Source organism: Pseudoliparis swirei, chromosome 8 (genome assembly GCF_029220125.1).
Source record: "Pseudoliparis swirei isolate HS2019 ecotype Mariana Trench chromosome 8, NWPU_hadal_v1, whole genome shotgun sequence".
NCBI classification, from domain to species: domain Eukaryota; kingdom Metazoa; phylum Chordata; class Actinopteri; order Perciformes; family Liparidae; genus Pseudoliparis; species Pseudoliparis swirei.
This window is the reverse complement of record NC_079395.1, coordinates 11237749-11522032: the sequence shown is the minus strand read 5'-3', so window position 1 is coordinate 11522032 and position 284284 is coordinate 11237749. Positions and strand designations below refer to the sequence as shown.

At 42.3% G+C, this 284284-nt stretch overlaps 20 protein-coding genes, 1 long non-coding RNA gene and 1 other non-coding gene across 36 annotated transcripts; 7 read left to right on the top strand and 15 right to left on the bottom strand.

Moving 5' to 3' along the window:
• Window positions 1-39211: 39211 nt before the first annotated feature.
• wls (Wnt ligand secretion mediator) lies at window positions 39212-51555 on the bottom strand. Its single transcript, XM_056421800.1, has 11 exons — window positions 51234-51555; window positions 47302-47426; window positions 46659-46820; window positions 46338-46474; window positions 43260-43428; window positions 42824-42921; window positions 42546-42609; window positions 41755-41898; window positions 41532-41615; window positions 41179-41347; window positions 39212-40171 (listed from the first exon to the last, which is right to left on the bottom strand). Exons 1-11 carry the CDS (start codon window positions 51421-51423, stop codon window positions 40062-40064), a joined length of 1452 nt encoding a protein of 483 aa, XP_056277775.1. The 5' UTR covers window positions 51424-51555; the 3' UTR covers window positions 39212-40061.
• A 10993-nt stretch (window positions 51556-62548) lies between these two features.
• Window positions 62549-66278, bottom strand: scinlb (scinderin like b). The gene is made up of 3 exons (XM_056421209.1): window positions 66213-66278; window positions 63884-64071; window positions 62549-62769 (listed from the first exon to the last, which is right to left on the bottom strand). Exons 2-3 carry the CDS (start codon window positions 64062-64064, stop codon window positions 62564-62566), a joined length of 387 nt encoding a protein of 128 aa, XP_056277184.1. The 5' UTR covers window positions 64065-64071; window positions 66213-66278; the 3' UTR covers window positions 62549-62563.
• Window positions 66279-73750: 7472 nt separating this feature from the next.
• On the bottom strand, window positions 73751-86954 carry ccdc18 (coiled-coil domain containing 18). Its single transcript, XM_056421464.1, has 24 exons — window positions 86489-86954; window positions 85664-85801; window positions 85363-85469; window positions 84926-85054; window positions 84548-84644; window positions 84317-84438; window positions 83512-83791; window positions 83344-83431; window positions 82598-82815; window positions 82212-82322; window positions 81458-81589; window positions 81119-81253; window positions 80895-80972; window positions 80665-80781; window positions 80366-80533; window positions 79735-79877; window positions 78778-78941; window positions 78373-78586; window positions 77656-77755; window positions 77411-77527; window positions 76685-76780; window positions 75626-76048; window positions 74807-75550; window positions 73751-74415 (listed from the first exon to the last, which is right to left on the bottom strand). Exons 2-24 carry the CDS (start codon window positions 85784-85786, stop codon window positions 74395-74397), a joined length of 3927 nt encoding a protein of 1308 aa, XP_056277439.1. The 5' UTR covers window positions 85787-85801; window positions 86489-86954; the 3' UTR covers window positions 73751-74394.
• Window positions 86955-87175: 221 nt separating this feature from the next.
• On the bottom strand, window positions 87176-98438 carry mtf2 (metal response element binding transcription factor 2). Of its 2 annotated transcripts, none has more exons than XM_056421457.1 (15): window positions 98233-98438; window positions 97124-97325; window positions 96724-96805; window positions 95785-95901; window positions 95545-95645; window positions 95166-95332; window positions 94916-95011; window positions 94531-94599; window positions 91446-91569; window positions 91059-91126; window positions 90797-90952; window positions 90433-90529; window positions 90222-90277; window positions 89727-89822; window positions 87176-89234 (listed from the first exon to the last, which is right to left on the bottom strand). In XM_056421457.1, exons 1-15 carry the CDS (start codon window positions 98235-98237, stop codon window positions 88862-88864), a joined length of 1809 nt encoding a protein of 602 aa, XP_056277432.1. In that variant the 5' UTR covers window positions 98238-98438; the 3' UTR covers window positions 87176-88861. The 2 variants fall into 2 exon arrangements, with proteins under 2 accessions (XP_056277432.1, XP_056277431.1); XM_056421456.1 differs by lacking the exon at window positions 98233-98438 and adding an exon at window positions 97911-98213.
• A 538-nt stretch (window positions 98439-98976) lies between these two features.
• dipk1aa (divergent protein kinase domain 1Aa) lies at window positions 98977-106452 on the top strand. The gene is made up of 6 exons (XM_056421204.1): window positions 98977-99422; window positions 102968-103102; window positions 103790-103897; window positions 103990-104166; window positions 104280-104411; window positions 104539-106452. Exons 1-6 carry the CDS (start codon window positions 99369-99371, stop codon window positions 105217-105219), a joined length of 1287 nt encoding a protein of 428 aa, XP_056277179.1. The 5' UTR covers window positions 98977-99368; the 3' UTR covers window positions 105220-106452.
• A 108-nt stretch (window positions 106453-106560) lies between these two features.
• Window positions 106561-109518, bottom strand: rpl5a (ribosomal protein L5a). The gene is made up of 8 exons (XM_056421205.1): window positions 109449-109518; window positions 109046-109115; window positions 108810-108925; window positions 108591-108725; window positions 108213-108415; window positions 107595-107772; window positions 106953-107041; window positions 106561-106718 (listed from the first exon to the last, which is right to left on the bottom strand). The coding sequence occupies exons 1-8, from the start codon at window positions 109449-109451 to the stop codon at window positions 106616-106618; spliced, it is 897 nt and encodes a 298-aa protein (XP_056277180.1). The 5' UTR covers window positions 109452-109518; the 3' UTR covers window positions 106561-106615.
• A 5856-nt stretch (window positions 109519-115374) lies between these two features.
• On the top strand, window positions 115375-117759 carry gfi1aa (growth factor independent 1A transcription repressor a). Its single transcript, XM_056421661.1, has 6 exons — window positions 115375-115486; window positions 115643-115846; window positions 116378-116781; window positions 117027-117164; window positions 117292-117457; window positions 117581-117759. The coding sequence occupies exons 1-6, from the start codon at window positions 115375-115377 to the stop codon at window positions 117757-117759; spliced, it is 1203 nt and encodes a 400-aa protein (XP_056277636.1).
• A 1677-nt stretch (window positions 117760-119436) lies between these two features.
• On the bottom strand, window positions 119437-128278 carry rpap2 (RNA polymerase II associated protein 2). 2 transcript variants are annotated; one of them, XM_056420745.1, is made up of 12 exons: window positions 128148-128278; window positions 127880-127910; window positions 127521-127635; window positions 126956-127054; window positions 126792-126857; window positions 126608-126696; window positions 126478-126513; window positions 125219-126374; window positions 125009-125097; window positions 124431-124511; window positions 122181-122249; window positions 119437-119726 (listed from the first exon to the last, which is right to left on the bottom strand). In XM_056420745.1, exons 1-12 carry the CDS (start codon window positions 128197-128199, stop codon window positions 119582-119584), a joined length of 2028 nt encoding a protein of 675 aa, XP_056276720.1. In that variant the 5' UTR covers window positions 128200-128278; the 3' UTR covers window positions 119437-119581. The 2 variants fall into 2 exon arrangements, 1 of the variants encoding a protein (XP_056276720.1); XR_008832527.1 differs by having other exon boundaries at window positions 119697-119726; window positions 122181-122637.
• On the top strand, window positions 128252-134015 carry glmna (glomulin, FKBP associated protein a). 3 transcript variants are annotated; one of them, XM_056420747.1, is made up of 19 exons: window positions 128252-128341; window positions 128634-128732; window positions 128840-128965; window positions 129050-129163; window positions 129326-129434; window positions 129536-129824; window positions 129931-130030; window positions 130255-130436; window positions 130609-130662; window positions 131059-131089; window positions 131207-131296; window positions 131377-131418; window positions 131573-131646; window positions 131727-131811; window positions 131914-132023; window positions 133071-133134; window positions 133316-133451; window positions 133634-133704; window positions 133784-134015. In XM_056420747.1, the coding sequence occupies exons 2-19, from the start codon at window positions 128694-128696 to the stop codon at window positions 133871-133873; spliced, it is 1806 nt and encodes a 601-aa protein (XP_056276722.1). In that variant the 5' UTR covers window positions 128252-128341; window positions 128634-128693; the 3' UTR covers window positions 133874-134015. The 3 variants fall into 3 exon arrangements, with proteins under 3 accessions (XP_056276722.1, XP_056276723.1, XP_056276721.1); XM_056420746.1 differs by lacking the exon at window positions 128252-128341 and adding an exon at window positions 128349-128437; XM_056420748.1 differs by lacking the exons at window positions 128252-128341; window positions 130609-130662 and adding an exon at window positions 128348-128437.
• Window positions 134016-135220: 1205 nt separating this feature from the next.
• On the bottom strand, window positions 135221-143003 carry cdc7 (cell division cycle 7 homolog (S. cerevisiae)). Of its 5 annotated transcripts, none has more exons than XM_056421028.1 (12): window positions 142865-143003; window positions 142563-142638; window positions 140922-141041; window positions 139375-139510; window positions 138530-138623; window positions 138217-138359; window positions 137714-138044; window positions 137366-137482; window positions 137041-137213; window positions 136789-136871; window positions 136222-136371; window positions 135221-136049 (listed from the first exon to the last, which is right to left on the bottom strand). In XM_056421028.1, exons 2-12 carry the CDS (start codon window positions 142636-142638, stop codon window positions 135589-135591), a joined length of 1884 nt encoding a protein of 627 aa, XP_056277003.1. In that variant the 5' UTR covers window positions 142865-143003; the 3' UTR covers window positions 135221-135588. The 5 variants fall into 5 exon arrangements, with proteins under 5 accessions (XP_056277003.1, XP_056277004.1, XP_056277005.1 ...); XM_056421029.1 differs by having other exon boundaries at window positions 137375-137482; window positions 142865-143002; XM_056421030.1 differs by having other exon boundaries at window positions 140922-141008; window positions 142865-143002.
• Window positions 143004-143372: 369 nt separating this feature from the next.
• Window positions 143373-144220, top strand: LOC130198006 (uncharacterized). Its single transcript, XR_008832555.1, has 2 exons — window positions 143373-143452; window positions 143956-144220. It is a non-coding gene; the product is annotated as an uncharacterized LOC130198006 (long non-coding RNA).
• A 3009-nt stretch (window positions 144221-147229) lies between these two features.
• hfm1 (helicase for meiosis 1) lies at window positions 147230-159398 on the bottom strand. 2 transcript variants are annotated; one of them, XM_056421020.1, is made up of 36 exons: window positions 159102-159398; window positions 158610-158651; window positions 158428-158498; window positions 158192-158324; window positions 157672-157823; window positions 157473-157550; window positions 156966-157121; window positions 156480-156680; window positions 155907-155995; window positions 155766-155809; window positions 155539-155640; window positions 154953-155098; window positions 154592-154686; window positions 154345-154478; window positions 154185-154232; window positions 153487-153567; window positions 153232-153323; window positions 152970-153076; window positions 152819-152866; window positions 152589-152686; window positions 152358-152492; window positions 152096-152181; window positions 151801-151884; window positions 151484-151641; window positions 150945-151048; window positions 150392-150556; window positions 150206-150271; window positions 149968-150092; window positions 149566-149648; window positions 149351-149436; window positions 149156-149245; window positions 148507-148791; window positions 148290-148371; window positions 148082-148169; window positions 147662-147813; window positions 147230-147506 (listed from the first exon to the last, which is right to left on the bottom strand). In XM_056421020.1, the coding sequence occupies exons 1-36, from the start codon at window positions 159316-159318 to the stop codon at window positions 147449-147451; spliced, it is 3981 nt and encodes a 1326-aa protein (XP_056276995.1). In that variant the 5' UTR covers window positions 159319-159398; the 3' UTR covers window positions 147230-147448. The 2 variants fall into 2 exon arrangements, with proteins under 2 accessions (XP_056276995.1, XP_056276996.1); XM_056421021.1 differs by lacking the exons at window positions 147230-147506; window positions 147662-147813 and having other exon boundaries at window positions 148484-148791; window positions 149156-149436.
• A 2714-nt stretch (window positions 159399-162112) lies between these two features.
• Window positions 162113-173166, top strand: znf644a (zinc finger protein 644a). Of its 2 annotated transcripts, XM_056421022.1 has the most exons (6): window positions 162223-162329; window positions 164657-167144; window positions 167790-168383; window positions 169163-169288; window positions 170757-170859; window positions 172226-173166. In XM_056421022.1, exons 2-6 carry the CDS (start codon window positions 164660-164662, stop codon window positions 172419-172421), a joined length of 3504 nt encoding a protein of 1167 aa, XP_056276997.1. In that variant the 5' UTR covers window positions 162223-162329; window positions 164657-164659; the 3' UTR covers window positions 172422-173166. The 2 variants fall into 2 exon arrangements, with proteins under 2 accessions (XP_056276998.1, XP_056276997.1); XM_056421023.1 differs by lacking the exons at window positions 169163-169288; window positions 170757-170859; window positions 172226-173166 and adding an exon at window positions 168683-169043 and having other exon boundaries at window positions 162113-162329.
• Window positions 172943-178294, bottom strand: LOC130198003 (uncharacterized). The gene is made up of 11 exons (XM_056421033.1): window positions 178068-178294; window positions 177685-177818; window positions 176950-176995; window positions 176109-176523; window positions 175859-175931; window positions 175565-175631; window positions 174706-174853; window positions 174458-174518; window positions 174236-174366; window positions 174050-174139; window positions 172943-173496 (listed from the first exon to the last, which is right to left on the bottom strand). The coding sequence occupies exons 1-11, from the start codon at window positions 178133-178135 to the stop codon at window positions 173476-173478; spliced, it is 1254 nt and encodes a 417-aa protein (XP_056277008.1). The 5' UTR covers window positions 178136-178294; the 3' UTR covers window positions 172943-173475.
• A 2621-nt stretch (window positions 178295-180915) lies between these two features.
• Window positions 180916-191509, bottom strand: lrrc8da (leucine rich repeat containing 8 VRAC subunit Da). Of its 2 annotated transcripts, XR_008832554.1 has the most exons (3): window positions 191139-191509; window positions 181868-184473; window positions 180916-181523 (listed from the first exon to the last, which is right to left on the bottom strand). XR_008832554.1 is itself a non-coding variant. In XM_056421026.1 (2 exons), coding segments are annotated over exons 1-2 (2553 nt in total). In that variant the 5' UTR covers window positions 191140-191508; the 3' UTR covers window positions 180916-181921. The 2 variants fall into 2 exon arrangements, 1 of the variants encoding a protein (XP_056277001.1); XM_056421026.1 differs by having other exon boundaries at window positions 180916-184473; window positions 191139-191508.
• Window positions 191510-194247: 2738 nt separating this feature from the next.
• gtf2b (general transcription factor IIB) lies at window positions 194248-201936 on the top strand. 2 transcript variants are annotated; one of them, XM_056421035.1, is made up of 8 exons: window positions 194248-194308; window positions 195284-195317; window positions 196561-196673; window positions 198902-199035; window positions 199142-199288; window positions 199847-199976; window positions 200604-200885; window positions 201618-201936. In XM_056421035.1, the coding sequence occupies exons 1-8, from the start codon at window positions 194263-194265 to the stop codon at window positions 201749-201751; spliced, it is 1020 nt and encodes a 339-aa protein (XP_056277010.1). In that variant the 5' UTR covers window positions 194248-194262; the 3' UTR covers window positions 201752-201936. The 2 variants fall into 2 exon arrangements, with proteins under 2 accessions (XP_056277010.1, XP_056277009.1); XM_056421034.1 differs by having other exon boundaries at window positions 194248-194320.
• Window positions 201937-202188: 252 nt separating this feature from the next.
• Window positions 202189-228757, bottom strand: pkn2a (protein kinase N2a). Of its 2 annotated transcripts, none has more exons than XM_056421025.1 (23): window positions 228490-228757; window positions 222213-222377; window positions 221863-221998; window positions 217081-217235; window positions 214977-215106; window positions 214690-214835; window positions 214008-214221; window positions 209968-210153; window positions 209669-209778; window positions 209434-209577; window positions 209280-209355; window positions 208852-209008; window positions 208595-208715; window positions 207726-207862; window positions 207402-207477; window positions 206614-206705; window positions 206347-206523; window positions 206085-206147; window positions 205926-206002; window positions 205599-205741; window positions 204380-204487; window positions 204187-204267; window positions 202189-204098 (listed from the first exon to the last, which is right to left on the bottom strand). In XM_056421025.1, exons 1-23 carry the CDS (start codon window positions 228508-228510, stop codon window positions 203895-203897), a joined length of 2919 nt encoding a protein of 972 aa, XP_056277000.1. In that variant the 5' UTR covers window positions 228511-228757; the 3' UTR covers window positions 202189-203894. The 2 variants fall into 2 exon arrangements, with proteins under 2 accessions (XP_056277000.1, XP_056276999.1); XM_056421024.1 differs by lacking the exon at window positions 228490-228757 and adding an exon at window positions 223525-223784.
• A 2858-nt stretch (window positions 228758-231615) lies between these two features.
• On the bottom strand, window positions 231616-256653 carry hs2st1a (heparan sulfate 2-O-sulfotransferase 1a). Its single transcript, XM_056421418.1, has 8 exons — window positions 256468-256653; window positions 256174-256347; window positions 237944-238197; window positions 237727-237812; window positions 236747-236885; window positions 236480-236577; window positions 234658-234815; window positions 231616-233474 (listed from the first exon to the last, which is right to left on the bottom strand). The coding sequence occupies exons 2-8, from the start codon at window positions 256295-256297 to the stop codon at window positions 233251-233253; spliced, it is 1083 nt and encodes a 360-aa protein (XP_056277393.1). The 5' UTR covers window positions 256298-256347; window positions 256468-256653; the 3' UTR covers window positions 231616-233250.
• A 415-nt stretch (window positions 256654-257068) lies between these two features.
• selenof (selenoprotein F) lies at window positions 257069-269031 on the top strand. 2 transcript variants are annotated; one of them, XM_056421817.1, is made up of 5 exons: window positions 257069-257153; window positions 258309-258476; window positions 261213-261276; window positions 267648-267697; window positions 267922-269031. In XM_056421817.1, the coding sequence occupies exons 1-5, from the start codon at window positions 257106-257108 to the stop codon at window positions 268051-268053; spliced, it is 462 nt and encodes a 153-aa protein (XP_056277792.1). In that variant the 5' UTR covers window positions 257069-257105; the 3' UTR covers window positions 268054-269031. The 2 variants fall into 2 exon arrangements, 1 of the variants encoding a protein (XP_056277792.1); XR_008832647.1 differs by lacking the exons at window positions 257069-257153; window positions 258309-258476; window positions 261213-261276 and adding an exon at window positions 267047-267130.
• A 664-nt stretch (window positions 269032-269695) lies between these two features.
• Window positions 269696-272398, bottom strand: cldn18 (claudin 18). Its single transcript, XM_056421243.1, has 5 exons — window positions 271974-272398; window positions 270694-270858; window positions 270416-270563; window positions 270216-270329; window positions 269696-270106 (listed from the first exon to the last, which is right to left on the bottom strand). Exons 1-5 carry the CDS (start codon window positions 272191-272193, stop codon window positions 270019-270021), a joined length of 735 nt encoding a protein of 244 aa, XP_056277218.1. The 5' UTR covers window positions 272194-272398; the 3' UTR covers window positions 269696-270018.
• Window positions 272399-273955: 1557 nt separating this feature from the next.
• On the bottom strand, window positions 273956-274681 carry LOC130198259 (transcription factor Sox-14). The gene has a single exon (XM_056421395.1). It carries the CDS (start codon window positions 274679-274681, stop codon window positions 273956-273958), a length of 726 nt encoding a protein of 241 aa, XP_056277370.1.
• Window positions 274682-281870: 7189 nt separating this feature from the next.
• Window positions 281871-281942, bottom strand: trnap-ugg (transfer RNA proline (anticodon UGG)). The gene has a single exon. It is a non-coding gene; the product is annotated as a tRNA-Pro (tRNA).
• Window positions 281943-284284: the final 2342 nt, after the last annotated feature.

Here is a 284284-nt window from a genome sequence, read left to right as displayed (position 1 = left end):
AATCTTTCTGCCCCCCTCCCCTGTTCTCCAACCTCCCTCCTCCTCCCCTTTTCTCTCATGGCATACCCATCATGGGAATTTGTCAATTCTGTTTCTCTCTGTCTTTCCCTCTCATTCATTCGGACTCCCTCTCTCCAAACACCGATTGGCTATTATCCTGTCTCACGTCTTCCCCAGACTTCCGCCACACAGAATGCAATTTTCCCCGGGCCGCATCTGTGATGAGATCCAAATGAAAGATCATTAATATTTTGTTCAAAAATAAATGGAGTTGTGTCTCCTATTTTAAATATTGTCATTTCCCCTCGCCGTGCTCGTCTGCCATTGAGATGCTCTTCCTCCCCTCCGCCACATTAGGGCGATGCAGATGATCACATTTGTTTCTGTTCCTGCGCCCTCTCCCCCAGGATGAACGCTCGTGTGTGAATGTGCTGGCTTGTAAAAGCGGTGGAAAACCCGACAGGCATACAAAAAGATATTTGCCCTTTGTGTCTTCAGAAGGTCTTTAACATGGAGACACTGACAGAAGCAGATGAAGCAGCTGTGAGTGTGTCAGGAGAGACAGAGTGGCACCATTACCACAGCCTGGCCCAGTCCACCGGCTGCATGGAGAGAGCAACTGTTTATTTACTGGAGGTATTGATGAACAATGCTTTGTTAGTTATGTGAGTGAAGGAGAATATATTCTAAAACATACAAAGTCACAGGGCTTTCAAAGGACACAATGGTCACATGTGTTGTGTATCATTGATCAATATTCACTTGTGTGTAAAGCATGGTCCACTTTATTTTCTTCAGTAATTAGTCTTTATTTGGTCAATTAATGTCAATTACTGGAGGTAAAAAGTGGTTATTTGTTCACTTACTTCCATTAAAGTTGCTGAATTCAACATTTAAAACATTTATTTCGCATCCAACAATGATTTGCTATGTAAAGACATCGTGGTGTAACGTCTGCCTGCTGTAACCAGCTCCGCTGAGCTGTTCTTTAATGACAACGGTGCACTGCTTCTCGAACACAGCGGATAGCAAGGCCAGTGGTGGAAGCTGAGAATTTACTTTGCTGAGGGGTACCTGGCTGACCGCTGCTTCAGGTGTGAGCGAGGAATACGAATACGAATGTGCACCACGGGAAAATAAAAACAATAAAGTTGTGAAATGTAATTTGGGAATTAATCAGCATCCATTAGCCCACAGGGCCTTTCCTCCAAGTCTCTCCCTCTCTCTCTCTCTCTATCGCTTAATGGTCCCTCTCTCATCAAGACATCATGGGTAGCCCGCTCACTGCTCACCCAAGCGTTGCCCATTTGCCTGCTGTCTCGCCAGCTCGCTCTCTAACCAAACTTTACCTCCTACCTGATAACACACACACACACACACACACACTCCTGTTCATTATTATCACATTAGCATTCATTTGCAGGACTCCAGTCCGACTCATTCAATATGCTCTGTTTCTTGTCATCCTTTTTCAAAATCCAAATACTTTCTTTCTTTCTTTGTGTTGCTGCTCTTCACTCACTGCCGGTGTAAAGGGCCATGCCAGTGCTGTAGTTAAGAGGAATAACTTACACTTCACTTTATTGTTGAAAAAACGTGTTTATGTTAAATGTTCAATATAAAAACAACATGTGTTTTATCGCCAGTAATGAAACTTCGCGTAGTAAAATATCCCGAGAAGGACAAACCCTCTATACTTATTATGGCAATTCCAGTAACCTCACTTTTTATGCCAATGAAGCTTGAATGGAGTCAAATTCATTTCAATCTCTTGGCTGCAAAGACACGGTAATTAGCCAGGTGAGCAGAGCGGGGCGGGGTCACGCTCAGGCAATTAAGAAAGTGACAGCCCATCCAACACAGTGACAGGCTGAGGCCTCACACACAGACACACACACACACACACACATGCATTCATAGAAATACCAATATATACGCTCAACCAGCACCCTTGCAATCATTTTATAGAAGTCATCTGCAAGCTGCCTAATTAACATAAGAGCACTGGATCTCTGTCGTCAGTCTGTCCACTCGTCCCGTTCAGGAGGGGAAACAATAAATTCTCCACTGGCCTCCGAACCGGCAAGCGCCGTGGCCTGAGGCAACATGTTGGGTAATAACATGTTACCCAGGAATACTTTCATTTCATATTAGTATGTTCTCTCATAACAAGTAGTGTAAGGGATTACAATTTATAAAACAATAATTATATTACAGGTATTCATTTATATTATATCAGAATTAGATTTTGTTTTCTGTGCCAGCTCAGCGGAGCTGAACGTGTGGCGGGTTAGTGAGCTTCTTCACAGCAACGATTGACCTTTGGTGAACTTTCAGGCAAATGATCCGAGGGAGAGGAGAACCGGGCCGGTCTCCTCCTCTCCTTCGGCTGCATGAAGCCTCAGACGCAGCCGGGAACTCGTGAACTGAAGCAGAAGCTTTTGAGTTGAAAGCAGCTGCAGACGACAGAGACGGTTCAACCGCATTCATTCATCGATCCGCACCGACTGGGTAACTGACTGCGTTAACCACATGAAAGGTTATTTTCTGTGCTGATTTTGGTGATTTTAACAAATTACTTTTGATAGATAGCAATTATGAAGTTATTAGTTTAACAAGTCAGAAGTAACTTATTCAACTTCCTGATTAATTTGCACAACAATGCTCAGCAGCGCCTGGAGGAACTCTCCTCAAATGTGACACAAACTTGGACTCAAGGATGAATTGATTTGATTTCCGTGGTCAAAGGTCGCTGTGACCTCACTCAACATGTTTTTGGCTACAGCTCAAGAATGAATAAGCCAATTATGACAATTTCACATGACTTATAGGATAAAATGATGATGTGATGACATACAACTGTAGGTCGATACTAACTAAAACACATAGAATATTGTTAATACCTGTCATGAGGAGCAGTCTATTTTCATTATTTTACTGATTATTTTAGAGTATCTCTCGTAACACGTAGAAAAAGCTTTTACCACATTCAACTCTTGAGGGAGCAGATATCATAATCATTGCTGGAAATTTTGGATGCCGGCTCACTGGGATGAGATGGTTTTCAGTCGGTATAAATACACATACATGGAATTTATCTTGCTTCCCAAGTTCTTCTTCCCCTCCTTTCAGTCATGGAGAGATGATAAGTTCTTAAAGTGACAAAAACGATCGGAAATTTAACTGACAAACTCTGACTGCTGATGAAGATACTGTTCTGAGACGGTTTTGACATAATCAGAATATGGGAAGGAATAAAAAGTCAAAAGAAGATCCAATGTGCTCCAAGGAAGAGTTGGATGGGGATGAACGACCAGAGTTGCCGCGGATTTTGTGCTGAAGACAAAGAAAAAAAGATACTTCTGTATTTGAAGATAAACTATTTTAGGTGTTGAATTCAATGTTAACTAATGACAGCAGCCTTTTATTTTGTCCTTTCCAAAATGTGTCACTGTAGAGCACCTCAATGGGGATATGATATCCCTATTCTATCAAATTAAATCACTCCCTCATTTCTCATGTTTACACGCGTTCACACACATATCCCAGTCATCCATGAAACACTCTGAGTGTGATGCAACACGTCTGCCCAGTGCTCATCTATTGCAGTTAAGTGTTAACGTGTGTGTGACATTCACCAGAAGAAGAGTGCTTTCTCCCTTTGTCTCCCACCCTTCCAATGCCACCCCAGCACCCAACTCTCCATGTTGTGTGTGTGTGTGTGTGTGTGTGTGTGCGTGTGTGTGTGTGTGTGTGTGTATGTGTATGTGTGTGAGTGTGTGTGTGTCTGTGTGTGTGTGTGTGTGTGTGTGTGTATGTGTGTGTGTGGTGGGGTACAGCGTACGGCAGTTATAAATGGCCATCATTTCCCAAACCACTCTGTTCTCCATTGTGGAGCGCATGTCGCCGCGGGGCGGGGGAGAGGTGATGTGTGTGTGAGTGTGTGTAGGAGGATGTAAGGGTGTGTGAGGGGGTAATAGACGAAGTGAAGGGGCTGGTGGTCCCAGAGGGGAACTGTGACGGTAGACGCACCAGCAGGTCTGGAAAGTTGCACTGAAATCAGTTCACGCAAAGACAATTGTCTAAATATAAAAACAAGAGAAACTGAATACTATGTTATTAAAAACACTTCCGAACTCTTACCCGAATTTCACCAAGTATTAAGATCATCATGAATATTGCTGTTATGTTCTCATCTCCCCTTAAAGAGCCAAAGTGAAAGCAGAGCTTACAACTCCAGAAGAAAGAAATCCTCATTCAAATTGTTTGTTTCACTCTATAAGGACAGTATTTTATGTTAAAACAAATTATTGATAGGTTTTTTTTATTTAAGATTTCACTATTTTAACAGACTTTATCAAAATAATGTTCTCTAATTTCCTGTAATCACTGTTAATTGAAGCCATGAAAGTTTAAACTTCTAAAAGTAAAACATCAAACACCAGGACCAAAGCTTTTTTTCTTCAGAAAGACAGAAAAGCTGAACGAGCGATTGCAGCGAGTTAAAGAAGCTCCCGGAACACAAGCAGACATGCCGTCATGACTCTAGCTGTCATGACATCATCATCTCAGGCCGACTTAAACTTCAGCCGGTCCTGAATCACACATGTGGTGTTTGGGTGTTAAACTAACGCAGGTTGCTAGAAGGCCTGTGTGAGCCTCTGTTAGCCAATAGTTTAATGGTTATTGTGAAAATAAATATACGATATGTTTTTAAATTCGCTGAGCTCCTCCACAATGTCTCTGCCTGCAGAAATACCGAGCTGGTTCGCTACCCCTGCTTGGCTATCACTGGATTTATAGATATCAACAGATGTTGTTGACCTTACTTTGCAGATCTTGGAAGATGTGGAGTGTTTTATTTTCAAATGTGAGACTAATTGAATTGCCAAATACAGTATGTGTGGCGCAGTTAAACCTTCCATTTGTGTTGCCTTGTGTCAAGGGTTCATTTAAAATGTGTAACTCTCATAATACTGCGGAGGCCATTTTTGGTGCCAGCTAAATCTAAGGATATCATTTTCTTTTCTCTTATTCTTACATCCCTCTTTTCCATCTCCATCTCTCCATGCATTTTATTCACTCTACTGAACTCATTCTTACAACTTAAGAATCTTTTGTTAATAGTATTGTGTTTTATTTTGGCAGTCATGAAGGTGGGATTTAAAACTGTTCGTGCCGTTTGGCTGTGCTCTCCCTCTATGAGTTCATATCATCCTCTTTTCTCTTTAACCCGTAAAGCAGTTTCGTTAAAGCAATCGTTGAGATTAAATTGGTCCATTGAAAGCGACACTTGGCCAAGTTCATCCAGTGATTGGACATGAGTGGATGTTCGATAGTAGATTCCAAGATTTATTCTCTTCTTCTGCATTAAAAAAAAAGTGCATTTCTATGAAATATACAGGACTGTCTCAGAAAATTAGAATATTGTGATAAAGTTCTTTATTTTCTGTAATGCAATTAAAAAAACAAAAATGGCATGCATTCTGGATTCATTACAAATCAACTGAAATATTGCAAGCCTTTTATTCTTTTAATATTGCTGATTATGGCTTACAGCTTAAGAAAACTCAAATATCCTATTTCTAAATATTAGAATATCATGAAAAAGTATACTAGTAGGGTATTAAACAAATCACTTGAATCGTCTAATTAACTCGAAACACCTGGAAACACATTTTCAAATGTTTGATTTTGTTTTGCTGTTATAAATCTTTTTTTAACTTGGTCTGAGGAAATATTCAAATTTTATGAGATAGGATTTTAGAGTTTTCTTAAGCTGTAAGCCATAATCAGCAATATTAAAAGAATAAAAGGCTTGCAATATTTCAGTTGATTTGTAATGAATCCAGAATGCATGACATTTTTGTTTTTTAAATTGCATTACAGAAAATAAAGAACTTTATCACAATATTCTAATTTTCTGAGACAGTCCTGTATATCTCTTTTCCCAATGCTGCACTTTGTTTCACAAAGTAGGACTTCAAGTTCTCGTTCTCTTTGTCATCCTTTAGGAGTGGTACTGTGAAGTTCCATCATTAATCTACATTCAAACCCCACTGAGGTTCCTGCTAATGATCTCATATCTCGAGTGTCACTCTGGACCAGTGATGGGACTCCACCACTGTCCCTCTTGTTTGCAGAAATGTTATAAAGACGCCATCTTTCCCTCTTTAAAAGAGGTTAGAAATTGAATGGCAAAAACAACCAGGGACACGCAGTATGTGTGCGATACATTACAGACGTCTTCCACTTCGGCCTCTTTCAACCAGGGGCCTGATATAGTTTTGATACAAGAGACAAGCGAGGAGAAAAAGAGGGCCGGTTAAGGAGGGGGACCGGCTGCTTGACAGGAGGCCTTTCTAAAGCCCACACTCATCCATCATAAGTGGCATTTGTGCACTCTGAAAACCTGATAATAGCCTTTTGCATTTTCACAGCGCGCGTTGCTTTCTGGATGTGATCGGGGAGCGAGAGAACGATGGAGGGGAAAAGGTGTGCGATGGGGGGGGACACGCATTCATTCTCTTCCTCCCCCCCCCCAACTCCTCATCATCCCGCTCTCTTGCTTCTTCAGGGCTGCTTCTCTTCTCTTCCTCCTACATTTTGGGAAAATCACTCTCCGAATTGGAAAAGAGACCCTGGGGCCACAGGCGCAGGGTCCATGTTTCTTTTTTCCCCCTGTTTGGATAATTGACTCTGGTTTGCCTGGTAATTCATCGCTTGCATATGCCGGCTAATTCATCAGGAGAGGAGAAGCTGCCGACCTCACAACCTTGCATGCCCCCCCCCCCCCTCACACACACACACACACACTTCATATCTTAACACCTCTCACATTGTAACCTCACATTGCTAAATCGCTACACGCATGCACACATACACAACCCACACGGCCCCAGAAGAGCCAGGAGCTTGAAATGAGAGGAGGGAGCAAGCGACAAGTTAGCGGATGAAAAACCTGAGATGATAGATGGGGGCGCATTGTGGCATTGTGAATGAATTATACCTCCCAAATACCTTGAGCAGTGCAGACTGTCATCCTGTATCTATACTAATCTGGGAGAAAATATAGCTGTTTCCACATCAGAGGAGGCCAGCAAAGAACGGGCCGCAGAATTAATTGACCAATCAGACCATTAGAGAGAAACATCACACTGAGCCCCGTTTCTGATGGAGCAACATTTATCACCGCTGACCACAGATCTTCTTCCATTTTCTGCTTCTTTTTTTTTTACTTTCTCCCTCGCTTTCTCTAATGTGGCCCCATCTTCAAACAGATTAGGATTATTGTGACAAGACAAAGGTATCTTTTGTCTTTTGCCGTAGCCGTGTCAGTGCCTGCTGCATTCATCACGCTTGTCACAGAGTCTTAGAGCTTTCAGTTTGCACACCTTGTCCCATTTCTCTCCCGGCGTGGCTGCCTGTTAAATTTGCAAAGAAAAGTACATTATTGGAAAAGGTCCCCTGATAAATTGTAGGCATGTCAAATACGTGAGCATTTGTTAGCATTGTGTTCATTTTTTACTTCAGTTTTATGTTTTTCAGTGTCTTGATAAAAAAGGCTTAAACAAAAAAGAGATAACAGTGTATTCTTTTGGACATGTTTCTTTTTAAATCAGAAATCCACATCGTAGATCACTGCTGCATTTTACATAATTATCCAGTACATGTGTGTTCCCCATCATGATTCATAATTATTAATTAAAATGAATGGAAGATAAATGTAGGTGCATTATTTGTTACTGTATTATTATTATTATTTGTATTAATAATAATATTATTTATAGAAATATTAATTATAATAATGATAATAATAGCAATATGGTGTAATATATAGATCAATGGCAGAGCTTGATGCTGTCTATGGAGATATTTAAGCTGTAGGTAGCAACGCTGGCTGAGTCTCCGTGGGACTGTTAATGATGCCATGACATCATCATCAGTGTATGAGGAACACGCTGGTCCTTCACTGGTTCCCTTGTCTCTCTGACACAGTGAAGACAAATCACCAAGAGACTATTAATATCTGGATCTAGGTGTGTGTGTCACTTTGTGTGTGTGTGTCTCTCTGTGCTACAGGTGCATGTTCGTGAAGTAGATTCTTTGAGAAGAATTCAATGAGATGAAGAGTAAAGTCAGATGTTGCAGGAATTTGTCTGCCTTACATTTTTCAGGAAGCAGAACACTGAGATTATGTCTGTCTTCCCACCGCTTACGGTAACATGGCATTCGATTTATCCCTAAAACATTTTAAATATCTGTGCATGTGGCCAAAAAGGTCTGACAAACACAATGAATCAACCCAGCCACATGTCTGCTTTGATGCACCTTCAGTCCAAATAAACCCTCTGACCCACTAATCTAGAAATGTTATAGTAATGTACAAAATAAAACCAAGTCTGGACAGGAGAGTGGTCTGTTGATTTAATCTCTAACATATATCCCCCTCTGCTGGGCCAATCTGAGAACTGTGCCATGCTGAATGCAGGCCGCACATGACTCTGATATCAGGGATTATTGATGTTAAATTCAGCCATGGGTATATAATGTATTCATGGACATGTAGGGAAGAAGTAAAGTAGAAGTGGAGGTTTTAAGTTTTTACTCTTGGTTTGAATAAACTTATTGTAAGTCAGCTAAATGATATGTCATGTAATGTAGAAGTTATTGTTGATACTATAACTTTATATGCTACTATACAAACAGAAGCTTAGTGTGCTGACTGAAAACATAACATTATTTTTGTTACAATTTTGATGGTATAGTGTTCAAGAGATACAAGACGTGACTTTAATGATACATTCTTTTAACAACATACTATACCATGACTTTAAAAAATTATTGAGCGCCTTATTATCACTAATTTCTGATGACATACAACATATTATATTATGACTATGACATTTTTGATCACCATACTATATGGTATGTGTATTTCTATTACATTTCTGATGACCTAGTTAGACGAACTGCTAAAAGCTTAATTTTACATTCAACACTATCACTGCTGAGCCTAAACGAAATACAAACATGAGATTTATTATTTCCTGAGGTATTTAGTATAGTTTATCGTGAGTACTGCCAGCTCTCTTTCTGCAAGTTACGATTCACTGTGTTTCTGCCTGACACTTTAGCCAATTAAATGACAGCATCTAGTCTCGAGGGCACATTAGAAAACTATGATATATATATATGTATATATATTACCACAATTATATACAAATATATACAGATGGCTCTAAAAACCCTCACATTGGAAGAGCAGCCAGCAGCAGCAGTAATCCCAGAATTCCAGTTTGAGTGCGGGGAAATGATGGATATATATTGAATTACAATAGAGTGGTCATCGCATCAGACTAATGTGCATAAGTTTGAAATGTTGCCACTCTAATTGTATTTATAAAATGTAAAGAATGTATGTTGATGGTTGTTTCGAGACTAAATGTGGGTTTGAATTTGGTTTAGTTAATATGAGTAAACACTCAGACAAAGACGTTACTGCAACCAGCAGACAGGCATGGGAGGAAAGGGCTTGTGTGAGGTGTGCTAGTGCTGCCCCCTGCTGGAGGCTCCTGGAACAGATGGGCCAATCTTTTATTCAGTTTCATCTGCCACCATCAGGTCAATAATGTAATTTAAATATGGTTTAAAAATTCTAAATAATATTCACAAACAGAGTACAAATAGTATTAGATTAGTTAATGTGGTCAGTATCTAATTAAAATTAGAAGTGGTTTGAAGGATAGAGCCAACCAGCAGTAGTGTATTCACATATTTTACTTTTACAATATACTTCAGAGTAAAAGTACTTACTTGAAGTATCATATCCCAAAATATTATATCACAATATAGGTACTTTCATGAAGGAGCCACATGATTTTGTTTACTCTTTTCATAGTTAATTAAAAACTGCAAAATAATCAGATAATCAGATTTTCTGACAAACTTGAGGGATTATGTTCTTGTTACATCAATTTAGAAAATGCAAGTGTTTATCTTGATATATTTAATCCCAATTTGATGCCAGTAAAAGACTATTTATTATCGTATATAAATATGATATTATTATTAATATATGTGTGACGATTTAATGTATGCCAAGTCCTTATATAAAGCAGCATTAAATGGAAATGTAATATCTCATAATTATGCTTACAGTACTTGAGTAAATGCACTGCAGTTCTTTCCACCTGCCTGATCTGCACAGTGCATTCCTCCGTTTGAGTGATTCTATGTGAGTTTTAGCTGCAGCCACCAAGGGGCAGCATGACATCCCATAACACCCACAGAATGGCGTCATCTCACTTCACGGAGTCATTTCTTTGCTTGAATTGCCTGTTCTGAATCCATTTGGTTTGGAGTTTTAACAATTAATCAATAAACGATTTTGATAATTGATTAGTTGTTTCGAACATCTTTATAAGTGTTCTTGTTTTTTATCATTTTCAACTGGCTATAGAAATCGTGCCATCTTTTTTACTTTTGCACCATATATGTTGTACAAACCAAGAGGTGATTTGACAATCTAGTACTCCGTGCAGATGTAACTTTGACTCACACTTATAAAGAACATCATGAAAACTGACACTCCACCAGGAAATAAAAATCAAATCAAACATTGATAAGTGTTGTTGAGAGCACATATGAGATGTCAGTTTCATCTCATTGGGAGGGTGAACTCAAATAAAACTGCCACATATAATTGTTCTGCAGTTACTGAATACAGTGATTTTGTAATGAATCTGATGCTTTAATTCAAAATAATGTAATATTATGTTGCAAGGGCTCTGTAATAATGTATTGTCATAAACTATGTGTGCACACGGACAAGACACATTAGTGTTTATGTTAAGATCTGTACATTACCATAGTTACAATACTCTCAGATGATAATGTAAATGTTAATCTATATTTATTGATTTTGATTTATCTAATTATCTGTTATTGCCTTCTGGTGATACTTAAATTTCCCTTTTTGTGATCATTCAACTTCATACTATTTTGTGTTATCTCATCTTGTTTTATTTTAGATTATTCTATTCATGCTCATCACAGAAGCCGGATTATTATAGACAACCAGGCAATATCATCAAGGTATAGCATCAGCTCTGGACCATATACGGTATAGTCATGACTCATAACCATAAGTGTTGTATTAACTTTCAGTTAGGACCTTACTTAAAATCACAATAAATAAACTGATATCAGTTTAGTGTTTAGTGGAAAGTGGTCGACTTGAAGGCGGGAATGACACTGACCTAGTTTTAAACAAAGCCAAGCATTAATAATGCGGGTTTGATACCGTAGTTTGGTTCAGCGTTGCCTCCATGCTTCCGTAATTCTCGCGCCAGTCCTTTGGATCTCGCGCGCGGTTTGAGGCCCAAAAGGGGAAACCTTTAGGGTTTTTAAATAAAAACGCAAAAGGGGCAGGAACCCCTTTGTTTTGGAAAAAAAAAAAAAGGGGGTTTGTAAAAGGGGCAAAATTAAAATTTTGGGGTGCTTTTTGGATGAAAGGGTTCCCCCCTTTATTTCTGCCCCCCCCAAAAAAAAGGGGGTTTTTTTTTAAAAAGGTATATTTCAAAATTTATTTTCCCAAAAAAATTGTGTTTTAATTTTTAAAATGCCTTAAACCCTTTTAAAAAACCCCGGGATTTGGGTGGGAAAATGGGGGTTTTGGGAACCCCTGTCGGGGGGTTGTTAGAGGAAAAGGGGGGAAAAAGGGGTGAGAAGAGGTAATGAATGGGGAGAAAACGTAGTATTAAGGAGGCATAACCCCTTGAATTACCAGTCTAGGTGGAAACAAATGAACTTAAAGGGGAAAGAGGAAGTGTTGCTGTGTACTTTTCTGGTACGGTGCCCCTTTCGGATTGAATCTCACGAACGAAACGGAAGACTATCTCCGGTTTTAAGAACTTGTGGAATTTTTGCAAGTAAGTTAAATTTCAAACCCAACCCGAATTTTAAGGTTTAAAAGGCCAATGAAAAGATCTTATTTATGTAATAATATGAAATATGCATGGAATGTAAATGAAATGTTTAAGGTAGAATTGAAGGGATCATTAATTTGGAAGTTAATGTGTGTGGGGTAATGTTATTGTTTTTATGTTGAAGAAGAAATGACACTGACTTATCAAAATTGGGCATTAATTATGATGAAAATTTTTAAAACATTGAAAGAAATTTGGGTATAGCATTTCAAGAAGGGTGAATAGTATTTGCGGGCCTTTTTGGGAATTGAAATTCCAATGTCGCGGAGTTTGCTGTACTTCAACTCGCAACTTTTCAGGCGAGAACACAGATGGAGCTGAATATTGATTAACAGTTTTCCATTGAAAAGTTTTAAGAAAATTGTTGACATGGGGAGGGAACGTCAGGCAAAAATCCTGAGACAGTAAGAGGCTTTATGGAATAGCCCTTCAACCCAGCCTTGTTAAAAATGGAAAACCCATTAAATATTAATTAATCAGATATTTCGGGTTTAAAGAGGGTGCTTTGGAAAGGTCTAGGGGCACCGAGGCCACGCACAAGGCACCAAAAAGGGTCTGGAGCCCTCGAATCTCAAAATCCAAACTTTTCCTGGTACGAAGGTCTTCCGGGATTCAGTCGTTTAAGTCGGAACAAAGCCGGGTTACAGAAAAAGGAAAATTTGAACAAACAGAGGATTTTAATGCCAAAAGATTTACTGACAGGGAACAGAGTTGCATTTAATGCATGAAAGACGAGGAAAGGAAATTGGGGTCAAAAGAAAGGCAGTTGGGGCGATATTTGACCCGAAAACAACCCAAAGGCCAACCTAAGAAATATAAGCATGAGTATGCATTTCAAAAACAGGGGTGTTGGGAGGCTTGCAATAAACGTGTTTAAGAGGGTTGGATCAATTGAATTCCCAGTCTTGGGATTGGATTTTCCCAACCATATAACACGCCCAACAAGGCAGCGATAATTAACGTTTAAGAAAGGGGAAGCCTGGGCCAAGCCTGGCCCTCCGGAAAAGAAACAATGGCCAACACGGAAAAGGGAATTTTTCTTAAAAGCAAGTCTGGTTGGAAAACAATGAAAAAGTTCTTCACTGAGTCAGGTATTAAGGCTGGAAGAAAGGGGCAAAGAAAGGGTTTCTTTCCAGCCAAATGCCTGCCAAGAGGTAATTTAGAGGTTTTGAAAAAATTACCAACAGCTTTTTTAAACTAACCAACGGTCCAAAAACCCCATTTCCCAATGTTTTGCAGTGTGATAAAAAGCAAGTGGTTGAGCCTGCTTGAATCATTCAAAGGATTAGTAAAAAAAAAATGAGATTGCTCGACGCTCCCCAGAGCAAAAGGGGAGTAACATCTGAAAGTAGATACCAGGTCATGCGGACCAACCAACGCAAAAGGGTCAAAAAAGCGATTTTGTCCAAAAATGAGTAGAGGGGAGGGGGAAGAGGGAAGGGAGAAGACGGGAAATTGAAACAATTAAGAGAAATTTTGAAAGGAAGCTAAAAATAAGTATTTATTCGATTCCATGACATAGATATGAAGAACGTGAGTACCTAATTTTTCCCGGACACAACCGTTAAAGGACAAAGGGTTTTGGGGAAAAGAAGTGGCATTTCTCACGGGGGAAAAAGGGCCCTTGAAAAAAACAAAACAGTGAAAGTAGGCAAACAGATAGAAAATAATCATGTAAGGCATGCTAGGTGTTACATACTTACAATATTTTTTCAAGGTGTGGATGTTACTGATAATTGTTTATCAACCCCGCTAGACACACCAAAGGGAAATTTGAAACAAGAAGAGAAATTATTCGAAGTCAAATTGTAATCTTTCCTGTAAAAGGAAATCAGTTTTCCCTAAAATTATTATGTTAGATAATATTTGTCAAGTGCTATTGTCCAAGGTCCAATTTAATTCCTCATAATCATTTTTTCAGTTGATTGTTTTAACGGGTGATTGGAATCCCTTGTTTAAAGATGGGTAAAAGAGGAAACGAAACAAGTTTAACGCATAAAGCAAGGCCTGGAAAAAAGAACCTTTTGAAAACCTTAATTTACGGAGACAGGAATTTTTAAAGTCAGACCAATTTGGGAGGCAGGTCCTTTTGGAGTGATTTTTTCCAATGGAGTCGCATATTTGGGAACACATGTAAATTTGGTTTTCAAAGGAGGTGACAAGAAGAAATCTCATTGTATTCAAATTCAGAAGAAACGCCCCCAACGACACCACTTTGGAAAGAAAATTTGGAAATTTAAGCTGAATACCACGAACAGAGGCAACAAATTTTACATCAATTAAACCGGATTTAAAGTCAAATTTGAAATGTTAATTAAACATTCAAAGTTAGTCACCCAGGCCAGAATGAAGGGATTTGCGACATCTGGAAATGAGAATGGTGGTTCGGACAATAAAGGGAATGAAGAACAAACCTTCCAGGGTTGGGGAGTCATAAACAAAAAGGGCCAATCCTGTTTCCATTATCACTGCTTGGAAGACAGGCCGTTCTTTGATGTTTTAAGTTCCGGGCCGGGCCAATGACAATACTAACAAGAGGTGCCTAAATTATTGTTATGCAGGCGAATCCCGGGAGACTGATGAAAAGGTCGGTTAAACATTAAATGAAATATAAAGAGCACTGAATCTAAAGCAACAAAACGACCAAGTCCGAAACTTGCTTTCGATTCCAGGTTTTTAACTTAAAGTCACCTATAAATGCTCTTTTGGAAAGTCATGAAATAATCTTTCAGTTGAACAGCCAATGAAACGAACGCCAACAACTGTCTTTAAAGGTGAAAGGATAACACCTAAATAGAAGGAAATAAATTATGTTCATTTCACAACATTTAAGAAAACAAGAACGGTCCTGATAGAGTATACATTTTGCGACTAACGCATTAATAAAGTTTGGATTTTTACCGACAAGGGGCAGGGCAAAAGGAAGAAGAGCACCCGAAAGGGTTAAAAAATCGAAATAAATCTAAATAATGTGCTTAGTATTCGATTCAGGGGTCCTATTCAGGAGCATTCGACTTTCATATAAAGTTTCCATCCATTGCTTATTAAATTCCATTGAAGACTTATAAACCCCACAAAACTCAAAGAAAAAACCGGAAGGTTCCAAGCAAAAACCATCTGAAACATTATGAAATTAATTGTGTTAAAAGCAGGATTTCAAATTGAAAGTTTAGAAGAGTTTCAGGCATCCACGCTTTTTAGAACCCAATCCTTTTTTTTCCCACTCGCCGGCCTTTCATTATCCTGAGAATTTTCGTTACTCCTGCCCTTGGGTCTTTTAAGAACAAAAAAATTAGTCAAAGACCCTCAAAGACAATTGTTTTTTAAAGGGGCTTGGAACCAAATTAGTTTCCGTAAAAAGATTTGCGCCACAAAAATTGGCACCCTTGAGTTACCAACCCAAAGATAATCTCCCAAAAGGGGACAATTCAAATGAGACCGAGGATGCTCCTATTTGCAATTTAGACCTGTGCTGTTCTCAACAAATAACCGCCAATTAAAAAATTCGCGGACTGAGCCCAATTGTTCACCAGAAGGAAACCCCTTAAAACCCACCAACCCTCCTTTTTTTCAGACCCCTCCCTTTGCTTCACTTGCAGGTTCCCAAATTTGCCAAGATCTAGGAACAAATACAGAATTTTACAAGGGCGTGCACTTTAAAACCCGTAAAGGAGTGATTCAAGAAGTGGTGGCAACTCCAGTCAATTGGAGCCCAAATGCCGACAGGTGTTCCCTTTCCATAGCCCTGCCTGAAGGAGTATGGCTGTTGGGTCCGAAACTTCTAGACGTCAGAAGGGAACATCTATTTTCCGATTCCAAAGAGCCACCTCCTTAAAAACAGGTTCCCAAAGACCAGAGAAAGTTTGGGATGTATGGAGAAAAGTTTCATTGGGGATTTCTCACAAAGGATGCTTTGGGGCACTGTTGGTTTTAAACAGTAAAATTGGCAAATTCGCCATGCTTTTTCCAAATTAACCCCACCGGCCATTGAAGACTATCTCCTAAGGGTTCTTTTTAAAAAGTTTATGAAAAGTTAGTCAATTTATGGAAACAGTTCCCAATCAAAAGGTCAGTTATTATAAAATACATGTTACTGTTGCCTTACTCAGAAATACTTATTTTTCCCAAAAGCCTTAATATCTTTCAATTATTTAGCATATTTTAAATTTCATTAGAAGTTATTTAAACAAAGATTGATTAAGTCAGAACATTTATATTTCCTACAAGTTATGATAGAGTTTTTTTTTCTTGAAGGGGCCATATTACTTCAGTTTATTTCTTACCTGGGCTTAACTCTCTTGTTTGGTCAAGTTTTCAGTTGTCAACATTTATTCCAGCCACTTCCTTTAAGTTGAATTAAATTCACTCCTGTTGATTCAACCCACCAAATTCCTTCGTTCAGAAAACCAAACTTTGCCCTATTCCTATTTATTCCCTGTTTCAACAAATGCCTTAAATAATTAAAATAACATAATATTCAAATATTTCTTTTTTTGGGTTTGTTTAATAACTCATTGCCTTTCGACCGTTTTTACAAATCCGCACAAAGGAAAAATATCCCGGGGAAATAATTCATAGTGAGACAAAAATTTGGGCGATGTGGAACCTAAGCCAACACGAGGCGCCAGGGTTGTCAATGGGCCGGTGGGTGTCATATCTTCATTTGTCCGTCACCTGGGCAAAAGCACAGTAAAATTTCTTGCACCAACAAGGTTATGTATTTTTCCCACTTGATTCTGACAAAAACGGTCTTCTTCTGAGACCCAAAACCATCCCCAAGGTCATAGTCTGAAAACAAAATGGTTTTGATTCCTGGGCACTCTTACAAAATTATGGGTTCTTTTTTATTTATCCGATATCTTATACCCAAACCTTAGTACAAAAAATCAAAAGTTTTTTGGAACCAAACTGGTTGTTCTTTGGCATGTTGTTTAGCCATTAATCCCGCAGGCCATTCAAAAACTTTAAGATACTTTAAACTTTGTTTCACTTTTTATTACCAACCTTTAATTGTACTACTCCTATAAATTTTAAAATTTTCACGATTTTTTTTCCCCTGTTCTAATACTCTAGAACCTCCCTTATAAAAATTTAACACTTTATTTAAACTTTGCCATTTTCCTTTACGTCTCAAACCTATATCAACATCAGTCAATTTGTACCTCTATACCCCCTTTGCCAATATAAATTAATTTAATACGTTCCTTTCCCAAACTTGCAACATTGTTTAGAGATGCAAAAATATCCTGTTAATCTCATCCCACGCTGGCAGCGTAGTGCCACCATTCCGCGGTCCCTCATACCCACTTCTTCAATTCTGTTTCCAGACCTTTCCTTCAATCATCCATCCTCATGTCTCTGCCTAAGTCTTCTTTAAAAAAATTTTCCTATTTAGTCCCCTATCTTAAGTCATATATTCCACCACATCCTGACTATATTGGCGCCTGTGACATGATTTCGTCATACCTAGGGCCCTTCTATCCCCAAATCCACATTTAAAGATACTATTAAATGATTGCCTATTAAAACACTGTTCCCTTTTTGATTAAACCCTTTAATCGTAGCCTGCTTGTTAAAATTTCTTTGTTGATTGTCTTTTTTAAATTATTTTTGTTTTTAACACTTAATACAAAAACTTTAAAAATTTAATGCCCTAGTGTTATGAATTTCATTACAACATTCCAATTAAAAGAGTTGAAATCCCTTGTTTCTGCCTTTACCTGAAAGTGCTTAAAAGAGCTGGGAAATTGATCTTTTCTACTTGTCGGTGTTGTTAAACCATAGCTTCTCAGAACCTTGCTCCTTGTGAAGTCATAAAAGTACACTCACAATTCAAAAGGCATTTAGTTTCCCATTAAATTTAACAAACTCAACAATCCAATGAAGATGGTGAATTCTATTGGTTATTCCTTTCTATTGAAAATTGAAAATTTATGTCAATTGGCTAAAGGCATTATGGTTTAAACCGTGTTGAGGCTTATTTTTAATTGAGAACACAAACAACTTTTTAAAAGTATATTTAACACCATTGTTGGGATTTGATTTTTTTGAAACTTTAATCCTAAATAGATTTAAAACAATTGAGGATGTGATGATTTCACTTTGTGTAAAGTTCCGAAACCGTTAAGGCCTTGGCACATTGAAACTAGGAAAGCAAGGGGAGCGGGAAACAAAAACACTTTACAGTTCCAAAGGGAATATTACCCTTACCTTCTGAGATGGTTGTTGAAATCTGCCTTTGGAACTATGAAGCTCGTTGAGGCCCCAACGTTACCACATGAACACCAACAGCCCCTCCCAGTCAATTAACCCAAGTTTAGGTAGAATTTAACAGAAAATTTTTGAAATGAAGAGGAATATTTTTCCATGGGGGTTTTTTAAACCAAGTAACGTTGTTTTATTCATGAAAATCAGGGTGGCTCCTCACAGATGTTCCCCACTTCCTCTAATCATACTCCCAGTAATATCCTGGGAAAGGGGAACGAAACCAAAAAAAACAACTTAAGATCACTGAAACCACAGAGGTTACCTACCCGAATTAAACAATTAATCAAATTTATCTGGTTTATCAAAATAATACTTAACCCAAAATCAAACCATTGAAAACCCCAAAATAATTATTTAATCAATAATTGTTTCCAATTATTAATGTAATATTTTTAACCAGTGTCTCATAAAGGGGTTTATTACTGTAGCGCCATGATTGTTCTAACTTTAATAAAGTATCTTTAAGGTTATTTAATTATTAAAAATTTTCAATTAATTATTCCTTGATTTAATTAGTTTTATTAGGATCAAAACCGATATTCAATATAACAAGAGTTCTCTTCTTAAATTTATTGTTGTTGATTTAAAATTTGGAAAATTAAAAAGTATATTGAAACTTAAAAATGATTCTATATTTTAAATTGAAAATTATTAACTGAAATGTAACGAAAGGGCAGCCATTAAATTATATTTTTAAAAGGATAAACCAAAGAAAGCATTTATTTAAAGACCAAAAACAGAATTTTTAAAATGGTTTAAGATATTAAATAAAAAGTTTTAATTAGAAATTTTTTAATTTTTAGATCAACTAATTGATTAATTGCAATTTTTCAGTCAAACATACATCATCACAATCAATACCCCTTTTTCTAACTAAACATCAAACATTCACACATAATAACATCAAATTAACAACAACATTAAATTTAATTAACAAATTTATTTTTTAAAACTTTATTTCAAATTATTATTGATTTTAAAATTGACATTTTCTATTAATCTGGGGGAAAAATGTGTGTGTGTGTGAGAGTGTGTGGCATTAAACACCATCATGCACATATAGGAGCATTGCAAAAAAACATTACCGCCAAGGATCAGAAAAAGACCACCCCTTTCACAGCCCACCCTATCACAACACACACACACACAGAGCAGCCAGGACCACCTACAGCACAGATCAGCCCCCCTGCTCCACTCTACTATGCACACACAAGTCCACTCGCACACATGCGATTCATTAGCACAGCGTTCAAAGTGCTAAGAACAGGGAGCCATTATGACTCAGTGGCAATAACACCAACACTCAGAGATGAAAAACTGTGTGTGTGTGTGTGTGTGCTACTACCCTGCCGCTCAGACTCAAAGAAAACTCTTAAATTTGCTGCTGACTAATTCAAACGACCCCCATTAGAGGCTGAAAGAAGAGTCAGGCCTGTCAACTGTACCGTCTGTGTGGTCCCTTCGGAGTATCTGGAGCGTTTCAGATGGGAGAGGCTTTTGTCATAAAGTAACGCCACGAGAAATAAACTGCTTTGGGCTCAAGTATTGCCGGCTGCACTTCAGACTTGAGATGAGGTGAGGAGAGGTGGGCAAAGATCACATGCAAAGCATTTCATTGAGTTCACCCAAACATAACAGCTCTGTCATCTTCTAGGTCGCTCTTTTGTGGCTTGTAAGATTGTAAAAACACAGATCAAGTCGGCACCCATAGTTCAGTTTTAAGAGGAAAATGATAGTAGACATCGGAGAGTATTTTGCTGGCAGCTTCATTGACTTCAATAATCTGGAGACGTCTTGAGTAGAAGCCATGTCGACGAAGGCTAGAATCATGAGGCAGTGAGGCTATACTTAACAGGCACACACCTCGCAAATCTCAACAACATATCGTGGGAACCTGCATGCGCCTGGAGGCTGCAAACGTGTTGAACTTAATACTTTCTGAACATCAGCATGTTGGCGTCGTCATGATGATCATGTGAGGTCAAAGCTTTGTTCCCAGGTACAGCCTCACAGAGCTGCTGGCTGGAAACCATTGTTCCTGAAACAAGGCTGCTGCTCTTTGATTTACTGCCGACATGCAAGGCCGTTACTTCTCTATCTGCTCGAATCCAAATCAACATGTTACTGCTCGTAACATTTATGACCATCGTGTTAAACCTCCCTGAAATCTCTCCATCCTGGCGTCGGTCTCACTTTATGTACCAGCTGAGAAGTTTAGAACAGTGAATCGTGGAAAGGCGACAGATGTCTGCTGCTTTGAACAAAGAAGAGTTCAAAGATCCGGCTCCAGCCACAAGCCAGTTGATTGGTTTTTCTCCCTTGTGTACACCCACACACACACACACACACACACACACACCACTCATGTATCTCATGTATACCATCCCCCATGCACTAACTTTCAGCAAGCATGACTGTAGCAGGTCTCACGCCGCTACCCGTGGGTTTCCCCCAAAAACTCCAAGGATCAGCCATGACCAAAGAGACCGAGGTTCCGTTTAGAAACATTCTTTCTTTCGGCAACACGCACACCGAGCAGACCGCAACACTGCGCCTCTGCTCACTCTTCTCTCCCAACCTCCAGCTCTGCTGCCCTTTTATATGAGCAGCATCGGCTGCTGACTGATTACCAACCAGCCAGCAGCCGAGGCCAAATTGGAGACAGCTGCCACAAAGACTTAACTAGTTGAGCAAAAAGTAGCCTTCTCATACTCTCTGCTGCCAGTCAGCACTTTTCCAGCTGAATGAAAAACCATCTCTCGCTGCATCTAAAACATGACCTCATCCGCGAGTCCGTTGCTCCGCAGATCAAATCAGTGCTACTGTGCAGTTCCCTCCTGCCTTCCTATAAACACTGGCCTGTTCTCACTTGGTTACCGGGCTTATCAAACGCAATAATACTCAAGTCATCAGTCCTGCTGCTGAGTAAAGAGGGATTGTGTTTATGAGCCGGTGGGAGAGACTCTGCCTGCTGAGTGTGTTGGTGTGTGAAAGAGAAAGGGTGAGGCCGGGAGATGCTGTGGGCACTTGTTCACACTGGGAGAAGACCCGCCGCAGTGACATCACGACTTGCCCACCAGAAAACGTTTGGAGTTATCAGGACGGCGGCGGTCTGGGTGTCTTTTCCAGCCGCTGTCATGTCGTCGACACTCAAAATATCCCAATGATTTAGTTTACCATGTTAAACATAAACCAGAGACAGGAGGACACTCAGCATAGTGGCCTTTCCAGACATGTCAAGTGGAGCTGAAACTGTATCATCAATTCATCGACAGAAAATAAATAGCAACACAATGTGAGAAATGATGAAGTGGCTGCGGCTTCGTGGGGATTTGCTGCTTTTCTCTCAGTGGTAAACATACACTACCGTTCAAAAGTTTGGGATCACTTAGAAATGACTTTATTTTTCAAAGAAAAGCACTGTTTTTTCAATAAAGATAACATTAAATTAATCAGAAATACACTCTCTACATTGTTAATGTGGTAAATGACTATTCTAGGTGGAAGTGTCTGGTTTCTAATGAAATGTCTCCAGAGGTGTATAGAGGCCCTTTTACAGCAACGATCACTCCAGTGTTCTAATGGTACATTGTGTTTGCTAATCGCCTTAGAAGACTAATGTCCGATTAGAAAACCCGTGCAATTATGTTAGCACAGCTGAAAACAGTTATGCTGGTGATATAAGCTATACAACTGGCCTTCCTTTGAGCTTGAAGTTTGTAGAACAAAATTAATATTTCAAATATTAATCATTATTTCTAACCTTGTCAATGTCTTGACTATATTTTATATTCATTTGATAAATAAAAGTGTGATTTTTCATGGAAGACACGAAATTGTCTGGGTGATCCCAAACTTTTGAACGGTAGTGTACGTAATATATGAACTCATGATGGGCATTTCCCCATAGGTGACCAATCAATTCATCAAAAATAATCCTTCATCAATAATGGAGAAAATACATACTTTGCAGCCCTCTTTGACAGTAAGGCTAGAAAAAGGAGTGCATCAGCGGAGCGCAGCCCAAAGTGAAGTCGGTCCAGCTGAGAGGCAGAAAACTAGATCTTGTGATTTAAGGGGAACTATGACATGACACAGCAGCACCACCCGAGAGCTGGAGGTATGGCCGCTGAGATAAGTGAAGTTGACAGGACCCCACCCAAGCCACTGGCTGCACTCAAAGTACAAAAGAGAATACTGGGAACTCCAGTGACCTCTATGCTGGTCTGCGAGGCTGCTCCACTCTGATTGGCTGAAGGGTAGTCATTATTCCTGTGTAAGCAGAGGTTTCCAGGAAAAGCTGCAGAACTGTGCAAAGGCTAACGGAAAGATGTCCACATGTGGCACGACAAGTAACACGACTGTGTGTGTTTTCTGTAGTTCCATGAAAATGTTTCAGTCAAACGTAGAAGCCTCATACAGGAGTTTCTCAGAATCTGGCAAGCTGCTCAAATCCGTCAGTTCTGTGGCTCAACAGGATCAAAACAATCTAGCAAACTGTAACGAAGTCACACAGCGTCTAGACACAAGACTAGACTGAACTCCTTTCTGCAGGGCTTCTAAATCCTAAATGCATGCGCAATTACTTGAGGCTCATTCTTGTCCAAATAAACTATGAATGATTCCTTGTTTTATGCAGACAAGATGGCTGACAGGTTATGCTGCAAGAATTGCACGTTCACCTACTTTTTTATGAACTCAATTCATAAGCACTTATTCGAAAAACATTTTTTTTTTAAAGGCAGCTGCATGTCAAGTTAGATGAGCTTAGCACATCCATGAGATAGCGAGCCGAGTAGGCAAGCCCAGCAAGCTAATCAGTGTTCTTAAACACGATGATACTGAGAACAAGATTGTGTGAACAAGACTGACTGCACATGCAGCCGCCGTCAGTGAAGGGGAGCAGCGTGTGTGTCAGGGACTCTGACATAATGACAGATAACAGTGATAACAGAGGGGGCAGGTAACACGGCTAGAGCATGTAAGGATTAAGCAGAAGCGAGAATTCTCATGGTGAAAGAAAACAATCCCTATCCGGGCAACCTCCAATTAGGCTCCAGTCCCCACAGAGCAGCACAGTTCACACACTCCTCTGCGTGACTAATGTTGCCTTTTATAGAGCTGGGGAGTGATGGTGCCACCGAGGCTCATTGCACAAACCAACAAGAACAAAAACTTGACTGATGTTCTCGTATCCTTCCCCCAGGAGAATGATTACTTTCATTTATGGATGAATACGCGTGGATGGCCACTTGCTCTTGCAGAGGAATAACGGGTGTATTTTCACACCATCAAAACCACGGCCAACATTGTGTCTGTTAGGTTGTCATAGTTTATTTTGATATTGCACATGTACAGAGAGGTCTTATGCTTTAAATTAATACATATAGAAAGATATTGTAATAGGAAATATTAGGGAGAATATTGATATTGTTGTTAATGTGTTATGAAGCATAGGGGTAATGTCTACTCTATGTATATGTCAATGGCAAGAAGTCATGTTTTGTATGTGCATGGAGTGAATGTTAGTTTAGTATTTCAGAACTGTTGAAGCCGGTTGAAGCCCGTGAAAGTGACTTTAATGCAGACAATAATAGACGGGACTTTTATTGTGAAAATACTTGTTTAGCGACTTAACCGGAAGTGACGTTTTGACCCGGGGTTCAGTGACATTCGACCCCTCATTGTTCTAGCGGGACTTTGAACCAACGAGAAGGTGTTAAGGGTTTGACTAACCTTTGAGAATCGGTGATTGGCTGATATGCAACTAACACACGATGTATTGGGGAAATCGTTCTTTCGTTCTGATGACCGGTTAGGAAGCAACACCTGTTTCCTTGGAACTTGTTCCTGCGGAGCCCTGCATCACCACGGAACCCACGATCGTGAGCTTTTGATTATTTGTTAAACTTTTGTTTATACTCCTTGCCATTAAATACTGTTAAACTTGATTCATCGCATCCTAGTCCTGATTTCCATCGAGCGTGAGCGGCCCCATCACAACTCACTCTTTATGTCCTTGACCTGTTATCTCTCTCTTCGCCAGTGAGTCGGGAGGTGAAATATGGCTCCTCGACTGCTTAGTGGGACATTTTAAGCCAGCGCTGTCAGCCACCCTGTCAGCCTATTGTTGAGATGGCAAATTATCAGTTGTGTAATCCTAAATGTGGGTGCAGTGTGGTTTTAATGTTATGGGGAATGCAGTGTAAGTGTAGTGAAGGTCTAATGAACACCTGGAGCAGCTGTCCAATCGGTACGGTGCAGATGCAACTCTCATAGAGGAGAAAGAGGGGAGATGGCTCTGGGGTTGGGTACTTCCATCGACACTTCCATCGACACATTTGCGGATGCAGCAATCTTTTTTACGGAAGAATGGCGATGAAAGTAGCTCTCGAGTGAGCCGCCTCGCTTCTTTCTCCTCTGTGGAGAGTTGGGCATGTGCAGCATCAATTGGTCAGGAAGTACGGACACGCAAGGGCCTTTACATGGTTAAAACAAACAATAGAAACAACAGAGGTGACATAACTGTAAGAAACCAAACAAAAACGTACTGAACTAGCATCGCAGGTTGAAGCAGATTTAAATAAATGAGTTTTAATTGCAGTTTTGAAAGTGGCGAGTGACGGAGAATGTCGGAGGTGCAGAGGAGGAAGTCCAGAGGGACGGGGCAGTAATGGTGGCATTTATGGTATCAGTATCGGAAGAACTCAAATGACACCTTGACCTTTTATATAAAATATATGTGAGGTGCCCACTTAATATTAAAGATGCAGATACCCTTTCTTCTAAAAACATTGACGAATGATTAGTGTGTGTAATTCATGCAGGCACTATGTGGGCCCTGTTTGAGGCGCTGACCAGGACACTGCAATGTCGCCCATTAAAGTCCAGCTGGTGACCTTGTGCATGCAACTTTCATCATTCGTCCAACTAGTACCAGCAGAACGAGTCTTGGGATGGGAGTTCAGGAAGTTTTTATATCAACAGTGCAATTGAGAACAGTGAAGACATGACACGTGATTACAAGAGAGAAGAAAAGAGGAAACCGCTCGAGGCACAAAGAAAGATGTAACCTGAGAACAAAGGAAGAGAACTATTACTGGAATACGTTTCTCCTTTCCACTGATCACACTGGGAACTGAGCTCCTTGCATTCCTTCAACAGGAAGGTCCGGGGATAATGACCCAATTATGTAAAATGTTGAATACTTGACGCTCAATAAGTATCAGGACGCAGCTGGGTTCACGCAGGGCTGCATGCCACACGTCTAGGAGCAACACCAAAACAGACACAAAGGCCAGCCAGCGCCTAAGTGATATCATTAGCAGCTCGAGTATGCACTAAAAATAGCCAACAGGTCTGTGTTGTTTCTGGCTACGGTGGAGCAGGTTTCAGCTCAAAACTACCCCAACAGTAGCCGAGTGTTTTTTTAATCGACAGCTGGGTGTCATACAGATTAGCAGCAAGGTCTCTGCAGTTTTCGCAGAGGTGCCTATGAGACTCTAGTTCCTCAGTAATGGGCCATTATCAAGCCCGGAGCAGCCCAAAACAAACAGAGGCCTCTGGCAGATAATGCCCTTCAGACGTCACTGCAGACGCACAGAGGGTGACATGCGGGAGACACAGGCGACCCAGGCAGGGAGGCTGCCCGGCAGCATCTCTCTGCACTGCCCTGCCCTCGGAAAACAAACAGCATTGTTGTCCCAAAAAAACTGCACAAAAGAAAGCTCAGTGCAAGCCGAGTGGAGTTTGCTGGAAATGGATGCAGGGAAGGAATGAATGGTGGGGCAGAAGGCTGTGGAAAAAGACGTGTGCTTGCGACTGAGATAAGAGTTTGTGTGTGTGAAGGAGAGCGCTGGAGGAAGCAAGTTGTGCAGCTGTGTGTATGTTGCATTTGGTCCCACGCCAAGAATCTGCTGCCGCCGACAGGAACGCCGTGAAAAGTTAACGCTATTGTGAATGCTTTGCCTTTTGCCTCGGTCTCCCTTCCCTCTGAAAGCTACTATTCATGGCGAAGGCAGGGAGATGCCACACAATGGATCTCCATCTCTCACCCAACACTGCCCTGCCTGTATGGAACAATAAACAAATGCATTCAGTCGTTCCAGTCTCCACCCCTGAGCTGGTCCAACTTCATGTTACTACGAGAGCGAAGGTGGAGTAGAGAAGGCCAAAGGTCGGTGGTGTTGCTCGTCGGCCTCTCGTCCCTGCTGGAGCAGAAACAGGAAGGGTTAAACAACAGCGTGCATGGATGGAATAACTGATAACGGCTTGTACGTCACACCGCTTATTATAAAACAACGCAAAAGGTCATGAAGCAGAGTTTGTTTTTCGAAGAAAGAGGGAATGGGATTAGTGAGAAGATGACATAAATGTGGAGAGGGTGTGTGTGTGCATGTGTGAAAAAAGGTGCAAAGTTCACGTAGGTGGATATTTGCATGTATATACAAAAATAAATATCATTGTTGAAAGCAGCTAATAATGTAAAGGTGATGTGTATGTTCAATGTTATTCCATGACATCAATAGATAGAAATACTCAACTGTGAACTCAATGGCGGATACCAACCCCGTTAAACAGGACAAAGGGATTAGTGGTGGAAAAATGCAGGCTGCATGAATTTCTCTGTCAGGAGGGTGTGGGTGAGAGAGAGAGAGAGAGAGAGAGAGAGAGACAGAGGGAAAAAGAGAGAGAGAGAGACAGAGGGAAAAAGAGAGAGAGGCAAAACAGCAGAATATTAAGAGCAAACCCTCTTATGGCACCGGCATGCCCTAAGGATGGATATAAAGTTATATATTACGGTATTACACCATATTTTTGGAGGCGAGGTGTAGCTGCTGTAGCTGCTGTAGCTGACGTGTGCCTCTTCAATTACATCGAAACACGTGGAACGACGACAGCAGCTACTGAGACACCATGTGGAAACCACAAGAACTGTGTCGGTCAGGCTGGTTTTCTCCGACAAGTTTTGGAAAATCTCCGTAATCTTCTCCTTTTGAATGAAAGAACGTAAACTCAGTTGATGTAAGGAATTCATTAATAGTGTTAAATTAAATTAATTATCGTGCATGTTGCTAAATGACAATGTTCAGCGTCAATGTGTCACATATTCTTTACATTATCTATAGTTTAATTGTCCTGGTTTGAATGTATTCTATGTTAGTAATTTGTTATTATCACAAGTCACCAGTTATTTGGCATTGCAACAAAGGCTATCATCCAGAAATGAAAAAAAGAAGAAGAAAAATCTAAATGTCAGAGCCATCATACATCCTGTTGCATGACATTAGTCAGTGTTTGCCGTGGCCTCATTAAAATGGATATTTGAGAAGCCTTGCCTTCTCTAATGTGTCGCTCTGAGGGTGACATGTATTTGTCTACAAGCTGCTGACCTTTGTCCTTGCAGGTCAGAGTTCAACAGGCTGGCTGGGACAGTGTCGATATCATTTTCTCTCCCGAGTCGGAGTAGCAGTTTCCCTTACTTGTGTGTCATCTGTGCACTGAACTTAGATAAGGGAGCGAACTGAGGGCTAGATAAGAGGTGAAACCTGAAACACCTTCAATTTCGTTTAAATAGTTCAAGAGTCGTAAACTAACCGCCACACAGAGCATCACTCGAGATAGACAAAGATTATCTGGTTTGACAACTTCTCAAATGTGAAAATGTTTTATTTTCATCCAACGAGCCACAGAATGCTGAAAAGAAACAACTCCAAAAGACCCGATGACGACAGGAAACGTCCGATAACCTTGGGAGTGATTAACGATAAGTCACATGAGTCTTCGTCTATAGCTTCGGAAAGTTCAGGACCCGATGATCCGCAAATAAGGGACCTTTCTGAACAAACAAGGAGGAATGACAGAAATGAGATTACTGCACGTAAGAACTCGAGACAAATTGCATGAGAAGCGACCCGACCAGGACACACTCGTGCTCAAAAAACGGGAACAAGTTGGTGGGAAGTGCTGATGCCGAATACCTCGTGTTAATCAGAAGGGAAATCTAACAGTCACTGTGGCATTGCATTTTCACATTCATAAGACATTATGGGAGTATTGACACAGGTGAAAACCGTGTTATTAGAGTTATAATGAATAAACATCTTCCAAACGGAGTCGCTGCTCATGATGACATCCTCACAAGGCCAGGTGACTGATTTTATGATCGCTTTATGACAGAGCCGTGGCCTTTGGTGAGAGCTGAGCAGGAAAATGGTCAGGTCAGGACAAAAGGCCAAGACGGGAGAGATTAAGATTTAAACTGAAAGCATACGACGTTGTGTTATGGAGCTCCGATGGAGAACAAGTCTTCATCATTCATGGTTACTTCATATCTGCTCTTGTCGATATTGATCAAATTAAAAGGAGTTTCCCATCCATTTAGCATTAGTCTTCAATATAGTTGGGAAAGTCACATGAGAAATTTAAAGAAAAACAATTGTCAAAATTGAAACAACAGTGCCTAAAAAGAAAACTGCTAGCATGCTAGCGACTGTGTTCCACTGTGTGTGGAAGTCCTTGTGATGAGAACACTGAACTTGTATAACATATGAGAAGTGCTTAAAATAAGAAATGAAAGAATGTCATCACTGCACAAACTCCCAACCAAATCCCCCAAAAGAACCCCGCAGTCCCTGAAGACGTTGCATTACAGGGCATTCAGTGCGACTCTACAATTACCCGTCACGCCGCTGACAATCAAAAGTGCTTTTGGTTTTGTTTCTCCAACATCTGCAGTTTCAGAGGCGGAGGCTGCAGAGAGGGAACGTGGAGATGAACCGACACTCCTGCAACAACTTGGGTCTTTAAAGAAAAACAAGTCGAAAAAAATAAATCACTCAAATAAAATAGAGCAGTCAGATAAATTAAGTAGATTCAGTGTGTCACAACATTTGAGAGAGCAATGTATGAACGTTGAAATGATGAGTTACTTTTAGGGTTTCAGATAGACGCATTGAATTACACACAGCCAGATTGACTTACAACCCCCCCGCCACACACAAACGTGCACACACACACACACACGTACGCACACGAGCACATGCATACACAAAGGGGTCTGAGATACAATTAATCAGAAACCACATGAATGGCTGCTCCTCCAACCACTGTGACTCTGTTCATGTAGTTTCAAAGCAGTCGGGCGGAGGAAGAGGCTCCCTCTGTGGGTCACCCTGAGGACACTTCCTCTGCAGCCCACCCCGAATCCCTTCACAAATTATCCTCGCCTCCTTCTCATCCTCATCCTCCCTCCGTCCATCCGTCTCGCTTTACTTCCTCCCCCGTCACGCTCTATCCATTTCTCAGCACGAGAAGGTCAACTCTGAGGTCACAAGGCCCACCTCTCTCACTCATACAAGTACAAGTCGTTTTGTTTATGACAGAAGAGGGACTGTGGACACTCCTTTGGGGTTAAAGTCATGTTTGCGTACAAGAAACGCACGTTAATACAGCATAATACACACAGAGCCGCTTGGTGGTACAAACCCTCCTGTGCTAAAGCCTTCAACATACAGGGACGTGTGGACACGAGATGTAATCATCTTTTTCCAAATAGTCAGAATGAAATGTCTGAATTGCAGATCTTGAGACTGATTGCTCCTGGTAAGAACATTTCCCCCAACACAATAAGACTCTGTGTCTAGTTCTCCAACGAGAAGCCCTGCAGGAAGAACATTGCCTATTTGTTACAGTCCAGAGAGGTAATCGCACAAGGAGCCACTGTACGAGCCCTTCCTGGACAAAATGTGAGATCTTGTTCCCGCACGCAGCCGAACAGAGCAAACGACTTCAAATCCTCGTCAGCCTGAGCCTCGGAGCTCTTTAAATGAGTCAATTTGCTAAAGTGTGAACGATTTCAGCAAGTGAGACAGCGGACGAGGAGACAGGCCGTGATTGTGCATCTCTCGGACACCTGTTTGTGCGTGTTCGGAGCACAGTAACATAGTGTGGCGTCGGACAAACATTTTGGGGCCCGAGGACTTTGAGGCAACAAAAAAGGGGGCAGATTCTCCTCACAGATACTTGTGGAAGGGAGCCCCTATGCCACAGGTGTCTCGCTCTTTTTCAGAGTCCCGCCTCGGCCCAGTGAGGGAGCACACATAGTGGTCTTTGTTTGGGATGCCAGCAAACTTCCCCATAGACTCATAAAGGGTGCGAAAGTAATGAAAGAATCCATCAGAGTGACACTGTTTCTCCAGTCTCACACACACACACAGCTGAATTTGCATGCTGATTCCACTAGAAATGTTATGAATGAGTCAATTGTAATTGGAGTCTCTAAAATGCACGCATCTGCTGCATGTCTAACCTTCCTCCAGTTAGAAGCGCATGCTTCTGAAACAACAGCCAGCATGTTCGTGTTGAGAAGGCGTGAACACGCTCAAGGGAAGTCGGATCCATTCCTATTCTTCCCTACCTGTCTCACAGGAAGCCATTGATGACGGCTGAGCTCTCTTCCCCTCTGACAGGATATACCCATATTTGGACTACAGTCTTATGAAATGCTGTGGACTGTACGTCAGAGGAAATGACATTAGTGAGGACAGTTTGTGTGGTCACAAAAGGTGTGTCTTCCTGTGAGTTGGTTACTTTGAGTCCAAACAATGTAGGATTGGCTTTACGTTACATGCCTACACATGCGAGTCGACAGGAAGTACGGGATTGTCAAGTTCAAAGCCTCTCACAGACATCGGGCTTCATTTATTCATTATGCACAGACGTTATATCTCAAAACTAAGAAGTCATTTGAAAGAAAAGAAAGGATAATTTTGACTATAACGGCTTCAGTCTGTCAACTTTTTGATATTGTGTCAAACAAGACATCATATATGCTTAATATAGAATTTGTTTTAGTTCAAATTACATTCCAGACATGTGCATATAGCTTTCATTGTTAATTATCTTTCTTTTTCTTCCACCTGGGCTTTGCATATTCTCTGAAATGCTAATTATTTAGGGGCTATATTTCTGTATTGCGGTCTTGTCTGGCTGTATAGTTTATTGCCACGACAAAGCACTTGGTTTTAAAGTCTGAAAATAATTATAGTTTACCGATCATATTATGATTAGCAGCCTCACCGTAAATATTGTGACTGCAGGTGGTTACCAACAAACACCAGATCTTCCACAGAGTGGACCTCACATGTCGGCCCGGTGAGTGTTCATGATCCTCTGCTTGTGTTGGTACAAGAGTGTCCTTTCAGTAAATAATCCACACAGTAACATAATATTCAGCGGTGCACTCACACTATCAGAGCTGTTTGACAGCATAAATAACTCACTCCTGTTGCAAATGCAACACACACACACACACACTCTCTCTCTCTCTGTGCAGGAAAAGGCCTAAAAACATATGCACCTTCACTCTCATGAGATTTAACTGAAGTGTCGTGAAAAAGTTGAATACAAAAAAATGACAGTATATTTGGACCACCTGGCAGTGCCAACCTTACAGATGGTGTGTGTGTGTGTGTGTGTGTGTGTGTGTGTGTGCAGTGCTCACTATGCGCTGTGCGTAGGCCACCAAGTCCTGAGGGGGCACCAAAAAATAGGGGGGGGGGGGGCATCATGAAGGAGTTATGCTTGGGGCACCAACATGGCTAGCAGCGGTACTGTATTTGTGCGTGTGCGCATGCGTGTCCGACCTTTTTTAAGCAGCCAACAACTAAAGAGAGCAGGCTCCAGTCTGAGAGCGCCACCATGTGGCAGAAAGAAGGTACTGCATAGTTGTGGCTAACAATCACTACGTTATTGTTATGTCACTGTGGCACTCTGGTGCAAAACAGTCATAAAATATGTAAACACGTCTCCATGCAAAATATATTGAAATATTATCACACAGAACCTGAGTTTCCTTTGTACTACCTGGGGGGCTGACTTCAAATTATCTTAAGTATTCAAAAGACCACACACACAGCTCTCACAGCAGAACCCACGAACTGGCCTGATATTCTGACACACTGTTCATGTTTTACTACCGATAACTATCGGGCATCATGACACAAATATCATACATATATATATACACGTATCAATATATACAGATATATATATACACACATTTATATGTATTCATACATACACATTACATATATATATACACAGTTTTTTTTTTTGGGAGAGAAAAACAATTGTTGACATTTGTTAGAAATAGTGAGATATTATGTCACATTATATTATAATATCAGCTGAGGCTAACCCTCCCTGCTCTAAGCTCACATCAGCATTGTAACAGTTTAGCTCCACACCTTCCTTGTATTAGTTGTTTTCCTCCTGTCTGCCTGTCTCACTCACTATCATGTCATTCCAGATCCTGCTTCCCATCTCGTCAGTCCAACTCCCTTCACCTGTTCTCTCACCTGCCTCTGATCACTCCCTTGTCAATAATAATAATAATAATAATAATCATCATTTATTTTATATAGCGCTTCTCAAGGCACCCAAAGTCGCTTTACAGTCCAGAGTCCAGTAGTCATACACACACACAGTCATCCCGGTGGTGGTAAGCTGCATCAGTAGCCACAGCTGCCCTGGGGCAGACTGATGGAAGCGTGGCAGCCAATCAGCGCCTCCGGCCCCTCTGACCACCACCAACATTCATTCACATCCATACGAACCGGGGTGAGGCTGCCTAAAAACATATGCAAATTCAATCCCTCATTCCCTTCACCTGGTCCTCATGCCCGTCTCACCTGTTGCCCATTCCCTCGTTAGTCCCTCTCTATTTAGGTCTCCTCACTTGACCTCTGACAGATTGTCTTGTGTTTTCCAGCCCAAGCTCTCGTGCGGTCCATATTGTGTCTATATATTTCTTAGTGTTCTGTTCCTGAGGATACTCTGAATAAAGATCATTATTTGCAGTTCTGTCTCCTGAGTCGTGCTATTGATACTCATCATCCCGTGACAAGCATCTACGAGGAACTTCATTTAAGATGCATGTGCCCTGAATGCACACACTGGTTTCCCTCTGTGCACTTAGCCCATAGCCGGCTGTTACAGTCCGGCTGCCAGCGCTTTGCTAGAATACATTTAATATGATTGTCTTATTTATGATTTCTGTTTGTTTTTTGTTTAAAAAATCTAAAAAAACACTTTGAATTTGTAGACTACTGCCTAATAGTCTTATTATTGCCATTTGTATGACAGTTGCTCATATACTGTAAGCCTAAATAAGTATATATATTATTTTTTAACAAAGCTTGTTTCACAAGTTTCAAAAACAGCCCCCGATTTATTTTTAAATGCCCCTGGATTTCAGTCAGTGGGGGCAATTGTGCACCCTACACTGAGTAGCCTATATCACAAATGAGATGGTGGAGAATATCTGGAGTAGCTCTGCCTGTTTTACACTCTTTGGCCAACAGGTGGTTGTGAGTGAACATGAAGCCTCGAGAAATTAATCCTTTTGCTCAACAATCTGCTGGAAAGCGTCGATGCTTCACCAGCTACGGCAAGTCTCAATACACCGCAGGCTGTCATGAGTTGTTGTTTCAATATCCTTTTTCACACTAAACCAGTAAGCACATCACAAATGACATTTAAAGGCATTGGTTGTTTTGCCTCATTCAAAATAATTATACATAAACACTCAATCATGACAATTGGCAGAGTTTTGATCTGATGATTTCGGTCGTAGAATAGTTTGGCCTGCTGCTATTGACAAAATAATACATTTTAAAGATGTCAATTTGAGCTAAAAACGAAGCACAACACACTGATTTGTTGATAATAAAACGTAATTGTTGTTAAAGCAGCCCCAGTTGTTTCGTTGTGGGGATTTGGTTTTAAATCATTTGACAGAAACTTTAACCAAACTAAACCCAAGTGATGATTTCTATCCCAAACAATACATTGAGTGGAGAAGCCTGAACATTGAGTTATATCTGACCTTTAGGAGGAAGTTGCATTAATAAAGCATTCCACGAGGATTGGAGCGCTCCTCGTCTGGGTGGAGATGCCGGTTCTACCTTTCCGTCTGTCAACCAGCTCCTCTGCAAACACGACTATAGAAGCTCGGCACGAAGCTCCAGAGCAAAAGGCAGAGGGGGAGCGGAGAGAAAACAGAAACACTTTTGACACAGTTCCAGGAATGAGGGGAAACTAGGTTACACTTTCTTACCTATCTGAGATGGTTGCTATGACAACACGTCCTGCTTGGCTTTGCGAATGTGTCTGAGTTTGAGGTCAATCTGATTATCACATGAGCATCAACAGGGCCCGTTTCCTCAGTCAGCAGTGAGACTTCTACCAGCTGTCCTCTCCGATGTGCTGTAACTTTAAATCCCCACAGTTTATAATTGTTATGTAAATTTGAACAGACAAAGGGGATGTGTTACTGAGTTGGTCTATTTTAAAGCCAATGAAAAAGATCCAGTAACACTTGGTATTTCATGAAAGCAAGTCATGCTGGTGCCAAACCAACAGATGGGTGTGACTACCTCCGCAATGTCACCACCACTCCTCTCAGTCAGTGGCTCCTGGGTTGGGTGGAGCTCAAGCAAACCACTGAAGGCTCAGCCTTGAGACGACCACCACACACACACACACACACACACACACACACACACACCAAGTTCAACATGTGTGAACTACAGAAGTGTATAGTTCTGTTTATCAATTATATTAATATTAATAATAATCATGTTGGTCATGTGTAACTCAATAGATCACGGTGCTTATTCATTCAAATCTAATACTGCTATGATGCGTTCCTTAATCATTAATAATAGACAATAGTCTGATAAAACCAAAGATTTTAAAGGTGTAGTTATTGTTTCCTGTAAGCGTCTCACGGTGTACTTCCCTGAAACCTGTAGTACCGAAGGTGCGCATCCAATTTTTTATCTGGTTTACTTTTAATTTGAACAAACAGTAACTCATTGCAATTACATTTAATTATTTAAGAAAATTGTTTCTCGAATGTTTGCAGATTATTTACCTGTGGAACTTCCAAACACCAAGCCGCTCATAATAGATGAGCAACAACCGTATGAGCAGCAGCAACATGATGTGGTCGTCTCTAAAGGCTGCTGTATGTCTGCTGGTGTTGAGATAATACTTGAAAAACATTTGAGAACATGTTCAGGGATGAAACTAATGATTCATATTTTCATTATTAATCAATCTGCCAACTATTTTCTTGATTGACTTTTTAAAAAGTTGATTACAGATTCCAAGGTGACGCCATGGAAATGTATTTTTTGGACCGAACAGCAGTCCAATATCTAAAGATACTAAAGATATAGTTTATTATCAATGATAAAACTACAAAGAGCAGCACGTATTCACATTTAAAGAGGCTGGAACCACAGAATATTTGGCAAATGTGCTTGAAGAAGTACGAAAAAGATGAATTAGTTTTTAAGTTGGGGTTTAATTTATTTATGATCAACTAATTGATTAATTGACCAATTGTTTCAGCTCTAAACATGACATGCACACTGCACAGATCAATATCTCCTTTCTAATCTCTAAACATTACAACATTTCCTACACATATACATCAAAACACAAGCATTGAAAACTAACTAATTCATTAATTTTAGGACTGCAACAAACTATTATTTTGTATTGTTGATGAATCTGATTGTTAGTTTTCTAAATTAATCTATTGATTTATAAAATGTACGACAATTGAGAAAGATTTCTAATAATAATATATATAATAATTTCTCAGAGCTCTAGTCACTAATAGCTAGTTTTATACAACAGTCCAGACCTCTAAGACATACAGTTTACCACCATATCTGATATTTAAAAAGCATCACATTTTACAGGACAATGTTTGGATGTTTATGTAATTAATTACTACGTGATGATCCAAAACTGAGTGAACCAATACCATCAATATACACAACAGATATATCAGTGTTTCGATGAGTGTGTCGTAATCATATTACTGCAAGAAACACGGAGAAACACTGTGAATGTACTTTAAAGAGGTAGAGACGTGTACTTTAGAACAAACAGTTCACTTTGAGAAACATTTACATTTACTTTTAGAAACATATAATTCTGAATCTGCGTATGTATTCAAGAACATACGTGAACCACTCGGGTAAAGAAGTAATAAGCTCACTAAAAAGAAACTGAAGCGAGCACGCACAGGCACGTACACACACCGACTCCTACTTCAGCAAACGGTGTACAATAGAAGGCCTGCGGGGCATCCACAGGCCGCTCCGCGAGCAAACAGGTCCTGTCTATCCTCCAGCAGCAAACTATTTGTTGTCAGCAGAGCGAGTCGGGCAGCATTCTGTGTCAGAGGAGATGCCGAGCCGCCTGTGAGCCGATTAGGTTTTACAGCATTGGTTACGGCTGCGTGTGCCGGTTCCCACATGATCCCAACAGATCCTCCTTTGTTCAATACATTTAACTCAGAGTGAGACAGAGGAAGGATTTCAAATCCATCCTCCCCTGCATCTCAAACTGTACAGGGAGTCCCCCTAACCCTTTTTTAGAAATCTAATCCTTGCATTAAGCAAGGCATTGTTTGTACCCACCTCGACCACCGAACCCCCTCCTCCTGTTACTAATCAATTTACATGCACGCCACGTTAAATCCTGCCAGCAACCTACTCACACAGCTCCAGAGTAGAGGGAGGGAGGCTTTCATGTCAAAAGGTCACATTGATTCCTCTACATTCAACACACATCTCAACATGCATTGTTTGAGGAACTGTGTGGTTCCAACTATTCAGATGAAAGATTCTTGTTTGCAGATTTTGCCAATATAAGGGGTTAGTGTGTATTCTGAGGAAGTTCACCAGAAAGGCTCATGATCAGCCCGACAGCACGTGGCAGCTGTTCATGGAGGTCATCACCTTCATTTATAATGAAATAACAGTATAGTCCTTGTCTGGTATCGGACAGCATCGTCAACTCAGTGGAGAGAGAACATTTCGAAGATCTGGACCAAAGCAAGCATTTAGCTTTTACCTGTGATACCACCTGTGCGTGTAGGTCATGCGAGCGCGTACACAGATGTGTATGTGTCAAACATAAGTAACGCAGCGTGTGCCAGTGGGTGCTTTAATGAGAAGAACACCCACAGATGTTGCTCATCTGTCACAAGGCTGCTCACGCTCCGTCGTCATAAAACTGAGTGGGACACCAAAACCATAATATCAGCATAAAGGCAGAAAGTATGTGATCCTCAGCTTCCAGTGTGTGGTGCGACCCACTCATGTCGATGGGCGTTGAGAGGAGGCTTTGATGGCGGTGAATGGGGTACTAATGAGTTGGCCTCATCAATGGCCGGTCTGTATTCTGGTCTCCTCATGGCCAGGAGGACATCAACCGAGCTGCTGATGCTCCATGTAAACATCTCAGCCACTTCCCAGTGTGGGGCCTCACCTCAGCCATCACATCGGGCTCGTCATCTAATTGGTTCATGTTGGACTACACAAGCCATCGCAGAATCGAGTAATGTGAAGAAAGTGTTTTTTCTTTTCCGGATTAATCTCCTAAAAATAAGTCATTCTGAGGCACACACAGTATGTGGTGAATAATCACAGCAGGAGGCCGAGGCAGCTGTGTGCGGAGTAACCGTGAGCCCGAGCGATCACCTGTTGAACACCACAGGCAGCAGCTCAGAGGTGACGGTACGCGTTACAGCCTCGCATAAGCACATTGCACATGTCGCCGTGGGGCCGCAGCAGAGCTGCGCAGACGGATGAACACTGAAAGCTGACAGCAGTGACCGTGTGAACGTGTTGGTTCAGCTTGAGACCAACAGCTGCTCCGGACAACAGCTCGAGCCTGTTAATGTGACCGTTCATCGACACGTCTTACCTGGCCGGGTAACGTACAGTCAGGTCCAGCCGCGTCTCCTGTATCCGTCAACAGACTGGGAGGAGAGCTTTCCCTCTGCGGTGTCACAACTACACTAATGTGTTTAACGTTACACTATGAAACACGTTTAGAAACAGCTCTCCGTGGACCTCACTGTCGACTTCAAAGCTGCCGGTTAATCAACGCTTTCACTTTTCGCTGACGGTGTTAATATTTTTTTATTTCTTTTACTTTTTCTATCCCAGTACGACCAGTCTCCCCCTCTCTTTTCCTTTTCCTACGCCACGAGAACCGCCGAATTGAGTCGGGGAGAGGCGGACCGAGCGAAACACTGGCGGATGTTCACGAGCGGCAAGTCCGCGACATTTACGTTCTACTTCTGGATACTATTTTCAGAATAAAAGTAAAAACAATCTGAGGAGGACCGACCGCAAATACTCTAGTTTTAAATAAGTAAACTAATGCCAAATAATGCTAAATCGAGCTGATAATAATTTATCGATTAGGTAAAGAGGGAGATGCTCCTCTCGATGACACATATTTTGCAGGACTGTTACATTGAATTCCCCCTAAAATGTCATCAAGAAGAAAGAGTAAACGCTCTGACATAAGTGCCTAAAACTGTATTAGTGTTAATGTGTCATCTTTTGATTAAGCACTATGAATGTGAACGCATCAAGTCAAGTTATCTACACAATATCCCAGAATGTCATTTTTTTGTGGGGGGGGGGGGGACAGTACAGCTTCCGGTCTTACACTAGCTCCCTTTGGCTAGCTTTACTGATGAGAAGAGACATGTTTGTTGTTGTTCTGCGATGTGCCATGCAGAGGCGCACTCTCCCTAGCGTTTATGAATATATATTCATATTCAGGCACATATTACTTCCAGCAAACCAATTTCAGTTCTTTTAAAAAGAAACGTTAACTGTGTATTGTACTAAAAACACTCAAATGGGCGCTTTTATGATTGGCATATGTATCTCCGTAAGTTATGGTCGCTATAAGCTTATAGCGAGTACAAGACATTTTAATTTCTTAGATATTTAAGTGACATTCCCTTTCTTTGGTTTAATGTCTCCTTAAATTACTAATCAAGAAAATAAATACACTTTTATTAAAATGCAATCATTTAGAGCAGACACTGACAATACACAAGGGTATTAAGTAAAAGTTGTTTTTATTATTTAAATAACCATAAAACCCAAAAAAAAGAATGGACTACAGTTCAACTTCAAAAACATTGATAGAGCTTGATCCATACATTTCATGAAGTTGAAAACAAGCACTTTATAAAAAATAGATATCTACATTGTAACATAATAAACATACAGTATGCATTTCCAAAAGTGGCTATGTAGTCAGTACATTTCCAACAATGATATAAAAAAAGATCTCCACTTGACAGCAATACTATACATGCTCTACTTTGTATGGAAGAATATGCATTGATGACATTCACAAAGCCTCGACTCAAAATATAATAAGTAATTAGTCAAAAATTCAAATAGGAGTAACTCAAATGTGGCCACTAAATCTTACTGTCCATCTTAAGTCCAGGTCTTACATGATTATGTTCTCCCAAACTGTAGTTTAATCACAGGAGTATGAGGTCTGCCAAATGTTCTCACTAAACTCTAATCTCCTTTATTTTGGTGTCAAACGCATTGTGCAATATTTACAAACACAGCCAGTTAAAATAAAGTATGAAATGTAAGAACAACATTCCACTGGGAAATGAAAAGGACTGATAATGATGTGTTGATAATATTCAGTCTTTAGAGAAACAATTGGAAACAGGGTGGCACGTAACAAGTCACAAAGCTGAGGGTTTGGTGCTGGAAGAGGCCAGGAATGTGGGACATGACATACAAGCTAGATTGTTGATGCCGTCGTCTATCCAGAGGATGTAAAGCCAAAAGCCTGTTTGATTATACACACACACACACACACGAGGGAAGGGATCATAGGCGCAGTAGGAAGGAGAGGGTAGCCCCAACAACAGCGTGACATCTACTCCTGGGCCCCTTTGCCTGTCATCTTGTAGATCTCAGTGGGGCCATCGACATGGGTGATGGTAGTAGTCAGCTGGATGTCCTCTCCGCTGTTTGCTCCAGTATCTCCTGCACATACATGACACATCAGCACCAAAGATCACCAATAACATTTGATGAAGACAAAACATTTAATGAGCAGCACATATTTTTTCAGTTTTGGCTCATCATTGTGCACATTCCCCTCCATTACTGCATGCAAATGACCAATGCTGCAGAACAGGTTGGCCATGCTGATATTCAGCAACCTAATTAGTTTCAGCTCCTTTAAAAACAGGAGTGAAACTCAAGAGCTGATCAAATAAATCAACAGAGACTGTAACTTGGAGAGAGGCACCCCTCCCATGATATTGTTGACACTCTCTTTTCCTCTCCATACGTCACTGACGTAAGGAGACGGATGGATAGTTTTGATTACTTCCCTGCTCTCCAGCCCACCCCCACCCCTCTCCACTGTTCCCTTCCTTTTTGTCTGGAAGGAAGCCTGGTGTCCATTAGAATCACCCTCTTGGGCCAAAGGGACCCTTCTTTCCCCTAGGAATCTGAGTCCTTGTGAGTCACCAACCTCCCTTCCTCAAAGACACTCTGAATAGCTTCACAGCAGAGGACAGACACTGCATCAGAATCAAGTTAACTCCTGCGACACCAACTACATTCAACCAACTATGATCACCAGAACATGGTTTGGGGTTTTTCAAGCCCTAAAAGAAAGTAAGTAAATATTTTACAATTATAGCATTGTTCAGTCCAGAGGTATTTTTATATATTTTTTAAGTTGTCACCCCAAAACTTAGTGGAAAAGAGTGCCGACAGACCTTCATAAGCAACACACAAGTTTGTGCAAATGTGAATTACATGAGGGAGGGAAAACACAACTCAGAGAAAATTTAAAAAAATTAAATATATCTCTATACATAAAATATATAAAGATATTTATCGATCAAGCTTATATCCTAGAATAAATATTTCCAGCCATTGTAGAAGTTAGGCATACTGGATAGACAGACGTAGAGAGTTTAGAGCATTTACGACAACCATTGTATACATGTAGGAAGTTAGTAGAAAGATGTAGTTACCAGTGATGCACTGACCAGTCGACTGATCGTCTCCATAACGTTTGTGAGACGGTGCGTAGAGGAACATGATGGCGAACACGTACAGGTTCCACATGCCGTAGATGCCGGTGAAGAAGGCGCTGTTCACCTGCACCGTGTGCTCACCCCAGTGCCAGTGGCCCTCATTCACCTGCACACAGACACAGACATGTTGATCATTCAAGTCAGTCTTTTGTTGGGTGGAGTCTTGTATGGTTTTGGCACAGTGGCAAAATAGCTTTTATCGTCCCTGTAAAATTGTAAAAAAATATCACTAATCACCTAAATAGTCTCCTGTCGACGGCATTATTATTATTATTCATTGTGGCACTCACCTGACTGATGATGAAGAAGATGACAGTCATGGCGGCACAGGTCAGCGTGACCAGCATGAGGAACTTGAACCTGAAGATCAGACCCTGAAGGGCAGGAAAGGGGGCGAGTTAGTACCAAAACAATTAATAAAATACAATCTGTGTAGCAGAGAAATAATTGGGTCCCGTCATAACTCAACTGTTTTTAATTGGTATGAGAAATGAGAGAAGAAACCACACACACCTCATAGTGCAGCCGTCTGGCCTTGGACATTGCGGGCAGGGACGTCCTCTTACCGCTGATGTTGCGGAAGACTTGAAAAACCATGAAGCAGAGGAAGAGGAAGTAGAGACAGGCACAGATCCCGGCCACAATTATGAATGCCATCTGAGGAAACACTAGTCAAGGAAATGTAAAGATATATAGCAACCTCTTTTCTAAGAGTGGTGGTATATGGAAGATGCATTTGCTCATTGTAAATCAAGTACATGTTGGGTACCGGTGTGCAGGTTTTGCGTTACATGCTCCAGAAGGTGACATTACAAATATATTGCAGACTGGTGACTTTCTTTGTCAAACCACTGGGATTCGGAAGCATAATGGCTTCTTTTTCCTCTGGATGACACTCAAAAAGTAAGAAAAGGGAGAATAGATGGGGAGTTGGGCAGCTGTTTCTGAAGATGTGTGCTGATGAATCCTGCATTGCTCTGCTCCAAGAGCAAAGCAAATAAACAGGGACACGCACATGAACACATCCATTCGATACCCAAGGCAATGCTTTCACATATGGCCTTACTAAATTATTTCTCATCTTATTAGTCTAGATAGCAGTTTCCAGTTCGTGCTCATGCAAAAGAACCAGAGGCAGGGCCGTGGCACGCATGCGGTCCAAAAACAAGATTTTGAAATGAGATTAAATTGAAAAACGTGATTTGGCCATTTCCACTCCTTAGGGTTTTCATTACCATCAGAGCTTCAAGGAGAGTGCTTCGTTGCTCATGCTGTTGTCAAACACAATTTATAAAAAAGGATACAGCAAGCTCAGTTCCCACATCAGACGCCCAGATGCTGTAGAACGGGTTGGTCAGCTGGACCCCTCTGGTGGCACCAAACATAAACACATTTTAATGAGTCACAAGATGTTGTTACAAAAAGCACATGAGACACAGATAAGGCATGATCATTTAAATAAAATGTGACAGATTCACAAGATTAATTTTAATAATGCATTGCATACCGATATTTGGTTTTCAATTGTATAATAAATAACTTGTTATAAATAGTGAAACAAATATTAAAACCCTGGCCTCACCTCTCGCACATGTCAAAGATAAACAGGCAGAAGGAGCCAAACACGATGGGGCCGACTTGCTTCCAGTAAACTGAGCAACGGTTCCTCTCCGTCTGGTCCTGAGAGAAAAGGGCAAAACACACGTAAAGGGTGGGCTGTATCCTTTGTGCTCAAGGCCATAGTAGAGACAACATTCATGTAGCCATAATAAGCTCTTTTAATGCGTTACGGTACCTGGTGTGAATGAGTGTCCATCCAGAGTACGTACACACACACACACATTGGCAAAAACCCGAGAGAAACTGATTTAATATACAAAAAGGTCTCTTCAGTGTTAAGTATCAAAAGACGATGACATCTGTTGAGATGTTCTCTGCAGAAGGCCCCTGAGGGCTAAAGAAGGTAAACAAATGAATGCAGCTAAATATAAAGTAAATGCTGCTGCAGCGTACAGTACCATGAGGTGCTCCCCACAGAAGATGATCCAGAAAGAGAGCAGCATGGAGTAGAAGATGCCCTGCCTGATGTCCCCGAAAAGCAGCATCCAGCTCCAGTTGAAGCCAACAGAGAACCACTCCACTGGTATGTTGATGAAGGTCATGGAGATGCCCAGAGCGAGGATGACCCTGAGGAGCAACACAGCGTTAAAACTCTCATGTTAACCATCAACACCAGCAGAGGAGGGAAGAAGGATCGCACATTTCTGGGTGAATTTGTAGCATCATAGAACGGTTGAACGCACATTTAAATACCTCAACTGAGAATTGTTAATGTTGAATGTTATATTGTAAATAAACAGCTATATTTTTCCTGTATAATTAGCAGCCATGCTGCCGTGTTCATACAAGATTAAAGGATCAAACTAAACAAGCGACAACCTGTGGAAAGTTCTGTTTTAAAAAAATGTAATAAAAGAGAAAATATAATTGTAATTGGCTCTCCACTTGAATCTGGTCTACATCTTTTACACGGACAGAATCGATGTTGTAGAGCAAGGCTACGTCTGCTGAAGCAGGAGATTTGATCTGGGGACATTATTGATTAGATAATCCATTCAGCTACAAGCACAGCGTGTCCCCACGGACCTTTCCAAGTCTCCATAATGTACGAGTTTTCCAAAGAGACTTATTATTACAGCCAACCTCCTTCAACTTTTAAAATCCAGACACTTAGTGATATTGAAATGAGGGTGAATAAATTTAGAACAATCGGCTCACAGAGACCGAGCAGAGCTCGTCTTCCAAGCGTCTGCAGCAGGTCTCTGCATGCCGCCAGCCCATAAAAGAGTAAAGCTCGTAAATAGATAGTTAAAGAGGGCAAACGGAGCTTCAGCCTGTGTGTGTGTGTGTGTCCGAGATGGGGGGGGGGGGGGGGGACCTGAAAAAACGAGGTCACAAATGTTTTCTGCTGTGGGTACGAGAAGAAATGTAAAACAGGTTTTAAGCAATTCCACTCCCGGTGGACGTCACTCTACAGAGTGAAACCACATTTGACTGGTATGCAGGGAATGTTTCCTGAGAACCAGCAACACCGACGGGAGCGCTGGGGCTGGATCTACCCGTGGGAGAAAAAAGAAAATTGGTATATAAATCTTTGAAGTTAAAGGTTAACGCTGCCTAACTTAAGAATTCCGATATGAGATTTCAGTTCATGTTTGTGAACGTGAGCTCCTCTCTCAAAGCCAGAACGCAGAGAAGTCTCAAACGTGTGATGTCAAGTAAAACGTCTGGCTCTGCTTCATGAACAATGCAAAATTGTGGACTACCTTAAATTATATGAATAACAATTTTGAAAATGGCCGTAGTTCCCCTTTAATATTGTTGAGGTCTTAAGACATTTTAAATTGCGCTCCATTCGGGTGAGCCCTGCTATTGCGCAATGCTATATGCTAATGCACATTTAATTGAACCGAGCCGTCGTAAAAGTTATTAAGCCCACATCTGCTTTTCCTGCGGTCACAACGACTGTAGTATATGAAGAGGATTGCTGTTTCGCTAATAAGAGTTCCTGCATGAACTAGACATTGTCCACACTGAGCATCTCCACTTAGATCGGTCGTGTAAGTTTAGAGGAAAGTCTGAGGAGTACCAGTCCGACACCTCTGTGGACGAGCATGACAGAAGACTCCGGTACCGCTTTTATGGCTGTACCAACAAAACAAAAAAACTCATCCGGTGTCCACAAATAGGGTCTGAGTCGCACTTTGAGAGCCTGACAGTCATTTTGGAATAAGAGCCTTGAGCCAGCAAATGCACAGAGAAGGAGGGAGAGTTGACTGAGTGTCTGTGTGCATGTGGGGTCGCATTGAGCTGGTGTGTCCGTCCTGAATGTGTGTGTATGCAGCATGTGTCAATTGAGTGCTAGCTTGCAGATTTTCTAGCCCGTTGCACGCTTCACCAGGCACTTCCTGTGCGGACCGCTGCCTCTTACTGATCTGTCTTCCCTGCACAGCGGGGGTTAGACAAACACTGGGCTGTGAGCGCAGCGTCAGCTTTCCACAGCGGTCAGCTTCAGGCAGACTACCTGCTTTGCTGCTCTAGCCTGATGGTGATTGGTCAGGTAATAAACACAAATATCACCGCTTGTACATTTCATTCATTGTTAAAAAAGGGACAGTTCACCCTAAAAATTAAAATGTAATCAGATCTTCCTCTTACCTGTATTACTATTTATTAGTCTAGGTTGTTTTAGTGCAAGTTTAGAGATATTGGCCTAGAGATGTCTGCTTTCTCTTGAATAACAGAACGAGATGCTTGTGGTGTTACAAGAGCCCAACAATTAATTGGAGAAACTCACGAGAAAAGAAAGAAAGCAATTTACACTTTTATAGATCCCTGTGGGGTAATTCTTCTCTTCATTTAACCCATCCTTAGTTATTAAGGAGCAGTGGGCTGCAGTGAAGCGCCTGGGGAGCAACTGGGGTTCAGTGTCTTGCTCAAGGACACTTCAACATGCAACTAATGGGGGATCCAACCGGCTACCTTACGGTTACGGGACGACCCCAATGGTCTCTTTCCAGGAATCATGACTCCGATTACTCAAGACCACAGTGGAAGTCTTTCTATGTCTTTTTAAAAAAGAAATTGTGTATCTATACACATTTACTACATTTCTGTTCATTCAGTTTATCGATTTAAAATACTGTTAATAGAGGTAAAACAGTATAATGGGAAAGTGTCACACTGATGAGTTCTTATGGTCAGTGGTATGAAACTGCCCCCCGACCTGGTGGTGAAGGACCGGCGTCCGACAAGATTCTATTTTTTCCTTTTTAAAGCATGTCAAAGAAACACAAACTAGCAATTAATTTGCATCCATGAACTTAGTTCAAAACTCCAAATTGTAAACTAAGAACGTGAGCTAGTTCATTTGAACTTCAAACTGACTTGTGAAGGGTGAACTTGCACAACACTGCTCACAATTATGACTATCATCATATGACAATCACAAATCTGCAATTCTCCAACAACAATAATAAATATTGTGCCGACAATACAACGGTGAACCTAGAATCCCACTGAGGGCGCTGCCTTACTTCTCCAGCAGCACAGGTGGTCTCCTCATGAGGCTGATCCGTCTCCAGTACCAGATCATGATCATGAGGATGCTGGGTGTGAGGAACGTCTTCATGGCGAACCAAACTTTGGTGAAGCCTCCATTCTGGTGGATGCTCTGGAATGAGAAATAATCAGAGTAAACCAATTGTGTTGTGCACGTTGATCTACTGGCTAACAATGGCCGACGCCATCTCACTCGATGGCTAACGGCACAGTTGAAAAAGGACCCTTGACTGGGTTCATACTGAGCGGTGTAACAAAGAGCTTAAAATACAGTTCCCAATCAAAGAGCAACTTACAACGAGGCGGATGTCTTTGATTTCTCCGATCCCCACGTTGACCTTCTTCCGCTCGTTGACGGGCAGGCGGATGTTGAGAAGATAGTACTTATGGGCCACGCTGCCGACCTCCATGAAAGGAAGCGGGTCACACTCATAGTAACGTCCTTCGTTCTCAAAGGTCTGGAAAACACATAGCAACACACCATATCTGGTTGAAACCACATCTGGAGAGAACAGGTCGGGCCGTAAAGTCGTCTCAGCCAGGCTGCGCAACACGGCGCCTGAGAGTTGAGACACAGACCACTATCAGCTGGAAGGTTTAAGTGTCCAGCAACGGTTTCCAAAGAGCCCCGAGGTCAGGCTGCTCCCATAAACATGGGGGGCATCAGCAAAGTATCATCATAAATAGCATTATCGAAAGTGAGAAACATTTACAACTCACAGTATGTGAGGCTCAAAAGAACAAAAACATGTCAAAATCTGTGAGGAAAAAAAATCATGTTTACTTCTATTTAAATTAGAAAACATCAATTATTTGAGTCATCATATGCAATATAATCTGCGGGAAATTATAAACATCGAGAATCTAAACATCTCAATACACAATATCTGTCTGCAATAAGTCATTTATGGTTTTCGAACAAGCATCATGGTGAGGCACCTTGGCAGCGGTGAAGTTGCAATTGAGCTTCCTCTGTTCAAAAGAGTGCGCCATCTCCGTCCACTCACTGACGGTGTCGTCTCTGTAGGCCAGGCCCACGTCTATGGTGGCCATCGCTCCATCCTCTGGGAAGAAGAACAGCAATTCACTGTCAGATCAGTTTATTTAGGAGACATTTCATTGTTAAAAGACTTTGATATGCAAGCATGTCAATGAACATCAAGTGCAAAATCATTACATCGCAAAATAAATGATGTTTGCAGAAGAAATGTATGACTTCCAAAATGTACAGAATAAAGCTTTCCAGTTCATGGTTCGGCCCATCTCTACATCACTCGCTTTTGGAACCAGACGCTTCTCTCCCTTTAGTGTTCCACTCCGGTTCATGATGGCTGAACTCTTGCTGACCAGAGCCGAGGAAAGTCTGCACTAAATTGAGCCTCACAGTCCCCATGCAGTGGAAATTAGCTATAAGATATTCATTTTCGTCAGTATTTCGGTGCTTCTCCTACTTCCTCCCTGCACAACTCTGCTGGCTGTTATTATCCCAGTGACGGGATCAAATTAAGCCCCGGTGACAGACAGCCACGGCCTTTTAACTGGGGCAGCAGCAAAGTGACAACACTGCATTGACATGGAGATTTTACCCACCAAAGCCTGGAAAAGTACCGTTCATTTCTAAGTACCATGCCAGTGTTGCACATGCTAATACTGAAGCGGTGCAGTGTCGCGGAGGATGAACATTTAAATCATTGAGAAGCTTCATGGCTGCGGCTCCAACTGTTCATTTAGAAGGCTGTATTTTAAAATAGACTGTTTTACAATATCCTAACCAAAACCAAACATGTTTATACAAGGTTAAATCATACAAGTATTAATATGTGGTCAACTAGAAGGAGTCTGAATAGGTGAGATTAAAAGGATTATTTCTCAGCATGTAAACATATTCAGTGATTCAGTCTGTGCTCCATGGTGGCCCAAATCTAGGTTACTTCCTACTTGATACAAACTTCAACACGACCTTGAGCTGGCCTCCAACAGCCTAGCCCAGTGAATAAAATAAAAAAACACATCCAAAGCCAAGCTATTAAAACTGCATCTTTAGATCACATTACAAAGCCAAGTGTTCGCTCCTCCAGAGAGCCTCTTGGGCCGTTATGAAACAAGCTGGAATGAAGGGAAAGAAACTCAGTGGCCTGGGCTTTGAGGGGAAAAAAAGTAGAGGAAGGGGGAGAGGGGACCAGATGAGAACTGGCAGCCGACTGTCTCTGTAATGCCCTCCACTCTGCCATTGGTCGAGACGGACGCCCTCGAATGTCAGCTCGCTTCATGCATACATTCCACTCCAGTCCAGCGCCCATTACCACGGAAACTAAGCCTCCTCAACAGCTGTGTTATTGCGGAGCCCTGGCCAAGATGGTGGAGAGGAGTTAGTGAGCGAGTGGGACACACATTGTTCACATTGTTCCACAGAGTCATGTCTAAAAAGTCATGTCTAAAATGTATGTGCTTATGTGCTAAGGTGTTTTTTTCCTGCTCCCTGCTAACATACCCCCTCTCGGGCATAGTCGAGGGGTTGGTCTTTTTTCAGCTTTTCTTCCATGTTATGCTGTAATCTCTTCATCCCCGCTGAATCAAAGGTAGTGAAGGAAGAGATGGCCTTTTGTTCATCGACATACAGCTGCAGACCGTAATCTGCCCACCTACAACACGGAAGAGTCTACCAACATCAATGTATTGTTCATTAAAGACGTGGCTCCGTTTTATTAGAATTGTATTAATTCTGAATCCAGTATGTAGTTGAATTAATCTGAATCTTATCAAATATGTTTAAGTTGGCTGTCAAACAAATGTAATGAATAAAAGTTCTGATTTTTTTTTTTTTTAATGGAGCCATGTATACCAGTGATCAGGGAAAACGTTATATTTGCTGCAGCAATAGTTTGTTTCTATCACACGCAGCATCAGTGCTCCGCTCCCTCTATATCTTATTACTCGTTCTGACACCTCTTGTAGCTCAGAAGGATCTAAATGGATCTGTGACGTCTGACAGACTCGTCTGTTGTCCAGCCAGGTTGATTCATCGACTCCTCTGTCTGGCAGCCGGGCAGTAAATAACCCACAACCGCTGAACACATTTCAGCTGAGGCCAAGAATGTGAGCAGGCAGAGGATGCTGATGACGAGGCCGCCGCTGCAACAGAGCTGTGGAGACGAGCCAGAGCAGAGGAGCCGTATGAAAGTACAGCTCACACTTCAAAACCTTTTGTTCTCTGCGTGGACTACAATGACGTCTTCTACCGTTCTGTTGATTACAAATTGGTCAAAGACGTATCAATGTGTGCAGGCATTGGTCAGTGAACACGACTCTGGTAAAATGAGGTTGTTAGAAGGCTCACGTTGACTTCCTTTTGCCCAGAAGCAAAAGCTGCGATTCAGAGTCAACATTTCCATCGCGGGCTCTCCTGGTGATCCAGTCACTTTTGAGACCCGTCATTCTCTGTAATCTCTGCCAGGTGATTATAAATCACTAACGAGACACGAGACACAAAACCCTGTCCTCCTCCAGATCCTAGAGATCTCCCTCCTCCCCCGTTCCCCTGAGGGACTGAGCTGATACCGTAAGTCTGTCTATACACCTATAGATGAGACTACATTTAAGAAAAATAACCAAACTATAACTGTTATACTAGTACAGTGTGTAGCTAGTTAATCTCAGTCTAGTTTGATGTCTTTATGTCAGTGGTTCTCAAACTTTTACTGTCGCGCCCAACTTCGGAGGAAGAACTTTTTTCGGGCCGCACTGCACAAGCAAAATTAAAACAGTTAAGTTCTCCGCACTGCCCCCCGCGCCCCACCTGTAATACCTCGGCGCCCCACTTGAGCGGCACGCCTCACAGTTTGAGAACCACTGCATTATATTAACACACACACACACACCTGAATGCAAAATTAGTCAAATGTTTGAAACTGTTTAACGGAAGCGGAGAGGATTTTGATGCAAAAATACTCGGATAGGGATTTTTTTTCTAAACATATTTGGCATATAACAAGAGATTCATTACCAGTTTACAATTTCATTTTACTAAGACATTAAGTCAAGATCTAAAAAAGGCAACAAAAACAAAAAGCATACATTTAAAATGGGAAAATCATTAAACTGATATATATATATTCAAACTATATAAAATCATTAAGTTTCAGGACTATTAGACATTGAATTGCTCAGAGGGACACAAATAGAAACAGGTCCAGATTACGGCTCCTCTCCCTTTATTCCTGTCTCAAGAGTTTGACAATCCCATCTACGAAAGCCCCAAGGTCCTTGAGCACAAACAGCAGGGCATCCATCATTGTTTGCCGCCTTCCCGTGTAACAGAAATCCAATCTACTGAACAACACATTTCTGGGGGTTCCTCAAGCATTCAAGGTGAGAAGAACACTGAAAATCACAAGCAGACGTCCACAACGTCTAGTCGGGAAGGCAATACAAGATAAAGAACTACCGACTGAGTACTACTGGGAGAGTTAAAATTACTGTTCTTGAATTATTGATTCAAATGATTAGAAGTGATAATCGATGTGAACATTTCCTTTGCAAGCTTGGTCAGATAGCGCTTAAGCAAATATTTACCTTCAGATTGTGAAAAGCTAAAAGAAAATATTGGCACAACGAGGAAAAGAAAAAGAAACTCAAAGACACGGAAAAATGCAGAAAGAGAACTTGCAAAGCACTGTCCACGACTCAAACTTGAAAGACAATCACCTAAACGGCCTTTGGCTCTCTTAGGATTCTCCCAAGACCAAGTCGCATATACCACAAGTTAGACTTTCTACCCTCTCGGACATCTCGAGATCCGAGTCCTGGGGAGAAACGTGAGCCGCGTTGTCTCCGCCCTCTTTTGAATCCCATAAGAAAGCCTAGCTTCTCACCTATCTGGTTGTCCATCTTGAATGCGATGTCAAACTGCAGGATGACCAGCATGAACTGGAACCAGGGGCTCATCTCCTTGTTGGGCAGAGGGATGTGGACCGCAAACACAATGTTGTTGGCCTCAATCTTCTTGGCCATGGCTTCATCGAAGGTCCGGATCTTGTCGCATTGGTTCGGACCCCAAGGCATGAACCATTTGGCCTCCTGGCGAAGCTTGGTGGTGTCGACACACTTGGTGGCCAAGTACTGAACCGGTGTGGTGGTGCTTGGAGCTGGTGAGACCAACACAAAGTGGGAGAGATGTCAGACGTGTCAGATTGAAATACTGCAGCAAAGTGTTTTCAAGGTCCCGTCACGCACAGTTTCTCCTCAAACTAGTCAAAATAAATCACACAGAGTTAAAAAAAAGAAAAGAATCGATAAATAAAACGAGAACACTCCAGATTAAACTGTGCATGGACAATATTAATATCTTAGCAACCATTATGAACAGTGAACAGCTTGGGCTTGAGCCAAATCTAGTCCAAACACTTTGGCAATTACTTTTCACACTGTTTAGAAAATGCCTGGTAGCGCGGCGCTCCTGCTCTCTGAAGTGATGGGGAGGGGAAATTCCCCAAAGCTCTCAGACACCGATTACAATGTTTACGCATTGAGATTCAGGAGTTTGACAAGCCGGGGGTCTGTCGTCTTAGGGTTTTAGTAGTTCTTGGGAAAAAGATCTCGTCGGGATGCAGAGACCAAAAGTTTGGTTTCCTGTTGAACCTGGAGGTCTGAAGTGAACGCCATACGAGTGGTTTGTTAGTCAAGGTGCAACCAAGTAAAATTCATACTCTAAATATCATGTCACGGAAATTATGTATTTCAGCAAGTCTATTGAGCCGGTCCGACTGTGGGCTGAGATGTGCTCCCTATTTTGTAATATCAGGTACAACAAAGACAGGGTTGAGACGCTTTTTCAAATAAATGTAGATATATTTAACAAAGACAACTTCCTTTAAATAACATTCAAGCTACTTGACTTTCTTTTGAAAAAGCCACAATCCACAACACGATGTGGATTTAACAAATACAATAATCCATATAGTAACAGCTGGTATTATCAGTTATATTTTTAAGAATGTATTTCCATGTGGTGGAGCCCAACCAGTCCAACGTGAACTATGCACTAGAGTCAGAATCATCTTTGCGAGAAAGCAAAAGTAGACCTGAAAAGAGGGTCTATCAAATCCAATTGAATCATTGATCTGCAACTAATTTAATAATCCATCAATCATTTAATTCAAAGTGACCCTATTTATACAGGCAAAACAACTACGCCATACACATATGAAAGCCCTCTTGTCCAACTAAATGTCAGTAGAATAACTTAAAGATAATGTGCAGATGTTTCCAATTTGTTAGAGCCAATCTCCAAAAGAACAGACGAAACTCTGCAATCCTGAATTACGAAGCCGTTTGAGACGCATCTAGCAAGAATCCATGAGCTATAGTACTCATGGTCTAGGAAATTATGTATTCTCAGCAAGTCTATGAGTCACAAAGACTAGTGGCATGAGAGTGCTACCCTATTAATTAGCTAATATCAATAAACAAACACTTAGTGAACTTTCATATGTATTATAGTGTTCAAGACAATACCTTAAATAACATCAAGATAGACTTTCTTTGAAAAGCCAATCCAAAACAGAGTGACTTTAACAAATACTTATAAAGTACAGCTGGACTTAATCAGTTATATTTTTATTAACATGTGATGACCAACCAGTATCAAGAACATCACTAGAGTCAGAACACTTGTAGAAGAAAAGTAACCTAAAAGAAGCACGTCACAAACACAGCATCTGACAACATCTTCATCATGCACAATCATTTAATTCAGAGCTGAGCGCCATTATCAGGCAACACCCCCGGTCACATATGAAGCGCCCTTGCCACTCGTGTCAGGATTAAGAAATGGCAGATGTTCCATTTGTTATACGCCAACTCAAAGAACAAGAAGGATTCAATATCTCTAATCAGATCAGAGTCTCTAATACTATTTATAAACTCAGATCAGACAAGCAGGATCTAATACACTCGCTTACGACTCGGATCTTTATTAACATTACTATCACCAAACTATAATTATGCACATCCACACTAGATCAGTATGGGTGTCTTTATTAAGTAATTACACGTAATCCAAACAGTACTAAATGCAAATTACACTTGAAGTGTCATTGTTTCTGATGAAATTGAATGCATTTTGCAAGAAAGGACACGTGAGGTAAACTGAGAAGTTCCTAAGGATGCAACAAGGGGTAGTTTAGCAAGTTTATAACAGGTGCGCGATCACACATGGCATCTTTATGGAAAGTTAATCTCCAATCAATATTGTACACAAGCATCTGGTGCAAGCTGTACTCGGTCAGGAAGTAAGGACTCACGTGACAGCACATTAGTTTTACTATACGCTTGTCACAGATGCTGCTGATCAGAATTACAGAACTGCTATCTGTCTAACAGGTTAGCCAGGTGCAATAAGATCACACAATTCCTATCATTCACAAGCTCAACTAGAATTATCTTGTCATCAGCAAGCCATGTGACCCACCGCAAAGGCGAAAGCCTTGTACTAGATATGTTTTGAGCACTAGGCGAGCTGATTGTGAATTGCAGAGATCCCACACGATGCTCCTTTAGTTCATGGACGACATTCACTCAAGGATCACATGTCCACATCTTAACCATCCAGTGTGGGCCCCCCTGCATCTGATGGACTGTAGGAGTTCTTGAAACATCCTAATTTGAAAACTGAAGGTGATCAAGGATTGGTGATAACACTCACTCAGAAGCCATGCAGCCCTCGACACGACTGTTGGATATCAATTCACTAAAGAACAAGCCAGGTAGCATCGAGAGTACCAGACACTCGAGCACATTCAGCTCTGCAACAGCAGCAGAGCTTTCATGTGACTACACAGTACAGTTGACATTCAGCTTAGATGTACACATCCAGCACGCATGTGAGAACACTGATGTGTACCATTCAGTGAACGTCTTTTAACTTGTGCACATATACGTATAGTCGGTGTATCGGAGTCATCCTGATCTCATTTGGCCGGCACTTCGTGCAGTCTGAGGGTAACTTATGTAATCGTACAAGATGTATCACCGTTTAACTGCCCTGATGGGAACTCGGTGTACGATATAAACAGTTCAGTTGATCGTGGCCAAGCTCTTCACTTTCCCGGTGTAATATTTTTTTCGTTTTCTTTTCTCACAGCCATCCAGTTCCATCATGTACGAGCAATCGCTTCGATTTTGGGTAAGCTGAGAGAACATCTGAGCAGATGTCAGGCGATTGTCGCACATAGCTTCTACTCAGATTTCAGAAAAGCTTGAGGAGGACGACCGCAAATACTCAGTTTATCAGTCCATAAGAGCAGAATAGTAGTGAGTACACGATGAGAGCCTGCTCTCGCACATTTGCAGGACGTAGCAGAAGTTCGAAGGATAAGTACAAGAGTGACCTTAACATATTGCTAACTGTTTAGTTATGTGCTTCAATTGAGCATAATGCACGCTTGATGCACCAATACATCAGCTCTTCCACAGTGTAAGCTCCTTTGCTGGAGCAAACATCGTTGTTATGTCTCATTGCAAGCGTTCAGCTCTAGGACCATGGCGATACTGCAGTAATCCACTGCTAGAGGGAATATTTTCTATTTTTTAATCTAATGCAGTTTACCTATTACTTCTGCTGAAACCCAATCGCAGGCTAGACAGTAACTGATTGCTAGCACGAGTAGCTTTAGTTTAGCTTGTATTTCGAAGTATGTCTTCTGGAACAAGCCAATATTCAAGTAAAAGTAACTGTTATTAAATGCTAATCTAAGCAAATATAATCACATTTAAAAGCATTGCTCCTCATAACATCAAATGCAAGAATGATAAACAAGCTCAAACAGAAACGTTGCATAGAGGTTATATCATGATGAGTTGATCAAGCACTCATGATGTGAACACATTAATAATACGATTCACAAATGTCATTACTCAAGTAAGCTTCAAAAGTAGCGTCCTTGAACATTAAAGATGTAAGAGAAGCTATTGCTGCATTGATCAGAGTGCCGGACCAATTATGAATTATAATATTACAAGTACAATATTTAAATCAATTTCAGTCTTAAAGGATTAAGTGCACAAAACTTCAATGCTTTTAGTTGCGATGTTCATAATATTTCTATTTTTAACACATGTATATTTCTACACAGTAGTACATCCCCTTATATCCTATTCCTGCTCAAGAATGCAATTAAAAGGTGTAAAGCCTTTACGAACAGATAAGAAGATGTCACGTAAAGCACAAAGCAGCGTACGCAGTTGATCAACTCAATACAGATAAAGCTAATCAGAGTTAGAAAGCACCCGTGAAATCACTCAAAGGAATCATGCATGAAGAAGTACCCAACATATGCCTCATCCATGGGCCCATGATACAAACTTGATTAAACCACTTGAGGTAAGACAAGGACTCCCTGAGGAGAATACTGCACAGCGATAAATGACAGGCTGTGCAAAACATTATGGAGACATCCTAAGTGTGGCTCATGAACTCATGTAGTCTGCTGTCCAGTCTCTGACATGCATGCTGTCCCAAGTAATATCATGTTAGTGTGAAAACAATGGGCTGATCACTAATCTAGATTTATGGTATCACAGTCATTGTTGCATATTTCATAGCCAATGTCAGAAATATGAAAGGAAGTACGAATAAATTCCTTCTAACAGGCTACAAGACACACTAACATAGTCTCAACTTTAAGCTGTCATGAAGAGCCTGGTTGCATTATCATGTCTGACTAAAGGCCATTCATGTAGTTGATTATCCGCTCAGAACTCTCAGCTTGAATAGTTCAACAACAGGGATCAATATCTCTGCCAGACCATACTTAGAATATGTCACGATCATGGTCTCTGTAAGACCAGAATAGTACAGACATGAACAAAACTCATCAGATATTAATATGCATTTGAGAGCAAAACATAAATATGACCTTAAGAACAGTTTGGCAATGCATTATAGAATACTTCAATATAGATTTTAATCTACAGTTTAATATTTTGAGTTAATAGAATCAATACCTTTAAACTTAAATAGAGTGACATAGACTATCAATTTTCAAGGATGTAACTTAGAGCAATAGAAAATTATAATTGACAATATTAATCATCTAGCTACTGTAGATGAACATCAGTGTTTGTTACTTCTAACTGTAGACAACTAAACATAACTTGAACACTAGTTACATGAACGAAAAGTGTTGACCATGTCACCCTGCCAGAGATCTCTTCACTAACTTACTTAATGCACAACATTCAAGACAAGTTCTAATATGCTATTGGAAGTGGCATCTCTAGTCATTAATCCATACATGACATCACTCATCAAGATATCAGACTGTTGTACAATCACTAATAAGTGTGAAGTATTTAGATTGGGCAAGTCATGAGCAAATTGTTTAAGTTAGCCCTGAAGAACATGTCAAAAATAATAATCAATTAGCAAAAGTTTCCGATGAATATATTAATGAATAAATCAATAGAAGACATCACACTATAGTACCTTGACATGAAAAGATGAAGTTTACTCGCTAAGTTGATTGAATCACAGAATAGATGAGTAGTGAGAAGTGCCAGAGTGCATTACAACCATTGACAAAGATATGTAAATATTATAACACGTTCAGGATAATGGTTTCTCTATAATCAATGTAAGGTAAGGAAATGTGCAGAGGCATACAGCTGTCAGACGTTCGCTGACATACAGTGCTTCACGGTGCATCCTATTTCACTGAGCTAGCAACGTCCCTGACAGCCCAAGGAGGGGTGAGACGATGGAAGGAAAAGGCATTTAGCCTAATTGTTTAAACACTATCCAAAAGCATGTAAACGGAAGACTCTTTATCTTGTACACTATCACAGATGAAGGTCATTCCACATAGGCAGATGGGTGCCATCAGCGCTGTCAGGAACCAAGAACATTAGAGTCATACAATTTATCAGCAGGAAATACTTGTGTCAACACTGGTTCAGTTAAGATATGCTTCGTTTGTCATCTGTGAAAACTAATATAAAAAGGTACAATCATCCAACTGGCATCGACTTGGCAGACTACCTCAGTGGACAAGCATGAAAAAAGAGACAGATGGCAGACAATCAGACAAAATTTAAGCTACATTATTTAATGCATATCGAATAGTTCAATTTTTATGATGCTGTGTAAAATGAAGCCTGCAGCCATTGGCAAACAGTAAATGAAGTTTAACATGCCAAGTATTACGAATTCTACCGTGATCTTAGATCAACCAGAGGACTGGGTACTGATGTAAATTATAAACAGAATGTCTGAGACCAATATGTACAGATTGCTAAGCACGAGTAGGACAGATACCCTTGCATCCAACGATCAACCCAAAACAGAAACGTCCACGATGATCACATGAATGTCCATACCAGAGCTGACAAGGTTAAAAATGTATCCATTAAGAGATAATTTTGCAGACTCACATGTTCCAAGAAATATCACTAGTAGAGCAACATTAGAAATACGCTATTCTTAAACGCTCCATTCACAGTAGAAACACAAGGACACCAGAATGTTAATGGGATGACATCCTGACACGACAACTTCATCTTACTAAGAACAGGATCAGAGTGAGTACCCAGAGGCTGCAAGGTCTAGGTATTGATACATTCATAGAGTCTAACACTTTAATAGTTCACTAAGTTTTATAAGTATAGACAAAACAGCACTATTATTAAAACGAAGGATTACAGATTTATAAGCATGCTACCAAGGTTAAGTGTCAAAAAACTGCACATGTTGAGAAGTGAAAAAAAAAAATGAATAGATTAAAGTAAATGCTCAGCGTCATACACATGGAGTCTGTAAAGACAGTTTCGTTGCAGAAGAAGAAACAGTTAAGATTCATCCATGTCCATCTAAAAAGCTTAGGCATCGGAGCCTAAACAGCTCATGATGTAGGTAGGGCAGAGTACCTGAAGTAACACACTACTTCAAGTTAAGAAAAACTAGATATAGGTGATGATCGCACGACGGAACTGATTCTCCAAAACGGTGAAGCTCAAAATGCAAAATGTAGAATATAATTAATCAGTTAATGGGGCTAAAATCGATGTCAGCTGTGATTGCTAGCCTAGCTGGCCCGTTGCATGCAGAAACAGACAATGAACAGGTCGAAGTCAAGAGTCTGTTGGTAAGCTAAAATATGAATCTTTCCTAAACAGAGATGCTGGTGAACGAATTCACTGAGGATCTGTGCATCTGAAGAATTGAAAATCTGGACATTAACCTCATTAAGAATTCCGTAGCGAGTTATCTTAACTAACACTTCTGCCATAGTCGAGTCTGAACTGTATTTAAATAAAGTGGCCACATAACAACAGGAATGGGAATTATTGATTCAAGAAAATGTCAAGGCGCAAAGTTGAGGCAGCACATTTAAATTGTCTACAGCTGTAGGTCAGTAAGATTGTGGCAAGCCGAGCTACATTGTTGCATTGGATGATCCTGACAACCACGCAGCTTCAAGTCTGCTTGCTAAAGAGCTTAGACGCTTTTAGCCTAGCGTACAATCCGCTTAGTGAAAATTGAGGGGAGAATGACATCGGACCAAGAAAGACCGTACGACGAGCGTCCTGCTGATGCCTTAGCTGGTGAAAGTTGAGAAACTTAAGAAAGGTAAGATGTAATGCATTGGTACGATTAGCTGTGTGTGTTAGTGAGCCGCAAAGCAATTTCTAGTGAGTAAACGTGAAAGTACAGTTTTAACCTGTCCGTGTGCTTTTCTTCAGAGTGACAACCTGACAATGGACTGCGTGAAGTTCCTGAGACACAGATGGCTTGCTGTCAACTGAGGGTTGGGATCTAAGTACTACTTAAAATCGTAGTGACAATGTTTCGAATGACTATAAGACAGACTTCAGTTTAAGATGTATTATCATTCATTTCTGTCTAGAAATGACTAGAGTAAATTAGGGATTCCTGAATAAGATCTGATGACTATGGCTAATGCCCTAATTACTTGAGACCTTAACGTTAGAAGAAATCATTATTATATCCATTATAACCCTGACCATCTAGAGTTTCCTACATTTAAAGCTCTGCAGGGCCACAACTGTCAGTTGTAATACATTGAAATCGCATTATTAACTAGACATTTCATAGGTCTGCATTAACAGGGAAATTGGAGTTTAGGTTCGTGTTTCAATTAACCCTAGCTGTACCCCTAATTGGTTACCCCAAAAAACGTGTAATAGGGGGTCCCTTGGAAGCCTGGTTTGGACCCCCTTAAAACCCCAAAAGGTTAAAATGGTCAAAGCAATGGGTCCAAAGGGGGCAGTCCATTTAAAAACTGTGCTTGATTAAGATTGTAGGTAATTGCCCCCGTAATTTGACTTCACAAAAATGAATAATCTTTCAACCTTTTATATTAAAAGTAATTTGCAAATGGGTTCCCGGTATTCCCCCTTCTAGATATCGCTTTTTTCCGATAACAGGAGGGAGTTTGGAAAACGAAACACTTTTATTCAGAAAAACAGTACAATTTGATTCGTTTCTGTTCCTGGGGCATTTCTCATGTAACGTTAGATTAAAGGCCTTGTGGGCTCCTGAAGCGAAAAATTGGGTTCAAAGCTTAAGGTCGAGGACATTCCCCTAAAGTCGGAACCCATTTAGAAACCCAGTTAGAAACATCTAATTAAACTCGCCAAGGTCTAAGATTCAAAAAAAATTGGTTCAAAACCCACTTCTGGGCAAATCTTTTTACCGGTAAAACAGGTGGGAAAGTTTAAAGAATGGCATCATAATTTATAAAGTTCCCAAAGCTTAGGTTCCACGACATACTAAAAGTTAAACCAGAGAAATCAATAAAGGATGGGTCAGAAAGCTTAGACCCAAAAAGAATATCAATTTTTGAAGCCAATGCAAACAAATTACAGGGAAATTAAAATCAATCCAGACTATCTAAAATCCAAAATTTAAACAATATAAGTTCACAATCAAGGCGACTGAAAGGATGCCACTCGCCCCAAGCGGTTCTCTTATGACCATCTAGCAATCCCATTGGAATATAATGTTTGCGCTCATTTTAAACTTTCATTTAGCAATCCCTTTATGCAAAATTTTAAAAACAAAATAATCGAGAAACCTAAATTTGGGTTGGAAAATTCTAAATGGTTTAAAAAGCCCATTATTGAATCCTTACTGTTGGTCTACAGGTTACAAACCCGAAAATTTTACCGTAAAGGCCTTAAAACCTTTCTGCAAAACTTCGGGACGATTTAGAATAATTCCATCAGCTAAAAGGTGTCGGTTTTCCATCTTAATTTCGTCCAGGTCTCATTAGAACCTATTGTTGGGCCATCCATCAAAACCAATCGAAGCCTTAGGTTGCAAAGGCTGAAAGGTGAAACAAACACAATACACAAGCTGGAGAAACGTTCTTCAAGCCAGCAGGTCTCTCCCCTGAAGCCCATTGGAGGGGCATCAAAAGTTACTCCTAAATCATTTAAAAGGGAAACATTTCAAACTCCCATTTTTAGTTAAGAAAAGAAATCATGTGAGAAAAAACAGTGTCAAAATTGAAATCATCTTTTGGTCTTAAAATATATCCTTTTTAAAACTTTAACACGAAATTAAACTCCCCAACCTACTCTCAATAAGTATTTTTGAACAAACCCTGGTAGGCAACCTTAAGCATTGACCTTCAAAAGGCCTGTGGTCCTCCGTTAAGAGGGGTTTTTGGGCAAGTAGCGGAGCATGTGGAGACTTTGAAGCAAATTCCGTCAAGTTCTGATAGTTTAGTGCTTCATTGAAAAGCAAGCAAAGAATAAATAAGTAAAAATTCCCTAAATGGTTTTAAAAAAGTAACTTAAAATTAAAAAAAATTTATTATTTATTTCCCCCTTTTTTCCCCCCTTTTTTTTTGGTTCGTTTTAAATTTGCGCCGGGGGGCCCAAAGGAATCTAAAATTCCAAATTCCCCTGAAAATTTTGGGTTTTTTTTCCTCCAAACCCCCTGTTTTTTCTTTTTTTCCCCTGCAACCCGGCTTTTTAAGGGGGGCAAAAACCGGGGGAAAAGGTTTTAAAAAAGGGAAAAGTCCCAAATTTTTAAAAAAATGGAAAATGTTCCCTTTTTGGGGGACCAAAAAAAAATCAGGGACAAATTTAAAACTTTTTTTTAACGTTTTAAATTTTTAAAAAATTTTTTAAATTTTAAAAAAAAAAAATTTAAAGGGAAAAAAAATTTTAATGTCCCTTTTTAAAGGGGGGGAAAAAGGTTTTTCTTTTTTGGGGGTTAGACCCATGTAAAAAACAACCAAATTTTCTGCCTTTAACCTTTCCCCCCCTCCGGGGAAAAACCTTTTAAAAAACTTTCCCCTGAAGGGGGGGGGGGGAAAAAAGGGGGTGGGGGCAGGGCATTTAAAGGGTAGTTCTGGCTCTGGCTCTTTTTTCAAAGAACACTGTCTGAACCGTATTTCTGCACGTGTGCAGAGCAGAGTTTCCACCCTCCAACTTTGCAAAAGCAGGAAACACAATGTTGGGCTAATTATACCTAGAGCCGGTAAATCGTACGTGTGGATGGTTTTCATGGCAATGTGAAACAGATGGCAAGTTAAAAAGTGGCCTCCAAGAGCTTTTGCCTCGGAGGTTTTTGTAACAGAGGCCAAAGTCAAGCAGGCACTCCCTGGCAACAGCAAAGGGGGAATGTTGTGTTCCCTCTGAACTTCAGACTCCTCAGCTTCCTCATTTTGCAAAGTTCATGAAATGCCGACAATCATTAAGCCTGCAGATATATTTAGTCCAGAGACAATTTGTCTTTTTTTTGCCATCATAACTTTCACTGTTCTTGTGCTAACAAAATGTACCGTAACCTCTTTATTGCTCACTTTATGTTTAGTGAAGTTTACTGCAGGCAAACAACACAAAATAAACATGTTGAGTCTTTAACCGACAGAGCAATGGCCCCACACTTTCTTTTCTTGTAAATCTACACAGCAATGTATATTTGTCGATGAGTTAATTTTTATTTTACCTTCTAAAACCTTCACATAATAATAATCTTTAGAGGCCTAAAGAGGTACATCTGTGCAGTATTTCAAAATAAACAAGACTTGAGCCGTTCTAGCAGCTCTGTGAGGCTCAACTTACTGCTACCAGCAGCATGCTAATATACTCACAAGGACAACTGTGACACGCTGATGTTTAGCATCATGGTGACTCGACCCCCCAGGTGGGAAACCACTGCTGGAGAGTATTTTCATCCAGATAGCGAAGCCTCTAGTCCAAAGTTGTCTTTGCTGAAGCGTACCTGGTACTTGACTCCTGACTTGAAGTATCCCAGAAAGGTGTTGGACTCAGAGTTCTGCAGCTCTCTGTACTGCACCGGCCCACCACCCAGGAAGTCATCCAGCTGTGTGGAAAAGATGGCCGCTGCTCCACTCTCATCCTGTGAGCACTCGTCCCCTGCAGGAAAGAGACGTCTACAGTCAAATTGTCTTTTTCTCAGTTATTTTCATCCTCTAATTGCATCAGACGGATGCTCAAGAATCGAGTTGGTCATAAGAGCATTCAGTAATGTTACATTAGCAGAGAGAAGTACAGCCCTTTATTGTCTGCAGTGACCTCACAGGACGTCTGAGTCAGGACTTGAGGCTTTAAATCAACCACATCTGCAGCAGAAGCACTTTGTATCCTGCCATTACCGTCAAACGGCTCTCAACACAACTACTTCATGGTTCCTCGTGACTAACGTGGATCCCAGACAAAGAGATAACTTGTGTTCTTATGTTATTTCTACTTCAACGTCTTGCCGATAGTTGCAATGGCGGCAGAGAACTAAACTGTGTGCTGACACTGCAGGAGAATTGGTAGAAACCCCTACAAACCTGTAGGGACTGGTCTCTTGTGATACACGATGGTATTCCAGAAGACGTCTTTGTTGAAGTCCCTATTATTGTTATGCAACTGAAAATGTGCAGAGCATGAAACGACTTTGCCTTCAATTTAGGATACAAAGTTGTTGTTTGTTGACTCTGTACCGGCCTGAGCTGAAGCTTAAAGGAGAGCAGACGGCACAGCGAGGGAGCACCAGGACTGGGTGGAATTTTCCAAACTGGCGTGACTTTTAAACAAGACATTTTCAGTGACTCATGCTGCAGAGGATGTTCGAGTGCTGAGATCAAATGCCTAATGTCACCTATAAGCGCCTTCAAAACCACAGCTGTGGTGTTGCAAGTTTCAATCGCTCAGTTTGTCTCCCCTAAAGGTTTTTAGTGTGACAATGTGCACTGTACATGCATCAGCTTTGGAGACAGTTCCTTTTTACTGACATGTTTTACTCACCTACTTTAAGATTACCATTTAAACAATAGGATTTTTCAGAAACCTCAGCACATCATTTAACCATTAAGAGAAGTGATTAAACCATAAGATCACAATTGTCAAACACAATTGGGGAGGCCAACACCATTTGTATAAATCAAAATAATACAGAAAGATATGAAGTTCTAGTTGTTGAAGACAGGATTATTAACATGTTGCAGCATAGTCAGGTGCACACTATGTGTCCATGTCTTACCCAGCCACATGTGTACGTTGTATGAAGGGGCGGCGGTGGTGAAGAGCAGTATGTAGGCGTCCCCGGTGTAGAAGCTGCCATGCAGGGCCTTAGGAACCAGCTTCAGGTCCATGTTCTCGATACGCCAAATCTGCAGGCCCGGCTGCTTCCCTGCACCCTCAAACTCCTTATGGGAAACCATGATGGCTCTGAGAGAAAGATGGACATGAAGAAAGAAAGAGGAAGCGGAAGAGAGTAAATATGGAGATGCAGGAGGCCAGAGGGAGAGGGAGAAAGACGTTGAGTGATTTTAATATTTTTGCCTTGCAAAACATTCCTGCAAATGGGTTCTTGTAAATCCAGACCCGACATAAAGAGACAGAGCAAGACAGCGAGAGACACAGCGAGCGATAAAAAGAACAAACCAACAACATAGGAGGAAGTTATGATTGTGTTCCTCAAACTTGTTCTGTAAAGATGTGGGGAACAGCTGAGAGAGACAACCACACATGTGCTATGTTAACACCTCTTACCTTGTTTGGGCTTTTGAAGGTCTAGACCAATCAAACCAGTTCTTAAACTGGTTTTCCGTCATGTACTGCTTCACATACATAAGTCTTTCATAAAGTCTATTTGACATTTGAATCTGACTATTCTTCTTCTTCTTCTTCTTCTTCTTCTTCTTCTTCTTCTTCTTCTTCTTCTTTAGTTTGCACATAATCTGGAGGATTCCATTTATTTTCTACGAGTTTGGAAAATTCTCCTACTATCCATTAGAGGATATCAAAAAGGCATCGCCGCAAAACATATGTTAAGAGATAAGTGGTTTTACTAAGTTTACTTTGACTCTCGGCTTCATTGATCCTGTTAATTTAAAAGTCCTGTATAAATTGTGACACGAATATCATAGAGATAAATCATAATTAAGTTAGTTAAATTCAGAAAATAAAGCGGATACACATCATAACCTTGTCTGAATTATTTTCTTTCAATAATGGAAACCAGATGGAGACAGGAACTTTGAACAATCATCAATCTGTCAATCATACATCTTCCAACATGATAACCACTGTACACCACAGCACAACATGCATGGCCTAATTTATTAACTACCATATCTTGTGTGTTTATAGCAGAGTAACCATAAACTGGGTGTATGGATGACTGCAGACGGCTTCAATGAAATAATACTGTGGTCTGACTGTGGTGCAGGAAATTTGATTTAACAAACATAAACGTTATGATAGGAGTGATAGATTATGCAGATTTACGTTTTCCCTGATTGCACAAGAGACAGATTAGACATCGTGTTGGCAGCAGCAGGATTATTACTGCAGTGAGGCTGACGTCCAACGTCCACTACTTCTGTAAGACTCCATTAGCGGCTTCATCCCTACGATCCACATACTGCATTGTAACGACATGGGTCAACTGCTCATTGTGCGTGGTGTGTTATTTACAGTGAGATATTAAAAGATCAAACCAACCACATATAATCCAAAAAGCAACATATCATCATCATCATCATCATCATCACCTGAGGGATTAATATTAGTGTTGTGTTTGTTCAGCTGTGTGTTGAATGAGGGGTTCAGGTTTCAGTGCACAGAGTAAACACCCAGTGGACATCCTGTAGGAGGCTGATCAATACATGCTGCATCATAAACCTTCAGATCGCTTAAGATACATTGATGTTTATTACACTGGTGTGGCTAAAAACATGATAATGCAAGTCTGTGGTGATAAATGTCCGCTGGGAAAAGCATCTCTAATGAGAGACTTCATCTAATCTGCTGACCGGTCAGACTGGAGCCTGGTGGGCTGTTTATTTTATTTAGGTAATAAAAGAAAAGCATCTTTCAAAGAATACAAAATAAAAGAAACGATGTCACTTTCATTTAAAGTAATGTTTGCTATTTGCACAACTCCGTCCTTTTTTCTTTTTTCTTCTTCTATTACATAATATCCAAACCGCTACTTCCTGCACTTCTCTATCTGTATCTGCGCTCCGTTTCACTCACGAAATAACAACAGGAAATAACAGTATTGGCCCCATAATAAGCAACGCAATATCCCGTGTCTCCATATGGAAATGTTCTGGGTCCTCTTCTGTTGTCGGGCAGCTTTCACTCTCCCCCAGAAGAGCGAAACGGAGACTTTCCACATCTGGAAAATCACTTGCAAACGTTACAGTCGTGGAGTGAACTGGCCACATGCGAGGAAAACACCAGCAAAGCAACGCCGACTGTGCCGTCTCGATCTGACATATTCTGCACGATTCATAAAGCTTGTCATATAAATCAAAGTCCAGAAAGTCACAACAAGGAGCATTCAGAAGCGATTAACTCACAGTTTGCAAGATGAATCACAGAGGAGAGAGAAGACGCGCCGAAGGAGGTTGTAGATGTGGGAGTGTGCTGAGAGTGGAGCGTCTTTATGTTTCAATGTGTATAGAGGAGGAGGAGGAGGAGGAGGAGGAGGAGGAGGGAGTGCTCAGTTTATTCATGCGTCTGTCTGACGGGGAGAGAGCACTGATTGGTCGACAGGAGCAGCAATGGCAGAGATGCTTGTGTGCACCTTGAAAGCATTTCCCTTCAAAGAAGAAGATCATTCAGAAGCACACTTTGCTTTTGAAGCTGTTGTGTTTCAGTGTTGTGTGAACTTGGCTCTGAGCACATTGTTGTATTTACAGATTATAAAGTGTTCAGATAAGGAGGGACAAAGTCCACAAAGTCATATGTCTTCATGAAGCAGGCGTTGAATCAACAATGTCTCTGTCGGTCTTCAGCTCAAAGGAATCGTGTTACTGAAAGATATAACCTTGAGGAACATGTGCGTCTCTGTATTGTCCTGGAGTGCTGAACCTACAGGATTTATATGGCGAAAAACAGAAACAGCTGTATACCAATATAGAAAACTAGTTTAAGCAAGATGAAAGTTTTCATTTTACAACAGCTCCCAGATATTAGACACCACAAACACCACGATGAAAAGACACTAAATATTGACTTTGAGGAGGAGTCCCATTACAGAGAGACAAAACACATATTTACTGAAGCTCAGTCATTTTACACTCTACACAAAACCTGTTGTGAAGCAAATCCCTGTTCAAGCCCGAAAACATGCTCACACCGGTCACACACAGAATCCACCATCCATGTGGTTATAGATACAGAGTTCTTAGCCTGAGAGGTGATACATGGTTGTTTATACATACAATTTACATACAAGGATAATGACATATCCTACAGAAACAAAACCAGATACAGGCCGGAGCTTAATGCCACAACTGGTAATAACATGTCCTAATGCAACAAGTTGTGTTCACAGCGACGTCACAACTTCAAATAACATTTGACTTGTATCCAACATGTTTTCTTGACAATTCTGCTCATTAAAAATATCCATCTCTTGCTCTCTGTTTTGGTGTGGTGATAGTGATGATAGAGTGCAGGTCAAACAAATGTTGCTGCTGATGCTAATCTAAGTTTAGTTTAGTACCTTTTGCAGACATAAAAGGAAGTGGGTTTGAATAACGAACAGTTCCCACACCTCCTTTCGTCATCACAGTTTTGGGAAACTCGTTGGTCTTTTCCTCATTGGTCTGATGTTTGTACATCACATTGAAAAATTAAAATAAGATTTAGCTGAAGGAATATGGATCAGTAAACAGAGCAAACATCGAGCGTTCTTGTTTCTATCTCGAAGCTCACCAGAATTATTTGAGATCGCTTTATTTCCTCTATTTCTGCATTGTATTCTTATAAAACAGCTCTGTTTCTATTCTTTCACATAGGTAGACGCTACACCACCACTGTGAACTTGTGTGTGTTGAAGCCAGACTGGGGTCAGTGGAGTCTTATCATCAAACAGGATGTGACATGAACTGTAGGCCGAATGTCGTCTGCGGAGCCCCATTGTGCCACACGCTGACAGCTGACTGGTGCAGTTCCTCAGTGACAATGCAACCAAGCCAAAATGGATTAGACTCGTATAGTCAGAGGCTTACGCTGCTAGAAGGGATGCTCGTTCACCGAAGCACAAATGTCTCTCTCACTTTTCCAGTGAATAGTTGGGATAAGTTTCACTTAAATGATCAAACAATATGACCAAATGTTATTTTCTGCCACAGCCCAATGTGTTAGAATGTGTATGACAAAGGAAAATACACTTAGCCTTGTGTATTTATTCCCAGTTCGATGAGAAGGCCAATACTCTCATATGCGTCCCTTCCAAATGTAGCTGGAGACAGCAACTAGCTAGCATATAGCTTAGCGTCAACACTGGACCCAGGGGGAAACAGCTGGCTTGGTTCAGGCCAAACTAATGTGATGAAAAGACTCCAAGAAGTTACTTAACTCAGTAATGAAATGAGAACACATGCTAAGTAAACTCTGCTACTCTGAGACAGTCACGCTAGCTATTTCTCCTTGTTTCCAGACGTTATGCTATCTAGCTGCACCTTCATATTTAGGCTACTGTAAAGAGTGATATTTTCTTATTTAACTGGAGAACAAATAAGCATATTTCTCAAAACGTTGAACTATTTCTTTAAATGGATTTGAGAAAAGCTTTCACCTTTGGCTTGTTGATTTTAAAAACAAAACAAGGGCATAGTGTCAAACCTGAGTTATTTTTTGGAAACCAAAATATATCTGAATCCTGAGTATTGAAAACCGTCAAGTACCAAAAAGCTGGCGTCAAATATGTGGTATGATTTGTGATGTAATTCTTCGAGATCTTGGTTTTAAATTATTGCCGATTTAAAACTATTTAATTAAGACAAAGTTCCTGAACGACGGCTTAGTTTTAGACTACTTTAAATTGGAGAGTTTTAGTTTTTTGTTTCGTTAAATGAAATACAAGAGGATTTTTTGGAAAAAGCATTTTCAAATTCCTCAAAGTTTGGCATTAGCACTGATAGGCTACTATAGGCATGATGTGATACTGTGTTGGACACAGAGGGTCAACAAAGCCACACAAATGCAAATATCTCTAACCATGGGTTGCCATAAAAACGGTAACTAGGATACCCACTCCCACCCTTTCTGAATAAAGGTTCAGTTTAATGAGGGAAAGGTTAAAGCCAGTGAGCTCACCCTGGTGATTGTGGAGTGCTGTGAGAGAAGATAGCAATGACCTTTCATCAATGTCAACCACTAATGGTTGTTTTCCATCGTGCTGATTCAAACTGGCAACCAACACTTAACCTGAACTTCCTCAAGTCCATGAAAACTCTCCTGAAAGAGAGTTTGACCATTGTGCGCTATTATAGATAGTTTATTCTCTGGATTGTTCTTATGAAATCTTCATCTCACTGTTTGGTTCGGTAAAAAAAACAATATGGAACAAAGATGTTTACCGGGAAGTCCACCTCAAAGTTATCGTTTATCTTCCTTGGTGAGTGCGCCGTCAGATAAGGACGATACAGAAGCATAAACTCTTAAATCATGTGTTATCCACCAGTCTGACAACCAAAGTCAATCCTATTCTGTTGAAATGATTGCAGTATATGGAGCATGATGAGTTAAGTGGTTCAGTACCAAGGTGCAGAATAAACAGGGAATTAAACTCTACTGTGCCTGAAGCTGATGCGCCTGTTCATTAACTCGGCGAAGCAGCTTAAGCCCAGAGCCAACATCCTGATGGTACCGACCAGCAAACAAGGGTCTGGTTGCTTTGGTTGGAACATTATTACTTTATTGTACAGCCCATGTGTTGTACTCAATAAAGACGTTCACCCGTGCATCAACAGCTGTGGTGAACTTGTGTGCCAGACAGCCCTTAACCCCCCACAGCACTAGTGTGTGTGTGTGTGTGTGCAACAGAGTGGTTAACATCTACATGAAATAACACCTTGAACACACAATGCAACTCACCTCTCCACTCAAACGTCCTCACGTGAAACTTATTGTAAATGCACTGACAGATTCAATTCAATTCAATTCAGTTTATTTGTATAGCCCAATTTCACAAATTACAAATTTGTCTCGGAGTGCTTTACAATCTGTACACATAGACATCCCTGCCCCAAAACCTCACATCGGACCAGGAAAAACTCCCAAATAACCCTTCAGGGGAAAAAAAAGGGAAGAAACCTGCAGGAGAGCAACAGAGGAGGATCCCTCTCCAGGATGGACAGATGCAATAGATGTAATGTGTACAGAAGGACAGATTTAGAGTTAAAATACATTCAATGAATATGACAGAGTGTATGAATAGTTCATAGTAGGCATATTCCAGATAAGTCCTTCACCTAAGAAAACGCTGTGTCATCACAATGTGAAAATAAAGCTCCATTAGAAAAGTCAGTAGCAGTGCAATAGTTTTGTTAAAAGAATATCTCTGGTGGAAACATGAGAAGATTGAGTCGATTAAATATGAATCAACAAACAGCAGCTGGTTTGCTTGGCTTTGCTCCACGACTGGAAACAGGATGAAGCAGCTCGACCCTAAAGTAATTAAATCTGCCTCTCACCACCTCTAGAGCTAATAAAGTAAGACGTTATATCATGTTTGTTTAATCTCTGCAAAGTAAAAAAATAAATATATATTTATTGGCCGGGAGCAGTGACTTCTGACTGGTGCTGTCATCCATATTTTTAAAACAATTTTTCCAAAAACAATGTTAAAAGTTAAAACACAGTGAAAGAGTCACTCGTAGCGATGAGCTGCAGAGTGTTAGCCTCTCAACTGAATCTGCTTCTCGAGTGTCAGGTCGTTGTTCAGATCTCTGGCCACAACTTTACTGTTTTGGTTCAGAGAAATTTCCTCCAGGAGTTTGTGGAAATCAAAAGAAGGAGATAAAAGAGAGTGCATTTTGTATTTATTGAACATTTATTAGAAATATTGTTGAAAATATAACCACATTGAGAACAGGGTACATTGAGGAAGTGCAACACAGACTCACTTTATCCTCGACGCAGCAGTGGGTGTGTCTGTGGAACATGTCATGTAAATGTAGCTTTTGCACAAAACACCAATCAAGCTTATGAAAACCTTCTGTGGCGGCGCCGACGCTCACTTCCTGGAGACTAGTTTAGCTTTCTAAGATGTATCCGTTTATTGATTCTTAGAAACCTGGAACAAAGTGTACCTGCACTGAAGCCTGAACACTTCATAGATACATTATATTAATTTCATTGCAATATTTAATACAAACATTAGAATATGAATCTCCTCAATGGGAATGTGGGCTTTTTGTTTTATTAGAAAACAGCCAGTTCAGTGATGCTTTTCACTCTTTTTTAACATAGAATTTTGTATTTTATTGAGTTTATATTATTTTGAACGCTGCTTAGTTTAGGTATTTGCTGTACTCTTCTGTTAAGGTCATCTGTACATTATTAAACCATGCAGCTATCGTGCTGACGGCTGTGGAGACTCTTAGTCTCTTACAACTCAGGAAGTTTCATAGAGGAACTGGAGCACAGTGACCTGGCACGCAATAGACCACAAAGACAACCACATCCCCTGAAGTGAAATGGTTGCAAAAGGAACAGAAAGCAGAACCAGTGATGGTCCAGAATTAAACTAAAATGACCCGTCACAGCAGCTTGGGGGATCTGGTAATGCATGAAAGCATATATGTTAGACCAGGCACGTGCACAGACATTTTGGGGGGCAGGTGCTCAAACAAAAAAAAGGGCACCCAATGCTAAAAAAAAATTCTGACAGAGTTGAAGCATTAGCATCAATACACTGATGATGCTGTCCTCGACCTGCGTCTCCTCTGGCAGCATCAGACCACTAGCTTACATTTTCTTTATGAATAAAGATGAATTATTATATAGCAACAACAGAACAAGCGTTCTGATTGGCTAATGGCAGCCACGTATTGCCCTCCTCGCTGGTCTGATACAGATCCGTATTGCCCTCTGACCTCATTTTCAAAATGAGCGATATAGATAGACATCAACAGCCAAGAGCAGTGGTCCTCAAACTAAGGCCACGGGCCGAATACGGCCCGCCTCCACATTTGGCCCGGCCCTCTGAACAAGAGAGGCCGTATGATTTTTTATTCAGTCTGGCCACGCAAATCCTAGACTAGCCCCTGTTGAATAGAACGGAATAAGAATTATCTCTCTCTCTTCTCTCTCTCTCTCTCTCTCTCTCTCTTCTCTCTCTCTCTCCTCTCTCTTCTCTCTCTCCTCTCTCTCTTCTCTCTCTCAGTAAACAGCTGGACGAGGCTTTGAAATCACGGAGTTTAAAAAAAAAATGTTGTAGGAAACGTCGGACCAGTTGTGACGTCATGTTTTCAGCAGCGCTAATGTTGTGGTTGATCACAAAACAACGTCAGGGGACAAACACCGGCGTCATGACCTGTGTGCCTGGTGCTGCGGGTCAGAGGAAAAGGAGGTGCAGCCGTTTGGTGGCGCAAGGAGCACTGCGCGGAGGAGGAAGTGGAGGAGGAGGGAGGAGCGCGGCGGGGGGAGGGAGAGGAGGGGGGGCTCGTGAGCGCCGCGGAGCATGTCGGGGCGAAATTCTCACAAGAACTCAAATAAATGCCCCGCCGGATGATAAAACACATTTGGGGGGACTTGATGGCAGAAAGAGTAACTTTTATTCTTAAATACGGATGAATAAAAAAATTGTTTCTCCAGCAAAAAGGGCACTTTACTCATCTGCATGCCAAAGCAAACACAACGTATGCTCTGCAGGGAAGAAATATCCACCTCTCAACATCTTCAGCTCTCTAATTAACACATTATATATATATATAATATATAATGTGCAGTGGCGGGCCGTGCATTTTCTACCGAGGCCTTCAATGCCGTCTTACTACAGCTGAACAACCTAATGTAAGATTAGTTCACCATGTATTTATGTATGTACGTGTATATATCAGAGACCCACCCCCCACCCATCACCCCCACCCCCGGTGCTAGAGCCTGCTCTATCCCCCCCAGTCTACGAGTATCCAGGGTTCACATCCTGGTTACCATATTCTGGTCCCCAGGACTCTCCCAGATCCTCAAGTAGACCTCAGAACAGCGCTCGAGTCTGCTCTATATATACACTCTGGTTCAGTGCTCCGTGACGTCACTAGCGACGTCACAGCACAGAACCAGAACGCTGCGTTGTGAGAGCCAATCAGCGCTGAGCTGCTCCGCTAATTGGCTGCTGCTGCTCTCGTGGCGCTGGATGCGGAAGTCATTCACACCGGGGCGCTAGATGTTACGCATTTCCACAAGAAGTATAACGTAGAGAAAGTGGTTAATTATTCCGTGGCGGATGGCGGAAAATATTTTTCCACGGAGCAAAGTAACGGAGATAAGCCACGCCCCCCCCTCTCCTACTGTAGCTTTCATCCGCCCACTCCTCTCTACCTCCATCTGCCTGATGGATCGTGGAGGTCTCCATCGTGGAATATGCCAACTACGAACTATTCATACACTCTGTCATATTCATTGAATGTATTTAAACTCTAAATCTGTCCTTCTGTACACATTACATCTATTGCATCTGTCCATCCTGGAGAGGGATCCTCCTCTGTTGCTCTCCTGAAGGTTTCTTCCCTTTTTCCCCCCTGAAGGGTTATTTGGGAGTTTTTCCTGGTCCGATGTGAGGTTTTGGGGCAGGGATGTCTATGTGTACAGATTGTAAAGCACTCCGAGACAAATTTGTAAATTGTGAAATTGGGCTATACAAATAAACTGAATTGAATTGAATTAAACCAATAGACCAATGCAACACACGTGATTGGAACATTCCTGCTTTCAACTGAAGCCGTTGTTATAAACTTTTCATTTAGACTTCCAGTCACTGAACACAGGCACTCCTGTCGGGTGCTGGTCATCCATCGGTGGGACAGACCATCGTCCTGGAGCTGATTAACAGGGTTGTCAGAATCACAATTAGCAAGAGGACAAACTGTTACACATAGTGTCCAGCTTTTTAGACATACTTTATTTAATTATTCTGTACATCTTTAAAGCTTTGTTAACTCATGTAAACAGTCTTACCGGGACTTAATCTAACGAGGAATTGGAGCCTAAAAGAAAACATGCCAAATCGAATATCACCAGCTTGAGTCTGTATGATTCCCTCCAAGACCCTGAGACCCAAAATCTTCTCCTGGACAGGAAGCTGCCGGTTCTTCTGGTCCCACGGTCCTCCAGCAGCATGGGAACAACCAAACGAGCAGGGCTTCATTTCTCCAGACAATAACTAACAATCACAGTGGTAGACACAAATACTTCAATAAAAACATCTTTTATTCACTTAACTTATTGAAAATGGTGTAAAATACATAAATATTGGTGAAGACCAGATTTCACATGGAATGCTACATTTCTACGGCGTGAACCAACATCTCAGTCGATCGTTTACAGACTGGGAAGTCGTGGTCATCTCAACTCGTCATCAACCTTTTCCCAGACACATTATTGCAGCTCGATTTCAATAATACACCACCGGGACGGATCAAATGAGAGGTGTTAATGAATGTATGTTTCATGCATCCCAACAACAAGGATGACACCAATCTCAACAGCTCCTCTCTTCTCTGACGTCTCCTTGGCAACACAGCTTCATGTCTCCTTGACGTCCCTCTGAAAAGTGAAAAGGAAACATTCACTGACACACAACGCTACGAGCTATAGAAGCCGTAAATAAATGTTACATGATGATTTCTAGATTAAGCAACATTAAATCAATTTTCTCAAACAGTGTATTACTATTTAAAGATTTAAAAAATAATTTGAAATCTGTCCGAAGTTTTAGCAGCCAATGTTCAGCAACATCTGAACCAAAATGTGGTGACAGTTGTTTTCCTATTTTACCAGAACAGTTCAGATGAAGCAGATCAGCTGCATTTTTCCCCATGTGTAATTAATTCGCACATCAATGTATTTTTTTCAAACTGCTGTTTTTGTGACGAGTAGTTTCACGCAGATAGCGAGTGTTGAAAAACTTTTCTCGTCATGTGTGTGTGTGTGTTACCTGGAGGATGTGTGCAGTCTGCAGCCCAGTGGAGGTCCACAAAGAAGGATCCTCCTGCATGGCTAACGTCTGATTAACAAACTTCAGCATCCCTGTGAGTGAGCTCATATCCTCCTGCTGACCCACCAGAGTGCTCACAGACTCACTCGCCTGCTCTTCGTCTCCCTGCTGCACGGAGCTATCTTCCATGCTGAGGTTTATGTCGTCTCGCTTGTCCACCCTGTATGTGAGGGGGTTGAAGGAGAGGTCAGAGGCTGCCGTGGCCTCCATGTTGCTGAGGCCCTGCCAACTGTGGTCCGCCGTGCTCGGGAAAGATGAGGAGGAGGAGGAGGAAGAGGAGGACTCCCACAGACGCGTGCCCCAAGCCTCCCTCAGTGTGGCCTTCAGACTCAGAGGAAGATCCAGAGAGGAGTCGATACTGCTTCTGTGCAGCCAGTCACATGTTCGGTTGGACGGATGAGGGGCCGAGAGGGGCTGCAGGTATGTGTGAGCAGGGGGCGATGAACAAGTCTGTGTGTGTGTCGGGGAGAGGAGGCGAGTCGAGTGAGCGTGCTGAGACGAAGGGAGGGTTGTTTGCAGCTTCTGGGGGGAGGCAGCAGGGAAGTGAGAAGAGGAGGAGTTCTCCGGGGAGCGTGTGGATGTGTGCCGAGCAGGCGGGGAGTGTGTGAGACTGTACAGATGCTTGTGGTCAGCAGCTCGCTCCAGACAGGAGATCCTGGCTTGGAGACGGGTCGCTTCAGACTCCTGAAGGAGGACAAGAACAACGACTTTATAATATTGAAAAGAAATGTAAAGAACTCAAACTTCTAAGAACTCTACCTTGATGAGCAGGGACTCGCGAGACGTCTCCATGGACGCCTTGAAGGCCTGGAGCTCAGTCTGGAGCTGGCCGACCTGGACCTTGGCTTGATTTAACTGGGTGCTGAGCTGCTCCAGCTGGACAATGAGGAGACTCTTCTGGGCTCTGCTCTGCTCACACAGAATCCTGCTTTGCTCCAGCTGGGTTTTACTCTGGAGGAGCTGCGTCTGAGTCTGGTCTCTGCATGTTTGGAGGTGACCGACTTGGTCGCGGGTGCGATCCAACTTTGTCTTGGTTTGCTCAACTTCGGTTTTGGCTTCCTCCAGTTGGTTCTGGCTCTGCTGAAGTTTAGCTGCAAGCTGCTCCTGGGAGGAGATCATGGTGGAGGAGATGTGCTCGGAGACTTTGAGGAGCTGGCCGCGAGTCTGCTGCAGGGACTCCAGCTGGAGGGGGACACAAACAGAGAGACGAGGCATGTTGGGTTTTAATGATATGCAGCTTGTAATGCTGCTCCGATAAAAATATGATCCATCACCTGTTGATGGACCCAGGTAAAGTATTCCCAGAGGTGATTACAGAACAAGCAAGTAAACAAATAGCACCATCAAATATATCAGCAGGAATTAAGATGTTCTAAGCTGTGTCGTGTGTGGGAGGAATGAGGCCATAAGAAGAGAAACTGAAGTTAAAAACAATAAACAAACTACTCCCATGGTGGTGTTGACGTTCGTAAAAAAAAAAAGAGAGAGGAAAAGAAAACAGAGAGGAAAAGAAAACTGATCAACAACCAAAACCCACAAGACCTTCATCACGTAGATGAAGAGAGACAAATAGAAAGCCTACTGACAGATGAGGCACTGGCAAGGATTCTTCCGACCACGTAAATTAACACTATATTTATAAAGTGTCACATCAAAAGCGTATCAGGAATTATTATCATTAATTGGATCTAATGTTCAGCCAAGAGACAAGTTTTTCGGAACAACTGCAGGACAGCGTCACGGTTTCCCTCTCAGTCCACCTTTCTATTTTAAAGACTCTTCTCAACTGAAGCCTGGCGTGTCTCGTCGGTACTGCACCTCCTTGCTGTGCTGCTCCTTCTCCAAGTCCAGCTCCAGCTCTAAAGAGGTGACCATGTTCTGCAGCTCCGCCTCCTTCACAGCCAGCTCCTCCTCCTGCAAACACACACACACACAGTTTCAAGATCTACATTATAACAAGTGTGAATACATTTTAATTCATTATGAAATCTGTTTCAGTGGAATTTAATTTCAATTTGAAATGTGATTTAGTTCATTAATTCACTAATTTCCATTTGGTATTAATTTAATACAAATCATATTGCTTTGTGAATAAATATGTTTTACTTTACATTCATTTAAATCTTACATGTGTAGAGAGAATATATTTTTCAACCATTCACTTCACACAAATCATGATACGCCCTTTAGCAGCACACAACCCTGTGTGATTCAAAGGGTGTGAACATTTACCATCCTTAATGTCCTTTTCTCACTGGTTGCTCTTCAGGTTTATAGCTTCACACACACATCAACTGAACATTGGATGTGTACCAACGGTTACATACACAAACCAGGTACAGCGCACATGACACTTCCTGTCCATCAATCAATGGGGATCTCTCGTCGTATTCTCCTCTAAAGACATCGAGCTATGCTTATGCTCTAAACATTCAATTAGTCAAATTCAAAAGAAAACAAAGGTTTCTCTCCAAATATCTTTTACGGCAGAGTTGGTGAAAGATGTTCTCATGTTTTCCTTCTTATTCTGTGTGTGCTCCTGACCTTCATGTGTCTGTCGGTGAGCTCCCTCTCTCTGGCCTGCAGGCTCTGCTGCAAAGACTCCACCTTCTTCTGCATCTCCTGCTTGTGCTCTCGGAGGGCCACCTCCAGCTGACCCAGCTGAGGACGAGGGGATTGACGGGGAATCAAACAAATTGAAGAAACACAGCAACAAAACATTAGTAGAGAGATGATAGATAAACGTCGTCTGTAAATTAATGACGTGAACTGAAGAGTGTGCGTTGTACCAGCTGTGCTCTCTGTTGGAGCTCCCCCTGTCTCTCCTTCAGTGCATTGTCCATGTCCAAGACCTCGTGAGTTCTCTCCTCCAACACCCTCTGGGTCTCACTGCACACACACACGCACACGCACACACACACACACACACACACACAGAGAGTGTAACTAGGAGTGTCCTCTGAATGGCAGATAGAACCGTATGTTATTCTTGGAGGGACAAATAGAGAGGACGAGATTTGAGGACTTTCTTTTGTTTATTGTTGAATACTTGTTGGTTAACCTTTGGTTCGAGTACTTATAATGTGAAGTTGTGAATGACAAAGGATCGACTTGAACCCATTTAATGCCACTTTGTATGTAAAGGGGCTTGTGACTATAATCTTGATCATGACAACTGTTGAGGTCTTCTTTAAAGAGACGTTTCTGTCTCGAGCCTCTTCGTGTGTCTGCCAACAAAATGATTCATTTATTCATGGGTGTGCGTCCGGTTGAGTGCTTGATGTTACACAACCGATGGGATTCAAAAGCACACATTTCTATCAGCCTCATGACTGTGTGTGTGTGTCCGTCGGTGAGTTTGTGATCCACACATGTACAAAGTGGATATTGTTTCAAACACAATCGAGCCAGAAGCAGTGGAGGATCTTATCCGAGCAGCAGCTCATAGACGTCTTCTCCACCGGAGGCTTGTCCCCGTGTTCAGAAGGATATTTCTGTAACCTCACCTCAGCTGGACAGTCAGCTTTTCCACCGAGGCGTGCCGCTCATCTGCGATGGTTTGGGTTCTTTGGAGAACATCTCTGAGTTCCCGTAGTTGCTCCAGAGTCTCAGCCGACTCTCTCTGCACCGCCTGAAGCTGTGCCTCCAGCATCTGGGCCCGCTGGACACAGTTGAGCCTGTCGGCCTCACAGCGATGGAGCTTCTCCTCCAGATCCATCCCTGGGAGGGAAAAGAATGAAAAGAACGGAAAGTTCAGCGTTTCAATGAAGGAGAACACAAAGAGCGTAGATTCAGATTCAGAACCCGGAGCTGTGTAGCTCTGGCTTCGATTGTCTCTTCTCTGCAAAAACTCTAAAAGCTAGTCCAATAAAAAGGGACTGAAACCTGGTGCACTGAAGCTGTGCATATACCCGTGTCGCTCTTGCTGTCGAGCTGCTTCTTCATATGCTGGAGGCTTTCGTCCCTGCAGCGGACCTGACGCATCTTGTCGTCGACATCCTTCCTCAAACGCTGCAGCTCCGAATCTTTAGACGCCAGCTCGCCTCGACACTTTGTCACCTCTGATCTCAGGGGGCTGCGGAGAGAACAAAGAGAACAAACACATACAGCAATAATCAGTACATTTGCAAAGCGATAAAAAGAAGAAATGTGCTTTCAGGAAATGTGTTGCAATAAAGGAAAGTGATACCACGGGAATAAATACACAAAGCTCAGCAGGATACACATTGCACCGTTGCTGCAGCTGGGAGCGTGCAACGCGTCTAGTTCCTCACCTCGATGAGGGAGAGTTGGAGAGAAGGAAATCCCTCCAGAACTGTTAGAGCAGCTTAACTGAGCGGAGTAAACATGCCTTATGACGGCGCCTATCAACATCACCTTTTTGCTTCGGAGCTTTTAAAACGTCCCAAAAAATGAAACTAAGCAGCAGCACTGCGGAAAAGTGTCCAACACATCTCCCAGTCTCCAACAAGTAAGATCCCCATTTATATACACACAGTTATGGGCTGTAAGGCCGAGGAGGGGAAGGCGGCTTCCTGCCTACAGACGAGTAGGATGTGGTGTCTTCATAAGACGGACTCACACACTGAGGCGTTTGACTATCTTTGCTGCAGGTCAAGAAAAACCGCATATGTCAAAGTATTTCATGTTGTGAAATAGACACAAACAAAAGTCGCATTCAAACTACAAGTGTGGGGAGAACATTCGATGGCGTGTGAACCAAAGTGATGTCAAAATATCTGACAATCACTGGGGACATGGTTTGTGTCTTAATATTTAGATACGTCAACAATTCTGGTCGTGATACGTCAGCATTTAAGAACATTTACTCCAGTTTCCTTCCTGAGACTGTGTCCAGGGATTCTTACCCGACGGACTCCGACAGTTGTATGTTCTGCTGCTTCATCTCCTGCAGCTCCTCGTCTTTCTCCTGGGCGTCCCGCTCTCGGTTCCTCGCCTCCCCCTGCAGAGTGGCCCGAGTTCGTTCCAGCTGCTGCTCCAGACTGGACACCTGCGGACACGCACAACACGGGCATCCGTCATTAGTTTGACTACAAACATCCATGCCAAGAGGAGTCCACTGACAAAGCTGAGCAATGACACTTGGATTACAGAGTTGTGTGAGGGTTTTCAAAAAGGATGTTTTCATATAGATTATCTGTTTTTAAACCTGGCCTCCATTTACATTAATTCAACAAGGATGCACTTGGAGTTATGCGAGAAAAACGCATAACTCCATGCGGTGAGTAATTGAAATACAAATGGTCAGTTTAGGGGGGAGGAATTCCTTTAGGGTAACCACCCCCACACATCACATAACCACATGCATCTTTAGTCATAAATACTCTTGGATATCTACTCTAGTATTTTGTGTTGGAAACAAAACGACTGTATTTGCTGGTGGTGCTCATTTGCCTCGAGTCAGTGCAATTGTGATGTCTTGATTTGTTTTGGGCACCACAACAGTGTCCCCTTGTGTTTGAACTGTCTCCAACCAACCTGTGTCTGCAGCTGGCTCTGACTGTCCTCCAGTTCAGAGATGTGAGCAGCGCTCTCAGTCAGCATGGTCTGCTGCCGCTGGAGAGAAAGCTGCAGCTGCAGGTTCTGCTCAGCGGAGCTCTGACAAACCAGACTGGCCCCGTGGAGCTTCTCCTGCAGAGAGGACACCTGAGGAGGCAGCGACAGGGGACAGGATAAGCCTGAGAGATCAACAATTGAGGATCAAGGATATGAGTTTGTGCAAATCAACGTGCAAACAATCTCAAAGCTTGAAAGACTCTCATTGTTCAACACTGTACCCGGTCTTTGTTCTTCTGCAGCTCACTCTCATAGTTCTTCTTCATCTTGTCCATCTGCAGCAGGCATACGTTCAGCTCCTCTCGACACGCCGACAGAGACGACTGGAGTTCGCTCACCTGATGCACGAACAGAGTGCATATTAGTGGTTGTGGGGGAATTCTGCCAGATGATTTCACACAGATCAATCTACGTCATTTGTGTTTGTTAAGGTGAACAAAAGTGCCCAAACCGTGGAAGCAGACTGAGCCGCCTGCTCTTTCAAACTCTGCAGCAACTCCTCGTTGTCTCTTACTTCGACCTGCCGCTGCTGAAATTAAATCAAAATACAAACAGCGTAAAGTTTGATTAAGTTAAAGTTGTTGTTCCATTACCTTAAGCCTGGAGCTCCTGCTCCTTTGCTTTAACCAGTGAAGGTATCAACATGCATCCACAAGCGGTCAGAAGTGTCCTGACCTGTGTGAGTTGGACCATGGAGCTCTGCAGCAGAAGTACTGCGTCCTGAGCCTCGTCCCGCTCCCTCTGGAGTGAGCTCAGCTCGTGCTCCATCAGCAACATCTGAGACCGAGCCTCCTCCCCAGACTGCTGCAACTGCAGAAGAGAGAAGGCACTGTGACCTACGACAGGGAATGGCCACAGCCAGTGTTTCTGGATGCTAATGAACTCAGGCAATACTGTAACATGCTTTCATCTGTAGCTAATAAAATGAAGGTTGGTTGAACTGAAGAGCAACAGAGGAGGCTGGAGGTTCAGGGGAGAGAAGCTGAGTGAGACAAAGGTGTAGCTGTGGATCACCATTTCTATTCGGTGCTGTTGCTCCATAAGTTGTTGAGATTGTGATTGTTTACACTTGTCCAAAGATTGCTGGTACTCCTTTTGCTTTTTGGTCATCAGTGACTGGTAATGCTGAAGGTTGCTGGTTTTCTCCTGTTATGAGAAAATGGATTATGTTAAGAGTATAAACAGTGGATTTAGAGAACACATTCACACTATAATCTATGAGTCCCAAATGGTTGTGAATCATGACTCAAACTCATAGCCCTTGGCAGATGTTCAGTTATGTTCAAAGACAAATTGACCAGAAATTAATAAGATGGCAAAATAATAGAAGAAAAAACTATCTTTGTGTGGGGGTTAGGCGTGTAGCGAAATACCAGTATCGAAATAACATGATATAAAAAAATGAAATTCTGATTTTATGGTCATAAGACTCATTATAATGTGTAGCCTCTGCCGTGTCTTTACATTTTTGGTCTCCCTCGTTTCCGCAAGAAAATGTGTTGGGTGTTATTAGACAGCCCAGTGTACGGGTTATGCCGACTTTTCTTTTTGTGCAGTTATAGTTACACACTCTCTCTCCCTACACTCATATTTAGAGTGCAATTTTTTTGTTAAGAAAGAGATCAAATGCACATTAAACAAAGTTAAATATGAATTTGAACGGTTTTCTGTAGATATCGTGATATCATTGTTATCGTGAATTCTTTTGGCCACGGTTATCGTGTCGGGTGAATCTAATATCACGATGGTTCAAGTGTGGGTGTTGTACCAGAAGCTGATTCTCCAGCTCAGTGTTGCTCAGGGCAGCCTGACTGTAGGCAGAGGTTTTCTCCTGTAACTGTTGCTCCAGCGAAGCCACACGAGCACTTTTTCTTTTCAACTGAAGTGAAACAGAGACAAAAAAGATCAAATTGCAAAGAAATAAATGTTTTCATGATATAAAATAAATGATACAATTATAAATTGTATTTAATTTGTATTGACTAAGAATGCTTTTGTAAAATAAACATGAAAATAACAAAACCATTATCCATGAAACTGCTATAAAACATTAATACAGTTGAGTACATCACAGGAATGTGAATCTCGCCATCAAGCAGGAAGCAGGAAAACAGAAAAGATGAAAGAACCTATAAAAAGAGGGCGAATCATGACCTCTTTCTCTGTGGCAGCGGCTTGGCTGACTTTGTCCAGCAGCTCCGTGTGGAGGCTCTGATAGTGGGAGGCTCTCTGGCTCATGGAGCTCTGCAGTGAGGAGATCTCCTCCTGCGTTCTGCTCAGACGCTCCTGAAGCCGCTCAATCAGGCTGCTCTGGTTGGTCCGCTCGGCCTCCATCGCCTGCAGCCCTCGCAGCAGCTGCTGGTAGCCTTCGCCTGCACGACGTGGAAAGAAAGGACACAAATGCTTTTCATTTATTAAAGACAAGTGTACAGTATACGGTCACTGCACTCAAACGCAATGTATGTGTGAAATATATTTAATGAATTGTTCAAGTAACAAAAAGAGGTGGAACCATATACATTTACTTCTGCCTACTCCTCTCCAAAAATGTCACAAATATTTTTGTAATTTATGAATTGAGAATTTTATGTTTGTTTATTTTATTATTACCTGTAATAAAATAAAATCCATCCATCCATCCATTTATAAAGCCCAAAAAAGCACCAGTCTCTCTTTTGAACAATATTAAATTCTATTCATCAAAAAAGTATTCCACTCTTAGAAAAAAAGAAAGATGTGAAAAATAATGAGTGTATATAATATAATTAAAAGGAAATCTATGACGGGTAGAATCGTAGATGTATAAAAACAGGGACAACACTGAATGATCTCATCTCTGTTAATAGGCCTAGAAAACACAGGATGTAATCAAGTACACAAGAAGGTCGTTGTCAGCATACCTGGCTTGAGCTTCAGTAGGTGGGTTGTTCCTAGATAGTTCACTGGGGGAAACATGCAGGGCCTGACACACAGTGTGCCCACAGCACCCTGAAATGAAAAACAACAATAAACATATCATCATTGTGACATGAGAACACAAACAACAACGTGACTGTTTTCCTCTCCACCTCTCGTAGGTGCAGCAGGGACAGTATGGCCTCCAGGCTGGCCAGCTCCGCATGGCTCAGCTGAGCCTCTCTGTGGCTCTGGGCCGCCTGCTGCTCCTGGTTCTGGGTCAGAGTTCGCAGGTTTTCCAGCTCCTTTCGCAGAGAGCCCAGCTCCCTGAATTCCGTGCCCCGCTCCATAAGCTGTCGTTCAAGATGCAAGACCTTATGTCTGGCGTCCTCCAGTTGAGCCTGGAGACCAGCAGCCACCGATTGGACCTGCCTCCCCTCCTCCTTCAGCTGGCTGGCAGGCAGACGTAGAGGAAGATCAGCAATAAAAAGGTGTTTAACCCTTGTGTTGCCTTAGGGTCATTTTGACCCGAATCAATATTACACCCTCCCCCCGCCTTTGGGTCATTTTGACCCGATTCAATGTTTCACCCTCCTGTTACCTTTATATTTACTAACATATTTTACCCTTTGGGTTCAATTTGACGCCAGCAATTAAAACCTCCAGAAAATTATTAGAATTAATATTGTTTTCCAAGTTTAAGTGTGAGGCACTTTATGTTTGTTTGTTGACTACCGAAAGAACACCGACATTAAACATTGAATGGGTTCAAATTAATCCTAAAGCGGGGGGAGGGTGTAATATTGATTCGGGTCAAAATGACCCTAAGGCAACACAAGGGTTAAGCAATTCAAAGTTTTTTTTTTTATGTGATTGATTATGAGAAACATCAGAAATCCTCCAACTTATTTCTGTTTCTACAAACAAAGAAAACAACGTACAACACAAACAATGAAATGGACACTTAATTTCACATACCTAATTGTTTGGCTCTGTTCTACCTTTCCTTTCTCCATCACTGTGCACTTCATTTCAAACTCTTCTTTTTCTCTGTCACACTCAACAAGACTCTCTTTTAGTTGGCTCTCACTTGCCATCACCTAAAAAATACATTAAAAACCACTTTTAGCATCAAACTGCAAGTGAAAAGTAGGTATTATGAAAAGCATAACCAAGAATAATAAACTCATTCAAATAACTAAAATATACCCTTTTAAGTTTAATAGAAATGGTAGCCTTATAGTCTTTGAAGGCTTCTTTGAGTTTCTCAGCATTTTGGAGTGCTTGGTTCCTTTGTTGCTCCGCCCTGTAAGGGATGAGGTAGGAAATAAGGACTCAAGCAACATTAATAAACAGACATTAAATATATGATTATGTTTTTCAACATGAGGTCAGAGTCAATCACTTCATTTAGTTAAAATATATATGGACGTAGAGGTACTAAAGGCAATTATGAGACAAAGGACATTGTAGCTGATCAACTTCATTCGGTGTACATGCTGTTGGCACAAATGCTGGTAGAACTGTAATCTATAGTGGAATGAAAGGAAATTGTGTGCAGAAGCCAAGCCCCAAAAAATGCATCACCGTTTGCCAAGTGCTGTGTTGTTCTCCAGCTCCTCCCTGAGCGAGCTCAGCTCCTCAGTGAGAGACGCCACCAAAATGTCGCAGTGAGCTGCTGCTTCCTGGCTACAGTCGGCCCTCAGCTCTGCAGCCCTGAGAAACAAAGGCCAGGACACTTAGAGAGGATATTAATGCTCAGTTAAATCAGAGGTTTCAAGGGGGGAAAGAAGTGAGATAAAAATCCTTAAAAGCAACAATCAATCATGCTCCAGTGCGAGTATTAACAGGAATAGCATCAAAGGTTTAATGAATTATGAGTCACTGACGCTGCCCCGTAGCACATTACATAATCATAACACCAATTCAGTATCCAGTGTATATAAATAGGTATGCATTTGCCACATTACAATTACATTAACAGCTAAATCTACAGTAATCCATGATGAGGTCAATCGGGTTACTTTAGTTCGGTGGCTTGAGACTCCAGTTTAGCTTGAAGCTGATTAATCTGCTCCCTCATGATTGCCACACCGTTTTTAACCCCAATCCTGGGGCCTCTGGGGCACACCTAAAAATAAAAAAAACACATACAGCATATTTATCCACAACAGCTTCTGTTTATTTATGTCAAAGATCTCTTTGGCCAATGTCTCAACTGAAGAAAAAAACTAATTGGCAGCACACAAGATGAAACACAAGATACACTGGTTAAAGTTCACAGAACTTTTATTCACCCAAATGTTGTCGGGATGATCGCCATACCTGCGACATGGAGGAGGCAAATTCATACTGCATCGCATCAAGATCGCTGATAAGATGCTCATCCTGCATGTTCAGACAGGCGTTCTCCTGACGCACAAAGCCATTCCTTGAGTAAGGCTCCATCCCTAATGACCGGGCCTTGAATGAAGCAGGTTGAAGAGGAAGGGAGAGGTGTGTGAGGCAAGGGCTTTAAAGTAGTTTGTTTTATTTAGCTTTTGGTTATGAGATACATACAGTTTGCTGCAGAGACAATTTGACAGGTAACCTACATACCAAATGTAAATATGCAACAACCTGAAGATGTGGTTTAATTTATCTACCAAGCAATGTTTTCTGCAGAGGGTAAGATTTATTATATTGCTCACATACAGTATGTAACACCAGACAATGTGATAGCTGATGTACAGTTTATCTGGATGGTTGTTTCTTGTTATCAAATATCCTCCCACTTTAGAGTTAGAGGAAGGTGGGCTGAGACTGCCAGCAACCGCACGCCTCTCCTGGTAAACACAGCCGACTGTGATGGAGGGACGTCGGGTGTCTGCAGGTCTTGTAAACTCAGGCAATCAGGACTCTTCTGCTCGACCTCACCTCTGTAACTTAAATCATGTCCAACTGACTGACTATAGATTGAGTACATAGATAAATCCGTGAAAAATTAATCAATAGGGGAGAATAAGGGATCAAATACAGCTTCATACAAACTCTTTGTGATGTCCTCACCGGAAGTCTTATGGTCAACAAGTGGAGTTGTAACTGTTAGCAACCAACAGCTGGTTCACTGTGTGATTGAGGTATGATGTCATGCAGGTAACGTTAGCTCACCTCAAGTTATGTCCCCACTTTGCAGACTGAGCTCCGTTAGTCGGGGCAGATTCCTCAAACTGACCACATCTTCGGTTAAACTCGCCTCGTTCTCAAGCATCAGATGAACGACGAGTCCATGTTGACTTCCGGTGACTTGTTGACGTTAACAAGTAACACGTCCAGCGTGTGTGTACATTGAGAAGTGTAAAGATCACGAGCAACCAGCTCATCAACACGCCGTTATGGTTTTAACATCTAAGTTAGGTTAGCAGCTAGCAAACCGTGGTAAATAAGCGGCTAGCCGAGCTAAGCTAAACGTAAACAAAGATGCTCGTTCTATCAACAGGTGGGGAGCTAACGTTAATTCACAAATAAGACACTAAGTTTACGTTTGAAATAAAATAAAATGGTGTCTTCCCAGTGCTATAGAAGAATACAACTATGTGTTTGAAATGTAAAGTTAAACTACACTTTCCAGGCGAAGGCAAAGTAATCGGTACATTTGTATTTGTTGTCCCCGCCCACATCACAACATCGCGTATCGTGATTGGATAAACGGAGCTGTGTTATTTGATTGGTTGTCAAGGACAGTGGGCGCGAACAATGGCGCGTGCATTCGAACTGTCAAACGAACACACGGTAGCTGTCTGAGGCTCTTGTGTTCCATCAACTCTAGGCAGCCATTTAATGTCCAATACACAACAGTTCAAAATATCGGCTTTTATTGATCCTTTAACTAAACAGGTTCAGAAGTATCACGTCAACCCATGTAATAATGTATAGAAATGTAATGTGAATCTCAAGAGACGAAGTAGACGTTCACGTCTGTTCTTTGGCTACAGAAGCCTGCTGGAAGCCAGTGGGAACAACATGGAGACGAGCTTTACACACACCGACTACATCCGTACAATGAAGAGGTATCAATGTCACAAAGCTATGTCCATTTCAACAACAACAAACAGAAAACCTCAGAGACAGACAAACTAAATGAATATTTACCTCATGCAATGACATACAGCGTATTAGTTTTCCAGTGACTTTTTCTGACTCAAATTAAACCAGAAAGTGGCGCAGTAAAAATTAACTAAAATTATTTTTGCTCATAAAAATAAAGCGTACATATGGTTCAAAGTAAAATGAAGGACCCAATAGAAAAATACTGACCAACAACACCGAATGAAGAACATGTCTAAACCTCCTGCCAAGCTGCAAATGCAGGCGTATGCAATACAGTGAACCGTATGGACATATCCTGAGTGTGTACACTACAAGGTGAACTTAGTGTAGAAGCAAAAGTTCAAGTACATTTTGCACCGGTCACACAATAAAATAAAATAAAAAATCAGAATGCTGATGCACCCCTTAATCAAGCCGTATGGTTCATTATATGACTGAACAACACTGTTATCAAGGACTAACTTGCATAGGCAGCACAAGAAAGTAAAACACTTCTGAACTCTTAAGTATGGAAACTGGATAATCAGCATTCATTTTATGCAGCACTTTATTTCTTTTGTATAACTATCAGACAAAATAAAAATAAAATAGGTCCTTAAAGATTCCAATCAAAAGTTAAGTAATTTTAATCAATTCCAAATAAAATGTTTAAAACAATAACAAAAGAAAGAACACGCTGAACAGAAAAAAATACTTTTGAGAACGGACTAGTTGAAAAGGTCATTATAAAATGCAGTATAATTTTTTGTAAAACAAAAGAATCTCTCGTCTCGAGTTCCACAGAAGGATATCTCTGCGAAAGGGACCAATATGTACTGAGAGGGCATTTGTAAATAGATATACATTTACCAAATTGGTAAGAAAATAACTGTAACAAAACTTGTAATTGGCCATCCATTGCAGCAGTAAAATTAATGAACATTTGTTTAACATGTCCCTCCCTCTTATCTTCTAAGATTTACCTTTTAATGCACGACAAACCACATTGTCCAAAAAAAAAATACTTAACTGGTCAGGAAATGAAAAGCACATACATGGATTAAAAATAAGTACGATAATGATTCACTGTAAGCCTACAGATGCAGTGCACTGATCAGTTACATGGCCTGAATAAACAAGGTTGCTGAAAACATTCAAAGCAAATAATGAAAGTTAAAAGCAGAACACAAATATGGTGTGGTATAATAACAATGCCTCGTCTTGATCAAATAATTGCAATCTTTATAACACATCAGGAAAATACATGTATAAATGTGCACTGAACCAGTAGGCTTTGCAGTAAGCTTCACAGGAAAACTTGGCTCTCGTCTAAACTAACAATGGCATATATCAACTAACGTTCTGAATACAGGCTGTGACCATTTGTCCTTAGCACAGCCAGAAACCTCTTGCAGGCCCTGGTAAAAAGTTAGAAGTGATGACGTCACTGACAGTCTAGGAGGCAGTGACTCCCTCCCACTCCACCAGGTACTGCACCTTGCCATCAAGGGTGACCCGTCGTGCCAGGACTTTGTACTTTTCTCCACAAGCCAGTCGCCCTGCTGCTCCGAAGTAGCTGCTGATGGAGCTCTTGAGGTGGGAGAGCTGGCTGTTGGGGTCCATGCCATGAACTATATCTGTGGAGTGAAGCCCTGGGAGTGGGCTCATCATCTCCGTAGCAGAAGGGTTTGGGTCTGCATGGCTAGGAGGCGGGACCTCTAGGTTGGGGGGCTGCAGGACCCTTCGTGGCCGCCCACGTTTCCTCTTTAAGGGTGGAGCGGAAACGGGCATGATGCAGGCTGTCGGTCGCGTCTTGCTGGAGCTACAGCTAGTGTGTTTAATAGGAAAAGAGGAAGTAAAACAATGCGTTTTAATTCTGAGAGCAATAACAAAAACAAAAGTTTAGAGGGAAACAACAAGAAAACAGACGAAAAGAGACTTCACCGGCTGTACTTGAGCACAGCAGTGCGGGAGGTATGCATGAGTATATTTTTGGACCAGATGAAACCATGACTTAATGGCGGTGCAGAAATACAAATGAACATGAATGTCCGGACCATATGTTAAATCCTCAAATATTTTTGGACATTTCACTCAAAACTACAAATGTCAACCTGATAGTGGTGCTAGAGGAAAAGTTAGGAAAGCCATTAAGTCTTTAGGATTCTTCATCTGAAGACCATGAATGTCTGTACATGATTATTCATCCTCCAATAGCTGTTGAGATTTGAGTCTGGAGATCAACCACCAGAGCTCTCCATAGCGCCAGAGATGTCAAAGTGAGGAAGTGTTAAATGTTGCAGTGGAATAGCAGGCCTACCTGGACGGTCTTGAAATGCTAGTTGAGGTAGTTTCTGTGGTGCTCGGAGCTCCTATGGATTCCACATCTGAAGTCGACAGCAGAGACCTCTCAGTCCTGGTGTTGTAGGGACAGTAAAACAGGATTAAAAAACAATATTGTCAAACAAAAAGTAAATGCTGCTGAAAGTCCCTTACTTACTGCTAGTTAACTATTCAGTTAATCTAGATAAAATGTATCTGTAAAAATTTTGGTAATTGTTTTAGTCAATAATAAAGTAATACTTTTTTTTTAAATCTGTGTGAGGATTTTAAACTTTTCTTTACATCAAAGTAGATTTAACATCTTTGCATTTTAGGATAAACAAGCGCTTCAAAAACATCACCATGGACTCATGGGATGAATTATAAGAGAAACAGTTGTTGATTGCAGCCCTAAGAGTACAGGGGCTTCACCGCTACACAATTGACATAATTGTTCTGGAATATAACTTTAAACCTACAACTGCTCACTTACTTGATGGAGGTTAATAGATCCAATGTGTTGGGTTCTAGAGGCAGAGGCTTTATGTCCTGCCAAAGACAAGAAAACAAATGGCATTATATCTCACTGGGTTCCTTTTTAACCATAGTTCTACAGAGTAATGCAATAAATACCCACATTCTCAACCACACCCAGCTAACACCCACCAAGAAGAATGTGCCCAGAGAAACACACACACACACACCTGGGATAAGAGTTCACTACGTTGTGGTTTAGCCAGAGTCTCCAGAGAATGTGCTCCTTGCTTCCTCTTTTTCTTATCGGTGCCATTGGTTAAAGACCTGCAAGCACGAGAACAACAACATTTCCTAAGAGGTTCACAAGTAATGACAGGTGTACATTAAGAACACAATAACTGTTGAGTGTGAAACAAATAACAAGTGGCATCAAAACACTGATTTCCTTGTGTGCTGCATCACTTTAATTTGTGCCATCAGTCCAACACAACCATTACAAAATCAAGAGTTTATAGTGAAGATAGAGACATCACACCGAAAAAATTTAAATAATTTGACTGCAGAACTTCAAATGCAAGTGTCACATCCTACCTCATGCCAGACCGGTTCTGTGTGAAGGGGATCTCATGTGAAGCCCTCTCCATCACTCTGCCGGTTGTCTCATCAGAGTTGGGGGGAGCAGGAGGGAAACGGATCCTCAACCCAAACAAGTGCTTCTTTTTCTTAATCTCCTTCCCAGACTTGAAGCTGGAAGGAGCATACAAAAAAATAATTAAAAAGGGAGTCATGGAAAAGACAAAAGGTTATTTCAGGCCATCAAAATTAACGATTATAAAATAAAGGAATATCTTACATGCTCCTGTTGTTGTTTAATGCCTCCAGAACACTTGCATATCGCTTTGACCTGGGAGAGTTAGTGAGCTGCAGACACAGGAGAGGGGAGATGCCAAACAGGAAATACAAAGAGCAAGAAAAGGTACTAAAAAAGAAAACCGTGTGGTTTCAAACCCTAATTTCACAGCCAGTGTTAACCAAAGAATAATTTGATCTCTAGGATAGGCTAATCAAAGACATAAATCCTTTGAAATTAAATAAAAACACTAAGCTACACAAGTGTTTTTATGTTAATTATCAAATTCAAAAATATACTTTCCATAAAATATTTAAGTGTGTGCAGAGATGGTAAATGTTTGTTAAGTTGGCAAATAGTCAGATGTAACTTGATAAGTAGTGTCCATACCTTCCCCAGCTGCAGAAGCTCCCAGTTATCATTGATGTAAGACATCAGGTGCATCTCAGAGTCAAAGTACTTCTTCTTGTGAATCACACTCAAGTTGTAGAGGCTCAGGTGTGTGACATTCTCCCTGAAAAATAGCAAAAGCTGTGTTTTATTTACTTTGTCTGGTTCCAAAAAGATGATCATGAAAAGAACAACTTTAATGAACATTAAATGCAGGAATGCAGCGGAGGTGATGAGGCCCAGTAGCAAAGCTGAAGTGTAAAAACAAGATACATTCGAGACTGGAACTTAAATATAGATCTATTCAATTCAGTTTATTTTATAATAATAATAATAATACATTAATTTTATAAGGCGCCTTTCAAGGCACTCAAGGTCGCCGTACAACATATTTAAAAATGGACACAATTAAAAAGCAGAACAGTTAAAAAGCAAAACAGTTAAAAAGCAGAACTGTCTGCAGCAGAGCAACCAAGAGGGGAACAGGTCAGCCATAGGCCTGCCTGAAAAGGTGAGTTTTGAGGTGAGTTTTGAATAAAGTGATAGAGTCAATGTTTCTGATGTCAGGGGGGAGAGAGTTCCATAGGCGAGGGGCAGAGCGGCTGAAGGCTCGTGACCCCATGGTGGACAAACGAGCTGGGGGGACAGTCAGGTTGATGGAGGAGGCAGACCTGAGAGACCGGGTGGGGATGTTGATTTGGAGGAGGTGAGACAGGTATGGAGGGGCGAGGTTGTGGATGGCCTTGAATGCATGGAGCAGGATCTTAAAGTCAATGCGGTGTTTGATGGGAAGCCAGTGGAGTTGTTGTAGAACAGGGGTGATGTGACAGATGAAAGGGGTTTTGGTGATGATGCGGGCAGCAGCGTTCTGGACCAGTTGGAGCTTATGGAGGAGTTTCTGGGGGAGACCAAAGAGGAGGGAATTGCAATAATCCAAGCGGGAGGTGACAAGAGAGTGGACCAGGATTGCGGTGCTGTTGGGTGTGAGTGAAGGGCGGAGGCGGTTGATATTTCGGAGGTGGAAGTAGGCAGACCGGATGGTGGTGTTGATGTGAGTGTGGAATGACAGTGTGCTGTCGACGACGACACCCAGACTCTTCGCCTGAGGGAGGGGAGACCGAGGAGTTGTCTATTGTAAGGGTGAAACTGGGATGCTTGGTGAGAGTGGACTTGGAGCCAATGAGGACAACCTCGGTTTTATTGCTGTTCAATTTGAGGAAGTTTGAGGTGAACCAGTCTTTGATTTCCTGTAAACAGGCACAGAGGGAGGGGGGCGGGAACGTGGAAGAGGGTTTGGAGGAAACATAGAGTTGGGTGTCGTCCGCGTAACAGTGGAATTGAATGTTATGTTTGCGGAAAATGAGTCCAAGTGGGAGGAGGTAGATGATAAACAGGATAGGACCAAGGACAGAGCCCTGGGGAACACCGGAGGAGAGGGGGGAGGGGTGTGATGTGAATGATTTTAACTGAATGAACTGAGTACGGCCAGAGAGATATGAGTGAAACCATGAAAGGGTGTGTCTGAAATTCCAATGGAGGCTAGTCGATCAAGGAGGATGGAGTGGGAGATGGTGTCGAAGGCGGCGCTCAGATCGAGGAGGATGAGGATTGATAATAGTCCAGAGTCCGCTGCCATGAGGAGGTCATTTGAGATTTTGATGAGGGCTGTTTCTGTGCTGTGACGCGAAAACCGGACTGGAACTGTTCATAGAGGTTATTGTTGGAGAGGTGAGTCTGAATCTGAGATGCCACTGTTTTTTCTAGGATTTTAGAGAGAAATGGTAGGTTGGAAATGGGACGGAGGTTATTAAAAATGTTGGGGTCTAAACCAGGTTTCTTGAGTATTGGAGTAACAGCAGCAGATTTGAGAGGTGATGGGACAGAACCAGAGGTGAGGGAGGAGTGGATGATGGCTGTTATCAGGGGTAGCAGAGAGGGGAGGGAGGTTATGACCAGGGAGGATGGGAGGGGGTCGAGTTGGCAGGTGGATGGCTTGGAAGTCTGGATGAGTTTTGATAAAACGATGGCAGAGGGGAGTTGGAAGCAGGATAGAGGTACAGAGAGGGGGGGGGGAATAAAAGTAGAAGGACAACAGGACGTATGAGGGGTCAGTTGCTGATGGATGGCAGCTATTTTAGTGTTAAAAAATGACATTAGGGAGTTACAGTGTTCAGTGGAGTAGAAGTGAGGGGGAAGGGAATCAGGGGGGCGGAATGAATTATTGACCACAGAGAAAAGGGTCCTGGTGTTCCCAGCACCAGCAGTGATTTTGTTTGTAAAGTATTGTGATTTGGCTGAGGAGAGGGCATCTTTGTAGAGGAGGATGTGGGCATGGTGCATCTGTTTATGAATAGTGAGTCCGGTTTTGGTGGAAAGCCTCTCCAACTGACGTCCTTTGGCTTTCAACTGGCGGAGGTGAGGGGAGAACCAGGGGGCAGAGTGGGGGAACGAGACCGTCCGGGTTTTGAGGGGAGCAAGTGAGTTCAGCAGAGTATGGAGACTATCATTGTAAAGATTAACCAGATGGTCCGAGGTGTGTGAGGGGGTGATGATGGGGAAACTGTCAATGCCTGTTGTGAGGTCAGCGAGATTAATGTTTGAGATGTTGCGAAAGGATATGACACGTAACTGTTTGAATTTGGATAATGTTAAACTTAAATTAAATAAAATAAGCATGTGGTCGGAGATAGGGAGATCGACAGCAGAACAGTTGAGGGGAGTGAGACCAGAGCAACAGACCAAGTCCAAAATGTGACCTTTAGAGTGGGTGGGGAAGTGAATATCACAAATTTGCCTCAGCGGGCTTTACAATCTGTTCACATACGACATTCCTGTCCCAAGACCTCACATCGGATCAGGAAAAACTCAAAGAAAAAACCCTTTCACGGGGGAAAAAGGGAAGAAACCTTCAGGAGAGCAAATCTGTAACATTTGGTGTATTTTATGGTATATGTATATAAATGAATAAAATATTAAAAGCACTACTTTGGGAAGATAGTAATCATATCCTTGATTATTTGATCAAATAATAAACTGCTTTTAAGGAAGACTATACGTGTCAACTTACAACTGGAGTTTCCCTTACCATGTGAGAGGCAGTCTGCTGAGGTACTCTGGTCCACCATTGCAAACAGAACAAATAAACAGATAAAACCTAAAAAGGTAAACAAAAACACGTCAGCTTATTATACTGCTAAATTATTTGTGGACCACAGGACATTTATGGTTCCCAAAAGTAAATGTAATAAAATGTTACACTCAAAAATAGAAGATAATGTGTCCAGATATAGAAAAGAACCACCACAATTCCAAGGGTAGAATCAGTTCAAATTAATTCATTTTCCTAGGGAGGATAGCTCTGAGTGAATACAGATATTGCATTTATTTTATGGTTGTTCTGAATAATTTTCACCAGTGAGAACTGGTATTAAAGCATGAAGTACACAACATAAACATAGTGCCATTTGTACCTGTCTCCGTAGAGCATCGGCATTTGTAAGCAATGGAGACACGCCTCATGGAACCACTGCAGACACCCGTTACACTGCAGCATCTTCAGGTACCAACTTCAAGGACAGAGAAAAAGAGAATCGTTAGCTGTACTTGGAGAGAAAGATTGAGAGATATGGATCGATATAGACGTAGAAATAAAAACATGGGCCTGGAGGAAGTTGTTTTCCTGATTCTGTCGTGTCCTAAAGTATGCAATGTGTTACTCACTCTCCCGGACCTTTACAGTAGCAGTAGCACCGCTGGGTGTTAGTCTTGTGGCCCTGGTCCCAAACCAGCTCGTCCAGAGCATATGGGAGAGACAGGTGCAGCTCTCTATCCTCCGGTTGCTGCAGAAAGCCTGCAGCAGGCTCTCCCCTCATGTGTGCAGCCCCCCTCTGTACACACAGACAACATGTTCACCTCAACATAAAACCATGTTCACACGTGTATAAAGTATTTACTCCATAGATTATCTTGTACTCTACAGAGCCTCATATCTATTAAAGCCGAGCAAATAATAGCCGTCATGTAAATACGTAATCAAAACCAATCATACATTCAACTAAAGGGTTCATTGTGAGTTTTCACTCAAAACCAAAATATGTACCTTAGGTATAGAAGCGAGCTCACAATCTGAGCAGAGCCACTTGTCATCCGAGTCAATGACAGAGGCGCCGATGATGGGGGAGTGGCACAGCTGATGGTAGCCTAAAGAATGTCGAACACATTGATATACAGCGGACATTTACATGTTAGGAAACTTGCTTAAAGAAAAATAGAAAAGTACATTAAAGAAGTGCACACACTACTTTGTTGCATGTTCAGCATCAGAGACAATGGACATTACCTTGTCCACACTTGTCACAAATGACTATTTCATTGGGTTCATCTGAAGTTTCATCCTGGCATATAGAGCACACAATGTCGTCATCCTCATCAGCGTTCTCCTCATCATCTTCATCCCCTGAAAAGGACAAAGGGCTAGTTGTGACAAACGGGGACAATTATGGGGACTTCTTGTTTGATTAAAAGCTTCAACTGTAATTCATCCTGATGAATCAGTACACACATTCTACATGTTTAAATGGAATTTAGACATGATCCATTAACCTCCATGTTATTGGGGGTTAATGGGAGATGAAGATCTCAAAATAATCCTTATACTATGCTGTTCTGTAACTACACCCAACACTGACGTCAGGTAATCGTGATACAATACAGGTACAGTTCTACGTCCCTGCAGTAAGGTGAGAGCTCCAACCACTGGAGGTCAGCACAACACAAGGCTTTTAGCTGATGTTAATGTGTTAATCAGCACTACAAACTAGAGTGCCTACAACTGTGAAGAAACATGTGAATCAGCTGAAAACAAATGTAATGTACAGTCGAATGGTAGATATGTCAAAATATCCATCACAAATCATGATGTTTTATTATAAAACTATCTCTCTGCCATAGTTTCACTTTTGCAAATATGGAGGTGGACAGAGCCCAGACTCTGCTTTAGATGTGGGCGAGGAACTTGTGCTGCACTGATGCCAGACACTGGACAGTTAACTGCCAGACACAAGAGAAGGGAGATAAGTAGCCTTACTTATCTCCGGAGAAATTTAGACAAGGGTGGGGACAGTACAATACTAATCCAAGAATTTTAGCAAAATCCTCGTGAAAATTGTACGGAATATAAATGCAGATGTTGCTAGGTCCTTCAAATAACCTAAAAATGACAACGGATCCAAAGATCAAGATATAAAAACATGTAACATGCATGTCTTGAAGTATTTACCTGTCTGGATATCCTTCCACAAAACCCAAGACTTTGACCGATCCTCAAAAACTACAAAGCATCGCTCCTTGTCCCGATTTATCTGGAGGAGGAAAAAAAATACAGAGACGTCTTCCTAAAAGCCACTCTGTTCTTAAAAACAAAATATTCTACCCTGGCATCTCATGTCTTGACACTAGTACAGTAAAATACAAGATCAAATGCTTTGTCACGTCTGCGTAATTTAGAGAATTTTTTCAGGTAGGCTGTGCGGGACCAAAACTGATAATATAAATAACAGCTGATGTTCTATAATATCAGGTGAAAAAAAATAGTGCAAGAGGTTTTCAAACCGTATGAGATGGTACTCTGATATAAAACATAATTTTAGTACAAAAGGTGAGTTTCCCCTCACACAAACCTTGGTGATTGTCCCCAAGTAGAACAAGCCATCTGACCAGCGGGCCAAGACGTCCTGTCCTTCTGTGAACCTGTCAGACATGTCGTCCTCTCCATCCTCTCCCCGAGCAGAAAGGCTTGTGGTGGACAAGGACACAGCCTGCTGCTGCCGCTGGGGGAGAGCTCTCTGATGGACAGACAGGTGATCTACAACCCCAGAGTCTCTGAAAACGGGGAGGCAGAGAGAGAGATGCATTTCAAATGAATACAATTAACCATATTTCTTGAGTAAGTTTAATTTAACAACCAATGATAATGTATGCAAGTATAGAGGTAACACAACTATTATTTCATGAGATTGAGTAAATATGCACACAGGCCTGTTTTTTTAAAATTATGTTTATGTATAACAAATCAATCCTTCCATCATTAAGACACTTGTGGCTTAATAATAGTGATACCACAATCAACACTAATTTGGATTAGAATCTAACGAAACAATGCTCTGTATGTGTAATTGTTATGGAAAATACAAGGAGATACGCCTGAAAACTAAACATGTAATTTCCCCTCAAATGAATGCAAACAGGTGATTATACTCTTAATTAGTTCTAATTGGTGATTAACCCAAACCATGCAATCAGTAATGTGGTTACAGGCCAATGCTGACTAACTGTCCAACATCAAAAACTTAAGTAAACGCAAAGGTTATTTATGTTAAACACAAAGCAAACATTACGTGAAAACAGACTATTGGATTTTAGTGACATTTGTCAGTTGTATTTATACATTTAAATACCGGATATTACCTTCTGCTGCAAAAATTATTCATCAATAAAAGTTAACGTTGGCGGTTTTAAGATTGATATTTTCCATTTCCCTTTGGCCACAGTCAAAGATTCCCTTTGTTCAGATACTGAGTGAACATGATCCATGCGAGCCACTAGAGACGACAAAGGACCAGTTTGAGAACGCGTTGTATTCTGAATGTCTGGTTATAAAATAAATAGCGAGCAGCCAGGCTCGATTGTTAGCATGAACGCCGCACATGTAAAGCTTTAACTCCGGAGAGGTCGCTGACCGTCGGACCCCCCACCCCCCACACACAGGAAGAAAACATGACAACAATACCTCATTCGGTCCCCTCAGTTTCTACAACGACTCGCACTACAAAATAACTAAATATGAAAGACCGCTGATATCCCGCTTCTTCGGCGGGTGGACTTATTTCAAAAGTGTACCGCGGAAACTCGTGGGGCTCGAACTTCGTCAGAAGATAACAAACGGTTCATTTTCCCCCAGCATGTTCGCCATTTTGGTTTCCCGCTGACGGTCGGGGAGTGCATTGTGGGAAGCGTTTAACCGACTGCTGCTCGCGACTGGAGGTGGTCGCTGCTACGTTCACCTTCTTTTTTCAAACATTTGAAAATGTAGGCAGGGCATTTACTAAACAGGGCATCTCCGCCCCTTAAGGAAGTATAGTATAAATATATACTGTTTAGAGTTCTAACACTGCATCATTTTCTGCGAAATTTATTCTGTATGTGCGGATTAAAATACAAAATAACATCATAAGCATTGATTATAAATGGCCAGAAATGTCTTTAATAAAAAAGTTAAAACTTTCAAATCGGCAGTGTTTGGTAAACGTGTGCAAATTGTGGACATTCACTGGCGCTGCAGTATCATGTGTCCGTTGACGGGTCATTTATGTATGACGGTTGTTATGACCGGAAGTTAGGTTGCTGTTTAAACAAAATGACTTTTATTGTGAAACACGTAGCGGACGTTTAATTATCTCACGCCTGCTAGCTTGACCCAGTCATTGCTTCAGAGTTAAGCAACAGACAATACTCATAATTGCTCATTTATATAATGGCATAGGTGAATCCACGCTGAAGCAGGTTTCGCCAATTTGGTTGACAACCTGAAAAATTACAAAAATACTCGTTTTATTTGTCGCCGATCAGGTTGCGCCTGCGCGATGTGGTCATACGTGTTTTTTTGGAGGTATTTTCTTGAAAATCAGCAGCTGCTCCAAAGAGCACAGGCGCAGGCAAAGTGCAATATCACAGCGATTCACAGGGGCAAGACAACACGATAGTCCAATGGCCGTGCACCATAGTGGGGCTCAGATCTGGTAAAATGCGGTAATCTCCTCCTGTTCTGTAAACGAGACGGGTCGTTGAATGTGGAACACGCTCTCCTGTGTGTTTTGGATGAGCTCCCACAGCCAGATCCACGTATTGAGATGATCTATTTTTGCGATGGCGAAGGGTCTGTTTCCACGGGCCTGGGTGAAAAAGTCTTTCTACTTCCAGGTAATATCCCTGTCCAATAATTGTTCCGTTACTCGGATTGTGGTCTATACTGCGGGATGTGTTTAAATGGACTGAGAGCCCTCGTACCGCGGTGGTCGGGCTGACACACCAGACTGACAGCTGGCAGTGCCCCCCGGGGATATCTTGTGCTGTTTCCATAGAGGAATGTGGCCGCTGGTGAAAAGATGAATATGTTCTTTTCGCTGATACAGAACAGAGCAGGCCTAGCACTGAGAGTGTGGATAACATGCGAGATGAAATTGGTATGCCAGGACTGTTTTACCCAGGCCAGGGAGGGGGGGGTGGATCTCTAGACAGCTGTTTTGGATCTGATCTCACTTCATTGTAAGTTTTCTTCTCTTTACATTTGACTAGGAAGATGCCTGAACTTGCACTCAGAGCTCACTGTTCTTTCCTCACCTCCAAAAGTGACAGAGTCGCAGATGAGGTTGAACCTTCTCATTTGAGTATCGGGGGCTTGCTTCCACTAACTAATCCCAGCACTAAGGAGTTTATGAAAGAGGACGAGAATACACGGCTGCATTTGCTCTCGGAAAGATTAAACGTATTGTTGCAACATAACATAAAGTACAGTATGCTCATCACCCTTTTTACAGTAGAGTTCAGGAGGTTAATATTTAATGTGGCTTTAGACAACACGAGTCCGTGTTTCCTGCAGCCCTGTGGGCTGTTTAATCCAACCAGATCAGCCAGAATTAGGCTACATTTGATCCTGTACTTGTTTAACTCGTGTCTATGCCAAAACGCATGCAAAGTATACCTACAGTTTTGGCCACACAAGACGTGTTTGTTTCAAGTTTTTAAGTTTCGAGGTTTTATTTTGCCATTTGTGCCTAGACCAACAGTCCAGACCCATTGGGAATCTAGTGCAGGTTTATTGTGTTTATTTAGTTGTTTGTATTGTGTATTTGCTTATGTCCCCTTTTTGGTGCACAGTTAGTTTGTTCAATGAGAGACAGTTTTGGTTCAGTTGGTGTGATATTGTAGCAGCATTTTGTCGCTGACTGAGCTTAAAAATGCACTAATTGGCATTCAAAAAGCCACACGAGAGCCACTTTTACTTTAATTACTGTCTTTCCTGTTCGGTCTCTCTGATACCAAGATTGAAGATCTCAAGTGTTGTGACCGTTGCCCTGTTTTTGGGTCTTCTATAAAGAGAGTTTTCATTCTGGGATGGCATCAACCCTCTTTAAGCAGTGGTCGGCTGGGGCAGCAACATCTCGACTGCAGACAGGAGAAGCTCAGTCCTGAGGATGTCTGTGGACTCCATAGAGGACGTAGAATAGAGAAGGATGATGGCCTAACGACGGCCCCTTATGGGCCCAGTTCCTACATGAGACCCCGAGGACGGCTCCAGGCTGCTCCATCCACATTATCTGAAGATGTGATACTGCAGGTCTTATGTCCCTGTTGTAGTGACCAGACTGTAAGCATTCAATATTTCATGAGTGTTATCAACGCGCGGTAACTAAATCTAACTGTTGACAGCTGATTTACCCACATTTTTTAGACAGGCTTTGTACTACATGGACTGAACTTAACCGCAACATACTTCCTGCCTGCACTACTCATGACCAGCTCTGATTATCATTAATATCTTGCATCTGCTGCCACCTTAATGAACTTTGTTAGATTCCAAAAATAATAATAATAATTTTGGAGGAGTCCATTTATATATTGTACTTTATTCCACTCTTCAAGTGTAATATTTGTCCCTTTTTTAAATTTAGTTAGCTTTTCTTAGTCTGTTTAAACTAATTTTACATTTGCAGTTTTCCAATACAATAAGCATACATTTACTGCAGTGCACATATATATATATATAGTACAGCTATATTTTGCTTTGTACAACACTATAGTATTCAACAGCTTTTTTTACATTTCAGTCAATCAATTAAGTTTCTCTAATCTTAGTGAAGACAAACTAAGAAAAACTATTCGGTTCCAAGGAAAAGGAGACAGCACAAGGACCACAGGGAGTAAGGAAGTGAAGGATGAAGCTCTTTGTTGTTCGGGTTTCACATCTTCTACTTGGAGGCTTCATCATGTGGAGATGTGCTGAGCCACAGACGACGTGCACACTTGGCTTTTGTTTCCAACCATGTTGTCTGTGTGTTTCATGGCCAACGATCTTCTACGTACGTGCTCATACAGGCGTAGCAAAGTCGCCAGTTCAGTTAGAGGAGTGTAGTTGATGTGTACTCTACTGATAACTCCAGTTCCCTCCCTGGAGGCCCACTATCTGTTTGTTCATCTCCTCAGGACACAGAGTGTTTAAAAAAACAACGCAGCCGAGCAGAGACGACGTCAGCTCGAATACGAAGCTGCTGTTACAGCTCCAACAGCCGGCTGCTGCCATTGGACAATTTGGTGAAATGCGCCAAAGGGAATGCAAGGCAGGAGTTTTGTGGATTTGCCTGTAGCCTCCCTGTAGCGCAACATGGGGGAGTGTTGCATACTTTGTGCAAATGGATTTCATGAAAACCTCATTTGTGTTTATAGCAAGTTGATATTTGTTTGGGCTTTCAAAGCTGTTGCTAAGCTGAGTTGAGAGCAACAGCACGCTGCCAAAACATAAACAACATAAGCTGTTCTCGCCATCGGAGTGAGAATCAAAACCTCTTCATCCTCCCAAGAGCAGTGGCCGTCCTTGGAAGAAAAACTCCCTGCAGTTTAGTTTGAGTGCAAGTCTCCTGCTGTGGCTGCTCCACTGAGCCTTCCAACTGTTCCCGATTCATTTGTTGCATTGCAGTCGTCCACTTACTGCTGATATATTGATTTTGATATGTGAACTGACATAATATCATATCGATTTTTTAGACGGAGTGGGGTGTTCAAAAGCAAATACATCAATTTTATACTGGGCTGTCATTAATATTAATAGGAATTAGTTTTGGGGATTTATTGAGAATAGACTACGTAAAGTTTATTTAAACACTAAAAGTACGATTAAGACACTAAAACTAATCACTGAACGACTTGCAGCTCTTCTGTAAATACGACTTCTTGTCTTGCCTTTAGATCTTATTCAGTAAATCTTAGGGTTTTTGTCGTCATCTCACAGTTTTTTCTTGAGTAGTGAAGAATTATGTGTTGATATCATTGTGGAACATAAGTCACAGAAGCAGCCGCTCGGTGGGACATGTGACGTGTGCATCCTGTGACACGGCCAGTAATGAGATTCCTTGTCATGCCAGGATAGCATGACACTGGACCCACTGTGTGTCTGCAACGCCAAACCACTTTCCAGCTTTATGAGCTATTGTTGTGAGACACCCCATACTGTCACCACGGTAACACATTATGTGATCAGTTATGACAAGGGACTTACACGTCTGGCTTGAATCAGCACACTGTGCCTTTTTATAATGTGTTTACAGGCAGTGCATTGAATTAAACAATTGAACAATCGCACAGTAGATTGAATATATATATATATGTATATTTAGTTGGTCTCACCTGTTCTTAATGGTATATTTTATGGATCGATCTTAAGAGTTTCTGTTTCTGCTCGGCCTCCATAGGCTCGGATCTCCTTCGTAAGGGTGAAGTACCTGTTCCTGACATGGCTGACGGTGCTGGTGGGGAGCTGGGTGCTCTATGTGCAATACTCCACCTACACGGAGCTGTGCAGAGGACACGAGTGCAAGAATGCCATTGTGAGTCGTGGCGTTGTTTGTTTTGAACCTGTTCTTGTTTTGCATGAGGGAAACCTCGCCTAAGGCTGGGTCAACCACAGTTAGTTAGAAGTGGCTGTGGTTTGAAAACGAGTCAACCTGAGGATAAAATGTGATTTCTGTGCGGCAGTTAAACGTGTTGTAGACACTTTTTGTGCTCTTTGTTTAACCCTTGTGTTGCCTTCGGGTCATTTTGACCCGATTAAATATTTAACCCCCCCCCCGCCTTTGGGTCATTTTGACCCGATTCAATGTTTCACCCTCCTGTTACCTTTATATTTACTAACATATTTTACCCTTTGGGTTCAATTTGACGCCAGCAATTAAAACCTCCAGAAAATTATTAGAATTAATATTGTTTTCCAAGTTTAAGTGTGAGGCACTTTATGTTTGTTTGTTGACTACCGAAAGAACACCGACATTAAACATTGAATGGGGTCAAATTAACCCGAAGGCGGCAGGAGGGTGTAATGTTGATTCGGGTCAAAATGACCCGAAGGCAACACAAGGGTTAAGATCTAGAATAGTAATATTTCCTCACGTTATCAGGATACACGGCATCTAAAAAATACAAGAAGTTTTGCAGGGAGGGTGGGGGATGACTATAATTATAATTATAAAGGGGCTTACATTTAATCACATGTATCTACCTTTCTGTCTTTTTCCAAGTGTGATAAATACAGGAAGGGGATCATCGATGGTTCGGCCTGCAGCAGCCTGTGTGACAAAGACACGCTCTACATGAGCAGGTGTCTGTCAACGCTACCAAATAACCAAGTAGGAAACCAATTGAACTTTTAATTAAAGTTGTGATTGGACCAATGGCTGTTTTCAGCATGTTTACTGTGTGTTTGGCATTCTGTTGCCAGGTGTACACAGGAAGCTGGGGAGACCACGATGGGATCATCCGCTGTAAGTTGGGGGAGGTCGTGCACTACGAGCTGGGTGAGGAGCCGGAGCCCCGGAGAGAAGCCCCCGCGTTCGACAAGCCCACCAGAGGCACGTCAGTGGAGAAGTTCAGAGAGATGGTGTTCAACCACCTCAAGGTAAAGAACAGAGTCAGAGAGGTTCACATGGAACCAACTATTGTCGTCTGTGGCAAGCTGGACCAAAGCCTGGAACAGCCCCCTTCAAGTCTCTGTCCCTCTCGTTCCATCAGTCCAAGCTTGGAGAGCAGGCTAATCTGGCCGGCTTCGTCAGCCAGATCCTCTCTGTCGCCGATGGCAACAAAGATGGACGGGTGTCACTGCCAGAAGCCCGTTCCACATGGGCCCTACTGCAGATGGATGAGGTAGGATAACAAGCCACTGTTATCTGTTGTTGTATTGGTCTGAGATGTCCCGGAGTGAAAACATTGACAGCAAACATGAAAGTACGCGAGCCGTTTGGGGAGACACGGCTGTGCTTTGCTTTCCCAGGTGCTGCTGGGCCTGCTGCTCCAGGACCGCGGACACACTCCTCGCCTCCTCGGCTACTGCGGAGACCTGTACATGACTGAGCGAGTCGCTTACGGGCCCCTGTATGGTCTGTCTCTCCCCTGGCCGCTGGTGTCCTGGGTGCCCAGCAGCGTGCAGCGCACTATGGACCAGTGGTTCACCCCCTCGTGGCCTCGCAAAGCAAAGATCTCCATGGGCCTCCTGGAGCTGGTGGAGGACATCTTCCACGGTACCTACGGAAGCTTTCTGATCTGCGACCTCGCCGCGGCGCACTTTGGTTACACCGACCGGCACGAGCTCCGTCTGACGAACCCCCAGACGGTGGTTCCGGAGGACGAGTTCAGACGCATCATGCGGGCGCTGAAGTGTGAGACTGATGCCGACTGCGTGTACGGAGCCGACTGCCAGACGTCATGCGACGTGTCGGAAAAACGGTGCAGGGAGGAGCCGGTCCAGCCCAACTTGGCAAAGGCATGCAGTGCACTGAAGGACTACCTCCTGCGCGGGGCGCCGTCAGGGATGAGGGAGGAGCTGGAGAGGCAGCTGTACACCTGCATGGCGCTGAAGGGAAATGCTGGACAGATGAACATGGAGCACTCGCTTATTCTCAACAACTTGAAAGCTCTGCTGTGGAAACAGATCTCGCACACCAAAGACTCGTGACGAGGAGAGGAAGTCCTTCTGAAATCGTGGAGCTGAAGATTAAAGATGCTGCGAGTTAGGAATTGCACATTTAATGAAGTAGTTTTTATCAGCTCTTAACACTTATGAATGACTCTACATCCTCCGTGTAGGAGTTAAATAAACTGAATGATTGCATGTCGTCATCAGCCACATTACATTGCATTAGTCACAACAGTGGGATGTTTCGCGGGCACAGCTGTTACTCGTAAACAGATTTACTGTTACTCTCCAGAGCCGAGACCACATTGCTGTTTATACCACATTATTTAGAGATGAGATTGAAAACTTAAGAGTTGTACATTGCTCCAGCTGAAAGTGAAATGCACTAAGATGGGCTCCTTGATGTTACGGTTGCTCCTGAGCACCGTGGCATTAGTGTCGCGTTAAATGATTCTGTATAGAGTCCAAAACTAGCGGTCCCTACTGAGGCTATGGATACATCTTATGGAATGAGACCTTATTTATTTTAAGTGAAGAAACTTACTTGGACACTTTAAGGTTACGCAAACCAGAGTGAATAGTGCAAATGATTTCTGCAGCGGATAAATACCTTTAGTGCACCAATGATCGTTTACAGCAGCAGGACACAGTTGTGGTATGGACTCAACCACAGCACCCGTGTTCCTCACAATGAAGGAATGTCCCGCAGTGCAACAATGTGACAAATAATCTATTTTTGGCTACAGGCTGTACAGGATTGTTGTCTTTTTAGAAGAATAAATAGCAATGCCTCTAAACGAGGCAGTTCACATGATGTATCGGTCAGTGTACCATGAGGATCTTCCTGAGTCTGTACATCAACGACACATGGAATATTATTGTATTTTATTTGGTTTAAGAATGTTCTTGTATTTCTCACTGAAGAGCATTTATGGTTGTGCTGTATCACGTTTTGGATTGTGTCTCAGTGCCAGAGATCCAGCTGAAATCACTTATGAATGTTAACTGAAGTGGAGATGTTGATCAACCCTCGTGGTCACACTTGAATGCTATATTGAGTATTTGCCATGATCCATTCCAGACATTGCTGTGACAGATGTCAACCTGACTTAATTTACCACTTTAAGAGCGTTTCAAAACAGACTTGACCTGTAAAGCATGTTGAACTTGTGGACAATGCTTTCTTTTCTTTCCTACTTTAAAAATGTAAAAACAGAGTTTATCCATTGGAGACCAGCATGATTTTGCACAAATAAACATCACACCACTTCAGTCACGTATCAAATCTGTTCAGGTCTGATTTACAATGCAACACACTCATTTACCTGGATTAGATTATGAATATTAATCCCTAGCCACTCGAAACTATTGACAGACAAATTTGAGTTTAAAATAAATTTATTTGTGTGATGCGTGTGTTGTCGGAGCAGAGCTCCTAACCGTCCTCTGCCTCTTGTGCTTGGGCTCGTAAGTAACTGGCTTTCTTCTGGGCGACGCGGTCCTTCCTCTGTGCCAAAGATAACTTGGCGCGATTCCATCTGCCCGGAAAGAAACACAACAGCAGCTCCATTAATATTCAGCACACCAGAAGTACCGGTTTGTCCGCTCTGCACTGGGAGCTTCCTGGTACAGATATTCAACAGACTTTGAATGCTGTTATTTTTCCATGGTATTCTTTTAAAAAGTTAGTCACAATTTGGCTCCAAAAGGAGAAAATACACTTTTCAATATTGACTGAAGTTGCACCATCACAAAGTGGAGAAAGAACCCACCTCTTCTTCTTGATTTCCTTTGTGGGTTTCTTTTCATGAGTAGGGTTTGCTCTAATGGAGGCGTGTGCTTTTTTGTACATTTCTTCGACCTGATAAAAACAAAAACACCCACATGTTATTATTCCACGTCAAGAACATTTCACTGTGCCTCATGATGACTCTTGCTTCTCTCAGCCCCGTCTTGAAAGGACAGTAAACATCAGCTATTGCAAATGAAGGACCAACTACATTTTGCTCAGCAGAATTTGTATCATCATCAAGAAGCAGAGGACCAGTAAACACAGCAGTTGAATATTTGATATATATATACATATATGATGCAGCCAGAGTAGAGCTGAGAAATTCTCGAGCACTGGGCTTCAGGGTGGAGTGCAGCATGGGTCACAGATATAACATTTAAACTAGTCTTGGACAGGGTTGAAGGTTCAAATAAAGAAATAAACATCGTGATCAAGATATGTACCAAGTAACATTCTAGTTTAAAAATAACTCATTACTGCCATCTGGTGGACAGATTATGTCATGCTGAATTTCTTTTTTAGCCAATATGGCCGATCGTAGGACGGCGAGGTTGCACCAGTGACACTATGGCCAGAGAGTTTACTGCAGTGTGTATTGGTTAGTGAAGAGCGTCCATCTTACTGCGTCTGGCGTCACTCCGTTCTTGATGAAGCGAGAGAACTGTTTCTTGTAGGCATCCTCGTCTTCCTCCATCAGGTACGACATGTAATCGGCAACGTTCATGCCCATGATGTGTTTTCGGTGCATCTCTGCGTTGAAGTCTTTACTCTCCGAGTCGTAACCGGGGAAACGTTTTAAACTAGAAACAAAGCAGAGTTCACATCAGGCTGTGACAATTAAACAAGTCACAACTTCTCCAAGTATTTCTTATATACGTTTTAATTGTTCCTGGTTTCTAGTAATTCTCCAGTGCTCTGACAAACCGTTACACCGATGTTTGCTTTGGTTCATCTCGCTTCTCTCAGCCCCGTCTTGAAAGGACAGTAAACATCAGCTATTGCAAATGAAGGACCAACTACATTTTGCTCAGCAAAATTTGTATCATCATCAAGAAGCAGAGAAGAACCACAAACTGGAACAGTGACACACTGGTCATAAACCAGCAGAATTTTAAAAAAAGTCTCTCGAAGTGACAAACACACGTTTTGATCCAGAGGTACATTTCTAATTTGAAACTACACACCTGATTTAGAGGTGAAGTTGCAAAACTAGTACAATACAACTTTAAATAAAACTGACCTGTGGGGAATAGCCAGCCCTCCGTCCACGGCCCCCTTCAGGGCTCCGAACACCTTGTTTCCGGTCGTGGTTCTGGCGAGGCCGGCATCCAGGTAACAGGTAAAGGCACCCGGCTGCCCGTCAATGCTCTCTACGTTGAACTCGTCTCCAGTCACCTCCACCTGGCCCTCGTACACCTGGTCCATGCCAAACTTCTGCAGCAGCTAAAAAGAGGATGCAGGAAAACATTTAAAAACGCCATGATTACACACGGTTGATTGATTATGAAATAAACTAAATCGGACTTTAAAAATTGCTATGCAATCATAAATCTCACTCTCCCATTCGTGTGGTGACATCAGCAGCTTTGTGTGTGTGTGTGTGCGCGCGCACTCTTACCCGGCGAGCCAGCAGCAGCCCGGTGCAGTAGGCCGCAGCGTAGTTGGTAAGGCCGACTGTGATGCCATAATTGGGCAGCTCGTGAGAGTACGATGCGCACACAATGTGGTCGCCTTCAATCTTTGCATAGGCGATCTGCACGAGACAGACACAGTGGGTTAGTCAGGTCGTATCTAAGATGAGACCACGTGAGTTTCAGCCCGTCTCTCAGTCACCGACCTGGCAGCAGATGTCCCTGTTGGAAAACCGGACGATCATGCGGTACTTGGGCGTGTTATACTTGTTTTTGTCCTGCAGGACAAGGCGCTTTCGGGCAAAGTAGTCAGTTTTCCCCTCTGTAGAATTACCAAAAGTCAACGATTAGTGAAGCAGTTTACTTTAAACCTGCAGATGGCTTCATGGTGCCCGGTCACAATGAGGGCTGAGAAGCCGGTGTGAAGCCAACAGTGCCGTACCTCTCCTCCTCCTGAATTTGACTTGATATCTCCTGAAGTAGGCCTTGCTCTTCACCACTTTGACGAACCCCTGCGGAGGAAAAGTAGAGACACGATGTTACCCGCGCAAACTAGAACGGATGGGAAAAGTTTCACGCGAACGAAAAAAAGGTGTTAACAGTTTTAAACGTCAGTGTCGAGTCATTTATAACAGTATTGGTTGTGGCGAGAGCTGCAATGTGGGTCAGCTAAGGTGTCGTCAGCCATGGAGGCGCCACGCTGGAGCTCTGAGGCTCACCGGTCGAGCATCAAACATCCGCAAACATCTGCCCCCCGACACGCGGAATACACTCGTCTACCATCACCCCTATATCTACACAACAAGTCCGCCTGCCCTGGATGTTTATTTAAAGTTTCAACTCACCATCTCTGCGCGGATTTAGCTGCTGTTCCTCCTGGATTCAGATCGTCTCTGTGGAGCGGAAGTTTTGTCTCTTAAAATGGACGTCTCGTGAGCAGGCAGCGCCCCCTGCTGGCCCGGAGGACGGCACACTGGAGTCGACAGGGGGCAGCAGCGACACACACACACACACACAACGCAGGGTTCACTAATTTTCACCAACAGTGATTTAGTGATTATCAGGTTATGGCAATGTAAAACAATATAATGCACATTGTGATGTAACTCATTGAAACTTTCGTGCTAGTGGGAAACCAAATGGTTCAGTAATCTTCTAAATAACACCTGATGCACTCTGTGAGGATCAGGCGGATTTGCTTTCAAATAACTTGACACTGAAGGACAGATCTGCTTTTGTATCATCCATCCGTGTTATGAAATCAAGCTATTTTAAAAAACGTTGTCTAGATGTTCCTTCATATTTTTCATCGCTGTCAGAGGTGAACATCTTTTTAAATGTTTCCAAAATTTCTTGTGACATTTTCTAGTTTTTTAGCTATTATTTAAACATCCGGTCACACGTCTATACTTCTATATTACACACACGCGTAACCTGGACAGCTGCTATGATATTGCATACCAGTACGACTCAAACACTGACGGGACATCCCGACTGAGCTGACATTCAGGAGTAATAAGAGTAACAAAAACAGTCAACGTAACATGTGACTTACATTGTAGATCCACCTATTTCCAAACGCTAGACAGGGGTTGCTGCTGATCCATTAATATGAATTAGGCTACCCAAGTAAAGAACAATAATGCTAAATGCTTATAGCCTGAATGTAGGCCTCTAAACTTCTGCGCCACCACTGATTCTAAAGCTTCTCATTCTATTCAGGATGACAGGGATGTAGTCTGAAGTTTAGACTTGAAATATTTTGTGATACATATTGTGTGTATTTAGGACCAACTGAGCAGTAGGCTACATTTCATAGACACATTACATTTCAACTGTCCACTTGACAGGCTTTGAACCCCTTAAACAATTACTGTAAAATGATGAACCAATGTGAGTAACTGTTAGCTCTATGAAAAGCTCTACTGAAAAAAGGGAACCAGGATCTTCTGCTTTTCCGTTCGAGGTGAGATAGATAATATCCCACACCGTCACTCTCGGGGCAGATGTTCTCAGTGTTAGATAAGAAATGTCAAAGTCACTCTTATGGCCAGCTTTCTTGTCGCCGCTCAAGCTCTGTTTATGCAGAACTGATTTCACAATGAAGAGAATAAACTGTCCAGTCATCAGCCTGCAGCAGCGATCAGTGGTTAATAATGAAGTTTCCCACTGAGGGCAGAGGGTGTGGTGGGTGTACCTAAGTGTAATACTGGTCGTACATTTGTCCACTTTGAAAGATCGTTCTACCAATCTGTATTTGGGCTTGATTTTATCATCCTAAAAAGACACAAAACAAAAGAACGACTTAGACGTTACAGTGGACTAGAAATGACTTGCAGAAAGTCACATGTCAACAAATGTGTTAACAGGCCCACCACTGATAAGAAGACTGCACTTGACAGTTGACGAGTGACACACACTTGTTGTCTTTCCTGCCTTTTTCTCACAGCTAATTGCATTCATTTGCATGTGCACAGGTTGAGGCATTGTAAAGATCGGCAGCCATTTCCCCCGAAGTCCGTAACAATAAAGACAAACGGGTGTAATTACATCTGCAGCATGCAGATACCTCATTAACCGGCCCCGTGTTTCTCAGCGTTTGAAAGATAAGGATAGAAAACATAGTTAAAGTTCTTTGTCCTGGATCGGTGGTCCACACTGCATACTCACTAAAAAACAAATCAGTTCTGCAGAAATGAAAATTAATTATTCTATCTTAACTGATAGAATATCTCAAGAGTGGGATGGTGAACGAGATGTAGATTCTGTGTTCAGGCTTTTTTCTCCACCTGTCATATGAAACAGATAAGAGCAGTATTCTCTGTGTTTTTGAGCCTCAGCTAAAAGAAATAGACACTTGTAAAATGGTGAATTATTCGGGTTCAGGGTGGTAATCAAATAAAAAACTTCATTTAACAACCAAGGTTAGCTACATATCTCGAGTTTAAACTATCTATAACAAGTTATTAAAACTTCCAACACTGCACAACAACACATAAAAGCATCGACACACACATGAACTGCAGGCTTATTGAGGCTTGCATATGGCTGTTGAACTCTGACCTTTCAAACGGCCGCTTCACCCCCCAGGACAGACACACAATGACCGGGAAGCACCAAGCAAGTTTCTTCACATCCACACACCAACGTCCCCCGACGAGATTCTTAGTATTTGAGAGGTAAATTTACAACCAGAAGCGGGCTGGTTGCAAACAAGGGGAGCCGCTGATCACAGTGATGGATGAGGAAGGTGATTTGTGGAGTGTTTACAGCATAAATCCAAGCATCTGTTTAGTATAACGTGAGAGTTTCTTTTCAGAGCTTCTTCCTGGTTTTTACTTTCCACACTTTGATGTTTTTTTCTCATATTATGCGGACATTGGGTAAGTTTAAGGATATTTAGGGTATATGATCGTACATAAATAGTCAGTTAAATCAGAATAATAAACCAGTAAACCATTATCATAAATCAAATAACAGTAACACAGACACAAGCTCCCTAAGACGAGAAAAACGAGACATTTGTGAACCTCCTTTGTGAAAGAAGAACTGTCTTGCGGTCAGCAGCGTCCAGTAAATCATTCATTGTGTTCACACTTGGTTCCTATCTGACGGCTGCAGTTGTGGCCAGCTGAGAGCTCATGAGGACTGGGCTGCATGCAGTTGAACCTGAGGAAAAGGAGTAAAGTCAGATTGTAGCTGGAGGAAAAGGGATGGATTGTTAAAAGGAAAGAGGGAGGGGTTTGTTACACTGTGGTTAGAGTTCTGGAGCCAAAGGAACCTGTGAGGGGATGAGATAGCATGATGTGGTTTTCATTGAGATGCCAGAGTGGAGGTGCAGAGGTGAACGCTCAGCCTGAGAGCCTGGGACCAAACAGAGGCACCAGGGAACGTCAGTTTAGCCACAATAAGCTATTATGGCATAAATCCATTGCATGCTGAGTAAAATCTACTTTTTGTTATTGTGTACAATATAAAAGATCACTGGTTTAAATGATTCTCTTAAGTCTTATTTAATAGTATAACAACTGCATGCAGAAAAGTAGACTGAATGTCTAACACACGTTTCTATTTGTATCTATAAGAACAAATTTGGTTTTAGTTTCACTTGTCAACAGTCTGACTTAAAGTTCAATATGTTTTGAAGGAAGAAATACCTCTCTCTATGCCTCCTAACATTGAATTCATGATAATTAAAATACACCTTTGCTCAATTCAACAGTTGCTTATGGAGGCTAATGTTAGCTTATGTTATCAAACTTTAGCTTGATATTGTTATGTAATTGCCACAGTAGCACAAGCAAATAAAAATGATTAAGTCAGTGAATTTTCTTTTCTCGTGATACTTTTTGCATCATTATCCCATAATTATCACATGTAGCCTCAGCAGCAACTTTTGAGCAGACAGTCTCACTTTAACCTGGATGTCATTGCATTGAAATCAAGACACGGTGTTGACCACGCTGTGCACTCTGCTCCTCTTGTCAATATTCACATGCATGTGGTACAAAAGCTGAAACCTCAGGTATATTTAAAACTGCGAGGAGTCCCCTCAGTCTGTCCTCACGAGGGCTTAAAGCGGCCACAGGGTGAGCTTGAGAAAATAACCTCATGGCTCTATAGGCCTGCAGCACAAGTCTTTATTTAACCCTGCGACTGTGATCCGCACTTTTGACAAGGTAGACAAGTGCAGCGGAAAGCAAAGCAGAAATACAAGAAACCCCCCATCCCCCCTCCTCCGCTCCCATGGCTGTGATCACTGCAATTGGGCTTCTATTTCAATCATAGCTGTAAGACTAAAAGAGTGAGAATTGAGGCCTGTATGTGTGTGTGTGTGTGTGTGTGGGGGGGGGGGGGGGGGGTTACAGAGAGACAAGAGGCTGTGGCAACAGCAATAGCGTCTTGTCTACTCTGCGTTTGGTTTCCTGTTCTGACTCAGTGTTAAACTCTGAGTGTGTCTCTCTTGCTTTTTGATAATAATCAGAATCCTGTCAATCTCAATTTCAAACAGAGCTTGTTTAAAGTATTTTAACTGAAACACTTATCTTAATATCTGGTTCAATGCCTCTCATGAGATGTGACTGAGCCCCCCATAATCTATGGAAAGTGCTTTATGTGTTATCTTCATGATGATTGTTGTGTGCTGTCGAAATAATTGGGTCATGTCTAAAATCCTGTTAATTCCATTCATTAAAAGGGGAAACTGAGAATTACAAGTTCACTTTTGGCTTTGCTCACACTGTGTGTGAATTCATTGTCTGCTCATTTGTGGGATGAGAGGTGATCGTTAGATCTTAAATATTCAAACGGAAGCCAATGATTTCTCTTTCGGTGAAACATTTAAAAAATAGGCTTTCAGATGCAAGTTAAGTGCTGGCATGGTGGAGTTATCAGATGATGCCGATGACTGACATGACATGTAATCTAAATTAACACATAAACTAATTTTGTATTCATAATTCCACAAAGGAATACTCATCTCTATTTTATAAAAAAATATATAAAAAATAATAAGAATAATGAAAGACGGACAGTTATGAATCAGTGTTTGTATTTGACTGTCATGTCTGAATAACATGAACATGTTCTAAGGGAGGGAGGGGAAGAAAGAGTGTGTGCGTCTTATACGGAGCTGAGTGTGTTGTGTCTGCAGCGTGTGACTGTGTGGTATGTGTCCTCCTGAGAGCTGGGATATAACCGCTGTGTGAGTGGGACATGTGTTCCAGCGGACGCCTCGGCTATCTGCTCTGCTTGCAGGTCACTAACTTGTTACAGCTGCATCAAACAAACTCGCTTCCCACGTCGGAGGAAAATCGATGCCGTTTTGCTTTGGTCCGACCTTGAAAGCTCAAATCTTCGCTTGATTTGAAAACGTTTTCCTGTATTCTTTGATTATTTTCCATATTCCAGTTGGCACTTATGCATCCTGTATTTCCTTCAGTGGACAGCCTAATTGAGCCTGCGCATTGGCCGGGAGGGGCTTTTAATGATGTAAAACAATAAGGCTGGAGTCAGCGCGGGTAAGCAGTGTAACTGTAAAGTATACTTCGGCTCCCCACCAGCAGGCTGTTGTGCAGAGCGGCCGTGCGCGTCTCGTTAACAGGATCACATTACAACCAGTGAAACCAATAGGACAATACACATGGCAGTCTATACGTCTGCCTGCATGGACCCAAACACACGTTTATGTCTCATCATCAAATGATCGTTACCGACCAGTTTAATCATCTGGCTTGATGAGACCTCAAATTACACGTTTTGATAGTTTACATAAATTTCGTGTTTATGCATTTAATAAAAATACAAATCATTGTAACAGACGAGTATCCAATCTCAGTTTGAATATCTCGAAATACCGTGTGATGTACATGTTTTCTAACTGATTGGACATACATATTGTGATAGTATTAATGAATTAGACATACTACTTGAAAAAATACATATTTAGTCTAAGCCAGCATAGTGTCCACTTTAGGTTATAAACCATCGCTGTGAATTTCCTCTTATGTGATCCAGCCTCCGTAAGGTCTTTCAATACGTCCTCTTCAATCCCATATCCTTGGGGAGGGGGGTCCCCGCTGCCCAGTGACACCTGGTAAACGATACGTCCTCTTTGCGCGTGCGTAATAGCCTGCCAAAAATCCCAACACCGTCTCGACTGTCAACCAATAGTGTTCCAATCTGTCCAGAGATAAAGTCAGAGCAGTGTGGAGCTGAGAGAAGTGAAGTGGAGGATTTCAGACGTAAGCAGCACCGAGACACCAGACAAACATGCCGAGGTCTTTCCTAGTGAAGAGCAAAAGGGCCCACAGCTACCACCAGCCCCGGTACCTGGACGATGACTACAGCCGATTGGACACTATTCTGGCTAACGTGTGCGCAGGTAGGTTTTCTTGTGCGTAATTACGCACGAAAAGGTTGAATAACAGAGCGTGAATCCTATCATTTCCAATCATATCTTACTCATTAAAAGTGAATTATTGTCCTTCTATCTAGGCACCCGTTGCAAAGTTTCATTGCTAATTTCTGTTGTCATTAGAGACCAAATCTCTGGCGGAGTTTGAGTCCAACTCGGAGCCGCACGAAGATGTGAGCGCCGGCGCTCACAGACTGTCCCCCAGGTCCAGGCTGCTATCACCGGGGTCGCTCTCCTCCAGCCCCCCGCTGAGCTGCACCGGCAGCGTGTGTGACCGATCCTCTGACTGTGATTTTTGGCGTCCCCCGTCTCCCTCCTCCTCACCAGGTCTGTTTTCATCCAGACTTTATGTTTTTTACAAAAGTGTCTGAGGACTATTATACAATACATACATGTTGTGTTTGTTGTGTGTTCGGCCTATCTAAATAGTGAGTCTGGCATTAGACCAGTGAGCTTAAACAAATTGACATGTTTAGTTTTCAGCAGTTGCCATCCAAATCAGCTTTGAGTGGGAACAATCTTTAAACATGCTCAGCACTCACCTATATCCTGTTGTTAGGGATTATAATAACAAAGAAGAAATACATTTATATTCTCTATTTAGGGGTCAGACATTCAAGAGCATGATATAATGTTTATTGGTATGCCGATTTTATTTTTAAATTAATGAACGATTTTATTGAAATACATTGTAATTGAGGGACTTCAGGGTTGTTTTCATGTTGTCTATATTATTTCGCGCATGACGATATACATTTCCGTCCATTTCCAAATGATCACATTTTAAAACACGCTATGAGCTGCAGATCGCGCAGCAGTAAGAATATCCACTCACCCTAAATCCAAATCAACTTCCAGATTCAGAGAAGTGCTCCACTCCCTCAGCGGAGGACGGCCACCACTTCAACACCCCGGTATTTCCTTACTCCTGGACGGCTTACTCTGGCTCTGAGTTGAGGCATCTGGTTCAGGGGCCATATCACCACCACGTCCAGGGCCACAGGGAGCCTCACTCACCCACCAGCTCCTACGCTGCAGAGGACAGCGGCGCGGAGCAGCTTTACGCGCAGCGGGGCCCGGTGGCAGGATGCTACCAGGAGTTTTCATCAACGGCCCACCAAACCTGTAGGATGCGGGACGGAGGCGAGCTGTATGTGGATGTAAAGCAGAAGTCCCGCGCTGCGGAGATCAAGTCTGAAAATGATTTTATTTGTTCTAACATCGAGTCAAGTGGATCCTATAAGTGCATTAAATGTGGAAAGGTACGTTGACCCATGTTTACTGAAGTGTTACATGGTGGAACCCAAGATACTCATATTGTTTTGATATTGTTAGAGATGTTACACTGTAGGCCCTATATGCTGTTTAGTGTTCGGGATATGACAGGATGTCCATTGAGCTAAAATTCACTTAAAACCGAAACTGAGTGACCCGCAAAGAGATTAGAGGCCTCTATATTTTCCCATTTTAGTTTGATATCGAAGTAAACATGTTTATTTGTCCAAAGGTGTTCTCCACGCCTCACGGTTTGGAGGTTCACGTGCGGCGGTCGCACAGCGGGACGCGGCCGTTTGAATGTGGGATTTGTGGGAAAACCTTCGGACACGCAGTGAGTCTGGATCAGCACCGAGCGGTTCACTCACAGGTAACTGCTCACTGAAATAGACGAATACAGTTACGAGGCTCCCATCATGGACGCAACCCAACCCAGTCATTAAACCTTAATGTTGAGGCCTTCCACACTGACATGTTACATGTTACATGCTCCACAGGAAAGGAGCTTCAGCTGTAAAATCTGCGGCAAAAGCTTCAAGCGCTCCTCCACGCTGTCCACGCACCTGCTCATCCACTCGGACACGCGCCCATACCCGTGCCAATACTGCGGGAAAAGGTTCCACCAAAAGTCAGACATGAAAAAACACACTTTCATCCACACAGGTGAGACACTGCACGAGCTAAGACGTCATCGACACATGATAAACCAAACCAGCCGTTGTTAATCGTAATGCGTAAAAATGTCTCGGACACATTTCCAACTGTGTGATATCGTTTTCGCTACAGGTGAGAAACCGCACAAGTGTCAGGTGTGCGGGAAGGCCTTCAGTCAGAGCTCCAACCTCATCACGCACAGCAGGAAACACACCGGCTTCAAGCCTTTCGGCTGCGACCTCTGTGGGAAAGGTTTCCAGAGGAAGGTTGACCTGAGGAGGCACAAGGAGACGCAGCACGGACTCAAATGAGCAGACTTCGATGCTTTAGCACGAAATCTGGCACGTTTATTCTACTCTGATACGGTCGTGCTTTATTTGATTATATTGTTTGTTGCATTGGCCTACTTTTACCGTAGAATGTAGTTAAATATTAAGCCTGAGATATTCTGTTTGATTTATTTTGGAAAATAAAGTTTATTTATCGTTTGTGTTCGACATTTGTATTAAAATATAAAAGATTTACGAAATTGTATGTTTATTAATAATTTATGAAATTATCATTTTTAAATGATCAAATTATATTGCTCCCTCTCCTTTAGGTCAAATAGATATCTAGCCAGGGATTACACTTTCACTTTTGGAGCCCAGTTGTCAATTTTCAGTTATAAATGGACACGCCTTACATTTCAGTCTCTCTAAATGTAATTATTTATTTTCTCAATGATAAGAAAACATTTCTCATCATCTAGAACTTATTTCTTTAGGTTTTATTCAACAATAACAAATTCAAAAACAGCAAAAACAATGCACTGTCTCAGTCCCCTGATTGCAGGTATACGTTGTAAAAACGAGAAGCTGTGCTCAGCCATCAATCACGTCCACAATCTGCATGTCAAAAAAATCATATCTCCAAAATTAAATAGAAAAACGTTTTGCTCCGTGCATGCGCCACCTGTTCAAAACCAAATATTTTCAGATACCAGCATTGTTAACATACCCATATAACACATTACCTGGAGCTATAAACCGCCCTGTGAAGGAAGTCTGCAGAAATAGCTTCACTTTTATGACAGAAGCTCCTCCACATGGCGGCTTCATGGGAAAAGGGTGTGATTTATTAACATCCACTGCTCTACAACTTCAAGGATCTGATTTGCACACATCTCCCCAGATTGTGTTTACAGCGATGCTGCTATACAACACAGACCGAAACACGGTGCAGGAAGAAGTCAACTCCTTTACTCAAGTAAAAGTATTCATCAAGAACATTTACTTTTATAAGTATTGAAAGTGAAAGTAAAAGTAGTCAACGTAAAACAATTCCCATGTTATACATTATGTCATTATATTATTATTAATCATGCATTCATATAAAAGCTGGATTTTTGTGTTGGTTGACGTGAAGCTCATTTAGGTTTTTAATCGGAATAATGATTATGTTCTCCAATAATTGATTGATAATTTGGTATGTTAACAAAAACCGAAGAAAGAACTGAGGTTCCCCAGAATCCAGAGTGGCACCTTCACAATGTTTGCTTGGTCCAACAGTCCAAACCTCAACATCATGATGAGTGAATTCAAATGATTCGAGGAAGAGCAGCAGTCTCTCACATTGGAGAATCTGGAACCATGAAATGTTGCGCAATGCATATTTGCATTTAAACAATTACAGAAATAGGCTCCAATTAATTTTCTCAATTATTTAATCAACTAATCATTTCAGCTATACTGATGAGTTTCATGTATAACACAAATATTAAATATAGTTTTGTGTGCAAACATTTTTAAAGTAAAACTAAAACTGTTAAATGTTTGTAGTGAAATAAAGTGCAATATTGCCTTCTGGATTGTTGTGAAGTAGGAGTATAAAGTGGTATGATAAGACAGTACCTCACATTTGTACTTAAGGACAGTAAGTAATGTACTTCATAATCCTCCCTCCCTCCTTCCTAGGAGTAAACACATACAATAAAAGGACATGCGCTGTTCTTTCAAAAGTTATCACAACCCACTTTATTTGTGGAAAACAAACATTATAGAAAATGTCAGATCCCCGCATATTTATTTAATTCAGTCAGTAAGAGTTTATTTATTAATCACATCTCCATGTCTGGCTGTGTGTGTGTGTGGGTCAGTGTGCCGAGGTTTTAAACAGCTGGACTATGTTGAGGAGGTCCTGCTCCTGTAGACTGTGCTCCTCCATCATTGTGTTCAAATACTCCTCTGATGTTGGCATCTCCAAGGCTTCTCGTACCACCGGAGACACCTCAGACAAGCTGGAACACACAATGACACAATCACACGCTTATTGTTGGTACAGATTCCTGGAACATGCACAAAAACTGAACATTGATAATATTAAGAATAAAGATTTTAGTACACATTTCAAGAGGGATCCAAAAGGCCGTCCTAAAACCGACAGCTCACATCCTCATGAGAAAAATATAAAGTTACTATCGCGTTATGTCACTCATTCTGTCGCAGGATCCACCAAGATGTGAAGCGTCGACCAGGGTTCATGTCGATCTATTCGGAAATATGTTGACCGAGTCATCTGGATAACTTGTGCGTAGCGCTGTCCCTCTTAGTCGACTATTCGTTCTTTTGGTATCAGTAGACAACGATTTATTTCAGCAATGTTGTTTTTAATAATTTTTCAACGCATGACTGAGATACCTAAAAAAAACAGATTAAAAACAGGATACTTGAATCCTCCAGTCAGAAAATTGTGTACAAACCTCACAGACTGGATCAGATACTTTTCAAACTACCGGCGACCCAATAAACGGCCATCTACACGTCATTATTCCTGCAGCCACATGACATTTCACATCTGTATAGAAACGGTGCCACGAGCGAAATCAGCTGAGCAGCCCGACATTAAGAGTGTTTACCTCCAGCTCTGTTTGCAACCTTCCACCTGATCTCGGTCACCTCTCTGACCCCCGTCCCTCTCCTCCCCCATCACTCCCCCTCTACCTGTCCCGTCTACCTGTGTGGAGGTGCACTGCTGGTTAATCTCCGGTTCACCCCGGGGTCTAGTGTTGCAGGGGGCATCCATTATTCAGCTGGCCTGAACAATAGCAGCCGGACCAGCTCCACAGCTGCCACGCCGCAGAGAGATAAGGCAGCACGACAAATTATTCATGATGGAGGAATGGAAGGATGGAGAAGCTTGAAGATAATTTGGACCTAATGAAATCATAGAGCAGCAGTGGGACATGTGACAAAATGTTTCTGGGAGGACAGATTATCAAAGATGGATTACATAATTAACTGAAGACATAAGGCAATCTAAACATGTATTAAATGCTGATTATTAGATAAATAGATAGAAACTTTATTCATCCCGAGGGGGAACTTTGTTTACTTTAAGTGGTTAATCAGTGAGATGAAATCAGGTTTTAAACATTTCAAAAGTAAACTCAACATCCCATGCCACCTTCAATCAGGTCAAAGCCAGTGATAACTAATCCTATAACTCGCTTTTTTTATTTAGTTTTTTAAAAGTTTACTGAGCATTTAAAAAACATATCATATATATTTAATTGTAACCAGAGGTAGTCCAGACACCCAGACTACCCAACCTTTTTCAGATTTTTAAAGACAACATAATTTATCTAGAAAACTCTATTTTGTCCACAGATCAGCTCACCGTTACAACTTCATCATGTTTATGTCATGCGTTGAAGGACAGAGGATGCAGTCACAAGGCTCCCTTGATTCAGGAGTTACAGATGTGTGTCGCCTGCTGCCCGTCAGGCTGCACAACACCTTCCGTCTTCTTTTGTTCAGAGAGCCCACGATGTAAGTTCATGTTATTGATGCAAACGGACCTTATGGCCACCGAGGGAGCCATAAATCAGAGTCAGCCTGCATCAGGTGAACATTTTCCCAGCCGAGGCAATTTAAAGTGCTCATGTTGCTTGGATGAACCACGGGTGTACATGTGTGTGTGTGTGTGTGTGTGTGTGTCTTGTACAGGGCTCCTTGTGTGTGCCTTCCATCCTGGATCACGGATCTGGAGAGGGGCAATCAGGACGAGATAAGGCCCGGAGGCGGCCGTGTGTACTTAGGCGGGAGCAGCACGGAACTGTCCCTGAACTGCCAGTAACACACACACACGCTCACACACACTCACACACTTACACCATATGGCAAGGGATAAAACAATGCCACACCATGTAGCATCTCGTCAAAATCAGCATGAAGCTTTGAACCGTGTCGGGAAATGTGACAAGCAGAAGTTGTTGCTTGATTTGAGCATCAATCTGTATATATACATATATATAAATATGCAAAAGCACATTTTTGCACAACACTAATGTCAGCTTTAGTTCCAATATGTGGATTGTCTTGCTTTTTTTAAAGTTAGAAGAAAATGTATATTTGCATAGACATTTAACTGCTGTTCATGTCCGCTCTATTTATATCACTCAACTTGTTCTTTATGAACAACTATTGCTGTAGAAACACACCCTGATATATTATATTGACATATTCACACAAACACACACAGATGAACACACCCAGGCAGTGAAGAACAGTATTTTTGGAGTTTGCTGACTGGGTGTATTTTCTGGGAGACGATAGCCCTTGATTTCCTCGTCATGTGTTGTGTCGTCTCTCACGTCTCTCCTCTGCTAATCAGCGGACTGTCCAGCCGTCACGGTGAATCCTCTCGAGACTGAAGTAACGCATTCACACACAGACACGCGGTGTCAACTTACAGATGGAGAAGCATGACGGTTAGGAGGGTCCACTCTGGAGTTCTGTGAACGATGTTTGTGTTGGTGAACCTGTGGTGTTCAGAAAACAAACAGGTCGATCAGAACTGAACGATGATGTCACGTCAGGGCATTTGTCTGTGTATTGCATATCAACCTAGACACAGACCGTATGTGAACATACACATAACTCTAGGGAGGCGCAAACCTTCTCAAACGGCAGGTGACAAAAAGCCCAAGATTCTGATGATAAGTAAACGAGAGAAACAAAATGTGCACGAGGCCGGACCGACCAACACAAACGCTGCCGGCAATGGTGTCGTGATGTATGGTTCTGTGACAGCGCCGTGTAGATTCTTTGGTTTCGGCCTCTCGTCTGCGGGGCCTCTGGCAGCAGAAAGAGAATTCCTGGAAGCAGGACTGTGGCGGTGTTCCTCACTGCACAGTGATTTAATAGCTCCTGTTGAAAACATCCAAACCAGCCAATAGGAACCCAGAGTGCTTCTATGGCAGGAAATGTTCAATTCTGCTTCAAGTTTGAAAAATGTGTTAATATACCGCTATACTGGCTACTACTGGGCAACTAAAACATATAGAACATTGATGTTATGTAACACAATTCCCATTAAAATGCAGCGATCCATCTCAGACCGTGGTGCACCTGTGAGTCGGAGGATTATTTAGTTAGAAAAGATATGGAGCCTCGTTAACATTATTATCATTATAAACTGGAACTGCTGTGTAAAAATCACTATTATTAGTTTGTGAAGTTTAGGGATCTCATTGCTCCACCCATCTTTAACCAGAGCTAATGCACCTTAAAACATGGAATACTGTCTGCAGTCTGTGCAACAACAGATTAACACAGTGTGTGTTCTACACTCATCTGCATCCATCTCTTATTGTCTTCAGACTATTGGGGAATACGTTTTTTTAAACCACTCAGGTCAAAAAATGACACCGGAAAATAATACGATACATCAGCATCCTGAAAATAATACCATTAATCAATACATATGTGTGAATATGTGAAACACATGTGGTGCAACAATAAGCCTCTTTCACAGCAGGCATTTTGACTTCATCATAACATGAAAAGTGTTGTTCATCACACTAACTATGTTACATTAACATATCTCTGGAAGCCAGAATGCACAATATCAAAAGGCACTGGAACGAAAGCCTAATCACACAATATAGACATAATCAATGTTATTAGCTTCAGCTGTGCTGGTCCTGCTTTGACATGACAAGGTGTCTGCGCTGAGTCTCTACGCTTTGTAAAACTCTTGTCATGTCTCATGTCTTCCAGTAGGAGGCGCCAGAGGTCTTCATCACGACTACCCCGAGTGTTGTGGATGTTAAAGACAGTTACCAGGAAAGAAGAAAAGTATGTATTTTTGATTTTGGTGTCGTTTTCCCTTTCAATGAAATCAATTTGTTAACTACAAGCTCCAATCTCTCTCAGAATGTGACAGCGATCTCAGGAAGATGAGCGATCGCTGTTCTTGTTGCTGTTCTCAGAGTTTACTGATCACACTATGACAGGTTTGTTTTCTCAAGACAACAAAACGCTGCCAAAGAAATACACACATCTCAACGAGTTCAAGGAGGCAACATGTAGCAATTATTTTAGCACTATAAACATTTAAATTCAGAATAAAGGCTACGTATTAAATATATTAAGAGTGTGACAGGATTGTAACTCTCGAGAAAGCGGAACAAATTCAGCACGGTGACCAGCAAGTACCTCGCAAATTTAGCAATTATAAAGTTGGCGTACATCCACACTCATGAATACAACACAACGTCTCTACACACAAAGTGAAGCAGTATATTGTCATTCTGTTGATGCAGAATATTGTCTCTACTATTCATGTAAATGTGAACCATTAGGTGCTGTCAACACAGTTTGTGTGTAATACGCATATTATTCTACTTTCTAGTATGCCAGAAAAATGTTATTATGTATAAACTGTCAAATGAAGTTTTCCACAAATACCAGGATGTTCTCCTGCATCCCCTCACATTGTGTGGGGATGCAAGCCCACAACTATTGTGACCCACAATCCACTGTGAGTGGTTTTGTTTTTGTCATCTCAATGTTGCGACACATTTTAGGCTTCCTCAGTGAGCTGAAATGATTCGACAAAAAAGAAAGTGTGTGTTTGTTTAACGGTGTGGCCTCATGCATGCAGACCTGCAGAGAAGAGTGTGTATTTGTGTGTGTGTATTTGTGTGTGCTGCACTGACCTGAATGTCCTGACAAGGTTGTTCAGGTCAGAGGAGAAGTCGTTTATGGAGAGACGCAGAGGGCCGACAATGTTTCTGAGACTGCAACACAACACAGAGACAACAACATGAGACAAATACAAATGTTACCTTTTAACTGATTTGAGATTTTAAGGGGAGCTCGAAGGCTTTCATCAGCTTTAACTGAAAACACCGTTTACTGTGAGTTTCTCTCTTTTATGGCAAATGAAATACCATTAACATTTGAGTGTATGGAGGTGGAGCGAGTCTGTAACTACAACTGTACAAAGGGGTTATTTAAGAGGCACTGGATTATTTACAAGGAATTATTATTATTATAAAAAATACATAAATACTTCATTTTTTAAGTAGCGTGGCTCTCGTCAATACCTGATATTGTGTACAGTGGTCATAAAACCAACAACACAAAGTCCTGTACCTGCATGACCTTTCCAGAGTGAAGCAACTTGATTACAGTTTACCCAAATATTTTAATAAGCAGTTAATGCACACAGCTAAACGGGACACAAATAAAAGCAGACACACACAAACACACAGAGACACACACAGACACACACCAGCTGGTGAGCTTCTCCACGGCGATTCGTTTCTGGATGAGGTGCTGAGCACGAGAGTCAACAAGCGGCATCACTGGCTCCGTTGCCATCTGGTGAGGGAAGAAACACGATGTATTTGACCTCCGTACAGACACATACTTTTCTACTGTTCTACTGATTCTTACCACGAGGCGCTTCCTTAACAACCCTCCTCTTTTTTCCTCCACTCACCTTGCTTCCATGCGGCTCCTCCACCTCTTCCGGTAGAATCCAGGTTCCCTTATAAAACTCTCTGACTCGGAGCTCCAGCTGCTGGGTCTCTTGCTGCAGCACGTGGTAGTCTGGAGCTGCAGCAGACGGTCTCTTCTGCACCCCAGCACCAACCCCCTCTGCCTCCTCATTGGTCCCCTCATCTTCAAGGTCGTCTTCATCGAGTTCCTCCTCTTCTCCCCCCAAATCTTTTTCTTCTTTAACGTCAACAAAAGGCGAGCAGGGCGAATGGTCGGCACCGTACAGGAACTTCCGGGTCTCGGCGGTGCTCCAGTCCTTTAACGATCTCCTCAGGCACTCGATGAGATTCAGCCGGGCGGAGTTGGGTTCGACTGCAGCCGTGTGGTTCTCGAGTACTTGTCGTAGCCCTGCTGCCCCCCTCCTGCTCATACCTACCTGGGTGATGTTCAGGCCTGGCTGGCTGGTCAATGCCGTGACGTGACCGTCCTGATTCGTGTTGATCAGAGTTGAAGATGGGAGATGGATGCTTTCTGTTAAGCTGTCTGTGTCTTTGGCTGGAGAAGTGAGTAGATTTGTGTTTTCCGTTTGTTTGGCTGTTAAGTCAACAGGCGGCGGAGCCGTGTGAGTGACCGTCTCGGATAAATTTGTTAGTTTCAGCCGAGCGATAGCCTCTTCCACACTGGGTTCGTCAGCTCTCTCCTCTGGCAGCTGCTCTCCATTAAGTTTCTCTGTGTTTGAGGAGTGCAGATGTTTTTTACCTTCAGTTCCAACTTCTGTTTTACAAGAAAATGACACTCGTCTCTTTTCATCTTCTCTAATTTTTCGCTCCCCGTCTGCGCCCTGACTTCGATGAACCTCAAGCTCCTTTTCATCGCCACCCCCCCTCTGTTTCTTTTCCTTCTCCTTCTTCCCATGACCCTTTTCCTTGTCTGTATATTTAGGCAGGTCGCCCCATTGCACCCTCGGTCCCTGCCGCTGGGAAACCACGCTGGAGACAAAGTCCTGCTCTTGTTCAACGTCACCGCTTTCACTGTGGTCGAGGCCGGCCTCAGCAGAACCCTGCTGAGGGTCCAGGGGTTGAGCAGCAAGAGGGTTCTCGACATCCTCCTCTTGGAGACCCCTCTCCAACAGCATCACCGCCTGACCAGAACGACCCCTGGACACACATGAGTTACACTGAGTTTGTCCATTTATTTTCAAACCTATATTCCATTTAGAACATAAAAAATACACACATAAACACTTTAGTAAATACATACCCGTCACCTTTCCTCATCAATATAATTTCTGGAGGACTGTCAGTGGGATAGAAAACACGCAGCTTTAATTTATAGACTTTTATAATATTTAATGATCAGTTTATAGTTGTGATTTGTACAGTACACATACCTCTCATGCGGCCTCAGCCAAAGAGGTGAATTTGAGATTTGGAGCTCAAAGTGTTTGGAGGCTTTGTAGCAGAAGTTACTACAAAAACTCTTTTCACAACAGAGAAATGCAAACATTTTAATGTTTAATCAAATATAAATGCATATAATATTTACTTTTTAAATCCACAGGTTGCACTACTTACCTTGCGCTCTGTGATGTCATACACCTTGTTGGTCTTAGTAGAAATTGTATACGTTTGAGTTGGGATCTATAAATGAATCGTAGCACTGAGTCAGATTATAAGTATTAGACACAAGGAATACAATGACATCTAACTTAAATAGCAATGATATAAAAGGCTCTTACCTTTCCAAGTTTATTTGAACATAAAGGATAACCACACAGTTTACCAATGGATCTCTCCTCGATAGTATCTCTGTAATTAGCAGGAGCGATGTACCTTGCCTGTAAAGAAAGGAGACAAGAGGAGAAAATAAGATTCTTTGCTCATCCTTTTCCACGGTATTCAAATACTTGGTCAATTAAATCAAAGTACATGTGATAAATTACTGCTTCGCCCATGTTAAAGAAATATTCCACTTGACAGGCATGCCTTGCACTAGCTAGATAGATAGATAGATAGATATATACTTTATTAATCCAAGCAATTTGTCCAAGCAAAAAAGACAATATCAGCATTTGACAGGGGAAGTAACGTATTGTCCCCAGTAAAGTTTTGCTTAATGGTTCACGTCCAACCTGAAAAAAGACGAGGTCCAAGAAATAACACAGGACCAGGAAGGCGTTACTCTCTAGAGGGATTTCACGCCATGGACAACCTCAAAACGTGTGCCATGACGAGCAGATGTCTCACTTATGCTGTACAATGTCGGGCTGAGCGGTGAGCGGAGGCTCCTCAGATGATACGTACACAGTCCACCAGGAAGTCTCCAGCCACACAGTCCTCCAGGAGACGCTCCACGACCTTCAAGGCTCTCTTCTCCAGATCAAACCTCTCCCATAACGTCTCCCTCACGACCGCTCTCCTGACACACACACACACACACACACACACACACACACACACACACACACACACACACACACACACACACACACACACACACACACACACACACACACACACACACACACACACACACACACACACACACACACACATCAGAACAAGTGATGGCGTTGTTTTGTGTGAACATGTGTTATTATCATTTATATTCAAGAAACTACAATCTACAATCTTTGGGACCGTATGATGAAATTATTTCACACCTTCTTGCTTCTTCTTCATCGCGTTTCGCACCTGTCACACAAACAACATGATTAAAATGCGAACCGGCCTGTTAATTACTTTCAATATAATATTAAATACGTAACTGTGTTGTGACAAGCAGTACACCAGTCAATGAGCAACTTCACAAAACACCTGTGTATACCACTGAAACACGTTTTTACTACTTCCGGAAGTCTGTTAGGCTGTAAACACTTTTCAGAAAGCCTAATACCGAGAAGAGAGAAAATGTTTTTTATGGAAACTAACCTTTTTTAGAGGTTTTACTGGAGCCTCCGCTGCTTCTGTTCTCGGTCTCCATGTTGTTTCTGTTTTCAGCCGTTTCAACTTTGACCTATGACGTATGTCCTTCAACGGCAAGCCCAGAAGGACAATTCAGCCGCGAGCAGCGCTCTTCTCAGTTTCTGTGAGCGTGGTCCGTTCGGGACATGCAGTGAGCTGAGGTGGGTATCTGCTTTATTATTGACCTGTTGGTCACGTGTTTACAGCCACAGGGGGTCGTTTCCGTGTCTGCGCGTGAGCACCTGGGACAAGAAAAGGTTTGTTCCAGTCGACGAGCTAATCCAGACAGACAACGTTACATCAGGATTCATTGTACTCTGTTTATAGCAGGCTGGCCAGTTTTAGGCTTGACTTCACACAACTAGCATCTACGTACATACAAGTAACGACTTAACTTGAATCAGGGGTCACTTTGTTATCAAGTAACAAGCTGTGTGTTATTTTGACATAAAGGGTCCTGTTTATTTTGGAGGACTTCAGTTTGAAGATAAACCCCACCTGAAAGCAGCAGGAATGGCTCTGGAGCAGCTCAGTGATGTGGTCCAGAGATGTGTGAGTCTCTCAGGGGTTCATTTGCTCCTTAAGAATGGCAACACAATCAACTTGCTGCATTAAAATGTGTTCTCCCCTTTGATCCCATCCCGCCCCTCTTCACACAGCAAGCCCTCTCTGACCACAGCTACACCACCGAGGACCACAACGTATTCTCGATATCTGGACGGACCTGCATCGAGGAGGGAGACAGTGTGCAAGTCCTCAGTATTGTCCTGGATGAAAAGAATCAGGTCCTTACCGCTGAACATTGTTTCACCGTGTAGGCTGTCAGTGCTTTGCGCCACATAAACACTCCTCTATCCCTCTTCGTGCAGGACATTGTGAGGTGTATGGGTTGGAATCTGCTGCCTCCCCTGATCCAGGTTCTGCTGAAGAAACAAGATGCAAAGATTTCTCCGTGCCTTGCCATTTTCCGCCACCTGCTCCAGGTTTCTTCTTCTGCTCAACAGTTAACAAAAAAGATTAGATTGCAATATATAAGATATAACATTAGTTATTAGCCACTGGCCTAGCAGCAGTTTGTAGCTGCTTAGAGAGAGTTGTTTGTGGGGTTGAAATTGTTCCTTGAAGGGTGAGTTGTGGTTCTCCAGACCTGCAGACCCAAAGAGCTGCTGATTGGCTTGTTGGAGCAGCTGGAGCAGGACGACCCTGACACCATCGCAGAGAGCCTCCACCTGCTGTTGAACCCTCTCCAGAAAGGTAAAGAACATTTCCTTGAATATGTAGTCCAATGTACATGCATCACGTCTACTCTCGACTCAAGCCGGGCCATTTTCATTTCCTCTGTGCCCTCCTCTCAGTGCTGCTGTGTCTCGGCAGCCACAAGGCGGCATCACTGGGCATGACCCTGTCGTCTGTGCTGGACCAGGTGGCCAAACTGCCTCTACCTCACACCAAGGAGCAAGAGGAGGACGACGTCTTCTCGCTCTGTCGCAGCTGCACCGATCTGATAGACTTTGTCAAGCCTTTTGTCCACGAGGCCAGGCAAAGCCTCCTGAACGGCCGGGAACAAAAGAAGAGCCCCGACAGGACGGCGGGTGAGCAGGGCAGAGACGAAGAGGACGAGCTGCGGACAGAGCTGCTGAAGTTGTGAGTGAGGAATTGGATATTCACCACTGGGTCTCGCATATGAAATGTCTGCGGTATGAACCCTGAGCACTGATGCCACGGATGACTCTGCTTTTATGTTCGGCAGCTCGATGAAGACTTTGAGTCATCCTCTGCTGGAGTTACAAGTCAAGGATCCGGACACTCTGGCCGTGTCTCCACTCAGGAATTTTGCCACAGAGATTTTGGTACGGCAAATCCATTCTCCATAATATTCTGGGAAGAGCTGACGCTGCCCTGTAACTTTAGTGTACATGTTGAGATGGGTCCGCACATTGGACTGGTTCCTACAGCCATCACAATTTGAATGAAGCGAAGCGGGACTCACTTGAGTTCAGATTACCCTGTCAGCTATGATATTAATTGTGTGTATGTGTGTGTGTCTGTGTGTGTGTGTGTGTGTGTTTAACAGAACACCCTCAGTGCTATCGGAGAGTCCATCCACAGTCTTGTGTTCCATCCTGTGTTGAAGAGAAAACAGGTTCCAGGCTTTCTGGAGGAGGAGGTGCGCTACCCTAAAGAGTCTCTGGCCAGCCTGGCTCACCTGGTGTTTGTCCATCACCTGGCTGCAGATACATTCCCCAGTGTGTTCAGGTAAGATAGATAGAAAACACCCATCGTCATAAAGCACTGGGACTATGATAAACTGCACAGGTATCTTTAAACATTAGCATCAGGCAATACTGATGGTGACTTGTACTGATTGAACATTTGTTTTAAATATTATTCAGAATGGAAATGCATTATTAACTCTCTGTGCTTCCAGCTCAGTGTTCTGTCTTCGGTGTAATATGGAGCACGTTGTCCTCCTCTTGTCCAGGTGAATACACAACAATATGTTCTTGTTCTATGGGCTGCGACCGCTGGAGGTGTTGAACCTCTATAATGGTCAAATTGAGATTATCTGTAGATGTTGTTATTAATGTTGGATGACATTTTTAACAACTCTTAACTGTTTTACATTTAAAGTTTACATGACATATTTGCAATTAAAGCCTAAAATACTTTTTGTTTTAAACTCACTGACATCAATTTGGGACAAAAGCATTTTTTTCTTCGTTCATGAAAAAGCTAATACAGTTTGTTTATGTAGCCGCACACCATATAATCATTTATGTACATAACTGCCCGACTGAATACGTTCAGACTGGGATCTACCGGTTTGGCCTGTGTTGAGCCTTTCACAACTTATTTTGAAAGTATATTTCATCGACAGAACTGAAGAGTCCAGGATTCAGAAAGGACTGGTGAGTCAATCTGAAATATTTAATTAAAGACTCACAACATGCTGTAAAATGAGTTCATTCTCGAGCTCCTGTAGTCTGATGTCCTGTGTGTGTGTGTGTGTGTTTATCTCGACACAGGAGCTATATGAGAAGAGTCTGGTGCGTTTGGAGGACTGCAGTCTGCCTTCTGATCTGCTGGAGATCAAAAGCTTCCTCACTGTCCCTCAGGTAATCCTGCGTCGCTCTGCTGTTCCTTGGTTGTGGTGCTCTTCTGATGACAAGTTCTCGATTTCACTGTTTGTTTCCAGAACTTGGTGAAGGTCATGACGCTGTGTCCGCAGCATGACTTGGTAAGTTTTCACGTTAGTCGGTCATTTTGCACTTTAGTAGTTTTGCATGTGTTGTAATGTTGAAATTAAGTCACATTTCATTAGCATCTAATAATCTCTGAATGAAAGCTTTCTGAACATAGATATACTCACATGTGTGTTTCTTCGTCGACAGAGAACGAGAGGTCTGAAGGTGTTGCAGTTGAGCATCGATAAGTTTGACACTGAAGCAAAGTACAATTTTTTCCAGTAAGTTCCACCTTTCCTCCAGAAATCCATTTATCTTCCGCCCTCCAGCGTTTTGACCTTTACTGGCCGCCTTGTCTCAGGTACATGCTGAAAACCAGTCACCACTCGGGAGTTGAAGGCTACGTCATCAAAAACATCAAGACTCAGATAGATATCGCCCTGCAGGTGAGATCACATTGAACATTTCTTTGAGGCTGTTTGTTTGTTTTTGATCAGTTTTGATTCCTAAAGTAAGAGCTTGATGAGTGAAGTTCTGTCTGTCCTCAGCCAGGTAACAGTAACGTCTGGTTTGAGGGACCTCAGCTGCTGCCTTTGCTCCGTAAAGTCCTCATTCTGCCAGACGGCCCAGAGACCGACCTCCTGCAGTACCTGGACAGGTCAGTACACACATAACACCCCGTCCAGCGTCGGAAATACACGAGGGTAAAGAGCAAAACTGACCCAAAGAAATATAATTTCGCCCCTGATATCACGAGGAGAGGGGCAACAAATGCCCCCATAATTTAATAGCGTTTTTGTTGTTGTTCTTTGTTGTGTTGTCCTATTTGTATTGCCTGTACACAAAAAAGAAATCAATAAATATAATTTTGAATTATAAAAATATATTGTTAGTAGTTGTTTATAAAAATGTAATAACAATAAATAACCACTAATATATTAAAATAAAATTGAATATGATTTATGTTTTTTGTAGTCTTATTGTTGCCATTTTTATGACCATTGATCATATACTGTAGGCCTAAATAAGTATATGTAATATATTAAAGGTTAAATGTTATTTCACAAGTTAAAAAAAAGGCCCACAATTTATTTTTAAATGCCCCTGGATTCCAGTCGGTGGGGGGAAAAAAATTGCCCCCTGAAAATTATGTAATTGTCCTCCCCTGAGCCTGGTCCTAACACCGAACACATAACAAGACCATGTCACGGCCAAAGTGCGCTTCCTTCTCTGGACAGCGTGAGCTGGAGTTAGTGGGCATTGCTTCAAGGTGCAGGGGGAGGATTTGGATGTGAGGTTGCAGACTGCAGCCAAACATGGAGGAGACAAAAAACAAAACAAAAAAATCAAATGTCCCGATGTGTAACATGGTAGATATGAACGGTTCATTTTCAGGTGTTTTTAAACTAAAGAAATAAAACGAAAGAAAACATTCTTAACATTGTATTCCATATCTGTCAAAGGATCCCCTGAATGCTGCGCTCTGCACCTCCTAATTAACCAACGTGTGAACTCGTTTTTTATCACGTAAAGGATTCTAAATGACTTTTTGTGTTTGACCTAATGCACGTGCGCCTACAAGCCTTTTCTGGAGCTTTCAACCATATTAGAAGCTCTTATTCAGAGAAAATCAGCAAAAGTGAGTAAGTGAACCCTGAGTCAGGAATGTTTTTGTTAAAGTAATGTTTAATGTTGTTTAAAACAGAGTCATGGAGTCTCTGAACCTGCTGCGTTACCTCGTCATCAGAGACAAAGCCACAGAGAACCAGGTGAGCGATCCAGTAAATATCTGGGACAGTGATGATGATTTGATTAATTTAATTAATTAAGTTACCTGCTATTATCTCAAGGGGTCAGAAGGTCAACTAAACAGCCACACGCATGTTGTTTCTTCTGATTTCCGTCGTGGTCATTTCACTGCCCTCATCAGGATGTGTGTTGCTCTTGCAGACGGGCGTCTGGACAGAACTGTACAAAATAGAAGACACGTTCCTGAAGCCGCTCCGCGTTGGAGTGAACATGTCGAGAGCTCACTACGAGCGGGAGCTCCACAACACCATGCAGACCAAAAAGGGCAAGATCAAAGGTCAGACCAGCACTCGCTTATTTGCACTGATTCTTGTGTCCATGTCCGTTCCACTTCCTCAAAGCACTCGCATACTTTTTGCAGATGTGAAACAAAATTGGGAATAGAAGCTTTACTTCAAAAGCCTGGGGAACGTCCTCGCACGTTGTAAAGTGAATACATGAATGTGTGTTTTTCCGCAGAGGAATCCGTGCTTTCGGTGTCCGTTGGCAACGAGAAGCTGCCGAACATGACATCAGCGTCGCAGATTCAGGTCAGGGACTTTCTCGTTCACGTGGCGATCGTGATTGTTTGCACAGCGCTGACCTGACTGATTCTAATGTGTCCATCAGGCGCTGCACTCGGCCCTGCACACCTTCGACATGATCGAGAGCGTGCTGGTGCGAATACAGGAACTCACCGAGGTGAAAGAAAATCTTTAGCCGCAGCCCACAAGTTCTACTCCCGGGGTCGTCATCGCCTCAGAGCCGAGCGAACAGAAAGGCCTTCAACTGTTGTGTCGATGTATTTTGTAAAGAAAATGATTGAGTCCTGCATTTATTATTAAACAATTAACAAAACGAACAGTGCGAGTGTTTTTTATTTTATTCATTTTTCAAGTTGTTTTGTAACTGGTTAGTTAAAAATGTTTGTCTCTATAAAACATGCAAATAATTTCTGCAATACATTTTCAATCCCTTTGCGTCTGTCTGGCTCCAACAGAGGATAAACGTCCTCTTGTTCTCCGTGAGTGGTCAAACTGGTCATGTGCGGCTCCCCGAGGTGCCAACGCCGGATTCAGCCGGGCTGATTCTGTTGGTCTCCAAGTCAGAGCGGCAGCTTGGTCACGTGACACGAGGACGGCGTGCTCGTTGACATATTGAAGTTGTTTTTTTACAATCTCAGGGAGGTCAGATTTAGAGTCTACGCAGTTTGTCTTTTGGGTTTATTCCATATAGTACAACTTACTCAAGCAACTAATACAAACATAAACCAGTAAAACATAAGTTAGTTTATTCTATATTAGTTAGTGAAAGTCTGGGAACAAAGCATTTTTTGAATTTATCGCGCTGAAGTTGAAACTAAAATACAAATATCGAAATTCCCACTTTAAATATTCTGGGAACGTTGTCCAGGTGAGGTCCATTTCCCGGTTCTGATAAATGTGAGGTCCATATGAGCTGCTGCTCTTAGCTATGCTGATGTAAATGTGTTAGTGAGCAACATTTAACCTGGGGCACCCAAACTACGTCTATTAATATGTTGTTATTTATAGAATCAGCATTAAGTGTGTACACACACAATGAATATCCTAAGTGTACATGCACAGAGAGGCAACGACGAACAATCATTTGACTTATATGAACCATGTGAGGCATCTTTGAAATGTGAGAGGAGCTCTCCATGTTTCAGTCTTATACAATAACTTATATAGCCAACTCTGACAGTGTTCACAGACATGACTCTTGAGATCAAAGTGCCGACATCATGATGCTGTGATTTGGTCAGAGGGCCGACGACCCCGACAGCAGTTAGAACCGAGCGGTCAGCTGTTGAATTAGTGACATCACAATGAAAAGACGGGAATATTATAAATTCTTTCTGCGAAGCAATTTATGAAATTCACACCTATAAACTAATTACAAGGCTATAAAAAAAATGAAAAAATAGTAATACGTCTTAACTGTAAGAGTAATAACATTGATGATGAATAATGAATTATGTTTATATTCAGTACTATATGCATCATATAAGATGTTACATTAATATACAAAAGAATGGCAGCCACCTGCTTTGTTTCCTCCTCTTTATTAAATATATATTGCGGCAAACTTTACATTTATAAATTAACACTGCTAAAACAGTCACATTCATAATAAAAAATAATATTAACACTTGTAAATCTTTAGAAATACAGCAGAGATAAGGAGATAAGGCAGCTTTGACACACGTTACGAACATGTGTACTTCTCCCTCTCGACTGGAAAGCATCACACGGAAATAACAAGACTCCTCAAGTTGTGTATTTCTCTTTTTGTCCCGAGGTATAAAAGTACAGAGTAAAATATTTAAATAAATAAATCACAGTATGCAGCCGTAACCAACTGCATCCTGTCTTCACAGAGAAGAGGCCCCTTCTATGATAACACATGCGCCTTCACAGGTCCTTGAACAGCGGGTGCTGCAGGGCCTGAGCAGCTGTGATCCTGGTAGCAGGGTTTAAGTCCAGCAGCCGGTCCAGCAGGTTGTAGGCCTCATCGGGGACTTGGTCCCAGCCCTGCAGGTCTTCCTTTAGCTTGCAGTCAGTCTCCAGCCTCCGCTGAGCAAGGAGAGTCGTTTCTGTGTTCCCCGACTGTTCTCTGTGGTTTGGACGAGTAGACGACGGAGACGAAGGACTTTCTCCTGCGTCCTCTCCGTGCCGCTCTCGTGGTCCCTCAGTGGGACGGTGTGTGGGCGTATCATCTGGGATCCTGCCGTGACGGGTGACCGCGGAGTCTTTGTTGGCTTCTTGAAGTGGTGTGACTTCGTCACCTGGCGATGGCCTCCGTCCTCTCAGCGTCTCGCACAGCGTTCGGAGGTCCTGCCGAGGCAGCTCCCGGCTGCACGCCACTGCTTTGCCTGAATGGAGTTCAGCCCCAAAACAGGTTAATTATCTACACAGAGCCTTCTGCGCATCAGTCAGGTGGAACTCCGTCCTCCGGTGTTACGGTGACAGTCTGGTGATGAACTGTGTTGCTGGATTCATCATAATACAGAAGCAGAGGAGTCGGTTTAACATATGAATACACACCAAAAGCCTTGGCGGCCTGGATGGTCTCTCTGGAGCCTCGGATGCTCATGATCTGAGTGAGGGCGATGAGGTCATCGTTGGCTTTGAAAAACGGGTATCGGCCGCTGAGCAGTGAGAGCAGGATCACACCAGCGGACCACACATCGATGGCTGCAGGACAGGAGGGTGAGACAGGGAGCGGTGCAACGTTAGTAACAACTACTACATTTAAACTTCCACCTTTGACGGAATTCCAGTATTGAATGAAAATACAATCATTTATCTCATCATTTTAATAGTTTGTTTTCATGCAAATAACCACCAAACCATATATGAGGAAAACGAAATAAAAGGACAACATTATAATTTTTCTGGTGTCTTTCTGTCAATTATAGTTCTGACAAAGAAAATCGTAATCGGCAAGTCGGACTTGAATCAAAATTGGGCGAGAAAATGTCACTGTGCATCTCTATGGAAAGACAGTTAAAATCTATGTTGTATAAAAAAAGTCAAACAGCAAGGTTATGCACAGCCGTCACTGCATTTGTGTGATCATCAATCATAAAAGTCAAGCTTCGAGGTCCGAACCTGTTCCTTGGTTGGGACACTTCGTGAGGACTTCAGGTGCTCTGAAGCCCGGGGTTCCCGCCCTGGGAGCCACCTGCTGCTTCCTTTAATCAGAAAAACAACACAATGCAATTCACTGAGAGAATAGCAAAAACAGAAAAGTTAAACAATTAAAGTTAGGTTTACATTGATGAGGAATAACTATTTTACATATGGTGTGTAAAAGTATCTTAAGATTTGTTTAAAAAGTGGTTTCTCTCTCTTTCTTTTTACCTAGACAAGCAGATGTTGCAGACCCGGTCGGTGAGGTAGCAGTTGCAGGTGAGGCCCTGCTGGACAGTCCTCGGAGGCCTCTGACTGCTGCTCGGGGTCCTGGCGGGCAGCGGGCCCCGGCTGGCTGAAGAGCACCTTCGGTTGGCTGGGTCGTCTGTTTTGCTGAGTTTCAACTGAAACAAAAAAGTATTTGATGACGATGACTCAACTGAGATATAAACACCCATAATACCATTTAAAGGGTCTCTCTTTAAAGCAAATGTTTACTTGTCATTTTAATGGTTTTAAGAAACCGTTTATTCTTCCAAAAAACTTGATTTAGTACCTTGCTTACCTCCGTCTTCATGGCCACCTGTTTGGTGGTGGATGGAGCGCGGGTGCAGCTGTTCAGGTTCCGCTCTCCAAACACAGGACGGGGCACTTTGCGCAGTCCTGTCAAATCCTAGAGAAAACAAACATGGATGCTAGAATTGAGTTAAAGCCAGCACAGTAGTGCAGTGACAAACACATGCACAGATAAAAACATACTTTCACGTAACCTTAAAAGGAAAATCTTAAATACAGACAAGTTATCCCCAAATAAACTGTAATTACACTAATTTACATTTTAGCTTTCACTGGACAAAGAAAAGACCCAGAAACCCCAATAAAAGGTCAAATGAGATGCCGACACCTTTGTGTGCTTTGTGCGAGAGGTGGTGACGGTGGGGGGGACAGAGCGTGCTTTTTTAACCAGTGCTTTCTGTGAGGCTGAGGAGGATGTGGTGGAGGAAGAAGAAGAAGGTGGCAAGTTTGTGGACTGCTGTGCAGGAAAAGGTCGTGAGGTCGAGGCTGTGGTGGTGGTTTTGGGAAGGAGTCTTGGGGGTGCTTTGATCTGCTGTGCTGCGTCTTGTTTCCCAGTGGACCCTCCACCTTTCTGCAATGTCCGCTGCCTCACTACCTTCAGCAGCTCAATGTGGGTGTCTGCTGTACCCTGAGCCAGGCCGAAGTCCACCAGCGCAAACCTACACACACACGCACACACACACATTATATTAATAAATTAATAAATGAACCCCCGTCCGCGACCAAACTACACAGAGATGAGAATTTCCATGTTAACTATTATCTTTAAATATATATTTTAAAGAGTAAATGCAAACCAACCATTGACCTCAGAGGAATGGGACGACTCACGTTTTGCTGTTCCTGTTGTAGAGGAAGTTGTTTGGTTTGATGTCTCTGTGAATGATCCCAAACTGGTGGATGTGTCTCAGGGCCGCCAGCAGCCGATAGATGTACAGACAGACTTCTTCAAAGCTCAATGCGCCAATAATGTCCTGATGAATGCATTTTGATTGGATCAGAAGTATTCAATCACGTTTCAGCAAACAAGAACCACATCAGGAAAGCTACTAAAAGATTTAAATTGTGGGGATTAGATTAGAGGATATCATCCAAAAAATCTGTTTGACACAAAGAAGTGAAACTAATGTGACATCGTTCGTACCACAATAGCTTGATGCTCCATGTAGGGCATGACAATCACTATGTGGTCCTCCTTCCTGAAGCAATATGTCACCCCGATCACGTTCTCTCTGCCGCTGAAAAGTGAAAACAAAGGACACATTGAGAAGAAATAACTCACTTTAAATGCGTTGAATGTGATACTCCTCTGTGACAATGTCAATCTCGCCGGTCACTTCAATCATATGAAGACAATGATCAAACGTAAATGCAAATTCATATCATTAAATCAATGTCTTGCCCAACGTATTGAGGTGGTGGGTTGAGCTGAATCATAGAACAAGGAGCCCATGCAAATCTGCTACAGCAGAAAAATGACCTTTAACAAAATAGATTGAACAGTTATGACGCAATAATTATTTAATTCACTACTTGTGAGAACACAACTTTTACAACACTGTAGGAAGTCTGTATCTCTAACTCTCTCACTGCAGGACACACAGAAGGTTTCAAAGGGTTGTAACAGACAAAATAACACAAATATGAATCAAGATCAGCAGAGGAACATTTACCTGGAGAAATATGGGAATACTGAACTATTAACTGGTATGAATTTCATTTTGAGCCACTCGTCTATTATGTGTATAACAATTAGTTAATCCTTAACAACCAAATATAGAAACAAATACGGTAAAATATATTAAAAAGGCAATAGAAGTCAAAATCAGGATTTAAAAAATACTGGATAATAAATAAATCAACAACAGCATAAACAATACATGAGGCAAAGTACATCAGTGTAGATGAAGATTTGACTTTAAATGAGCTGTTCTGTTCTTTAAAAAGGTTTTTAATCACTTTATAAACACACAACAGTATCGAACTCACCCAGCAACAGTGAGACACTGAAGCTCAGCAGCGATGCGCGTGGGGTGGCTGGTGGGGATGAGGTGCTTCAGGGCAAACATCTCTCTCCTCCCATCCCGCATCTGAGCCTCACCCAGATACACCGAGCTGAACGTACCTTGTTCACAGATACACGTCATGAACAAACAAGTCTTCTGCTCCAATAAAGACGCAATGAGATCAACGAGTGCCTACCAAGTTCATCTTGCAAACTCCAAAGGTGTGTATAAAGTAGTGCTGTGAAAAATAACGCGTTAACTCAGTTAATTCAATTACAGGTTTAACTAGTTTTTTTTTTTTAACGCATTTAACGCATGCGCAGAATGAGCTTCCAATTCATCTGTTGTTGGTCGTCGGGACGAAAAAAAAGTCACTTGCAAAATGAGCTTCCAATACACCACTTCAATCTGAACTCTGTCCGCTCTCATGCAGACGGTCTGTTCATCGGTAATGATCCTTCCCCAGGTTCACCTACGGAAACCTTGTTACGACTTTTACTTCCTGTAGATCAGGGTCTCAACACGTCGATCGCGACCTGCCAGTCGATCGCGGCGTAGTGTGGTAGATCGCATGACATTAAAAGATTGGCCCGCCCCTGACATGTTCTCTAGAGCACGTCTTTGTTCTTTTATTAAACTAAACGTCTGTTGTTGATCGTATCTCCACAGCAGCATGTCATTTCTGTCTCTTCGCGTTGCGTTAACACTTATCGATCTCCGTCTCGCGCCGCAGAGCTCCGCGCGCGCATCGGGACCGAGCAAAAAAAAGTCACTTATCAATCTGTCCCGTGTCCGGGCCGGTGAGGTTTCAGCTTTGCAGCGGTGTCCCCGCCGTCCCTTTCATCACGGCCCAGTTCATGAAGAAAACCCACACAGTCAGTTTGCCTCAGCAGCTGCTAGAGGAAGACTAGAGGCCTTTAGATTGTATCATGATGGAGTTAATGGTTGACAAACAAGAGAAAAATGTTCTGTTTAACCCTCCTGTTACCTTTACTAACATATTTTACCCTCGGGGTCAATTTGACCCCAGCAATTAAAACCTCCAGAAAATTATTAGAATTAATATTGCTTCCCAAGTTTAAGTGTGAGGTACTTTATGTTTGTTTGTTGACTACCTAAATAGCCCTTTAAATAAATAAAAAAGTTGATATTTCTTATATGTTTGACACAGTGAAAAACAGCCTCGGGTCAAATTGACCCCAAAGAACACCGACATTAAATATTGAATGGGGTCAAATTGACCCGAAAGGTAACAGGAGGGTTAAACATTCTGTTTAGGATGAAGATGTATGAATGTTCCATATGGAAGAAAACTGCTAAATAACTGCTGAGTTGCAGCACCATTGTATAGAAGAATGTATAAATGTATATATCCGTCTTTTGTCATAAATCTCTATGTTCTCACAAAATATACCGAGAATATCGGTAATATGTGATTAATCATGATTAATCCACAAAAACCTGTGATTAACCCGATTAAAATTTTTACTCGTTTCACAGCCCTAGTATAAAGTGAAGCAGAGCAAGTACCTTCTCCAATTTTGTCTATTATACGGAAAACCTTGGCCAGCTGAGGGACGGCTTTGTAGAGGATCTCAATGTCTGTTTCCACGTCTCCTGAAACAAACCAGCATACATACATATACAGGACTGTCTCAGAAAATTAGAATATTGTGATAAAGTTCTTTATTTTCTGTAATGCAATTAAAAAAACAAAAATGTCATGCATTCTGGATTCATTACAAATCAACTGAAATATTGCAAGCCTTTTATTCTTTTAATATTGCTGATTATGGCTTACAGCTTAAGAAAACTCAAATATCCTATCTCTAAATATTAGAATATCATGAAAAAGTATACTAGTAGGGTATTAAACAAATCACTTGAATCGTCTAATTAACTCGAAACACCTGCAAGGGTTTCCTGAGCCTTGAAAACACTCAGCTTGGTTCAGTAAACTAAATCACAAGTATGGGAAGACTGCTGATCTGACTGCTGTCCAGAGGACCATCATTGACACCCTCCATCAGGAGGGTAAGACACAAAAAGAGAGGCGCAAAATCCAAGTTGCTTGAAATCCAGTGTGAAGTTCCCACAGTCAGTGATGGTTTGGGGAGCCATGTCAGCTGCTGGTGTTGGTCCACTGTGTTTCATCAAGTCCAGAGTAAATGCAGCTGTGTACCAAGAGATTTTAGAGCACTACATGCTTCCATCTGCTGAAAAGTTCTATGGAGATGAGGATTTCATTTTCCAGCATGATCTGGCACCTGCCCACAGTGCCAACACCACCAGTAACTGGTGTACTGACCATGGCATTACTGTCCTCGATTGGCCTGCCAATTCCCCTGACCTGAACCCCATAGAGAATTTGTGGGGTATTATGAAGAAGAAGCTGAAAGACACCAGACCCAACAATGCAATTGAGCTAAAGGCCGCTATTGAAGCATCCTGGGCATCCATAAACCCTCAGCAATGCCACAGGCTGATTGCCTCCATGCCACGCCGCATTGATGCAGTAATCCGTGCAAAAGGATTCCCAACCAAGTACTGAGTGCATTAATGGACATTTTCAAATGTTTGATTTTGTTTTGCTGTTATAAATCTTTTTTTTTAACTTGGTCTGAGGAAATATTCTAATTTTATGAGATAGGATTTTAGAGTTTTCTTAAGCTGTAAGCCATAATCAGCAATATTAAAAGAATAAAAGGCTTGCAATATTTCAGTTGATTTGTAATGAATCCAGAATGCATGACATTTTTGTTTTTTTAATTGCATTACAGAAAATAAAGAACTTTATCACAATATTCTAATTTTCTGAGACAGTCCTGTACGTCATAGTGGCACAACACACTCTTTGAATCCAGTACGTTCTCACTCACACACTCACATAACTGTGTGTGTTACAGGTTGTTGAGCAACGACAGGTCAAAGAATGACACATCTTTACAGGCATGCATATTACTACGTGAAGTCCTTTTTTATTATATTCTTCATGTAACATTTGTACAAAGTAACACACTTTTAAAACGAAAAGGCAATCCACCAAAGCTTTGACAAGTAAGCATATTAGGAACCTGTAGATGTAGCGTCTTCAACCCAATATCAATGTTACCCCTTAATCTTATGATATGGTGCATTGTTGTGTTTGCATGTCTTAAAGGTCTAACTTACTCGAGACTTTGCTCTTCCTGTGACCTCGGTCTGGTTTAACGACACGGCCGTCTGTGCCGACCGGGAGCTTCTCCATCTGAGAAGATACGAAGAAAGAAAAGTATGAGGCTCGCGACTTTACCGTTAACTGTACATGTTACCAATACAGTAAATGGTTAGTTGGATTCTCTATTGAGAATCGCATTGACTTGATACAGGTGGATATGACGTGTTGCCGTTTGTCTTTTACGTAACAACTAAGCTAGCTCACGTCTGTCCAGCTAACGTCAGAACAAAAAGACCGAAAACAAAAATAAACTCACCGCTCTGGTTGGCTGTAAAGTTCAATAGTTTCTTGAAAAGACAATTCATGAACACCGCATACAGTCCTGAGCGAATGTGGCATCGACGAAAAGATATATGTATATATTAATATAACTCGGGATGCGGCTCAATATAAGTTTGTTGAGCTGTTCAGACTTTTCCCCCAACAAACTCCGCGCTAAAAATGACGTCACTGACATCTCGCGATGCATCAGCACAAGTCTCGCGGAAGAAGTGTGCGAATGAATTAAAGTGATACTCATGGGGCTGTGTCTACTACCGCGCACTTAACGAAGTACACTGCAATTCAGTGCACTGCGTCGCTGATGAAGTGCTGTCTCAAATGGAACACTTAACCGTTAACCACTTGGCGGAAGTGACGGACGCAAATCTGTTCACGGCACCCGCGAAATTAAGCCGGGAGTGACATATGCAAATCTGCTTGCGATACCCTAACCCTTAAACTGACATGAATGCACTTCTTGCCCTCTTGTTGTCCCTTGTTTACCTTTCTCCACCCCATGTGGAAACTGCGATAACTCCACAATCGCGGCAGGAGCCTCCGCCTTCTGGCTGAAGTCGAGATGGTATATGTAAATTTAATTGTGATTTTGCCTTACCTTCACAGCATAGCTTCATGTAGTAGTTGCAATTAAATTCTCCTCGCTAGGTATGCTAAATTCTCAATTATCTTTGTCAGAAGTAACCTTCTTCTTTGCAATCCACATACACACCATATGGAAATAAAACATGACAAATCTGTACATGTTTGTCCCTAGATTCCAATTAGTTTTAAGAATTATCCACTGAAATGATAGGCATCATCTGGGTGAATTCACACAGTAATAGGCCTACTTTGACTGACTGTACTTTTATACACATCTCTGTTGTAGTGACGTTTACCCTGATACAGGAATCAATTAGCAATTGAACACACAGGCATATTCATTATTGTTACAAACATGCATCAATTCTAATATAAATCAGAAAACGCAATAAAAGACTACAAAACCTCAATGACAACATTTTATTGATAAAATGACTTACATATTAATATAATCTTCCTTCCCTCCCTCCACACACTCTACAGCAGCCACCCAGTCCCAGGCGGCGCTGCCGTATCAATGTTGCAATGCCACTGCTGGCGTTGTATTGTGATGGCCACAGTGACATGAGGGTGGACTTCAGGCTCACCGAGTCATTCAACGCCCTCATGGCTGTGCTGGGCACTGACTGACCACGATTGGGGCCCCGAGATCTCCTGTCTAGTTTTTATTTTTTGGCTTGCCAGCGCCACCTCCTATCGGGTGGTGGCCAGGGCCTTCGACAGGCCCCGGGCTCAGTGCATGATGCCAGGGTCCTGAATAACAGCCCCATCTTCTATGAGCAGTCATCCCCTCCACCAGGATACTGTATCCTTGGGGATGGTGGCTCCCCCTGCCTGTCCCAACCCATCTGCCTCATGACCCCCTTCAGGCAGCCTGTCCGCAACCACCTCCAAGCACGCTACAACTGCTGCCTGTCAAAGGCGAGGTGTGTTGTGGAGAGGTCCTTCGGGATACTGAAGATGCGATGGCGGTCCATCTTCTTAAAGGCCCTGGAGGTGGATGTGAGGTTTGTGCCAGAGGTCATTGGAGCCAGATGCAGATGTCGGGAGGGCAGCAGAGGACCAGCCAGCACCTCCAGGAAACGTCTCTGGGGCAGGAAACAGAAATAGGATAGCCATTCAGTGCTCTGTCCCAGACCACGATTACATTTAAATTAATACATACACGACATTAAAAAAAAAACACACAACGATGATTGAAAGCTACAATTATTTCAAGAAGGACAAGCTTAGATAGCTATCGTAACGGTATTAATTATCGGGCGGCGTGTTGGTAAACGTTCGCGGTGTCATGTTAACCCGTTATTAAACTGAGCATATCCATTGTTAATCCATTATTAAAATTGCTATTTCGATTGTTTAACAGAACAGCCGTTGTTTAACACTGTCCGATGACTGACATAGCTATCTGTCGTCGGACTTGCCGCTGGAGCAAGCGCCTGGAGCCGACCTGCCCCGCTCGTCAAGCAGAAAGTGTCCGATAAAAGTGCACCTTCGTCGGACTGGCCGGGTGGTGGATTACCCAGCTATCTTATCATAACTGCCATGCAGATCCAATGGCATCTAATGCTACCTAGGTATGATCACTAATCTGAGAATGGCATGTTAGTAGTACATTGTAATACCAGTACAATGTGTAACTACCGCTGATACTTACATTTACGGTCTGTAGCTTCGTGGTCTACCGCTTGTGCTGTCCGCCATTGTTTTAGAAATAAAATGAAAAGCTGGCGAAAGGGCTCCTCCTCTTCCGCTACGTCGCCAAGATGGCGGCCGCTTAGGGCGAGTAGTGTCCATCGTTTTACACTACATTTTTTGCCCGTTTGCAGTGCACCATCCGGGTACTTTCAGTGCACTGAATTCTGCTGGTTTTTTCAGTGGCGCACTTCGAACACTGAAAGTCAGTGCTCGAAGTGCTCAAGTGCGCGGTAGTAGACACAGCCATGGGCCAGATTCCTGCCCCAGAGACGTTTCCTGGAGGTGCTGGCTGGTCCTCTGCTGCCCTCCCGACATCTGCATCTGGCTCCAATGACCTCTGGCACAAACCTCACATCCACCTCCAGGGCCTTTAAGAAGATGGACCGCCATCGCGTCTTCAGTATCCCGAAGGACCTCTCCACAACACACCTCGCCTTTGACAGGCAGCAGTTGTAGCTTGGAGGTGGTTGCGGACAGGCTGCCTGAAGGGGTCATGAGGCAGATGGGTTGGGACAGGCAGGGGGAGCCACCATCCCCAAGGATACAGTATCCTGGTGGAGGGGATGACTGCTCATAGAAGATGGGGCTGTTATTCAGGACCCTGGCATCATGCACTGAGCCCGGGCCTGTCGAGGCCCTGGCCACCACCCGATAGGAGGTGGCGCTGGCAAGCCAAAAATAAAAACTAGACAGGAGATCTCGGGCCCCAACCGTGGTCAGTCAGTGCCCAGCACAGCCATGAGGGCGTTGAATGACTCGGTGAGCCTGAAGTCCACCCTCATGTCACTGTGGCCATCACAATACAACGCCAGCAGTGGCATTGCAACATTGATACGGCAGCGCCGCCTGGGACTGGGTGGCTGCTGTAGAGTGTGTGGGAGGAGGAAGGAAGATTATATTAATATGTAAGTCATTTTATCAATAAAATGTTGTCATTGAGGTTTTGTAGTCTTTTATTGCGTTTTCTGATTTATATTAGAATTGATGCATGTTTGTAACAATAATTAATATGCCTGTGTGTTCAATTGCTAATTGATTCCTGTATCAGGGTGAACTTCACTACAACAGAGATGTGTATAAAAGTACAGTCAGTCAAAGTAGGCCTATTACTGTGTGAATTCACCCAGATGATGCCTATCATTTCAGTGGATAATTCTTAAAACTAATTGGAATCTAGGGACAAACATGTACAGATTTGTCATGTTTTATTTCCATATGGTGTGTATGTGGATTGCAAAGAAGAAGGCTACTTCTGACAGATAATTGAGAATTTAGCATACCTAGCGAGGAGAATTTAATTGCAACTACTACATGAAGCTATGCTGTGAAGGTAAGGCAAAATCACAATTAAATTTACATATACCATCTCGACTTCAGCCAGAAGGCGGAGGCTCCTGCCGCGATTGTGGAGGTATCGCAGTTTCCACATGGGGTGGAGAAAGGTAAACAAGGGACAACAAGAGGGCAAGAAGTGCATTCATGTCAGTTTAAGGGTTAGGGTATCGCAAGCAGATTTGCATATGTCACTCCCGGCTTAATTTCGCGGGTGCCGTGAACAGATTTGCGTCCGTCACTTCCGCCAAGTGGTTAACGGTTAAGTGTTCCATTTGAGACAGCACTTCATCAGCGACGCAGTGCACTGCAATGCAGTGTACTTCGTTAAGTGCGCGGTAGTAGACACAGCCATGGTGATAATTAAATCAAGTAAATTAACAATAGAGTAAAGACTGTGGTCCAAACATACTGCTAGTGGACCCAAATCTGCTTAAAATATATATAAATAATAATATAATAAAAATTAAAAAGAGTGCTCTTCAGATTAGTTTGGCAGATCACTAAATGTTTATTAAATAGTCACCAAATTATATAAATAAATAAAGCTGATTTCATGGTCAACAAATTACCTATACAATATTGTGCTAAATGTTGAACTTCCCCATCAAAGGATGAAGATGTGTTCACACAAACAACAAGGTAACTGAAATACTTTACAAAGATCTCATTTAACTACAAGATGATACTTCTTGCTGACTTACTCCTCAAAGACCACACTGAATCGTTCAATAAACAGACTTTATTAAATAAATGAATTCATACATTACATATTATAGAACAATTACAACTAACATTAGAAACATTCTGTTCAATTTCCAACATGAACAAATGATAACATGACCTTAATAAAAACAGTCTTCAAGCCAACCGGCTAATACAATATGAACAAAGACATAAAACACTTTATGTTCATGACAGAGTCACCGTTAGACAAGCAGTACTTCTAAAATATCCCATCAAATATCCCAAGGAAAGCTTCCTCTTCTTTGCATTCTGTGCTGCTAACATACAGTGTGTAAAAAAGAGGGGAGGGGTTAATCAGCAGAAATAGTGTACTTTAAAGTATATTCAATATATAAGTATATTTGCATTATGTACTTAGGTAAAATATGTTAATGAATACAAATGAAAGCATTGCCATTAGAATTTGTTCTACCTTCGGTTGACAGTTGAGCTGATGTTGGGTGGGACGCTCATTGTGGAGAAGAAATCAAACCTTCTGGGAAGTGGGGCCTCCTGGGTCTCAGTCTGCTTTTGGGGGCAAGCCGGTCTTTTGACAGTGATCTCCTCTCCGAAATTGTTTGATCTCTGCAAAAGGAGGAAGGAAAGCAGATCAGTTACATCTGTGTTTAGGTGGTTACTAGCTGAAAACTGTGAAAAGGGTATGATGATAAAAATGGTCGAGCACTGCATTGTAACCACAGTATTAAATGTATGGGGAACTATGTGAACAATACTCTCTGTGTCTGTGAATGTAGCCACTAAAGTGCACAAGTAGCACTAGCACATATTTCTGCATGCACACATACACACACGCACACCGCACGCACAGACACACACACACACACACACACACCTTTGTATTCCAGTCGTGTGTGATCCGGTTCAGTGGTCTGACTGTAACCAGTGAGGCTCTTTGTTCTCTTATTACAGGCAAAATCGACCTAAAAACAAAAAGATGCAGAATATTGTTACTGTCTGAACTACAATATATTAAATATGTTCCGCATTACTTGATTTCTGGTGTGACATCTTAATTGAAGATCATTTGTGCGTAACCTTACCTCAGTGGTGTTCTGGCTGTGGTTACACAGGGTTGGAGTTGGGAGTGACTCTGGAGTACTGGGACAGATGTAGCAGCAAAGCCTACACATAAAACAAAGGTGAAAATAATCAAAATTACAAAAAACGATAGAGGCATAATCCCTCAAAATAATGCCTGAAGTCGAGGATATATGACTTCCCTCCTCTCAATTACATGCAACTGAAGCTCCACTCCACCTGGCATGTTGTTGTAGACGCACTGCCAGGCTTCAGGTTTAGCACTCGTCAGACACGAGGCCAATGACGTCTCGCTGGCATGCACCAAGTTCTCGTCATCAAAGTCGTCCCATTCATCTCCAAGGTCAAAGCTGATCGTGGGTATGTGCGAGGACAAAGCGTTGAGGCTGTAAGCGCCTCGGTTTGACACCGCAGCCGAGCTGGCTGCTTTGATCCGGTTCAGCAGCAGTTTGTGGTTCTGATTCACAGCGACACTGATTTCTGGGTTCATCCACACTGAAGGACCTAAACACAAATTAATTAAATAAAAATAATAAATCCACCATCAAGTGGTGCTGCACTTTATTATTCTTGGATTCAATCAGAAAATCTCATGAGAATTTCAGCGTTTTTTTAAAGAGCATAATTGGGGACTTTGTATGTTTTATAACTTTTAGAACAAACTTCAAACCATCTATTACATTTTATCTACTTGATCATGTCTTTAAAAAATCCACATTCAATTTAGTGTATTAAATAATGTATGATCATAGCTTTACTTACTTTAAAACAACCTAATATGCACTGAACAATACTTTGAGACTTCTAGGTAATGTGCGAAGACGTCCCAAACCACTAATACGGTGTGTCTCGTCATGAGTTGGTTTACCTTCGGTTTCGATACTTTGACGTTGAGCACGAGGAGTCTGGGCAGTCTGCTTCATCATCCTGTGCAAGTCCTCGTCATAATCATCAAAACCTGAGTATAAGATACAGTCAAAGACCCTGTGATCGTTACATCCTACTCTAATAGGGAATGTGTTGAGTTCAGAGTTATCATCTTTAATTTGTTTCCTCCTGTCACCATCGTTCAGGTGGAAGTCGTCTTCTCCTGTCAGATCCACAGTCTCAGAGAGTCTTCCTGAAGCGTCACAGTGACTTCCTCCGTCCCTTCATCAAATACAGAAAGACATGAATATAATTCAGTCTCGATGACAGAATCTAATATGCAGCAGTTGTTACGGGACTTGTTCTACTATTTACACTTAAAGTATGAAATGTCAGTGCAACGGTGAATACCAGGAAGCAGAAGGCTGCCTCTCTTTGGGTCTGTAGGCAAACTCCTGCATGTTGACAGACACAGACTCCTCGCTCATTTTAAGCTGAGGAAATAAAACAGAACATCAAACACAGACCGATTCAGAATTATTATTATATGCAAAGATTATATCGAGAAAATTAGAATAAACCTTTAAATAAAATATTACATTTTTAAAGGAAATGTCTACATGCCTAACTCTGGTAATTGTGATGCATATACTGTACATTGTAATGGTATTCTCATAACTAAATATCAAGTATAATAGCTGTTCATGTCCAACAATTATGTTACATGTTACATTATGCAGCTCCATTGTGGCTGGTATGTTTTTATTGTTTTTTTTAAACGTTCCTCTATTTCATATACGTGTTCTTCCTCACCTTAAGTCGTTTGACAGGAGTCTGTGAAAGTGTGTCACACCTGCTCCTGAGGTCTTTCAAATAGGAAGAGAAACTGGACTCTTGATTTGCTGACCTCTTCCGTGCCACAGTTACACCTACTTTACCTTGAGGGCGGAGAGAAGACGTCTATCATCGAGACAGTTACACAAGGTAAAGTAAAGGTGCACATAAAGGCACAAAAAGAGACGCACAGTGAAAGAAGAATGATTGTACTCACAGCAGTCGTGGCCACAGAGATCCTTGTTCTTGCAGAAGTGGTTGCATTGTCTTTTATTGCCTGATTCTGATTATAAAGTGTTATTGGAGTAAATAAAATATATCTCAAATATCCAGACATACTAATTCCACATACACAATTTCACATTCCAGGATCAACAAACTCATCAGTAAAACCGTGTTGTGCCTTGGTCTGCAGCAGATGGGCCGTTTCCCCTCTGAGTCGCAGCTTGATCCGGAGGCTGTGGTCTCGGTCCAGTCGGATCAAAGGGTGTGTTTGGAAGATTATCATTTCCAAACCTCCTGGCTCCAGAGTAGTAGACGTTGAATTTCTGCTGGATGTCCAGGCCCACTGTGGGAGAGGAAAAGGCCCAAATATTCACTAAATGCACTTCCTCCAGAGCATTGACAGGCAGTCACGTCCAAGAGTCTGGAGCCAAGATTTGCAGAAACAAACTGTCCATTATATACGTAATCTATGATTATGAATTTGACGAAAAAGGACAAATGTCTGAAAATAAACATTCTTTTTTATTAATACTTACTTATACACACTTGTTTCTTAGTGATACACGAACAGTGAACATTGTTGTGCAAAGGGCCGGTGAATTGTTCAACATATATATATAAAGAACTTTGTACTGAACAAGCCAACATGTCATTATTCCCTTCTAAAATATAGGTGATACATATTGTGAATACATTTCTATGTTTAATGTTTTGGCATTTCCATGGTTTACCATATTGTGAGCTGATGAGGTTGACACTGATCTCCTCTCCTTTGGAGGCCTTTGCCACCTCAATCTTCTTCAACCAGCTGCCACACTTCAGCAGGACCGAGTCCCTGGAAACAAACCAGTGGTAAATGACCTGTTCTTGTTTCTAGTCTTCTGACCACTCAAAGCGCTTTAACACGACATGTCATCATCACCCGCTCACACACTGATGACAGGGATCTGCCATGCAAGGTGCCACCTGCCCATCAGCGCCAACTAACATTCATACACCGTAGACACAGCTACAGGAGCCACTAGGGGTCAAGTGCCTTGCCCAAAGACACACCGGAGCCGGGGATCAAACCAATCCTCTGATTGAAGGACAACCCCGATCTACCACAGATCCACAGTCCCTGTGGTTGGCAACAAGAGGTTGCCTGCTGGAAATATATGTTACATATTCTCAAACCAAGTTCTGTCTTGTTGTTACATAATGGTGACAGTCTAGAGTTATAGAGAAACAGAGAGAGTGAAAGAAAAACAACGTTTTTTTTCCCCCTCACGTGAGTTTCTGGAGGAAGACCACAGAGTTGTCAGAGTTTCCGATAATCAGAGAGATGTAGTGGTTGTCTGGAGCGGTTCTCCTGGCCAGCAGTTGTTCCTGGTTTTTAAGGTTCACCTTCACCACAATCTCTGCCGTCACACAGCTGTGCCTCGGAAGCTACGAAATACATAGAAAACGTTTGAGAAAAACTATTAAGCATAACAAAAAAATTATCAAATGCAACCTCGCAATAATAGCTGAAAAGTCTGACCAACAAAAAGTGAAAAGCTCAATTATATGATAAATATTATCTCTTTGATAATAAAACTCTTCTACCTGCTCCAGGGTAACTTCATACTTCGGGAGATGCATAACAGAGTCTTTGATTTGGTTGCCAAATGGTGGATGTCTGTTGACAATCTGAATAAAATCATGTTTAAAAAATCATGAAAGTACTTTATACATTCATTATTCGAAAATATGTATTTTTGTGCAAAACTTTAAGGTTTTTACAATATTGTGTTCAACATAAGCGGTGCCATATTGTGATCACAGTAGCTCAAACAATGCTAGATTAAATCATTTAGATTGTTAAAAAGTGTTTTAATTTTTTTATATATTACAGACTGACCAGCTCGAGCTCTCTGGCGTTGGTTTGCTCTATTTTGCTGAAAGTGGTGAGTCCAGCGTTCACCATGGCAGTTGACAGTGTCTGGCCTGAAAAACACAGTTGATATGAAGCGATGATATTTAGTTTGAGACTGCATGTGCATCTAATAGGAAGCTGTATTGAGTCATTCATTGGGCACTAACTAGCATTGAGATTTGTCATTGTATTACTATATTTACATTGCATGGATAACATATGTTTTACTATGGTGATGTTTATCTACCTATCTTTTCCAGCTGTTTGGAAACATAGAAGGAGTTTTCCCAAAGCTTGGCTCTGAAGCACTTCGCCAGGATCAGGGAGTTAAGCAGAGCGGAGAAACCGATCTTTGATCGGTGACTCAGAAACTCTGACAGGCCTGATTGGGACACAAATACATAAAAGTCAGAAAAATTACTAAATAAAACATTTAATAAGCTTTGTTTATTTGTTGTTCCTGATTTACCCAACATACATTTGCTGATGCGCATCCCATTTTTGAAGATCTTCGCTGTGTCCTGTGTCAGTCCAAACTCTTGAATTGAGATGGATCCCAACTGAGTCTGAATCAAGCTACAGGCGAGACAATGAGCACATAATATCTATAGTGCAACAGTCCATAAGAACTCCATAATATATATTCTACAATAAAATGAATACCAATGTTCCTTTTACACAGAGAAAGCACTGAATGAATAAACCTACCAGTTCACTTTCATCTTACTGGTTTTGATCTTTCCCTCAATGGGAAACCTGGAAAAATACAGAAACATCTTATTCACAATGGCGTGTGTCCACCATTATGCAGAGCAGGGGTTATGATACTGTATATGTCCATCCTTTGAATAAGTCTGACCTGATGGTGACCCTGTTCTTGTCCCTGTTGAAGGTGTTCAGAGGCCTCTTCTCATTCATTCTCAACTGAATGTCGCTGAACTCTCTGCTCTTCGACACTAACTCAATCTGAACATACAGACACTTCTGATCTGAATAGTGCTTTCTTTGCAGTGCCATACCGTAATCAGAATTTAAATAATGTCCATTTGAAGGAAACCAGCCTAACAATACACTGTGTTTTAATAAAAAACATTGCGGTGCAGTTTTATGAGGAAACCTACCAGGTCCGACAGGCTCTCAGTGCCAGACACTTTGCTGAACTGGTCCATGGTGTCAAAGGCGACACAGTACCGAGCCATCACTCTGCCACTCTCTGCAGGGAACACACGCAAACTATTTCACAGTTTTAAGGCCCATTACTAAAATAGGATTGTAGAAAACGGTGCAGATGTTATTCACTCCACTGAACAGAAGTTATAAAAATAAACTAAAAAGGATGATTTTCCAAATCATTCAAACCTATTCCTGCTCGCTACCTGTTGGTTTGATGTTGATATCTTCATCCATGTCGATCAGACCAATGGAGGACAGAGAGTTGAGGTTCTTCAGACACAGTTCTATGAGAGGAAAAATAGAAACAACCTCAAATCAGGCGGAAATCTCTGGGTCTAAAAAGTGAAGGCAATGTGTAAGAGCTTTAAACTTAAACTCTTTCGAACGGCCAGAAGGGGGCAAAACCTCTGGTGGCAAAAATAAGTCTGATTGTGGTCCATGTGAAGTCTATGACAAAATTAATTTCTTTCTTTAGTCAGTAGGTATTGCTAACGTGACTTTATGGTGACAACCGCTTCAACGCAGCACGATGTTCCTTTTGTATGTCGAGGTCCCATTTAAAGTAAAATAGACAATAAAGCCCGTATGCTTCAGGGCGTGGCTGCCGGGTGATCAACACATCGCTGCCACGGTGTTGTCATGTCTGGGAGTTTCTGTATTTCGTCTTACAACTTAAACCTTTTCACGGTGTATTTTCCGGTCATGAGAGTTAATGTAACCTTTTGGGCTACAAATATCCTATCCAGCTTTGGGTTCTACTTTCCTCCACCCAATCCTGTCACCTTTGGTTAAAAAAATTAAAGCTTGATGGTTAAAAAAATTAAAGCTACATCACGGTGATAACGACCCCTTCTTATTTACAGTTTATGCTTCATATAGAGTAAAAACAGTTGTGGCCCACCTTGCAATTTTGCTTCGATTCCAAATCTGTCCAAGTTGGCGGAGAAACCTGAAGTTGGAGTCGAGACAAGTTGCACTGACTGTCTTTTATAAAGAGTCATAAAAAGAAGCTGGATAGGAATTCTGAAACAGATCATTTCCTGTGTGTTTGCAGCTCTGACCATAGTGTGTGGGATTCTTGAGGGCTCGGATGTAGAGGAAGGTGGAGCGTATCCAGTCCAAAGCCATGTTCACATCACTGATGGTTTGGAGAACAATCTCCGCATTGAGGTGCTCGACCAGGTGGCTGTGTAAGCTAGGAAAAGAAGTATACTGTTACCTCGTGTGCTGCTGTGATAATGTCTCTGAGCGAGCAACAGTCAGAGAAAGATGAGAAAGACGAAGAAAAAAGGGACCGAGTTGTGATACCTGCTCTCAATGATTTCCACCCCATTCATAAGGTTCATGTACTTTTCTTTGGTGTGGAACTTGGTCATGATCACTGCAGTCGCAGACGTGTCAAACTTAGAGGAGGAAGAAACGAAAGTTGGTATTTAGTTTGTGCATTTTACTAAAATTAGTGGTTGCTATCTTTCTTACTCCATTTACTGTATTTAAAATAAAGATTATATTTTCACAGAAACCTTAAGATTCCTGCACGTTGATGGTACTCTTTAAAAACATCAATAAAGGGCAATGTACCTTGTGGTAAAATGGTACAGCAACCGCAAAGAAAATGCACACCCAAGTAAGAAAAATAATAAAGTATTTCATAGTTATTCTGCATTACTTGTGGTCTTCCAGCTCGGCCAATCATCTGCAGCAAGTCAGACTTGCAGTACTCCTCACAGGAGCCTCCCACATACTGCATGGTAGACTTGATCACCACCAGATGAGCTGGCAGGTTCACCCCCATGGCCAGAGTCCTGGTGGTAACTAGAGGATTATGAATCAGACCACAAGCACAAGTTCAGTGCCCATGAAATGCAATAAAATAATCAATTAAAATGTCTGTACCAGTTAACGGGAAACGAGTGTGGTAAATAATTTGATATACTTAAATTAGAGCTGTACCAATAAGTCGTACAATTAGGCATACAATCAGTATTAGTGGATGTGAGCTTTAAAAAGTAATATTAGTGTCATCTATATCATGTACAATGCTCTTGGCATACTAAAATACCAGAACAAGTCGGGTTGATCGAACATGATATGGGTGAAATACGGATCAACGCGGAGGAAGTAACCTGTGGCACTTGTCTTTCCTGTTTACGTCTGCAACGTTACAAAGACAATACAGGATGGTGTTGCACACTTGTATGGACACATAGACATTTATAGCACAGGATAAAACTGTACTAGTGATAAAGTCTCACAGAGGACGGGCAGGTCTCCCAGAGTGAAGGCCTCTTCTATCAACTTCCTATCAGACAAGTCAACTCCTGCATGGTGGTAACCAACTCCGAACATCACCAGATCTAGACCACAAACACAACACCAAATAATGGAATACAGTCGGTACATCGATGAACTCTGGACTGACACAGGTTTCAAAGTCTATATCTGGTGGGTTTTGACATTTAGGTTTTAAAAATTGACTCACCTCTCAGTTTTAAATCCAGAATAGAGTTTGCATATTTCGTCAGCCTAAACAAATTATAAGTAACAAAAAGTCAAGATCACGCGCTTTCAATGAAGTTAACTACACTGAAGATGACTTATTATAGATAAGTTAGAAACAAACCTTTGCTTGTGCTCGATGCTCATAATGAACCGAGCGTCCTTGGCCAGAACTGCAGCTGACTGCTGCACTCCTTTCCTTGTAGAGCAGAACTACAGAATACCATAATTATTATAAACATAGACAGATATTTTTCAAATAATCGAAGGAAATATTATACGTTCATTAAGAAGTAAAGGTCCCACCTCTTTCTGTAACTTAACCCTTGTGTTGCCTTCGGGTCAATTTGACCCGATTCAATGTTTCACCCTCCTGTCGCCTTCGGGTCAATATGACCCGATTCAATGTATAACCCTCCTGTTACCTTTATATTTACTAACATATTTTACCCTTGAGGTCAATATGACCCCAGCTATTAAAATCTCCAGAAAATTATTAGAATTAATATTGTTTTCCAAGTTTAAGTGTGAGGTACTTTATGTTTGTTTGTTGACTCCCGAAAGAACACCGACATTAAACACTGAATCGGGTCAAATTGACCCGAAGGCGACAGGAGGGTTAAATAGGGTTAAATAATGATATAATCAACACACAAGCAGAAAACAAGAATAAAGTCTGGCTCAGTTTCCCACCCACCACTAGCGCAGGCTTCTGGTCAGAGTACGTTTGTATGATGTTGGCGATCTTGTAGTTGAGCGAAAGGTCAAACTTGAACTCGGTTTGGTTCGGGCTGCAGGGGAATCCCAGCACCACCTTCCTCAGTTTCACGGGGCGGTGGCTCTCATCCATGTTCAGATATGTGGCAGGACCGCTGTCATCAGACAGCCAGTCTGCTATCTAACAGCAAAACAAAGCAGATGAGACAATGATCTGTTTAATAATCTACACAAGAGATAAGGTACAAACACAGAATTGTGTCAATGCATTACAGGGCAGTGCCTCAATGAAGTGCCTTTCTTAATTTGTTGCTATTTTGAAAAAAAATCCTACTTAATCACATAACGGAGCGCTCCAGTTAACCAATTTATCAATGAATCATATCATTCAGAGAGATTTGCCCACACTGTTATTTGAATTGTTTTCATAAACAAATGTCTGCTGTGCTCTTTCTTAGCCACGTACATCCGAGGTGTTGGGTATGGTGGCTGACACAGCCACAAACCTCATGGAGAGGCCTGTCTCTGGATTCTGTGCTGTTCTGTAGGCGTGCACAGCCTTCATTCTGCTCACAACTACTTCCAGCGTGGCACCGCGGGTCGCATCCTTCACCACATGCACCTGGAACAACAACAGGTGCTAGTTTGCTTTATAAACATATTTCAGGCAATAGAGATGTTAAGTTGATAACATTTAATTAATATGACGATGCGCATCGCGTCTGAAAGACCTACATAGACAAGTCGTATGTACTTCCCACAATACATTGGCCACATGATGTATCATCATTTCTTAAGGGCTGTCAAAGGCTGAGGGCAGAGGCTGAGTATGTGCCATCAGTGCTATAATAAAGTTTGCTGTTGGCAGTACATCTCAGAGCACATGAGTGCACAGTGAGCATCCATCACTGTGAATGCAGGTTATGAGACACTATGAATACTCAAAAAAGGGTCTTTGAACAAATTATCTGACCTCATCGATAAGGAAGAGCCTGACGAGCTGCAACAGACAATTGTCCTTCCATTTTCTTGTCATGCTGTCCCATTTTTCCTGTGAAAAAATGAATACAACATTACATATTTGTATGAAATTTGTATCACAAATATATTGTGTTGTCTTATTTTTCCTTAATTTTTGTCGCATTTGTTTAAATAAGTATATTGTCACACACAGGTGTGGTCAGAATGATGTGGGAGTCCTGAATCTCAAAGAAGTCATCGATCTCCGTGTCGCCCGTCAACTCCTTACAGTTCAGCCCCAGAGGACCAAACTTCTTCTTCCAGCTCTCAAAGCACTGGCTGCAGAGGGCTTTGATCGGGGCCACTGGCAAGATCAAACAGTGAAAGGGTCAGACACCCCCCAAATAACGTCATCAGAAATCACACGTTCAAAGCCCCAGTGCATGATCAGAGTCAGGTGTATTGTGTTGAAACATTGTGGCTGTATAATTCCTTCTGTATTTTGTGTTTTCAGTTCATAAGTGAAGAAAGAAAATCTATGTTCATGGGAGTCTTGGGAGTTTAAAAAATATGTCGGAATTTATCTAAACTTTCAAGATAGGAATCATTTTCCCTTTTATTGAGACTCGAAAATACAACTTTTTAGATACAAAATATATATATTCCCTCTCGGCCAAATCTAATCAGAGATTGATCTGTGTATCAATAGGGTCTAAATACTATTATGCTCACTATAGACAGCTTTGACATCTCTCCAGGGCTCTGAGGTCTCCATTAACAGATGAATGATGGCCAGCTCAAACAGCACTGTCTTCCCAGATCCAGTAGGAGCACACGCCACAAAGTTCTTACCCGTGTAAAGAACCTGTAAATAAACCAAACATGACAAGGCAATGAAAAACATCATGTTCGTCAATCGTCAATCTCTCATCATTCTGGTTATAAAGGCTTTAAAAAAAAATGCTTACATCATCTAGTGCTCTGGACTGAACATAGTTGAAAAAGGGGAACTCCTTGAAGACAGATCTGAACTTAGCTGCTTTGTTAGCATGGTTCAGGAAATCAAACCACATTACTTGAGAAATTGCATTCCAAGCACTCGATCACAATTCAAACATTGAGTTGACTTATGCAAAAGAAAAAAGGATACGGATTTCAGAAACTGGTCTCAAAACTCCAGACCCAGAGGACCCTAAAATGTGCACAATCAAAAGATGACATCACTTTAAATTAGTCACACTCTCACTGATTCCACTGATTCAACCATTACGATTATATAAAAGTTAATGACAATTTTGTAGGGTATAAAATCAAGGGATTTTATTTTACAGTGAATGTTAACTACAATGTCAGAAATGACAATCGACCACAAGGGTTTCTCCTGTTACTCCACCGCTATACTGTTTTGCAATGCACCACCTAGTGACCAGTATGTTGCATTACAGTGGAGCGGTCAACGAGGAGAGCTCACCTCATTTCACCTCATCACCCAAACACAATGTGGCAGCTGCTGCCATGGCTAGAAATGTGCATGCTCATTAGCTGAACCACTTTACATAAACTATAAGAGTGTTATTTGGTAAACCAGTCAACAACTATGAGCACAGCGCATGTCTGTGACGGTGTCAATGCAGTGCAGCACCTTGTATGCAAAGAGGCAGAGGCGTCATGGGCGGAACGAAGGCTCTCTTTGTGCCCTTGTCCTGCATCTCAGCACGTGCCGCCGTCTGCGGGGGTCGGCCACTCGCTGCAGATGAGCCCAGAGGAAGGGATGGGAGGGGGGGCTTGGGAGAGCGAGGAGAAGCTGCCTGGCTAACTGTTGCCCGTGGCGGCTGAAGAGGAGGAGGCACTGTCACCATGGCAACCGCACTGATAAAAGTTTGAGGTCTAGATGCTGTCTGGCTTCTGCTGCTGCTGCTTCTGAGGTCATCTATGTTTGACGAGTCACCTCCACTGTTCAACACCTGGACCTTGAACAGGCTGTTGTGGGAGGGAGAGGTGAATACAGAGGGAATAAAGAATTCAGATGAGGAGGAAGGTAGAATGATAGAGGGAAGACAATTGCAAGCTTGGGGGCTTATTTGAAGAACCGGCCTCTGAAGCATCTTTCTATGTTACTCTAATGAACCGTCCACACGCGTAAAAATCAAGCCTCTTCATTGCAGTTAAATCTTAACTAAGCATGTCATGGATTCCAATCACCTGAGGGATTAAAAAGGAAATATTTTGAACAGCCAAAAAATGGAAACATGGCTTTTATACTGAGAATAACATTAATCCTGCAACATTTCAGCACTTTTAAAATGTTCTGCATCCGCCTTCAAGGAGAGAAAGATAGTTTTTGGCCTGCTATTTACAGCCTTTAATATGCACACATTAGGTCACAATTATATTATGTCAGCTTGACAAATAACTGACACTTGCCTTTTCCGAAGAGGATGTGCTTGGCTTTGCTCCAGAGACAAACCCCTCCTGCTGATGGCTGCATGACTGGAGTGCTGCAGGGTTTTATCTCCACTTCTGCCACTCTGACCGGAACCCTGAGAGTAATCCTTAAACCCATCACTTCCCCATAGGCTGGTGCTATTGCTGCCACCCTGAGTTTGCTCAATCTCTTTCTCATCATTGTTATAAGTGTAAGGCCTGTTGATTTTTGATGGTAAAACCTTAAGGCCAGCTGATCCTTTCGAAGGAGGCAGGAACGTATTGAGTCTCTGTGGGAAACCTGTGAGTATTATTAAAGAGGGAGAAAGAGTCATCAAACAAATATATATATATTATAAGACTCAGAACCTGGTGTATTTACGCAAGCCAAGGACAATTGCGTAGGCTTTCAAGCCTATTCAAACTAGCGTGACAGTGAGCCACAAAGTTAAATTGAGTGGTTCCTCAATAGGCTAGATACTTAGCAGTTTACTCAAATCAAGTGAAAAGGAATTCACCCTAATCCAGAGCACAACATACTGTATAGGGTAGGGATAGACTCTGCCTTCTTCTGCACATCCTGAGTGGCTGGAACCTGAGAAAGGGATGGAGGCACGTCCAGCTGCCATGGACTGACCTCCTGGTGCAGTGGCTTTCTGCCAAATACAATCCACCGGAAAAAAACATTAATTCAGCTGTGAGCGGAAGAAAAGAGGGGAATGATTATGGGTTATATTTGTACTCACACTTTGTGGACAATGGGTTTCTCAAAAAACAGATTGTCCAGGGACAAGGTGCAGTCATCGGTGTCCAACATCTCATCCGATCATGTAGGCGCTGGTTATTTGAATGCAAAGCCGAGCAATGTCAATCAATCACTCTGAATCTAGGTTTGAGACATCTGGAAAACAACCCAGAGATACTGAGTGAGTTTTATGAGATCTAAAAGCTATTGTTGCTGTTAGTTTAAGCTTTTTTTCTAAGCTTGTTTCAGTCTGCTGCAACAAAACAAACAGACCAAAGATAATTTACCATATTTTCATATCATGATATATGCTCGTTACAAAAACTAAGCTTTCAAATGATTTGTCAGTTACATTATAATTTGCATTAAAATGTAAATGGTTATGTGTCTCTTATATAACCATAACAAGGAATATTTCTGATAATTCAATGTTACTGTACGCATTCAATACGGCTAACGCTAGTTGCAACTTCAATACAACTGAATGATCTTTAAGTAGCCAGCTTGCTGAACAGTTACACACAAAATGTTATTTTGTGTCATGAGGGATGTAGGGTAATAACAATATCTCACAGTAAAATACTTGAATATCTACCTAGCTTCATTACAACAGTGGAGAAGACTAGCTTTAGCTAGTGAACCACAAGCTAACGTTAGCTACATTAAAATATGAAGACATTTTAACTAATGGCTGCCAGTTAACTCTGGAGCTGCCAACCAGTTTAAGAAAGGGCCTCCATGCAAGGTATCTGTTTCATTTCCTACCAATGTACCTACCTGTTATACAGAATACATGAACAGCTTGAATATTAAAACTCAGGATAGGTCAGAGCTTAACCCTTGATCCCACCAGCTAGATTTGACATTTCAGTCTTTGACATATTTGCGCGAGATATCCCCTCTCATTAGTAACAACTTTATTTATTAGCATATTTAAAGCAACAGTAACGTCACTGCAGCTATACTTTTTTATTTTTGTATATTGACTGTAGCTAAATGTTGGCATCAACATGTTACTAAGCCAACTATAACAGATGTTTACTGTGAATTATTTCTGTTATTCGTTGAGTGTGTTTTCTGTTTAAACTACAGGAGGCTTTGAATAAATGAACCGGCTACGGAAACAACAAAGACCTGTGAGAAGACAACAATCATGGGGGCATAGTGGCAACCTCTCTCCAGTGTTGGCATACAATTCTGGCCTGTGCGTCAATGACAGATTAACATTGCAAAACTACATGTTTTCTTAAAAAACAAAACAATAGTAACTGAAGTTTCAATTTATCTGATCAATTATAACAGCGATTAACCGCCATCAAAATCTGCTACTCAAAGGAGATGGTCATTAACTCGGTTTTTTATGCCTCCTATATGGAACGAACCATTTCAAATCTTTCGGGGGGACATGGCGCCGACTCGTAACATTACGTGACAATATGATACGAGTCAATAACTTGCGTAACCTATTAGCTATATCGGTTTTATAAAATCGTTTCACAATCAAATGCAATAATTAGGTGAATTCTTTGTTTTATTACGGTAGAGACAGTTGTATGTACAGTTACTCGTAAGAAATAATGATCTGTCCCACACCAGACCACCACGGAAAATGGCGACTGTGAAATAGATGGAAGACGAAAGTAAGAAATTATTCAATGCAGCGTTTAAATTGTGCCCTGTCTCCACCCGCACAGCTTGGAGGTAACGTGTGTTTTTTTAATTATCATTTTATTGATGTCTGTTTCGAGATTAGCGAGGGACGATTGTCATTAGCTGTAGTTTAGCCTCAGGAATAGGTTTTGCTATGGAACAGTCTTATGGAGTGGTCTGCAGCTCCAGCAAGCAGCATCCAACAACACAGCGTGACATAAACGCCGAAGATATGCAATGATACCCTTACGCGACGTTGTAAAAATGATCGAATATGCTCTTTATGTAGCCACGTTTTGAAACACAGCCCAACTACTGTCGGTTGGTATAACTGAACTACTGAGTTGAAAGTTTTAACTGTACAAAATCCACAACCGCTCATCAAAAGCCATTGACGAGGTCCATCTCTTTGCAGTTTTGGTGCTGCTGTGTAAATGTTAAAACAAACACCACTCTCTCTCTGCTACAGGAGCATTCACTTGCATGACACTTTTATTGCCCTTCAAATACAAGACCTCTCACTCTTGCGACCTTGTAGTGTTGTAAATGGCCACAATTAATATTCCGAGCAAAGTGTCACATATATTATTATATATATTGTATTTAGCCATATTTATTTTGTATTCAATGGATGCTGATTGAGTCCGAAAGATAACTCTGTTCACATTGTAAGTAACTAGAACATTTTTTAAAAAGCACATTCTAATATGTAAGAACTACCTATTGGGAACTGTAGCTCGTAAATAACATTCAATATTGGGCTGATAAAAGAACAAACATAATTGTTATGCCGGTGACATATGCTAAGCAAGCTAAAAGTTGTAACTATAATCTTAATCAGATGGTTAATGCATTGCAACAATTACTGATTCACATTTGCATTTAAGGCTTGAATTAATCGTTACTTTCATTATTGATTAATCTGACAATGCTTTATCGCTCAGATAATTAAAATGTTAGAAAATAGTAAAAAATACACCTTATAATTTCCTTCAATGTGCTAAATTCCAAATTTAGAGCAAATCTAGGATTGAGCCGTTCCCGCCACATGGCTCTCAACATGGCGGCAGCTGAGCCAACGCTAGCAGCTAACAGGGCTGCACAAACATTGCAAACGACAGCAGCGGTGCTGACGGTCTGCCGTTAATCCGAGTGGGCTTTCTCACATTGAACCAAACAACAGCGACACAATGGCACTCTAGTATGCGATGCACCCTGGCATCATGGGAGCATCCTGGGAGGAAAAAGGCACGACGTTTAACACAACAGTGTCGGCTCTCCTCCGCATCTTCTGTCCCTTTTTCGCACAGATGTCGGTTCTGCTCTGTAACTATCTCCGCTGTTGTCTCAACGGAAGAACAACTCTGTCCCCTCATTCTGCCTTTTTTAACTTTTATACAGAACAGCAAGGTGAAATAATGGCGCAACCATCCCTCCTTGTACAGGATGTGTGAAGGGGGCTGGTGTGACCAAAGGGCGGCGTTACGCTCCTGTGATGACGCCGTGGGTTAGGACTGCATTGTCGGAGGTTGCCGCCGTATTAGTGTGTTGAGCAGCAGTCGGTTTTAGCTATCCAGTGGGTTACACATACTGGGACCTGCATACACACACGGCCAGACCAAGTCCCCAGGAAAAGCACCAGGCTTTGAAGCAAATTTTGCATGGTGGACAAACATTAAAATGACAATTTCCAGGTCCGTGACGTGATGCCAATGGGCCCAACATTTTTCCCCATCGACTTACATTGGGAAAGAAATGTCTGTAACTGTGCGAATATTTAGTTTTTGGATGTAAATCAACTTCCCATATAAAACACTGCCATTACTCCACTCTATCTCAAACATAGCACCTAAAACAAAGGTGGCGTCTTCAATTTACTTGTTGACAAGGACTCTGTGTTCCCCTAAGGTCATGGAGTGTCAATGCGAAGAATTTCTTTAAGGCTCTGTTGAGATCAACTTGAGTGTCAACTTATTAATTTGAATAGAGCCAGTCCGTTAACATCACATTCAGCAAAAACAACGCAGGGTCATGAAACAAGGCGATGCGTTAACCAATCAAATATATGCGAGTACACATTCCTGGTAGATTACTTTGAAACACGAAGGCTGTTTATCTGCTGATTATCTCACAATTGTTATGGGGAGAAAAAAAGTTGCCCAAGAATATAAAAAAGGCAGTAATTTGATTTCAATTTTTTAGAACACTGAAAAGCAACAACTGGACCCAGATCAGTTATGTCATCGTACAGAGAAAGATTGCCCAAAGTGATAAAGGTTACATACAACTCTCTGGATGCTACAGTGATAACTGCTGGTTTTGTAGTGAAACGCTTTTGGTTGAGGATTATCTAAGAAGATTTTACTTTTCTTTTTCAGGTCATGGCAGCTGAAATGTCATGTCTGACAGGTGTTGATGAGGACGACAAAGATGCAGATCCTGAGATCAATGCTCTCAAACTCCTGCAAGAGCCAGTGAGAATGGCACAAGATTCAGCCTGTTGCACCGATTCTTTTGGCAAACCTTCTCTGAAGCAAAACAGTGTTCTAGATGTTCTGTCAAACACTGATATGCTGTCTCCGGTTGGCCTGGGAAATGGTCCTTCATTGCATCAGGCTACACAAGCCCATGAACTCAACAACATCTCCACAGATAAAGAGGAGGTAAAGAGCATCACCCCACTAAAAACTGTGCAGGAAATTGATACTGCAGGAATTTGGGGTTTTGACGACTCACCTGAGAACTCATTAGATAACTTTACTGGCGCCGGTGACCTTCATTGGGACCCTCACAAAGAGTTTATGCAGTTTCTGTGGGAGAACCATGGCGATTCACCCGGTGAGGAGCCTAAAGATGAAGCGTCTTCTGCCAACAGCCAAAGGAGAAGGAAGCGGAAAATGGACATGGTTGTCATGGTGGATCCCTCAGAAGACCTTTATCCTGACCTGAGCCACAAGTCATCTGAGGAATTGTCTGATGCTGAAGACCAAGCAGACTCCATTCCTGTCAGGAAAGTCAGAAAGTCAAGAAACTTCTCCCAGTCACAGTCGCCACCAACTGGGAAAGTTCCCACGTATCCCAATGGAACTGTAAAGGCCATTAAGGACATTCTTCACAATGCACCTCCAAGAAATTCACATGAGAACAGTATAGGTCACGGGCTTTCACCTCTAAAAGGGAGACTCAGCATGAATTCTCATTCAGAGGAAAAGCCATCATGTTATCCTGGCTCAAAATGTAAGCTCATTTTCAATAAAGAGCATCATTTGCATCGTCATATGAAGTCTCATGTTGACTCACCAAATATCTCGCCAGAGCCTTTTATATGCCGAGAATGTGGACAGACCTTCAGGCAAAGTGTTTCGCTTATTGAGCACATGTCCATCCACAAAGAGAAAACGGCAAGACTTACTGAGGAGATCAAAGGCGTGAATGATAAGAAGAAAGAGGACAAAAAGAAGCTATTCTGCCCTCAGTGCACATTTGTTACAAACTGCCCCAACACATTTGTTCAACATGCGAAAACACACGAGAAGGACGAGAGAAAGTTCAGATGTGACAAATGTAGCTTCAGGACATTGAGTGAGACGGAATTTAGGAGACATGACAAGATGCCGCATATTACTGTTAGAAAGAAAATCCAGAATAACGACTCTGAACTATTTTCCTGTAAAATTTGTTCTTATAGAGCTTTTAACAAAAGTGTTTTTAAGAATCACCTTCTGCGCCGCCATCAACAAACTTTAGAGGAAAAGGAAGTTGAACAGCTCATTGAAAAAATTGAACAACCATCTAAGGAGCAGCATGTGCCTACTACTAAAACGCCTGTAGAAGATGCAGAGATTACATCTAAACTCTCTATAAAAAATCCGATCCCCTCCAAAAGAGCTTGTTCCCCTAGCGACTCCAGTGATATTTCTGACTTATTCAAAAATAGCAAGATCAACAGAGGTCTCAAGACTCCACTAACAGAGTCAAAGCTGGACAAATCCATAAATGTTCTTCTCTCCCGACAAAGAAATGGAAAGAAAACTCCAGAACAGAGGAAGGAAAGCGATAATCTCAGAACTTCTGTTCCGGATGCCAAAGGTGACATTGACTCTGATCAGTTGCCAAGGACATTGACTATCAAGGTTGAAGATTCAGATTCAACCCAAAATGGCCATTGGTTGACACCCAATGCCGCCAAAATCGATCAGTCAACAGTCAGAAAGTCACCATCTAAAAGGAAGATGTCCACCCCGTATCGCAACACCTCTGAACAAGACTCATGCTTCATCTTACCAAAACCTCTGCTAAGTCCCATGACAATGAACCAAGAAGAAGACGATGAAGAAGAAGAGGAAGAAGAAGAGTCATACTGTAAAGAAAAGGACATTTTCCAGTTCTCCGATACAGATACAGATGCAGACACTGACCTTTTTGACAACGGTATCAAGAAAGAAAAACAAAACATAATTTATACCTATAGCAGAAGAATGTCCATGCGGGGTGCTCTGCAGGCGTCAAAAAGGCTATTTGAGAAAATAAAGACTGAAGAGCAAGATCAAACCATCCCTGAAATCAAAGAAGAGTGCATAGAAACGGAAGTCTTCCAAGAAACAATTGACTCCCACCAAATACCACTGAGTGAAGACTTCACAGGGGATTTTGATTTGGAGTTGGAATCGGACCGCAAGAACTGTCCATACTGTCCTGCAGTCTTTGAATCGGGTGTTGGATTGTCCAATCATGTCCGAGGGCATCTTCATCGTGTTGGACTGAGCTACAATGCACGCCATGCAGTGTCTCCTGAGCAGGTTGCATCTCAAGACAGAAGACCACGGATTCGAAGTAAGATCTCAGCGTTCCAGAGATTAAAAAAAGGTAATTATGCAAATTCTTCTATGAAAGGGAATCCATGGTTTATTACAACGTGGCTTATATAGTTGTGACTCTGGCTATATGTTATTATTGAATATTGAACATTAAACTTAACAAGTGATTGCCAAGATTTTTGAACGTGGCATCAGCTTTAAAAATATCTCCACTAGGGCCACAAACAACGAGGGGTCAGACAATCATCCAGGTTCAAACAAACCCCAAATGATTTAGTTCTTTAGATAAAAAGATCTGAGCTAACAGTACAAGTATTATTGTCCGTCAGTTTACAGACTGACATCGTAAGTCAACTATTTGCACTTGCACTCAGCATAGTCGTGCACACTTAGTTTTTCTATGAAATGAAAGATTATAAGGGACATTCTCGGCGTGCTAACTTTCGGTTCTACCTCCAAATTAAATTGTAACTGGACAAACTCAGCTTGTTATCAACCTGGGTGATTGTTTCTGGCACCATTGAACATGTTTTTTAGCCATCCATGCAATAAAAAGATTTTGGTGAGTTCAATGTTCTCACTATCACTGAAACCAAAGGACAAGGGAGTGAAAATATAACTCAATCTTTCTGTTATATGAACTAAATGTTCTTGTATTGTTTAAGTTTAAGTTTTTCTTCTTCTGTTTCTTCAGCGTTGCAGCTGGAGTCAGAGCCTGAGACTGTGAAGAGCATTCACTCCTGCCCGTTATGTGGGGACTCATTTGACAACAGGACTGGACAGTCCAACCACATTCGAGGCCATCTTAAAAAGCTTGGTAAAAGTATTGCAACAAAAAATAAATCCCCATTATTTTTACTCCGGGAGTTGATGCGCGACAAGAAAGAGTTCCAGCGGGCACTTCAAATTCTGGGAAAGAGACGGAACCATTTCCAAGATTGTGCTTCACCAAAAGTGTCCAATGTTGATAGTTTCACGCCGGCAGCCATTGGATTCCCAAAAAGTGATTATTTTCCAAGCGCTTGTGCTGATGCCCAACCACTGATGCCCACGTTTTCTTTCATGGAAATGGAATCTGAAAAGAAGCAACCGGAGACTAAGTTTGATGTTAAAAATTCCCTCACGGAGACGACTGCCTTGATAGGAATTCTGAAGAAGAGGAAGTGTCAGGAAGACGGCCGAATCAAGGGGTCTTCTCACATGTCAAGAAACTTGTTCGCAGTTTCTTCAGACTGTGAGCACAGTTCAGGATCCAGGGTTGCATCTTCACTGCCAAATTCGTTATGCGGTAAGTAACTTCTTCAGGATTAACCAGAAGGAGAGACTTGTGGAACTGACCGCTTCTAAATGTTTTGATTAATTTAGTAGTTAGAATCCTGTAATCTGCTTGATGTTATGTATTGTCAGAAAACTCTGTTGAATATCTCCAATGATAATAGTAAATTTAATAGCAATTTACTTCAGAAACATTTATTTAACTTGAAATACATGTTAACTTTACATGCCAAATTAAGTTAACATGCAATGTTTTTAAAATGTTGTGTTGTCTAACTTTCTTCTTCTTCTTTTTTTTACATGTCAACATAGTTTAAGCTGATTAATTGTATCTCTCGCAAGCTAATATTGGCTATCAGTCTGGCCCTGTTTTCACGTTTGTAGATAGACTAGGTTATAACGAGTAAAGATAAGTATATAACCTCTCCGGCACATATCATCGACTACTACAACTTAATCTTTTAAAGGCTTGTTAATCAAAACTTAATCAAAACTTTTACTCTAAAACTCTCATTGAGACATTAACACATCTACAGCAGCTGTTTTGAGCAAATATGGGAAAACTGCTCATCAGATCTTCTGTGTTGGTAAAGGAAGATGTCATCAGCATGAAGGGAAAGCATGACTATGTGGCCTAAACTGATCAACATGTTGCACTAACCGTAATAGCAGAAATGATACATCCAAAGTTTGTTATAAGGAACAAAGACATTTGTAAGTTTTCTTTTTTTAATCTTGAGCACGATCTTGTCTATGATTTAACTTTTTTATTTGTTGTGTGTCTTTTTACAGAGAAAGGTGAATTCAACCGGAAGGTGTGCGTCCACTGCAATGCAACTTTCCACAGTGGAGTTAGCTTATCAAATCACCTCCGGGCGTACACAAAACGAAAAAGGGATGCCTTACTTGAGGGACATAGTAAGTGTCAACAGCAACATTTTAAGTTTTATTGCTTCGCAAAACAAAACTTAAGTCTTGTTGTGCAGAAGTAAAGGTTCCCTCCATCTTCGACCCTGATGATCCGCTCTTGATAGAGGGGTCTCTGAGTTGGTTATGTATTGCAGTTACTTGACATTTTTACTTAAAACCCCACAGCTACATTTGCATTCAGTTTCTTATCAAAGAACATATTGTGCATCCTTGAGGCCTGAATATGTATTAAATAGATTTCATCCTCCTGAATTAGTATTTTCTAATATGTCAAAACCTGCATTGTTTCTATTGATGCGGTCCAGCTTGCAGTATTCTTCTTCCTCCACCACTTAATGTCAAGCAGTGGAAGAGCATGAACCCATTGGCAGGAATATGTACCAATTCACTGGGATGGAAACTAAACATTAAGACGGCGTCTCTCGTTGTCAAAACCTTAAGTTTTAAATAAGGATATAGATTTTGCCAGTGCCAGGAATACTTGGCATAATATCATTGATCCAAGAACAAATAAACACATATTCCAAGTAAACGGTGTCAAAACATATTGTGTATGGCTGCATTGTCAAGGAGAACAGTCCAACAGCTGTATGTGTATTCTCATTGTAAAGGCACATTCACATACAAAGAGTCAGTTCATCCTACTGCTAGTTTAGGTTGCTCAGCAGAACTTGTATATGTCCTGCTCAAAACTTTGAACAATTATCATTAGTTATGGAGAAAGTTAAACAACAGTGTATCAGAAAGAGTGTCAAAGTTACTCAGGACTATTTTCATAACTTAAGACTTCTCAGCCATGACTTCCTTTGCTCGCTCTCTGATCAGGCATGATGGAGGTACATTCTGCCTCCAGAGTTGTGCCTGAGTAACCTCCACTGTGCAGAATATCTTTAAAAAAGCTATCGCCAAAGCTCTCTGTGGGGCCAGATACCACGAGAGGTTGTGATGTCCAAGTTATAATTAGTGTACCAGTGGTTATTTGTGTCCTCCCAAAGGTAGGGATCCAGAAGGCTGTCAGCAAGTAAGATATAGCGAAGATTTTAATTGTGGAGTTTGGTGGGTGCGTCAGTGGGAGGAGGGAGCTCTTCATGGCTGAAAGCTTTCAGGGCCTACTTATCCTTCGGTCACAGATCATGTTGTGTATATCTTGAGCCTTCTGTCATAAATACACTGAACGGGTCCCATACAGAGGAGACACCACGCCAGACCGTTCACCTCGGTGTCACGCACACATGAGTCTGAATCACTAATAGGATAAAATAAGGTCTAAACATCTCAAACTGGCTGATTTATTCAACACAAAATGTACAATTGTAGGAACATCACTGAACAATATCCTAACTTTTTTAGTGGTTACCATATACTTTGTGTCCATTTTTAAAGTGTTAAATTAGCAAGGCTTTGCCGTAATCTCCAAGGTAGGGCTGTAAAGTAATGAAGTTATTCTGTGTTTCAGTATTCGACTGTAAAGCAAGGAGGCAGCACTCGAGGCCTGGCTCAAAGAAGAAGACACTGCCCTTACCACAAACTCCAGAGGAAATGTACAGGCTCACCTGCAGGTAATGCTTGTATTTTGTTTATCTTATACTCTTATAGTCTTATAGTCCTTTTATTTTGCATCTTTAACAAAACAGAGTAATCAAAACCAAAAGTAGGTCCTATCAGTATCCATAGTCCAGCCCACCGCGAGTACAAATGCCAATGAGTTATAATGTTCCTGGCAATTATTAAAAGTATCTGTAAAATATACCTCAGATCGATGTCCCCTAAATCTTTCGGTATAGACTCCAGCAAAAATCTGAGTGGACTGAGGGTACCTCCACTTCTATGATTTTATCGTTTTCTTTTTTTATATTTTTCCAAAAACCTTTGACTACTGGACAGTCCCAAAATATATGCTGTGATCTCCTATTTCACCACATTTTCTCCAACATAATGGAGCTGAAGGATCCTTCACATATGAAGAGATTACTAAAGGTGTATACAAATATCTGATTTTTTAATTTCTTATCAAATTCTTTCCATAATTGGCTATTGATTCCTTTGTGACATTTGTTGCACAAATCTTCCCATGTTGCATCTTCAATTAGAATATTAAATACTCAGTCTTTTTAAATGCTGGATAATCGTGCATCTGTAGTCTGTAACCACAGACTGCAGATGCCCTGGGTAACCACATTTGGACCACTGTAAAGTGTTCTGTCGTGGTCCATTTGCTTCTTTAACAAACAATTTGTATTTATTTTTTAAACTGCCTTGACGACTGAGAGGCCTTTTGTCATGGTATCCCCAAAAGGGTGAAACTGAGAGTGAAATTCTGAGTCACCAACAAACGTTGTGACGGTCTTGAATTGTAAAGAAGAAGAAAAAGGGCTGAACCGATAACTAAATCTTAAAAGGAGAAAAAGACCAGTAAATTTTTTTTTGCAGACTTGTTAAGTAAATTGACAATAAACACCAAGTTTAGCTAAATAAACACTCTGCACATGACAGTTTGTAGTCGTTGTCTAAATAATACAAGTATAACTGGTTCTTAAAAAATATGATTATACCTCTACCTAATGAATTTAGGGAAATTCAGATGTTTATGTGCACGAATTGGAATAATTACAATATTTAAATTAGTTTAGCATGTATTCGATCATAAACCAAATTATTATTATTAAAATAACATGTTGACCTCATGGTGGCCTTAGATGAAGTATTTAGGGATCACCAAAGTTATTGCATTTAATCCTGAGAGGGACCTGACTGCCTGTACAGACTTTCAGGTCATCCAATAATTTTAGTCTGGATCAAAGTGGTGCAAACCCCCTCAGACCAGGACTCAGACCAGGACTCGGACCAGTACTCGGACCAGTACTCGGACGCCGAGACAACACAAGTGCGTGTTGGTCTATTTTCAATTTCTTCTTCTCTTTACAGGTTCTGTGACCTCGTCTTCCAGGGTCCCTTGTCAGTCCAGGAGGACTGGATTAAACATTTACAGAGACACATTATGAACACTAGTGTCCCTCACACCGGGCTGAGCATGGTCGAGGTCCCCTTGCTGCCCACGGACCCCTCGACCCTCGAGACTGACCAAGACAGCTCTCTGACAGCCACACATGCTGCTTCATGAAGCCCACGGGGACCTTTAGTTCACTGACCTGTATGTACATTGGATGTTCTTTCACTCTCTTTCAATGAAGTACTGGCCAAAAGTACAATATTGCTCAATTCTGGAGATATTGTGAATGTTTGGACAAATAGAAAAAGTTAATTATTTTGGATATTACCCTTTTGTTTTTACATCGTCCATTTTTTTTGGAAATACAATTCCAAATGGTCGGTCTGTTTTGTTTTATGCAGTAATGTGTGGAATCCATTTCTAATGAAGACAACTTTTACCTCCGATTTCTCATGGTTTGAGTCAGTTTTTGTCAACATTTGGGCGCACCTCTCTTCTGTATAAAGTTACATAGATCATTTTTCTTTTGTATTGCAACACGTTTTAATCCAAGCCCACAGCCTGTTTTCAGGCCAGAGTTGGTGAGAGAAATTCGACTGAAAATGGCATCTAAAAGCTCACAATGTAGTTCCTGAATTCAAGAGTGGAAAAGAGAGCTACTGTACAAGAACAAAAGAATGTTGTCTGCAAACTTATGCATAGAAAGTGTTTTATAGTATTTCAATAACTGCATTGTTTAATACATTTTAACTCACTGGTTAAGGAAAAAGTCACTCGACACAGCCAGTGCTGACAAAGTCCTTCATACATGTCACCTATATTTAATGTTTAAATAATTTTATTTCAAATGTACTATATCACAGATACAATGCTTAAAACATTTGTGTTCTAAATAAAATTAAAAAGAAACATGTTGGCTTTGTTGAATAATTTTTCATACAAATTGTAAAAACTTTGAATCTGTACATTTAGAAAATAACAGACCAAATGGTGATGAGCTGGGAGTACTAACGCTACTGTTGAGAACAATATGTAAATTAACAAACTGTGCACAATGATACAAGAAAATCTATATTGTATGAATAAGCAAGATGATGCCATCATCATCAAGCTTTCTTCGGGATGTACTGTACAGTTGTGGCGCCGCAACTTTTATGTGTCGCTGTGATTGTTTAAATCAGCCTCTGGGTGGAACAGCATTTTTGGATTCTTCCAATGATTTCCATCATTCAAATGGACTGCCACCCTGAAAGAGAAGAACATGTCGTGTTCACACACAGCCCCCGCATCGGTGCAAAGTGTCTGGCCAAAAAGAAACGGGCCTTTGTGCTCGTACAGAAAGGCCATCGATGGATGCATAAACATATGATGCGCTGTATAAACCCTCTCCCTCCAACGGGTTAATCAATTATTGGTATTTGTTTAAGTGTTCCGGTCTTTTTCCAGAACTGCTGACTCCACCTTAATATAAGCAGTCTCTCGTTTTATTATTTTTTAGTCGATTTGAAAAATGCATTATCCACATCATTATGGGAGGAAATACTAAATACAATCACATCAAAGCAGTATCTAGTGCAAGTGCTATGTATACAAATGGGATAAAAGTGATAATACTGGTATTAACTTTCGAAAGAATAATCAATCCATGAAATATTAAGTAAGAGAATTATCTACTAAATTAAACAAGTATACTGCATGTGCACATTCCTAAATCATGGAAATATTTAAAGTTCTTCCATGTTTTTCCGCCATGCCGTTTATTCTAATGCGTTTGAAATCTTAACGTTCTTGCAAAATACCTTCAGGAAGTGTTCGTATTGAGGTTTCAGCTCCTTCATCATGGTTTCTGCTTTGTCGAGGCAAGACCGTCTCTGCTGCACTTGAAACTCCTTTATGAAATCAATCAGCATCATAATCATCACCACTCGTCCCTTCTAGGGCCAATGTTGAAAAAAAAAGAAGAAATAATGTGTTCTGCTATTTACCGTTATGTTGGTGAGGTGTTCCTGAGAAGTAATGTGAATGTGCACTGACGATGCAGATGTGGATACCAAGACGCGGCAAGCTGCACATTGGAACATTTCAATCTTTGTCATGTGGTCATGTTCCTGCAGAGCTGAAAAAATATATAGTTCAGGCTTTGCTCGTCTCACATAGAAAATGCTGGAACAAGCCAGTGTGTATCTTGAGTTTTAAAAGATATTTACCTTGAGCTGCACCATCCTCTATTGCCCGGCTGCATTGCTGGCTTTTATACAGCATGACCTCCTGTGGACATAAATAAAGACTCAACCATTTGGAAGAAGTTGGACACTACGGCTCATAATTGAGTTTTAACACAGGAACCATATGACAGTGTTTCCCCTACCAGTCTATCAGGGTGGCGGCCCGTCCCCCTGAAGCTGTAAACCTAGGAGAAACACTGTACGATAAACCACACTCGATGTCATCTTACCTGTAGGAAGGCTATAGCCATATCGTCATAACTATGCTGCTGCTGGATGTGCTCAAGGGTGTCCCAGTGACTCTTGCTCTCCAAGTGATCCTCCAGCTCCTGACCATTGGCTAACTCAACATCACAAAGGTCACACGTGATGGGGCTCCTTAAAGAAAAACATTAACTGTTGCAGAACATTACAAAGGTCACATAGTGTCTTCTTGACTATAAAAGGTGCTATATGAATACTGCAAAGGTCTCAAAATGCTCAATCCACAGAGAAATGCACAGCCCGGACTCAGAGACTGAACCCTCAGACGAGCCCTCAGGACGTGAGGTTGTGATGTCTATAGCACAGAGAGCGGTAGAACTGCTAAACTCCTTGTAGTCGACTTACTGCAGAGTAGGAGTAGGAAGTTGAAGCTTTTCAGCTATTGTGGCGAACAAAGCTAGCAAAGTTGTAAAGTTATTGGTATGACATCTTGTTCTCACTCAGTCTTTATCCTGGACCACAATGTGTTTCTAAGTGCAGTGACGACTACACGTATACACTAGCCAAGCAGCTTGGAGTTTATTCAATCTGGGCAATAAGATTAACATTTTAGCTGATGGCAGCTAACAACTAGCCCGGCTTAGGAACACGGTTGTGTGGATTCCTTCTTCTTGACAAAATACGAGTGATAAATCCTGGTAATCTCAGGACTGCACCCACAGCAACAGCTGATGGTGCACACCAAGCTCCTGGGACTGACTTTGGCTTCTGTGCAAACCAGTGTGGACTGTGTCATCTATCTATATGGGTTGAGGCTCTTCATGTGTTTTTGTGTACATGCAACATCATAAAAAAAAATCACACATCAGTATCTTTGGTTCTTACTTGTCCATTATTACATTGATGCTCCTGTTTCTTGGCACCTTGGTGGAAGGTGGGACTTGGTCCCATTCTGTGGAGCAACAGTGTACACAGCATTAGCATCCGGCTTAGAGGGAATACATGTACAGGTGACCAAACGAAGCGCTGCTTTGCTCTTTCAAAAAGGATTATATGGGGGTTTCCAAAATATACTCAAGACGCTGAATTTAAAAAAAGGATCCATGCAATGTGTCTCCTATATTTATATTAACGTCGGCTATAATTCATCTTAAATGGTAAGACATAACACCAATTTACCTGTTCCCAAGTAATTCAACTGTTGATAGTCTGGCTGTAACCTGGTCGGGGATGATCCAACAGTTGTGTTCATCTACAGAGGAGAGAATGGGCTTTAATTAGTACTGTGTGTTAAGAGTGTTGTCCCAGAGTACAACAAATATACCCAGTATTCTGTGTTAGTCTCTAGCTCAACATTGAAGACAACCACAGAAAGCTAAATAAATATTGAAATTGAAAACAAGAATTGTTGTTGTTTTATTGTTGATACCTCTCTTTTGTATTCTGTGAATGTATTCCTCTCCTCCCCGTCGGCCCTCTGTCCTCCATATGATACAGGAAACTGTTGGGTGGAGGAGGCGTGAATAAGCCTCTCCAGGAGGGCCAGAGGTCGACTTATGGAGTCACAACCCGGCTGATTTTCACCGTGGAGGCTATAAACCTGTCGCTCAGGCAGTCTATGGCCTGGACTGAGACGGTCACTCTGGGTGGTTTCAGGGCTACGATCATGTACGGTCACCGAGTCGGAGTAGCATGACGCCCAGCGGCGTTTTTTACGGAAGTCTCTACTTGGAGACGAACACTGGTGTCCCGGGTTGTAATCCTGATCAGGTGGAAAGTTGTTGTGGTATTTCTCATACTCAGCGTCTGAAGAGGCAGGGTCGTAAGGATCATACATTTCAACCCTGAGGGAGACAGATGGGGGATTAGTATGCCGAATGCAATGTAACATTACATAGCTCGTTTATAAAAGGCCTTGATAGAACCCAACGCTTACACACACCAACAATAAGCTAACAATCTACATGAACTGTTGTGAAGAAGGGAGGAGAAACTCTTATCTGAGATAAGATACAACTAAGAGTCCGTGCACATTCAGTGAATTGTGTCCATCTTTTTAAGGTCACACTGCATCTTTCCCACAGAGGTGTTTCCTCGCCTATGCCTCCTCAAGATGTATTTTAGGAATTGGGACATCCTTCAAGATGTAGAACTGAGATTGATTTCAAGGTTACATGCGGAAGGATTGAGGAACGAGGTGGCACACAATCAAGAAATGAGAAAGGCCCCATGTCGGTAAACTTTAGACATCACTGACTGCCTGACGTTACCTTTGTGAACCGTCGTCAGTGCTTTGGTCCAGAGAGTCGTCTCGTCCTAAGGGTTTGAATGCAGAAATGAACAGCAAAACATTTCACTGGTTAATAAATACGAAGGGTAAATATCAATGGAGACAACTTATTGTGACAGACTGAACGAGTCCTAGCGTTAACTAACTAACTATAAACTAAAGGAAGCTGTACTTGGTTCATGTTTGATCATAAATTACTGGGAGAAGAATTAACACATTCATATCAAATGATGACTTAGGAACAAATATTTTCCCAGTTTCAGGCAAATCAAAATCGATTAGCAGGCTTGCCACATTTATGACACATACAAGTGAAATCTGCATTAACTCTGGCCAGCTTTACATTGTTATTGTATGCCAATACAGTTATAAAGCACACTTAATCTGTATTGTATTTATCTTTTAACAACAGACGGAGGGCACCGTTTGTTGCACGTCGATCTCATCACTCTCCAAGTAACTCTCGAATAAAAGTTCAAATTGCCCAAAAATATGAAGAAAGATAAATAACTTGTGATGAATTACTGTTTGCGAAAGAATTGTCACTTCATACAGGAATGAATCAAATGAGGTAATATGAACAACACCGCAGCATGATTGGTTAGTAGTGGTGTAAAGTCAGAAGTGAAAGAGACGCGAACCCTCCGGCTAAAGATGGCGCTGACCCCGAGAGGCCGCTCGTTCCTCGCGGGGCTTCAGACTCCACCGACGTTACCTGCGCGTGCCGCGGCTGGTCGCGTCGCAGCCCGGTCCGACGCGCTGCGGTGTGTGCGGCGGGCCGTCGTCGCTGGCACGTGGAACGTTGCTTCTGTGAAGTCCGGTGGGACTCGGTTCATCGCGGGAAAGCAGCTGAAACCATCGAAGTGATCAACATGCACGCTAACGTCAACAAAGCAGAGCAACGTAGCTCGCGCAGCAGCGCGCGCTGCTAGCTTGAGCTACACTCGCAGCGGGGCTCGAACCAACAAACACACGTTTAAAACAACAACACGGGCGCGCTGCTCTCCGTTTGTAATGTGAAACGTTCTCAAATTGATGGGCGTCGCACACACGAGCTAACGTGACGGCGTTGCGGCTGTAGCACCGAGTCCACGTTACCTGCCGGGCGGCTGTGGGTGTACCGGAACTCCTCCTTTCGGTAACGGGACGTTGTTCCGACGGTTCATTACACGGTTGCTTTGTAGCGGCAGATATAAGCAAACGAGATGAGAAGCTCCTTCACCTCCACACTGCTGGAGAACCAACAAAAAGCATCCTCCGACAGATGGCAGCACACTGCCAAACACGTTTCAACTGAGCCAGACACGAACACCTGTGTGTAGGAAGTACTGAGCAGCCATTACAGATTAAACCCTTTCCCCACTAAAGCTTTGATGTACAATAGAGTGACATTACACACACACACACACACACACATTGACACGTTGGAGGCTTCCAGGTTCCTGAAAGAGGCCTCAAAGGCCCCAGAATATATGTGTATGTTGGTTACATGTATTAATCGTATTGTTTGCAATAATCACAGCGATAACAGTCCTGCATTAGTCTGTATTGCTTACCTCTGTCATTGTGTGTAAATGGTCTTTCTATATATCCCCTAAATATATTTGTGGTTAACTAAATTACAATAAATAAGCGGTCAGTAGTGTCTTATTTCTGAACCCCTAGTGGAATAATCCATGAATAGATTATATCAAAATTATGATTATTCCTGACACTGACCTTGGAAGCCATTGCAAACTGTTTTAGTATCATACATGGTCAGTTAATTTAAAGTTGTTTTGGTGATTGGCCTTCCCCCTGACTCACTAGAGGTCACCATACAAAAGAGGACAAGGGAGGGCCAAGCAACAACAACAAAAAGGCCATCCATTACACCGTGTTTTGAATGAATTCTGAAGTTCATTCAGTGAGCAATTTAGGATGCCCTGGTGTTCCACTGAGCGACTGAGAAGGTCTTTTCGTTCCAGCAGCGGTTTGGTTTTTTAATGAACAGCTTTTAGTTTTTTTAGATTTAGCATCTGGCATCTTCTGGTTTTGTTTGTTCTTGTTGTGTGTTTCTTGTCTGTCGTGTCTATTTGTCTGTATGACTTGTTGGTGACAAAGGAGTTTGGAAGTGCCAACACATTTAAAGCCATGGTTGGGTAGGATATCATGGACAGTTACATCAGGGTGTAAATTACAGGCAAGGTCCCATACTCAGAGTGTTCCTGCAAGGCCATTAAATAGACTGTTGAACAGAAGGCTACACACATGCATAACACACAATAACTATATGACCTTGACAAGATGAACACAGACACAGTGATGCTATTGTTTCCTCCTCACTAGGACTCACTAAAACAATCATAATGTTTAGCAGAGAATCATCAGGCTCCCATAGAAGCCAACCCTTGTACAGCAGAACTGACCTGTTTGATGGGAATTCTAATTTTGACATATCTCTATGGGATCATATGGGTGGATGAACACAAGACATCTATCTTCATCATATCAACATTATACACCAGGTGAAAAAGATTATGGATTATGTGGGTTGAGCCTATTAAACCTAAAGATATGTTAAGACCAAAACCACAGCTTCTTGACGATCAGGGAACTGGAAACGCATCCGGTAGAATCATTTGCTTGAGTTTCAACAGCTTTTTTCCTCGCTGTAGTTAGCAGGTTGGATCATCGTCTTGCTTGTGAGTCACTGAGGTCAGTGTCACCTTGTCCTCTGTCTGTCTCTTGATGACACATCAGGGGCCTTTGTCTGCCTTGTAAGGGGACATGAGCAAAGACTTTATTGTAAAAGTGAACCTTGTGTTGAGTATGGCCCAATCGGAATGTCACCCCCAGGCCTCAAGGCTTGAACACTCAGGGACTTCTTGTCGAGCCTGTTAAATGGTGTGAGAGGATGTCAGGGCTATATATGGTGTATATACGAATGGGACAGCACTTTGCTGCAGCATATCATGTTACTATGACGACGTAAACAAATATTGTGTACAATTGTGGGTATATATTTTATTGATTTGAACATCTTCCAGGCTCTTTCCTCACTAGGTGAGAGGTCATTTCAAATAATCTATTTACTCGTATTGGTTAAAAAAGCTTCAGTGACAACATTCATTGTTTGATTAATAGTTCTGTGGAATATATATATATATATATATATATATATAATCGCTGTTTACATTCCTCAGATTTTATTAATCTGTAATTTTTTGCAAATGTCATATTTCCGGCTGAACACACTGACTGTGCCTCCTCTTTGTACATCTCCACGCTTCCACTGGCAGCTGCTTGTTTAACGTCACATTGCTATGAATTGTGGGTAATTCCCCTTCTGACTCCATAGAGAGCTCAACATGTCTGCTGGAGACTCTGACCCACGATCTGACAGTGGAACAACACTAAACCGTCCCTGAGGGTGGAGATTGGCCATGGGCCATCACCTTTCCACATTTTGACGAATCAAACACAAGTGTGACAAATAAGATGATTAATTGCTGCATTGCAATCATTTCTGAGACAGAGGGCTCCCTAATGTTATTATATCAACATGTATTTCCTGCTATTATGAGTACAAATGTATGAATTAATTTGATTAATTCACTTTGCTTTCTCATTGCAGCATAGTGTGTTCCAATAACCATACTATTTAATATGCCAGTAAAAGATGTAGTATGTCAAATGCCTATTGACCAAAATATGGGGACGTCTTTATGTATCCAGTCGCCTTTTTCAGTTCACCAGCATTCTTTTGGGTTTATTCTGACCCACAATCCTCTGTGCAGCAGATTAATGAGCAAGACGGTGAAAGGGTGTCGTGTTATAACAAAGTTGAACGTCCCAATTGAATGCAAACTGCAACCGTACGTACTTTGAAGGGCCATCTGCGGTACGTTACGAAGTAAAAATCAAAAGTATGCGATTCGCAGCTCAAGTGAATAATGATTAGACATTCATCTAAAATCGTGTTTTATTGTGCCATAAAGCCGTGAACTTTGAGCATAGGATCACACAGGTGGTACAGCAGCTCTGGAGAACACACACTGTATATATAGGCCTACATAGAAATACATTGAGAAGAAGGAAGGCAGATGTTTCATCATTGTTCAATTCTGACATGTCAAATAATCAGTCCTACCGGTTTTATTACACATTTCAAATTTCAAAGAGTTACCTTTTATCGGCTCACGTTGGTCTAGGGACATTGTATCACAAAAGACATTCACCGATCTTTAAATCAATATGTTTTCAATGTGCAAATGAATTACTAAAAGGCCTTAGTATACAATCTCTACAACAGGAAGGTAAAGGTTCATTTCTGGTGCTTAGTCTCCACCTGAGTTTTCAACTCTAAACTCATCCTTTGGCGACAAGACTTTGAGAAAGATAAAGGTTACGATTCAAATAAAGGTTAAAGCTACCGAGAAAAAAAAGAAGAGTGTTGCATTGTGTCTTCTTCTAAAATATCTAGAAATTACTCCGTGGATAGTGTATGTCAGAACAATGAGACAAGAAAACAAAAAATATTCATTTTTGGCCTTTTGTTTGTGAAAGCCCTCACTGTAAAAAGAAAAGAAGAAAGAAAAACAGCAGTTAAGGCAAAAAGATTGTTCCCCATGGTTACAATTATACCTGAGTACAAACAATAATGATACATCTACATACTGTGTCATTGGAGCAAACAGTTTTGGTCTATAGAGTATTACATAGAGAAGCTAGATTTATAATGTTACTCAAAGCTATGAAAAGTCTAAATACCAAAAGGTTGCTGAATTACATACTCAGCAACAAGTAAAACTATCCATACCATTTCTAAAACAAAAGCAACTCAGAAAACTCATTAAAATAATCAAGAAAATGCATTCATCTTATGGATCGTATAATAATCAAGAGTCGACTCTTACATCTCTGACACGGGCTCGTCATGAACTCATGAACCACGAGTTGTAGTTGCTGCGCTATAAGCCACTCGTAAAGTTGTTCTCTCGGCTGAAGTTCTCCTTAACTTCCACAGGCAGTGCGTCAAAGAGATGGTCCTCCACGATCATGCCGCTTTTGCGCAGCTGGCGGCAGTTCCCCAGCTGGACGGGCAGTTTGTCCAGACAGTTCCCTCTCAGCTCCAGCTGAGTGAGCTGCACCAGTTGGCCCACAGTCTCCGGCAGCACGGTGAGCGCATTGTTCCCCAGATACAACGCCTTGAGCTTGGTGCATCGGAACAGAGCCTTCGGCAGCACCTCCAGCTTGTTGGAGTTGATGGCCAAGTGCTGCAGATTGTGGAGGAGACCCACATCAGGAGGGAGCACGGCGATGGAGTTGTGGCTCACGTCCAGGTGCCGCAGCTTAGGCAGAGTGAACAAGGCCGGAGGCAGAGTCTCCAGGTTATTGTGAGAGAGGTGGAGAGACTCCAGAGACTTGACCTGGCCGATGGAGGATGGGATGGTGATGATTTTGTTGTTCCACAGTTTAAGACACGTCAGCCTCTTGAGATGCTGGAAGCTGATGATCTCCTCTATAGTTCGGATGTTGTTCGATTTCAGGTCGAGTTCCTGCAAGTTGGTCAAGCTGAAAATGGCGTGGGGAATCCTGTCCAGTTCGCAGGTGTGCAGCTCCAGTTCAATTAGATTAATCATTTTTTTCAGACTATTTAGTACCATCAGTTTTGTGCCGTCGTTGTGCACTATGAGCTTAATCAGATGTGGGGACAGCTCCGTGATGTTGCTCGGCATTTTTGTGAGGTTGCTCTTCAAGCATAACGTCTTTAAATGCCTCAGATCTCGCATGGACTCCAGGCCAATCATTTTGTTGTTCTCTGAGCTCAAGTTGCCGATCAAGTTAAGTTCCCGTAAACTCCTCAGCAAATACACCCACGTTGGGATCTCAGCAACATCAGTGAACTTGACATGAAGGCAGCGAAGATGGTCACGGAGGAAAGCGAACCCCGTTTGCTCTACTTTGGCCGGACAGTGGCAGAGATGCAGCTCCAGCAGGCTGGTCATTTGGGAGACCTTTGCCGAAAACTTCACCTCAGGAATCAGCTCTAGTTTCAGCACTTCCAAGTCCGTGAGGTCAAACACTGCGTTCGGAAGACCAGAGAGCATGAAAAGATGCAGCTCCTGCTGGTCCAGTGCGTTACGGGTCACAAGCTGCCTGAGTTTTTCAAAGGTCCACTCGTGATTGAGGCTGATCTCCCTCAGCTTGTTTTCGCTGACCTCGGACAAGAAGACACCAAAGCGTTTGGAATAGAGTTGGTCATACTGGTCAACCATGTGTAAGAGGAATGCAAAGTCATTTTTGACATCAGGAATGTCACTAAAGCTGCTCTCCTCCCGGACTTTCTCGAATGAGTACTCCTTCAGTGGTCGTCGAAACACCCAGAAGAGCGAGTACAAGCAAGCCATCCCGTAGATCAAAATCAAAGCCATGTAGCTAATGAGCAGCTTGTTTAGCATGAACGCCATGTTGTGGGTACAGAAGAACTTCCTGTACCCCGTTAGCTGTTTGATATCAGGTTCACAATCGTGCTTAAAATGTATTTTAGCCAAAAAGGTTGAAGTGTAGGATAGTATCAAAATGAACTTGACAGTTTTGACCACAGTCTGTGCTACATAAAGCTTGTAGATGAAATCACTGTCCTCCACGTGAGCTCTGAACTTTCTTACTTTCTCAAACAAGGCTTTGGCCTGCTCCCCGTCTTTCTTGTCCAGGATTGTCATACTACTTGGTACCTCTGCGATGGGCTTATCTGCTGAGAACCTCACCCCGAGCATGGGTGTGGAGGAGTTGACATTGGTCCCATCATCCTTCCCCTCTAAAGATACCTGCTTCGGTGCAGTGGAGGCGCCGGTCAACCGCTGTTTGTTCTCCTCGGAGTCCTCGCAAGCTGTTTCAGACAAAGCCTTCGTGGTCCAGGGAGACTCAAAGCATCGACCTAGAATCGACACAAAATGCTCAATCTTTGAGCTCGTTTTGGGGTATTTGAACCAAAAGTTGCTACTGACCATGAGAACAATGGTGTGGATGAGTGTGAGGTAAGGAAAGTACTTGGAATACCAGGGCAAGGCAACATGGTAACATATTTGGTTGATGAAGACATATTGTTGAAAGTCCAGGTTGGTCCTGATGCCTGTCGGTTGCGGTTGATTGGAATATTTCTCTGCGACCGCGGCAGTGTGTTGTTGGTGCATGGCATGGATCTCATGGACAACTTCGTCTGGTAAGTCCTTCGTGATGAGGGGCATGGCGGATGACACGGTGGCTGCCGGTGAGGACGCTTTCTGTTCACTCTGCTGCGTGAACGAGTCGGGTGTAGCTCCCGAGGTGTCCTCCGAGTCCTCCAGACACGGAAGGCAGGCCACCTGGTCCTTGGTGATCTGCATGGTCATGGCGAATATGGCCAGCATGAGCATGACCAGCCCCAGGTAGTCCATGAAGACGTCCCACCATGGCTTCAGGATGCGGTACGTTGGCTGGATGTCATTCAGGGACGCGACCTCAGTGAGCGTGAACATCACTGCAACAGAGAGGAGAGTCTGTTCATCTACCGGGGTCGCCTACATGTGAGTATGTCAGAAAAAAATCTAACAAATTAGATTTGAAAAATCAATAAATTGATCGACAGAAAATGAAGTGTTGATATGTTGATATTACACCTATGGAAGTAATATTTTTGGCAAAAATTCCAAACATGCTTTTGTCTCAGTTTCATCAATGTGAGCTGAAATTGCTGCTTTTCTATCATTGTAAACTAAATGTCTTTGGGTTTGGGACTAAAGTTGAAACCTTTTCATGAAACAAACAATTATTCAAGAAGATAAAGCAATACATTAATCTATAAGGAAAATAATTGCTGCCCTTTCACTTTCAGTGATCTTCTCGGAAACAAAAAACTAAAATTAAAAAATATCATGAGTTTCTGGGTCAAATCCAAAGCAGGTTGCCAAAAGTGGAGAGCTAGAAACACATTTAAACCACGAGCTTTACACGGTGTGAATGTGTAACTGTGACGGCACCGTCCATCAGTTCATCTCGGTGTGCTACATTCAACTCTCACGTGGCACTGCAGTTTCATTCAGTAATGTCTGAATGATGTTGGAGCACACGGTCCGGATAGTGCGGAATCCAGATTCATTTGAACATGCTGTAACTGGAACAGCGCCGTCCTTTGATGTGGGAAGTCTACCAACTGCTCTGACTCACTTAGACGTTGGGCACTCGTGGTTTTCATTGAGTGAATCACGTTTTTTGTTGTTGTGGAGTTTACTTGTATCATCTTTCATCTATTTACTGCTTCTAATCCACACAAACACAATGATTCATGTGATTCTAGGAATAAGTAAATAATCTTACCATCGGGATAATTTGTTGTTTCTTTAAATAATAATAATGCATTTTATTTGTGAAGCACTTCTAATTCAAAAATAATCTCAGAGTGCTACAGAGCCATGAGATATAAAAATAAAAAAACTATATTAGAAAATAAAATAGCTTTCAGTGATTTAACAAAGTCAAAAATGCCAGTCTTAAAAGAGTCCAGTGTCGGTGTTGCCCTCACGTGGTCAGGGAGGCCGCTCCATAAGCACAGCGCCCGGCGAGCAAAAGGCCCATTTATTCCATTTATGCATTCATGTCGTCTGACTTTGTAGTCAATCCGTAATAAGACAGGGAGCCAGTGGAGTGAGGGGAGAATGGGTGTTATGTGCTTATATTTTCAGACTCTCATCAGGAACCCTGCACTGAAATAGTTCTGCAACACATGTTCAACATTTCCTACTGTACTATGTATGCACTGAGGAAGATGCCCCATTGAACCGCTCTCCAAAAAGGAGGTAGTTCTGAACATTGCATGCAAAAAAAGCGACTATTTATTTGTCTGTTTGTCAGAATATTAAACGTCAAACTCAATCTTTCTTCAAATAAAATATTTTAGATGCTTGAATTGGTTTCCACACTACGGTACATTTTAGAGTAGAAATTCCACTTAGACGTAGAGTGTTTTGATAGAACAAACTTACAAAGTCACAATATAATATGCAGAAACTTGAGGGGGACGTTACATGTTGTGGGACGTGCCAACAGTTGGTGACTCCCAGTGGCGTTATCTTTAAAAGCCAGCCGTAAGAGATTATAAAGTTATGGCCTGTGTATGAAACATAATATATTGATATCTTGAACTTCTTTCTCACAGCTAAAAATAAGTTTCAGTTCACCACTGAGATCCATCAGCCTCACAAGCATTTAATATGTGGAGCAGCAAGTGTCTCCTGCACATTATGCATGGCGTCTCAAGTATCAGCAAAAGGTCACAAAGTTCTTTCAATGCAATTTTTATTCTGCAAATGAAGAATATTTTTGTTCTACTTTCTTCATAAAGTCGAAGCAGCTTTGCTTTTGCTTCAGAGACGTGTGTGTTGCTTGTGAAGTAGTGGTGCCATTTGTTTCTACTTCACTAGAACCTGACTGATAAATCAGCAGGCTGATATTAACAGCTTATTACATATATCAACAGATATGTAAGAAATTTCAGTACAAAAAACAAAGATATTGTCTGACGTCATTTAAAAGCACCAAGAGCTAACTTGTTCATTGTTTTTGACCAAATTCACCAGAAAATATCAGATTTATTAAATCTCATTCTCATATCAGTATAAGCCTAAAAAATACAGTGTCTGTCCTCACATGTATTGTCCCATCTTATTACTGTTGGGCCATAACCAAGACCGTTAACTTCTTGTTTTGTTGAACTTAAAAGGCCTTCCTTCTCTCACTGTGTTTCTGTCATGGTCACACCTAGAGAGCAGCACACATGGTTGTCACTGTAAAGCCGCGGTTATAAGAGGTTTTTCTTCTATTATGATATTCAATGAATGGCTTTTTTACGAAAGGCATCTTGACATGTCATGGGGGAGAATTATTAAATTAATAATGGCTGAATGATAATGTACGAGCTTAATGATCTATCTGGAGAATGCAGCAGCGCAGGTGATGTTTGTGTATGGCAACAGTGACAAAGTTGATAGGGGCTCCAGAGGTGTATAACGACCAACCCTCCCCCAGTCCCTTCTCACTTAGCAGAGGCAACACATCTAAACAGCCTGTGAAAAAAAAGAGGCTTAGTGTGTGTGTTTGGGGGGAGGGGGGGGGGCAGAAGAGTCCCCTCCTCCGACAATGCTGCCCTGAACAGACGGAATCAAACTGACAACACCATGTGATAGTAACCACTGTACTACATGTTAAGTATTATTTCATTAAGATAAATGAATGAGTTCAAGGATAGCAACAATTTAGTGTAAACTAAGTTAAAGCCAGGGCTGGGCTCCGGACAGCAAGGAAATTGCTCCCAGACTGGCCGTGCGGAAAACAGGCGAGATCGCTTATTTTTTATTAATTTATTTTAACACAACAGGCAGTGCTCGAAATAGACCGGCACTTCAACATTTTATTCTTGGCCACACCGTGACTTTTTCTTGGGCACCGGCACTTCTCTCAAGCTGCCGGCACTGTTTTCATGCCCTCTTCATATCAGGTTTTCTGGGTAAATCATAACGGGTGCTGTAATTTATCGATCCAATGTTCACATAATCTTCTCGTCATAACCTTTTTCATTTTTGAACAAATATAACTAATGAAACATCATTTTAAAGTTTTCTGTAATATATTTTGGGATTCACATAACCTGGTTTTATGGGAGAAATATTTTTTTAGAATTAAATGTTTAATGATGGTATATATAACAAATAACATAATTATTGTTTGTTTTTAAGTTTTTGGAGTGTTATATATAGTAATATTACACAGTAAATTCCCCAGTGTTTAAAATTCAGTGTGAAAGTATATTGACTCTTTCAGTTATTACAACACTAGCAAGAGAAAATAGCTCCAAGTGTTGGTGTAATTATTCAGAGTTAAACATGTTTGTGTGAAATATACAGTGTTAAAGTGAATCATTACAACTAAAGCCAGAGTAAAACCCCAAGTTAATGACAACGTTCACTGTTCCTCTGGAAAGCTCCGCCCCCTCCTTCTCTTTTCAAATCTAATCTAGAAATAATTTCTTTAAATCACTTTTTTATATCAAATGTTGATATTTCAGCAGAAGCAACTTTTCAGAATAACTCTAAACTGAGTTCAACTTACACTAGAACTGTTTTTGTGTCTTGAAATACTGAATTGCAGAGCGCAGTTTCAATTCAACACCTAAAGAGTACATTAACACTAAGCCAGTAAACATATGGTCCCTATCTACAGAGTGTTAAGAGCCAATGTCGGTCAGTGGTCAGCAGCTCCGTCCTTCAATCAGGGGGTTGGCGGTTCAATCCCCACCCTAGTCGATCCCTGAGCTGTGTCTATGGTGTATACATTTAACATGATTGTAAATTGCTTTGGATTAAAGTGTCAGCCAAATGTAATGTAAATTAAATTTGAACATAGTTTGAAGATTAGAGTTAACACAGCTCTGGTAATAATTATTATTCTACGAGGAGAAGTGTTAATTTTGACACTACAAGTGTTATTTACATTTGACACTCGGACTAGTGTTAATCAAAATGAACACTTCTGAGTGTAGTGTAGAGTAAAATAATAACTTACTAGAGTTGCGTTAACTCCTAAACGTTAACACTATGTTCAGTGTAACTTTAACACTGAAGAAAAGGGACCATGTGTTCACTGGCTGAGTGTTGAACGTAATCTTTAAGTGTTAAATTGACACTGACAATTTGACTGTGTACTGTTGCAAAATGGTGCACAATTGCAAGTGAAGAACATTCACATTTTCTTGTGGGAGGACAAACCCCCAAATATGTAGTGTCTTTTATTTACTATAGTAACTCATAATGTATCTCTGTAACCTGCTGCATCATGTGTGCGACCATCCTGAATTGGAAACCGCTCCTCAGCCTGAATGAACCGCTCAGGCTGGAGTTGATTCCAGGCTGTACGCATCCTATAATACATCACAGAGCGATACTACAGGCTACTAATAACACCGGAAGCACTTTAAGTATTAACACTATGCCTACATATACAAATACAACCCAATTACCCCATATTGTTTCCGTTGTAACATGAGTATTTTTGGCTGACCATATAAGATGTAAAGCCCAAGTAATAACCATAACATTCCAACTGATTATGACAGACACTAACATGCTCATAATAATAAATAGATAGGAATAAGTAGCAAGAGGTTGCTGATGCCGGCCGATACACACGAATAAGGGAAGTACTGGCCCCCCAGGAATAAACCAGTGAAATTTAAGACTTTTTAAGACCACGTCAAAATAAAATTTAAGACCTAACTTACGATGGACATGTACATTAATCTAAATTAATTAATTCAAAGTAAACACACTGATGTCTGTTCAAAATTAACAGTATGGTTTAATGCAAAAGGATAACACAAATGTCATTGCTGTTGTAAATTATATTTATTAATACATTTTCAGAACATTTAAGTCCCATGAACAAATGTCTATAAAATTAAGTAAATATATTTAAAAAATACGTGCAACATAGTTCCTTTTGAACAAAAAAAATCTATAAAATAACATAAATAACAATTCCAGCTGCTTTTAAAATGCAAATTCATTTACATAATAGAATGTATGTGTGTGTGAGTGAGTTCTCATGTCTCTATGTGATGGATGTGTGTGTCACAGGTTCATACATCTACTCCTGAGCTTTTGTGAATATACTAGGAAAACAATCCTTTTCAAACTGTATGAATATAAAAACTTCCAGTTGACATTTGGTCCATTTTCCTGGAAAAAAGAAAGAAAAAAGGCAGACATTAGCCATACAACAGTCAACACATCTCTTTATGACACCACCACTTCAGATTAATGTCAGACTGGATAAATATGAATGAATACTATTTTTACAAATTAAGCAACGTGAGCCATCCCTTGAGCCTAGTGAACACTATGTAGACATATTGACAGGTAAACACCACTCTACTACCATTCTAAAACTATTTTTAATTAGTCTAATTAATGTGTAGTGCGCCTATCCATAGCTGTTATTAACTTGACACATGAGTAAAGCTTAACTATATGATACACATACTCATATACAAGAGGATAGTTAATACATATATATTTATGTTAGACTTACTTTGAGGTGCTGAAGTAGGTCCTGGGCGTGTCATGGCCCATGAGCTCCACAGGATCCTGACTGGACGTGGTCATTTCACCAATAGCGCACATGAAGTCCAGCTGTCTGCTCGCGGTGGTCTGGTCCAGAGTCTCGTCAAACAGAATGAAGAACGCACTGCAGCGTTGGACTTCGGTGATGAGCTCTTTGTTGCATGGCGCTGGATTTCCTCCGGTGACCTCCAGCGTTGTAGTTGATGTCGTTGCGAGCGGCGGAGCAGGAGCTCGCGGCGGAGCAGCAGCTAGCCCCGCGGGCTGCTGGCGGCCTTCGCTAGTCTCTGTGCTTCTTGCTCTGCACGTGAGATTCCACCGCTGGAAAGTCTCCCGACACATAACGCAGCTTCAGAAGCATTTCACCGACCGTGACCAGAAACACTCGTTCTTTTCAAGCCGTTGTTGAACTTGCATCCTGCCATGTTTTCTAAAGTAGCCGATGCTTCACGTTGTAGGGGATGGGACCGAATACGCGGGGCCCCTTTAAGAGAAGGGGCGTGGCCCCGGTGACACCAGAGACACCGCAGAGCGACCGGAGCAAAATACGGACCTGGCGGAACAGATTGCCTCATATTCCGAATGACATGACACCCAAAAAATTTAAGACCAATCCAATCTGAATTTAAGACAATTTAAGACTTTTTAAGGCCTTATTTTTAGGAAAAGCAATTTAAGACTTTTTAAGGACCCGCGGACACCCTGTGTGTGTTTCTCCTTCAAGCACAGAGGAAATAAGACATGTCTGTAGTTGGGTGATGAAACGCTTTTCCCCCTCACGTGAGAAGTTCTTCGGCACTAACTGGTGAACTAACTCATCTTCGGCACCATCTGGTGAACATTGGCAAATTAAGTATCAGCGGATCTCCGCAGTGTTAAACATTCACACCAGGAAACCGGTTTCTTATCTGGAAATCATTATCTGCTCGGCCACGCGGGGAGAAACAGTATCAGTCAGGTTATTGATTTTCAATAAAAAAGGATATCGTTAGTTTAAAGTATACATTGAAAACATAGTTACGGTAACTATACTTACTGCCTGTGCGGCGTTATCTCAATCCAATTATTTCTTCCTCAGCCTGCATGCCGCTTTTCGCTCGTCAGTTGCGCCTCTAACCTAATTTCTCAGCCTCGTTGAAAACTGTGTGAATGACGCCGCTGAGTTGAACAAAGCACTGAAGAACATTTGTTCGTGACAGCGCCTATTGTCGTCTATATCCCTCATACCTGAGCCCCGGGAAGCAGAGCCGGCTGCATGGCTGTATGTTTGACAATATGCGCAGACAGATCCCCAGTTCAATGTATTTCTAAGAAAAGGCAGATCCAATATGGAGCCGTGCGGACGGCGGTTGTGGCTGTTATGGGTGCTTCTCATTGGAGGACGACGTTACGGCAACTTCCAGAAGACGCGGCCTGCTAGCTTATCTGATGCTGCATTCAAGTCTTATGGGAAAAGATGAAACAGGGAGAGCGACACGTCCAACGGCTGATCTGAAATGGGCTGAAAGTACGCATTTACCCACAATATTAGCCACGAAGTGACCCCAGATGTCCGCAGGCCGACGCTCAGTCACATACGCACTTACGCAACCCGGAGAGGAACAAGCGATACATTTTTCCCTTTTTCTTCCCAGAGCAGAAAGTACACATATGAGACAACTAAAATGGCCGTGAAGACGAACGTAGAGTAATGGGACCAAATGATGTAGTAACGTGATGTTATGGATTAGACGACGGGGGTCACCAGTGGGGCTACACTTGCTTTGGTAGCGTTACAGTAAGCTAGGCTACGCGTATATGCTCATAATATCAGTAAATTAAGTATTCAGCAACTGAAAAAAATAAAATGTGTTTCAAACAAAAAACACGACGAGAAAGCTCTACAAAATGAGTTTGTCAGAAATGCCAAGTAAAAACTGATCTCTCGTGTCTACCTTCTTCCCAGTGTTACGTGAACGCAGCACAACCTTCTCCCTCTTTGTTTCAGTGTACCAGACACCACATGCATCGTGGTGTTGAAATAACTTTGCTGACTAATTAGGAATTCACGAATTTGCCTTTTGTACACGTGCCACGTATTTGACACGATGCCTTGTGTGTGTTACAGTACAACTCAACTGTTATTAACATGTGCAACATTAATATTATGTGTGTCTATCGATATCCTCTTTATCTATCTATCTATCTGTCTATCTGTCTGTCTATCTATCTATCTATCTATCTATCTATCTATCTATCTATCCGTATTATTAGTATTGAGAAACTCAACAGTCAATAGGACCCTGTGTGCTGAAGCCATGCATCATTTCCAGCTCTTTCTGGATTTGGCTGATGATGCACTGGGTGGAGGAAGTGTCTCCTCAGTTGCAACCCATACAGGTTTCAACCGGTCCTGGGCTGCTGGCTGCAAGCACTCTGTTCCTGCTCATGCTTGTACTTTGAAAGAAAGAGGGGGGGGGGCAGGTAGTGTGGGTGTGTAGTGCAATCGTCTGGCAGGTTACACGATCAGATGTAGAGGTGGTGTGTGACCATACATAAACACAGACGGAACGACTCCACTGATGATTGTTGCTGTGTTCTTTACAGGCTGTACAACAATGTTTTTGCAATAGAGCCAAATGTTTGCTTAGAGTTGAGTCAGGCCATCTTTTGATAGCTGAGTTCGTAGTGATCACTACGACTCTCTTTAAAAATCCCAGACAAAGACAGGGTAGACAAAGTAAAAGAGAAAAGTAGTGGATTAGTGGATGTGAACCCACTTAACTTGACTGGAGCCTCATGAATTATTTTCAGACAGTTTCCTGTAATTCCCTCTACAACTTGTTGCCACAACATTATATGCAGTAAAGTTCTATACGATATAAATGCTGATATCAATTTGGTCAATAACCTTATAGCATAGTAATACTTCTAATGACACTGGTTCTCATAACTATAACCTACAGATGTTTGTCTGACTGCGGCAGGATGGTTGGCGTGGTAAGGAAAAGGAAAAAGGTTTAAAGATATACTGGTTTGGTTTGTTGTCATACTGGATGGCAGTGGGAACAGTGGTTGGACAGTATGGGGTTTCCTGGGGGTAATGGGGTCAACAGCTGGGGACCACAGATACCCTTGGCAACCAGCTCAGTGTGCCTCAATGAGATCTAAATAATTCACCATGGACCACCCTCTCTGATTTGTAAAGAATATGCTGGGTTGTATCATACTTACAAAGATTAGCTTGTGGATTAAATAAACACCAGATACACATGTGAGCTCTATGTTCAGAAGTAGCAACAAAATGCACCGTCATTAATATTTTGGATCAGAGCCACAAACCAACAACCAACCCAAATGCTACCCTTGTACTTTGAAAGAAAGGGGGGGGGGGGGGGAGAAAAGCAGGTAGTGCGATAGTCTGGCAGGTTATAAGATCAAACATGTTTATAGTAATTACTTTCCTGTAAGCACAAGTTTTCTCATCCATACAACCAGTGAACAAGTCAGTATTATATCAAGGTAAGTGTTTAGTATGTAGTGAGGAGAATGAGTGTTTGTACCAGTGTGTGTCAAATAACACACACTACTCCACATGTTTGCACAGGCGGTTTGCTTGCATGTGTGGATACTTTGTTATTTCTTGACATACAGTGTAATGAAGAATGGTGATGTGCTGTGATACGATGTTGCCGTAGGGAAACTGCTGAGGCATCGAGGTAGCTATACTGAGTGTGTTATATGTGTAACACAAAGAGAGAGCCCCGGAGAACACATCTGACTCCGGCATACTGATCTCTGCATGCCTTTGTTTTGTTTGATATACCTGTGATATCTTTCATGCTGGGGACTTGTTACTGTTTACGCAGGTTTAGTTTAGTTTCCACAGTCTTGCTTAGTCCAGCAGCGGTTTTGTGTCATTACTGGTATCAGAAAACATGCATGAAAGCTATGTGAATGTTTCTCAAGGTAACTTCAGATGCATCAGTTGCAAAAGTGTAGCAAAAATAAAAAAGAATAGCTTGGTGTTTACACATTTTCCCTACATTATTTCCAAATCAGAAGCTGTAATCCAGTGCAGTTGCTTGTTGCTTATCATTTGCAGTTGTTTTCACACAGGCCATAATAATTTGCATTGGACCCAGACAACCGCATCACTATGAGCTGCCAGCACTTGACAGATGTCGGATAAGTTTGCCCAGATGCTGCATACTCAGCAAAATCTGCGTAAGCTCTGTAGTAGGTTGAGTCTTATTTTATTATTCGAACAATAATCTCAATTTTATACATTTCAGTATGTTTGAACACTGAGAGAAAGATCTGTGCCAAATGATCTTGTCCATGAAATCATATCACTAATAAGTCAGTTATTTAGCTCCACCTGCTGTTGTCCTGATGTACACTCGCACTCTGGACTGATACTGTAATGATAATTACAGCCGTCCAGTTTACTTCAAGTTCCAAAGAAGTTTTAGGAAGAAATATATTCATAGAAATAAATGTTTTTGCTTTACATGTTATACGTATGTCTTATTCATGTTTATATGATAGTTATTTCACTGATATATAATTTGTCTACGGACATAGATTTGTTATTCTTTTTCCACAAAACCTAACCAAATCAAGTGACTCTTTGTTTCATTGTGTGGTTTCCTTCGCAGACTGAGGAAGTATGATACAGAGGAGCAGTCACAGTCTGGTACAGAGTCAGAGACACAGGCTGGCACTCTTAGACAGCAATATCACAGGCCTTTTCTCATTAGCAGGCTTCTTAGGATAAATCAGTACAGTTTAGATATTCCTTGTTGCCGTACAGAAGTTAAAAACGATCATTTGTCATGATAAATTAAAGCATCTTCTTGTGTATGTATATATGTATGTATGTATGTACCTATGTATGTATGTATGTATATTTATATATCACCTAACCTAGTCTATGTTATAAATATAACATAGAAACATATAATCTATAATAGTTTTGTGTTTCCATGTAGCATAACCACACTGACATGTAATCTTATATTCTATGAAATATATCTCTCTCTCTCTCGCTCTCTCTCTCTTTCTAGAACTCTCTGTTACACAAACGGGAAGCTATTTCGACTAGTTTGACCCTCACGGCTCCCCATACTCCAACAGACACGTGATCAGTGAAAGGTTATAAATAGAGGTGGTGCATTCTCTTGTTTCTTTGACACACAGGCAGAGTGAGAAGCAACATGGCGTCAACAAGCCGGTGCGTAGCTACTTTTACCAAATCGTTCCCCTCTTCCTTCTTCTTGTGGGCTCTCCGAGTATACATGTGTAAATATTATCGAGTGAGACGTGTTACGGCTTTGTTCCTCCTGTCACCGTTGGGTGTGAGATGTGTTATGAAGATTGCTTCTACTTCGCTACGTTAGCCAAACTAGCTGGCTAGCCGTGTCCAGAAGTCACTGTTCGTGTCTCTGTTACGTTATCTCACCGACGTGCTGCGGCGGAATAACTTCCGCTGAGTATTTCGCAAAGGTCAGTTCGCAGCTGTTTTTTCGTCGCTTCGCTTTGTTTATTTGCCACTTTAGCTCTTTTTCGGCGAACAACAGGTCACGCCAAAGCAACGTCAGTGTGGGTTGAAGCTGGGACATATGCCATCATATTGTGTTGTCTCTTTTATGAGCGGTCTGTGTGAAGAAATACACAAATAGGTTCGTCTGGATTTTATTTTGTATCGTGTGAATTCAAAGTAGACGTTGGTTCATTTGTTATTCCTGACGTCGTCGAGACGGGTTTATTTGTTTAGTTACTTAAGGGATCAACATATATTTACGTTTTAAATATTATACCTGCAATTATTACGGTAGTCGATATATATATATATATATATATATATATATATAAATAATAATTGAAAACAAGTTTAAACCAAAATATTCATTGACTCCAGCTTTAACGGGAGCATCTTTCGTTTTGTTACCTTTAGATTTTTTAAAAACGTCAATTTAATTTCATACAATAAACTATTGAGAACATGACAGGTTAATCAACAATGGAAACAATTGTTAGTTTCAGCCCCAATTAAAACTGTGATGCTTCTTAACTACTGGCTGTTGTTTGGCTTTCCCCTTCAGGTTGTCCAACTGCTGTTGACAGTCAATCATGGATTAATCATTTGACAATGTTTTACTTGATGTCTCATTCACATGTTGACATTAACCAAGCCTGTTTCAGGAAGTTTTGAGCTTTCCGTCGGCTCCCTACGGTTATTTCTTCACGGCAACAAAAAGGGGGAAAGTACAGTGCCAACTGTCACCAGTGTTTATCTACATCTCATACTCTGTTGGCAGTTTAAATCCTATTTAATTGTTTAGCACTTGCTAAATGAGACTTTGTCGCTGTAAACTGGGTTTTGTGTCCTCTCTGGCTGTTTTTATTTTCCTCCCTTTTCCATCTTTAGTTTGCCATTTGAGCTGTTTGATCACGTCACTGTTCTTCTTTTCTAGCGGAGATGTCCAGCAGCTTCCAAGAGTTCAGTGTCCCAACCACCCCGATGCCATACTGGTGGAGGACTACAGAGCAGGGGACATGATTTGCCCTGAATGCGGCCTTGTAGTAGGTCAGTAGACACTGCGATCATGTGCTCTCTTACCTTTGTCAAGCTTTCAGTGTTCACACTAGTGCTGCTTGGTAAACCGATCACCTGGTAGGCCAGTTTAAATGTCCTATACATATTTCATATAGCCGGGAAGAGGAGTGTGGTTTAGAAAATGTGATTCCATTGAGTGGGGACCCCCATCGCCTGCAGATGCTGTCCAAGAGGAAAGCTGTGTCTGATGTTGGGAAGTTTTTTGGTTCAATGAAATCTGGCGTCGCCACTGTTGGTGCTAACACGAGTAACATACGTCACAAAATGTTTTGGAATATGGAGTTGCCATTATGGTGATTAGATTTGAGGCCATTAGTAGCGCAGGGGAGCTAGCAAAGCTAAACAATAATTTCCTGAGTCACTTTCCAGAGGCATTGCAAATGACAAGAAAAGAAAATGATGGCGCAATTTTACGAACACATTAAAATCCCCTATCGTAGGACACGGATCATAAATTATAACACTGGATTGTGGAGGTATGTCCCAAAAAATGCTTTGGCCAAACTGCTATCCCAACATTATACCAACAACACTGACGTGCAGACGCACACTTTTTTAATAATAGCAGACTAGTGGCCAGTCTGTAGTTTTAATACCAATAGCTTAACTTAGTTTGTTTTGAAAAGAAAGTTGTTGGCACATCTTACTTATTTATTTTTAAATAAAAAAACAAAACTATTTACAATAATTGCACAATATCACATTGTTTACGTTTTTCAAGTGTTGCATGCATTCTGGTTTCTTTATTTATTGTATCATTGTGTGGGGCTGAGCAAACCCTGCAGTCATTAATGCCTTCAGCTTATAATTGATGGCATTCATATATGTTGTATTATATGTACTCCTGACTGTAGACTAAGCATCATACACCTAATATCCTGCAAAACATTTTTTTATCAACTTTGTCATGCAAATATTGCTCTTTCACCACCATAATACGAGTGCAATAGAGCGAGTAAAGACAATGGAACAAACCGGTATTCCTGCAACTTCAGCCTCGAGTAGTGTTTGATCCATTTAGTCATTTATTAAAGCACATATTGGCTCAAAAAGCAGAGATATAAAGTGTATGAAGAGAAGAATCCTTTCTACATGTGATGCAGAGTGTAAGACGAGGCTGTCGGGAACACACCGTTCTCCTCTAACGAGCCCCCTGAGCAGAGAGCCGGTCAGGTGGGAGACGAGGGACGCCGGCCGCTCTCTGATGCAAGCTGAAGAGTGCCCTCTGCTCCCATCGCTCCGGCTGTCCTCTGAGGAGATGAATGTCACTTTGACTTGAGATGTTGGAGAGTTATGTACAGTTAAAAAAAAGAAGCCCAACAGGATTAAAATATCAGAAATCTAATCCTCGGCTCTGCCAAGCAGTTCCAAGAACCGGCGAGATGAGATAAGAAGCAATCTGCCCCGTCTTTGTCACACCCGTTGTCCTTTTAACATTTCTGGTTTGATGCCATTAAATGACTCAACAGTTGTTAACATCATATTTTATTATGTATTTTCCCCTTGCAACAACAATCACAATGAAAATAATATTAGAAAGAAGATGGGGGAGGGGGGGGACGACATATCAAATGTTAAGTCAGATTAAGAAAACCGTATAGTAGTAAAACTTAAAGGGCTGTGGATGAGCTGATGAAATACAGTACGGAAGGTTTCAAACAATATTTACAGTATTTGAGTCCCGGAAGAAATGTTTTCATGAGGGAATTTGTGCTGAATATGGCTCCATCTTCTGGTTAATTGATCCAGAGGGATTTATTGGGGACAGACAAAAGAACACAATAAATGCATTTTCTTTGTATGTGTATCTTATTCACTGAATAATAATTTGTCAAAATCCGTCACGTTTTTTAAACTACCATTTCCGATTGGGTGTTACATTTCACTTGTGTTTTAACGATTAGAAGAAAACATGTTTAGAGCAGCAGCTGACGTCAAAAAAACCCCCGAGACAGATGGAGGTTGAAATTGCATCGAGTTGAATTTCATCTATGTGGGGCGTCAAGTTTAGTCCGAAAAGGTCTTCAAACCAAAACTCCTAGGCCAATGTATTACTAATATAGCATTTATGCTTTAAAAGATTATAATTTTTTAAGTGTCATGTTTTTAATCCAAAGTAAAGACGTAGTCCCGAGGAGAAAAACAACTCTAGTAATTATAGGTTTAAGTTATCCTCTTCATTTTAAATGTGTCCTCAGGTGACCGTGTTATCGACGTCGGCTCAGAATGGAGAACGTTCTCCAACGAGAAAGCCCTCAAAGATCCATCCAGAGTGGGAGACGCCCAGAACCCGCTGCTCAACGGGGGCGACCTCACCACCATGATCAGCAAGGTGCACTATGTGAACTCTCCGTGTGCGTCCGCAAAGGAATCACGGTGCCTCTTGAAATCAGACTACGGTGAATTTGACTGATACACATCCACTGTTTCCACCACAGGGAACCGGCGCCGCTAGTTTTGATGAATTTGGTAACTCAAAGTACCAGAACCGTCGGACCATGAGCAGCTCTGACCGGGCCATGCTCAACGCGTTCAAAGAAATCAGCACCATGGCAGACCGCATCAACCTGCCGAGGAACATCATCGTGAGTTAAAAAGGCTTTTGACAAGTGTAGTTAAGCAGCACACACACTCACACGCACACTCACTACAAAACATGGTAAGAAAGGGAACAAGTGAATTCAAACTAACTTTATGTGGTGATATGTAACTCTATGTTCATCATGTCTCCTGTATAAAACAAGGTCTTCAGTTTAGTTTAGCTCTTTAAGCGCTAGACATTGACTCAATAATGTACATGATGATGATAGTAAACTTATATTTCAATAAATAACAAAAGACAAAGAAATGGAGAGAATATGTGCATAAAGGAGTTGTGTATATGAGGCTTTTTTATACTCACTCACCATGACTTGTCATCTTGTTTTGATGAAACATTCGGTTAAAGTGTGTTTTAAAGATAATATACATGATTATAATTCACTTTACAAACACTGTTACAACTACCACTTTACTTGGGTTATTGGAGACAAACACTATTGAATACTATTTAAAAACAATATGTATTTGGGAAGATTGTCATTAAGACTTTTATAAGGATGCAAATAATGATGTTTCTGTAAATGCTGTGTTTTGCTCTGCAGGACCGAACAAACAACTTATTCAAGCAGGTTTATGAACAGAAGAGCCTGAAGGGCCGAGCCAATGATGCCATCGCCTCGGCCTGCCTCTACATCGCCTGCCGACAAGAAGGCGTGCCCAGAACATTTAAAGGTCAGATGAACACTTTTATTTCCTTGAGCCATCTTCCGTATTAAGATTATGACCGAACCATTGACAGTACCCAATCCAACCTAATTGTGGAGGTCTTAATATATTGTAACGGGTAAAAGTCCTTTGTTGACAAATCAATCAAAAAATGTAAGAATTGTTCCTCTTTAATAAAGTCATGTATACGTATTTATTATGTTACAAAGGATAGGAAATTATAGTTAGTTGGATTATCCTGAATTGTGCTGTATTACATATGTCTTTGTATAACATACGTCTTTATTTTCAGTCAGGACAGAAACTAATTGTGGATACGTGACGATAGTACATTGATATATAATCTTTGAAAATGTCTCTCACCTTCTTCCTTGAAAAGTACCAAACACGAAATCCTCTAAATGTTTCACAATGAGATTTAATCTGTGGTCTGTATTGTTGCATTAACAAGGTGTTGACTCCCGACCCTCTGGGCTCGGTTTATAGAAGTAATGGATGCCGGATCGGTGAACTTGCTCTTCTAGAAGTCCGAATTATTATTATTATTATTACATGGATTTCAGTGGAGATTCAACGTCGGAAGAAATATGGCTGAATATATGTTTCTTTGCCATCACTCTCTACCCTTCACAGAGATCTGCGCCGTCTCTCGGATCTCCAAGAAGGAGATCGGCAGGTGCTTCAAGCTGATCTTGAAGGCGCTGGAGACCAGCGTGGACCTCATCACCACCGGGGACTTCATGTCCCGGTTCTGCTCCAACCTGGGCTTGCCCAAGCCGGTCCAGATGGCGGCCACCCACATCGCCAGGACAGCCGTGGATCTCGACCTGGTGCCCGGCCGGAGCCCCATCTCCGTGGCGGCAGCCGCCATCTACATGGCCTCCCAGGCCTCCGCAGAGAAGAAGACCCAAAAGGGTGCGTATGGTGATACTGTTGATGGACACGTGTTGAGACCAGAGGGGGAACAAGATGTGTTCGTCAGTAGTTTGGGTTTTAGAATTGGCCGCCATGGTCACATATACTGGGAGGGGAGGTCTTTGTAGGCCAGAGGTGTCTAAACAAGTGTGACCGGCAACCAATCCCAAGGAAAACCTGGCGTGCATGAATAAATGAGAAGACATTGTAACATAAATAAAAACAATGCATTACAAAGGACTTGAGGACATGTTTGTAGACAGAACATCAGTGTTTATTAATTGAAGCTTTAATTTGTCCGTTTTATTTGTTAGTTTGAATAACCGTAAACCTCTGCTCGGAGTAACGGCGTCTGGGTGACATTTTGAGTATATCGGGTCTGAATTGTATGAATTTTCTTTGTCTGCAATGTAATAAGTAAAATGCACAATTCTCACTGAAGTGGAAGTAGTTGTTAAATGTTTATGAGTCTAATAAAAGGGAAATGGGTGAAGCTGAGGGAGTTGGCATCAAGCACAGCGTCCTGTTGACGTGTCCTTGAGCAGGGCGGCGGCGGCGGCCCCCGAGCTCCAGATGTGATGCTCTTTAGCTCAAAGTTTTTCTGGATCGATTAAAAAACAAAGTAGAATTCAGATGCATTTTACCTCCCATTTGTTCATTTTTGAGCTCCAGAGACATTTTTCAGATTCTACTCGGTTCCAGCGTTGACCCTCTCCTCTGCCGTGTCCACAGAAATCGGGGACATCGCCGGTGTTGCCGATGTTACGATCAGACAGTCATACCGACTCATCTACCCACGCGCTGTTGAACTCTTCCCTACAGACTTCAAATTCGACACACCTGTCGACAAGCTGCCCCAGCTGTGAGGACGCCGCCCCGTAAACAGTGATGATATTTTCCTGCTGTGCTTGCAGGATTGTATGCTTTCTTTAAAATTCATGTTTGTTGGATTTGGATGATTTCCCTTCTAAGACTTCTTGCCTTGTCGAGGCGTCCTCGCAGGAATAAAACAGACACATTCCAGTGCTTAATAAACAGCTTGCAGACTGTACTTGCGGTATTTAATTTGAGTGTGTATACATGTCCAAATTGGAAAATGTAATTGAAGCGTGCAAATTTAGGCTGGTTTCATACTGTATACATATTACTTTGTTTTTGTAGAAAAATTACCTGGTTCTATTTCGTTAGTTTGAATTGTTCTAAGTAATTAATAGAAATAAAATACTTTCATTAAAGCATGGTAATGAACAACATTAATCACTTGTTTACCTTAAAAAAATGATGGTACAAATAAAAGCAATCCCACTATTACAAATGTTTAATTTGTGCATTTATGAAGGGCAACGATGACAGCAGAAATGCCTTTTCTTTTTTTACACCGGGGTTATCTGCAACAGTTGCGTGACTCGAGTATCCGTGTACCATCTATAAAGTCGTCGGTTCTGGCAACATGCACAAGCAAATAATAAAAACTTTGTACAATCTATTCCATCATTAACAAATGTCGATAATTAAAACTATTGATAAGATTAGTGCTTTCAGCTTAATTGTGTACATACAGTATGTATATATAATATACCCTGCCCTCCCCTGTAGTGATTCATCAACATCTTTCCAACATTTAAGTCAGTTCATATATATAACATGCAAATTGGCAAAAAGCCATCAGCTGGTCCCTCTGCTAGGTTAAAGACGGTAACTGATCCCAGAACAGTGGGAAGCAGTTCAATGACACCTGGATGATTTTTATGTTGCCAAATAACAGCTCAGCGCTTCCTGATGGATTTCTGCATATCTTACATATTGTTCACCGTCAGATTCCCACCACACGCGGTTTTCCTGCTGCTTCAAGAGGGACAGGATGGATTTGGTTTTGATAGCTTTTAACTGCAGAACACTTTTCACTTTGAGGTAACAAGAAAAATGCTTTCAGGTTCACCACAACCAGATGTTCATGTAGCAATGAACCCCTCCCCCCCCAAAAATAGAAAACAATTGATATCCATCTGAACTTCTCTAAAATAATTAACTTTGTTTGATTTTATTGCTCCAAAAGATACTGCAACACAAAGCGGCACTTGGATCTTTAGCACTGAGGTCAAGTGAACATCTACAGAGCCACTAGAGGGCATTAGCCAGAAGTGAATATTAAATATTTAGCATCATTTATTCTGGCCGAGCATTTTGAATTATCTAATTTCCAACATTAGTAATGTTAAATTTAACGGCGTAGGTCACATTCAACACTGGATGGACTACTGTTTGATACTAAAGAGCATTATTATTATTATATGGGTTCTTGTATGCAGACCTGGAAGCAAAGTGTGAGAACAGACAACGGTCGAGCCCCGAGACCAGAAGACGGCGAGCTGAGAGCCGCTCTTGGAGTTCAAGACGCAGCAGTAGTAGTCGAGATGTCTGACCGCTCGGTGACGATGCTTTGAGCACTTCAAGTTCTCTGGACCCCTGGCAGAAATGTCAAACTTTAGAGTCAGATTAAATGTCCTTAAACTACGGCGAGGGCTTTGCGAGGAAAGAACGGAAAACACACAAAAATAAAAATATACGACTGAATATAATCTGTACAGATCAAAAGAAACTGACGACAGGGACACCGAATAACATGAATGTGACGTTGGCCTCTTCTCAGAGTTCATATGAAAAACATTCTCAGTGGTCAGACAACGGACACGAAGTGCAGGAGGACGAAGCGTTCGCCCTCGCTCGCCCTCCGACAACAGTTTCATTTGTTTTCTTTTCTTTTCTTAAAAAAAACGTTCTTCATGTGGATTAAAAAATAAGTGGGGGTCCTCTGGAGGCGTCTGGACTTTCTTCTCAATGGCACAAAGTTTTGCCCGAAAGGCTCGGGGAGCCGCCGCGCTCGTTGCTCCTCAACAGTTTGGGCAAGGACGAGGAAAGTTTTTAAAATGATGTGAGCTACAGTCATTGCTGTGTTGGTTGGTTCACAGTGTGTGAGTGTGTGTGTGTGTGTGTGTTGTAGACGGGAAGCTAACACCAGTCAGCGATGTAATCAAAGTCAGAGAACATGGTCTGCTCGTCGGAGTTCAGCGCTCGGGGTTCCCGGGGCGGGGTTAAGATCGGCGCCTCGGAGGTAAATTCATCGTCGAAGTTGCTGACATCGTTGGCGCCCTGGATCGTCGGCACGAACGGCGGCTTCACCTTTTTTGCCAAAAGTCCGGTCCAATCCATGTTCTGCCAAGAAACCAAGAGGGTCACGTTAGAAGAGTTATTTTTGGTTTACTATAAAATGGGCCGTGCAAACATTGTTTTGGTTTCTTACCCTGAAGAATAGATGTTTCTTCACCTCCTCCGCGTCCTTATCTCCGGCTCCCAGTCGTCTTTCTGGATTCCTTCTCAAGAGCTGATCACGAGGAGCATTTATTAAAGTTAATATCACACACACACGCAATTAACTGGATGCAATTTAGAATATACACTTTTAAATTTGATCGCATTAGAGTGTCATTACACACCCTCCTCATGATGGAGATGGCCTCGGTGGAGAGGAACCGTGGGTAGCGGACTTCATCGTTGACGATGCTGTCAAACACCTCCTCCTCATCGTCACCGGGGAAGGGCGACTGGAAAAAGATGTGCCAGATTGAAAAGACGCCATAACTGCTGCTGAATGTGAATCACTGACCGTCAGCAGATCAAATGGAATCACAACATGCAACAACAGAAAGTAACTGAATGTTAGTCAGAATCAGAATCAGAATCAGAAACAGGTTTATTGCCAAAGAATGAATGTTTTCACAAACAAACGAGGAATTTTTTTTGGTGGAAGGTGCAACATTTGGACATGACAAACAACAATCAACGCAAGGAGGGAGGAGTGGGAGGAAGAGGAGGAGGAGGAAGAGGAAGGAGCGGGAAGAAGGAGGAGAGGAAGGTGGAAGAAGAGGTGGTAGTCCTGGGGTGACAGTCAGTCAGTCCGGGGTCCGATGAGCCCCGACCGCCCGTCGGGAAAAAGCTATTGGTGTGGCGGGAGGTCGTGGTCATGATGGACGCAGCCTCCTCCCGAGGGAGGGACTCGAACAGGAGTGTCCAGGGTGGGAGGGTCGGCGACAATCTTTCTGGCCCGCTTCAGTGACCTGGAAGTGAACAGGACCTGGAGGAAGGCAGATTGCAACCGATAACCCTCTCGGCCCAGCGGATGATGCTCTGCAGCCTGCGCTTGTCTTTGGCTGTGGCTGCAGGGTGCCAGGCGCTGATCGAGGAGCAGATGATGGACTCAACGATGGCGTGTAGAACTGTACCATCATCTTCCCTGGCAGGTTGAATTTCCTCAGCTGCCTCAGGAAGAACATCCTCTGCTGGGCCTTCTTGGAGATGGAGCCGATGTTCAGCTCCCACTTGAGGTCCTGGGAGATGATGGAGCCCAGCGGTAGCGGTAGGACTCCACAGCGTGACGGGGAGTCACACAGGATGAGAGGGGCGGGTGGGGCTGCATTCCTCCTGAAATCCACAACCATCTCCACTGTCTTCAGAGCGTTGAGCTCCAGGTTGTTCTGGCTGCACCAGGTCACCAGGTGGTCAGTCTCCCACCTGTAGGCGGTCTCGTCCCCGCCAGAGATGAGTCCAATGAGGGTGGTGTCATCCGCGAACTTTAGGAGCTTGACGGACTGGTGACTGGAGGTGCAGCTTGTGATCATTACTCAACTGAAACATCTTGAGGAAACAAGGACTCACCTCCCCAACCAGCATCTCAAAGATGAGGACGCCCAGCCCCCACCAGTCCACAGCGCGAGTGTACGATGTTTCAGTCAAAACCTCTGGAGCGAGGAACTCTGGCGTGCCACAAAACGTGCTGGTGCGGTCCTTGAAACCCATTCCTGAAAAGCAACACAGTTTAATAACGGTCCCCATCTCTCTTGTTTGGGAACATTCAGAACGGACGTCTTGACAATATTCAGGCCGGTGGTTTCATTTTGAAGCTGTGTGATATCGGCCTGGAGATTCTGTTGCAATATGATTGTAAGTGTAACGCCTTCAGTATAATGCGGTTGTCCATTTTACCTTCTTTGCAAAGCCCAAAGTCAGCAATCTTTACGTAGCCCTCCGTGTCCAGGAGCAGGTTATCCAGCTTCAGATCTCTGCAAAGTAAAACCGGTTTGAGGACGTCATGCTCCGGACAGATGTGGGACTCCAGGTAACGGCTTGACTCAAACTGCTTACCTGTACACAATCTTATGGTCATGTAAGAACTGTAATCCCAATAGGACACAGGCCGCATAAAATCTGCACGGGAACAAAAGAGCCAGTAGATGAGATGCCGAGAGAAGAGGAATACAAGTCTTACACACCGGGGATTCCTATCGTCATGTTCCTACAAATAATCTGTGCTGCTAAATGAGAGAGAAAATAGAGCTTTAATTTATCTTCCCTATAAAAATAATGCTGCAGGCCACCGAGTTGGAGGGCACATTGAGGGACTCACATGGCTCTGGGCTCGGAGAAAACGTCAGCGTGGATGTGCATCATCAGGTCGCCGCCCGCTGCGTACTCCATGACGAAACAGACGTGCTCCTGCGTCTGGAAACACGCAAACAGGTTGACCAGGAACGGGTGGCGGACGCTGTTGACCGCTTCGAAAATCCTCTTCTCGCACATCAGACTGGCAAAAAGAGGAGGAGCCTGTGTGAGTGACGGCAGCATTTGTGCTTGGCTGAGGCAAACGCCTGAGCAGCAGCGGGAGAACATTTACCTGTCCACCTCATCGCGAGCCACAATGTCTCCTTTCTTCAGCGCTTTGATGGCAAACATCTCCCCTGTGCTCTTATATTCTGCCAACAACACCTGTGGAGGGGAAGCAGAGGAGAGGTACAGCCTTTGAAGCATCACATTTGATAAATAAACTTTATGTTACATTACATTTACATACATAGACGGTTTTATCCAAAGAGACTTACAATAAGTACAATAAATAAACAAGTGTATCAAGCTTGAGCACAAACTCAGAACAACAAGAATCAAGAGGGGAGCGTTTCTTCAAGAAAGCCAAACTACAAAAATAACATAAGTAATAACTTAAGTAACACCATAGGTAATAACATAAGTAATACCATAAGTAATAACATAAGTAATACCATAAGTAATAACATAAGTAATAACATAAGTAATACCATAAGTAATAACATAAGTAATACCATAAGTAACACCATAGGTAATAACATAAGTAATACCATAAGTAATACCATAGGTAATAACATAAGTAATAACATAAGTAATACCATAGGTAAGAGCCATTCAAGTGCCACTGAAGTGCTAATCGGGTTTTATTCGAGTTACAGTCGGAAAAGATGTGTTTTTAGTTTCCGGTGGAGTTGTTGACTGTTGGTCACAGAGAAAACGCATTTTAAAAAGACGTCATCTTCAGCTCTAGGAAATCTTAACTAGCATTTTTTTTACTACTTTCTGATATTTTTTTGACGATACGATCAAACGGAGACTCAGAGACGGCTTCATTGAGGAAGGAAAGTTTCAGCCTTCTACCTTTCCAAAGTGCCCACGTCCGAGGACCGCCACACATTTGAAGTCTTTGAGACTGAAGTGGAACTGCTCCTCTTCCCTGGAAAAGAATCAGTGTTTATATTAGTGTCCATTGAGAATGATTGTGGCGAGGTAAACTCTGAAGACTCACAGCCAGGGGGCAGTGTTCACACTCATGTTACTAATGATGGCAAGACAACAAAAAGTGAAAGAAGAAAAGCAATAATGGTGACACACACTCTGCTCCAGTAAGAGATCCAGACATTGCCCTCTTCATTTTAAGTGCACTTGAGGGACCACGAACAAGGCAGCACATGCGTCTCCTACCTTATGTCCGTGTCTTTCTGAATGGCTGTCAGCTCCAGGTCCGGATGCTGTATCTCCTGCTCCACCGACCCGTCCAGGTCCGGCTTCACCAGCGCGCTGTTCCTCTTGTTCAAGAAGTCAAAAGAGGCGAGTGCATCCTGCAGAGGGGCACACAAGGCAGGAGGACAGGAAAGTGAACACATCGAAGGCGGTGAGGGAAATTATAGTTGATTCTGTTGCGTCTATATAATGAAGCATCATTTTATGGTAAGATATGATAGATAGATATGTACTTTATTAATCCCCAAGGGGAAATTTGTCGTAACAGTAGCAGCACCAATAAACTAAACACACAAGAATAAAAAATAAAAAATAAAAAACAGGGATGAAAGATAAAGATGTATACAAGAAGTATACAAAGTAAAATATAAAATAAAATATATATGTATCTATACAACATATATGCATACACAATACAATACTAATGACAAATTAAATTAAATATAAAAATATTAAATATAGACAGTGTGCAAAATGCAAAGTGTGTGTATGTGTGTAGTGTAAATGAAAATGAAGTGTGTGTGTATGTGTGTAGTGTAAGCAATGAAATGTGTTAAGTGCAGATCAACATGAGTCAATTCACCTACAGGGACACAAGAATAATGGAGAACCAACAATTGAATTTACTATCCATAAAACTATATAGTTTAGTCCTATACATCCTGTCACTACGACTCCACTAAGTGCTTCTTTGGTTATGGATGATAAGCCAATAATTGAGAACAATCATTTTGTATCCAGCCATGTGGCCACCAGAGCATTTTATTAGAAGACAGTGGTCCAACGTTGTGTGTCGTGATATTGAGCTGGCCCCAACATGACCTCTGTACCTCCTCTTTGTCAGCCATCTTGTCTTGCACCAGCGGCTCTCCGATGTCGTCGGGTGCCGGGTAGTGTTTGGGTCCCGGGGTGGGCTCTTTGTCAAAGTCCAGCTTGGTCACAAGCAGGTCACTGTGAATCGGCACGCGACATGTTTTTATCACCGTTTCATAGTTTCAGTGTGAGCTGTCGAGTAGTTTTGAAGAACCTTATTCGGTGTGTGTATGAGTGTGTGTGTGTGTGTGTGTGTGTGTGTGTGTTTCAGTACCCGGAGGCTGTGGGTGAGCCCGGCAGGCTGCTGGTCCCGGTCTCAGCCGCCTGCGGGCTGAAGGAGTTGGTGCTGGCGGTCGGTATGGCCCTCCTCACCAGGCGGCCCCAGGTGGCGATGTTGATGTTCATCTGAGGGGCTCGCAGGAAGGCTTTACCTGGTGGTGACGAGGGAAATGAGACGAAGAGCAAAGAGATACAAGGGGATGCCATTTGTAAAGGACAGAGAGAAACAGAGGACAACAAGGAACAAAGTCATCTCTCCTTTTCCCTGGACATTCATGAAAGATGAAGACTCATTGAGTGAATCCAAAAACAATAAGATCAACATTATTAGGGACACCATCCAAGCATGTTTCAACAAATGTAGGTTTCCATGTCTGAGATCACAACATAGAATCTTAAATAAGTGTGAGAACGATGACTCACTTTGCTGCTTCGAGAAAATCTTCTTTTGTCTTTGTAACTTTGGCCGTCGCTCAATGACGGGGTTGAAAAATGTCACCTGGACGAGAAAAACTAATTTAGACGACAGAAAACTGGTGCAACACATACATGGATGTGTATGTGAGTTAGTGAGCACCTCAGCAAACAGCATCCCCTGAGGCTCCAGGTACAGACACATCCCATGGCGCTGGTTGTCCAGGAAGTCCTCCAGTCGCAGGAACTTGACCGCACAGAGCGACCGCCAGTCACGCCAGTACACCGAGATCTCCAGCTCACGGGACTACAGGGAGGAGACGCACACTGAGTGTGTTGCTCCAACGCACCGAGTCGACCACAGAGGTGAGGGTCAGGGGCAGAACTGTGCGAGTTACCCGGTCCAGCTCCAATGTAAACTTCTGGTCCCAGGCCTGGTTACTGATCGACTTCCAGATTGTTTGGCCGACGACCGTGTTGTCCAGCTTCAATACTGCGCTGATCTCACCTGAGGAAACATGGACTCACGTTATTGATCAAGGGCTGATGTTTTAACAACGCCCTGATCAGGACTGCAGTTCAGTCGGTATAACAGAGGAGGTCATTTCTCTTGGAGTCATTATGGTCCAGCTGTGATTCATCCCGTAGCTCAATGTAACCTCAGAACTACTTTTACATTTCTGCATCTTGCACTCACTGGAGAGCTCCTCGCTCTTCGTCAGGTTCCGTGAGCTCACGCCGCGGTTTCGGTTGGCTCGGCTGATGAAGGACGAGCGCGTCTCGCTGGGGCTCCAGCCGGGCAGCGGGACGGACGTAGCTTTGGAACGGCCAGGGACGTCTTCCAGAAGGTCCTGACAGCCCATGAGCCTGACGTCTAATGTGCCTGGACGAGAGGGGGGAAGATACACACACCTATAAACACACACTTGCCTATAACACACACATACCTATAACTGGCCAATGTATCTGATAATGTATCTGGTGAAGGATTATTATTGGGTAATAATAACAACGTAGCAGTGGTGTATAGTAACGAAGTAGAAGTACTTCGTTACTTTACTTAAGTCGTTTTTTGGGGTATCTGTACTTTATTTTACTACTTATATTTCGGTTTACTTTTACTCCACTACATTTTGCAATGAAAACTTGTACTTTTACTCCGATACATTTCCCCTGAAACAGTATCGTTACTCGTTACTACGGAAAAAAATAATCATGAGACAAATATCGGGGACTGTTGTGGAACACACCGCAGCGCACCTGAACGCAGCACGAGCACCAGGTTGGGGATCAGTGGTCCTTGCCGCGTGTTTTCTCTTCCCAGTGATGCCCAGGATGCTAGCGAGCGAGCGGCTACAGATACGACTCATTTCATGTGGAGCAGCAATGGAAGCTACTCCAACAACCACGGGGACCAAGATCAACGTCCGTGGCCATATTTGGGCGAACTCTTTTCTTTTGTCGGAGTGAAAGTTTCTTCCTACCGGATGAAGTGCCTCTCATGCCGACCGAAAGCTACGGAGATATGGCCTTCAAAAACTCACCAACCTCAGGAAACACATTGAGGTAAATTAAGATTAATCCCATGAGCCACAACGTTAATGTTTAGTCATCATAAACCTGTTAAGATATCTAGCAGTGTTGTCCTCAGGATTGTAGTACGATATATCTTTGGCAGGAGAGGGGGAGGCAGGTGTTTGATTGTCCTACGCATGTTGTACGTTAGGCTAACGTTCGCTAGCTATCGTCAATTAAATGAGACAATTAGCGTGAGTGGAGGAGACGGATCTCTAGCGAGTTAATGAGCTGAAGAAGTGTTGACAGTTGTGAGAATGTTGATTTGATTCGTCTTAGCTATAATATAATGCTAATCATTACAGCATTATTATAATTATTTGTATTAATATTATAAGAGTGACGGTCCAGTAATGGCGACGATATTGATTTGGGACTGTTGTTGTGTTTAACTACAGAGATACAAGTACATATTCACAAATCAACTCTGGATGCACGGACAGTGCATGAAACTAAATGTATAAACTTCAAATTAAAACAAACTATTTTGTACAAAACTGTTGGTTGGGGTCATGACATGTTAGGAAGTGTTATTAATTCTATCATGTCTGTAATACTCTCACATTATTTCAGGAATGGACTACATCAAGCAGCACATGGAAGAACCCTCCCTGCAGCTATGTGATGCCACCAGGTCCAGTTCATCTGATGAAGAGGACTTCTTCTTCGTCATCTCAAGCGCATGACAGCAGCAAACAGCTGCATGGAGACGTGGATCACGTTGAATTGCTGAAATGCTTCCCAACTGTGTGCTGCTGTCTGTGAAGCTAGACACACTCTACCTGCATCAGGGCCTGTGAAGCTAGACACACTCTACCTGCACCATCAGGGCCTGTGAAGCTAGACACACTCTACCTGCACCATCAGGGTCTGTGAAGCTAGACACACTCTACCTGCATCAGGGCCTGTGAAGCTAGACACACTCTACCTGCATCAGGGCCTGTGAAGCTAGACACACTCTACCTGCATCAGGGCCTGTGACACTCCACACCACCAGGGCCTGTGAAAGCAGACACACTCTACCTGCACCATCAGGGTCTGTGAAGCTAGACACACTCTACCTGCACCATCAGGGCCTGTGAAGCTAGACACACTCTACCTGCACCATCAGGGTCTGTGAAGCTAGACACACTCTACCTGCACCAGGGCCTGTGAAGCTAGACACACTCTACCTGCACCATCAGGGTCTGTGAAGCTAGACACACTCTACCTGCACCAGGGCCTGTGAAGCTAGACACACTCTACCTGCATCAGGGCCTGTGAAGCTAGACACACTCTACCTGCATCAGGGCCTGTGAAGCTAGACACACTCTACCTGCACCATCAGGGCCTGTGAAGCTAGACACACTCTACCTGCACCAGGGCCTGTGAAGCTAGACACACTCTACCTGCACCAGGGCCTGTGAAGCTAGACACACTCTACCTGCACCAGGGCCTGTGAAGCTAGACACACTCTACCTGCATCAGGGCCTGTGAAGCTAGACACACTCTACCTGCATCAGGGCCTGTGAAGCTAGACACACTCTACCTGCACCAGGGCCTGTGAAGCTAGACACACTCTACCTGCATCAGGGCCTGTGAAGCTAGACACACTCTACCTGCATCAGGGCCTGTGAAGCTAGACACACTCTACCTGCATCAGGGTCTGTGAAGCTAGACACACTCTACCTGCACCAGGGCCTGTGAAGCTAGACACACTCTACCTGCATCAGGGCCTGTGAAGCTAGACACACTCTACCTGCACCATCAGGGCCTGTGAAGCTAGACACACTCTACCTGCATCAGGGCCTGTGAAGCTAGACACACTCTACCTGCACCATCAGGGCCTGTGAAGCTAGGCACACTCTACCTGCACCACCAGGGCCTGTGAAGCTAGACACACTCTACCTGCATCAGGGCCTGTAAAGCTAGACACACTCTACCTGCACCATGTGAACGGCTCTTCAGCATCGCAGGACTCGTCTTCAGTCCAAGAAGAGCGAGACTGACATCTGTCCATTTTGAAAATCAACTTCTTTTGAAGATGAACAAGACATTTTTCACTTTAAAGTGATGATTCTGGTTGTTACTTTTGGTTCTGCTTTTTTCTGTGTTAATCGTGTTTTTATATTTTAGTAATTTCATAGTATTCATATTTTGCTAAGTTCATCCAAGCTCATACTCCTTGTTCATGGCAGCCACAGCACCCAAACAAATAAACTTCATAATTCTCACAATTCTGACCCTTTGTTTTTTTTATTAACAGCATTTACTTTTACTTTCAATACTTAAGTACATTTAATATCAGAAAATTACTTTTGATACTTAAGTACAAAAAAAATCAGATACTTAAATACTTTTACTCAAGTAGTATTCTCATACGTGACTTACTTTTACTTGAGTAATTTTCCAGTCAAGTATCTTTACTTTTACTCAAGTATGACTTTTGGGTACTTTATACACCACTGCAACGTAGTAATGAGAAGTGATCTGTATCAATGTAAAATAAACGTAAATAAATGTTTCTTTGGGTTGGGGTTTCTTTCCTTTTTCCCCAGTAAAAGAGTTTTTTTTTTTTTTTTTGATGTGGGAGTTGTTCATGATCCGATGTGAGGTCCTGGGACAGGGATGTCGTACCAGGAAAATTAGTAATTTGTGATCTTGGGCTATACAAAATAAAATAAATGTAATTGAAATTGAATTAGAAGGGAAAATCAAACTGTTTTCTCACAGTAATGGGAGAGACGGGTCACCGTCACAGCCAACAACAAGGATTCTGTCATATCTCGTCTCGATGAATCAAAGTCAACATGGACTTCAAAATATTAAAGTTAGCCATGTATACCATGTACACTTAGTTATGTTTTTTTTATAGGTTTTTCTTTAACTGATTAAAAAAGAAAAGTATCAGAATTCATAGAAAATAAATCCTACAAAAGACGCTTACAAGCAGATCGCTTCACAAGATGAGCTGATGACTCATCTTTCATTTATCAACGAGCTTCAACAGATCCATCAAGTTGGTTGATTGTCGTTTTGTGACAATATTGCCCAAAACGAATACACATGTCAATACCGACACTTAAATATTTTGCATTGTCTGGTGGATAAGAACAATAGAATGATGCTGGTATATCAAGAGTATTTTACTTCAACCAATAGCCATCATTTTGGTCCAGTTACCTGTGAGTGCCGCGGGCTTAGTCATGGTGCTGTACTGGTTCTGCATGGAGATGATGCTGGACCTGGGGCTGAGGACCGGCGAGGACAGCAGGGACAGCTCTTCCATGATGCTGCTGCTGCGAGGGTGGTTCTTCGGCAACTCGTCGAGGCGTTGCTCCAAGGAATACCGCAGGAGGTCGAGCTTTTGACTCGACTCATTAAAACGAGCCTGGGCCTGGAGAGAGCAAGGAAGGAAGTACAAAAGGAAGCAAAGGAGGGTGGGAGGAAAGGAACTAGTCAAGGATAGAAACATCAATTACAAGGTCCGTTCTACTTTAATAGAGCGGATCAATTTAATTGAAAAGGCCATTAAAGAGCAGTGCAGGGCTAAAGGTCTAATCCTTCTCGTTTTGTGTCCACAGGGGAAGATGAGGATGTGAATTGTACATGTGTGGCTTTTCCAGTTTAGAAAAGTATATATGTGTATATGTTTCCCTTGTTAACGCTGCATTCTCTCTCCTGACCTACTAAACTACAACTAAATTCCCCGTCGAAGAAAACAAAACAACACAAAAACAAACCAAAGAAGCTTCTGAATCCTCTGTAGAAACCACAACCTTTATATTCCCTCTACAATTATGTACAATTAGACTTTATACAAGTAAAGCAGTGCAAACACACACATGCAAACACAAACATCTACCTCTGAATGGGCCCTCTTCTCTGTGACTTTTCCCGAGCCCAGGAGCTTCATGACGTTCTTGGCTCCCTCGGCGACGGCGGACTCTATCTTGGCGTGGTGACACAGCTCCTCCACCCGAAGGTCCAACGGGCTGATCATGGGCTTGTCTGGAGGACAAGGAGGGAAATCACTCTTTCATTCAGACGTACTTGTTCATAAGGCCTCGTGTGCACTCATTGGGGCATTTCTCCTCAAAAGTCACGCAGGCCAAATCTGACCTGCACCACGGAGTGCAGGCGGAGGCTCACCCATCATATCGTTGTTGTCAAAGTTCAGCTCGCTGGCCTGGCTGGTCTTGAGGATCTGCATCCTGATGAACTCTATCTTCATCTTGCTGTCCTGGAGCATCTGCTGGGCGGTCGCTAGCATCTTACGATCCTAAGAATAAAATTAGAAATCAAACAGTCCGTTGGTGGGGAAATATCACACGATAAATACATGAATTAATGCTTTAATCAAAGTTTGAAATATTTTGTCTTCTGTGAAATAACTGGTAGCAGGACTTTAAAGAGCAAACCGTCGCTCACCACTGATTGTGTTTGGATGCCGTGAGCATGCAACACAAACAAACAGGACGTCAGCTCATGCCCTTAATTGGAGCCAAAGAACGAGTGACCACATGGAAAATTGTAATCATCAAAAGACAAAGTGGAATCTCATTTTGTGTTGTAATTGCCGACCCCCTCATGTGCGCCATGACACAAACACGCGGTCACACACAGTGACGTAATCCTGGTTGTTGATGGCGCCCGCCGCGTGCAGGAAGGACTTCTGTCCAGCAGGCATTTCCTCTCTGACATCAGGACTATTTCCTACTGGAAGGTTCCTCTGTCTGTCTGACCGGGGAGGTCAGAGTGTTTGGGGACCTCCCGGTCAGACAGAGGCACCTCAGACAGCCGGGATCCTGTGTCAGGGATCAGTCCGTTGACCGAGCTACAGTTACACACCGAGGCTCTGCAGGGACCTTACCAGACAATCCTCACACGGACACCAAGTCACACACGCTCTGTGTTATTGAGCAAATTCAAGGTCTGGTCACATATTAGCACACATTTCCATAACAGGGCAGTGACTGTTATGAGAGCGTGGTGCGGATCTTGTTACATTTGGACAAAGCCAGGCTTCATAATTCCTCTCAGCCAACTCTCACCGAGAAAGACAATTGAAGTATTTCCATAAGTGTCAAACTATTCTTTTAAAAAGGATTCTCACTTTTTACATTCCGTGACTGGCTCAGTAGAGACTCACGACGGAAACCCGACACTCTCCTAAACCGTCGACTAGAAAGAGGCTTCAATTACTGCCGAGACGGACACGGGAGCCAAGATGAGGCTGTCGCTGCTCCAGCTGTTCTCCGTTCTGGTAACTTACACACACGTCGCAGCTAAATGATAGTCCTCCTCACTCTGCCTATTAGAGGAGCCACAAAGAGCTTTGTGAACAAACAGCGGTGCATATGACACGCAGTGTGTGTCAGCATGTTCTCATGTTTCCTCCTCCCCGACTGCGAAGCTGGAAAATCAAACCCGACATGGATCATCCTGCCACCTGCAGACCGAAACTAAGACTCTGATAATGACTTCAGAAACAAGCATTGTGATTATCAGCGGTTCATGCCGTGGCCGGTAGTTTCCATGAAATTTTGTTTATTCATTCATCAACGTCTGAAAGGGGAGCGTGGTGATTGGCTTAGTGGACTTTTAAAGACACGGCCGACCAGCCAGCCAGACATGCAGGACCAAACACCAACCAACTGCCCCGAGCCGAGGCGGAAGCTAACTGAGCTCGGACCTCAGGCTACTCCACCACCCAGCTGTCTGATCCCCAATCGCAGGGACAGTAAGATGGATGGAAGCAGCGGGAGGGTGGCTAGTGAACCATATACCACGTGTTCAAATCTATTCATTTAAAATGATGGTTCCCAACTTGGGAGTTTGACCCCCACAACGCATCGCAAGATAACTCGGGTCAGGAGACGAGGACAGCTGTGTGATCTCCTGTTATAATTGTCTGTATGTTTTCTGTTATTATTATGCCTTTGAAGCAAATAAAATAAAAGATAAGATGTCATTACATTTGAGGGGAGGGGCAGGCAAACTTTCAATTCTATTTATATTATATAACCCAATATCACAAATTTAGAATTCGTCTCAAAATCTTTGATTGTCTCACAGCTCGTGTTTCTTGACCAATTATACTTTAGTCGTGATGGCACAATGTCGCCAAAAGTACTTACTTAGTACAATGTTGCTATTGCAAAAATAAATAAACTACAGAAGGAAGAGCCATCTTGAATGAAACTGTAAATTATCCTCGACACAAGTCGGCTTTACAGTGACCCCTGAGTCTTACCTTGGAGGGCCCGTTGGAGTACATCAGAATCATGTTCTCTGCACCCTGTTTGACCTTGAGCTCAATGTCATTCTGTCTTTTCAGGGCAGCCAGGCGGCTGCTGCTGGTGTACATTCTCGCCTCGCTGTTGGGCGTATCGGGGGTCAACGGACATTCTAGGGAAAGGCATAAAAAGGTACATGTTTTAACTTTGTGACACAGACATATCATTGTGTGTTTGTGTGTGTGTGTGTGCGTGCTTACGGAACTTATTTCGTTTAAATAGTATCTTAGCATACACATGCTAACTTCAAAAGTCCTGCAGAACCAACTTTTCTCACAAAACAGCACACACAAATATTCAGTTTGATTTGTTATGATGTTTTGATTTTCAGGAACTATAAAATACAAAAGGCAATCCCTGCTAATTGCAAAATGCGAATTAATTTCCCCTCTTCTGAAATCTGTTCAACAGCAGAGGGAAACCCTGCAGTCTATTGTGAGCAACGGAAAAACAACGAAAACAAGTGTGAACTTGCAGACTACCGATGCTACTTTACTTAATATGTTAATGTTGCGTAATCACTTGTGACAAGGATGTATCCAAAACAATGTCCATTTCAAACTTTGCTCTTGCTTTGCACTTTGCCCTGACTCCCAACACAGAAACCCTGGGCCAATATTTGGGGTGAGGCTTTTGAGAATCACGCGCACGCACACGCAACATTAACGGTCTCCTATCCCCGGCGCTGGACGACAGTTCTGGCCGGTGAGCTCAGTGTTTTCTAGGTTTTTTGGTCGTGTCTGGACTCGAAAGGTGTCGAGAAAACCCCTCCCCAGGCGGATCACTGCAGCTCAGAGCGAAAACATTTTCACACACAGGTGAGGTGGGCAAAAAAACCTGCCTGACTTCTCCTGACTTGACTTGCTAGTTCAGTTTCAGTTTGTCTGGTGTCATGAAGCAACTGCTTTTAGGAACGACCCAAAGACTTCACGCCACATACAGTACACTAACAACGCCACTTTCTCACCAGGACTTACGAAATAGTAGTTCCACCATGAACGTTATTCAGCTCAATTCTCTTTTTTTATATTTTTGTGTTCCACTGACAAAAAAAGTCACATGACTTATGAATGTAAATTCTGAATTCCCTGAAGGAGTCTTGAGTCTAATTGAGCCTGAATAGCGTTAACTAAGATAACAGAGATGAGGAAAATAATTTATTCTGGAAGACGCTGCCAAACAGATAAACACCAGCAGGCGGGTCTGTGATTCATTAATTCTGAATGTTTCATCCAAACAGTTACTAAAGATTCCTTTGAACACCTGCGGGATGTGAAAGAAAGGAATCATTCGACTCTTTGAACTGAAAGCCTGAAGGATTCATCCAACGACCCGTAATAAGCCGAGAGGACATGACTGCTGAGGTTTCGGTGCAGGAGGCGAGGATGTTACCCTTCCCGGGGTGACCCGTGAGAGAGAGACACACACACACACACACACACACACACACACACACACACACACACACACACACACACACACACACACACACACACACACACACACACACACACACACACACACACACACACACACACACACACACACACACACACACACACACACACACACACACACACACACACGGGGCAAAACTAACTTTGCTGTTCTTAGAATTGAGAATTACATATTCAAGACTTTGTATCGTCACCTTGGTTACATAATAGCAGAGAAAGCTGGTTGAGAAAAAATTAGCACACTTCGAAGCACACGTGTGAAATTTCAGCACGTGTCATCCCGACTACGTTCGGGGCTTTCCTCTCGAGTGAAGGGGGTGTGGTTTGGTTAAGGTCTCATCGAGCCGAGAATTCGAGGACCCCCACCCCTTTCAGCTGAGCTACTGAATAGCTGCAGGGTGATGTCACTGCTGGATAGCTGACAAGGGGAACCCTCCCTCAGATTAGCCCCATCTGTATCTGATGAGAAGGCATGAGAAACATGCCAACATTACTCTGTTACACGATGGTTTGGAAAGCTAAAACTGGCGTGGGTGTTTCGTCATTGTTGATGTGATAACAGGAAGGAGAACACACTGGACTCGCATTCCCGGATAGCGATGCACCGATCCGATACCTGGGCTTTGGGTATCGGCCGACAACGAGTACCGATCCAATACCATTGTCAAATTGCAAAAGGCAGTTTGTCTCTCTGTATGCCTCAAAGTCTGGGATCATCCTCTAATAAGTCAGACTTGACATAAACATTGACTGCCAAACTTTGTAAAAATAAAATATAAGAATTGAATTCATAAACATAAATGTACTTAATTGTTATTTACTATTAAATCCTACACCAACAACTTGTTAAAAAATAAATATTCTAAACTTGAACATATATTCTGGTCTATAATGGACAAAGCATAGAAACATAGAGCTGAAGTGAATAGATCAGCCCCACGGTCACGATGTTCGGTCAAGCTCTTTCAGACGGTACGGCCTCATATCTGATTCGTCATAATCGGGGAACAAACTGCTGGTCTTGGGGACAACCGTCTTTACGAGTGAGATCAAATACACTACCGTTCTAAAGTTTGGGGTCATCCAGACAATTTCGTGTCTTCCATGAAAACTCACTTTTATTCATCAAATGAATTGAAAATTGAATAGAACATATGAGTCAAGACATTGACAAGGTTAGAAATAATGATTCATATTTGAAGTATTAATTTTGTTCTTCAAACTTCAAGCTCAAAGGAAGGCCAGTCGTATCGCTTATATCACCAGCATAACTGTTTTCAGCTGTGCTAACATAATTGCACGGGTTTTCTAATCAGACATTAGTCTTCTAAGGCGATTAGCAAACACAATGTACCATTAGAACACTGGAGTGATAGTTGATGGAAATGGGCCTCTATACACCTATGGAGATATTTCATTAGAAACCAGACACTTCCACCTAGAATAGTCATTTACCACATTAACAATGTAGAGTGTATTTTTGATTAATGTTATCTTTATTGAAAAAACAGTGCTTTTCTTTGAAAAATAAAGACATTTCTAAGTGACCCCAAACTTTTGAACGGTAGTGTACATCTATGATGTGACGGAGGGACCCGGTGACGTAGCATCCGAGCTGCTGCTGCTGCTCGCAGACAAGAGAGCCAGTCGGTCCATTTCTGGCCTCAGCTGAGTGGCGGAGAATAACCAGAGCGCCCTCGACTTTCTCCTGGAACAAAAACACATTCTGGCTGTTCGCAGCGGCCGAGCAGCTCCTTCCTACTAATTCAGGAAACAAGTGCCGTCTCTTGCGGATTCGTGAGCGAAGCGCATTTCAACAAGTTGTCTCATGACCGTGGAGCCGAGCTGCCCCTCGCCATCATTTTTGCGATGGCCGGCGACATTCTGCTGGCGTCGCGTCACTTAAAGAGAAAAGCCTCGTTCATCAGATTGAAAATCAGCGAGTCAGGCAAAACATTTTCCCACTTAAGATAACCATTGTCCAGGATGAGCTCCCCTCCCTCTCCCTTCTCATCTACTTCCTAATATCAACTGATCCGGGGTGCTGCGTTGGTAGCAGGGAGACAAATACCACCCCTTCTCTTTCTGAATTCACCCGGACCCTCGCCACCAACAAACGCCGCATAAGGCAACTCCTGTAACAAAACTCCATCATGCAGCGGGTAACTCACTACAAACTCCATTACTGGCGACAACGGCACAGGAGCTTTCAACGGCCTCATTGTAGCCGCTGGTGGAATGTGGAATGCAACAATGTCAGCCGCTGGAGAGTGAGTCACCTCCAAGCAAGCAAAGCGCTCCGTGTGTTCATATAGGTGTTGTTCTGACACGACAACGCAGATACTCTTTACACAGCGATACTTTGCGTTTACAATAAACCGGTATCTGGGAGAAAACGAGAGAGAGATCGTGACAATATTTGGAAGAGAAGTTGCTGTTTTGTGTCATGACACCAGGACAAAATCACAGATAAACCTTTGGCTCAGACTCTTCACAATAGAAAGACAAGCCTTCGGACAGAAATGGCAATTGTCAATCAACTACATTGTAATAACTAACAATTATGCATGAAATGATCAGCTAAAATAAAATTGCAAAAAAAAAGAAATGGAAAGAAATGCAAAAACTGTATTTGAGCATTAAATGTGTGCAATATGTAGCTAACCCTAGAAACCTTAATTCAATGCTGATGCTGCGTTCACACAAAAAGCGTTGAGTTTACTTGCCGAACTATTTGTGGTTTATTCGCGTCATTAGTCAGTGGAAACAGTTTTCATTCCCGCCATCCACCACGGAAGAAATGAATACTATTTCTGCTTTATACTTGTTGTGGAAATCCCACAAATGTCGGAACATCTAACGCCCTCGTGTTTGGGTTCATAACATCACCCGTCGGCCCACTCAGCTTCCAGCGTGACTCGAGCAGCAGCAGCCAGTTGGATTCACCAACGGCGGAGCGTCTCAACGCCGATTGGCTTTCGCAACACAGCGTCTGGCGCAAATGCACTTCTTTTTATTCTCGTCGCGCTATTCGCATCATTCGAGCTATTTGCGTCACCTTGCTATGCATTCACGTCTGGCTTTGACTTTCATGGACTCTACTAGCGAGAAAAATGTGCAACACTTTTGGTGTGAATGCAGCATTAGAGGCAAGGAATAAGGAGCTGAGGTAAAAGAGCAAAAAGATACGTTTGTCCAGAAGTGATGTCAATCGTCGTTACTACTTGGACAATGGTGTCTAAATCCTCTGGGGCTACATTGCCGTCATGTTTCTGTTGTTACCTAAAAGTTCTTCCGGGTCTTTGACCACGATGTGGGCGTTAAGCTCTTGCAGGTCCTGGTGAAGCTCCTCAACCTTCTTGTTAGATTTCTTCAGCATGTTGTCAACATAGGCCAGGCTCTTCTTGTCTGTGGTGACCTGAGAGGAGAGGAAAGGAAATGTGACAATGTATCAGAAAGCAAATACATAAAGGAAAGCTTATTAAGAATCTCAGTTTACTCGTAATGGGAGACGTTCCAGCCGGCGAACACGGTTGTAAAATGTTTTAGATGTTGCACTTCAAGCTGTGATCTCTGCAGTTATCCAACATTTAAGCAATAAAGACTCTCCACAACATGTTGAGTGATTTTACCTTTCGGAGGTTCTCGGCACCTTCTTTGATCTTCAGCTCCTTGCGGATCTCCCGTCGGATCTGCTCCTTGATCTCATCGAGCTTCTGTTGAACCATCGTGTCGGACAAGTCCAGGTTGTGTCCCAGACCCAGTCGCTCTGCCACCAGCTGGCCCCTGGCATCCCCCTGAAAGAGGCAAGCAGAGGAGGAAAAAATTAAAAAAAAGAGATGAAGAGGATGATGTGGAATGTATTTTAGAGGAGTTCAGCAAGGGAGGAAGAGAAGGAAGAGGCAAACGGGATAATAGAGACAGAGGAGGAAAGGACATGCAGAGGTCAGCGACAGAGTCAACAAGGAGACTTGCATTATGTGAGCAGCAACTCACCAACAGGACTTACCAATATCAACCCAAAGCAGAAACAACATACCATATTTAAAAACAGCCGAGGCTGTTAACCCATTTAAAAAAAAATGCATTTACGATTTGTCACGAGGAAACGATAAAAGCAGAGGAGCTCCGGAGACACTTTCATGCCACAGTCACAGAGTTTCTCATAATACCCAACAACATTTCTGTCAAACTTTAGTCTAATGGTCATGAGCAAGTTCTACAACAAACCTATTTTTCTACAACAAACCTATTTTAAATGAATTAAGCGAGAACAACCGACGATATGTCGAGTTCCAACACGAGGTTCAGAGATTCAACACAAGCAGCCCAACCCGAGTCGTGTGAGCTCAGCCCAGCGGTGAACTTGAACTAACCTCTGGACACCGTTCTCACTGCTGCCGCCAGTCACCATTTACTTGCACCTTAAAGCCTGCACCTTAACTAAAGAGGGATTAGAGGTCACTTCCTGAATGGCTTCAGCTCTAAAGTGCATCATGAATACAGTCGTGCACCAGTTATGTTCCACGAGTTGATCACATAATATGCAGACTGTAACCTTTTAATTGAGTTAGGTCATGGTGACCTATGAGTTATCATAGCGTAAAACCAAAACATAAAGCCTGCCCTCACTCTGGCACTATACTACCAATTGCACAATTAGTTATAATATACATCGACATTGTTATTCAACATCTGTGACCTCTGATGTTTTGGAGAACGCATCAGTGTAAAGCGATGTCTCCCAATCCATCTGGAAGCTTCTACAACTTCCCTGGAAAAACAAAGCAGTCACACTTCAATTTAAATGTTTAGACCGAATGCAATGAGCCTCAATGTGGTGGGCGACTGCCAACAGGACAATTACCTGAGGTGGAGACGGGAAAAAGATGGGTCAAGTCAACAAGACGGAACTTATAGGTTTCAGTTATCTTTCTGCCTCACCTGAACATCCTCCGTTTCAGCCAACTCCATCTCGAGGTCAGTTGAACCAACCCGTCCTCGCATTTTCTGCTGACCAGCACTAACTATCATCGCTTGTACTCCACTGTAGTTCTGTTTGGTGAATTGATCTCCTCCTCCACAATGGTCAGTCCAAAGCTACACTCATTTACTCCACCAGTATCCAATTGTCTACAGCTCTCTCTTTCTCCCAGACCATCGACATCAACAGGGAAGATAAACCGTCTGAGCAGCGACAGCCAAATCCCTCTTAGCTTCTAACTCTGCGAGGTCAGAGGAGCCCAGAATGGGACCTAATCTCACTCCAGGGAGAGGACTGAGTCTAAAATTAACCCAAGTCAAAAACACAACACTGGCTCTCAATCGTGCCCCCCCCCCCCCCTGGAAAAACACTTGTGTGGAGGAAGCTTTACAACAGGACCCCCACAACTGTAAGAAAGGTTCATAACACAGGAAGGAGAGATGTCCAAGTCTCATGTAGATGATGGGTTTGACGAGTTGTTTTTCTATTGAGATAAACAAGCTTTAAAACAACAACACTAGAGCTTATTAGGAATGAACCGTGCAAAGTTGCCACTATAAAGTATAAACAAGCCAGCAAAGCACCATATAAACTGTTACCCCTGCCGACTGTTCAATGAAGATGCATTGCAAGGTTTCCCAAAATGTGCTATTTTGGAGGTGGCCACCTCGCATCAAGCAAAGACCCAAACCACCTTTACTCCAGGAGAATAGTCCATATTTCACATGGCAAATCAATAATTTTTGTGGCTATCATCTACCGACTCAAATTATCATCATTAAGCAAGTTGCGTCATCTGGGTGCCTCGGCTAAATGCTTCTTAACTGAAGATTTAATTTAGAAATAAATCATGACAATCGAAATACAGGATTTGTGAAACCCTCCACTCGCCGCCATAGGTGCTCACTTCTGAGGAAACTACATTGCACATATCCTGGACCTGAGGCTGCTTGATGGTCTTACAGGTAAAATGGAGGTCACAGCTCCTTGAAGTGGAAGAACAGCGAGTGGGGGAACAGCAGCCCTCTTCTTCAGCTCACTGGCCTGCACAACTTGTTTGCACTGGAGCCGTGTTTGTCCAATGCGGTATGAGGACAGCATGTGGACACCCTAAAGAGCCTATTTTACTGCGCAACAATGCAAGGAAATCCATGAAAGGCCGATCAGATAAGGTGGAAAGAAATCAGCGAGTAGACCCACAGGGTCTGCGTTTAATTTGAGATCAAACACAGAAACTACAGCTGAAGAAGGAGAGCAGGGGCTCGGTCACAGGATTGGTTTCACCTCTTGTTGCTCGATAACTGCAACATTTCCTTGAGTTGCTCATTTACCTGTATGGCCCTTATCATTTCCTACTGCTTGAACGCATCGCCTCACCAGGGAAATGACGCCACACCAAGAACTCCAGACTTATTAGGTTCAAAGACGAGTGAAACAGGAACTGTAAGCAAATGTTTCCAGTCATAGCACAATGCTTACACTTTGTGATGGATGAGGGAACTTGTTCTCGTCAGTGTGGCTCACAACAAATGAAAAGACTACATACTGTGTTCATTATTACAATGAAAGAGGTGCTTAATTTTGTAGGCGACTACATTAAAGATTATTCATCTTCACAAAATACTAACAATAAGCTATAGCTAAGAACAGCAGTATACAATTGTACAACTTGTTGGAATGCTCTTTGAGAGCCTCAGACATGAAAGGAAACTGAGGTCAAAGCAAACATTAGGTCTGGGCCTCAAGTGTAAACAGGTTAACTTGCTCTTTAAGCCTACAAACAAGAGCTCCATTCAGACAATAGGACAATGGAAATGTTGAGGCCACTATCCAGGCTCATGCTTAAAGACACGCCGTCGCCATTTCTGCATGAGGCCTATCTTAAACCTACAACCTGACACCCGGCTGTCTTGCCCCACAGCTGGCTGCAGAGTATTGGCCGCAGCCTCGTGCTTTGCTGCCACCAGAAATAGCAACACAGGCTAATAAACACGGATCCTACAAATGCAGCCTTCACACAAGCCGTAGACATATCCCATGTCAAGTCAAACTTTAGGTAATGTCTTGCACTTCAGGTCAGTGGTCATTTCTGAGAAGGACAGAGTGGATTTATTGTGCAATGTCCCAAAGGACAAAGAGCAGTAACTGTAGAGAAACACCCGTTTCTCTGCTGACTGGTTCCACTCCACGTGAATCCCCATGGTGATCTTTGTTCCAGGTGGAGCTTCTAGAAGAGACAAACTGCACTACAATCGTATGAGTAATACAACATAGTGCTGGGTTTGTGTTATTGTTATGTATGATCTGTAACTGGCAAAAATATAATACCAGCAGTCCTGGAACCGACAGGCCAGTTTAACTTTCCCCTTCCATCCAGTTGAAATGGATGAGTGTCTGTCAACTACACATGCTTTTTTAATTTTAAGAAAGCCCATCTCAGCCCGTTTATACTACAAATACTACGTGTAATATTTGTCTATTCATTGAATTGTATTTTCATTGGCATCTGTTGTTTAAAAGAAAAATATGAGCTATTTTTGCATCTAAATATACACACACCTGTTAAATTGATGCGTTTATGTTTTCCTTCAATGAGACAAAAAGATAATTAGGACACCAAATGTATTATTTAAATTTGAAAGAATGTCAGCCTTAAAAGAAGAAGTTGCTGTTACGTGTGAGGGGAAAGTATCATTTTCCCAAAAATAAATTTTATTTAGAATTGTTTTAGACAGAAAAACACAAGTTACCCGAGATCATTATTGGAGCAAAGCATATTGTATTTTGGGCTTTAGATATATTTGGGGTAGTCGTTTTTCTTTGGGCCTTCTGCAGTCTACTCTGGGATATTTAATTGATTTAAAATGTGATTTCTCAGTCCGTATGTGAAGCTGATATTACAACAGACCTAACCCTACACTAACCTTCTATTTATGTTGTGCAGTTTTAAGAACAGCTTTGCTTCACCAACGCACCTGTTCATAGTGCAGCGTGTCACAGGTGCACTAGAAACTGAAACAGGAACACTTCCCCTTCAAAGCTGCACACATTCATGCCACGCTTCCACTTTCTTTTAACAATGAAAGATGATTTATTCTAGCCAACTGTTGCACAAAAGGATTTTTGGTCATTTTGTTTTACTTTATACAAGCTAAAAACCTGAAAAACAACAATATGGAGTTGTCCACTCATACATCCAACTAATTGACCACAAACTTTTGATTCTCTAAATCAGTCATGTGTTTGCAATATGTAATATGATCAATGATTGTCAGCCAGCTCTGATGATAAAATAACATACAATACAGCTTAATTATAACCCGTGCCAATATTATTGTCATTATGTGACTCCTGCACCTCGAGCTAATGATGTAATCACTCGAAATCCAGACTGTTTGCTGTCCTGGCTCCTCAGTGGTGGAACGAGCTCCTCACTGACATCAGGATAGCAGAAAGTCTCTACAGCTTCCGCCGGAAACTAAAAACACATCTTTTCCGACTACATCTGGATTAAAACACAGATTAGCACTTCAGTGGCACTTATATAGCTCTTATTATGGTACTTTTGTAGTTCGACTGTGTTGAGGAAATGTTACTTTCTTTATTCTTGTTGTTCTTAGTTTGTACTCTTGGTTGAATGCACTTATTGTAAGTTGCTTTGAATAAAAGCATCTGCTAAATGACATGTAATGTAATATTATGATGAGATCCCAAATAAAGGACATAATTATGCATGTCTGCCTCCAGCTGTTCTGCCATCAGCGTATGGTTTTCAGACTCTGACAATATAACTTACATTGCACCCACCTAATAAAATACTGTTTATCACAAAAATAAATGTAAACATCAAGTATACTGACATTTTAAGAATAAACGGGTGCAGTAAAGGCATCAGTTACATGGCTACAGACTAGGTCATCCCCACCTGTTGCCTCAATCCGCAACAGCAGTGAAGATCAAATGAATACAAAACCTTTGGACCAAAACTTCACACAAGTCCGAGCTCCTTTATCGGCTGTGAAGATGAATAATAGTGTGTGACTTTTCAGATTGGTCTTAGTTTTGACATGCACACAGTGTGGGTACTATAATGCTGAAGCTAACGCGAGACTGCACTTCAAGAGGGATCAGATTAAAGGTGTGGATGAGTTGTCGGTCTTGGATAATGTTTTTGTCAGAATGACTTATTTCAGGTCTGACGTCACTCAAGTGAAACCACATTAATCTGAGTCATGACTGCTCATGGAGAATAATGAAACGTGACTGTAATGCCTTTATGCAATTGGTCCTTATTTAAAACAGAAACGTGAGCATCAGCATGTTAGAAGAGACATTATAGGACTTATTTTACATTATTGCACATTGTTGTCTATAACGTGTTCGATTACATAAAGTCAAGCAACCCAGCTCTTTATTATTAAAAAGAAAATGTAACTAATGTAACTGTATTCATATTGCGCATAGACACATTACAAATGCAAAGTATGACGTTACCGGTATCTTACGTCAACACATAGCGGACACTGTTTATTTTCCCAAAGTAACGCAGGTTAACTAAACGTTAGCTGTAAGTTAACGTTCAACCATTATTTGACTTCAGCGGCAGCAACACTAACGCCAACACGTTGTTCCACAACGGCAGACACACGAATTGACACAACAGCAGCCGCCGCCCAACACTACCGGTTTAAAACTTGGATATTTCAGGATAAATAACTTTGGATAATTGTTTCCCAGGCCTCAATCCATCGATAATTCCCAGACAACTCTTTGGGATCTGACGTTAGCTCGGGCCCAATACATAAATACAACACCACCGACTCACAGAGACTCGACTTTGACACAATAATACTGTTTCCTAAATTAAGGTTCAAACTCTGGAGCAAGTTTGCGCACTTTTCGCAACAGTTGTCAACTTTTCCTACCTGCACGGAATCGGCGGCCATCTTGGTTTTCGCCTTTGAATCAAATCCTACGGGGAGAGAGGAGGGGAGGTGGAACTCCAAAAACAAGCCTGGCTTTAAGTTTCCCTCTCTGGCGACACAAAAAGAGAGATTATTTGGACCAAATCATCGGTCATCTCGGGCACATGGGGCTTCCCATGTCGTCTTCACACTTCATTGACGCCGTCACGCCGTCCTGGAAGGGTCCGGGGGGGCGGACTGGTGTTCATAAATAAAAAGCTCGGGCATAAATCTGTCCCAGTGCAGTTGGAGAAAGAGGCGGTGGTTACGGTGGAGGCGTCCGCCCAGAGGAGCCGCGCTGCCGCCGCTGCTGCTGCCGCTGCTGCCCTCAGCCGGGGCAGTCGCCTCACACACGCTTCATTTAGCCTCCTGGCCTCACGATCATAACCTGAGATCACTTAGGGGTCAGATGGGAAACACACAACATGTAACTCACGTCAGGGAATGGCTAAAGCAGGGTTAAATCAGAAGAAGTATAATTAGCTTCTTGACTTTGTCTCTCTATTTAAGTACATAGAAGTACTTCCAAAATGCAATAAATACTGTAGTAGCATTATTTTTTTAAAGCATTATGCGATATCATTATAGTTGTTGAATGTGGATATAGCTTCAACTGTTAACTGTCTATTTATAGCATTTATAGCATAATTGCATGTAATGTATAGCAATGCATAATTCATGAATATTTAAATCTTAAATTGCAAAGCAACAAATTATAACTTCCAGGTAGGCTATCTGCAATAGGGTAAAAAGTGTAATATTTTCTTCTGAAATGTAATAAAGTAGAAGATAAAGTGGCACAAAATAGAACAACTGGGCTCAAATAATATTGGTGACTCAAATGTGAAGACTGCACCCATTTAATAATGATAATTCAAACAACCAGAGGTGCAGTGCAAACAAAAGATGTGTTATTAAATACTGTGAGAGTCACAGTTTACTTTAGAGTTGCCGAGCCAGATAGATGAGGAGGAGCAGCTATGAAGAAACCACAGGGCAAGCGCCGCATGACATGTCCTACCTCAGTGACAAGACTTACTGCTGCATTGCATAACCCTCAGGGACACAGTCATCACAAGCCATACGTCTCAGAGGCTGGGCAGTCTCTGAGCTTATGGGCTGGTGTCTCACATATTTATTGGTGGGGGACAACAATGCTGGCTCCTCACCCATTAACTGGGCATTGTCCACTTAATAAAAATGGCAGAGGCCTTGTTGGCCAGACAGATGAATGATGGGCTCCTGTTAGAATCCCTCCACAGTGACACTCCGCAGGGCCGGACTGAGGACAGGACCTGATGGTTTTATCTTTCATGTCTGGATCAATATGGTCCGTCAGCATTAGCCACAACCTGCACGTACAATGGGAACAGTGTTTGGTGAAGTATGAAAGGATGATAAGATATGGTGTGAAGCTGTTCTGGGCCACTGGGTGAATTAAAACCGGCCTTTATCAGAGAGATACACGACTGTGTTGTTCAGCTTTTCTCCAGCTGTTTTTACCTTTGAACGAGCACCATACTGATCTGTGGGTTATTACACACACATTGCTCTTATTGTTGGAGATGGTGACTAAGTTCTATTGGGCAAGCAGGTGTTGTCCACAAGGATGTGTCATCTCTTGCCACCGCACATGTTTTCACCCTCCCATATGACAAACTGTATTTGTTATGTGTTAGCAAATACATATACTATACAGTACATAGCAGCAATATACTGCATACTGTGGGGATATATCTAGAGGTCATATAATGTTGTGTTCGGCTAAACTGAACGATATTTTCCAATTTAAGACATATAACAATAGTCTTTGAATGCTGAGAATAATTATTTGTATCCAATGTTTTTTCCACAAAAAAGTACAATTTGTTCATATATTTTGTTTTTAAAGTTTAACACAATTCTCCTACTTGACTGAAAAGTCCTTTCTCAGTGTTCCCTCTTGTATAAATTGTATTTTGGACCATGACTGGCTTCAAGTCGGGGCAATGTCACAAAATCATTAAGTAGCCGACACGTGTTTAACCCCCTCCAGCAGATTAAAGTGAAAACAGCTTTCTAGTGTCAAACTCTGCACACACGTCACTCTGCAGGTCAAACATACATGTGTGTGTTGGACCACACTGACAACAACTTGTGGATTCGCTGCATTTGACTCAATCTAAACCATGACATCACCAACACAATTTGACAATGATCTATAAACTAATTACAATTCTTGAGAGAATATTTGGCATTTGGAGAACGTGGATGTCAATTCTACTGGTTCATAGCATCCAATCATCATAAACTACAGATCATAAATGACACAGTGGTAGCCACATCTCAGATGAATAATCTCGTAAAGACTAAAAAGACAAATAACACCTGGAACATGTTGTTTTAGATACAGCTGTCTACAGCAGCCACCTCTGATGTTTTCCGGTTACAACATCATAAAAGGCCTCAGAGGGGTTAAAGCTGCTTGTTACCGAGGGGGCACCCTCCATGTTTATCTGGGTCAGACGGCCAACACTAAGAAGCTGTAACTGTAAAACGATCCGAGATGAATTGGGACGAGTGCAATAGTTGATGACAACACAGGGATTATCCGAGTGCAGGGGGAAGTAACAGAGTGGCGGCACTGGGTCATATATACACATGTTCTGGCCTCTTGTGACTCCCTTCACGTTACAATGATCTTATTTCAGTGCTCTATCTTTTTTATTTTTCAGCTGCAAGTAGAGCGAGTTCTACACTGAGAGAACATTTGACTTACATTTAGGTTGTCATGCCAACCTTCTGTGCTTTTGTATGAAATTGTTTTAAAGTATAATCACGTTTTATGTCCCATATTTAATTAACTGAAATCCCCATATCAAATACAGACAAGGAGATGGAAAGGATGTTGAAATGGATAAACACACATGGTGGGAGCAGAGCTGCCAGCTCTTTATCTCCCTCTGCAGGATACCAGCCCAGAAATAATCCAGCTTTAATTCTCGCCACGGCTTTATCTATCTTTACCACTCCCTGCTCTGTTGTACTCGATGATGATGATGATGCACCAACATTTACACTAAATCAAAGAATACACATGCATCTCTGGTAGTTTAAAACAAAAAAATTCAGTGTATTTTGTTTGGCAATCAGAAGATGAAAACGGCGAGTTGTTTTTACTTTCCATCTGAAAGGACTGCAACACAAGGCGGGCCAGGCGTGGAGAAGGTACACACACGACAGTTTGTCCTCAGATAACCACGAGTACGTCTTCACACGCACATCTAAATACTTCCAGTTGTGATGTGGCTGTACATCCAGTGGAACATATCTGTGCAGCTCATTCAGGTGAATTAGTTGAGGGAACAACATTGTCATTTTAAACATTTCCAACTTTTAGTAAGCAATTTATAATAGACAAGAACTTTGATCAGCCAATTACAGGCCTTTAAAAACCAATAAACCCAACCTTTGAGAAGCGAGATGAAAACTACAAGAGATAACAAATACACAATCAAATGAGTAAAGTTATTCCCAACCTTCATTTATGTGGAGAACTGCTAAGAAAACAGCAAAGATTTAATGAAACAGTTCAAGTTTTTTGGGGAAGTATGCACAGCTGCTTTCTTGCCAATTAGTTGAGAAGATTGATACCAATAAGCAGACAGGCTCACTGATGGTGGGTTTAATGCAAACAAAAACTGATGTGATAAAACAACAAGTGTGCGATGTCATGGGTGGGACAGGCTCACTGTTGCTTAGTCTTTATGCTAAGCTAAGCTAACCTGCTGATAGCTGGAGCCTTCTGCCTCAGGGAATGAAGTGGTAACGATCTCCCCTTTAGACACTTGAGAAGAAAGCAGATGAAAGCATTTCCCCAACATGTTGGCATAGCACAGACTATCTGGTTCTACAGTGAACAAACACATTTAAGAAAATGAAATGGAGACTAAAAAGTGAAATGAAATGTACCAACTGATTGTATAAATGGGTTAATCTTATACAGTAGCAAATCTGCATGTGAATGAATTGGACTGAAAAAAGTAGTAAATATTGACAGCAGCAGCATCTTCACTATAGTGTTCTTACACATTTTAATACGATCATGTCTTCCTTCATTACGAAGGAATAGCCGCTGGGCAAAGCTGCGTAATTACATCCAACGAAGCACATCGAGTACAGTATAAAACATACGCACTTGTCCCAGTAGATAGTCCATGGTCACAGGATTTTTACTTCATAAAAACCTAAAAAGTTATTTTTCAAGTCCAATAACACAGCACAGTAGTCAGTTTTGTACACTTACAATCTCTTTAAGTTAGTGGTGGTGGTGGTGGTGAGGCATAGAACATGTCACCGAAGGAAAGAGTTCAAATACAACCAAACCGTACAGGGCCAATGGAAATGTTTTGTCTGGATCGGAGAACAGAGAAGCCAATCAGGAGGTGAGGTCTGACCAGTCGTTGGAGGTCATCTCCGGACACGTGCCGACAGAGGTCCTCTGGCCCGACGACCTTTGACATGGAAGTGAAGGGGAATGGAGGCCCGGGGGCTGCTGGGAACTCAACACAAGCTCCATGTCCAGTTGGCTGGACAGACGCGTGTATGAGGCAGCTGCCACCAGACGCAGGTTGCTCTGCAGCTCCACGTTATGTTCTCACTCACAAGTACAAACCAGCCACACTTTCCTTCTCCCTTTCCATCTGAGCCCGCACTAAGTGTCCTCTACGGACATGTGCCTCTTTAGTTTTTGGGGTAGATTTTCTCGTAGAAGAAGTTTTGTGCCAGCAGGTAGAGCTCGCCGTCCTTTTCTCTGACAGCATGCGCCCTGACAAACTGGAACTGCTCCAGTGCAAACTCGTAGAATTCGTTCTCCATCTTCCAGATGGCCGACTGCTGCAGCCTGGCGATCGACTCCTTCGTGGGCGGCTTCTTCTCGCTGGTCTTTCTCAGGTGGGATTTCTTCCCTGTGATGAAAGAGGAGGAGGGTTGAAGTGGTCTCAGCGATTCAGCATTAACATACACATCTAATATGTTAAATGGTACAACAATGTTATTTTTTTTTGGGGAAGGGCTTGACTTTATATTCCTCTGCTGGTTTGTGCATCGCCTGGAGGGTGTGTGTGTGTGTGTGTGTGTGACCATGCTGCCAGGTCAGAATGACAATCTTTAGCCCCAAACCTGCCCAATTAAATACAAATAAAAAGTGTAAAACCATTAAATGGACAATAGAAAAAACCCACCATAAGAATACAAAGTCTACAATCTGCATTAATTAAATATATAATACATAAAATGACAGCTTGTTCGCTTTCACAGCCCAATCGGGTGGAAACCAGCTCAATCTGAAGAATCTGAATTCTGGTAATTATTTAATTGTATAAGTATACACCGCCAATAGTAAAACTATTAAATCCTGCATTGTAAAAGTGCAGCGTGAAAGAGATGCATTTTCAACACAATGTACATTTACTGTTGCTTCAAGGTGCAACTTACAGTTCTAATTGATGCTGGATAGTTTCATGAAAAATAATGCATCATATTTGACCCCAATGATTTCCTCTGGACACAGAAAACATGCAACTCATCTGTGTACTTCTTACCATGTGCTTTGGGGGCCTTTTTTTGTTATTTCGGGGTAGAATGAGTATGAAAAGTAACATTTTAATAATTTTAATAATGAATCTATAGCTGTTAGGGGCAAGTTTAGTTTAGGGTCTCGGGCCCCAGATGCTCGCCCTGTGGTGTTGCTGTTCTGAACGGGCATGTTTTAGACGACCGCTGCACTAGCAGCTCATTAACTTGAGTATTCGGGTGTATCTGCTGCTATGATGAACATACTTGAGTTATGGTACATTTATATCAATGTCAGATGTTATTCTTCTGTGCTCTCCATTATTCATTCTGGCTGCACTCATAACCAATCTGTAACTACATCAGCGAGAGGCATGAGTGCATATTGATCACAGTTAAATTCCCAGAGGAGCCATTCAGATGGCTAATATGCAACCACAGCACACACACACTTTGAGCATTGCAATTTGAGGGAGCCATTAAGGAGCTTTTCGGTATATTATACAATTTGTGCGGGAAACAAAAATATGAATGGGAAAAGCAAATGGTTTCCAACTGTGCAGCAGATGTTGGCACCTGTTTTGTACAGCTCAGTGGCTCCTTTGAAGAAGCGTGGCAGCGCGGCCTCCAGCATCATGACAAAGTCCTCAAGCTCTTCTGTTAATCCCACCAGCATGTATTCATTCACCAGGTTGTATTTGGCCTGCTCCAGAGCCCACTGACTTCCCACGTTCCTGCACAGATTGAGTTCATTGTGTGTGGTTAGTTTTCTTTGTATCGGGCTGAAATTCTGCTGCATGTGAAATGATCATCAACAAAGGAAAGAAAATGGACATAAAGTGTGGGGGAGAAGGAGGAGTGTAAGCTGAAAGGTACGAAGACAGTGACAGGAAAATGAGACGTGAACGGAGTCCAGAGCGGTTTGAGACAACAGGAGGACCAGAGAAAGGAGGAGAGGAGCGGGGAGGGAACAAAGGTTTCGTAACGGTCAGGAAATTAAATAAAAAAGGAAAAAGATTGTTTAAGCCTACAAAGTATCTTTTTGGCAAAGCCTCGTTAAACACAGTATGAGAAGACTGGCAGCAACTTCCCATTTTTCTCTTCAGTATTTATTTAATGGTTTCCAAGATGCTGCTAGTGCCCCACAGTGAACTCAATCTTAGCAACATCCTGATCCTCCTTGTGGCATTATTTCAGCGCGAAAGAGGCTTTAAACACTCGGGCTAAATTACCTGCTACAGGAGGGAAGATGGTTAGAAGATGGAGGGCGGAGTGAAGGTGAGATTAAACGAAGGAAATGGAGGACGGAGAAGAAGAGACATTGATACATATCATCATGTAGAGATAACAAATCAAGGCTGAGATAGCTTTCAGAGACCTTGAGAAGATGAGTGATAGAAAGGGACTGAGGCATAATGTTGTGCATTATGAAACATCACTGACGTCTCTCCAGAACTAGCTCAACCACCTCAGGTGAGAAAAAGACAAGACGGTCGATATTCTATGTCTTCTTTTGTCATTTCCAACAAATCCCACTGAAAAGACCAAAGCCATCAAAGACTCGTCTCGCTCTCACCTCTTTGTGGCACATAACCCGTCGGACAACAATTACAACGCAAGACTTTAACATAAAAAAACATCACAGGAATTCAGTTTCTCCTTAACCCTCCTGTTACCTTTAGGGTCAATTTGACCCCATTCAATGTTTAATGTTGGTGTTCTTTGGGGTCAATTTGACCCCAGGCTGTTTTTCACTGTGTCAAACATATAAGAAATATCAACTTTTTTTATATATTTAAAGGGCTATTTAGGTAGTCAACAAACAAACATAAAGTACCTCACACTTAAACTTGGGAAACAATATTAATTCTAATAATTTTCTGGAGGTTTTAATTGCTGGGGTCAAATTGACCCCGAGGGTAAAATATGTTAGTAAATGTAAAGGTAACAGGAGGGTTAAAAGTAAAGCTACAAAAAGCCTACATCATTTCCTAAACAGATGGCCACTGTAGTTGTTAACATTAAGGAAACAGAAGTAAACTGTGTATTTGTTGGGGTTTTAAACCACCCAAAAACATGTAGCGCTCCAGTACGGGATGAATGCAGCAGAACGGTGGAATTAGCTTCACAATATGTTTTTAGTTTTTGGACAATAAGTCCCATTGGCACAGAGGAGTGAGATGCAACAGGCGGACACATAACACCACCTGTTAGTAGGATCCATTTACTGTTGATTTAATTAGGTTTTATATTTGTGTACATAAATATAGATAATCAGTGGCCTTCTGAATAAACAGAACAAAGATAACTAAGGCGAAATCAAGGTTTGTTTTATAATTTAAAATAACAGATAATAATTCGGACTCAGTGTTGTCTGTGTGAGATGTTTTACACTTACCAGCATTCAGAGTAGTGACCACAGAAAAAGGGGATCTGGAGCCAGAGCTTCTCAGGAGCACAGTCTGAGCCAACGGCGGACACACATTCATCAAACGTCTGAAACACAAACACATCGCATGGGCATTTTTTCAGAAAACACAAGTTTGTCAAAGTTAATTTCATAACGACTTTTATTTTTAATTTTTAATAGTCGATATGAACAGGACTGAATACAAAATGTGGCTCCAATTGAAACAATAGCATGAGACAATTCATGAATTTCAACCTTCTTGTCTCCTTGTTTCCTGCGTCTCAGACCGGGCCGGTAGTCATCCCCGAAACGCAGGAAGTAATAATAGGACACCAGCCGTTCGATGGGGTCCCGGATCAGGTTTATGTAGATTGGTTTCCGCTTCACTCCAAACCTGACGGAAGTAACAGCGACTGGGGTGAGGCACTCAAATGTGATTTCAAAAGAGAGACAATAATAAGCTTCTTTTGTTGCTGAGGTCAGAGGATCAGCAACGTGCTCCACCCAGATTATTACCCTCCACTGTGTGAGTGCAAAGCTGTGAATGACCACAAGGTGGAGTCACCTGCACAAAGCCACAGCAGGGGGAATCATACTTTTTATTGGAACAACATCATATATAACTAGAATGGGCACTCGGTAGAGCGCATACCTTCGCATATCACAAGATTGGGCATTGAATTATGAACATTTTGGCATTAGTTGCATGCCAATTGGACAAAATGTATCGTGCTATGGTAAAAAAAAGAGTTTGACCTTTCCATGACCTTGACCTTTGACCCGATTGATCCCAAAATCTAATCAAATAGTCCCCGGATAATAACCAATCATCCCACCAAATTTCATGCGATTCAAGAACATTTTGACCTGTTCATGACCTTTGACCTTGACCTTTGACCCGATCGATCCCAAAATCTAGTCAACTGGTCCCCGGATAATAAACAATCATCCCACCAAATTTCATGCGATTCGGTTCAATACTTTTTGAGTTCTGCGAAAGATTTTGACCTGTTCATGACCTTTGACCTTTGACCCGATCGATCCCAAAATCTAATCAACTGGTCCCCGGATAATAAACAATCATCCCACCAAATTTCATGCGATTCGGTTCAATACTTTTTGAGATTTGCGAATAACACGCATACAAATAAATAAATAAATAAATACACGGCGATCAAAACATAACCTTCCGGCATTTTCAATGCGAAGGTAATAATGCAAGACGGTGCATTTACTTGGTGAAGTCCAGGAAGGAGACGTGTCCGTGGTAGAAAGCCGGCTTCATTTCCCTCCACTCCGTCACATTCTTTACAAACCGCACCTGAACCAAATTATGATTGTTAAAACAGTAACTGAAATGGTTTTTGTTTGACAATAATATAGAAATACCCAGAAACCAGGCCTCTACATTACAAATGTGAAGTCCAGTCAAAGAGGCCTGCGGGCGCTGACCTGGTCCTGTATGGACATGACGGGGTTGTTCTTCGTGGTGTTGATGTGCAGGACATGGTAGTGGTTCTTCCCGCACAGGTCGTAGGCGATGTTGGTGAAGGAGGTGCTGGCTGTCTTGGGCACGCGGTTGTAGATGATGACGATGTCGTCTTCGCCCTCGGACAGCGTCGAGGCCGGCGAATCCCGTTCCCGCAGACCGTCCTGTGTGTGTCGCTGCTCGATCTCTCGCACCTCGTGTCTGGCGATGGCTCGTTCTGCAGGGACGACAGGAAGTTGGATACAGGTGTGAGTTCAACTTTGACACTGCAGAATAAAAGAAGTGAGCAGAAAAGTCCTTCAGCGAGCTAATCTTTATACAACAACCAGATCTAGGTGTGCTGCTCTGGAGATGTACCTGACCTCTGACCTCTCTACGGAGCAGAATAACTCAATAAAATAAAACATCTCTTTATAAAAGTACAAGGAAGTAATGCACAGGACAAGATAGTTTAGACAGGCTGCAAGAAATAATAGTTGGAGTTTTAATATGGGCAAGCCAAATACACATCCCCAGATCTTTGTTTACATAAGAGCCAATGTTTAACAGGCGTTATGCTCAAATAGCACTCAGCTGATCCATTTCTGACATCTCCGCTACATATGGAGGATTGAATATAAACCAGATCCACTTAACATGAGCGACCCATCAAAGATATTATTGTGTCCCCGTCAGTAGTGACATTGCTGTGTGGGAGACAGAGGTGTAATTTCCTTATCATTTTGTGAGCAGCCTATTTCACGCTGCGATGCCACCGGTGTCGTTCGCTTATCAGATTCCACTTTATTGTCAGTCCAGTAACTTAACTTACATTCTCCTTATTTAACCACGGAGTGAAGAGTCTGCATGCTCCTGTTTTAGATCAAATAAATGTACCGTCATATGGCCAAGTGCATCTTTGTCTATTTCAGACAGACTCTAAATCGTGTGTATTGATTTCTTCACCCTAGTTTCCTCTTCCTCTGAGAATAGCATTGCGTAACGAGGGTGAAGAGCGAGAGGTTAGAGGTTGGTAGTTAGACGGTAAGGCTACAGCTATCTGACAGTTAACTGGACGCTTACAGGTCATCAACACACTATAAATGAGGAGGGCGGAGGCATCTCAATCCAAACGTTGCATGAGACGTCAGCAAAGCCAGACCTCGGTGCCTCGGCGTGAATGGATCGAACACAAAGGAGCCCGGGCCTTTGTCACACTCAGGCTTTTCTTAGTCTAAATTCGCCTCAGATTGACTGGTGTTCACAATGCTCCAGAGTGCCCCGTAGGAAGGATGGAGCGGGAAGGTGTGTGTGTGTGTGTGTGTGTGAGTGAGTGAGAGGAGGGAAGGCAGAACACTGGAGCACCTAATACCCGTGGGAGCACTCACAGGAGCCAGCGGGCTCCTAAAGCTCGGCCTGGCGGCTGAGACTGTTACAGCCTGGACGTGCCGTCTTCAGAGGCCGACATCTGGCACCGGCGGCCAATTAAGATCTCAACTGTGATTCTGCCGCCCTCTCCTTCATCTGCGCACACATATTTGGGCATGCACACAACCCGGTGACTGCCCCCTCTCTTACACCCTCCTGAGCAGCTGTTCCCACTCATCAAAGCTGGATCTGGTTACGGCCGGAGCCGTGCGGCTACTGCTGCTCCGAGCCGGTGGCGTGGAGACGTGCCAGGTGGCTGTAATGGCTGAAGGCTGTCAGCGTGCAGAACAACTGTAATGGACACATTCATTCACGCCTCCTTTCAAAGCATGCATTAGCTAACAACAGCAGCAATAACAGTTGTTTTGCTGGAACGTTATCACTTGGGCTCAAATGTCCTTTTAGGATTATTTTTATGATGGTGAGCAGCAAAGGGTGACAGAGAAAGACAGTAACACTCAGAAAATAGAGTCAGAGTGCAACACCTGACAATGAGACATAAATATTAGGTGCCTTTAGTCTGATGGGTCGTACCAGGTGTCTGCTTCAGTCTTCAAAGCCCTGAAAACATACTTTGAGAAAGGGTCCGACAAGTAACTGCTGTGTACTTCACATACAATATTTCTGTATTTGTGTTTTCATCTCTCTATGTGCTATTCTCCCTGGGTTTAGTTGGCAATGTCCGCAACATTGAAATCTAAATGACAGTTGTGCGGTCGCTGGTGTTGCCAAACCAAACCACTGATGATCACAACTCCCATATAGTCCGGATGAAGCAGATTAGTTGAGATCTTGGTTACTTGAAAGCGGCTCCAACTCAATATATCAATATATATATACATATATATATATATCGTTTTTTAATGCAAAGTAGCGTGAATATGTGTGTGAATAAACTTGATTTACAAGCATTATAGTCTTGTTTTGGAGTAATTTGATTCGTGTTTGTTTTTTTCCTGGCGATTGAATCTCAGTCTGAAGTTTCTGAGAATCGCCGTCCCACCCACCCGACTCTGAATCTCAGAGCCAACCCTGTCTGAGGTCAGGGCGGATCTGTGTGAGATGCACAGAGTAAATTCCTGCTGGAAATCACTTCTATATACAAACTCTGTTTCGGCGCTCCGTGACGTCACTAGTCACTAGCGACGTCACAGCACAGAACCGGAAACGCTAGAACGCTAGCGCGCTATCAGCATCTGCTAGCTAAACAGCGAATTAACTGTCTTCTCTTTAATTACTACATACTTTATAACTATCTAAATATATCACCGCCAAAGCGAGCGAACACAACACTATTTTATATATGGCGCTTGTGTACGTTTCCCACCTGTAAACACCAAGACAGACTCACTCACATTAATAGATGCGTCACCGTCTGTGATATGCTGGTCTAACTTGTTTGTTTAAGACAAAAATTACGGCGCCAGTCATGGCAAAACTCGCTACTGCCACCTAGTGGCGAACACATGTATCGCCCTGCAGCTACTTCAGGTGAAAGCAGATGAGTTTTAAGTGAACACAAAGCATTTAAAATAATAATAACAAGAAAATAAGGATGATGGGGGCAAGGTACTAACACACGACAATACAATAACAATTCTGACAACAATATTTGCCCTTAAAATGACCAGGTTGTCACATATGTATATATGACTGTACTTATGTGTGTGCATATATATGTATGTATATATGTATATATATACATATACATACATATATGTATCTAGACATATATATATGTATATATACATACATATAGGTATACATACATATATATATACATATATATGTACTTATGTGTGCATATATATGTATGTATGAATGTATATATTATATATATATATATATATATATCAGCTCGGAGATATGGGTGAATGTCACTGGAAAGATTGATGTGGTGCCCCAAGGAAACTGCTACTGCAGGTTTAATTTTGGATTATTTAGTTTTTTTTAGTCGAGTTATATTTTATAAAAATGTTGAGGATTTGAAAAGAGGTTTCTGGGGTTTTAAACAATACAACAAAAACAACATATACTTTCTCACAAGTGGTTTGCCCAGGTTTATCCGAGGTGAATGTAATTGTGTTGGAAAATTTCAATGCTGTGAGCAAAGAATCACAACAGCGTTGTGTTTCAGGAGATGATGTCCCTGTGACTCGGGATAATCCAGAGTTTGCTGTCAACACTTTTCACAGGAAGAACCTTTTATTGAAGAAATACTCTAGGTCTGTGGATTATCCAGTTACAAAGACAAGCGAGGGACATTGTTTCCAAAAGAGTATTTTAAATGTATCGTTTTAATTCTGTGAGTCCCACAAATTACATTCCATTCTGCTCTCAGTCCTCAGAACCAGATATCTCATAAACTAGACGGACCAATACGAGTTTACAATCACTTGTCACTTGACACTTTAAACTGACTTTTTGTACTTGACCATATTTTGAACTGCCGACATCTTCTGGGCCAAACAGGAGACCACGCATCATCATGTAAGCTTTCTTTTTGCTTTGTTGTGGCATAAACACACACATGTAAGCGTTTGTGGAGCTGGCAGCGTCTCAAGTCTTCCCAGAGGAGGTGGGGAACATAGTGATAAGACCGGGGGCTACTGCCTCCCGACGACAACGTCCTCAGCTATGTGAAGAGGCCCAGAAACCACTTGTTAAAGACAGGCCGGCTTCTGGCAGACTGCCAACTACTGACAAGGAGGCGAAGCGGGCACGGGGAGGCTTCTGAGGCTTTGTAGAAGACGGCCTATTCATTGAGAGACTGAATGCACTTGGCACAGACCTCCAAATGAGAGGACACACACACACACACACACACACACACACACACACACACACACACACACACACACACACACACACACACACACACACACACACACACACACACACACACACACACACACACACACACACTTAAGCTTAGCGCTCCCTTCTGAGGTCATTTAATTAGAGAACAATAGCCTGAGTTACTATGCCCACACAGCGGGCCTCCTTTCTTTCCACATTTCTGTCAGTTTCCTTCTGTCCAGCCGTCTCTGTGCATTAAAAGCCAATTATGAAGCGTGAAGCCAACACGGGTCTTAAACATTGTGATAACTACAAGCCTATTACTCAGAGTTTCAATCAAAGTGAGAGACAGATGGAAGAACTCTGGTGGATGAACATATTTACTGAAGCAATTTCGCGGCTGATTAGACGCAAGCATTTGAAATAATCATTCATACTCCCCACCAGATCTGCCGTCGTGTATTATTGCTGTAGCGTCAGATCTGATGGGATCATAAACGTGGGGGAGAGAAGATGATCCGCTCTCCAAGCGGCACATGAATCCATCATCGCTCCGATCCGCCAGTCGGAGCTCTTTCCCACTGTCTGCTTCCCCTGAGAGGGTTAGCCCCTCGGTCCGAAGCCTTGGGCTAGGTAGGTAATAGAGATTGGCTATCAGCGGCAGGCTGAGGTGTACGGCTTGTATGGTTCTGCTTGGATGACGCTGGATTGCTAAATCAATGAGGTATGACGGGGAGGAGATCTAAGTTGCTGTTGCATAAAAATCCAGTTAGTCTGCTGCCGCTGGTGTCGTTCCCCCCTCTTCCCTCCATATAGACTTGGAAGCACGCTGTTGTTTTGCTGTGCCAATGTTTACGGGGGACATTTGTCACCACCGAACATTTGGGGGAACCGTGCACTTCCAAATTTCTAATTATCCAATTCAGTTTTCTGATCCGTTGAGCAGAGAACCTACCAGAGGGCACTGGGATGAAGCCGGACTGAAGGGGAGATTCAGGCCTGATTTAACCGAGCAGAACCTGCCTCACCATTGTGGTTTGAGTGGCAACAAGGAATATGAAACGGGCCTGCGAGAAGAAACTTTTCAACACTGCCGGCAGCTGCAGAGAACTGAACAAGGAGACGGATGAACGAGCGCTTTCATGAAGTGATTGTGAAGGTGTTCGGTTCATTCAAGAACACCTCCAGTGCCTTCAAATGAGCTCAGCAGGGAAGCGGGAACAGAGACACAACCCCGCACACTGAATAACACTTGCATTAAACCACACTCCAATACTTTTATGCTACAGTTGCATATGCAGTATTTAACATGGAATTGTTTGAGAGGGCTTTTTGAAAAAGTTGAGGCATTTTCCGTACTGGCTCCGACTCTGACACACAAGCATGACGTCGAGACTCCATGAAAGCTCTCATTCGCAGATGGGGAGGAGAGATGGGTGGGTGGGTTGGAGACGAGAGAGATACGGTCCAGTTCCAAGTCACATGTAGACTGACTAATACGTGCCCAAAAAGACACAATGCACCGCTCTGTGCACTGGGTTAGGGTCTGTGGCCTCCAAGTTCCCCTTAAGTACCGCGAACACGGCAGAATGTACATGGCAGCTGCACCCTGATGATGGCCTCTTTATTTAAACTGTATTTTCAAATATGTGCCATTAAAACACAATATTAAAGTATAGATCATCTGCTGACGGTGCTTTTTCTTTTCCCACATTTAGAACTCGTGACTTGAGTTTAAAGCCCCGTTGCTGCTGCGGCCGTCCTGAGGTCAGAGGCTTCACGTGCTGCGTGTGTGTTTATGTTGTCAAAGAGGTTTTTCATAAGAACTGCGTGATACACAACACGTGCAGTCACTTTCATCTTATTGTAACATTAACACGGTATTTTTCATTCAACTCTTGTCCCAAATGCATCCTAAAATAAATGTTCATCCTTCCTGTTTATTCTTTTCTGCCCCGGAACATCGGGACCTCCTTAAGATCGAGCCCTGTTTGTGGCCCCTGGGGGTCCGCTTGGTGATCCAGCAATGAGTCATAGAAGAAATGACACATTCTGACAAACAATATACAAACAAAAAACAGAAAGATCTGTTTTTTCTTTCGGTTTTGCCTCCTACATTTCTCGTGGAAAGCGTCTGATTGTAATTGCTAAGAACCGTGCTAAACAATATATTAAAGTCAGACTGCAAAACAAGCAACAGAAAGGCTCCCTGATTGAAATTCAAATCAACAGATGCACCCGGTGCGGTGAAGTAGTGAAATAAAATGTCTGGCTACATTGAAGATTCTCGTAAATCACACGTTTCATAGTGACGTGACATTTCCGGCCCTGGACTTGGCACTGAAGCTGCAGAAATACAAGCTGAAGAGTTTTTTATTGTCATGACTTTCACGGTAGTTTTCCTTTTACGAGAAGGCACAGAGGAGAGCAGGAGAAATGAGGCAAACACAACGACAGGTGCATGATGGAGGTGCTCCATCCTGCTGCCAGGCTCTCGAGGTAAACCCAGCCGATCCACGTGAAGTTCGTGTACGGCCTGGAAATGGCCTTCTTTGCCCTCCGTGGCGTGTTGAACACAAGAGTGTTTGTGTCGGAGAATGCCGACAAAGCATTCCTCATTCATAAAGAGACAAAACGTGGCCTTGTCTGACACTGACATGCAACACTGACCTCAAAAATGTCCTTTTTTTAGAGAACGGACAACACAAGTGCAGCAGCTGATGACGGGTTGTTTTTGCTCTGTGGAGTTCATGAGCTCCAGATTAAAACCAAGCTGTTCGACTACACTCAAACACTAAATAAGCTGCAGCCACATGTGGCCCATTTATAATACCTAGTTTAAATTCAAGCCATGTCTCTACAGTTATAACAATCCGGGATAGATGGAAACGATAATAGTCATGGTTCAACCGACCACTTTCTCCCCCTATACGTCTTTTATGCGATCGAAGCCGCTGTGCTGTCTGACAGGGGAGCCGATAATGTCTGGGAAAACAGAAAGCGTAAAGAGGGCCACGTTCAGTCTGCTTAACCAGAAACAGACAGTCACATGAGATTATGGAGCAATTTACACAGATGGCAGATCCCATCATTCCCCTGCCTTGTTAAGTAAAAGGCGAGTCTGACGGGTTGTGGAGGGGGGGTGGGGGGGGGTGTGATTGTAGGAGATCTCATTTTAGCACAGATTGTCAATGACTAAGCAGTGGGAATTAGCCAACAAGGCATTCGCAGTTCGAAAAGGAAGGATCACATATCTGGGTAACTTGTCGAGAGAAAAGAAACCAGCAGGAATGTCTGTGTGGCGGCTCGATGTTCGCCAACGGCCTCGCAAACTTGCACAAATTGCAGCAGCTGAATGCTTATAGATTCACAGAGAAATACAACTCTCAGTGGCCCTCATCTCCAAATATAACAACAAACACTGTTTGCATAACAGTGCCGATCTGGGAAGCGACAACACCGATATCTCCGTCTCTCGGCCCGGCAACAGATAATTAATAATGCATGTATGGGAGTCTGGGGAGAACGCCACACTCTATTAAGACCGAGCAGACCACAGCTATTCATAGTTTTAATGAGTGGGAGGGACAGGTGAACGCTGCGGAGAATCCGTCCCACAGAAACGTTCCAGAAGGTCTCTGCGACGACACGGGTTCAACTGACCAGCAGCAGTTCACTCCACGGTGTTTCAGTTTGATTGGCTCACCTTTTTATGGTAGTTGGACAGTGAAAAACATCTGACCATAATGCCGACCGCTTGCCACGTGCTGATTGCTTGGCTCACGGACTTGATGCAGGAGAAAGAAGAGTTTGGGTGTAACCAGCAGCATCAATCAACTGTCAATGAGCTTTGGTGATTATAGAGATTATAATAATAATAACCTTCAATTAAAAAGTATAGATTGATTCATCTCAAAGGTATTTGGCACACTAATTAATGATGAAAATAATTGTTAGTTGCAACCCCTTATGAGTAAAGATATTAATACAGAAACATTATTTTGATGTTTGGGCAAATTCTTATTATAATATTCGAGAAGGTTTCTAAAACTGAATTTACATTTTATATTTTTTAGCATCAGTGACAAAGAGTCCGTTTTTGTAGTTTAATTAATCCCGTCTGACCGATGCCCAATTAGTTTAATACGGTCAGACTCCGCGGCAACACTAATCCGGTGTATTGGATTGGTGTGCCATTAATATTCGGACAGGGCAGATACAAACACAAAAAAATCAATCAACCTTGTGTGTAGTGTTTGAGAAAAAATATGAACACCACAGAAAAAGACGCATATATCTACTTATCCTTGCTCAGCAATAGGGGACATCCTGATTTTACAAGCTGAATATTCAGCAACCCAGATATTTCATTAATAAGGCCGACACACACAGCACAGCTGCACGCGCGTTCTCATTTGTATTCTGTCTAAATTAACTTTGAGTTGAATTTCAGGGCATTTGGCAATGCTGCTCTCATCATTCAGCTCAGTGGGGACAGGGAAGGAGACGCATGCTAAGACAAAGAAAAAGACAACAAATAAATAGAAAGAGAGCGAAAAGGATACGGGTAGAAAAGAGGTCGATTAGTCTGACAAGGAGGAGGGGAAAGAGTCGGAGCATCACATTAACAGCTGATCCCTGAGGACGCCTGGTGTTACAGGAAAACAAGATCGCGTTAAGCCAACTCTAAAACTAACAGGAGCCGAGTTGAACCGGAGGCTGAGGAGGACGAAGAGCAGCACTGCTCAAACTCTACATTTCCTCTTCTATTCCTCTGTGCTCTGATGAAATTGGTTGTAAAAAGGCTGCAGGCGGGTTTTCTTCTTCCCTTTTGTTTTGTTTTTGAAGGGCTTATGAGCCACAAGCTGGGGCTCTAAATATTTCTGTGTCGCAATGAAAATTAAATCATCTCTTTCATTTCCCTCCACACTTTCTCCTCCTTTGATAGCACCTTATTTCAGAAGCCAGTGGCGGATATTCTCCTCTCAGCTGCTCATCCAATGGGGTTAGTAGTCAAACACAGGAGGGATTTTAATATCACTAAAGGAGACTCGGCACGCAAATAAAGAAGTTGTTTACAGCCGTCGATCCAGAAGGAGCTGGATGAGAGTACGGTCATTATAAGTCACTATTATGCGAGAGGTTCATTTGCCGCTAGCCTGTTTCCTGCTGCCATCCAACGCAATGGTGTCGTAGAGAAATAAACTATGGTTCCTGAGGAAGAGCGTAAATTGATCTGCTGCCACATGTTTACAACCACAGGCTCCATTACCGGTCAAAGGACCCACAGGCTTCGACTCTGGGTACGGCAAGGTGTGAGCCCCAGAGAGTCTCATTTAGATTTTGGAGCTTTTACCATCACCAAAATGGTGAGGAGAATGAACAACTGATTATTTCTGGGACAAAACGTCACACCGGCACTCAGGATCGATATTCTCTCTGAGCATCGTGGCAGAACTGTGTTCTGACACGCGTCTGATTCATCAATCCAACTAAATAACAACTCATCGGCCATCAGTCAGAGCTCCACTTGTCCCCGTTGGTTCACTCAATATCATCAGACCAGCAGGGTTTGGGTGCCACGTGACATTTGAAGGCCACTTCTTTGAGTCGAGTGAACCGACACTTCTGCCCAATCGGGAGACAGGAAGGCGGGAGGCTGGGAGGAGGAGTACGTGGGTCTGTGTGAAGAGTAGGGGAGGGAAGATTTGGGGCGAGGCCAGCGGAGGGGAGGGATGGGTGGTGTTAGAGCGGCGTGTTCTTCGAGAACGGCCTCCAATTACATTGAAGGTGTGAAACCCTCCATAACCTCCCCGATTAGCCTTCCTGTCATCCTGCTCCGGGAGCAAACGTGGCGCTGGCTCTGGTTGCTGCTGGAAGACACTCCCTGGCAGATAAAGTGCGCACCAGCGGACATAAATCCTCGGCCCCAATCCAAGCAGGCTCCTAACAATACGGCATGAGCGCAGTAGGACCATCAGCGCCGAGCCTCCCTTCCTCCTACAACAGATCCATCCCCGACACCTACGGCCATCTCCGCTGTGGGCTACCCTCCATTAGCCTCTCACATGGCGTGTTTCAGAGTGTCTGAGCAGGCCGGTCCAGGCGGGAGACGCTACCGGCTGCTTTAGGGAACAGATGCCAACGTGCAGAGTGAAAGAAAATGACTCATGCACCTCTAAAGGAAGCTAAAAACAGAGATGAGGGGTGTCAAGGGAGAGTTCAAAGGGAATCTGATAAAGAAGATTAGACATTTAGGATGTTGAGGTTTGCACCTGGAGCTGTAGAGAAGAAGCAGGACTCAGTCTAGTTAAGTGTGACCGATGTGTCACCTATTAGATCGAGAGGAGGTGACCATTTGGTGTCGCAGCCCGTTAAGTGAGTCACACAGACCGGTTGGCACACACTCGACCAATGTGGGGAAGTGAAAGGAGGCGGGTAGATGCTCGGATCATCTTTAAAAGTTAAATCGCAGCTCACAGCCCGATTGGTGGCAGGATGAACGACGTGCGGCAGCAGGGCAGGCCAAAAGGCATGAAGTCATCCAAACACAGTCCACGCAGCGGGGGCACGAGGCCCGACCAACGTCCTCTCAAGAGCAAATTCCCGCTCAGTTCCCTCAGTGGCCGAGTGTGAGGTCGGGCTGTAGGGAGCGAGGGCCTGGCACGAGAATCAAAGTCAAATTCAAGCCCGGGAGCCACAAATGAAAGCTTAAAAGTCTTGCGTCAGCTCTGCAAACACTTGGACAATGAAGTGCATGCATCTCTTTCTTCTTCTCTCAGCTCGTCACAGAGCCGCTTGTGGATGGAAATAAATATCACCACGCAACAGATGGAAATTGAATTCCTATAAATCAGGCTGAAAAACCGGCAGCAGATAAAAGGCGATGATGCTGAAGGAGGGGAAACATGTCTGTCAATATGTCTGTCAGCTGGGTGACACACGGCCCTCAAGCGACCTGCAGGGCACAGGGGCGGAGAGGCTGTCTGCTCCAAAGGCCACGAGGTGACAGTTTATAAGCAACGTTTCTATCTATGCAGCTCCCAACAGACCAGCAATCAACCCGCTACCTGGGAAAAGCTGTGATTCCTTCAATAAAAACAGGCTTTTCTACTTTCTTTCTTCGCTCATGAATAATCTCCCTGACGAAATAAGTCCAGCGTAGCTTGAATCTATAAAAGCAGGTGGCAAGGACAGATGTTACACAAATAATGACGCACTCAACTGTGTAATGAACATGCTTTCAGCCTCAAAACAAAGGAATCACTCAAAAAATTCAAAATATTACCCACAATGCACCGCTCTGGGATGTTGTATCATCATTTTGACTCTATTGTGAAGGGATGTGACGTCTAATCTAACAGTCTTCATCACACAAGTGTCAGCTTTTCACTTAACAAAACTAAATTAGTGCTAAATGAATCTGCACATACAAAAGATTCAAAGAAAAAATTATGCAGGTGTCCACATGATCAACAACTTAGATACTTTTACTTTGATTAAACTTATTTTCCGTTCTTTTAAGAACCATAAAGTCCGTCTGGTTCGGGCTTTTTGGGGTGCCGGTTAAAAAGGACAGACTAAAAAACGTGTCTCAATTGGTTTAGAAGATCTAATCCCGGTTGAATCTAATTCAGGCATCCGTCTCTCGCCTTCAGTGAATCATTACGCAGGAATGTCGAGCCTCAGACTTCACCTTCCTTGATATAAGAGCGGGACATTTTTCAAGGTGAGTGTCCAGAATTGCCTGAGAGTCAACATCTACCCGACAGGGCCAGAGTGGCCTCGACTCCCGTTGCTCTTTATTAAAGAACCTTTATTATTCTGTCCATCCAGCGCAGCCATTCTTCGTTACTGTTGACCGAGCCGGCAGCAGAGCCGGTGAGCAGCCGGAGAGAAACCCCGTCAGAATAATGGATTCGGCCCACAGCTGGACACGCAGCTGCATCGCGGTATGATTGTAATGCAGGAGACTTCCTGGGACACAGCGTGCCGACGATTAATTTGGAGGCAAATCACAGCTTGTCTGCCCGGCGGGGGCGGGGGATAGGATCCCACGCTGTGAGGAGAGGACGCCGGTCATTCCAACCCGCATGAAGTTAATTATGAACATGAGCAAACATGAAGGAGCTTCTTCTGTTTTTAGCATTTCGAGAATCCTTCATGCGAGGTTTGATTTTGTAGCGTTTCTTACGCTGTTTTTAAAAATATTGTTGCACAGATGAACCTGTAGCAGGCGTACCTGGTCATGTGACCGGCCCTGTGGCTGTCGGTCAGCATCGTGCCTGTAAAAGCCTCAGTCACAACTATTTGGCTACGCTGCACATAATTCAGAGCTCCAGCATCGTGACGTCTGCCCAGTTGAGCGATCCGTCAGAGCGCTTTCTGCCAAGTCAACAGATTCTTGTGGTGGTGGGCAGTCGGGGGAAAAGCCTCTCAGGTTGTGTTTCAGCATCGGTAGTGTGTGTGTGTGTGTGTGTGTGTGTGTGTGTGTGTCTGTGTGTCTGTGTGGAGGCCAGGAGAGTCTGGATTTACGCCGTTTGTAAAGTATCGCACTTTACAGCAGCAGAAATCCATGCCACAAGCCAATACAGACATCTCTACCCACCAAGAGACCGGATTGTTCCAACATGTGAAAACTCAATCGAGACACTTTATTCAATTGAGATGACTCTAAAGTATTTTAGTCACAATCTAGCAGGAAACGGGTCTGTTTATACGTCTACCTGAAAGCCCAGGAAACAAACATGAAATCCAAAGAAAAGAAGTTAATATCCACATTTGAGATTTTAATTTGTGTTAAAAAATTACTTTTTCAAAAGTGTTACAGGTCAAATTTCTCCGAATCGACGAACCGTATCAGCTGTTATTCCAGTGACGTGGCACAAGAGTAACTATTTAAGACCATAACCACTGCTGAAAAGTGATTACGATTATTTTTATCGGTGAATCAGTTAATCCACAAACCATCAGAAATGAGTTAAAATGTCCTAAAAGTTAAGGAAATGTCATGTTTTCTTCAACAATTATTACTATGATATAACAGGAGAGAACTCAGCAAATTCTAACATCTGAGATACTGGACTCATCAACTGATTAATATTTTGATAGAAAATGTACTCAATTAAATTAAATCATCGACTTATATTTTATTTTAAAACAACTGGTCAGAAAAACAACCACTAGTGCATCTGAAGACGTCACAAGCAGCTAAAGTACAACTCATCAAATTCATCGATATGTTCGTACGTAGTCGTGATTCACAAACAACGATGTTTTCACTTATTTTGGCTAATTAGACTAATAATCTTATGATTGTGTGCATCTTTACAGAATGGGATTTACTGCCATCTTTTGTACACCTTTATCACACAAATAGAGATTCTGGTAACCTCATATTTAGTACCATTGATATAACAAAGGTCCCCCGAGCACAATAATAAATAGCCGCCTGATCACGATTGTTTTAAGTAGTCGCGACCATTTTGCATAGTCTATATATATTCCACAATCAGGGGAATTTATAGCAAAAGTCTGAAACAAAAGGGGGATTGGGTTTGTTTAGGGTTAGGGTTAAAAAAAACAAGGAAACAAAGAGCTGCTGGCCAGATTCTTGTTTCAGCTCACATGAGACCATGTGGGCTGCTTACAGAGCAAGATGATGACGGTGCAGAGTCCCTTGATTTATAGCGGAGAAGCTGCGCTGGAGTCTTCACTTCCAATCAGCTCAATTTCATTATTTACTCCTTAGCTTTTCCTACTGAGGCAACTCAACATGTCTTCACTGTTATAATGTAATAGGCCTTTAATGTAACAGGCCTTCTGCACTGGTCATAGCACAGGTTTTACCAATAAAAATAACCATTGCTCTGTAGTGGGGCAGATAAACAGCATTTTTTGATGAAGAATCGTTCAAATGTGGATACAAGCACCAAAATTGGCACAATTACTCTATGGATACTGCTCTTCCAATAAAGAACGTTAGCTAATGCAAAAAAAAGCTCATGTCGGCCGCGGCGGCCATTTTCCCCCCCGCCATTATCAAAATATGCGTTTTCCATGATATCTCCTGAAAAAAACATCAAAGCACATATAAGATGATGTCAACCCCTATGTTTTGATGGTCAAGGATTGCAATGATACCATAGACAGCATCATTGAATGCTTTGTGGCATTCATGGCCACCATTTTGCCTTCCTCCATAACCAAATTCTGTATTTTGCGTCATATCTCTTCAGCCAAACACAATAAATGAAAAGTGGTAATGTCTACCCCTATGTTTTGATGGTCAAGGATTGGTTCTTCAATATGAAGCATCATCCAGTGCCAGGGAGGGTGCAAAGCACACCAGTCACCATGAACAGACAGAACATGCTCAAATATCATTCCTTGATAGAGTCAATAAGCTAACCAGTGTCCTGGAGGATCTTGGGAATCCTTTTGCTGAGGAGAGCCATGATCTGTTTTCACTTGACACAAAGGATATTGCAAACCCAAGTGTCGCTGTGTTTATTCATACCCTCTTTGAGAGAGGTAGAGCCCGTTTCCAAGAGTTCATGAAAGGATTAGAGGAAAAAGAGCCCAGGCTTTATGAGCCTATCAAGAAGAACTGCACAAACTTCTTCCATCATGGCTCATTCTCAGTCAATTGTTCAAAAGAGAAAGTGCTGAAGGAGGACTGCCAGCTTTTCTCCAAGCTTTTTATCTCATGTCAGAGCAGAGAATGTGATCTCAAAGAGTTTTTTAAACATGAGAATCAGCCATTCCCTACTGCCTTGATTGATGGTGGGAGGCTCCACACTGTTCAAAAAGCTCAGTTGGCAGCCATACTTGAGTCTCTTGTCAAAATCTATGATACCGAACCAGAAGTAGAAACCATTATCATTGATGGCTCAGCACTCATCAACAGTGAGCTCTAAGACATTTGACATTTGACGACTATGCATCATTTGAGTTTCTCCCAAAAGTACAGGCATACTCTGCGAAATACAAGAGAACAGACATAGTCTTTGACGTGTACCAGCAATCAAGTCTGAAAGCAGAGACCAGGTCTAAGAGAGGACATGGAGCCAGAAGGAAAGTGACCAGCAATGGCAAAATACCAACTAACTGGCGGAACTTTTTTAGAAATGACAACAATAAAACTGAGTTGTTCCACTTCCTTGCTGACAAGGTTGCACAAACAGTGACACCAAATGTCCTTATAGTGACCAAAGAGGAGCAGGCTGTCAGCAATCAGTCCATCAACCTAGATGAAGTCAGTTCATGCCCACATGAGGAAGCGGACACCAGGATCTTTGTCCATGCCAAGCATGCAGTCAAAAATGGCAGCAAAAACATCATGATCAAAGCCAGTGATACAGACGTCCTTGTTATAGCAGTCAGTGCTTTACCAGTTCTTCAAGCAGCAGGTCTACAACAGTTATGGATTGCTTTTGGTCAAGGAGTGAACATGAGGTGGATCCCTGTACATGACCTCTGTCAGTGTATAGGAAGAGAGAGAAGAGGAATCCTTTTCTTCCATGCCTTTACAGGCTGTGATGTTGTTTCAGCCTTCCGTGGCAAAGGGAAGAAGACTGCTTGGCAAACGTGGGGTGTATTTGATGAAGCCTCTGAAGTCTTCACCAAACTCAGCCACTATCCACCAAGAATAGATGACAGTGACCTGAAGACTTTAGAAAGGTTTGTGGTCATGATGTATGACAAATCCAGTGAAGCAGCAGGAGTGGATGATGCCAGGTTGGACTTGTTTGCTAGAAAACAGCGGTCATACGAAGCCATTCCTCCGACTAAAGCAGCATTGCTTCAGCATGTAAAGCGTGCAGCCTACCAGGCAGGCTGCATTTGGAGTCAGGAGAACCAGAGAGTCCTTCTGAGTGGGGATGGACCAAGAAAGATGATCAGTGGCAGGTCCTCTGGACAGAGCTATCACCAATAGCAGAGAGTTGCCAGCAGCTGACCAAATGTGGATGCAAGGTAGAATGCAATGGAAGATGCAACTGTTACCAGTTTGGTCTTACCTGTACAGCTCTGTGCAGCTGTAGGTGTCTGGACTAGAAAGAACTGCAATGAACTTTCAAACATTTTCGATGTCTCAGAAAAACAAAATAGATCTAACCTCCTCAATAACATGATACATTCTGTTTATTAAACATTCTTCATATTAAATCATTTTCCTGTCTTTTTCCATGTTATTTACTAGAGATGTCACCAAAAGACCCTCAATCATTAAGATTGTTTACATTATTGATGTTCCCAGGGCAGATAATAGAGGATTTAATGGTAAAAATATAAAAATATGTCCCATGGGTACAATTCTGTGGCAGAATATGTCTGTCAAGCAGCAAAATTGGCAGCCATCTTGGAAAATGGCGGCCATTTTTGAAATGTAAGTGGCTAACGTTCTTTATTTAATTAATGACCCCAGAGGGATACATATACCAAATTTGGTGCTTGTATCCACTTTTGAACAATTGTTACAGTTATCTACCCCACTATGTTCCCTTAACCCTTGTGTTGCCTTCGGGTCATTTTGACCCGATTCAATGTTTAATGTCGGTGTTCTTTTGGGAGTCAACAAACAAACATAAAGTACCTCACACTTAAACTTGGAAAGCAATATTAATTCTAATAATTTTCTGGAGATTTTAATAGCTGGGGTCATATTGACCTCAAGGGTAAAATATGTTAGTAAATATAAAGGTAACAGGAGGGTGAAACATTGAATCGGGTCAAATTGACCCGAAGGCAACACAAGGGTTAAGTGTCCCAGTAAGACATTTGAATGAACCAGCATGTGCAATAAAAGGACCCTGGAAGTGCATCACCGTAATAGAATTAACTGCATCCATGTTTTATGTTATTGATTACACATGTGTTTTCCTTGCTGTGTCAAAATGTCTCCCGTGAAAATGGTCTGTTAGCTGCTTCTCCTCAGTGCCGCTGCCACCTCTCATCAAATAATACAAGAGGTGGCGTTTGAACCCCTGAGGTACACGAGCTGCACCCTCAGATCGTCTGCACCACTCTGCTGTTCCTTAAAAAGTAAGGCATCAGGCATCAGAGAGATAATCCTGCAATGTCCCAGATCTTTATTGGGAGTGAGCCCCCGATGGGAGCTCACAGTGAGATTTGAATGCAGCGCCGGCCCGGTTCAATCACAGGAGAGTTTGATAAAGGGGCAGAAGAGGATTCACAGCAGGGTGGCGTCTCCATGTATATAACATAGCATTACAACTCACTTGGAGCAAATAGAGGTTTTCTGCAACACACTGTAGATGTCCCACTGACTCCAGAACCACCAGATATGTACTGTACCTCAAAAATTAGCTGTTGGTTTCTTATCTAAAAAATGTACACGTTTATCAGTCGGTTAGTGACAGAAAACTATTCTGCTTTTTCAGCAGAAAGACAAACCTGCTCCAGTTGCAGCTCCTTAAATGCTATAATTTGCTATTTTTTTACAAATACAAACTGAATATCTTTGAGTTTTGGACCGCTGGTTGTACAAAACAAAGAAGCCATTGTGGGTTTAAGAAAATTGAGATGGGCAATTTTCTAAACTACAAGATTGATCACATCCAGGATTATCAGATTAACCAATAATATCAATAACTTCGAGCTGCAGCTCTAAAGTATACCAACACACAGTTGCTACCACAGGGCAACAGGCAGGAGAAAGCAGCTCCTCCTCAACCTCACACTGCATTGCTGTGACACAGATGAATGAGAGGTACCATCGGTCGGCATTAAATACTTCATGGCTATGCAAAGTTCAGCACGACAGCTCCCAGATCATCAAACATGTCTCGACTGTGTGCCACAGTAAGAGGTATGTGTGCTGGGTGAGGCGCTGCTCTCTCAGCACACCGACCCAGATGCACAACAATGGTGATGCACGTCTCGACAGTGACCAAAGAAAGATACCTCCCACCCAGCCTGCGGTGTTCCTGCAGTGCCGTGAAGGTATGCGCACCCTTAAACTTACCGAGCTTCCCCTTGGACTCCTCCAGCTTCTGGATCTGGTTCTCCAGGAAGAACATGGCCACTGCGAACGTCAGCAGCGCCAACAGCTGCAACTTGGGCGGCATTATGACTCTGAGCAGCCCCATCAAATCATCCAGAGAGGTGTTTGGTCAGTCCATGCTCAGAGAAGGAAACACTGAAAACACACACACACACACAGCGACGACGGTGATTACAAAGCCGCAGTCTGAACATGGCCCTCGCTCCCTCTGTGCGTGTGCGTGGATATCTCGCAGTGTTACAATCCCCTATTTACCTTAAAGGCGATGTGTTCATGCTCGGCTTTGTTAATTCATCAATTCAATCCCCAATAGAGGAGCGATGTCAAGCCCCAGAGATGTATCCAGAGTGCGTGTCTCCCGGGTTTGTCGGAGCGGTGTTACCAGCCGCTGTCGCTCTCGTCCCCTATGTAGCGCTGCCCTGTCCCATCCAGTGTGTGTCCACCACCGAGCCACGGACATACTTTTACGACCACTCAGGCCATTGGATGCATCATCAGTCCACCACACAGCTGACGGTTTCTATTCGTTGACTATCTCTATCTGTTCTAACCGGATTGGATAATCTTCAAAAACTGACATGAACTCGGACGGCAGGTGGCGCTGTGGGTTTTGAGCTCTGATAAAAAAATAAAGTCGAAGAAGAAAATTTGAGTCGTTTTGGTACATGCCGAAACTCAAGAAACATTACATTAAATAAATTAACCTGAATCACTAACATATGTATGAAAATGTGAATATAACGTATATGAACGATGTTATGGCAGCAAGAGTTGAACATTGTGAATAAATAAATGATCAGTTATTAATTGTGTAATGTTCAGGCGCGACGGGGCAGCCCATTACCGACTAAAGGGTCCTCCGAGTAGTTCGTGCTAACAAAGCAGACTCCAAAATGTCGGGAGAGGTGTATCTCCTGTGGCTCCTCTCGCTTTTACAAACGGTGAGTATATTTACACTGATAATGAGCAGTTGTCTCCGCGTTCACTCGTGTTATCTAGTTGGCATAGCGACCGTCTGTCAGCTATCTGACGTTATGGTCACGTTTGTGAGCCGCATCCTGCTGAGCCCGGAGCTTCAAAATGACGTGGCTTATACTCAAAAGAGTTCTGGTGTCGACGTGAAGCCGTCCTCAGTATTTATTTATCAGCTAACTGATATTTAATAGTTATAAACCAACTGGTCTGTCGAATCCAGTGTTTTGAAAAGGGGAACAAAAGCAATAGTAAACCAGGACTTCCGGGGTTATAAATTCTCCTCGTCAAAAACAGCTCCCTGCTGTGTAAATTAATCCTAAAGTGGTCCAACATATATTTATTTTCCGGGTAAAAAGAGAGTACATGATACAGGATGCTAAAGATATTTCCACACAGACTCAGCTAAATACGGGTCATTTAATGGGGTCACTTGAGAGGCCATATTAGGATTCTGTTCCATCTCCCTGGTAGTCATGGTTAGCTTTTCTGTGAAAGAGTAACTGACCCAACAAAGTCCCCAGCAGCGTCAGTTGAGTCCTCTGCTATCACTGACACCAGGACAGTTTGACCTCTTGTTATTGAACAGCAAAGAGGGCGAACACGTGGTAGACTGAAACATACTGGCAGTTAACCTGTTTACCCACATTCCTAAACCACTACAAAGTCTCTTGTGTCTAATAATTTAATCAAGTCATAACACATTTTAGTCTAATGTCCGTATTTAATAATTAGTCATTTTAGTCCTCATCAGGGGAAAGTGCAAAACATTTGCTGATTACATTTTCTTGCCAATTCAAAAATGGAATTGATTTTAGTTTTAGCACCAGGTTCCAATATGTCATTATTTATATATTTATTCAACAATACACTGAACTTGTCATTATAATTGAGTTAATTTACAAGACTATCTGTTCTCATCTGTTTTAGTTTAATTTGATTGCACTTCTAAAGCTAACGCATCTCCAAAATCCCAATTCCTAATTTCATTTGTTTCATCAGTAACATATATATTTTTTAAATCCTCACACTTCTGTACTTGAAGTAAGATTATTATTGTTTTTAAGCTTGTCCTTCCATGCATCATCTCTGTGTGAGTCTTATCTTTTCCTTCCTCTCTCCAGCTGTCGGCGTATGGTGCCGATCTGTCGTCTGAGGCATGCAGGGGGCTGGGCTTCTCCAGCAACCTGCTGTGCAGCTCCTGTGACCTGCTCGGGGAGTTCAGCCTCACCAAGCTGCAGCCTGACTGCGGGCAGTGCTGCCAGCAGGAGGTCCAGATGGAAGCGCGCAAGGTAAAGGGAACAACAGAGCTCCAGAGGAATAGGCAAACATAAGCGAATTTCCTGTCTAGATTCAGTCTCAGTGAAGAGGAGTGTGTTACAAAGACTTAATTAATAGAGATTTGGTGACAATGGACAAACTGTAACCAGATGCAAGGCACTAATGTGCCTGCAGTAAAATTATCACATGAAAGACACTTATTTGTTATCCTGTGCTGCCTTGACTCTGACTTGCCAAATCTGATGATGCACAACAGATAAGTTTATTATTGTGTGGTCTTGAGCTACATTGTGTCTCTAGTTTACTGAGCTTCACAGACGTCAGGCTCCTCAGTGGAAAGTAGAAGCACTCTGAAGACCTCCCTGTCAGAATGGGTCACATTTATTGACAGGATCACAACCTCCGGCATTTGAGCTGCTACTAAAAACAACCTAGTTTTAGCCCCTGTCACTGGTTCTGTTTGCAGCTGTGCATCATATATGAGCTGCCACACAAAAACTGTCGGTAGCTTCCTGTCGCTCTGATGTTCAGAGTTTAGTTTCTTAACCATATTTTGACACACTCCATAGGGTAGGAATATCAAGTTTTGCAAGATCCACCCATCTGTAACCAGTGATGAGGTGTAACGGTTCTCTCATAACTTGAGACTCCCTGCTTGGTTCTGATGGATAAACACTGAGCCAATTGATTGTGGGAAAAACAATGTAACTCTTCTTTGATTAGTCCCCAGAACAAGTATGGTATCCTAGCAACAGCACCAAGGCAAAACGTAGTGCACACCTCATTACACCTCTTGATGATGACTCCGTTTCCGACACACTAAGAGGCAAAAGTATACCTCTTCTTCCTCTAGATTTGAGTGAAATGTCACACAGTGGCGTAATCGTCGGTTTCCAGCTGCACGCTGAGGGAACCAGAAGAAACGACTGTCACTAAGCACATTTTCTCCGTAGACGGCAAGTCAGCAACAAATATCTGCCTTTTAGAATACTTCAAGTCTCGCAGTCCACATCAGTGCCGTGCCATTAAACCCTCTGAGAAACGGCTTATTGTGCAGCCTTGTCAATTAGTAAGATTCAGTGGGCATGGATGGCATTTCAGTTACTCATTTTCAACGATGTGCTATTTTTTCAGCAGACCCCCCCCCGCACATAGCTGCACCTCAGCTCCCCTGGTTACCATTATGAAGTATCATCTAATATATACAACCATCATTGATGATGCTCTGCTCTGATCAAGGCCACCAGGCCCAAATGTCAGCATGTTTGTATGGCCAGAATACATTGGTGAAATGGAAATTAGTCAAATTTGACCTGAAGATCTGTGTGTGAGCGTGACCGCTTCACCTTTGGGTATTCAACATTGGAACCTGATGAACTTCAATCTAGTTTCACAAGCAAATACTTGGAGGGTGCTTCCACTTAAAGACCTAACCACTATACAGTGCGTCTCCGTAGGGAAGGAAAACCTTCCTGAGATGGTCGGTACAGGTGATGACAACGAGAAGCCTTTATTTCAGGCCTTTTCAGCCAGAGAGGATACGTTTGGTTGTAATTTTTCTCCTTAATAAATTCCATGAAAAGACAAAAACCAACAATGAGCTGATGACCCCTGTTGGTTTGGTCTGTGTAGCCCAGAACAACCGCTCTGCAGCTGCAAATGGTCCCCAAACAAATGCACCATTTCCTTTTGTTTGACCAACATTGGCTGAAAGCTCTTTAGGAAATGTTGTAGCCTTGTTTAAAAACAGCTCACTAATATAGACCTCCATTTCTAAAGACTCATGTCTTCAGTAGGAAGTAGTAGCTTTGTTAGTGTTAGTTATGGTGTTTTCAAGATGACGATAACAAAATATATAATATTGACAGCCATATCCTTTTAATTTGTACTTACTAAAGAATAATTATGTAGTCTTTTTGAAGAAAAAAGGATGAATAATCTCAAATTAAGGAAGAGAACATAGGTCGGCATTGCGGTTAAAAATCATTTTTATTGACGGTACATCATCATTTATAAATATCGCCGTGTTTTTAATTATTTTGGATGTAGTGAACATAGTTTCTCTTTCTTGCAAGTTTGGTGGTAGAAGTAAGATAAAGAGAATACATGATTCGGGATATTGAAAACTATTCCGTTCATGCTTCTTTTGCAGTCATTGGTAGACGGGGTGACGGGCTAATTAAGAGGAATTTTAAATGTTAAACGCTCCGAGGTGTCCAGTTAGAGCGGCCTATCATTTGTTTTGTAGTTTCTTTCTCTCAACAGGGTCGTGAGTTGTGTCTGATCTGCAATTTGTCGTAAAATGAAAGGCAAAGACATTTAATTCCAGCATTGTTTGCAGGATTGACTGAGGAAGAGAGGATCTTAGCTTTGCATGTGTAATTTAATTTTCTGCGTGAGCCAGTCAATCCGGCCAGTTACCACTCACCCCCCCCCCCCCCCTCCTAAATGGCAAATGGAGCATGGTCTTGAAATACTGCTGTGACATTCCCATTTCCTCCAACTTATTATGTATCGGTGCTGGAAGTTTGATTACAAGCGAGCCCTGAGCAAACGGCAATCCATCAGCCCTGCTCCATACGCACAGCCTCACAGTTTAATGACTCACAAGGAGTCGCCTAGACACATTGTATGAATCGGTGTGCCTGAATTAAATTAGGCCAGGCGTCCAACCAGCAGCAGAGCCACAGCCCTGCTTCGTCTCTGTTGGCATTGATATGTGGAGCTCATGGTGTCTCTTTACACAGCTCTACGCTGGGGCCATCCTCGAGGTGTGTGGATGAAAACTGGGGAGGTTCCCTCAAGTCCAAGGTGAGTTGTCTGTTGGGACATAACTAAACTCTTGTATGTATTACCTTGTTTTTAACTGGCAGAGCTTCCCTCCAGGGTAAGGTGTGGGATTCTGTTTTGATCAATGTGGATGTGTGTGGAACGTGTCCTCTTCAAATCACTTCTTGGCACTAGGTGGTCTAAAATACCTGAGGGCCCATTTTCAAACAAGCTTTTAAAGTGTTTTTGTGTGGATCCTCTTTGTCTTTGGAGCAGACCACCCATCTCTGCTCAATGTACCGTTTGGTTAATTTGGTGTCGGGTTACGTTGAGTTACTGCAGCTCCCCTCGGTGTGTCTGCAGCCCGGTGTCTCACTGAGACCTGGATCACAGTAGACAACACGTCTACCCCGGCTGCTCTCTCCTCTGCCTTCTCCTTTAGCCACACACCCAGACCCTCTGGTCGGGGTGGAGGTACAGGTTTACTCATCTCACCCACATGGTGTTTCTGTCCCTACCCGCTTCCACTCTTTATCCCACTGACTTTTGAGTTTCATGCGGTGACCGTTACTCATCCGGTCCAACTTCACATTGTTGTTCTCTACCGTCCCCTGGTTCTTTGGGAGATTTCTTGGGCCAGCTAGGCGTCCTCCTATCGAACTTCGCGGAACCACGGCCCCCGCTCATCCTTCTGGGTGACTTTAACATCAGACAGAGAAGTCATGTGATCTCTTACTCTTATTGTCTTCCTTTAACCTCTCCTCAGTCCCTCCTCCTACTCACAAAGCCGGCAACCACCTTGACTACATTTTCACAAGAAACTGCTCTACCTCTAACCTCACTGTGACTCCTCTCCATGTCTCTGACCACTTCTTCATCTCTTACTCTCTCTCGCTCTCTGGTACTGACAACCCACCCATATCTACAGACTCTGCACCTGTCACGCGCAACATTCGCACCCTCTGAGTAGTAAACGGCTTATTGTAGCCTTGTCAATTAGTAAGATTCAGTGTGGGCATGGATGGGTATTTCAGTTACTCATTTTCAACGACAGTCAGCAGACCTCTCGGCATTACATAGCTGCACCTCAGCTCCTCTGGTTACCACCATTGGTGAAATGGAAATTAGTCAAATTTGACCTGAGGCATCTGTGTGAAGAGAAGGAAAACCTCCTTGAGATGGTCGGTACAGGTGATGACAACGAGAAGGGTATCTTTTTCAACCCAACAATGAGCTGGATGACCCTTGCTGGGTTTGGTCTGTGTAGCTCCAGAACAACTGGCTTTCCTGTAGACCAATACTGGCTGAAAGCTCTTTAGAAATAGTTGTAGCCTTGTTTAAAACAGTCTTCAGTAGGAAGTAGTAGCTTTGTTAGTGTTAGTTATGGTAAGCAGTCTTTTGAAGAAAAAAGGATGAATAATCTCAAATTAAGGAAGTCATTGGTAGACGGGGTGACGGGCTAATTAAGAGGAATTTTAAATGTTAAAGATCTGCAATTTGTCGTGAAAATGAAAGGCAAAGACATTTAATTCCAGCATTGTTTGCAGGATTGGACTGAGGAAGAGAGGATCTCTCCCAATGGCAAATGGAGCATGGTCTTGAAATACTGCTGTGACATTCCCATTTCGCGTTTAGCCCTGGAGCAACTGCAATCCATCAGCCCTTGCCCAACCAGCAGCAGAGCCACAGCCCTGCTTCGCCCCTGCTGGGTACTGATATGTGGAGCCTTATGGTGTCTTCACACAGCTCTACGCCTCGGGCCATCCCCGAAAACTGGGGAGGTTCCCTAAACTCTTGTATATGTATTACCTTGTTTTTAACTGGCAGAGCTTTTGTCTTTGGAGCAGACCACCATCTCTGCTCAATGTACCGTTTGGTTAATTTGGTGTCGTGGGTTACGTTGAGTTACTGCAGCTCCCTCGAAAATTCATCTGCCTCTCTCCTCTCTGCCTTCTCCTTAGCCACACACCTGACCTCATCTCACCCACATGGTGTTTCTGTCCCTACCCGGCCTCTCACATCCTAACGAGTTTCTGGCGCGTGATCAACCGGCCCCTGGTTCTTTGGGAGTATTTCTCTCGACTCCAGCTAGACGTCCTCCCACCTAATCATGGAACACGGCCCCGCCTCATCCTTCTGGGCACCTCTAACCTCACTGGTGACCTCCTCTCCACAACTTCTGCACCAATCTACAGACTTCTGCACCTGTACCTGTCCCTCCTCTCTTGCCTCCTCTGTCCTATCTGCTCTCCTCAACTGACTGCTTCTCACTCATGCATCCCAACTCTGCCGCAGACACTCTCCCTCTTCCCTGTCTTCATCTCTTGATTCTCTTTGTCCTTTTAAGAGACACGACCGTTCGAAATCCTCTCCCGGCTCCGTGGTTGTCGGACTCCGGGTAAAGCCTGAGAGCCACCAAGTAGCGCAAGAAAGAAAATGGCTAAATCGAATCAAGCGGAAGACTTGCTCTTCATCAATCTCTCCTCCTCCTCTCTTCCTCTATCTCTGCAGCCAAAGCTCGTTTCTACCTGGACCAAAATTCAGTCTTCCTTCTCTAACCCCAAAAAACTCTTCTCTATCTTTTTCCAACCTCCTTGATCCCCCTGTCCCTCCTCCTTCCACCCTTTTGTTTGTGAGCCATACTTTGTCGACTACTTTACAAACAAGATAGACGACATATTCCTCCTTTTACAAATCCATCTTCTATCACCTCACCAACACTCAACTTCTTCATCCCCTCTCTTCTCTTTCACCCCTTGTCTCCCAATCAAGTTCTTAGGGGCTTGGTGACCTCCTCGCCGGACCGACTCACCTGCGCCTCTTGACCCCGCCCCTGCCTCCCATTCTTCCAGGCTATTGGCTCCTGACCTTCTGACCTTCCCTCACCCATCTTATTAACAGCTCCCTCTCAACTGGCTGTTTCCTAACTCTCTGAAGGAGGCGCAGAGTCAACCCTCTCCTGAAGAAATTATCGCCGACCCGTCTGCCAGTCAGCAACCACAGACCTGTCTCTCTTCTTCCTTTCTATCACCTTCAGTCTCTGTGTTGACCCTCACCAGTTCATCTGCCAGGCCGAACTCGACAGGAGACACCTCGATAGTCAACCTCCCTGAGCAGCCAACACTGCTGCAAGCGATCTCTCTGCCTCTGTCCTTATCCTGCTCTAATCTTTCTGCAGCATTTGACATCAGGAGAACCACCAGATCCTGATCTCTACTCAGAAGGCGCGCAGGACCTGGGGATCTCAGGCACTGCACTCGCTCATTTCTCTTCCGACTACCTTAAAGACCAGCACCTCCCGGGTAATCTTCTGTGTCTGATCCTTGTCCTTCCCACCCACATGGCTTCTCCTACCATAGCTATGCTGATGACACCCAACTGATCTTCTCGCTGGTCTACCGTTAAGGCCATCCCGACCCCTGCAGCTCATCGGTGGAATGCAGCAATCTCGACTGGTCTGACAGCCTCCTCGAAATTAACACCCACACCACCCGCCCGTTCACGCCTCCCGGAAGATCAACACTGGGCTACCGGTGGCTGCTCGCATCCGCTTCAAAACACTGGTCCTGGCGCATCTGGCTACTATTCTTCCAGAAAGGCTCCCACCCTACCTATGACACCACCAGCTCTGTGTTGCCTCACCCGACATGCCACAGGAACCGGGTGACACTCGATAAATAACTCACTTGACGGCCAACACGCCGCACGTCAGCCCGGCCGGCAACAGCTAATCATAACTTGAGACTCCCTGCTTGGTTCTGATGGATAAACACTGAGCCAATTGATTGTGGGAAAAACAATGTAACTCTGCTTTGATTAGTCCCCAGAACAAGTATGGTATCCTAGCAACAGCACCAAGGCAAAACGTAGTGCACACCTCATTACACCTCTTGATGATGACTCCGTTTCCGACACACTAAGAGGCAAAAGTATACCTCTTCTTCCTCTAGATTTGAGTGAAATGTCACATAGTGGCGTAATCGTCGGTTTCCAGCTGCACGCTGAGGGAACCAGAAGAAACGACTGTCACTAAGCACATTTTCTCCGTAGACGGCAAGTCAGCAACAAATATCTGCCTTTTAGAATACTTCAAGTCTCGCAGTCCACATCAGTGCCGTGCCATTAAACCCTCTGAGAAACGGCTTATTGCGCAGCCTTGTCAATTAGTAAGATTCAGTGGGCATGGATGGCATTTCAGTTACTCATTTTCAACGATGTGCTATTTTTTCAGCAGACCCCCCCCCGCACATAGCTGCACCTCAGCTCCCCTGGTTACCATTATGAAGTATCATCTAATATATACAACCATCATTGATGATGCTCTGCTCTGATCAAGGCCACCAGGCCCAAATGTCAGCATGTTTGTATGGCCAGAATACATTGGTGAAATGGAAATTAGTCAAATTTGACCTGAAGATCTGTGTGTGAGCGCGACCGCTTCACCTTTGGGTTTTCAACATTGGAACCTGATGAACTTCAATCTAGTTTCACAAGCAAATACTTGGAGGGTGCTTCCACTTAAAGACCTAACCACTATACAGTGCGTCTCCGTAGGGAAGGAAAACCTTCCTGAGATGGTCGGTACAGGTGATGACAACGAGAAGCCTTTATTTCAGGCCTTTTCAGCCAGAGAGGATACGTTTGGTTGTAATTTTTCTCCTTAATAAATTCCATGAAAAGACAAAAACCAACAATGAGCTGATGACCCCTGTTGGTTTGGTCTGTGTAGCCCAGAACAACCGCTCTGCAGCTGCAAATGGTCCCCAAACAAATGCACCATTTCCTTTTGTTTGACCAACATTGGCTGAAAGCTCTTTAGGAAATGATGTAGCCTTGTTTAAAAACAGCTCACTAATATAGACCTCCATTTCTAAAGACTCATGTCTTCAGTAGGAAGTAGTAGCTTTGTTAGTGTTAGTTATGGTGTTTTCAAGATGACGATAACAAAATATATAATATTGACAGCCATATTATTTTAATTTGTACTTACTAAAGAATAATTATGTAGTCTTTTTGAAGAAAAAAGGATGAATAATCTCAAATTAAGGAAGAGAACATAGGTCGGCATTGCGGTTAAAAATCATTTTATTGACGGTACATCATCATTTATAAATATCGCCGTGTTTTTAATTATTTTTGATGTAGTGAACATAGTTTCTCTTTCTTGCAAGTTTGGTGGTAGAAGTAAGATAAAGAGAATACATGATTCGGGATATTGAAAACTATTCCGTTCATGCTTCTTTTGCAGTCATTGGTAGACGGGGTGACGGGCTAATTAAGAGGAATTTTAAATGTTAAACGCTCCGAGGTGTCCAGTTAGAGCGGCCTATCATTTGTTTTGTAGTTTCTTTCTCTCAACAGGGTCGTGAGTTGTGTCTGATCTGCAATTTGTCGTAAAATGAAAGGCAAAGACATTTAATTCCAGCATTGTTTGCAGGATTGACTGAGGAAGAGAGGATCTTAGCTTTGCATGTGTAATTTAATTTTCTGCGTGAGCCAGTCAATCCGGCCAGTTACCACTCACCCCCTCTAAATGGCAAATGGAGCATGGTCTTGAAATACTGCTGTGACATTCCCATTTCCTCCAACTTATTATGTATCGGTGCTGGAAGTTTGATTACAAGCGAGCCCTGAGCAAACGGCAATCCATCAGCCCTGCTCCATACGCACAGCCTCACAGTTTAATGACTCACAAGGAGTCGCCTAGACACATTGTATGAATCGGTGTGCCTGAATTAAATTAGGCCAGGCGTCCAACCACCAGCAGAGCCACAGCCCTGCTTCGTCTCTGTTGGCATTGATATGTGGAGCTCATGGTGTCTCTTTACACAGCTCTACGCTGGGGCCATCCTCGAGGTGTGTGGATGAAAACTGGGGAGGTTCCCTCAAGTCCAAGGTGAGTTGTCTGTTGGGACATAACTAAACTCTTGTATGTATTACCTTGTTTTTAACTGGCAGAGCTTCCCTCCAGGGTAAGGTGTGGGATTCTGTTTTGATCAATGTGGATGTGTGTGGAACGTGTCCTCTTCAAATCACTTCTTGGCACTAGGTGGTCTAAAATACCTGAGGGCCCATTTTCAAACAAGCTTTTAAAGTGTTGTTGTGTGGATCCTCTTTGTCTTTGGAGCAGACCACCCATCTCTGCTCAATGTACCGTTTGGTTAATTTGGTGTCGGGTTACGTTGAGTTACTGCAGCTCCCCTCGGTGTGTCTGCAGCCCGGTGTGTGCCATATGGCTGCCGTTCGTTTACTTCAGCTGTGGCCATCCTGTTTTTTCACCTGCCGCTGTTAACGCCGCATTCCAAGGAGGTGTTACAGTTGTCACTAATTACAGACCTCAGTACTAAAATGGAAAGGCTAATTGACTGATTCATTGCCTCACATGTGCCTCTCTGTTATTTGTATCTCCTCAGCTTTTGTCAGGAGTGACAAGCCGAAGATGTTCAAGGGTCTCGAGATCAAGGTATGGATGATGAATTGTGTACCAACAAGTTGATATCATCTCATTATTTAACACACATTAAGCTTTATCGGGGGGGGGGATGCAATTTCAAAGTGAAATCAGATTATGTTAATTAAGATGGCTCACAAATATTGAATAACAAACATTAGTATTGAGGGCAAACCTGCCTTCCTAACACGCTTCCTGTTTTTCTCTCTTTGCCACTCACCCCCCACCCACTGCAGTATGTGAGAGGCTCTGATCCTGTGCTAAAGCTTTTGGACGATAACGGGAACATCGCTGAAGAACTCAGCATCCTCAAGTGGAACACAGACAGCGTGGAGGAGTTCCTCAGTGAGAAATTAGACCGGATATAGACATGTGTATGTTTTTGTTTGTTATTTAGTCTTTAGTTAAAGGGTCGTTTCACCCAAATTACAATACCACTAGTTGTATGGAGCCATGCAGATGTTTTATGTGCCTGAGATATCTTTGACCACCTTCATGTAAATGGAGTTTTGTTTGTGGCGCTTGCGACACTGAAAAGTTACATTTAAACAACTACATTCGAAAATCCACCTAATTTACTGTCAGTGCTTTTATCTGAAATGCTGACGAAATGGGACCAATGAAAAATACTCTTGGCTTCATTATTTTTAGGTTGTGCATGAAATCTCAAGAGACTTTAAAACAATAACAAATCAAAACGATCTGCATGGATAGACTACTAGGGCCTACTGAGGTTTTTATTTTATTTTGGGTGAACCGAACCGTTATGTTATGTTATTTACCAATTTGTACACGACTAAGCCTTGAAAGATGGTTGTTAAATCATGTCTGTTTTTGTATGTGAAAATCCTCAATTTCAATCCTTCTGGTCTGGATTTTACCAAATAACTTGTGTGGGTGTGAAGACATCGTCACTGAGCCCCGATGGGCAGCACACTCGAAATGATCAATAACATTACAGAGTAATCATTGCTCAGAGTGGGTCCATTGGGTTTGAACAACAATACTTCACATCACAAACTGTTTGGTTGTCTACTTGTGGGAGTTTATGTTCCTTCTGATATTCTTGTATGATTTTTAAAAAAAATATATATCGCTGAACATTGTGACTGGTGGGATTTGTGGTAAGAATGAATCCCAGTTGCTCTCCTGATGCAGGAGTCTTTGCTGCAGCACACGTTAGTGAAGATCTCACAGTAAACCAGCGTTGGGATGTGAGGTCTGATGTCTGTGTGTTTTTTGGCATCTTCTGCTTTGAAGAGAAACTGGATTTATTATGGATGCTTCTTTTGAGCAAATGAGTTGACAGTTTAAATATGCAACAATAAAGAAAGCCTCTGAAGGATTGTCTGTCATTAATTGTTTTGTCGACTGGAAAATAGAATTGAGTGAAACGCAATCAAAATTTGTGGATGATCTCTCCTCATTTGAAACCTCTGACATGGATTTGCTGACATCTTGTGGTCGAAACAGCATTTCTTCTCATTGCTGGTGGACGCACCGGTCTTTAGTATACCAGTGTACATTACGGGTTACACAAAGCTTAATGTATTAAAACATATCTCTAGAACATATTACACAATATCTATGTAAAAACATTTCCCTATTCAAATAATGTAAGCTCACCAATTTGAGGATTTCCTGACATTATTTCAGTGATCTGGACAGAGTTTAACCCTATATTTCCTTATTTGGTTTTCTCTAAAAGGGAGCGGAGCCAATAAACCTATTTGCAAGTTCAAGATGATGCTGCATGAACGTGATACTTTGTTGTGACCTTGAGTTAACATCATAGGCTCCTGTTGCTTTTTCATACAACGACCAGTGAGACTCGAGAGCACCGGAGGCCGTGCAGCTCCTGATCTGACTCTGCACAGCTTCTTCCCGAGGACCAGTGCTGGTGTTCATACCGCAGATGCTATCTACCAAAGAGCTTATATATGAATTAATCTTCCTTGAAGTGCCTGAACAACATTTACCATTTATAGTATTTGAATCATTCAGCCCACGTATTTCACAAATCAGTATTTTATTAACATAATGTTATGATTAAACAAACTCAAGTAAAAAAAAAAAGCTTCAATTACACAGGGTTTAAAAATATCTAGTAAACATGGAGATGTGCATGTGAAAACTACATATTTTGCAGAAACCCGTTTCTTCTTGCACCCGTTAGACTTCTGATACAATGTGAGACGTCATTAACTCCCATTATCAGATAGTAAAGAATTTAATGTGTAAATGAGGCGATTGAAGAAAAAAACATCCCTCAAAGCTTGCTGCATGTAGACAGCTAACACCAAACACAATTTGTCGACACAGCTGTGTTGAAGTTAAACATAATTCTGTTCTTTCTTGCCGCCCTCTGATTGGTGATCGGTTTTGGTGCGGGACTGAGGTTTGTAAACAACTCCTGGGTAACTGAAAAGCAAGAGGCAACCATTGTTGGTGATTAGTACAAGTAGAAGGAGCATGACAAAAGAAATCCACAGACAGCAGAAGAGCAACGTTAACTCTTGATGCGACTCACTGTGGTTTTTCATCTTTCACCATCTCCTTGAAAGCCATTGACTTCAGGATGCCACCAATAAGCAGGATGCCCCCTCCTATCCAGGCCACAAACAGTGCAGAACCAAACGTGTATCTGCAAAGACAAAGAAGACATCCTTAAAGTCCAGCATCAAAATAATATGGAGAATATGAGAAAAAAAATGCATATTTATGTCTCACCTGGGTATTCCTCCTCCCATTCCCCCTCCCATTCCCCCTCCCATCCCTCCCATGTTGTTTTCATATCCTCCTCCATAGTTTGTGGACATCCTGAAAGTGGCCACAATCTGATTGGCGTAGATGGAAGATCCTGCGATGCCACACAGACCTGAGAGAATAAAGTGAAATAGACATGAACCCTGTGATATATTTACTTCATAAAGAAACTGTTAATAAATGCAACTGCTTAACAATCAGAGATGTCGACAAGATCATATTTTGGTTATTTGTAACCATACCGGAGATGATGAACATGATGCCAGCGGTGAGGCTCATCTTGGCCTTGGTGGTGTCTGCCATGCTGTTCATTTTGAGGCAGGTCAGGGAGAAAACTGATATCACCGCTCCGATGATGCCCAGCACCACGCCCACGATCATCAGGGCTCGCACGGCCTGGAAAGCTCCTGGTGGACAGGAAACACACACAGACATGTTATATTGAGCCGGATATTTCTGTGCTTTGTGTCTTACCTAGACCTACCTGTCTAACCTACTGCTCTACATCGCATAACAAAATCTGCATCACAAGGGACGTAACTCGTGTGTCTGACAATAAGATTAATTTGTTTCCAATTAGACTTCATATTGCAACACTTCCATCCGCGTGTGTGTGATCTGAGAATGTGGCCTGCGTCCTCCTGCAGTGTGTGCGGTAGGAACCTGCCCTTCACTTGATGTTTGTTCTGTTTCTGATAACTGTGTTGACTAAGTCTCAGAGACCAGAAGGAACTGGTGCTAATGCAAATACTGATAGCAGCGGGCTCGGTGCCGCAATGAGAGTATACGGACGATGGAAACTGAGAGTAAAACATATAAAATAATAATATCATTTACACTAAATACTGAGAAAGATAAAATGATCTGACTTGTCCTTTCAGCATTGTAGCGAGAAAAAGTCCTCATAGATTATTATTTTTTGCATTTTAAGTGTTTTAATATGTTTTATTATACCATTCAATCCCGAATTAACTTTGACATTGGTTTACATTTAACTATATATATTCTCTTTGTGAATATTTGTTTGTTAGATACATTCAATGGAGTGAGCATGCTACATTTTTAAACCCAACAATCATGTATTCATGTACCTTGAGTTCAAATAGTTCTGGCAGGTTTCAAAACAAGCAACCATCCACTTTTCTTTACATAATAATCTGCAAAGACACAGCGCGAGAACAACTTGGCCGTCAATGTGGCTCGCACATGAACCCCATGCGACTGAACGAGACTCGACAAACCTCCTGCCTTGTGATTTGAGAAGGACGCTTAATTCCTTAAACTTCGTTTCTGTATCATTGATCCTGTGACCAGAGAAAGCTCATTATGTCTTTAAAGAGTCGAAATGGGAGAGCCCAGACTTATTTTATTTCCTCCAAATAAAAACTCTGTGACGATGAACTGGACTTATTCAAGAAGCGGTTGGTGTTTAATTATTTGAACAGCAATGAACAAAAACTTGTTTGTCAATGCCAGTCACTGCGGAAACTCTGCACATTCAAATATAAGAGCCTCGTCCTACCTGAGAACCCCAGGAGGCCGTAGAGTGGACGACACTCGGTCATTCCCGAGGAAGCGGTCTCACAGTCCCGCCACAGACCCTTGTAGTTGTACATCGATGTCACCACGTCCCCCTGCCGGTCCTTGACGCTCCATTTGTTCATGACAGTTGCTGCGATGATGGCTGCTGCACCAATCAAGCCCAAAACGAATCCACCATTTTGAAGAACTGAAGGCGCCATCGTTGTTTCCTCCTTCAGAATATAAGGGAGGCACGGTGTGTGTGCGTGTGTGAAGGATGGTTTGTGCCCAGTTTAAATAGAGAAATACCTGAAGTGTTGCTGCATATGTAAGTGAGCTTAAGCAAAGGTGAGCAGGTGTGCAGGGCAGAGAATGAGAATGGGCAAAGGGATGCTTTGTAGTGATGGTGGCGCTGGGTGGAGGCAGTTGGGTTTCACCCAGTGGGTGATGCAGCAGTATGGGTTGGGCCACCTTGTGCTGAGAGGTGTGGACACATTGGTGATAGGCGCACCTGGCACCTAAGTGAGAACTAACTGTTTGAATGTAAACAGGGCTTTAGGTGAACCGCCAACTGTGGGTCATGAGTGGGTGATGCAGCCCTCGGCCACGCCAACACCCTCACACACACAAGAGGATGCAGCACTGAAAGACACACATGCAAACGCACAGAGACGAGGCAGAATGAGTCCCTGCCAGATGTAAGACAGCAGACCAGAGAGGAAGGAAGACAAACGCTTGACGAATGGAGATGTTTGATGATGACTTTATTGTAGACCGACTGTAAAAGTTCATATGGGCCTCAGCTATGAGATAAAAGCTGTTTCTCTTCCACGTGAAGGTCACGCTCAGCTTCAGAGCTGCGTCCAGCTGGAATACATGTTTGTTGTTTTGCACCTATACAAGATGAAACCTTTCAATGTTTTTTACTTCACTTTCCGGGTGAGGACTCATTCCAACAAACCGTACCTCATACAATTTCCATGATTCAACGTATCACCTTATCACTCTGTCAACATGGGGAGGAGAGACGTTTCTATTCTTCTCTTATCGCGAGCCTCGCTCTCGCGCTCACAAACACAGACACACAATGAAACTCACACAAAAGTTGCCAAACGTCACGGGACTAGAGATTTTAATTTAGTTATGTTGGTCAGTTTGATGAACTTTGGTTTCTTGCGTCATATAAATATCTGTTTGTCTTTCATGTCAGCTTTTGTTGTACACCGTATCGGTCTGCTTGTTTAAATAAGAGTGCTCAGGGGGTCAGAAACATGAAAACATACTTCCCCCAGTTATTATTATGTATGATGTCTGACATAAAACGATTAGAAATAACTCTTTGATAATCAGTATCACCCCAAAATGATGTAGCTTATATAAAATGCTTATAACTTACACATTTCTTGTGGAAAGCTACAATGAAAACTACAACTTGTAAACAATGTTTTATGAAAAGATTTATTATTTGCACTTCAAAATAAACAAAAACAAAAACAGGCCTACATTATGAGACATGTTTGGTCTGGGGGACAAACAAGTGTTGATGTCCATGGGTAAGAATGTAGGTCTATGAATTATGTCTTTTTTGGCCTGGGTAAATGAATATAAACTCCAAGCTCTCTAATTTCCTCAGCAGCTTTATGTTTATCAATTACTTAGAAAAGCTACACGTAAGCCTGGTGCATTTAATTTTAAACTGGTTTGAATTTTATTTCGTCAATAGAGTAACAAAATAGCCTTTTTACATTACTCCTGCCAATCTTTACTCAATACTGCAATAACAGAACAACGAGTGTAATATAGATATTTTTGTGTTGTTGGTGCTCAGTCGTTGGCTAAGATAAACAGCAATGTGGCTTTTGATATCTGCAGAAACACTAACATCCAGTTTGACTGTAATATTTGTGAACGGACAAATGTATTGCAGCCGAATTATTTAGCTTTTGTCATATTGTGGAGAGGTTTTGTGCGCTACCCAGCCTGTCACACGCTGGAGCCGGTTGAAGTATACGAGTCCATGCCGCTCTTGGCCATCCCTCCGGGGAAGAGGATGTAGGCTACCTGAGGCTGTAAACTGGCAGCAGACCAGGCGCTACAGTTACACGGCACCACGTATCCCGGACTGGAGGGGGACGGGTGAGTGTGGGTGTGCTGTCCGTGGCAAGCCAGAGCCCCAATCCCTCCAGTCTGGTATCCAAACGCGTGCGCGCTGTAGGGCAGCACGCCGGCAGCCAGGGCGTGCGGCATCTCCGCCATCCGCTGGACAGCTCCTGTGCTGAACTGCGCCACCGGCTCCAGCAGCGAGAAAGAAGAAGGGGAGGAGACGGGAGCGAGGAACGCTCTGGCTTCATCCCCGGGCACGAGAAAGGAGTCCATGGAAAATCCCTTGAAATGCTCCGCTGCGTCCCCGAATAAAGACGGCAGCGGGAAAACAAAACGGTCCCTCTTCAGAAGACTCCTGGGTTTGCGCCGGGGTCTGTACTTGTAGTCCGGGTGCTCCTTCATGTGCTGAGCCCGCAGCCTCTTGGCCTCGTCGATGAACGGACGTTTCTCGGAGTCGGACAGCAGCTTCCACTTCACGCCGAGTCTCTTGCTGATTTCAGAGTTGTGCATCTTTGGGTTTTCCTGGGACATTTTCCTCCTCTCGCCTCTGGACCACACCATGAAAGCATTCATGGGTCTTTTGATGTGATCTAAAGGTTTTGCCATCTCAGAATTTATAAAACACGTACCGGTCCTACTTTAAATTAAGTCACCTGTCCAAGAAGCTCATCCTCGTCTCGTGCGTAAAAGGAAAAGTTGGAAGAAATGTTTTTTGTTGTTGTCTCTATGGTAAGAAAATAATTTCAAATTGACCGAAGCATTCACACAAAGTGAAACGGTAAAATGCATAAAGTGCAAAGCCAGAATTGGAGTCACAGAGGACCATGAAGTTGGAAGTGTGTTTTGGATGATGCTGGGCATGCCAGACACTCATCACCACACCACTGTCACGGCGGGCCAAGCCAATGGGAGTGAGAGGAGAGCAATGTAATCCCCTCACAAAAGTGACTACAACATTTCTGAGGGGCTCCCTCTCCCTCTCAGTTTAGACTCCCCCAAATGTCTCCTGAGAAAAGTGCAGGCAGGGAACCAGTGAATAGAATTATCTGCTGCATGCACATGCGGAAAATAGGAATTATATGATTTGGTAAAGCTAAGTGAATGAGAGAAAAATAACATAATGATATGAACTCTCTCTAGCATATCTGGTGGTGCAACAGCCCCCTCTAGGGGCAACTCCTGATGGCCCAGAAAGATAAGAGTCTTGTAGTCGATAATAAAGCAGCTATCCCAGCTTAGAGCCTCAGGACCGTAACCCTCCAGTCTACCAGGAATTGCTTGCTCTCCCCTATTACGGACCTCCAGTAGCTTACGGATGACCTAAAAGTCACCCCTTCAAAGAACTGGGGAGGGGGAGGCGAGGAACAAGTGCTCTCACACACACACACCGCTTGATTTACGTAACGTTGGGTGCACCTCAAGGTCCTGGGAGTTGCAAGCGCATCATCGCCGGGTTGACTGAGGCATGGAGGAGTAGTAAGTAGAGAGCCAAACCTGGCTTGCTGGACTGTAGGAGGAGCGCACCCTGCGAAACGTCTCATAACAGCCTACACGCACACACACAAGCGCTACATACTCGGCCATTCCAGGGGGCAGCTTTTACAGCTAACAATTCCTTGTTTCACGTCATAAATTTCGCCTGCCGCTGTCAAACTCCGCGACAGGTAACAAAAAACTGGCGCTGGGGGATCTGATGGTGAGTATGGAGCTGATGTGAATCTATCTTTTAGCGCTGGGGGTCAGTTCGTTCTGTTACGACTAAGTGAGTAAAATATGGAAGTGCTGCACCTCACTGCCATATAGAATAACTTCTGAGGCTCATTTGCTCAATTATGAAAATTGTTTTAGAAGATAAGAGGAATGTGCTGTTTACTAGAGTAATATGAAACTCATTAAACCTTAAAATCCTATATTCACACCTTCCAAACACACCTCACCCTCTAAAATATAATCTCTAAATGTTGCTATTACTCAGATTTTTCATGGTCAACTAATTATAATAAGCAATTCCTTCAAAGGACATACCTCTGGAACACTAAACTAAAATAGCATAATACTAGTTTTGGGTTACATTCTTTTCAGGAATAACATATGGGGGGGGGGGGGTAAATAATGAATTCTGTTGTAGAAATGAACTGTATAGTTGTGAAATCAGGTTGAAATATGTATCATTATAGAATTTATAGTTGCTAAAACTGCCAAGTTACAGATATAACTGCATTAAGGACCCTTCATTTACCATTATAAATGTTCATCTTTTGTTGCAGAATCACTGCCAATAATTGTATTACTTGTTAAAACGTGTCATCAAAACTAATTCAACCATTCACATTCTCATTTAAATTCTTTCCCAGGAGGCCATGCAGGTTTCTTAAATATCAATGTGTTCAAAAGGTTCACCTCTCCCACCTCCTTGCTCGACTAAATCAATATTAATCATAGACATAATTCACTTGCCCTGATTGACTCATTGGTTGTCGTAGTTTTCATAACCATAATACATTATCTGATCAAAATACACTTTGGCCATCTCGGCTGTTATTGAAATGACATTGATGGGAAAAGCCTGAGCAATAACTTAACTACAAATCATATACAGCATACTGCATGTGTCCACTGCTACTCACAAGATATAAGAGCGTAAAAACCGGGATTGGAGTTTATACTCAGAAAGCTAACAAGGAGGACGCTTCAGGCCCCGAAAATGGTTTCTGCAAAAGGGATTATTACCATGACAGACGCATGATGTGTTTCCCCGTAGACAGACCTGTGGCGGTTCGTTGAAGCTCTGGGATTAGGTTTTGGTAGCAGCGATAAACTTCCCTATCAGGCTACCAGCAAGGAGGAGGCCTTTATTTAATTTACCTCCCACAATCAAAGGCCCCGCAGGCCTCTTCAAAGGCAAAGTAAATGGACATAAAAGATCCAGTGGTGCCCACTGCATCAGCGGTGGAGATGATAAGACGTTTTCAGGGAGTGTTATTCTCCGGGTTTCCTCGGAGCAGACGGGCTGGAGGGATAAAGTGATTGGCAGCAGGGTTCAGGCCGTTGATCTGCCTCCTCATGGCTGTGCTGTTATCATCTGTGCTGTAGGTTCAGGCCTTCACACGCAGGAGGCGCCCGCCGCCACACAGAGACAATGATTACCATCACAGTGCAGCCATGTTTAGAGCATTTTTGACAGTGAGGGGAAAAACAGTCCGAGGACTAAAGAGCACCTAAAGGGCAGTATGGAGAAATCTATGGCGGGCAAACTGTTACTATCATCTGTCCAGATTAAGTTTCATTCTACTTAAGGCTTCAACACACAGAGTTTGTGTTTTTGTGTACTAGTCAGTGTTTGGTGTGACTTCTAAAGGGCAGCGTTTAAACTCTGGAGAGATGGGGGGAGAAAAAAAAATGGGTAATAAGAAAAACTGCCAGCAGCACAAAATGTCTGTCGTAATCCGGTTATCCCCCCGGCTCTAAAGATACTGGTCCTCTCCTCAGGAGTCTATCTTCTCTTCTTATGTCAAAACTGTCCTCTATGCACTCAGGTGGATTAAGGAGTCACACTGTAGAAAGAAATTGACAGGTACAGAAAGACCTGGGGGTGAAAAGACAATGAAAGGTGACACAGAGAGGCCGGCCGGGCGCTCTGACCGGGGAGTGTGCCAACGTCTGACAAGAAAGAATCAAATAAATCCACTTCATGCTGGAGAAGAAAATGCTGATGTTCCTTGCTAATTTACTGTATTGATTACCTGAATCATTACTAAATCTCACTATATATCTTGTGAAATGTATTTTCTTTCATTATGGCTGAAGTGTTGCAACAACTGTATTGTTCAGAGATGCTGCTGCATTATCTCACTAGGCATTATGGGTTAAATGGCAGCTCCTATATCCCTATTACATTAGATCATATTCTGGATAGACTATAAATGCATATTATGCACTCTATTGTTGAAAAAGAACGGCCGAAAGGCTCTTTTTCACGTTGGCTGTTGTAAACGTAGAAGGAGAAGCTTCTGCAGGACATTTTTGACACAGCCGGATGAGTCCATCAGGAGAAAATTTATTAATATTCAACATATTTAATCAGTTGCAATTTTTTAGGTACAGATTATAAATATTATCTGGTTCCGTTCTCAAATTTTTTTTGTGCTTCTTGTTTTTTTCCTATTTTACACTAAATGATACATATATATATATATATATATATATATTCAGATTTAAACGCAAAAAAACAAAACAAGCAACAAGAAGACGTCACTTGGGAAAATTACGATGGGCAAAGATGATTAGGTATTGTACGACCAGCAAAGTCTCATTGTCTGATAGTGAATGCATTTATTTACAATACCGGTAAACAGACCCCACCCAGCAGCGTTGACATCGGGACAGGTCAGGGTCAGTTGACCCAGATACTTCAGAAACACACACATTTAAATTTGATACATTAAAGTGTTTTTAACCCACAGAAATGTAATACATTTTCTGACATTTTAGAGACCAAATAATTAATTGGTTAATTTAAAAATAATCTACAGATTAATTTACCTTAAAATGATTGTTAGTTGCAGGTCTATAACATCGTACAGATGACAATGTATTTACTGTGTTATGAGATGACGGTCGAGGTCACTCCGTCTTCCGGTCTAAACCAGATCACATTCTTGTGCTGCACATCATGGTAAACCTCATGATTTATAATAAAATTTTCTCATTATCAATATATGCTTTAATTTCATGAAAGTTTGTCATTTAAATGGAGTGAAAAGAAGGAAACGTAACCTTCACAGAGTGAACTGGTCAATGGGTTTGAATCTCATTCTGGGAATAGTTCAGTGGCTTTTTATACTTCAAATTTTGTCATTTCAGCTTCAACCAAATGCTGAAATCCAAAAACTACCCTGAAGTCGAACAAGAGTTTTTGACACTTGTGAGCTGCCCATTATGAAACATTTCAGAGGGAAAATCCCCAAGATTTTCAGTGCTCTTGGGGGGATTTCACTAAATCTTGTGCTTATTCTCATGATACTTAGGAAAAGTACAGCGGTTCTAATAGCTTCCCCACTGACACATTGATGGTGGAATATGTTTAGGCTTCAAACCCGAGAGGTTGAGAGAGAAAGAGGGGGAAGGAGATCTGCTGCCTGCCAGAACACTTTTCATAAGGCCCCATCCAAACTAAATTAATACACTTCCTCCAACATCTGAGGCTAAACCTGAGGGCCACATTACTGTGGCAGGCCCTATCAGCCAGCTTGTAATACCACCGAGTCAGCAGGCAATGAGATACATGTGAAATGTAAGCATTTGTCAGTGACTCACAGCCACAGAGGCAGAAGATTTAAAATGTCCTGCAGTAAATTAAGTCCTGCTCGAAAAGTGAAAGGTGTCGGCTAAGCAGGCGGCTGCTTACTTAAAAAGACTGTTTAAAGGGGTGATGATGGAGAGGAGGTGGAGGGGGGAGGAATCTGAACCAGCAGCAAATATGTGTTTTTATGATTATAGCTCCAATGCATTTAAAAAAATGTGAAGACTGAACTAGTTATCTCTGAAGCCATGACATTTGACTGAAACGTGATCTCTATGATCATATTAATGTGTTGTCTCCACATATTACAACTAACAGCATTCTGCACTGAACTCTATTCTGACTCTTAAACCACCAGACACTAAAGTGATCTGACTCAGAGTCTGTGTGTTTCTTTGTTCTGACACGGAAGTCATCTCAGATATATGTTAAGTAGATATTTGGAATACTATCTAGTTTAAGATGCCACCTGAGGTTCATAACCCTGCCTCTAATAACAAAGCAGATACACTCAGCTCTTGGCCTGATCACTGGGGAGAAGTGATTTGCTCGGATTCAATGAGACTCTGAGAAAAGAATCTGAGAACAGCTTCACACATCAGATGGATGACTTTAAGATTATAGTAAACAAAGGGAGGAATCAATGTGTACAGTGTGTATTCTCTGTGTACTTTTCCCTTTAAACAACATACCTAAGGTATATTGATAGACAAACATGCATGGCTTGTAATACATGTTGGTATTGATAAATGCTTTTTAGAACAAATCCTCTGTAGTGAGTTTTATTTAAACATGAGTTTTATTTACCAATACAAATAAATGTAATGATAATGCAAACCGTGTACAGCATTTTGTAAGGTGATGAGATTGTAAATGCATAACACAGACACACTAAAAACAATAATATGACCATCATCCTTTTCTCTTCTCCTCCGCTAAATATTTTTCTTCTTTTGCTTAAAAGACCAGGAGTGTTTTGCATGTTTAGAATATTTATTAAAATATATGTATTTTCCAAAGCAATCTAATATTTACATTTTCTATTAATTTTATTATATTTTACGAGCCACCGGTTTCCTTTTATTTCTGTATCGCACTAGAAGTGAGTTTGACAGGTATCCTAACCTAACACGATTGCTCTTTTTTGTGTGATGTTGTAAGACAGGCAGTTAAGCCCTTTAAGGAGCAGTAAGCCAAAAGCAAGTCCATTTAATTAATGTAAATGAGTACTTACAATTTATTATTGAACTATTAGGATCAGTCCATATACACACACAGTTTTTTTTCTCTTTACAGAACTGCAATTGGGTCATTTTTAAATTAACTGCATTATCCCAAAATGGACATGTAAATATGACAAATAGAATAAGTAATGATGTAATAAAAGCTGAATATGTCGTCGATTCACATTCACGTCACCAGTCTTTGTCAGCATGTTTTTTACAGATTTTATAATTTTATATTGCTTCCTCTCCTTGAGGAATCGTATTACAGAATGTAATAAAAATCATGATATTTATTGCCATAGTTGAAGAGGCGTTGAAAATCTAAATAAACGTACACGCTGCCTGCTACGAGGCCACACTGCAAAAGACAGAGCACGGCGCCACTAAGAGGCTTATGGGAATGATGGAAATAGTGTAGCTCCTGTGTCGATGATATGGTTGCAGTAACCGAGAGGGAAGGAGTGGTATTTACCGAGATAACTCCTGGACTCATGTTAGGCAGAGCAGTGGCTGTCCTGAGCCAGACTGAAGGGAGGGGGGAGGAGATGCTGTCACAACAGCAAGCTCAGATAAGCCCTATGGGGGAAGACAGAAAGGCATTAAATGAGCATATCTTTAGGAAGGCTGATGCTCCTCCTGCACCACTGGAGTGAGACCATGCACATAATAAATATAGGCTGATGATTTATACCTAGAGCATGTGACTGTTGTAAGCATGTTTTTCAGTTGTTGATAGTCTGAAGATAACTTTCCCCTTTCACAGGTGATGTGGAGAGACAGGAACTGAAAGAGGCCTCAGACCCACAGAGCTCCCTATGCACTACTTTCCTTTATCCACCTTGTATCACATCTGCTAACTTCTTGTATTTGGATAAACTCTATATACAGTATGGGTATACTTAACTTACACAAGCTGTTGTATGAAAAAATTGGCCACTGTACTTGAGCCAAAAATGAGATTTTATGAGACTAAATGATCTGTTTGATGTAGATTAAAAGGAACCTCAGGCATAAATAACACAAAGGCATTTAATGATTATATAATTGCATAGTAATAAAACAATGAACAGAAAGCCCTAATTGTAGCGTTGCAGATGTCCACTAGAGATCAGTATAATGTTCTCTATTATGTCCATTTGAGCAGTCACATCCGTCAAACCCGTGAGTCTACTTCTGTAGGAATGCAATGGGGACATATGTACAAGAAGAGTGCAAGAAATCATTTGTAGAATCATGAGTAGAATCAAGTAAAAAAATAAAAATTATTGGGCTCGTCCGGGATTTGAACCCGGGACCTCTCGCACCCAAAGCGAGAATCATACCCCTAGACCAACGAGCCGCACGTCTTTCCCTTCAAACCATAATCTATATATCGTTTTAATCCTCTATTTAAAAAAGCTATCACTCACACTATAACGTTACAGGATTACAAAAATCATTAGTCAGGAGGAACAGGCATGATGCTGGTTAACAGTTATAACTAACTAACCAACCTAGCTCCTTACTGAAATTCAGATGCAAAACAGGTCTCTGCTTTTCTATCCATGTGAGCTACAGCAGCTGTATTTACTTTGCTGACAAACAGTTCTGACTTCCCCTGAGTCTAAATTATTACCAGATAACGGTAAAACCGTAAATTGCACTCACTTAAACTTAACGCTAACACACTTTAGGCAAGTCACCAATGCATTATCTTGTCAATTTATCCTTGTAACTTATTTATTTTGTATTTTTAGATTTAAAAATAAGTGGTGAAAAACTCTGGCCAGTCAATATACTCTACCCAGTCAGCCCTGGCCCCCTCTTTAATCCATCTGCCATTAGTCATGGTAAGTATTCTCTGCCTCTTTACTGTAACATTACAGTTAGAATCTCCTAAAGAAATATATTAAATGAAATATATTCCTGTTTTAATTCAAGACTGCAATGTATATTTTATAACTACATGCAGACTCCAGGAACCGAAGCAGCTGAATGGCATTCTGCCATCATTCCTTCATTTTATTCTATAAATTTCCTTTTGTGATAACTCAAAATATCTTTGTTGTCCTGCCAATCATGTACTGCACTGAAAGTTGTTTGTTCGTATTTTCAATTGTTCTTACTTTTGAGTACAGTTGGACATGTAGCCATTCAGCAATTTTATCCATGCATGTACATCGGGAAGGCCCAAGGTTGGCTCAGTGAGTAAAACTTTTTTAGATGACATTTCACTCTAATTAAGATAGTTGTACACAATATCCAACAGATATACATTCTTCACAGTCTGAAATATGTAATTTATATTCTTTGGTAAGGTTAAAAGTGTTAATAGCTGCAGGAAGGCAGACACTATTGACATACTCCAGCGCAGAGCTGAAGGTCCTGATGGCATCAGCCCCAGGGTCCTAAAGACCTGCGCCACCCAGCTGTCTGGTGTCCTGCAGCGCCTCTTCAACCTCAGCCTGAGGCTGGGGGAAGTCCCGGTGCTGTGGAAGACGTCGTGCCTGGTCCCTGTCCCAAAGAAGTCAGCACCATCTGGCCTCAATGACTACCGACCGGTTGCCCTCACCTCCCATGTGATGAAGGTGCTGGAGAGGCTGGTCTTGGCCCACCTCCGGCCGCAGGTGAAATCGTCGTTGGACCCTCTGCAATTTGCTTACCAGCCTCATGTGGGAGTGGACGACGCCATCATCTACCTGCTGCAACGAGCTCAGTCGCACCTGGATGGAACCGGTGTCTCTGTGAGAGTCACTTTCTTTGACTTCTCCAGTGCATTTAACACCATCCAGCCACTGCTGCTGAGTGAGAAGCTGCGGGTGGTCGGTGTGGACGCGTCCACCATCTCCTGGATCACTGACTACCTCACAGGCAGACCACAGTTTGTCAGAATGGGCCGTGTGCTGTCTGGAACGGTGGTCAGTGATGTTGAGCCCACAGGAACTGTTCTGTCTCCTTCCTCTTCACCCTGTACACCAGTGACTTCCAGTACAACACGGAGTCATGCCATCTGCAGAAGTACTCTGATGACTCTGCAGTGGTCGGGTGTATTAGGGATGGACGGGAGGAGGAGTACAGGGCAGTGGTGAGTGACTTTGTAAAGTGGGCGATGAGAACCACCTGCGGCTGAACGTGGCCAAGACCAGAGAGATGGTGGTGGACTTCAGGAGGAAGGCGACAGCTCCTACACCTCTGAGTGTCCTGGGAATGGACGTGGACATGGTGGAGGAGTACAAGTACCTGGGCGTCTCCATCGACAGCCGACTGAACTGGAAGGCCAACATCAACGCTGTGTACAAGAAGGGGAGGAGTCGACTCTTTGTCCTGAGAAAGCTTCGATCCTTCAACGTGTGCAGCAAGATGTTGGAGTTATTCTACCAGTCGGTTGTGGCCAGTGTGCTGCACTTTGCCATTGTCTGCTGGGGGAGCAGCATCGAGCCGGTGACACCAGCCGTCTCAACAAACTGGTTAGGAAGGCTGGCTCCATCATCGGCTGCCAGCTGGAGCACCTGGAACAGGTGGTGGAGAGGAGGACGTTGAAGAAACTTGTGTCCATATTGGACAACCCGGACCACCCTCTCCACCACCTCCTACAGGGACAGAGGAGGACTTTCTCCAGACGTCTCCTCACGCTCCGCTGCCACAAGGACAGATACAGGAGAACATTCCTGCCGGCGGCTATGAGGCTCGATAACAGATCAC

Excerpts from the sequence above, each read along its gene's own strand:
- glmna (XM_056420747.1), top strand. The coding sequence starts at position 128,694 with ATGGCTCTGGAGCAGCTCAGTGATGTGGTCCAGAGATGT. Across the intron at positions 129,164-129,325 it reads TTTTCCGCCACCTGCTCCAG|ACCTGCAGACCCAAAGAGCT; the intron begins GTTTCTTCTTCT and ends GTGGTTCTCCAG. Across the intron at positions 131,090-131,206 it reads CCAGGATTCAGAAAGGACTG|GAGCTATATGAGAAGAGTCT; the intron begins GTGAGTCAATCT and ends ATCTCGACACAG.
- znf644a (XM_056421022.1), top strand. The coding sequence starts at position 164,660 with ATGGCAGCTGAAATGTCATGTCTGACAGGTGTTGATGAGGACGACAAA. Across the intron at positions 167,145-167,789 it reads GTTCCAGAGATTAAAAAAAG|CGTTGCAGCTGGAGTCAGAG; the intron begins GTAATTATGCAA and ends CTGTTTCTTCAG. Across the intron at positions 169,289-170,756 it reads TGCCTTACTTGAGGGACATA|TATTCGACTGTAAAGCAAGG; the intron begins GTAAGTGTCAAC and ends TCTGTGTTTCAG.
- cldn18 (XM_056421243.1), bottom strand. The coding sequence starts at position 272,193 with ATGGCGCCTTCAGTTCTTCAAAATGGTGGATTCGTTTTGGGCTTGATT. Across the intron at positions 270,330-270,415 it reads ATGGGAGGAGGAATACCCAG|ATACACGTTTGGTTCTGCAC; the intron begins GTGAGACATAAA and ends TTGTCTTTGCAG. Across the intron at positions 270,107-270,215 it reads GTGAAAGATGAAAAACCACA|TTACCCAGGAGTTGTTTACA; the intron begins GTGAGTCGCATC and ends CTTGCTTTTCAG.
- LOC130198259 (XM_056421395.1), bottom strand. The coding sequence starts at position 274,681 with ATGGCAAAACCTTTAGATCACATCAAAAGACCCATGAATGCTTTCATG.
- pkn2a (XM_056421024.1), bottom strand. The coding sequence starts at position 223,614 with ATGATAGTTAGTGCTGGTCAGCAGAAAATGCGAGGACGGGTTGGTTCA. Across the intron at positions 209,779-209,967 it reads GAAGAGCGAGGAGCTCTCCA|GTGAGATCAGCGCAGTATTG; the intron begins GTGAGTGCAAGA and ends ATGTTTCCTCAG. Across the intron at positions 207,863-208,594 it reads AGATGGCTGACAAAGAGGAG|GATGCACTCGCCTCTTTTGA; the intron begins GTACAGAGGTCA and ends GCCCCTCTGCAG.
- hfm1 (XM_056421020.1), bottom strand. The coding sequence starts at position 159,318 with ATGGTGACAGTGCCTCCTCCTCTTCAGCCGCCACGGGCAACAGTTAGC. Across the intron at positions 157,824-158,191 it reads AGATGTCAAAGCTGTCTATA|TGGCCCCGATCAAAGCCCTC; the intron begins GTGAGCATAATA and ends TGATCTTGCCAG. Across the intron at positions 156,681-156,965 it reads CCATACCCAACACCTCGGAT|ATAGCAGACTGGCTGTCTGA; the intron begins GTACGTGGCTAA and ends TTTTGCTGTTAG.
- ccdc18 (XM_056421464.1), bottom strand. The coding sequence starts at position 85,786 with ATGGAGCCTTACTCAAGGAATGGCTTTGTGCGTCAGGAGAACGCCTGT. Across the intron at positions 83,792-84,316 it reads GAACAGAGCCAAACAATTAG|CCAGCTGAAGGAGGAGGGGA; the intron begins GTATGTGAAATT and ends TCTGCCTGCCAG. Across the intron at positions 78,587-78,777 it reads CGACAGCAAGAGCGACACGG|GGATGGATCTGGAGGAGAAG; the intron begins GTATATGCACAG and ends TTTCCCTCCCAG.
- mtf2 (XM_056421456.1), bottom strand. The coding sequence starts at position 97,933 with ATGAATAATTTTTGCAGCAGAAG. Across the intron at positions 97,326-97,910 it reads AATAATTTTTGCAGCAGAAG|AGACTCTGGGGTTGTAGATC; the intron begins GTAATATCCGGT and ends CCCCGTTTTCAG. Across the intron at positions 90,278-90,432 it reads GTAGTGAACTCTTATCCCAG|GACATAAAGCCTCTGCCTCT; the intron begins GTGTGTGTGTGT and ends TGTCTTTGGCAG.
- dipk1aa (XM_056421204.1), top strand. The coding sequence starts at position 99,369 with ATGGCGAAGGGTCTGTTTCCACGGGCCTGGGTGAAAAAGTCTTTCTAC. Across the intron at positions 99,423-102,967 it reads AAAAGTCTTTCTACTTCCAG|GCTCGGATCTCCTTCGTAAG; the intron begins GTAATATCCCTG and ends CGGCCTCCATAG. Across the intron at positions 104,412-104,538 it reads CCCTACTGCAGATGGATGAG|GTGCTGCTGGGCCTGCTGCT; the intron begins GTAGGATAACAA and ends TTGCTTTCCCAG.
- gfi1aa (XM_056421661.1), top strand. The coding sequence starts at position 115,375 with ATGCCGAGGTCTTTCCTAGTGAAGAGCAAAAGGGCCCACAGCTACCAC. Across the intron at positions 115,487-115,642 it reads TCTGGCTAACGTGTGCGCAG|AGACCAAATCTCTGGCGGAG; the intron begins GTAGGTTTTCTT and ends TGTTGTCATTAG. Across the intron at positions 116,782-117,026 it reads AGTGCATTAAATGTGGAAAG|GTGTTCTCCACGCCTCACGG; the intron begins GTACGTTGACCC and ends ATTTGTCCAAAG.
- LOC130198003 (XM_056421033.1), bottom strand. The coding sequence starts at position 178,135 with ATGAACCGTCGGAACAACGTCCCGTTACCGAAAGGAGGAGTTCCGGTA. Across the intron at positions 175,632-175,858 it reads GTTGAATTACTTGGGAACAG|AATGGGACCAAGTCCCACCT; the intron begins GTAAATTGGTGT and ends GTTGCTCCACAG. Across the intron at positions 174,367-174,457 it reads AGAGGATGGTGCAGCTCAAG|CTCTGCAGGAACATGACCAC; the intron begins GTAAATATCTTT and ends ATATTTTTTCAG.
- gtf2b (XM_056421034.1), top strand. The coding sequence starts at position 194,263 with ATGTCGGATAAGTTTGCCCAGATGCTGCATACTCAGCAAAATCTGCGT. Across the intron at positions 199,289-199,846 it reads ACCTGCCGAGGAACATCATC|GACCGAACAAACAACTTATT; the intron begins GTGAGTTAAAAA and ends TTTGCTCTGCAG. Across the intron at positions 200,886-201,617 it reads AGAGAAGAAGACCCAAAAGG|AAATCGGGGACATCGCCGGT; the intron begins GTGCGTATGGTG and ends CCGTGTCCACAG.
- cdc7 (XM_056421028.1), bottom strand. The coding sequence starts at position 142,638 with ATGGAGAAGCTCCCGGTCGGCACAGACGGCCGTGTCGTTAAACCAGAC. Across the intron at positions 141,042-142,562 it reads CAGGAAGAGCAAAGTCTCGA|TCCTGTATATGTATGTATGC; the intron begins GTAAGTTAGACC and ends TTTCTGAGACAG. Across the intron at positions 139,511-140,921 it reads AATAGACAAAATTGGAGAAG|GTACGTTCAGCTCGGTGTAT; the intron begins GTACTTGCTCTG and ends TCTGTGAACAAG.
- wls (XM_056421800.1), bottom strand. The coding sequence starts at position 51,423 with ATGCCTTGGGGTCCGAACCAATGCGACAAGATCCGGACCTTCGATGAA. Across the intron at positions 47,427-51,233 it reads CAAGATGGACAACCAGATAG|AGGATGGAGCGATGGCCACC; the intron begins GTGAGAAGCTAG and ends TCTTCTTCCCAG. Across the intron at positions 40,172-41,178 it reads GACTGGTCAGTGCATCACTG|GAGATACTGGAGCAAACAGC; the intron begins GTAACTACATCT and ends ATGTATGTGCAG.
- scinlb (XM_056421209.1), bottom strand. The coding sequence starts at position 64,064 with ATGGTTTCCCATAAGGAGTTTGAGGGTGCAGGGAAGCAGCCGGGCCTG. Across the intron at positions 62,770-63,883 it reads CAACGTACACATGTGGCTGG|GGGACGAGTGCTCACAGGAT; the intron begins GTAAGACATGGA and ends TCTTTCCTGCAG.
- hs2st1a (XM_056421418.1), bottom strand. The coding sequence starts at position 256,297 with ATGGGGCTGCTCAGAGTCATAATGCCGCCCAAGTTGCAGCTGTTGGCG. Across the intron at positions 236,886-237,726 it reads TCCTTCCTGGACTTCACCAA|GTTTGGAGTGAAGCGGAAAC; the intron begins GTAAATGCACCG and ends TACTTCCGTCAG. Across the intron at positions 233,475-234,657 it reads CACTGAGCTGTACAAAACAG|GGAAGAAATCCCACCTGAGA; the intron begins GTGCCAACATCT and ends CTTTCATCACAG.
- rpl5a (XM_056421205.1), bottom strand. Across the intron at positions 108,416-108,590 it reads GGCTGCTGCTGGCTCGCCGG|CTGCTGCAGAAGTTTGGCAT; the intron begins GTAAGAGTGCGC and ends TCCTCTTTTTAG. Across the intron at positions 107,773-108,212 it reads GGGCTGGCTATTCCCCACAG|TTTAAAACGTTTCCCCGGTT; the intron begins GTCAGTTTTATT and ends CTTTGTTTCTAG.
- rpap2 (XM_056420745.1), bottom strand. The coding sequence starts at position 128,199 with ATGGAGACCGAGAACAGAAGCAGCGGAGGCTCCAGTAAAACCTCTAAA. Across the intron at positions 127,636-127,879 it reads GATGAAGAAGAAGCAAGAAG|GAGAGCGGTCGTGAGGGAGA; the intron begins GTGTGAAATAAT and ends TGTGTGTGTCAG. Across the intron at positions 126,858-126,955 it reads GTTCAAATAAACTTGGAAAG|ATCCCAACTCAAACGTATAC; the intron begins GTAAGAGCCTTT and ends ATTCATTTATAG.